This window comes from Pavona decussata, unplaced genomic scaffold (assembly GCF_977016875.1).
Source record: "Pavona decussata unplaced genomic scaffold, jaPavDecu1.1 SCAFFOLD_8, whole genome shotgun sequence".
Lineage (NCBI taxonomy): Eukaryota > Metazoa > Cnidaria > Anthozoa > Scleractinia > Agariciidae > Pavona > Pavona decussata.
The window spans coordinates 2,090,001-2,320,000 of record NW_028145431.1 but is presented as its reverse complement, the minus strand read 5'-3'; the positions used below and the strand labels follow the sequence as shown (position 1 = coordinate 2,320,000).

Genomic DNA, 230,000 nt, shown 5'->3' with positions numbered 1-230,000 from the left:
TTATAACAATCAAAGAAGCTTTCAAATGTCTACAATCCGTTTGAATCATAACTGTTCAAAGGTCGTCGGAATATCTTTGGACATTTTCAGCAACGTTCGGAGGCCTTCGAAAAATCGTTGGAAATCTTTGGAAGAGGCTTGGATGTTTTCGGAAATCCCGGTCATGATGAGACAAAAATCTCACGCATTTGACTCAGAAAAAGTTTGCAGGTATACATTTATTATGCAATTTGATTGCTTGATTTCTGATCAATGACAACACTCATTAAATATAATTATATAAGTTTGATTGTTCTGTTTTACTTTTTTCGATCGAGAACAGCACAAATAAGAACACTAAATACACTTCTTGTTTTACTTTCCTTTTTGACATCACAAAAATAACCAAATTAATGTAAAATATTAATGTTTGAAAAAGGCCACGGATGTATTTCCTGGGAGATTTGGTGCTCTAACCGGGAGACTGGGAGATTTGTTGAAAAACTTGGAGACTCCAAGGAAAACCTTGAGAGTTGGCAGGTCTGTTAACGTTCCAATTATTGACTCACTCTCTTCTAAGCTCTTGCATAGCAGCTACAGCTGTAGATCTGTGCTGGAATTTTGATTCTTATTTCTTAGAGTTACACTACCATTTGTGTTCTTGTGAGTAAGGAGGGAAAGAAGTAATATGAAATCTTTTTAGCCTTCTAGTCTAAGGTCCTGCAGCATTTTACCATCTGACTGTTCAAAAAAAAAAAGTTCATGAAATCAGAATAAATGTAACTGTACGGGTAACCCGAAAAGACTGACCCCTGGTCCGTGGACCCCTCCACCTGACTGGGTCTATGGACTACCCCCTACTGACCCTCTTAACGGACCCCCCCATTAAGAGAAAAAAAAAACACAAAACTAAAATATTAACTTAACACAAGCGGAGGAGGTGACAAGTCCACTCATGAGTGCAATATTTTGAGCGTGGTATTTCGTAAATTTAGTAGGCTCTGGTTCAGCCACATGGTATACACTCGATTGCAAAAACGTTGACGACTAAAACGCATAAACCATGAACGATGAGACCCAATGGATTTGTGGGTAGTGTTTAAACAATAACCTCATAATTTCCATAATAACTAATTTACCATTCTCACTCTTTGCAATAAAAAATAGAGTGCTGACTTAATTCTTTTGAACAATTTCCTACCAAACATTGCTTAAGTTCATTGACTGATTTGAACTTAGGCAAATCGCGAATTGTATATATCACTCAAATTGGCCCTTGTTGGCCAACTTGGATACTTTAAGGAAAGCTTGGACAGTTTCCATCATTCACCATGTGCAACTAATTTTGGTCATCAACTGTCGCACAAGAATAGAATATTATGCAAATAAATTTAGTACACTTATACCCATAAAGCCATTGGGTCTCATCGTTCACGGTTTATGGTTTTTAGGTGTCAACGTTTTTGCAATTGAGTGTATACATGGCAAGGTATTTGTTCGTTATAGAAAATGAACCGAAGAAGCATCTGTTTAAAAGTGGGTGACAAAAATGTTTGTTCTTTGAAAAATATGTTTAAAATCTCTTTAGTTAAAGAGAGACACAGATGTCATCAAAAACATTTAAGATTAAAAGTGATGCTCATTCAAACAGTAAATTGTACATGAGTATCCATGACTGCAACTAGCACCTGCATCGGGCCACAAAAGTGGTTGCTTTGTAATTTTATGAAGCCTGGGACGAGTTTCATGAACCTGCAGTAGAATGGCCCGAAAACAAAATGGCGGAGAAGAACGGTACTTTTATCATCCAGTTTTAAAACACACTCACTTCTTCAGTTCATTTTCTATGATGAAGAAATACAATTTTGCCATGTACATGTACATACCATGTGGCTGAACTTGAACTAGTGCCTTCAAATTTTTTGAAATACCACGCTAAATATTGCATGAGTGGACTTGTCACCACCTCCACTTGCGGTTAGTAAAATGTTTTGCTTTTGTTTTCTGTTTGTTTGTTTGTTTTTTTTTTAATGGGGTGGTCCGTAGAGGGGGTCAGTAGGGGGTAGTCCATGGACCAGTCCGTGAAGTGGTCCGTGGACCCAGTCAGGTGGAGGGGACCGGGAGTCAGTCTTTTCGGGTTACCCTAACTGTATAACTGCCAACTCTCATGCGTTATGTGTGAGTCTCATGCCTGCTCATCATATTTCATTTTAATTACAAAGAAGGCATTTTTGTTTGCTGCAGTTTTGCAGAACCTTGAAAGGAAACTCTTCTTTAATTTTAAACTAGAATACTTAGACAAACAGTTTATAATGCAAAAAAATCTATGCATAATACATACATATATGATCAGACCTATTCTTTAGAAAATTATATAGAACATCCACAAAAGGAATAAAATAACTGACACCTTCTACAGTCCATTCTTGCAGTCATGATGTTGTAAGTCTGACTATTGCTAGATATTTTAATTTGTACTGCAGACACCCCTGCATGCATAGTTCCAAATTTTTGTTTTAATTTTTACTTAGAAATTCCACTCATTTTTATTTTTAGCTTCCTGGTGAAAGTAACATTCATTGTAGATACAGAAATTACTAGATCAAAAATTTAAATTACTGGCTTGGGATGACTTTGAGTACTGTGCTAATTTAAAAAAATGGGGTTGAGTCAAAAATTGCCACACTGTTTAAAAGCTTACTGGCCCTGAGAGGGCAACCCATCCAAATGTAAATGACACTAGGAGGTCTGTCATACCTTATCTAATATATCAAATTACCATTGAAATACTTTCAGCTTGTTCAAATTGCAAAATCTGTCAGGGATGCCAAATATACATTCCAAGATCCATTCATTCAATCAGTGTTATGCCATACAATCTCAACTCCAATCTGTATTTGGAACTTGCGTTATTTCTATTGTCAATGTCAATTTAAAAATGACACTATCGACCTAAATCAATTAACACCATCATCATTATGATGATGATGATGATGATTATTATCATTATCATTATTATTATCATCATTATTACAAGAATCAAGTAAATTTGTTCTCCATGAAGGAGAGAGATATCTATACATAAAACAAACATGACTTTTGTGTCCGTAATAATAATGTTTTGTGATAATTTTTACATTTTGTTTTCAATCTTGAAACTACAATAATAATTATTTCCATTTTATGTTTTTTAGATGTATAATGAAACAAACCTGCTAGTACTTTCCTCTGGTGGCGACATAAAAAAAATATGCACTTGAAGTTCTGGCAAGTTTGTCTACGACTGAGGAAAGGCAAGGAGGATAGTTGAGCCTTCCAGAGAAAAGGCCTCAGGCAAGGTGGAGTTGGACCCCACCAGAAGTAACCCTCTAAAACGTAAGTTAGTGTTCGTTCTGTTGATTTAATCTACACGTTTTAAATATTTTGCTGTGATTGTTATTAGTAACTTAGGAAAACATGTGAAGTAAAATGAACAAAGCATGAAAGGTCTTAATATTATCATATTGTTGGGTGTTTCCTTCTCATACTTCTCTCCACATATTTAGTAATCTTAAAAATTCTGGAGGCTTTTATGAACTTATCAAAGCTGCAGAAAATGGTAATATTTAACACATTGTAAATGGTTCAGCTTACACTCTGGAGTTTGTAAGCATAGAAGAAATATAAATGGGCAACTGAGGGCATTTGGCTTAGTGCAACATTTCCAAAATAACAAACTGAAAAGTGACATTCATGTGTTACTTTAAAGCTGTTTAAGCCAGGAAACAGTGATCTTAATTTTCGGTTCACACGATGATGTACAAAGTTATGTAGTCCGGCTCTTCGGTGGGTTGTGGCTTAACCAGCTAAATGACTGTACATTCCATCCCCACTTAAATTTGTAATAAAAAAAATTGAAATGTTAGTTGCTTCACAGGGTATCTCTTGTATATTGGTGCCATCCTTTTAGCTGAAAAGTTGAAAAACTCTGCTCCCAAACAGTATAAGTTACTGGCCCACTGACGTGAGTGAAAACTACAACAACTCTCAAAAGTTGTTGAAATGCTGCTCCTCTTTACTCTGAGTCAATGTTGATTGAGCAAATTGGCGCCTGTGTTGTCGTCACTTTCATTTTAGTTTTAAATGTTGATTAAGCAAATTGGCATGCACGTTGTCATTACTTCCATTTTACTTTTGAATGACATTGCTTAGAAGGGAGAGGGAGGGAGATGCTTCTAACAAACAGTGTTTCAACATTTTGACTCCAATAGTAGGCAGCTGTCAGCATTTACTCAGAGGCAAATAATAGATGGTGAGGTGACCTTGGGGACATACACTTAACGTACATAGCAAAAAATAATAATATCTTGAGGTTTTTTTTTTTAATTTTCTTTTTTTCTCCACAGGGGCCATCAAGGAAAAGTTTGGTGATGCATAATTTGTGAGGAAATGGCCAGCAATACGGCAGTCATTAAATCAGAAGTGTTTAGACACCAAGAAAAAATCTGTCTGAAGGAGAAATTAAAAGAGTGTGAATGACGGAATTAGCATGGTTCCCACTTCTGTAGTAATTTTAAAGATGTGCATTAATATGCTCTTGCTAAATTAATATGTAGGCAAAAAAATATCAATTGAAAATGCAGGGTAATTTCAAGCTTTCATGTTTTCTTGCTTTTAATATGGAACTGAAAGAAATTATTGGGTTTTTGTTTTGTTATTTTTTTTTAATATTATTTTTTAACACTAAAGAACATTATTGTACTAGTGGAAACCAAGCTCTTATTCATATGTACACTATGTTGGTTTGCTTCTTTTTTGGAAAATAATACATGTACCGGCATATGATAAGTGTCAGGAATCTTAGAAAGGCTTAAAGCTGACAGGTTAATTAAGTCAAATAGATCATTATATAATGCTTCATTAACTGATGCAAACGAAAGAAAAAGTTACATGTAGAACTTTATTTTAGTCTAGAGAACATTTGTTGGAAAAGTTTTGTTTATATCACTCTTTTGTGGATTGGAATAATAATATTATTTTAGTGCTGTTGATCTTGTGAGCATGCATCACAAGAATACAGTTGAATAAATGCCTTGTATAATGGCCATATATGGCGTTGTAGTTAATGAAGTTTCCATGTTAACTTGTGAAGATTGTTGTGGTAAATTTATTTCACAATAGCCAAGATTTAGCAATAAAAAGGTTATCACACTTATGATTTTTCTTGTTGGTTATTGTCTAACAGTGGCCCATCCTTTAAATCTAAGTGCTATGAGCATATCCACCTTGAGTCAGTTTCTAGGTACGTATGGATTTTGTATTTTAAACAAGCTGTGATCAAACTCTCAGGAACACATGATTCTAGTTTAATTTTGAATGAACCTGCAGTGTATTGGTCATTGCCAGAAATGTCAGGGCAATCCAAAGGAAAATTTAAGTATACACTTCAGTTCGCTTGTTCGTGTTACCTTTTTCCTACACAGAGTAATATTAGTACACAGTATTTGGTATTTATGCCTAGCCTGCACACGCGCGTAGACGTCTCCCATGTTCACCTCTGCGTGCATGCAGATATATCAGTAAGCCAAACGAGAGTCATATTTAACGGTTAAGATCGTTAGGTCAGGCAAAGATGTTGGTATTGGTAAAGTATGGAATGTTTCAAAGAGGTATACATATTTGAAAGAAATGTGATGGTATATTTCCAGCCTGGTGAATGAATGAGAATGATGATTATTCTAGAAAGTGACGCAGGCATACTCGGAAAAAAGAAATCCGAGTGCTCACTTTCCAGAATAATCATCATTCTCATTCATTCACCAGGCTGGAAATATACCATCACATTTCTTTCATATACCACACGTTTGACATTCAAATCCTAGCAGTATGCAGGATGTTTGTCCCATGAACCTAGTTTAATGGCCTTAGCTCCCACGAGTCTCCTGTAGCTCAGTGGTAGAGCACTGCATGGGCACTGCTGGTATTGGTTGATATATAAGTTGCATGATGAGTTCAGTACATGTCTATCTCCATTCCTTTAAAGTACACAGCAGCTGGTCATTGACTATATTATGTCTCTCTATAATGTTATTTGTGAATGCAGTCTCGGTTTTAAATGAACTGGACGTAGGTGGTTCCACATCAGAGCTGTTTCGTTCAAGTTCAAAGAAAGTTCAGCTATCACCAGAAAATTCAGAAACAAACGTAAAGAAGAATTAATTTCATTTGAAGTGTTTTGTCTTTGTGTCAATAAAGATGAAAACGGGATTTAATTATACTTTGGAAAATGCTCTCATTTTGTAGTTGACACCGCCTGGTTACTTCCAAATGTTTTCATCCAAGTACGCAGAAAACGAGCTTAAATTGAACATGGACTATTAACCAAATATTGTGCAAAGTAATTCTACGGGGCTATGCACAATTCTACAATAAAATGGCAACTTAAAGCAAAGTAAATTCAATAACCGTTTGGACAAATTAATGACGAAGATTGAATATGACTTCGTTTCATCAGGAAGTTTACAGCTGTAAAACAAAACTGCACGCGATGAAATGAATTGTTATCTTGTGATACTCTTTTGTTAAAATTTATGGAAATTTTTTACATTGACTCGAGAAAAGAAAAAATGACAAACAATGCGAACAAACAAGGTCATACTAAGATCTTAATAAGATTTCCACCTCCAGGGGCATCATAAATTGCAGTTATGTGACCTTGCAGCTTAAGCAATATTGCAAAAAGAAGGCCTGAAAAAAAAATTGAGCTTGAATGTTTTTTAAACTCAATATGATTCCTGCAATTATGTCAGGGCAGTGTCTAAATTTTCTTAAAGCCCTTTCCAATATTATTTTCCCTCTTTACTCTTTATGCTATGTTTTGGTTCCCTCTTGACATTCATCACTCGATGTCACGACTTCATCGCTCAATTTGAGGGTCAAAGAAGTTGACTTGTGGAAAGTCAGTAAGCAGTGTCTTACCAATAATATTAAGCTGGCATATGCTACACAGTAATTTATGTATCATCAATAGATAATTAAGTGATTGTTGTTTCCAAAGGCATGTGTGAGAAAGAGATACTGAATGAAGAAATTGAAAATGAGAAGGCCACCAAGCATCGCAAGAAACTCAAAATTGGAAGATACGCCATTGATAGGTAAGCAGATGAGATAATGTCTGAAACCCAAAAGGGGTTGAAACGTGTAACTTCCCGGCATAAGACTTGTAACAAGCTTATGAATATTAACCTCTGCAAAGAACCAACCATACACTCACAGCAGTGAAGTACACCTCCATAAAGTGAAAGCATTTTGTCCTGATTTCAGTTGTGCCAGCGTTGATGAGTACGTGAGCATGAGTGATTTCCGATTTCACCTGTGAATGTGAAATATCCGTCCATCTTTAGACACTAAAGTCGGAAATCCTCAATAGAAACACCAAACGATCGCTCGCTTCTGAAACTTAAACCGTAAACTTATTGTAACGACAGGCGGAAAGACACAGAGTCCGCAAAACACAACTTATTTATTCCGGTTGGACAGCGACAACAAAACTTCAAGATGGCTTCCTACAAGCTCGGTCACGTGACACGCAAGGCGGGAACTAGACTTGTACCTCATGTAACCATACTCGTTACATCTCCCTTCCTAAGTCTAATAGTTTAGTTTATGCATACAGAACGTTAATGATAATAAAAAAGCAATAACATAATGTTCAAATCTGCCTTAGAAAGTCTCCTATATTAAAACGCCCCTGCAAAAGTACATAATAAAGCCAAATTGAAAAAAAGGGGCAACAAGGCAGAGTCAGTGTCTTATTTCAGCACTCATAATCTTTTAACCACACTGGGGGGCGGCGGTCCCGCACTGGACGACCTTCAGTATGAGGCCCAGAAACCACTGGTGATGATGGTATCATTGCCTGTGGCGGCTCAGCAGGACTTGACTCTACCAGTTCCATTGGATCGGTCATGTCGAGGTTTGTCTCCACTGACTCCGGTAACTCCTCGGGTATTGCTCTGAGCCATTTGCGGTTCCGACGATAATGCTTTCCGTTCACTTCAACCAAGTAGGAACGGGTCCCCTCCTCTCCAATGACGCGCCCCAGTGACCATTCCTTCTCGCGTGGCAATCGCATTCTAATGGCATCACCGTCACGCAATTTTGGCAGTTCATGTGAGTGACGATCATAGTAGTGTTTCTGCTTCTGCTTTCTAATCTTGATCTTTTCGGGGACATCAGTTATCACCTGTGGAGTTAACAATTGCTTGGCTACTGGGAGACGGGTGCGTGTTCGCCTACCATATAGTAGCTGAACAGGAGAAGCATTCATACCCTCAGTTGGTGTGTTGCGCCACTCAAGTAACGCCAGCAGAGGATCACGCTTATCAGCTCGGGCTTTGGTCAGCAATGACTTGCAAGTCTTAACTGCTTTTTCCACACGACCATTACTTTGTGCGTGATAAGGGCTTGATGTGACGTGGTGAAAATCCCATTCCTTACTGAAGGTCTGGAAATCTTCACTGTTGAAGGGGGGCCCATTGTCACTGATGAGAGTCACAGGAATACCATGCCTGGAAAACCACGCCTTTAGAATGGTGATAACACGGTTGCTGGTGGTACTACTCATATCTTGCACTTCAAAATAGCCAGAGTAGTAATCAACGGCTATCAAAAATGATTGCCCGTCCAGCACGAAAAGATCAACACCAACTTTCTGCCATGGCAAATTAGGCACATCATGAGGCTTTAAAGGCTCTTTACATTGTTCGGGCTGATAACGGTTACAGATTCCACACCTTGACAAGTGATCTTTGAGCTGGGCTGTGATTCCAGGCCAGTAAACAATGTCGCGGGCACGACGCAATGTTCCTTCTATTCCAATATGTGATTCATGCAGGCTCTTTACAACACCAGAACGCTCTTTAAATGGTATCACAAGGCGATGACCCTTGTACACCAATCCATCTTCTATGGTCAGCTCATCACGGCTGTTCCAATACAGCTCAATTACTTGCCTCCGACGCCGGTCATATTTGTGAGCTTCTGACAGGGTCTCTGGCCAACCCTCATGAATAACATCAGACAGGGTCTGTAATTCTTCATCCTGAGCAGTCTCCTTGCGCAGCTCTTCCAGGCGAGTGGGGGAGGCACTTAGATCTTCACCATTTTTAATCTGCTCTAACTCAAAAGCGAACAGTCGTTCTCTGACAGAACGGACGTCACTGTCCTGGGTCTGACTCACTGGTTCCTTTTCCAAGTAAGCGCGACTTAATGTGTCAGCCAAGAACATGGTCTCTCCTTTCTTGTATACCACTTGGATGTCATAGTTCTGTAAACGGAGACGCATGCGTTGGAGGCGTTTTGGCGAACTGTGGATTGGCTTCTTGAATATGGTTTCCAACGGCTTGTGGTCTGACTGCACAATTACATTGCTCCTTCCAAAAATGTACTGATCAAATTTCTCACAAGCATAAACTATGGCGAGTAGCTCTTTTTCAATCTGCGCATAGTTTTGTTCCGTTTGAGTCATCACACGAGAGCTGTAAGCCACTGGGCGCTCCTCCTGTAGCAGAGCTGCACCAAGTCCACTTTGGGAAGCATCGCATTGAATGACCACTGGCTTATTCACGTCATAGTAGGCAAGTACAGGTGCAGATACAATCATTTCCTTGACATGGGCCACAGCATCAGTATGACTTTGCAGCCAACACCACTCAGCATCCTTTTCAGTGAGTTTTCTCAAGACTTCTGTTTCTTCGGATAGACGTGGGAGGAACTTTGCCAAGTAGTTGACCATGCCCAGGAACCTACGTAAGGACTGGACATCAGTCGGGTCTGGCATCCCCACAATTGCCTCAACCTTGTGTGGATCTGGTTTCAGTCCCTCACGGGTTAGAATGTGTCCGATGAAGGGAACTTCTTGCTGTCTCAGTCGGGCTTTCTTCTTGTTCAACTTCAGGTTTCTCTCACGGCAACGGTCTAGGAAGGCACGCACATTGCGGTCATGGTCTGTCTGCCACTCAGCAGGTGTGTTGCCAAATCCAACGATCACAAAATCATCTGCAATTACTTCTACTCCTTTAAGCCCCTCAATGTGCTCTCGCATTTTGCGCTGCCAAACTTCTGGTGCACTATTGATGCCGAATGGCATTCGCTTCCAACGGTAGCGCCCGAACGGGGTGTTAAACGTTGTTAAACTACTAGACTCATCGTCAAATTCCACTTACCAGAAACCATTACTGGCATCAAAAACACTGAACAATTTTGCCCCATTCAGCCTAGTTGCAATCTCTTCAATTGTCGGCATCGGGAAGTGTTCACGCTTTATGGCAAGATTCAGATCCCTGGGATCCAAACAGATGCGTAACTTGGTTTCCCCCTCAGCTTCGGTGGATGGCTTGGTCACCACTAGCATACTGGATACCCAGTCAGTAGGATGGTCGACTTGTTCGATTATGTTAGCAGCTACCATTTCTTCGAGTTTCCGCTGAACTCGCTCTGTCATCGCAACAGGTAAACGCCGCGGAGGATGCACTACAGGTCTGATGGACTCGTCTGTTACAATGTGGTACTGTCCGTCCAACTTTCCAAGGCCTTCAAATACATCGTCATACTCTTCCAGCAGTGGCTCTGTGTCGGACTTCAGTACATTGACGCGTGGATCTCGGTCACTGTCTAGGATCTTTATCAAGTTCATTTCCAGCATTGTCTGCTTAGACAGTATGGGCTCATACCCATGGCCCCTGACTACATTGACTTCAATTTTGTGTGCGTTTCCTTTGCGGGAGACATACACTGTGGCTTTGCCCTCGATGGGTTGCTCATCTCCATTAGCTAAAACCAGGATTGACTTGCCGCGTGCATTGAGGAAATTCAAGTGCAGATCGCCAGTCACCTTCTTGTACACATCCAAGGGCAAAAGATTGCATTCAGCCCCCGTGTCCATCAAGAAGCTTACATCCTGACCTGAAAGGGGGTTAGACTCTTTTGATACAGTGAGGGTAACCATCTCACGACCTCCGTTTCCAACACCTGCGGCACTTAAATAAAATCGCTCTTGGACAGAAGACACCTTGCTTTTTGCTGGGCACTTGACAACAAAATGATTCCTTTTTTTACAATATACACAAATCTGGCCAAAGGCAGGGCAGCTACGTCTTTCGTGGTTCCTACCACAGAATCTGCAGTCCTTGATCCAGCCACTGCTGACAGATGGGACATTTTCTGACTGCTCTTTCTCTTTCTCTTTCACAGCACTCAATCCAGACTCAGCAGACATAACTTTCATTTGGACAGCCGTACTCTCGGCGGCACGAGCGATATCTATAGCTTTCTCAAGAGTCAATTTCTTCTCTTTGAGCAAATTTTCACGTACCTTGGCAGTTTTGGTACCTGTCACCAGTCGATCCCGGAGAAGCTGATCGGGTGTGATTGACTCGAAATCACAATTTGCTGCAATTTGGCGAAGCTCCGTCAAATATTGATCAACAGTTTCAGATTCCCGCTGATCCCGCGTAAAGAAAAGAAAACGTTCGTAAATAGTGTTTTCCCTGGGAATGCAATACTCTTCGAACTTGCTTACAACCGCAGCGATTTTCTTCGCGTCGTCTGGCGAGGCCCACGTGAAAGTACGAAACACCTTGTTCGCTTCTTTTCCAATTACGGCCAAAAGTGTTGCTACTTGGCGTGCTTCTTCCTCTTTATCTAGCTTCGTAGCCAGCCTGTAATTATTCCAAGCAGAAACCCAAGTTCGCCAATTGGACGCTGTCGAACCTTCGTTTAGCTCGAGTATGTCAGGAGGAGGTATTTGGAAATTCGCCATGGTTATCAAACTTGAAGCCGGACTTTCGCTATTTTGAACACTGGTTTCAGGCATAAATTCGGTAGCTTCTGCCACAAATCATTCCTTTTCGTGACGTGTGGATCCGGGAAACTTCTGACACCATGTAACGACAGGCGGAAAGACACAGAGTCCGCAAAACACAACTTATTTATTCCGGTTGAACAGCGACAACAAAACTTCAAGATGGCTTCCTACAAGCTCGGTCACGTGACACGCAAGGCGGGAACTAGACTTGTACTTCATGTAACCATACTCGTTACACTTATTCGTCGCGAGTTCTTGTTCGAAAAACGTAACATAAAGAACACACGCCTTTTCCAAGTGTGCCGATTTTGTCACATACATGTTGTTATTATACGAGTTAAGAAGCGCACAAAAAGTTTTTTGTAAAGTGTTAGATGTGCCCGGCAAATGTTATTCCCTTAAGGGACTCTGTCTTCAGGATCCAGGAGAGGGGTACTGCCCTATATAAGCTACATATAGATACATGGAGCACCAAAGGTTATAGTTTTTGAGCGGCTTGGTCTGAAAACGGGTATGCATTTTAATGAAAAAGAGATCAAGGTTGATTTCACCGCCAGGGAAATATAGTTACCCAATATTTCGAAATTAAGGCCTTTCTTCTTCAGGGTATTTTTGAAACTGACGCTATGGAAAAAGACGTGACAATTTAAAACGGTTGCAATTAGATACCATTTTACTCTTGCCTATAATTTTAATTTTCTTTTAACTTTAGCCTACGTAATATCTAATTGCACCTGTTTTAAATTGTGACGTCTTTTGCCATATGGTCAGCCTTACTCTTTTTTGAATTAGTTTTCTACAATTTTTTGTTGATTAGATCCTTTACTACAGAATCCGGCACTTTTATTTTGTCGCGGTGATTCTTCCAAACCAGGAACACAGTTACTGGTTTGTACTGTATAGATTTTAACCAATTTGGTCTAAAATTGTGAAAAGGGGTATCTATTCTACAGAAACGGGTATTGGACTTAAATAGCAGATCTGAAAATGGGTATGAATTCCCAAGAAAGAGTACCGGAAAATTCAATTTTTTGATCTCAAATAGGGTCGGAGTTTTGACAAACGAGCAGCACACTCCCACCAAAAAATCCGAGAACTACCCCCGACCCCAGGCTTCAAGATAGACAAATATGTGTAATATATGACTAGTAATATGCCTTCAAACGTCTTTCAGAGGGACTTTCAAATCCATTTTTATAATCATAGCGATATTTTATGCAATGGTTTGTTGTTCTACCTTATCCTGAGTACCAGATGCTTTCCTTGCGCGGTTTCCGGTCTCGTCCCAATTTTCGCGCCCGCGCGTTCTAACAGCGAAAAATTGCCCACGGAAGAGCTTGCTACGCTAATGCCTAGGAGGGAGGATGGGGGGGGGGGGGGGCACTGCTGGTATTGGTTGATATATAAGTTGCATGATGAGTTCAGTACGTGTCTATCTCCATTCCTTTAAAGTACGCAGCAGCTGGTCATTGACTATATCATGTCTCTCTATAATATTATTTGTGCATGCAGTCTTAGCTTTAAATGAACTGGACGTAGATGATTCCACATCAGTGCTGTTTCGTTCAAGTTCAAAGAAAGTTCAGCTATCACCAAAAAATTCAGAAACAAACGTAAAGAAGAATAAATTTCATTTGAAGTGTTTTGTCTTTGTGTCAATAAAGATGAAGACGGGATTTAATTATACTTTGGAGAATGCTGTCATTTTGTAGTTGACACCGTCTGGTTACTTCCAAATGTTTTCATCCAAGTACTCAGAAAACGAGCTTAAATTGAACATGGACTATTAACCAAATATCGTGCAAAGTAATTCTATGGGGCTATGCACAATTCTACAATAAAATGGCGACTTAAAGCGAAATTCAATAACCGTTTGGACAAATTAATGACGAAGATTGAATATGACTTCGTTCATCAGGAAGTTTACAGCTGTAAAACAAAACTGCACGCGATGAAATGAATTGTTATCTTGTAATACTCTTTTCTTAAAATTTATGAAAATTTTCTTCGATTTGAGAAGAGAAAAAATGACAAACAATGCGAACAAACACTTCACAAACCAACTTGTCGACAAAATATTCCTGAAAGCTATCGAGGTAGGAATACATCTGTCAAGGTACTGCTAATGAACAGTACCAAAAAAACAGAAACTAATATAGACTTAGGAATCATATTTTTCATGACACATTCAGAATTCCTCAAGATTTCTTTCTACGGTGTAATTAAGATTTATACATCTAAATTGTGGTTTTGCTTATATTGACATTTTAGACAACATGCTCAGCTAAAAGCTATTTACAAAAGGGAACAAACAGTTCTCTCATGTTTGTCACTAAAGGAAAGAGTGCAGCATAATAATTTTAAACACGAAATAATAAAGTTCTGGTTCTTAATCTTCCATAACTGAATCTGATGCTAAATTTGCTCTAATGTTTTCCAACCGTAATTTACTCCCTATCGGTTTATGTAAATAAAACCAGCATTTTTGATAAAAAAAAAATATGCTTGGCCACACACGTAAATTAATGGCTTCTTTGAGACCATGGTTTTATTCGTTTTTTCTAGCTTAGCCAGCTGGGAAATTAAGTTTCAAAACTGCTGTACTCTAATTAACAACTAATACAAGAACATGCATGCAAGCGTTTCGAGGTATAGAATTGAAGTAGCTCAACTCGTATATGATTCGTACCCGCATAAACTGACCTAATTTAAATGCATAATATTTTTTGTTTTGGATGAATTAGTCAGTTTTGTGTGCGAGTTGTTAACAAGCCTAAAGACATAAAAATATATATAAGAACTTCACATTTCTTAAAAAAGAAGACTAAGAAATAAATAAATGAACTGGAGCTTAGACCTCAGTGGTGAAAGTCAACGCCTGTCGTATCATGCCGATTATTTTGGCCGGAATTACGCCATTAATACCACGGGCTTGTGTTTAATTCTTACAAAAAACACAAGCAATTTGTGAGTATTAAAGCATTGAAACAACCAGTATTGATCAGTACAATTGCTATTTTTCCAAAAAAAGAAAATAATAATAATAATAATAATCTTGACTTTTTCATCGAATACATCATGGGAGACTTTCCTTTTTAATTCTACAAACAGAATTATAACGGTTATTTGCACAGAGCTGGTCATTAGCACCTGCTCAAACTCGACCCTTCAAATTATCAGTGTCGACTGCTAGAAACATCACTGATGTTTTTTGTAGTCGATACTGGTAATTTGGCGGATGATCGCAGCAAAGAACTTTAAAGCGAGTAAGTCTCTGTTAGCATCTGATCTTAAACTACAGTGGAAACGGTAAGAATTCTCAGGGTGAGCAGGAAAATAAGACAATATAGTAAGTGAAATAAAAAATTATCTTCTTTTCAACGATGTGAATTTTTGTGTTTGGCATTTTAAACGACCTCAATCCAAAAAGCTTGATTAGACTGAAGCGGCGTCAGATCTCGCTGAACCATTTAATTCTTTTGTGGGAAATAATTTTCACCGTTGCGTGGGTAAAAACGTATCTTAAGGCAGATAATTTCTCGTCAAAATGTTATTTGATACTGAAAGGTTTGGTTGCGTCTATGTTCAGAATTTAATTTTGGCATGCGAAACCACGCGTACACATGACATCTTGTGAGACTGAAATTGTTTTGCTTTTCTTCCTTAGAGGGCCACGAGCGCGAACGCAGGTCAGCCCGACTAACAAAAATTTCACACCGCGCCACCCACTCGCGTGGGAAACACGCGGAGCTTAGCCTGTTTGTGCGTGGTGAGGTGGCCTCGCTCCGGGAGAACTGCCTTCGTGATCACAGTTGCTCCAGTGCATTGTAAGTATGGTAGATTTCTTCCAATCTCCTGCTTTTATAGCTTAGTGAGGGACACTCTAATATGGGATGAAGTCTGTTTGTCTTCTTCAGTAATTATGGTCTCGTCCAATTCGAGAACGAGGTTCTACTGCGCATGTTTTAATGGGCAAGGCATTTGCACATGCGCGGAAAGTGGTTTATGTCATTACTTGACTGGAAAGCGAATCCCGTCGTTTGCCGTTTTGAAAGCCATGCTTCGTTTTCGTTGAACCTTTTCTTTCCAACCATACATGCACACGTGTGATACGTGTAGTAAGATACCTCTCCTAAGTCCTGGACCCTTTCTATGAAGAGTTCCCTCGAATGGGTGCGGCAGCGATGCCTTTTGGACTGCAAAACAACGAGTGGCCGGAGATGAAAATCCGGAAAAACTTCCTAAGGAAATGTCAAAATTCCTAACGAATGAAAGGCTCTTCAAACAAGGGTTGTGTCATGATTGTTTTGCAAAAATACTTTTATTGTTATCTCAGAGAGGAGCTAAAGCGGAAAGAGGGCTCTCTCGGTCCATGCATACACAATCGAGGTTCGTAGTATTTCTTGGTTCAAAATGCTTCTCAAAGAAGGGAGGGTAGCCACTATAAAAGCTCGAAGAAACTTATGATTGAGGGGTATGGAAAAAAATTTGCCACATATCTTTGAGAAATTTCCTTTTCCGACCCACCTAATGATGAACAATTCTCAGATTTGACAAACGTTCCTTAATAAATGTCTGTGCGTGCCAACTTTTAAGCAAACATATTTGTCACAGAAAAAAAGGCAAACTTTGTCATTTATGTGAAGAGAAGAGTTTGTTACAAAAACATTTACTTGTGTGGAAGCTAGCTTCAGCTCAGTTCTTTTTTGTTACTCAAACCACCAGATTTTTTTTATCAATCCATATGGGCCAGTCGAGGATATCAACCTTAATTTATTTCATAGTAGACTGGCAACACAATAGCTTTCGGTGTTTTGCATATTAATTTATTGTTTGTGATAAAATCCCTAATATCAGACATTAAAATCCATCTTTGAGCAAAAAAATGATTAATTAGTCTTTCTAATTGCACATCCATTTTCAGAGAGTTTAGATTAAACTTATTGTTTGAAGGTTGGTGAAAATATTAAAAAACGGTTTTTTATTGAAAAGTTATCATCGACTTTACTCTTTCGTATCTTCTAGGTAGCTAATTATCAGTATAAACTAGAAAATTAATTAGTTAGGGGTATTTTCACCTTCACGTCCAGTATTTTGTGGTCGGCAGCTAACTACAGTCATTAGTCTGTGAGAGATGCTGAAATGGTTTTACTGCAATCTATAATTAATAGTGATTTATCTTCAAAGAAAGGTGGTTTATAATAAGCGACTACTTACGGCTATTTTGACTTCAGCGAACATGTAAAAACTATATATTTTTACTTTTACAAGTAAAAAAAATTGAGTTCAAATGCATCACTGGTGAAAATAATTATAGTTTCCTTTTCTTTCAATACAATGGTCTCGCACTCTGTCACCTTTTCCTTGACAAGAAGCTTTTGCATACAAACACAACGCATTATTTCATTAATAATCTACGCTTTCTTGTGTTCCTTTGGATTCTGTGTGTTGAAAGGATAAGATTATCTTCTGGCATAAGCTTAGATCTTTCAAGCTTTGCCTTTACCTCAGAGCAGCAGCTTTCAGAGACCACAAAGCTTTATTTGGTGTTAATGACACTTCGGCTGCATTTTATAAATTAAAATGGAATTGCCTAATTGCACAAATATTCCCATATACATATTATTCAGCCAAAACATGGATGTCGATAAATCATGACAGTACTATATCTACGATGAGGCCTTTCGTGCCAGTAACCACAAAGGGGATTGAGTTATATTTCTTCGGAAAGTGGTCTTGTGGGAAATAATGCGTGGTTCAATTCGAAACTTCGACATTCCTTTCCCCGGGAAACCCCCGCGAGTAATTCGACTTTTGATGATTAGCGTTTTCAAATTCTCACTCCCCCTCCCTCAGTGTTAAAAGGCCTGTCAAATGCCCTACCATGAAGTCCTCAAATGCAGCCTCCTCGAGGGCAAATTTTCAGCGTCAATCAAGAGCTGTTCATGCATTACAGATAGTAACATATTAGTATCACCTTCAAAAATTCATTAGAAGCCCTATTTGGGTGAGTCATTCGCTCACAAAGTGCCAATTCTGTTCTTTAAAAATTCCTTGACATTCACAAACCATGAACCACACTGCACAACCAGGGGTGGGGGAGGGAGGGGGGGTGGCTGTTGTCAAAGGTTTGAATTGTGCTGGAAAGCGGACATCACGTGTGCTACTGGAATTTCACGTTTGTTGTTCGAGACATGATTTCAGCGCAAAGAAAGTTGTCTTCCGGCCTGAGTCAGAAAGTTAATAAAATGTCTAACAAAGATTGTCATTTTCGACGAAGTCAGTAGAAAAACATTGAAAACTCCATGCTTAGTTGTAGATGCTCTACTTCTGTCAAGGTTGTCAAGAGTACGTTTAAATCCTAATCGTTGTTAGATGTGTTCATGCTTTTTTGACAAGTCTCTAAAGCCCTTTGAATCAAGCAAAATGTCCTTTCTTCCGTTTCAATTGATAGCTTTCACATTCTTGTCCTATTTCATTTCACGGAAACAAAACAGCTTTCACAACAAAACAAACCTTGGAAATGGTGTTTGATCGCGAACTCATTAAACATTAAGCAGTGTCAAGAACCTCACAAGCCAACATTATTAAATTTGACTCGTTTAAATTATGCTTGTGTGATTTTCTGGCGCCTTATTAAACGCATGGGGCCTGAAAGGTAAGTGTGGCCTGGCAGCGGGCGAGATGCACCTGTTTCCAATTTACTACTGCGCATGCTTGCAACCGCTGGATCAAGAATCATGAATATCAAGAATCCAGCGGCGCACTAACAATCCTTTTGTTTTTTTTGAAAATATAGTTGATCTATTTTTTTGTAAGCCCTTGTACGAATGAAATTATTTCTCCACAGACTAGACTAGACTTGTATTTCCTCAACTAGCCGTCGATATGTCTACAAAGGAACTTTTCCCTTTCCCAAATTCTGTTTAATAATAGAATGTTGACGATAGCGAATCTCTGAAACTGTTTATTTCAGTTCAGTAATCAATGACAACCGGTTAAAGAAACTAATGACTTGGATTTCAAACTGTGTTTGGTTTGTATCCTCCAAGATAATATCAGAAAACAAAGCTGAAACAAAGAAGATCACAATTGAACACAGAAACCAATTCGCTCAGATATCATCAGATTGATCCATCTTTCACGACGGCAGCGTAAAACCGAATCGGTAACAACTGCTGATCGAAAAACGCTCATAAAAATTTCATGAAGTCATTTCCCTCAACTTGATAACAACTCCTCTCAATCATCTTTCAGCGATCCACCAATCAGCAGTGAGATCATAAAAGAAAGGTGTTTTCTGTTGATGTTAACGTCAGCGATCATTCTATAAATGGACAAAAGTCAGTGGTGATTGTCAAACAAACGCAGCGGGGAGGAAATTCATGGACTTTACTTCTGGTGTGGCTTGAAGACCTCGAGAGCAGAACCGATCGAGCAAGATTCACTCGGAGAAGAAGAAGACGGACTCCTTCAATTGTTACTATTGTACTGTGCATTTCAATTCGCATTTCAATTCCTGTTTTTTTTTTTTAGTTTGTTCTATTTGTGTCAGATTACAGCAAACGTGCAATTGAGCGCATACAAGACTAAAGACATCGCCAAATATTGTTTGTAGTGCTGGATGACACTCTCTCTTTCATTTTCTAACTTTCCAATGAGTGATCTTGTACTTACTCCCTTATTACAGTATTGACCTTGCCCGATTGTTAGTACTACAGGACATTGTTAGTATAAAAATATGATACCAAAAGGCTAATATTTCTAGCCTTAGTTGCGTCTTCCTTCTATTTATTCGGTATGGTCTTGTATCTTTGTTTTCCTTATCATACCTCAAACAGGAAACGGCTCTGACTCTAGATAGAAGGAAGCTTGTAATCAAAGGTTTCTTAAATGATTTCTTTCCTCTTTCTTAAAAGGATAAGAACGGACACTGAGCCGATCATCCAGGGAGTTTTGAAGGACAAAAAAATCTTTGTAGGTAGACAACCGTCGGTGCGTGGACGTCCAAAATACACCATACGTCTAAAATAATTTGCTCAGTTAACCTCACTACTATAATTTGCCTCAATTTTAAGCATACAGTGACTTTGATTTCATAGCTCAAAGTTGAGTATTTTATCGAACATATGGAAGCAAAATTCATCGCTAGAGGTTAAAAAGTTTACTACGAGCTGCGAAATTTCTTCGTTCATTATTTAATTTTTTCGTCCCGAAATCTTGAGAGAATTTCACATCACGTAATGATGTATTTCTACAACTTTCAAGGTGTTTGTTTGTAACAAGGGAGATATATAATTTTAGTTGGAGAGATAATCCAGATATCTTTTGTTATCCTGACAATACTTCCACCGCGCTTTCATTACGACTGTTGATAAAATACACGGACGACCATAGAGCAAACACAATTCACAAAACAAAGGATATGTTGGCTTGTTCAGGAGTAGCTTTGCGTCAAAGAGCAAACCAGCTGGTCGCTGAAAAACAAATCGAATTTTTTTAAATACGCGTCAACTGTTTCATCCTTTAAAAATAGAAAGAAACAATTTAAAATCTTCCTTTTTTTTTCAATGCTTGAAACATAAACAGGACCACTGGATAATGGTATTCAATAGCTTGGCCGCACTTGAGAATTTTATCAGTAGACTCAAATATAAAGTTAATACAGCCTTTTAAAAACAGCATGCCAAGCAGCATCACAACAAAGATGAACTGTTTGTTACAAAGTCATAGAGTTTGGCACTAAAAGTGAAATTGTCAAATGAATTTGAATCCCCAGTAGATAGATACAGGGATTATTTTGTTTTGCTAACAAAAGTAGCGATGAAAAATGTTTCGATGTCTCTGAGGTTCATGCCAAAGTTTAAGTTGCTACGAAACCAACGGCTGTATTTCTATAATCACTAGTAGCGTAATAAACGAAAATCAGGTTTTCAAAGTTGCAACCTTACAGGATATCATTAGTTACATAAACCAATCAGTCATTGAAACCGAAAAGCGTTGGGGAATTAATTTTGCTAGTGACATAAATAATAAATTTCTGACAACTCCGTAGGCTCAAATTGAAGTTTCTGGAACAACAATATAACGTGTTGGCGATTATCGATCAATCTTTCTTTTCATTTTGTCTTATTTTTCTAGCCGTATGCCAGGCTACATGAATATCGGTGTCTGTCCTAAGTTTTACCGTTGATTTAAGGCTACAAAATGTGATTCCTTTTCTTAGAGATTATTCTGTATAAGAGGAATAAACTATATTGAATATAAGTTTTGAAAATTATTTCGTCAACTTAATTTAGTCTTTCCTTAAAGAGAAAAGGCAAATCTTGTCAATCTTAATATCAAGACGCAATTGAATTTTCTTCCAAGAATCGTTTTTAATTAATGGAATTTTCGCACTTAAAAATAGACTAGAGATTTATCGTTCAGATGACAAACCTGGGTTAAATATATGATTTGTAATAAATCGTGTAATGGAACATTTTTTCTTTGGTTCAGGCCGGTTGTCAAATTTGAGTGTAGTAACTACAGCACTGTTGAGCGGACATTTAATTAAAATTATCGCCCGCCGACTGATAGAGTGCACGAAGTCGGCTCCAAAATCTCGAAATTCAGAGAGTTTCCATATCAAAAAGTCGTGGTCGGGTCCTCTTTCTTTGTCAAATCGTTCTTGAGTAACTCTAAATTAACGTAAAAGAAAACAGGACTCTGAAGACTTGTTAATGCTTGACTAGAAAAAAGTTAATTAAAATGAAAAAGTTCATTGTGGTTCAGCCTAGATGTACAGTAATGGCAAATTCCCCAAAAAATATTTGTCATAATTTTACCGGCACAGAATACTACAATTAACCCGAAAATAATAAACCTGTGCGTTGAATTAAAAAGAGTAAATTCCTGCCTTGGTTTTAATTCTGCATGTAGGTCGTCTCTAAATAATTAGATATTCGTAAATGAATAAATCAGGATAAATAAAGCAATAGAAGAATAAAGAGGTTAGGAAGTTGTTTGGCTCAGTTTTGATTTGAAGGGCAAACGAGCGCGCACGCAGGTTCACCCACTAACAAAAATTATGCACCGTGTACCCACAGAAGGGCTCCACGCAGAGATGGGCCCTCTCAAAGTGCAGAAGAAGGCCCACCCTGGGAGGACTGCCTTCATGATCACAGTTCCTCCAGTGCATTGTTAGTATAAAGGAACGCGCAAACTTTCTCGCCTTTTATACGCGGCCGCGCGGTCGTAGAAGGCGGGAAAATCGCATCATTGCGATGACATAAGCCAATCAGAGGCTTTATTCGCGCCATTGTGCTGCGAACGCGTGCGATCTTTAGCAACAGATGTTTGAAGTTTGTAAAGCAAAAGAAGCGCATTTTATAAAGGAGTCTTGCAGAGAGCTTGTTAACCGGGTAAGTACTTAATTAAGTTAGCTTCACTTACAGACCTCATACATAATAGACACATTCTCAAATAAATCTTAAATGTTAGGAGCTGTTCAGTGTGTTATAAATTTCTACTTGGTTACTAATGCCAGCGACTTTTACAATGATCTAGCCGATGAAGTCAAAATTGAAATTAAAATAGTCAGGGTTGCTCTGTTTCGTGCCTCGTGCGCTTTCACTAAATAATTTTAGTTAGCCGTGTTTGAAAAAATGAATAAAGCACAGCAAGAAACTTAAAATAATTTCTTAGATCGGTCGGCGATGTTTTTATTTCCACACGCGTTCAAACACCGATTATTATAGTTACCTTTAATAAATCATTAGCTTTCTTTTTCGATGCCAAGTTCATCAAAGGTAACGGGGACTGTAAAAATCAAGTTTTGTGAAATTACTATGCAGCTTTTTCATGCCAAAAAAATGCGTAAAATAAATGCTTAAGGTTTTGCTCTTTACATCAGTTTCTTTGATAAGTTAACTCATTTTTATGCATCCATAGCCTTCACCGTTAGTATGGGACAATTAATGTCAAGGTCTGTGCCTCTTGTTGTTAATGTCCGTATGTTCAGGGCCGCGTATCGCGGCATGGCCCAAGAAACTCGACTGTTTTTGAAGGGAGGGGGGGGGGGGGTGGCTCCTAATACTTGACAATTATCCTGATACTTAGCCGACCAGGCCGTAGGGTGAGTCGAATTCAGAGGATGTTCTTCAAGATTGAGCAGGACAACGCATTGATAACAGAGCACAGTTTTATGGCAGAAACGTTGGAGATGATCTTTGATATTTTGCCATTTTTCTCCCCGACACACGAAATTACGTATATCACAGGATATCGGTTGACTACGGACGACGAATATTCAGTACACCTTGGCCATATTTGGCCAGTGTTTAAATGCGTTAAATACGAAAAGATATGTTTGCGCGGTTTATGGCAATGTGGGAAACGTCAATCTTAGTAAGAGCTAAATAGGTAGTAACCACGCATTGCCCCGTTAAGATCTGCGCTTTTCCCACGTAGCCATGATCATAAACCGTCGGCGGAAAAAAAAAACCTTGTTATCGGAAGGCACACCGTCCGTAAACATTGAAAGCAGTATGTCTGACTCAGTTCTCATACCGTGTAAAATAAATTAGATAAATGTAAGAGATTAACGGAAAGTTGGTAGATGTTGAGATTCTTCGTGTTGTCTGTAAAGTGCGTTATTTAATTAGTCACCAAGATGTAACTGCAAAAATACTATGAAAGGTGTTCATCATCGTGGTTTGAAATGATAGCTGAGTTTACTCGTTTGTCCCACGATTGAGTCACATAGATGTGGATCACGATGTTTCGACTGCTATCCTTGGTTTTCACCTGACGTCACTAAATTCTAGAATTCAAAACTGGGAGGCCTACAAATTTTTTACCTTCATTCAAGGAAAGATTACCTAAAAATATGTCTGTTCACAATTTCTTAGCTCGATGCCGGCGTGCTTCCTTTTGAAAATAGAACAGTTTCAATTTCCGAGTTTCCATCTTGCGTGACATCAGGAAGACGGCCGTGACAGAGCTTTTCCGTATCTTAAAAATGACTCTTCGTGTGATTTTCAGCATTCTAAACAATTTAAGTTTGAGGAGAAATATTAATCTAAACATTCGAAAATTCACAAGGGTAAACAAACAGCTTTTCTGGCAAAAGTGAACTCCAGATGTTTTCCCCTATTTCCTGCCGCCATGTTTGTGCCCCTCAGAGGGACACAAACATGGCGTCTCCATACTAAGCTCTATAAATTTATGTGGAACATTTTGTCAAATAACTCGAGTACGGAATGCCGCAGAGACCTGACACTTGAACAGATGCCTTATTTATTTATCCTCTATACCATGTCAATTTCTTGACTTCATTCATGGAATGGTTTCGATTCTTTTTTTCAATGGCGTGGCAGTGAAAACCGAGAATACTGCTGGGCCGAATGGTTCAAAGCCCGATAAAGCAAATCTTGGGTTACATGAATATTGATTCGAGTATATTTACTAATCCGTAAGGATTTATCCAAAAGATTTTTGTCGCTCAGTTTTGCCTTAGACTATTCTTTACCATCAGATTAAAATGAAACTTTAACATCATCTTTAATGAACGAGTTGAAAACCTCGATTAACTTTTAATCGTGGATTAGCGGTAATCGGCTTTCGAACAACCCGGCCCTGGGGCCCATTTCTCGAAAGTCCCGGTAACTTTAATTAAATTTTAAAATCTTATAATTCTGTGAAAACATTGGCCGAGTACCATGTCTTTAATCATTGTGTAACCGGCGAAAAAACATTTAAAAATAAACTTACCGGGCCCGGTAAGTTACCGGGACTTTCGAGAAACGGCCCCCTGGTCTTCATCAGGCGATGGTGTCAACTGATTGCGTAACAGTATAAGTAGCACCTTGGTTTGTGTTGATTGGTGCGTTTCGATCCTCTCTTAGGCTGTTGTTGATAAGAGGATTTCAATCCTTGTCTTTCAGACTAGAAATTGTTTGCTTGGTTCATATGACACGCCTCCTCCATACCACTGGGATCAATGATGTCTAAAGCGTTCTGTCAGGGTGGTTTTAGGTAAAGAAAAAAGGTAAATAAAGCAGCAAAAGACACTGTAGGACATGAGAAGAAAGACCTAGCATTGGAAGTGGAAAAGCCCAGAAAGTGACAGAAAGCCTTCCAGACCACAGAGAAGAGGCGCTAAAATAGTCAGAGACCATTTGGGTGCAGAGGAAACAAAGATTAGATACAGCGAGTTAGGCAAAATAATGAAAAAAAAAAAATGCTGAAAGTAAGTCCAAGAAGTGGATAGATGATCAAGCCACGGAGTAGTTAAAAGCGGCGAAAATGAAACCCAGAGAGAGGTCTTCTTTAAAACTATTAGTTACTCCTTTCCCTGATTTGAAGAGTTATGGAAACAGAGTGTTCTTTGTCTGTGCTCCTAAATTAAGGAACTCTTTACCCATTGAATTAAGGAACTGTTCTTCAGTTAATATTTTTAAAAAATGAGTTAAAAACGTTTATTTTTAAACGAAAATTTACTTAATATCTAGTTAATTTCCGCATGTTTGAACAATTTTTTGTACACATTTTTAGCACTTGTGATGAATTTTTCTAACTTTCGCAAAGCGCCTTAGAGGCTTTTGGATTTTGGCACATATAAATTGTCGTTGTAGTTGTGAAATAAATTGAATTAAAGAAATTGAATTCAATTAAATAAATTGATCATCACGTCATGTTAAAATGCGCGTTACAAGTATTAAGTATTATTAATATTAAGTCAACGACTAGAAGGACAGGAAAAAAGCGAAAAGGATCTCCTTCCCTTTTCAAAATGAATGGATGAAAAATTTGCGTGATCTTTCTACATTGCATAAAATAAATCCCATATCATCCTAGATGGTTGAATGGTATATAAGTTGCTTAATTAAATCCTGATTTGTCATACTTACAATGTACTGGAGCCACTGTGATCACGAGGGTAGTGCTATCCACGACTTAACCTAAGACACTTTTTGACAAAGTTAACAAAGGAAAAAGTAAACAAAAATCTCATCCTTTACAAAATTCTTAATTATAGTCTATATAAACTAAATATCCGGATGCACAAAATATTAATTCCCCTATGGCACTATGAGCGCTCAATAATTTCCGAAAATGGGGTTTTCTTTTAATTTCAGAAAATTGTGTGATAAATCAAGGTAGTACCTTTGGTTGGCGAATTTTAAAAGGTTAAAAGTTACAATTTTAACATGAAAAAAAAAAAAACCTTCACTAATCACGTGACCTCATATCCCACACCACACTTTAGTGTCAACATTACACATGCGTAGTTCAGCTAGTTGCAGCGTAAACGCTCAGTACCTCTTTTTATTGGCCATTTAACAGCAGATAGATGGCTGTTTATAGAGCATATGGTGCCAAGCGAGTTCCCATAACACTGTGGTGATTGTCAGGGTATAAAAGCCTGAACAAAGCGCGCATTTCTTATACTTACAGAGCACTGGAGTCACTGTGATCACGAAGGCAGTGCTCCCTGGTTTCGGCCTTCATTGCACTCTAAGAAGGCTGAATCCTGCGTGTTCCCCAGACCTTGGGTGCACGGTGTGAAATTTTTGTTAGTTGGGCTGGACTGCGTACGCGCTGTTTGGCCCTACAATGCATAATAGAACAGCTTCATTGACTTCTTCCTAATGAAATGTTTACTCACTACACACAGAAACACAATCGATAACACAGGATAAAGCGGTACAACTTAGGGTACCTCGAGATCATGCAAGCTACTAAATAATAACAGGGGCCGGTAGGATAAAAATTAACTTTTACCTATCTTCAAGACATTATACTATTGTGAACAGAATGTGAACCAAGTTTACTGCTGAGAAGCCTTAACTACCAGCCTTAATGTTTACTACAATAGGTCTCAATATCAACACTCAATGCTCTCAATGCTCTTTAGCAGATTTGTATGCAAAACGTTATTCTCTTCAAAATCCTCTAAAAAATATTACTCGTCTCTTCGGGGAAACTAAAAAATTGAATGACCGGGAACTTTTCAAGATAGTATACCGGTTGTATAAAATTTATAGTTTCCTGCACCATCCGACACTTCGCCGTTTACTTTAGAAAATGCCTCATTCCTGTAGTCTCTAGATGCTGTATATTTCTGTTGTCAAAGCCGCAGTTTAAAAACAACCACTTGTGAGTTGTAGAGAAAGAAGGTTTTTTTGGAGTTTTACTTTAGCAGACAAACAGCCAGCTGAAGTCACTAGAAATATGGAAACTTGAATATGAAATGTCACGTTATTCTGAAATGCTGGAATTTTCTATAAAAGACTACTTGTTAACAAGCCTGTTTCTTCTTGCTAACGATTTGTACTGACAATGGAGTGAGGGAGTGAGAATGAGTAAAATATTGAGCGCAGGAAGTCGAATATTTACACCATAGCATAATTAAATCATTATTTACATGTAGTTAAACTGGTGCATTTGTTGGCGAAAAAGCAGCATTTGAATTTGAATCTTCGTTCATAAATGTCACAATTTTCAACTTGCTAAGGAACAGTTTCCAACAAATGAACTCGAACAAATTAATTCGTTTCGTCAAAGAAATTCTGTAATCGGCATTTAAGATTACAGAGTTTTCATTGTTTAAAGATGGAAGGTAGAAAGGTGGTTTATATTTCTGAAAGAAAAGAGAAAGAGTCACGTCAGATGTCATTTCAAATTCGACTATTTGTCTGCTATACTGACGCGAAAACGATTCGTCGCTTGATTTAGAATTTCATGAGTTTGGATGGCAGTCAAGGTGCGGAAACATTGTTCCAAGTGTGTCTAAAATGTCAGGCTATATGCTAGTTGTGAGTGACGGCTTCGCTCTCTCGTCCATTTTCCGACAACATGTCAACCAGCAGTTAGGCTACTGTTTGAAGAATCCATTGTCCTTTGCAAACAATTTGCTAAACCGGGATACCCCCTGTCCGCCGTAGAAGTGCACATCAATTTTATCGTTTGCTTATCATCTGATAATAGAAGGGGTATAGCAGCTGCTTTATTCGGTTATCTTACTTAAAATTTAATGGCATCCACTCAGAAACAGCCAGGGCCAGAATTCGAAGACATCCTGTTTAATAATGATTTTTTCCTTTGTCACCCCAAAATCTGCAATGAATCTTTTAGCACGTGAATCCCCCCATCAAATAACTTCCACTATTTTAGAAGGGGTTTACAAGCGAGTACGCATGTCACCCCGACATCAAACAAAAATTTAGCACCCGACTCACTCGGCCTGGAGTGAACGCAAGGGTCAGTGGCCCGGAGTGCAATGCGCCACCTCACCTTGGGAGCCTTGCCTTCTTGATCACGAGGCTCCTGTGCACTGTAAGTTTGACGAGAATCGAAGAACGAACACGGCTTTTATATGTCGGCGATATGGCCTCCCTTACGGTGTGCTGTTATAATAATTCACTAAAAACGGTTAATCAGCCAATGAAATTGTAGCAATTCGAGTCTGCGTTTTCAACATAGGGCTTTCAGGAAATTAGTTATTTTGTTATATTTGTCATTAAGGAAGCTGAGAGCATTTTCAATGCAATCTTATATACAACCAATTATATATCAGCATGGGACTGAAAATTGATTCTTTCAACTCGTTTAAACTTTCTTTCACGTCCAAAATTTGTACTGTACAATATTTATTATGTTTATTGAAAATCGACCTTCGCTGTTAGCAGGGTCGATGTGTTGCTCAGTAATTTCTGTTACTTTTTGTCTAAAAATACAATGGTTACTATATCCCTATTCAGAATGCATCTTTAGTGTTAAACTCAGCGGAAACTGGTAAATTAGATTATCAGATCCACTAAAACAATATTTGAAATGTAATTTATTTTCATGTTATGCAAGAGGCATATTATTTCGATAGAAATGAAGGTTTTTATCGATCAAACTTTGGTGAAGAATGTGGAAATCTCTTGAACTACAAAACATATTATTTATTCCCTTGAAAGCTCCACAAACGTATGATAATTTGAATTGGTTTTGTTCAATAAAGGTTATGTTAATGATCTTTTTGGTGATGAATTCTACTAAACTTAAAAATGAATCTTCAATTATTAACTGAAAATGATCAAGAAATAACTGTTTAGACCGGACAAGAACTAAATGTTTGCCTGAGGTTAAATTGTTAACCAAAGAAACTTGAAAATCCTTACTAATATTACAAACGTTAGGTTTGTATTTTTGCTTGAGGTTAAGTTGATGGTTTTGTTACCAAGACGTGTACATAGGGTGCACGAGGGAATAAAACATACAACAGAAAAGTAGTGAAGTGCAGACTTCAAAGGTAACTAAAGGTACTTCCTGCATTTTGAACTACTCAAAGGGGCCAACGGCAGCCCTCTCTATCCTCCCTTTTCACTCGCCCTTGTTGATAATAACCCAACAAAATCAAATTCCCTCATACAGGAGCCCATGTCAAAGGCTCAATACTTTTGGAGGGGCTTGTATTCGGTATTCGGTGCCATTAGTTTCTTTTTGTTGACAGCGAAATACAACCACCCTTTTAGGCCCTCAATAATCCGAATAAATTTGAAAACGGCATTTCGCCCAAGAACGCACCAATTGAAGTGTTTTCCGTCCATACTATCGTTTTCTGGCCGTTTATAACATCTACTCACTGAAATGCTATCCAGTCCCCAGAAATACTAAATTCACAGTGTGGTCGAAAACACGGTTTTAGTGTGACTGCGGATGGCCAAACTAGACGGGAAAAAGTTCCTTTTCGTGAACGGGGCTTGGTGTTTCGTGATTGCTGTCAGAACGTGCTAAAAAATATAGTAATAATGATTCCTTACACCGTCAGCGATATGTCATGCATCTATTAAGGCAAAAGGTTGGCTTAACAAACCGTGAAAGATCGAGGAGAGCGAAAATACGAATAATCATTAGAAAAAAAAGGTAGACAAAATTGCCTTTAAGGAGAACAGATGTAAACAGTTTTTCCTTCTTGGGCTGTCGGGGTTTTGCAGGTGTGGTTAATTAAAATTTTCAATTGAAAAATTTTACTATGAATAATTTCGCATTTTCCCCAGAAGGTAAACAAACGTTTTCTAGTTTCTAGAGATATCGACGTTTGCCGCCTAATTACTGGGGTAATTTTTAGCTTTTCAAAGGTATGCGACATTTGAAAATGATTAAAGAGCGAATTTCCTATAAAAAAATCCTAGACTTAACAGTTTCATAACCGCCAGACCGTCTACAAAAGTAATGTATTTGACATCAAAACAGTTTAGCTGTACTGACTCAGCTGATCTGTTTCTAATGGTGCGCCAAGTCAGCCAGTGAGCTTGTTTTTTGTCTCCTTAAAGACTTCGCACTAATTTAAAGCGAAAACATTTGTTGATCTATGATAAAGGTGTGCCCACCTTGATTTAGTAAACTATTTGGAATCAAAACATATGGCTCTCATAGTACCCCAGTTTACTGCCTTACCAGGAGATCTTAGGTTTACCCGTAACTTAACTTGAAATTTTGGCTCAAAATGACACAATCACTAATTCAAACTTCTTTGCTTCAGGCTTCTCGACTATTGGAGGAAGTTAAAGTTTCCTATCTTTGAGCAAAGCATTTAAAATGAAATATTTGGTTTTAAAAGCATACTGTCCTGGAATATAATTTTTCTTAGAGGAAGTGTTCTTTCTTTACGTTCTCTCCGGCCATGATTATAAATTTTAAAAAATAAAACTCAAATGAATTTCGCTTTTCGACTAGGGGACGCAATTATAATTTTGTGGCGTAGGCATACTGCAAAACAACAGCTTGTTACTTCCGGAAATAACTCTTCCCTCCTAAAAAATAAATGCTGCAGAGAATGTTTAAATTTTTGCGATAACGAACTCTCTTGGAGGATTGAATCAGCTTGGATTCGAGAGGAGAACCGTCTATAACTAAATACTGTGTTGTTTATGCAACAGCTGTGTTCAGCTACCTAATTTTGGACCATAAACTCCGGTAGATAAAGCTACTGCAAGCTTACAGGTGGGTAACATGTTATTTCATGGAAGAACTGATATTGTGGTGAATACGACATCCAATAAATTGTCCATTCTCAGGGTATTTTGCGCACTGTAGCGCAAAAGCCATAAATGAAACACCTTCGCCATGTTGCCTCGGTCTGGTATAATAACACGCTTGGCTGCCATGGATACGGCACTGCACGTGCCAGCCGGTAACGTCACAGTTCACTGTGAGCCAATTGTATTGCTATACACTGTTCTCGTGACAACGAGGGACAGCAACATATTGTTGAGTTCAACTTATATTTCGCGCGAGGAAACTTTGAACTTACCAGACACACCCAGTCCACGGACGACGAACTAAAACTTTTCTGTCATCGATTCCTGGCTTCACGAACCTAACATGAACATTTTTGTACCTGTAAGCCAACGTATTTACCACTTATTTAGTTCGAATACAATTACTTTCTATAATTATGGACAATATTTTTTAATAGAGGAACAAGAGATTCCTCGAAAACCTAGCGATACATGTTTCACCTCAATCTCATTTTTTCACTACTTTTAGTCACTATTGAGCCATCACAAAATATTTTACGAAATATTGTCATATTAATGTCTGTATATAGTTATGGCAGATTAATGTGCTGTGAATTTATGGTTTTAAGCTAGAACCGGATCCGACTGAAAAGCGTTCATAAATGTATGAAAGCTAAACATAATTCCTGATATTTTTGCCTAAGAAGTCGGGCTTGCCTATGAAGAAGGGTTTGAATAGTGAGCATTTTAATGAAAAGATAAAACAAATTCACTTAGAATCTCCATTTGATAGAAATGTCTCAAAAGCGAGGCGTTTACTTCACCAAAACAAAGTTCTTCTCTCGGGTGAAAAATTTGGTTTCGAGGTAAATTTTTAATGATTTCACTCAAGCAAAGCAATTTGGCGTCTTTCAGTTGTTGCTTATCACACTTTTGTGATATTCGACTGAAGATGGAGCAACGGCCTAGAAGACTCCTTTAATTTCCTGAAGGCAAATAACTTCAGTAACTATATATTTTTTTAAATCTTTGGCTATATATACTGTATACGCTTCTGCTGTCACCTTCATAGGTTTAAATTTAATGTGGATAACAATTTCTTTAACAGTATTCTTCCGAGGCTTTGCACTTAACATATTAATCATGTTTACACTTTTTGTTTAATTCATTTCATTGAACTCCAGCAGAGTTGACACTGAATGCAATTTACACTCAGGTATGGGGTGAGACAACCTTGAATCATTATCCGGCAGCAACTGCAATTAAATGAAACTAATACTGTAAGTAATATATGTCGAGATGGTAAGGAAATCAGTGATATGTGAAAACTAGAAAATCAGTGCTTTGTCCTTCTGTAAAAACAAGAGTCAAGGGTAGAACATCTGTTTGAAAGATCTGAAATTGTCAATGATAAAAAACTGGCGTTTTCTCTAGCTGGTATTTGACTTTCGAAAATTAATTCTTTTTGTTTCGAAAGGACAAAGGATGTCGTTTGGAGGACGAAATATTCTGAATACTGAGTCACCTAACGATGATTTTCGGAAAGTTGACAGCAGCTCGCGATCCTAAATTCGGGGATGGAGTTTTGATCCCAGTTGTTCAAAGAGCGGATAACTCGCTATCCAGCGGATAAAAATGTATTGGTTGGGGGTCTTCCGTTACTTTAGTGCTAAATATTAACAGAACTACAAAATTACATACATAACCGCCGATTCAAATACACAAAGTTTTACTGAAAGAGAACCCAATTGTTCGAAGAAGTTGATCTTCGGTGTGTTTATCAAACGGCCGACGTTAGCCGAGGTCTCAGCAAATAGAGCCCTCTGCAGCTAACAAGGCTCACAGCCCATAGGTCGTCCAACACAAGTCGGCACTGTCGCGTTTGCGGTGAGGTGGACATCTTCTCCCCACCCCTCCCCCGAAAAATACAACAAACAAATGAAAAGAAATCAAACAAAACCACAACTTCCAAGAATGATGTTTTAACAGGCTGACAGCATTTATTCATGATCCGTGTAATTCGGTGAAATCTCAGTTGCGAGAAAATAATAATACAAAAATGATAACTGAAAGTAAAAAACTAAATGAAATTACCCAGAGACAAAAAGCGATACGCATAACAACAACAACAACAACAACAACAACAACAACAACAAAGGCAACTTGCATCGACCAGCCAGTTACGTGGATGAGTTCAAAAGCTAGCAATAAAAGATTGATAAATTTAATATAAACTTCTAAACTCCGAATCTCCGATCTTTTTATTCGGAAAAGCACGAAGTCGGTAAGACCGCGGAGGCCTGGAAATGCTAATGAAACCGGAAGTCAGCAAGGTTGGTCCCAGGACCCTGCAAAGGTGAACTCAAAGATCTGGAGGCGACCAGTTGAACAAGTTCCTCTTTATGTTATCTATTTTGGTTTGGCGACCAAGGCGCTATATCGACATGACGTTTTGCAAATTGCGTGTAATTATAACTCGCTTTTAATCACAAGAGAGTTCGCTTGGCCACAGTCAGTGCCATTTTCAACGCACCGTATTGTACTGGTATATTTAACCATAATTCTTAGTGTACGAAATCCCTAAAAACGCTCATAGAAACGGACAGAAAAGTTGTCAAAAACTTCAAACCAAACATTTACCTTTTGTTAGCAGAGAGACGAATTTGAATTTCGCAAAAGAAATGTCTTCGTACGTGCCTGTTGGCTGTATGGTAAAATACAAATTAAGCCGCCAATTTTTTCCGTATGGTGGATTTTGCAGCAACTTGATTTGTTCTTTACAGATCAAAGGAGCTAACTTCAAAGAAAGTTACTGCAGGCCGTCTTCCATAATAAAACGAAAACATCTTAGTTAAACAATATGCCAATTTTGAGACAAGAAAAGACTAATTATCGACTTTAATAATGTTTTCAGAAAAAAAATTCTTGAAATTGATTGGTTTTTGCCGAGAAAGTTGACCGACCTCTTTATGAACTGCTAGCTCATTGGCTCATTGGAATAGTAAAGACGCCCAATAATGGACCTTCTGCAATTAGAACTAACGATTTCACTTTAACTTTGCATATTTCAAAAATAACGTAAAGACTTGACAAATTTATTTTGATGTGCAGCAACCGCAGAAGACGGAGAAAAGTGAGATAAAAAATACACTGATTATTTTCTGACGCTATCACTGGCTATGCAAGGTCGTAAAGTCCCACGTTCGTATACTCCTGTAAGAGTGTTAGCAAACTATAAATCGGTTTCAACTAAACTTATTTTACATCTTGTAGGATCGACTTGTAGCTGTCTCCAGAATTTTACACATGGCACGGATTTTTTTTTTTTTTTGCATGGAACAGTTTAGAGCAAAAGTTTTACCTTTGTGTACAGCAGGTCTCAAAGAAAAACCTTTGTCAGTGACAATCAGCCGGATAACTTAGTGCGCCAGTGAGAACGTCAACTAAAACTCCCAAGGATAGCTATCCATGCTTTTTGTATTGTTTCATTTTACATGTTTAATGGCAGGAGGTCCGCAAACAAACCCAGTGGAATAAAAGATAAAACACGCCGCCTAAGGCCAGCTTTACCTCAAAACAGTCAAATTCCTATTCTAATTTGCTCATTTTAATAGTATTTTCGGCCGGTGTATCATTCGAGGTTTCTCCTAGCTGTGTCAGTTTGTATTAAACCGACCACTTCGGAATGGCAAACGGCCCAGACCGATTAGAGCTTGTGTTTTAACAAGACACAACGCGGTTCTCTCTAACGGCGAGGTCCTTCTTTACTCAGTACGCTTCTCCGACGTATCAGTTAAATTCATTTGTTTTTGTATGTCTCGACTGAAAGCGATTATGGAAGTTTTTTCTTCAGTAAAATCAGTAACTCCTACAAGAATAAAACAGATCGATTCAGTTAATTCACAAAGAATACAAATTCGTTTTCATTTTATGCTCTCCAGCTTGTAAGGACATTGGTTCGAAGTTTGCATGTACTAGTTATAAGCGAAACGTGAAAGATGAAACCGACAGTGAAATGCAACACTGAAACAACTCTATTAATTCAAGTGCACTGCAAGCCGAACACAAACGGCCACTAATTAAAGCCTTTTTTTCATTTTCTGGGCGCCATATCGATTAGATAGGGAGATGGTAGATGTATATTAAAGTGCAGGTGATTTAGCTTTAAGACTTTTTTCTAAAGCGTTTCATTCTGAAAAAAAAATAAAATAAAATAAAAAGGGGGGGGGGGGGGGGTTAAAAACTTACGCTTAATCATATCGTGAGTTTTCTGTAAGCCTTGATTTACACTAAAATTCCATTTCTGTTTTCCTTTGTTGCTCTGTATTAATTAAACACGTTTTGTTTAAAAATATATACAACTGAGCGATTAGATATGAAGCCAATTATCTGAAATTGTTGTTAGCATTCAAAACGGCCAACTTCATCATATTCGGCGTTTTCAGTGTTAATAAATACGTACAGCTGACCCCAAATGTGCTATCTAGTTAGTCTGACTGACTATTTTCGTCTTCCAATTTTCCAAAAACCCAGGGGTTATTATTTTCCAAACAATCGTCGTATTTTTCTTGGAAAAAAAAGTTTTCTTCGGGCTTAGGCCGCAAACTGTCAATCCTTTTTTGTTTAGTTTTACTGAAGGACAAACTAGAAAAAGTCGGATTAAATGACCACGCATTTTCCAAAAGACTTACGTGTGTCAGAATAATAAACATATGTTCAAGGCTGTTTCAAAACACAGCTGAAAAACACAAATTAAGGTCCTGGTAGTTAAGCTCGATTTGAAAGCTATTTCTTAAAAACGTTCGTTATCGTCGACCGGTCTTTCCTCGATTTATGACTTAATTATTTACTTTAAAAGCGCCCGAACGTTTGCGAGCTCAAAGATCAAATTAGAAATGAAAGTTCAGTTTATCAAAGCTTTGAAAACGTTATTCGTAAACAAAAGAGTTTTGACAATTGGATCGTACTGTATCGGTAAGTCGATTAAGAAACAAAAAAGATTTTGCTGTAGCTTTGACAAGTGGATACTTTCACTGCTTAAGTTTCATTATTTTCATTTGTGCACAGACCTTCGTTGCTGATGGTGTCGAGAGCCTAAAGCTTTTGCAATTATAATTTTAATAAAGAGCTAAACCCTGACACGAAAGATGAAAGAGATAGGAGTTTTACTTGTGATGTAGATGGCTATATCAGAGAGCTATAAAATAATTTCCTTAGCAACAATTTTGCCCGTTTTGTGGCGGTTTAGAGACAGCTTGCTTTATCTTGTATAAATTTAGTTATCTTCCGTTATCCATTGTATGCTCTATTAAATTAATATTTCATATTGACGGCGTGGTTAAACATGAACTATGGCTAACAAGAGACGATATTAACACCTAACTACGATCGCAGGTCTAAAATATTATCTGTTAAGTGTCTAAAGTTTGAACGCTATCAAATCCTTTGATGTATAGTTGTCTAAAGAAGATGAGAATTTATGAGAGCGTATGGGAGTTGATGAGAGCGCATGAGAGTTGTTGAAGACGTTTGAGAGTTGATCAATGTTGATGAAAGCATATACGTCGTAGATGAGAGCACATTAGAGTTTATGAGAGCACGCAAGAGTTGATAAGAGGGAAAAGTTAGACTTAGATTGCGTAAGCACTCATCAAGTACCGTCGGTGAGTGCTTGTTCTTGTTTTGTCCCGTACTCAAGTAAGCTGTCTTATATTGTATTGGGGGCCAACGAGCGCGTACGCAGGTCAGCCCGACTAACAAAAATTTCACACCGTGCACCCAAGGTCTGGGGAACACGCAGGAATCAGCCTTCTTAGAGTGCAGTGAAGGCCGAAAACCAGGGAGCACTGCCTTCGTGATCACAGTAGCTCCAGTGCCCTGTAAGTATGAAAAATGCGCGCTTTGCTCGGGCTTTTATACCCTGACAATCATCATAGTGTTATGGGAACTCGCTTGGCACCATATGCTTTGTGAAGACTGCAATTTGCTGCAAAAACGGCCAATGAATTGGGCCTTTGGATAGTTAAGCAGCGTGTAAGAGGTCTACGCATGTGTAATACGTTTGTATTGTTCGCGCCCAAGAAGTCTGGTCACGTGTTCAGCCTACGGTCACATCTGTGTTTTGGCGACCTGGGGTTTAATAGCGCCCAGTTCTCTAAAATTTTAATTTTTTAATTATACGTTTTGGAAGCCTTGTGTCTGTTGTCTTATTATGCTAATAATTCATCCATAATGATGTTTTTGTGCAAACTTGTAACAGTGTTTTATGTTTTCGTTTCAATGGGGGCTTAAACTGCTTTGTTTTCTCTTGATAGTTGTATTCATTGCAGCTTTCAAACCTCTCAGCCTAACGAACGTCCTAACTCCCGAGTTTAATATACAATAATATTTTTGTCGTTTCCCACTGCAATTAAATCATCCCATAAAAAACCCCTTTTATTTAGGCATTTTATGATGAATAGGAAAATGCAGAACATAACTGACAATTAAAGATGCAAAATTGCTGTTGGCAGACTAGTCATTGTTGTTGTTAAGTTGAAATAACGATTTTCAAACGGAAGAGGGGCATTTTTAGTATTTTTTCAGTCCACTTCATATTAATCTTAACTATCATTTCGTAACATTAAACGAGAGAATCTATTCAATGGCTTCTGTTTGCTATGCTATGTGTACAAAGAACTTTGCTGTAAGTTTAACTGCAGCGAGCAGTACGGTTTTGCACAATTTATTTCGATTTAGCTTACCATGTTAAGGCATAAAACAGAAACAAACAAGATGACCCCTTGAGTTGAAATAACTAATAATTTTAAGCTATTGAATTATTCAGACTGATTTTCATAGGGTCGCGTTTTTTTTTTTGTTTTTCTTAGCATTTACCTCACGCCTGGGAATTTCTTAGCGCACTTTCGCAGAGGGCTCACGCAGGGAACCCTAAACTCAACAATTAGAAATCTTCAAACAAGGTACATTGCTTTGTGAGACGGTCATTATGGCATACAGGTTATGCATATTCAACGGCAAGAGGTCTGAACTAAGGGACGTTAGGAACCCATTGGTAACTCTAGTGAAATGTACCCCACATACAAGAGGAAGAGTCTACGAATCTCCGAATAACTAGAGACTGGACTTCGCGTCTCCAGCTCTCCCAAAATCTCACGGCCACTTGATGATTATTCAAAATGGCGGTGCTCATTCGTACGGACACCGAACGATAATCTGATGTGAGACTCAATGCACCCGGCTAAGGTCAGTTAACAAGTATATAAGGAATTCAAGGAGACAAGAGATAGAGAGCGCTAACAAGTCATACGGCACGCGTGGGCCTCCACTTCTCAATTTGTGGAGTGAATACAAAATGGAGGATATAATGGATTGACAGTATATTTATACAACGACAATGCAATGCAGCAAGTAGCTTTATTTCCACGACCGTAAGTAAAGATAGTTACCCTAGCTCCAGAGACCCTTTGGCTAAAAACTAAAAATGAGCAAATAACCACATCGGCGGTTATATCACTAGTAATTCACGTCAACCGCGCAATGCAAATTACCCTCACTGAATTTGTTTACAGTCTTGTTTAAGCTGTGGTATGATTCAGCCTTTCAAAAACTGGTAGAATTCTGAAACGAAATACGAGATCTTAATTAGATATGATCAGCTGTTACAAACTTAAGCATTCAGTTTTATGTAATACCTAAAGTAAGTGGAAACGATGGGGCAATTGGTTTTTACGAACAAGTGCGGTACTCCCACAATTTTAGACAAAATTGTTTGCTGCTGTTGATACAAGTCAACAAAACTTAGGACATTTCAAAGAGTTCAAAAGGTACAAAGGCAATACAATTTTGCTGAACTGTAGTTGAAGACAATCCTTTAATAGATTGCCAAACAATCGTTTTGTCTTTTTCTCTTGAAATTCACTGAGGTTGATTCGAATCGCCAAAAGCTTAAACATGCGGGGCACAAAAAGGGAAAATGCCGGATTTTCGCGGACGGGAGCCTCTTCCTCCCTCTTCTCTCCCCAGTGTTACTCTCTCTTTATTTTCTCCCTTGCCCCAGACTGTTCATCATTTGAAGACTGCTTGTGTTTGTACGAATGACCAACGGACTATTTTGGGGTCTAATTCTGCAATTTTTCAGTCTATAATTACAGAATTATAATTCATGGCAAAGAGTTAAGGTTGAATTTTTAACAAGTTTTCCTCTTACCTCCGTAATCAAGCTTGTTGTCACCGTTTTCGTCTTTCTGTTCAACAGTAAGCTCCAAACTTCTCAGTGGGACGTCTTTTCTAAGTTCTTTTAGTCGTTGTTGCATCTCTTCAGCCGTGATATATCCATCATTGTTCTTGTCGAAAGCTTTGATGTGAGCCATGTAATTTGATGGTATTACTGTGAAATTAACAAGTGCAAAAACTCGCGCGTTAAATAATCTGTTACAGTCGAACCAGGTCAAGCGTACCCCCCTAGACTCTATTAATGGGTCGATTATTTGAAAATTGAACCGATTAGTCGTTTCAAAGAATGCATTCATTTATTCATTGTTAGCGCGGATCGATGTTCAAATTAAAATTCGTATAACATAGATCCGCGCTAACAGTAAAAGCAGTAGCCTGTAAAATTCAAACGACAGTACATAATTGAAACAGCTCGATCGTTAAAACTGTTCCTGCGTGTTGTTGACACATTCACATAATTCGTTATGCAAATTTGGTCATGGCAAGAGCACAAAGTCAAGCGCTTGCAAATGAGTCGGGTTGAAAAATTCCAATTTATCTTTCATGTATAGCTAGCATTACCCACCTTGTAGCATGAAAAAGTTTGGTATGTATTATTATTTCACCAGACTGTCCATTATACCGCGACGAATAGCGCAACACATGTGCTGCCATTGTCGAAGGTCAACTGAAATGAACATCTTTCACTGTGAGTTCGCATACTTTTCGCCAAATAAATTAGCATATACCTCAAAAAGAGAATCGTTTATTATGATAAAACGCTTCCAGTCCTTTTTCATTTTTGTTTTTGAATAATTAACGGAAGAAAAACGCAAGTGTACAAACGTAAAATGTCCATTTAGTGATCATTAGTGAGTTTAAACTTACACGACAGGACCACCGTGCCCGGTTTAAAATGGCGAATTTTTTTTCTGACAGTACGCGTTGACTGCTGTAAATGAAGAGAAATCTGCTTTTTGGAAAATCCATTGCTATATAAGTCAAGAATTGCCGCTCTGAATATATTAAGAAGGGTTTTTCCCGCGGGCTTTCTGGTTTTCTGGTTTCATGTATTGTTCGTATAATCCAATCAGAAATCTAATTTTGATTTGAATACTTGAAACGACTAACGGGTTCAATTTTCAAATAATAGTTTCATTAATAGAATCTAGGGGGGTACGCTTGACCTGGTTCGACTGTAATAATCTGAGAAAATCTGATGGTTGGAAAGTCGAGAATAAAAGTAATCAGTAGATCTGCCAACTACTGATCAGGGCTCAATTGTTCAAAGCCCGATTAAACCGTAATCCTGGATTATTTTAACGTGAACGTTGATTCCAATTTAATGACTAATCATTAAAGATTCTTCCAAAGTTTTTTGTCCTCAATTTTTGATTTAGACTTGTCTTTAACATTAGCTTAAAACGAGCTTTCAAAAACCACAATAATGAGCGAGATGAAAACCTCGGTTAACTTTTAATCGTAGATTAGCGTTAATCAGCTTTCGAGCAACCTGGTCCAGAGTGATAACCAAGAGAGCGTCCGAGAGCATTTTGACAATTTATGGAATCGATACAAATAACTTGACACTTAGGATAAAATGTCACGACCATGGGACCATGGTTGTTGGTAGTGTTGGGGGGGGGGGGGGGGGGGTTGAACTTTCGATGGGACAAAGAAAAATGGGAGTTTTCGGCCATTATTGATAACCGCGGCTTGTTTTTCCTTACTCAATTGCATCCATGCCACTCTCGTGAAACATTTTAACGATACAAATGAAAAAGACACCTTGTGGCCCAATCATGTGTTTTCCAATTTGTCAAGGCTCTTTATTATTGGTCCATTCAAACTCCACAAATCTCTTGACTCTTTACATAACCCTTGGTGGAATCAAAGAATGGATTTTCAAAACCCAATTGCGTATCTAACTGCTAAATTCTTTTACATTTTCCACCCATACTACGCATACTGTTGAAGCCCAGGATGTTGTTATGTTAGCTGTGTATCCCCACCTTTGTATCGGTAAACCGTACAAGGCATGAAATATTTAGATGATTTTACACGGCACATTTGATCGCAACATAACGCGCGGACAACATGTTTTAACTTTTAAGAAGACAGATAAAATTTGAAATGTTTTGCCGGAAAGGAATTTCTTCGTTAAAAGGTGTCCGCGCGCTATGTTCAGTAACACAATACTAACAATGTTGCTTTAAAAAATCGTTCCATACGCCATCATCTTTAACTGATACATATTAACAACGAAGGTGTCTAGCTCATTTATTAATTCTTTCATCTGAAGTTCATATATATGGTATTGCAACTCCCATCTCTGCTTTGTGATAGGCTAATATAAATTACAAACTCACAAAATGCTCAGCTCACTTGGTAGAGCACCGATCTAGTGATCTAGTATCGTAGATATGGATATCATGATATCATGAGTTTGTTTAGCATTTCGCTTCTCAGCTGTAAAGTTAAATTGCCCAAACTAATGCGACGGAATCACATTTATTAATAGATCAGCAAATTTCCAATTCAAGAAAAAAATTATAATTAATAGTGCTTTCGATATACATAGGCAAGTAAAAACTAACGATGTAAGGTTCCGACGTTTCGGCGACGTCATGACGCCATTCTCAAGGAATGAGTTCAATAAGCGAGTTCAACAGAGTAAGATCTTAGATGGTATCATATGATGTGTCGTCTTTGTTTACCAACGTGCCATTGAATGGAACCATCGAGATCCTCGCTGAGAAAGCCTTCAAGGACAACTGGTTTAACTCTACATATGACTTGAACATATCAAAGGAGGACCTCGTTGATCTCCTGAGTGTGGCTACGAAGGACCAGCTGTTCCAATGTAATGGCTACCTCTATGAGCAAATCGATGGAGTGGCTATGGGTTCCCCCCTTGGTCCGTTACTAGCTAACGTGTTTATGTCATCGTTGGAAGAAGAACTAAAGATGGTTGGCAAGTTGCCTCCTTATTACCGCAGATTTGTCGATGATACCCTCACAGTTATGCCCGATATCACCGCAGCTACGGATTTCCTTGATACCCTCAACCACGCCCACCCTGCTGTCAAGTTTACCATGGAAATCGAAAAGGATGGGATGCTCCCCTTTCTCGGAACCCAGCTCTTAAATCGAGCGCCTCAAATCGGGACCAGGGTTTACGTGAAACCTGCTAATACCGGCTTACTTCTCCATTACCAAAGTCACGTAGACAACCGGTACAAACAAAGCTTATTACGCGGGATGCCCTGAAGGGGCATACCGTGTCTAAAAACGGGTCGATTTCTTTTTTTTTTTTTTTTTTCTTCCTCGTAGCTACAAATCTGTACATTAATTTATTCATTAAACTCACCCCTCTCCTACTCGGGGTGTATTGTTCTGATTGTCTTCAACAGAAGCAGGCCAAGCAAAATCCATTCTTGTCACTTACATCGCGAGGGAGGGGACCCACTCACCCCTATCTGTGTGACGTCAACGCATCATTTGATCTATTTATTAAAAACAGATTAAATTTGGCGCCATATTGTTAACATGTTCTGGACTCAAGTGTGCCGTTTTCAAACGGAAATTTCACCATTTTGAAGGGGCAAATCGAAAGAATAACTTCTAAGAAGCACCCAACATTTAAAACGGTGGAAATTGGTAAATTCCTGGCGAAGGAATCGTGCTTTGTTTGACAGTCTTAGACCACGACGCGAGACTGAAAAGAGGTCATTGAGAAGCTTACGTTATCGCAATGGAATTCCCGCAATTTCCCTTGAAACCCTGAGTAGCGTAACACAAGGGAAACAACGTAACGCGATCGTCGTGACTCAAACTATTCCATTAGCAAGGATAGTTTTATCAATCGGCGAAGCATACAGTTGGAATAAATGAATCAGCCCCAGCATCACGCGTAATGCCAGTATAGCAGGCATCTTGTTAACAACTATGCTGGACCGGTTATCCTCGTCATGGAGTTATTTTTCGGACGAGTGTGAACGCTTGAAGTCTGTGTTTTCGCGCCTAAAGTACCCTCTACACCTCATCAACTCCACCATTAACACCTTTATCAACTCGAGAGTTGCTGACCAGCAGACACCGCAGGCCTCGCCAGTAATGGAAAGTGACGTGGCCCGTGTGATCATTCCTTTTAAGGATCAAGTTTCCGCTGACATTGTTAAGACTCAGTTGAAAGACCTTAGTCTTAAGCTCCAAACTACAATCCAACCCGTATTTGTCAGTCGCAAAATTGGCCAAGACCTCCAAGAATTGGAGCCCAAAACCACAGCTAGTTAACCAACAATGTGTAGTTTATTGTTTGCAATGTAACCTGTGCGAGGGAGGTAGCTATGTTGGTTATACTCGTGGTCATCTGCATGCGCGCGTCATTGGCCACAACAGCACTTCATCCTCTGTGCGGAAACATTATGATAACGATCACGCGAGCGCAGTCCCTGAAGACCTCCTTAGCTGTTTCAAAGTACTGAAAAAATGCAGGAACAAATTTGATTGTTTAATTCACGAAATGCTGTACATCAAACAATTAAGACCACGCTTGAATGTATAATCAGATTCGATCCGCGCCAAAGTATTTATTTAAATTACTCATTATGTTAATCTAAGATCTTACTCTGTTGAACTCGCTTATATTATTCATTCCTTGAGAATGGCGTCATGACGTCGCCGAAACGTCGGAACCTTATATCGTTAGTTTTTACTTGCCTATGTATAAGAAAAAAATTCATTTACATAATTTTATTTGCCTTTAGGTGTTTCTCATACCTTTGTAGTCTGGTGGTGGCTTTTTGGTGGATTCTGTAGTGATAAAATGAAAAAACAACGATTAAGTAAGCAGCACTGCCTGCATTTTTCAAATACTTAAACTTAACTGATAACCAAAGGCTCTTATGAGCAACTCGTGAATGCAGAGGATATATTATATAAATTTTGCCGTTGCATTTGGGTCTCTTATTCTGCATTTTTTTTCTGTTGCAAAAAGGATTTCTGTACAGAAAATGATAATTGTGAGAAGTCATGGATTTTTTTTTATGAGGTGAGTGTTAATAAATGATGCAAATAGAGTCACGGTTGATAGCTGTAGGTACAAGGACTGTTTAATGAGGCAATTCTTTTTATTAATAATTCTTTAACTGAAAGGTCAATGTTCATTAGTCTTCCATTTATTATTTCGTAAGACTCCGGTGAAGACAATGGTTGGTTAAAGGCTCCGAGTGGTGAGTGTTTGATCGTTACTTTTGATCTCGGGAGAGGTAGTCCCTTACAAGGTCTATAGGTATGTAGTGGAAAAGGGCTTTAGTACGCCCTACATTCTAAACGTAACTAAGCCATACACTGAGCTTAGGGACAAGCAATTTCCTCCGACGGATGGCGACCGCAACAACAACAACTACAACAACAACAAAAACACTCCTTTGGGAAAGAATAGTTCGAATTTTAAGTACAAAATAAAGTACACTAGTTGCGGACTAAGAATTGCCCAAAAAACAAACTTGAACAACTACGCTGAAATTTGATCCTCGCGTCAGATGGGCTGCGAAATTGATCCGCTCGCGAGGACATGTGTTTGTTTGAGTACGATTGCTGAGTTAAAAAAACATGGAGGAAAACAAACAAAAACGCTTTCCTAAATGAAAAATTCATTCAGATAAACATTTTTTCACGCCTGAAAAGCGAACGCTTCAAGGTGAGAAACAGGTATAAAGCGATTTGAAAGAATTGGGAGTCAATTTGAAGCGAAGTTATTGACCCGTGCGAAGAATTTTTTTAAACAAAAGTTCGCGAAAACTGTTAGGAATACAAAGAATCGGTCAATTGGAAAAGCATTTCAGTACAAATTCCGAGAAGGGCTCAAACACTTACAAAAAAAATAAAAATAATAAAAGCCCGAGTCCCGTCTTTGCCTAGAAAAGTCACACTCTGTCTTCGAGGCATAACTTTTTCGATGTTAGTTCTCGGATTTTATTGTTTAAAGGGCCAAGTATTAAAAGACACGGAAGGGAGGGGTGATACAAAATGTCCATGCTGTCGTCTTTGAACGCGTTCATAACTTCTCAAAGTTACAATAAACACCACTAAACATATGACGTTTTGTTTGATGATGTATTACTTAAGTACTTATTTGCTTGTTTTGATTACATTTAGGACAATTTGGATGGTCTTATGAGGTTTTGAAGAAAATCAAGAAACTGCAACGGTTTGAAAAATAGAAATTGTGCAAACAAAATGACTTTTCAAAACGAGGAGTGTTTAGAAACGCCCAATAAATAAGCAAACCTTCTAACTATGGCATTCAGTATTACCTTGGCAACCATACAACTCCACCCTCATTGCTATCCAGTAATTCCATTCTGTTGGCCGAAAACGAATGTAACGTGCCCAAATTGGTGGATTGAGGTCATGATAGACAATGGTGTTCTTGTCTGCGTTTCCTTCAAACTCCTGAATAAGAAAGATAGGAACATTATACTGATTTTAAGGAAAGCGAAAAAGCTTTTGAGTCTATAAAACATGTTTCGGCAGTAACTTCTGTCATCCTCTTCTAGAGACTATTTTACATACAAATTAAGTTTATTCAGAAATTCCAGTTCTCCAAAATTATCGAGTTATTTTTAATTTTAGTCGATGAACCCGTAATTCTTAAAATAATGTTGGATGCCCAATAAGGGACTCGCTTCCGGACAGGTACCGAGAGTCTTCTTAGCTCTTTTTTCTAAGCTTTATGAGGAACCAACAGGCTAAACAACAACGACTCCAACTAAGCAACAAACTTTATTACTGAACAAAGGTTCACAATTATATACCGTACGTGTAAACATGTTTGGGTAAACTGACCTTGAGGACTTTCAGAATCCTCTTTACCACTCAACTAAGAAAACCCAAATGAACCTAAGGACCACACATTAAAATAACAGGTATCCAATGAAAAAAATGCAGAGAACGGCAGTTCAAAAACAACACACTAAGGAACAGAATTTTAACGGTGTTCCAAGCTAAGGTCAGCAACAATTATCAAGCATGGCTGTTTCACAGAAATTGTTAACATACCAAAATAATCCATCAACTACCATTAACATACTAACATTTGTGTCGCATAACCTAGTCCTTGAATCATAAGATTAACATGACAGTCACAAGTCATTAAGTCATGCAGGCAAAAATACCCAACTCTCTAAATTCTAAATAACAAAATTCCATTTGATAAGAATAATGACGATGAAATTCAAGTTCTCCGATTAGGCTCTTCCTAACACGAGAGAAATCAGTGGGTGTCTAAATCAATAAATCCTTGCACGGGGCCTTAGAAGTTCTTCTGTCAGGCTAACCTATCTATATGTATTAACGTCAAATAGACAAGTATATCACCTTGTCAGTTGTCTGTCCTTGTTCCTTGTAGTACTTGAAGTTCTCTCCATCATCGCTGTACTGCAATTTGTACTTTTTCACCCACTGAGCGGTTTGGCTTCTTCCCTGGGTTGCCACACGTGTTACTTTGAAGTTGTTCTCTTGTAGATCAACCTGAAGCCATTGGTTTTCATCGGGTTTGCCAGCTGCCCAGGATCCTGATGTTTGACCTAATGTGGCTTTGCTGGCAGCTAAACCATCATCATATCTTGAAGAGGCAGTTAATTTAGCACCAGAGACAAGGGGCTTCTGACAATCTATACGTAATTTAGGATCGATTAAAATCAACAGCGTTGCATATGGGATGCTACAGAATTTATACCAATAACCAATAAAAACTGCTACAACTACTATCAAGGGCTCCTGTGAGCCAACTCGTGAACGCAGATGGCACCTCAGTAATTGAAATTAAGACACTACTCTGCCTTGAAAATTAAAAGAAATTATATCTTTGGTCGATTTTGACGAAAAATAACCATTCTTGTACTAAAATGATTGTAAACTTATTCTCTATATATTGATTTAGAATAAAGTTATTTTGATGCGCAGAGTAAAAAATTTTCGCGTGCTTTTTTTTTTAAAGTTCATGCCAACACTTCACTAATTTATTTTAGGAAACCGCACTTTGTGGAAAAACGAAAAAAAAAAAAAAAAACTCACAACTTTGCACAGATTTAACGGTAAATCTCCATTCTTGCACTAAAATAATTGTCAAATTATTCTCTACAGATTGAATAAGATTATTCTGATGCGACGCGAAAAAAATTTCTGGTAAATTTGCCACTAATTGAATATGAAACACTGCAGTTCTTTCAAAACTGAAAAACCTTATTACTCCTGCTGAGATTTAAAGAAAAATCTCTATTCTTACATTGAAATGATCGCCAAATTGTTCCCTATACATTGAATAAGGTTATTCTGATTTGTATTTATAAGTTGTTGAGGGTTTTGATGGTGAATTCATGTACTACACGTAACTCATGAATAATTTATGTTTTTGATTAAATTCCGATGAAATTAATATATAGTTTACATCTGATCGAGCGAGCTAGCGAGCGAGTGAAATTCAAGTCTAGATCACGATAACTCGTTCATTGCGCATGCGCGCATTCACGAGTAAAAAACGACAGATCTTCTTAGCTCTTTCCATGTTATGTGACGGAAATGAATCGAAAAATAATAAACTATGATAACCACCACAGAATTACGCATATTTACACTCCTTGATAAGGGTTCTGTGGAATCGAATGAATTTTCAACACAGTCAACAAGGGTACGCCCACTTCTTTGATCACCAAGGTAGCGTGCTGCCTTGTTTAGGCCGAAACACGTAAAAAAAATGTCCTCTCATGCTAGTGATTTCAAAGTCATTCAGATAAACTTTGTTAACGTCTTAAAAGCGAACGCTTCAAGTTGAGCAAAACGTATAAAGCGATTTGAAAGAATTGGGAGTCAATTTTGAAGTAATATATCAAACACGAGGAAGAGTGTTTCATCAGATATCCAAACACTAAGAAGTAGGTTGAAAAAACGAGGCGCAGCCGAGTTTTTTTAAACCACTTCGAGGTATTTGGATATCTGATAAAACACACTTTCGAATGTTGGATATGGCTTCTCAAATGATCAATAACTCTTGGAAAAAATCAAGCCTAAAGTTGGCAAAATTTTATGGTAATTAGGATCACATATCCAAACGACGGTCACGGTAGTGATTTTCTGTGTTTTCTCTTGATGAATTATTAATGAGTTTAAGAAGCCAATTTATTGACCCATCCGAAGCACTTTTTTTTAAAACAAGAGTTCGCGAAAACTGTTAGGAATACAAAGAAACGGTCAATTGGAAAAGCATTTCAGTACAACTTCCCAGAAGGGCTCAAACACTTACAAGAAAATAAATTTAAAAAAATAATAATAATAATTCCGAGTCCCGTCTTTGCCTAGAAAAGTCACACTCTGTCTTGAGGCATAAGGTTTTCGATGTTAGGTCTCCGATTTTATTGTTTAAACGGCCAAGTATTAAAAGACACCGAAAGGAGGGGTGATACAAAATGCCCATGCTGTCGTCTTTGAACGCGTTCATAACTTTTTAAAGTTACAATAAATACCGCTTAACATTTCATTTTTTTTCGTTTGATGATTTATCACTAAAGTACTTATTTGTTTCTTTTGATTATATTTAAGACAACTTGGACGATCTTGAGATTTTGAAGAAAATCAAGAAATTGCAATGGTTTGAGAATCGAAATTCTTGTAATAAACATTGTGCACATAAAATGACTTTTCAAAACCGAGGAGTGTTTAGAAACGCCCAATAAATAAGCGAACCTTCTAACTATGGCATTCAGTATTACCTTGGCAGCCATACAGCTCCACCCTCATTGCTATCCAGTAATTCCATTCTGTTGGCCGAAAACGAATGTAACGTGCCCAAATTGGTAGGTGGAGGTCATGATATACAATGGTGTTCTTGTCTGCGTTTCCTTCAAACTCCTGAATAAGAAAGATAGGAACATTCTAGAGATTATTTTACATACAAATTAAGTTTATTTAGAAATTCCAGTTCTCCAAAATTATCGAATTATTTTTAATTTTGGTGGAGGAACCCGTAATTCCTAGAATAATGTTGGATGCCCAATAAGCGACTCGCTTCCGGACAGGTACCGAGAGTCTTCTTAGCTCTTTTTTCTAAGCTGTATGAGGAACCAACAGACTAAGCAACAACGACTCCAACTAAGCAACAAACTTTATTACTGAACAAAGGTTCACAATTATATACCCTACGTGTAAACATGTTTGGGTTAATTGACCTCGAGACTTTCAGAATCCTCTTTCCCACTCAACTAAGAAAACCCAAATGAACCTAACGACCACACGTTAAAATAACAGGTATCCAATGAAAATATTGCAGAGAACGGCAGTTCAAAAACAACACACTAAGGTACGGAATTTTAACGGTGTTCCAAGCTAAGGTCAGCAAGAATTATCAAGCATAAATGTTTCACAGAAATTGTTAACATGACAAAATACCAAAATCTATCAACTACTATTGAACTACTAAACATTTGTGTCGGATAACCTAGATCTTGAATCATAAGATTGACATTCTGGGCCCAGTTGTTCAAAGCTCCATTAAGCTAATCCTGGATTAACGCAAACTTTGACTGGAGTTTAATTGCTAATCGATAAAGATTCTTCCAAAAGATTTTTGGTTCTCAGCTTTTACTGAGACCTTTCTTTACCTTTAGCTCGAAATTAGCTTTTAAAACCATTTTTAATGATCGAGCTAAAAACCTCGATTAAAATGTAACCGTGGATTAGCGTTAGTCGGCTTCTCAACAACCTGCCCCTGTAGGATAACCTAGAACTTCAATCATAAGATTAACATGACAGTCCCGACAAGTTAATTAGTCATGCAGACAAAATAACCCAACTCTCTAAATTACTAAATAACAAAATTCCATTTAATAACAATAATGACAATGAAATTCAAGTTCTTTGATTAGGCTCTCCCTAACACGAGGGGCTTTTGACAATCTATAGGTAATTATTTAACTGAGGGAGCTGATTCGTTATAAGCCCGGTGGCTTCCCTTGGGCTTCCTCGCCATTTAGCGTTTAAATAATGAGACATGCTTCTGTACAATGCAACTTATGGCAAAACAATAAACTGAACTGAACTGAGCTGAACTGAACACGAGAGAAATCAGTGGGTGTCTAAATCAATAAATCCTTGCACGGGGCCTTAGAAGTTCTTCTGTCAGGCTAACCTATCTATATGTATTAACGTCAAATAGACAAGTATATCACCTTGTCAGTTGTTTGTCCTTGTTCCTTGTAGTACTTGAAGTTCTCTCCATCATCGCTGTACTGCAATTTGTACTTTTTCACCCACTGAGCGGTTTGGCTTCTTCCCTGGGTTGCCACACGTGTTACTTTGAAGTTGTTCTCTTGTAGATCAACCTGAAGCCATTGGTTTTCATCGGGTTTGCCAGCTGCCCAGGATCCTGATGTTTGACCTAATATGGCTTTGCTGGCAGCTAAACCATCATCATATCTTGAAGAGGCAGTTAATTCAGCATCAGAGACGAGGGGCTTCTGACAATCTATACGTAATTTAGGATCGATTAAAATCAACAACGTTGCATATGGGATGCTAAAGAATTTATACCAATAACCAATGAAAACTGCTACAACTACTATCAAGGGCTCCTGTGAGCCAACTCGTGAACGTAGATGGCACCTCAGTAATTGAAATTAAGACACTACTCTACCTTGAAAATTAAAAGAAATTATATCTTTGCCCGATTTTGACGAAAAATAACCATTCTTGTACTAAAATTATTGTAAACTTATTCCCTATACTGATTGATTCAGAATAAGATTATTTTGATGCGCCGAGTAAAAAATTTTCGCGTGTCTTTTTTTTTTTAAAGTTCATGCCAACACTTCACTAATTGAATTGAGGAAACCGCACTTTGTGAAAAAACGAAAAAAAACCTTACAACTTTGCACAAATTTAACGAAAAATCTCCATTCTTGCACTAAAGTAATTGTCGAATTATTCTCTACAGATTGAATAAGATTATTCTGATGCGCAGTGAAAAAAAAATTTCTGGTCAATTTTCCACTAATTGAATTTGTAACACTGCCGTTCTTTCAAAACTGAAAAACCTTATTACTCCTGCTGTGATTTAAAGAAAAATCTTTATTCTTACACTGAAATGATCGCCAAATTGTTCCCTATACATTGAATAAGGTTATTCTGATTGGTATTTATAAGTTGTTGAGGGTTTTGACGGTGAATTCATGCACTATACGTAACTCATGAATAATTTATGTTTTTGATTAAACTCCAATTAAGTTAATAAAAAGTTTACATCTGATCGAGCGAGCTAGCGAGCGAGTGAAATTCAAGTCCAGATCACGATAACTCGTTCATCGCGCATGCACGCATTCACTAGTAAAAAACGACAGAGCTTCTTAGCTCTTTCCATGTTATGTGACGGAAATGAACCGAAAAATAATAAACTATGATAACCACCACAGAATTACGCATATTTACACTCCTTGATAAGGATTCTGTGGAATCGACAGAATTTTCAACAAAGTCAACAGAGGTACACCCACTTCTTTGATCACCAAGGTAGCGTGCTGCCTTGTTTAGGCCGAAACACGTAAAAAAGTGTCCTCTCATGCTATTGATTTCAAAGTCATTCAATAAACCTTTGGTAACATCTGAAAAGCGAACGCGTCAAGGTGAGCAAAACGTGTGAAGCGATTTGAAAGAATTGAGAGTCAATTTTGAAGCAAATTTATTGACCCGTGCGAAGAACTTTTTTAAACAAAAGTTCGCGAAAACTGTTAGGAATACAAAGAATCGGTCAATTGGAAAAGCATTTCAGTACAACTTCCCAGAAGCGCTCAAACACTTACAAAAAAAAAAAAAAATTAAAAAAAAAAAAGTCCGAGTCCCGTCTTTGCCTAGAAAAGTCACACTCTGTCTTCGAGGCATGAGGTTTTCGATTTTAGCTCTCGGATTTTATTGTTTGAACGGCCAAGTATTAAAAGACACCGAAAGGAGGGGTGATACAAAATGCCCATGCTGTCGTCTTTGAACGCGTTCATAACTTTTTAAAGTTACAATAAATACCGCTCAACATTTCATTTTTTTCCTTTGATGATGTATCACTAAAGTACTTATTTGTTTCTTTTGATTATATTTAAGACAACTTGGACGATCTTGAGATTTTGAAGAAAATCAAGAAATTGCAACGGTTTGAAAATCGAAATTCTTGTAATAAACATTGTGCACATAAAATGACTTTTCAAAACCGAGGAGTGTTTAGAAACGCCCAATAAATAAGCGAACCTTCTAACTATGGCATTCAGTATTACCTTGGCAGCCATACAGCTCCACCCTCATTGCTATCCAGTAATTCCATTCTGTTGGCCGAAAACGAATGTAACGTGCCCAAATTGGTGGGTTGAGGTCATGATAGACAATGGTGTTCTTGTCTGCGTTTCCTTCAAACTCCTGAAGAAGAAAGATAGGAACATTCTAGAGATTATTTTACATACAAATTAAGTTTATTTAGAAATTCCAGTTCTCCAGAATTATTGAGTTATTTTTAATTTTAGTCGAGGAACCCGTAATTCCTAGATTGTTGGATGCCCAATAAGCGACTCGCTTCCGGACAGGTACCGCGAGTCTTCTTAGCTCTTTTTTCTAAGCTTAATGAGGAACCAACAGACTAAGCAACAACGACTCCAACTAAGCAACAAACTTTATTACTGAACAAAGGTTCACAATTATATACCCTACGTGTAAACATGTTTGGGTTAATTGACCTCGAGACTTTCAGAATCCTCTTTACCACTCAACTAAGAAAACCCAAATAAACCTAACGACCACACATTAAAATAACAGGTATCCAATGAAAATATTACAGAGAACGGCAGTTCAAAAACAACACACTAAGGTACGGAATTTTAACGGTGTTCCAAGCTAAGGTCAGCAAGAATTATCAAGCATAAATGTTTCAAAGAAATTGTTAACACTGCCAAAATACCAAAATCCATCAACTACTATTGAACTACTAAACATTTGTGTCGGATAACCTAGATCGTGAATCATAAGATTGACATTCTGGGCCCAGTTGTTCAAAGCTCTATTAAGCTAATACTGGATTAACGCAAACTTTGACTGGAGTTTAATTGCTAATCGATAAAGATTCTTCCAAAAGATTTTTGGTTCTCAGTTTTTACTGAGACCTTTCTTTACCTTTAGCTCGAAATTAGCTTTTAAAACCATTTTTAATGATCGAGCTAAAAACCTCGATTAAAATGTAACCGTGGATTAGCGTTAGTCGGGTTCTCAACAACCCGCCCCTGTAGGATAACCTAGAACTTCAATCATAAGATTAACATGACAGTCCCGACAAGTTAATTAGTCATGCAGACAAAATAACCCAACTCTCTAAATTACTAAATAACAAAATTCCATTTAATAACAATAATGACAATGAAATTCAAGTTCTTTGATTAGGCTCTCCCTAACACGAGGGGCTTTTGACAATCTATAGGTAATTATTTAACTGAGGGAGCTGATTCGTTATAAGCCCGGTGGCTTCCCTTGGGCTTCCTCGCCATTTAGCGTTTAAATAATGAGATATGCTTCTGCACAATGCAACTTATGGCAAAACAATAAACTGAACTGAACTGAGCTGAACTGAACACGAGAGAAATCAGTGGGTGTCTAAATCAATAAACCCTTGCATGGGGCCTTAGAAGTTCTTCTGTCCGGCTAACCTATCTATATGTATTAACGTCAAATAGACAAGTATATCACCTTGTCAGTTGTTTGTCCTTGTTCCTTGTAGTACTTGAAGTTCTCTCCATCATCGCTGTACTGCAATTTGTACTTTTTCACCCACTGAACGGTTTGGCTTCTTCCCTGGGTTGCCACACGTGTTACTTTGAAGTTGTTCTCTTGTAGATCAACCTGAAGCCATTGGTTTTCATCGGGTTTGCCAGCTGCCCAGGATCCTGATGTTTGACCTAATATGGCTTTGCTGGCAGCTAAACCATCATCATATCTTGAAGAGGCAGTTAATTTAGCACCAGAGACGAGGGGCTTCTGAAAATCTATACGTAATTTAGGATCGATTAAAATCAACAGCGTTGCATATGATTTGCTACAGAATTTATACCAATAACCAATAAAAACTGCTACAACTACTATCAAGGGCTCCTGTGAGCCAACTCGTGAACGCAGATGGCACCTCAGTAATTGAAATTAAGACACTACTCTGCCTTGAAAATTAAAAGAAATTATATTTTTCCCCGATTTTGACGAAAAATAACCGTTCTTGTACTAAAATGATTGTAAACTTATTCCCCATATATTGATTCAGAATAAGGTTATTTTGATGCGCCGAGTAAAAAATTTTCGCGTGTTTTCTTTTCTAAAAAGTTCATGCCAACACTTCATTAATTGAATTTAGGAAACCGCACTTTGTGGAAAAACGAAAAAAAAAAAACTTACAACTTTGCACAGATTTAACGAAAAATCTTCATTCTTGTACTAAAATAATTGTCAAATTATTCTCTACAGATTGAATAAGATTATTCTGATGCGCCGTGAAAAAAAATTGCTGGTAAATTTGCCACTAATTGAATTTGAAACACTGCAGTTCTTTCAAAACTGAAAAACCTTATTGCTCCTGCTGAGATTTAAAGAAAAATCTCTATTGTTACACTGAAATGATCGCCAAATTGTTCCCTATACATTAAATAAGGTTATTCTGATTTGTATTTATAAGTTGTTGAGGGTTTTGATGGTGAATTCATGCACTATACGTAACTCATGAATAATTTATGTTTTTGATTAAATTCCAATTAAGTTAATAAAAAGTTTACATCTGATCGAGCGAGCTAGCGAGCGAGTGAAATTCAAGTCCAGATCACGATAACTCGTTCATTGCGCATGCACGCATTCACGAGTAAAAAACGACAGATCTTCTTAGCTCTTTCCATTTTATGTGACGGAAATGAATCGAAAACTAATAAACTATGATAACCACCACAGAATTACGCATATTTACACTCCTTGATAAGGATTCTGTGGAATCGACAGAATTTTCAACAAAGTCAACAGAGGTACGCCCACTTCTTTGATCACCAAGGTAGCGTGCTGCCTTGTTTAGGCCGAAACACGTTTAAAAGTGTTCTCTCATGCTATTGATTTCAAAGTCACTCAGATAAACCTTTGTTAACATCTGAAAAGCGAACGCGTCAAGGTGAGCAAAACGTGTGAAGCGATTTGAAAAAATTGAGAGTCAATTTTGAAGCAAATTTATTGAACCGTGCGAAGAACTTTTTTAAACAAAAGTTCGCGAAAACTGTTAGGAATACAAAGAATCGGTCGATTGTAAAAGCATTTCAGTACAAATTTCCAGAAGGGCTCAAACACTTACAAAAAAATAAAAAAATGTTTAAAAAAAAGTTCGAGTCCTGTCTTTGCCTAGAAAAGTCACACTCTGTCTTCGAGGCATAACTTTTTCGATGTTAGCTCTCGGATTTTATTGTTTAAACGGCCAAGTATTAAAAGACACCGAAAGGAGGGGTGATACAAAATGCCCATGCTGTCGTCTTTGAACGCGTTCATAACTTTTTAAAGTTGCAATAAACACCGCTCAACATTTCATTTTTTTCCTTTGATGATGTATCACTAAAGTACTTATTTGTTTCTTTTGATTATATTTAGGACAACTTGGACGATCTTGAGATTTTGAAGAAAATCAAGAAATTGCAACGGTTTGAAAATCGAAATTCTTGTAATAAACATTGTGCACATAAAATGACTTTTCAAAACCGAGGAGTGTTTAGAAACGCCCAATAAATAAGCGAACCTTCTAACTATGGCATTCAGTATTACCTTGGCAACCATACAGCTCCACCCTCATTGCTATCCAGTAATTCCATTCTGTTGGCCGAAAACGAATGTAACGTGCCCAAATTGGTGGATTGAGGTCATGATAGACAATGGTGTTCTTGTCTGCGTTTCCTTCAAACTCCTGAAGAAGAAAGATAGGAACATTCTAGAGATTATTTTACATACAAATTAAGTTTATTTAGAAATTCCAGTTCTCCAAAATTATCAAGTTATTTTTAATTTTAGTCGAGGAACCCGTAATTCCTAGATTGTTGGATGCTCAATAAGCGACTTGCTTCCGGACAGGTACCGAGAGTCTTCTTAGCTCTTTTTTCTAAGCTTTATGAGGAACCAACAGACTAAGCAACAACGACTCCAACTAAGCAACAAACTTTATTACTGAACAAAGGTTCACAATTATATACCCTACGTGTAAACATGTTTGGGTAAACTGACCTTGAGGACTTCCATAATCCTCTTTACCACTCAACTAAGAAAACCCAAATAAACCTAACGACCACACGTTAAAATAACAGGTATCCAATGAAAATATTACAGAGAACGGCAGTTCAAAAACAACACACTAAGGAACGAAATTTTAACGGTGTTCCAAGCTAAGGTCAGCAAGAATTATCAAGCATAAATGTTTCACAGAAATTGTTAACATACCAAAATACCAAAATTCATCAACTACTATTGAACTACTAAACATTTGTGTCGGATAACCTAGATCGTGAATCATAAGATTGACATTCTGGGCCCAGTTGTTCAAAGCTCCATTAAGCTAATACTGGATTAACGCAAACTTTGACTGGAGTTTAATTGCTAATCGATAAAGATTCTTCCAAAAGATTTTTGGTTCTCAGTTTTTACTGAGACCTTTCTTTACCTTTAGCTCGAAATTAGCTTTTAAAACCATTTTTAATGATCGAGCTAAAAACCTCGATTAAAATATAACCGTGGATTAGCGTTAGTCGGCTTCCCAACAACCCGCCCCTGTAGGATAAGCTAGAACTTCAATCATAAGATTAACATGACAGTCCCGACAAGTTAATTAGTCATGCAGACAAAATAACCCAACTCTCTAAATTACTAAATAACAAAATTCCATTTAATAACAATAATGACAATGAAATTCAAGTTCTTTGATTAGGCTCTCCCTAACTCGAGGGGCTTTTGACAAGCTATACGTAATTATTTAACTGAGGGAGCTGATTCGTTATAAGCCCGGTGGCTTCCCTTGGGCTTCCTCGCCATTTAGCGTTTAAATAATGAGATATGCTTCTGCACAATGCAACTTATGGCAAAACAATAAACTGAACTGAACTGAGCTGAACTGAACACGAGAGAAATCAGTGGGTGTCTAAATCAATAAATCCTTGCATGGGGCCTTAGAAGTTCTTCTGTCAGGCTAACCTATCTATATGTATTAACGTCAAATAGACAAGTATATCACCTTGTCAGTTGTTTGTCCTTGTTCCTTGTAGTACTTGAAGTTCTCTCCATCATCGCTGTACTGCAATTTGTACTTTTTCACCCACTGTGCGGTTTGGCTTCTTCCTTGGGTTTCTACACGTGTTACTTTGAAGTTGTCCTCTTGTAGATCAACCTGAAGCCATTGGTTTTCATCGGGTTTGCCAGCTGCCCAGGATCCTGATGTTTGACCTAATATGGCTTTGCTGGCAGCTAAACCATCATCATATCTTGAAGAGGCAGTTAATTTAGCACCAGAGACGAGGGGCTTTTGACAATCGTTAGCAGCTTCAGTTTCTGTTTATCAGATGTAGACGGAAAAAGCAAGTAATGTTTATCAGAGCTTAGTTTTCTCCGTAAAGTCATTTACAAAAAACATTGCTAGCGCTTGGCTTTCAGTGTTTAATTTTTTACACCTGAAAATGTACTGTTCACGTTACGGTTATATTTACCAGTAGAGACACAAAGTAGCAATTAAAAAAAAAAAAAAAAAAAAAAAAAGAATTGGGACTATGCATTGAAATTACGACTTGAATGTACTGTAGTCTCACGAAATGGCCTGCGCAATTGGTTGGATAACGTTGTGCGCCGCAAAATTTAGAAAAAGAAAAGAAAAGAAAAACATTCCAATACTTAAACTTAGGCTAAATGCGAGATACTGAATTTACAACGTACATTGATATTTTGGCATGGAAGCAGGCCACACCCACAGTTACTCATCTGGGTGAATTAATTTATTTAATTAATATAATATTTGAAAATAACTAATTAGAAACTCTGCATGCGGTGCATCAGAGTGTTATATAAGTTTACCTCTAGGGTTTAGCTGCGTTGCCTCCAATAACAGTGGTGACAAAATAAAACAAAGAACAAACGCTGTTTCTCTGATAGCCATCTGTGAATCTGGTAAGGAGAAGAAAACGGATTTCGAATGGAATGGTAAGCAAGCAACACTTATTCTTCAGCACCAAGACATAACTATTACAAGTAACGTACTCATACGTTGATTGTTTCTCGTGCTAAAATGAGCCAGAGTAGAGCCAAAAACATGTAACACTAGAATAACACTGTTATAGTAAATCACTTTACTATTTTCCTATATTGTATTGTATAATTATATGGATGTTACTAAAACGGGGAACGGGGAAGTCGGAACGGGAATCTGGGAACGAGTACACAGCGGTGATCCGCATAAGAATTCGATGATGATGATGATGATAATGATAATGATAATGATAATGATAATGATAATGATAATGACAATGACAATGATAATGATAATGATAATGATAATGATAATGATAATGATAATGATAATAATAATAATAATAATAATAATAATAATAATAATAATAATAATAATAATACTGTGATGAAAGGGAAGCTTTTAACGCCAGGTCGCCGTTTGATTAGACGCTAGACGACTCGCTCTTTTTTAAATTTTATTTCATTTTTTTTTAATGTCGTCTAGGCGAAGTCACAGAGCACAGTATTCCTGTTTCTGCAATGGTTGTTACCATTTGTTTGGACGATTTTTTTTCCTTTCTGGAATCTTCCATCTTTTGGCAAAGTTTGTGTATGTAGGTGTTTGTGTAGCCTACCCTCATTATCATTATCAGCCGATAATTAAAGCAGCGAGGCGGTAACTGATCGAGTCTGAACACCAATGAGGCAGTCTTTAAACACACAAAATTATTGCCGACATGCAAACCGCTACACACGTTCGCACAGGCCTACCTATTCGAAAATAAATCCAAGAAACTTCTGTCATTTTGCCCCGCCAAATTGTTAGTATTCGAAAACGTTTTGAGGGATCAATTTAGTTTGCGATTAATTTGGATCAATGCCCCTTTTATTTTCTCTTTAAAAACGGAAAACCAGAACCTTTTGAAAGTCCAGCCTGATGGAGCAAAAAAATTTTAGAACTGTATTTTAGTTTAAATTTTTTGGTTATCTTCTGTTTTGTTTTTTTTTTCACCTACTTTGGTACTGCGGACCGCGTGGTAGGCAAATTTCCTTGATTATTAGTTATTTACTATGGCATCGTGAAGAGAGGGAAATTTATTCTTTGTCATTGTTCGTTCCTTGTTGAGTTGTTTTCTCTCTTTTTTTTTTACTCAGTTTATTTTCTTTTCAATTAAACAGACATTTACAAACAAGCAGGTTACAAAGTAATTTTGTTCGTCCCTAATGTAATTCATACCCCAGTGGCAAATTAATATTGTTTTATTGTTACACTTTCACTATGCCATCACCGACCACGGCAGTGGGAAAATTTTTCTTCATTGTCATTCATCTACTATATATGAGGCCGCGGACAACGGTGGCACACAAATTTTACTTGATGATCATCCATCCACTTTGGTATTGGGGATCGCGGATCGTGGTTGTTCATACTTAATTTTACTATTACCGTCCACCATGTCACCAAGTGCAACGTCACTTGTGTATCTAACCCTTTAAGAGGGCCTCTGTATTGTGAAATTGCTCCAGAAACTTAAGTTTAACCCCCAGGGGGGGGGGGGGGGGTACTCCAAAAAAAATTGGTTAGGAGTGTGCGGCCCGCTTCCCAAAACCCTTACCCTATTTATGACCAAAATCTGCGATTTTCCCTACCCTATTTATGACCTGAAGTAGCTTCTTCTAAAAAAAATCGAACCCAGGACTAGAGTGCAAAAATCTATACCCTATTTATTACCAAAATGGCTAAAAGCAATACCCTATTTATGACCAAAACAGCCGAAAAACCATACCCTTTGGCGCCGCACATACCTATATAGCCCATATAAGGGAGTACACCCCGGGGTTTAACCCCCCCCCGCCCCCCCCCCCCCCAAAAAAAAAAAAAAGATGCCCAGTCAGTCTCTTGTAATGCGTTAAATGCCCAATTTATTGTTCGCCAAATGTGAAATAGATAGATTGTTTCCGTTAAACGTGATCTGGATGTTGCCCGTCTTAATTTTAGCACCGTAATCAATAGGCACCGCGGCCCTTAAACAAAACATGACCGTTATATGTTGGATACAAATTAATCAGTTGTGCCCACCTCGAATATCGGACTCTTAACGTCACTTGCTCACGATGACCTCGACCTTGATTCCTTGGGTTATAAAACTTCAAAACCTGTGAACGATCAATAAACGGTTAGACACTGACTTACTATACAGCTAACGCGTTCCAAACTAAAATGAGTTTTTTCAAAATACAAAATTCAGTCATAAAAGCTCACTTTCGCATTAGAATAAAACGTCATTTCCTACAGAAACCTAAAATACTTGGCTGCAGGAATATTATTAATAGGAGTGACACCCTGTTAATACGACGAAATCACAATATTGCACCGTTGTTGTAATGAACCATATTTACTCTAAACGGAATTCTACACTACAAATCTACAGTCAAAAATTACGGTAATACATGGAGACAACATATGGGCTGAAAAACGTGTTTCCATCAACACGACGGGCTTACTCGCGTGGTGGTGACGTGGCCTACGTAGTAAACATGTTTTTTTCTCTCTTTAGTCACATTAATTTTTCTAAAAGTGATCCAAATCTCCCTTATAATGTGAGCTGGCCGTTGTTTGCTCATGAATCAGTACTAGTAGTATCAGTAGCGGTGCTCTGTGACTTTTCTGAATAATTCAGTGTTTCGTGAAATTAATGTGAATTAAGCGAAAGGCGTCATTTCTACAATGGCCTTCAATCCCTCTTGGGAAGGCTCGACCATAAATCCCACCTACTGATGGCCAAGCAATTTTGCCGAGTTACTTATTTTCCGTCTTTGTTTGCCGTCTGATCCCCACTCCCAGGTTCAATGTTGGATCCTCCACGGACAATCAGTAATGCACAAATACTAACCGCTGAAATTTACACAGCAATGAAGAAGGGCAAGGGGAGGGAAGCGAAGGCAAGGTAAAACATGGCAGCCTTCCTAAAAACAATGACGAGAATTGTAGGAAAGCAATCACACAACAGTATTTGACAGACAGACACCGGTGATTCTCGAATCCCGATCTTTTAATCCAATGTCCTTTTCATCATTTAATCATGGAGACAGATCGAGACTGATTGTCCGAAATGTCGCGTGTAGAGACGAAGTCAAACAAGACAGGGCATACGTCCTGAGTCTAAAACACCTAACCTTCATCTTTATCTCTGAACTATGGGTGACCCTTTTATTTTCTATTCATTTGTGATCTACTAAGATACCCTATTCAGCCGTAACTAATATATAACAGAGGACCATTATGCGAGTGTTTTGCGTTTGACACAAATTCATTACGCCTACCTTGGATATCGTAAACGGAATAAGGATCACGAGCTTGATTCCTTTGGTGTGAAACTTCGAAACCTTCAAGAGATCAATATGCAGACAGTTAGTTACCTTGATCTAAGAAAGTTTCAATTCATAACTTACTCTCAACCCACCTGGACTAAGGCTGATGCTGCAAGCTCCTGAAGGAAATGTCCTTTACGTCAACAGGCGAGGAGACTTAAGAGGAGAAACGTTTGAGAAAGGAAGCACTTTCATTGGATACTGGTGACCTGGTGAGTTCACGATTGGCCATCAACGAGGAAAACACAAGGTAGGCGTCCATTTAGAAGATTGACAAGCTCAGTGATATCATTAGTAATTCCACCCAGTCCCTTGCTATGTTTTTTGTTGCACAAGTCAACCGCCTCCTTATTAAATGGTTAGCTTTCCGCCTCATTTTTTAATTCTAATCCTCCCATCCCGCACGTCGCATCCTTTATTTGCAGCTAGTAAAGTTCTTACAAAAACCAAACCGTCTGAAACATTTCTAAGTTTTAATTAACTATTGAGCATTGAAATGGTGTGTTTGCCGTAAACGCGATTCAAAATCTCTGTATTATCTTCCCCCCAAAATCAGCTGAGCTAGAACTGTTTTGCGGGCCGCCAAAAGTGGGACTATTTTAAGCCAAGATTAATACATTTTGCCCCTTGGGAAAAACCGAAATGCTCGCTTTTGAATAATGTTTTCTTTTTAATCAGACATTAGAAGAAAGTTTCAACCACAACTGAAGGTCCGCAGGAATAAGTACAATAATTACTGTTAGTGTATGAAGAAAGAAACTAGGAAGTTCCGGCAATGCAACCTGACTGTCGTTTGTCGTTTGACAGGAATAACATTGCTCTTTTTAAAATACGCCTTAAATTATGATCGGATTTGAATAAACACTAAGGGAGGGTAACTTCCAGTTTAATAATAACAGAACAGAACCTAAAATGTTAGACTTTAATGGTTATTTGCGACAACAAGAAGAAGAAGAAGAAGAAGAAGAAGAAGAAGAACATGTTAGAAACGTGAAAATCTGCGCCAAAGGTTCTAATGTGGCTTATCATGGCCTCAATCATTGACAAGTGCAATTATCGCCACCTTAAGACCCTTGAGTCCTGGCAAACCACGAAAACTGTTGACGCTGACAATAACTCATGCCCACTCCCTAATCAACAAATGTTTTTCACACTTATTACCTGTATTGTACATTTTTTTTGTATTTATTAGTCCTCATTTTACATTCTCTTCATATTTTATCCGTTGAAAACAACAGGACGGTTGTCGAAAGCTCATATCTTTTCAATTGTTAACCAGAGAACGGCCTTTCAAAATTTTTTTTCATCATTACTTTTTTTGTTAAAGAATCAGTTTGAAAAAAAGAGCAAGCGGTAATAAAGTTTTTTTTTCTATCGCTGAATTTGCGAAGCGAGCAAGGTTTGAAATACGACAGCATGTTTTCATGCTGTTTTCATGCATGTTCTCATTCGAGTTTGTCATTACAAGAGAAGCGAGCGCGAGTTCGTTGTTTTTAAACACGTGCTGCACTGTTCCATGAAGTAATGTATGTTCACGAGCTTTTCTTTTTTCTTAATTTAAGGAAAAAGAATTACAGACGGTAGCAATTTGCGAAGCGAGGTTCTAAATACGTACGATTATACTGGCCGGCCGTCATTGATTTTTTCATATTATGCGAATTTCGTGCTTGCGGGCTGCCGCGTTTACTTTACCGTTTCTTTTGTTTTGCAGCAATCAATAACAAAGGCACATACGAGGAGAACATACGCGTATGTGCGTATGTGCTTGTATTGCGGCCTGTCAAGTGGTTCACTCATGGCCATGAATTGACGAGGAATTTAGAGCCAAAGGGATATAATAATTGTTTAATAAACTTTTAAAAAAAATGGACAACCACTTTGAGTTTGTAACAAGACATGCTTCGATCATTCAACGATCATCATCGGTTGTGAGTTCGTTTACAGTTGTGATTCGAATTTACGCTAGCAATAACGTAACAAATTTTGAAATGTGTTTATCTAAATCATTGTTGATTTGATTTAAATTTCGAAATTAACGAACAATATTTAAATGAGCGGGACATGGAACAATACATTTCGCAAAACCGAAAATACAAAGAGAAACATAAGGACTCAAATTATTACAGCTATCACACAAAATTGTATGAATAAACAAAATTAAATTTAACAAGAAGACACTAATATATAAGAGAAATAGACTCACGAGTTGGGTCGGCATGTTTAAGCTGCTTATTTTTCGGTTGGCTTGGTTTCTTTTGTTCTTTTCGGTTGAATATATTCAATAGCCCCTGTCAATTACTAACTCGTCTGAAAAGCTGGGTGTGGCTTTGGTTGTAAAAGGTGAGAGCGGGCCTGATAACAACGGACGAGGGGATTATGACGAGGGGGGGGGGGGGGAGATATATATATTTTTCCCCCCTCGCCATATACCGCTCGACTTATTCCCCTTATTCAGTATTCTCAAAAGTTTCAACGAGTTCTTAATCGTTTACTATTAAAGAAAAAATCAACAACATAACTTTTACCACTACTATACTACTACTACTACTACCACCACCACCACTACTACTACTACTACTACTACTACTACTACTACTACTACTACTACTACTACTACTACTACTACTACTACTACTACTACTACTACTACTACTACTACTACTACTACTACTACTACTACTACTACTACTACTACTACTACTAGTAATTCAATAACAGGCGCAACAACAAACTCAAACTCATCTTCTTGTCGACTACTAGTTGGAAGGGAGGTCCTTTCATCCGACCACTTATTCCATACTCATACTGTCCCACTGGTAACTTTCTTTACATTTGCAAAGACAGTGTAAGAAGTTTTCGGTAAAAAAGACTTCATCTTCGCAATCGCTCTTCGTTGTTTCCACACGGAACGATAGCCGACTGCACACTATTTACAAAATTTAACAGCAGCCGCTCAACTACGTGTAGTGTACTGAATGCAGTGATTATGCAAGAGTGACAAACATGCTTACCACGCATACCAGCAGACAAAAGCAATTGTTTATACACATCGTTGTGTGAATAATCCAAAGTTCAGAAAACAGTTGACTGCTGAAAACATCTTTACAGCCGAAATCTCACTGCCTACTAGTGCCATTAAAAAATGTTATGTTTTAGACTTCGACCCGGTATAAAATAACTATTTAATTATTTAAGGTCTTTGTTTCTATTAGGAATCCTCACCAACCGAAAAAATAAGCATGTTATTGACCTGTCCCTCGGGGATATGTAATATATTCCCCTCGTGGCGTGCCCTCGGGCTTCGCCCTCGGGTACGCCACGAGGGGAATATATCACACATCCCCTCGTTCCAGGCCGATAACCCTTACTTATTTAACGTGGGATTTTCCCGGCGGATATGAGCAGCTTCTTTTAAAATAAGCTTTAAATAAGTCTATTGGGTGCAGAATCCTAAAAGTCTATAGTCTGCGGCATGTCTCAGATTCTTGTAGGCTCGATTTCCAGCCGCTGTTTAGGAAAATGAGCCTGCGCTCACCGAGGGAGAGGAGGAAATCGAGCCTAAGATTCTTGCCGATGTTGGAAAATGTGTGAGTTCGGAATCCTATCTGATGCTCATGGATGCGTGTTGAAAGATGTTGGCTGGTTTCGCCGATGGAACAGGCAATAAATCCTGCACAAGAAAATTTGTAAACAACACGCGCGAACGGATATCGAGAGGCATAAACATTAATAGCATATATAGAAAGCTGGAGACTGATTCGAAAACCCCTTAGTTACCTCAGTCTCCAGGTTCTGAGTTGCTTAAAACATGAGCTCAATCTTTTTTTATTCTTTCTTTCTTTATTGACAATTGTCTGTAATTAGTCACATGTTTGATCTTAGGTTATACGGAGGGGCCTAATGCCAAGCTCCTTTCACCTTTTCAGCCTTTTATGGGGTACCGGTGGGTGTACACACAAAAACAGCGTAACGTAACGTAATCAAGTGTGAAAGTGCCATGTTCATAATTCTCATAGCGTTTAGCAGAATGGTTCGTTGTATACTACTTAAAACTTTATTTGTCTTAGACCTTCCTAGCAAACTGTTCAAGTCATTCTTCACTTTCCTATCGTATCTTCCCAGGACATGCACGACAATGTTCGTCTGTTGGACTCTGAAACCCACAATTCTTTCAATCAGTTCTCTCCTTACCGTTCTGTATTTCTCTGTCTTGCGGGTGTCGGTTTTGCGCCTATTTCTCCAGCTTGGAAACGCCATTTCTACAACATTAACCACTTTCTCCCTTTTATCAGTGGTTTCTTTCTTTCTTTCTTTCTTTCTTTTTTATTTACGATAACTGATCTTGAACTGAGGACAAGAGAAAATAGCTTTTCTATTAATTCATACTAAACATGCTACGGACTTTGTCCGAAGTAAAAAACCAACCTAATTTCAGTATTAGTACAATAACGTTGAACGAGCCAGTACGTAATCTTTTCTGGGCTTCCGGAGAAAAGATAGCCTGCAGTGCAGGCGTTTTTCAAGGGCGAGCGCTGAATAATAAATTTAGTTCGCGTATTTGAAGGAGGCTGAGGGGGAGGGGGGGGGGGGAGGGGGGGGCAGGAAATGACAGCGTATTTTTCCCTCCTCTCTCCCTCCCCCCTCCTTTATTTCTCAGCCAGTCGTTCTCTCCCTTAGGGTCTATTTTGACTCGCTCCATCCCTCTCGCGCTTCCTCGCCCAAGATGACAGCAACGAAGGATTATTCAGCGCTCCCGCTCCAAAAATACGCCTGCATTGCAGGCTAGCGAAACGAAACCTACATAAGGGCAGTAACTTGAAATAATAAGATGAAACTGATGGCTGAACCTGAGTACTATCAGATGGAAGGTTTTGAGCTCTACTGACGTATTATTTGACAACCTTTTCAATAACATGAACATGCAGGGAAAAGGTTTACATTACGTAAAATAAAGATGAGATTAAATTCCTTATGCCATTATGAAAGTCCAACTTAACTAAGAGTTGTTGATTTTGTAAACCCTGTCAACCAGCTTTCTAACAAGACTAATTTTGTAGGAGAATGCAGTTGAACTAACATAATTGGTAAGCAGACCCTGTGAAACTTCCGGAGATTAAGAGGATTGTTATGAATTAAGACATCTGAGAATGCTAATTTATGATTTACTTCTTTCTCCATAGTAAAACGTAGCTTTAGTTGTTGAGAATTGATGTAGTTATAAAACGAAACATCATCTTGCCAGCTGTCTTGCTCTCTTTCAAATACACAAAAAGTATCATCGACATCTCGTCGATAGAATAAAATCCCTGAATCCTTATACTTTTCTATCCAAGCATTCTTATTGTGTCCCACGCTCAATGGACACAAAACCGATCAATGCCGTTAAAATAATCTACAAAAACCTGATGAAAGAAGAGATCATTGTTCTTTGAGGGAGTGCTTATGAAACCGTGGCATGAAAAATGGTGCTGCAATTAATGTTGGAAGGGCCGCGACCGTGCACAGTCCTTTGTTTCAATGTTCACGCTACAGTTCAATATCTTAACAGGAACGTTTCTATTGGTCAGTTGCTCCAACACTTTTAAAATCTATCGTGCTTTGTGCACGGTTTAAAGGCCAAAAAATGCTGACAAAAACATATAACAAAGCAGTTTTTCATCCTTCATAACCTTTACTTTTATTTACTATGAAGAGACAAAAACTTTGAACAGAGAATCGAAAGGAATTAAAAAAACTGGGCAGTTTTTTTTATAGACGCGCATAGCGTGACTGAAGAGCCGCAAGAACCGTCTCAGTTTAAGAAATTGATTTTATGAATGACCTATGAATGCACAAGCCGGAATGTGGTACTCAGTAGCCATCATTTAAATGTTCGCAAAAGCTTGATATTAGTTTACATTTTTCACAAACGGGTGAGACAATACATCTGCAGACTAGACCACTGAACTGAGTCTCTTAGCGCCAATATTTCCGCACAGCCCCATACATTAATTATGTGGTACACATTTTGCGACTCAAATTCTATTCATGTTCGTTCTTTGTGTAAGAGGATTAGTATGACATTTATGCATGTACAATTACATATGGGGCTGTGCGGAAATCTTTCCCTCTTCGCTCTTGGGAAAGTATTGAGAGACATCTAATACTAGATATCAAATTAAAGAAACGTACCTCGTTGGACGATCACGCAAAACTCTTTGCCTGTACCTTGATATTCGGGAACTAGCTTGTTCCCATCAGAGTCACTGCCAAAGATTACCATTGATGCGGGGCTCAAGCGAATCTGAATAAAATCTGTTCGCAGTACCGGATTAATCGCAACTGGGTTCGATGATAAATCTTCTTTATAGAAAGCAGCCCTCCATTGTATTTGGTAACCAGAATGAATTCGAGGTGGTAAAGTTGTAAGATCAATTGCAAATGAAGCTTGATGAGCTTGTGCTGTTCTCGTTTCTCATGGGAGATAGCAACAACAACGACGCATATTTTTGGACGGTATACATGAAAAAGACGGATATACGTAGCTGACGTTGCTACAAACACTGCCGAGGGTGAAAAATTAACAATTAGATTATGAGCTCGAGATATATCGTGACGGAGGGCGCAGCCCGAATCAGCTATCACGCATAGAAGTCGAGAGCGAATAATCTAATTGTTTTAGTATCAATCTACTACTCGTTCAAAACTAAACAAGTAAATTATCTATTTCCTCATCGCAGACACTTCGAAAACGCGACGAAACGGCCGCCATTTTGTTGAAAACCGCAACTCACTATCTATCACAGAATAGATAGCGAATAGCGTAGTCAATCAGAGAACGGCATTCGTGATAGAACACGAGTAGATTTATTCTAATGGTTATTATAATAATGGGTCCGATCCTTTGTAGCTAAAGGTCACATGGTACAAAATCCACTATGCTGAAACACAACTAAAGGGTATTTTATAATTAGTTGAGAGCGAACTATTCAAATGACAAGAAGTGCTTAGTCGTGCGTATCAATGAGCGCAATCACTGGGCGGTAGACGAAGCACGAAAGGGTGGATTTTGATTGTTGGCAAAGAAATAATTCTTTTCTTAACTGACAAAGGAGCTTCGTGGATGATCAGGTGACAATCACTGATATAATTCGACTATGAGTCAATAGCTAGTAATTCTTTAATGCGGGGGGGGGGGGGGGGATACTCAGGTATATTAGTGATAAGAATGTACAAAGGCCTAATTTAAGCTAGAAATTGCTGCTTTTTGGGATTAGAAACTTTGTGGTGACTTTCTAGTATGGGCGAGATATTTTTGGTATTTTTGGGACATTTACAACAAACCGAAGTAAAAAGTTTGTAGATAGAAATCATGGCGCAGAAAATTCTTTTCGGCGCCCTGAGAGAAACCCACCACTCCGAAAAAGCAAACAACAACAATAACAAATAACATAAAATCCAGCAGCGCCTAATAATAAACAAACTAACCAGTGCTCATGAACAACTGGCATCTCATGCCGCTGACGGCATGAAAATTAGTTTTGTGTGCATATGAATGAAAAGTAATTTTCATAACAAAAACTTTGCACTTAGCCTCGCCTTCATAATAAGGTTCAAAGCAACTCGGAAATGGTCTATAGGAATCCGGTATAGAGATAGTTTGTATCCGGAATCCATGTGTTGCATGGGGCGATACCCTTGTAGTTAATAAACTGGATGCCACTGTTTTCATTGTTTGGCTGCATTGTTCTAACAATAAATCTTGGTAGTGGCTCATCTATCAAAAAACAGAACAAAAAAAAAAAAAAAAAAAGCGATACAAAGTGTTTCAGGAGAGTTCGATTTTTTCAAACCGGCACCAGCAAGCATTTGTAATGGTCCGACACATTTTGATAACTTGTACTCACAAAACAGCAGAATCTCAAACTGTTTCATTTCCTTTCCTTTATTGCATTCATGCATCTCAACTAACGACTACGATCCATTTTGCAAACTTTCAACACACCACAACACAAAGTAAACTACAAAAAAAAAAAAAAAAAACAGCCACAACTGAAACTAAAAATATGGTGAATGCCGATCACGCGTTATCGTACAGGAGAGGCCCGCAGATTCGGTGCAGTCTTCTCTTGTTTAATTAGCTTGGTATAGCTTAACCTGAAAGGAATGCCTTGAACTCTGCAACACAAATTTAAATGGAATCGTAAGGTTGAAAAAGAACAACAACAACAGCAACAGCGACAGCTAAGCACTTAAAAACAATTTTGACTTTGACCTTTTCGTCTCCCCAGATCTAGACCCAATTCACCTAGCGCTACCCTCGTTGGAACGTTCGTACGCGCAGTTGTTCACAGATTTCGCATATCATTTTCTGTTTAGGGCAAAAACAAACAAACAAACAACAACAAAAAGACAAAACAAAACTGCGCCTATTAGAGATTCGCTCGGCTCACAAAATTGCATAACGCAGAAATAGCTTATGTTCAGTTCGGAAGTAGACAAACAAATATATATTCACAAACATTTTTTTAAAAGAGCATGAGCTCAGTCACTCCTACAGTACAATATTTATTAGCAAGAGACTATGAGGTAAGAGAGCGAATCCCTATGCCCCATGATAATTATTTTCAATCTTTTTTTAGTTCGCACCATGCTATTTTGGGAAATTATTATCCGCCATTGAGTTTAAAATTAAATGACGTCACTCTAACTGACCAATAAGATGTCAAGATTAAAATAGCAACGCAAACAAAAATGGATTGAAGAAAATTTTCATAGGAAGAGAGGCATGTATGGGGGATTTGTTCTCTTACCTCATAGTCTCTTGTTATTAGTCTTTGTTTCAGTTTCATACTCAAGAACAGCAATGGAAACAGTTTAAATTCTAAGAGAAACGTTTTTTCAACTCTTACCATAGTAGCCGAGTTTTCCGTCGTTATTTGTGTCTTTCTGCCTGACAAAATTTACGAAAGTCGCATATACGTAGTAATGACCAAGTTCTTTGTAGCGCCGTTGCAACTCCTTCGGCGTGACGAATCCATCGCGGTTGTAATCAGCAGCTCGGAAGTGGTTAAAGTACTGCGATTCTCGGCCGTTTTTAGCAACCGCCTCTAGTATTCCCCACTCTTCCCGACTAATCTTTTGGTCATCTGTGTAAAATCATGAGTTAGAATTTATGGCGTATCTCACTTCTTTAAAATTTTTGTCTCATACTTCATTTATTAAGAAGCAAGCGTACATTGTTGTTTGTTGTCTGCGGTGTGGAAACTCCAGGAAAGCATGCTATTTTAAGTTAAATAAAACTTAACTTATAAAATATAAAAAGTTATATTTTTGCCTATCTAATGTATTTACCTATTTAAGTTTGTAACTTACCTATTTGTCTGCTTATTCAATTTTTATTTTTACCAGGATTTTAGAATCAGTGTTGCAAGCGCGTTAAGATTTTTTAAACGCGCCACAAGAACCTCATGCGTGGTGTCCTGAAGATATCTAGTATGCCTTAAATTTGCCTATAACAAAGCGGAAAAATAAACATTCCACAGGTTCGATGTAAATAGACCATTTCCGAAATATTAAAATTCTAGCTTGGGAGAATAAAACAACAAAAATTAGTTATTCATATTTCTCAATGTTATTTCTGTTGGTTTATTCCCCCAAGCCTAGCAGCCAAGCTAAAATTTTAATATATCGGAAATGGTCTATTTACACATTATATTTTTGTTTTTGCTTCAAAACCCACTCATTTCAAAATTTAGTAAAATTGTAGATAATTTTCGGTAACGAGGGCAGTTTAACTTGAGGAATTCTACGGTAGGTTAAAAACAAGACGGTGACTTGAGGTCACTAGCTAGTTCCAAAACCGTACTTGATGAGTAATGAGGAGTTTTAACAGCTACAATAGAGGTGAAACCATGCAGCAAAATACGTCTGTCCAATTACTAAACAAAGTGGCTACAATTAAAAGTAGAAAGTTTCATTTCAGTATAATGCCAATTTTTCGTATCCTCACTCGTGGTTTAAATGTATACGTACTGTTTAGGTCGTAAATTGCAACGTCTGACCACTTCACTCCAGCCGCTTCTACCTCACTTCTACTGAGAAAACCATTATTGTCCTTGTCAAGGTTTGAAAACTTATCTGAAGCAAAGATAAAGATAACATCATTTGACACATTTATTAAAGTTAACATATCAAAATTAGCACTGCCTTAGTTTTGACATAAATCGGTGTTTTCGTCAAGTTCAGCTTCACTTGAACTATTGTCAGATTGGTTTTGTACTTTGACTAGCCTCCCCACCACACCGCCCCCCCCCCCCCCCCCCTCTTTCAGTAGTTTAGACACTCAAGGTTGCACTCGCTTTTGCAAACCAACTTGTGGCAGTCGATCGAAGTGTACGAGTCTCGAAAATCCCACGAAAAAATAGAGGATTGTGAACAGTCTATCCAAGGCGAATTACATTCAAAAGAATATTAGCAATGAAAAAGCAATTCAAAGTTACAAAGATTAAGAAGTTCAGTGCGACCTCGTCCACAAGGTGTTCCCTTGTAAATAAGGTAACTAGGTTGGCTTCAACGAGCTTCAGTTGGAACCAAGAATGTAACCGGAATTTGAAAGTACAACTGCCGCAATTTATAATTACGATTTCGGAAAACTTTCAGCCAAACTACTTAAACAATTGTTTGCATCATAATAACTAATTTTCCCTACCCGTTTTTAGGCAAATCTGTGAAAGCTTAAATGGCCGCACTAAATCAAAATAACAACTGCAAGTTTTGTTAGCCTTCCATATTTTCTTTCTTTCGCTGGAAATGGTTTGATCAAAAGCTAAAGAAAACTAGTTTGACAGGCCTCATCTGTACTTAATTTTAGGCTTAAACGTTATTTTTTTCTTTCTTTCTTTCTTTCTTTCTTTCTTTCTTTCGAGCATATAAGCTTTGTCTGAAATGATCCGACATCAGTCATGATCAACAGGGTAAATGTAATCGGTGTGATCTCTGCGATCCACAATTAAAGCCATCAGTTGCGTGTAGAGGAATGGCAACAAATTGTACATTGTGGATCAGTGAGTTGATTGGCTTATCATCATCGTACGATAAAGTACCTTACTAATCCTGCTAATTTGAAAAGAAAGAAAATTGTGTAAATGATGCAAAGTTGTGTTTACCTTGATCCCTGCGTCGCAACGATGTCTGCAAAACAAATGTGGGACAAGCTAGTAAGAATTAATTAATGAAATATGAAGTGCTAGATCCAATAATAATTGACATCGCGATCCTGTGTGACGTAATAAATTCAAATATTTACAGTTCGAAGAAGCCTAATTGTGGTTCAGGGATCGGTTGTTCGAAAGCTGATTAACGCTAATCCCCGATTAAAAGTTAATTGAGGTTTTCATCTCGCTCGATAATTTTTAAGTGCTTTTAAAAACTGACATTAAGCCAAAGCATAGTTACTTGAGGCACTGGTTATGAAACCTTGCCATGAAAACAATGGTCCGGCTTTATGTTGGAAGGGCCGCGACCCTGCACAATCCTTTGTTTTAACGTTCACACCACAGTTGAAAATCTTAACAAAAACATTTCGATTGGTCAGTTGCTCAAATACAGTCCAAATTCTATTGTTGTTTGTGCAGTGTCAAGGCCAAAAAGGCAAAAAAAAAAAAAAAAAAAAACATATAACAAAGAAGTTTGTCAGGTTTCATAACCATTGCCTTCAATTAACTATGGCCAAAGGTAAAGAAAAGTCTCGGTCAAAACTTATGGACAAAAGTCTTTTGGATAAATACTTGTTTAAGTAATTAAACTCAAATCAAACTTCACGTTAACCCAGGGTTAGCTTAATCGGACTCCCCCCCAAGGCCAAAAAGGCAAAAACAAAAACAAAAACATATAACAAAGAAGTTTGTCAGGTTTCATAACCATTGCCTTCAATTAACTATGGCCAAAGGTAAAGAAAAGTCTCGGTCAAAACTTATGGACAAAAGTCTTTTGGATAAATACTTGTTTAAGTAATTAAACTCAAATCAAACTTCACGTTAGCCCAGGGTTAGCTTAATCGGACTTTGAACAACTGGGCCCAGTTCTACAGCAGGCGTCCTCGGAAAAAGGAAATCCGGGTTCTCCTAACAGTAGACAAACCTAGGTTATTCCTAGTCACACGAGCAACCACATCACTTTAAAATTAGTCAGCTTAATAACAAGGGTGAATACTCCTGTAACGACTTTACAAACTTAACTGATTTCAAGAAGTATTTCGAGGTTGGCAACTAAGAGGCAAAACGGCAGTTTTATGATCAGGCCAATATTTTAGAATTAATAGTGCAACTAGAATTATCTTTTAACTTACCAGTTTATCGTCCTCAAATCGGTCATGCTTAAAAGGATACGCATGCGCAACTGACGTCAAAACCACTAACAATACTGCGCACTTCAGAAAACCTGCCATTGTGTGTTGTGTGCACTGTAAGGTTTAAAGAGATAAGAACATCATAACAAAACGTTCTTTTCTACTGCCCCAGCGACGCATTCATCACAGTTTCTTTAAAAACTGACCCTCTACAAACGCAGAAATTAAATTTGAAAAGATTAACTGTTAATGGAGTAAATACAAGCACAATGTACGGTTTGTTTGCGAAAAAAATGCTTTACTTGATGTTTCTTGTGTGCGTAATAGGAAAACATTTAGCAAACAACGTGCAAAGATTTCCACACAGCCCCATACATTAATTATTGTACTACTGTCATATTAATTCTCTTACACAAAGAACGAGCATGAATAGAGTTTGAGTCTCAAAATAAAAATCAATCGATGTTTCGGGCTGTACAAAAATCTTACCAACAACTTTTCGCAATAATTTTTCTGCACCGACGTCTTCTCGTTTGCAGGAATTTTAGATGGCTTAGTTCCAACAGTGTCCATAATACAGGAATTCTCGGAAGAAACGCGGAAAAGCCTTACCCCAAAAATAAATTTATGCGCATGCAATTTGCAAAGTTAAACTATAAGCGTGGTAGATGAGAAAACAGCGTGGGAACCTTCAGGCACAAAACTCTCTTGAAAATGGAAAAGTTTAAAAGAAATATAAAGCACTCATGTAGTTTGATGCCGGAATATTTTCTTCCGAACAAGCACATACGCGCGCTCGACGGACAACCTGATTCATTTTAACAGAGCAACTTTCTTTTCAAGCCTCATTTGTTTGTGTTTACTTATCCGCAACCGTGAAGTTAGTTTGAATATGGTCGACCTGAAACAACGAAGATTAAATTTTTTAATGAATACCAGTGCTTCAAGCTTGCTACCAAATAACAAAGAAGTCATTCTTCAACTTGGACTTCTTACGTTTTCTATTCGTCTTAGTATTCACTTTAAACCCACTCACTAATGAAAAGTTTTAGAAATCACTGAACTCAGTCAACTGTATCCACCCGATTCATTTGAAGTTCACTCAGCCGGAATTGTGTGGCAAACTCCTCCTACTCTCACGTAGTAAACTCAAATTCCCGCCAACTTTGTGAACATTAAAACTGATCAATTCCGTGAACAGAATTTACATTAACTATTGAACGAAGAGATAAATCTTTAACTCTGAAAAGAGAAAGGAGTTAAAAAAGCCGCGCAGTTAACACCTAACTTGACTGAACAACGAAATTGATGCATGTACTGTAAGTGAAGATTCCGTAAGAACCATCTTATTTTAAGAAACTGATTTTATGAACCTCTGATGAGGGTAAAAGGAGGAATGAGTTTGCGGAATAGCATGCGACATGACATGCACAATGGCATAATTATGCGTAACACGATTTACCGCGTCCTGTTTTGGCGCCAATTTTATAAAAATAAAACTGGCGCGAAGCTGGACGCGCTCTTCATGATCAGTTAATTTATTTGGTTAAGCCATTTTGTATAACTATCTCATTCCGCGTGTCCCGCCACATACCATTCCGCAAACTCATTCCTCGTGTTACCCTCACCAACTCTGTTAACATCAAAACCAACCAATTCCATTAAAAGAATTTACAAATACTTGTGAAAGAAGAGCCAAATCTTTAACTCTGAACAAAGAAAAGAATTAAGAAAGCCCGCAGTTAACTCCTTGGAGATCAACGGAATTGCGGACGCGCACAGTGAAAGTGAAGATTCTGGAAAAACCATCTCTTTTTAAGATACTGATTTTTTGAAAGACCTATGACTACACAAGGGGGATGTGATGCCTAGTAGCCATCGTTTAAATGTTTAATTTACCAACGCTTAAGTTACATTTTCCAGAAACGGGTGAGCAACTGCAAATTAATTGTAAAGCATCTGAGTGATTAGATCTGGGGAAAGGGGTTGAGAGGAAGCTTACTATAAATCAATTAAAGTAAGGAAACGTACCTCGTTGGATGATTAAGCAAAACACGGTAATCTATACCTCGACCTGGATCTAGCTTGTTACCGTTAGAGTCACTGAAAACTCTGCTGCGGGGATCAAGCACACTATATCTAAAGAGCAATCTGTCTCCAGTACCGGATTGGTCGAAATTAGTTCAGTGATAAATCTTCTTTATAGAAAGCCGTCCTCCATTGTGTTTGGTAACGAACATAAAGAGATAAATTCTTTTAAAACTTTTAAAGCTTAATGTGCTGTTCTCGTTTCTCATGGGAGATGGCAACAACAACAGCGTTTATTTTTTGGCGGTATACATGAAAGAGACGCAGCTTACGTTGCTATAAACACTGCCGAGGGTAAATGAAGGTTATTATTATTATCACCTGCAAAGTTGATGTGGGTAAAAAGAGTTCTCCACCAAATATAAAATCTCTCCACAGCATGCACTGTGATGAACTTTGCAAGGATTAACTTCACATGGTTAAATATGAAATACGTTCTTAAAACAAGACTGTACGGTATATAAGTTGAGAGCGGATTGAAAGCGAGCTATTCAAATGACAAGAAATGTTTAATCTCGCGCCGCCGCGGCAATAAGCACAATCGCTTTGCGTTAGACGTAGAACAAAAGGGTGGATTTGTCAAAGAAATAACTCTTTTCTTCGCTGACAGACCTGTCACAAAGGCCATTCATTTACTTTTGTAACGTGGTAATTACGTTTTGACCCTCATTTACATGAACACAAGTACTACAATTTGGAGTTTCCAGTAGCATGGAATTCAATAAAAGAGTGAAAGCGAAAGACAGCGATTATTTGAATTTAGACGGCCAGATTTAGGAAGGAGCATGGAGCCGTCATGTACGTGCTAAGAAATTGTGAAAAGACATATTTCTAGGTAATCTTTTGTTGAATGAAGTTAAAAATTTTGTAGGCCTCCCGGTTTTTTAATTCTAGAATTTGGTGACGTCACGTGAAAACCAAGAATTGATGTAGAGAGTTCAGTAGAGCAGCTGTTTAGAGGTCGGAGAAAATATTAAAGTTGACATTCTCAGTAAAAATGCCCGTGAAGGATGTAGTGTGTTGAAAACGCGTTGTACTGCGGGGCCAAGGCAGTGCAGCATCGTCACGCTCTCTGAACCGCATCGTCCGCCTTCTTTCTTAGGTCTGAGGCAATGGCGTAAATTTTAAAATCACTCAACCAGTGTTTCCACTCACTGTACAAGTTGGCTGCATCAATGTTGAACGCGGTGGGTGCGGGCAACGACCGTTCCATCCGTGTGGAAGTTCTCCCGGTTTTGGCTGGTCGATTACTGGATTTCCCACCGAATTCGGTGGTCTGGAAATTTCTGCAGGTTCTGGCTGTCCTGGATTTTCTGCTGGTTCTGCAGCCAGTACGAGTTCATCCTCGTCGCCAATGTGTTGTGTAGCCATTTACTACTTAAACGAGGAGACACACACTCTTCCATTGCTTTCTATGTAATGTCCTTTATTCACTAAGCAATTATCTATATTGGAGTACAATCATTATTCTACTTCTACACAGTAACAATACTTTCACGTCATGCAGTCGGCATGCAGTAGTTTCACATAAGGTAACAGAAACGCGTCCTTGTTGCTATAATAATCAATACACTACATCCTTTGTTCAGAATTTACCTTTATAAATTAAGATACTGTAAATTAAGATTGCACACCTAGCCTGTTGAAAGGGAGGTTGTAGAAATTCTGCGACCTTTAGATCAAGTTAGTCAGTTAGCTGGAGACTCCATCGTATTTAAGAACTTAGAACTGCAACTGGTTAGTTCAACTTGTAAGTTATCATTATGTTCAAGGGAATTTATGTAAAGCCCGGATAGAGAAGTGACCTCCTCTTTAATTCTAAAACAAAGTAAAGTGTCTGAATTTCGGACCCCTTCGATTTAGAAGTGTTTGATAACTGAATTTTGCGGATTCATCAGACAAAGTGTCCGAATTTCGGGCTCCTGGATTAAGAAGTGTTTGATAAGTGAATTTTGTGGATATATCAGACCAAGTGTCCGAATTTCGGACTCCTGGATTAAGAAGTGTTTGATAACTGAATTTTGCGGATTCATCAGACAAAGTGTCCAAATTCCGGACCCCTGGATTAAGAAGTGTTTGATAACTGAATCGTGCGGATTCATCAGACCAAGGGTCCGAATTTCGCACCCCTAGATTTAGAAGCGCCATGTTTTTGAATCCAGAGTTTTGCAGACGTAGTAATCTAGGGGTCCGAATTTCGGATCCTTGTTTTGACAAATCCGTTTACGTTTGGGGCTGTGCATTCTTTAGGTTGTTTGAAACATAAATTTGTGAGGACAATAATACTTACTCCGCTAAAAAGAAGATTTCTTGATGTCTTTATTTTTAACACCGCCAAAATCGACGTAAACGTGTCTTAAAAAATAGAGCTCCGCCAAAAACGAAAAAAAAGAACGTTTTGTGCGGAAAATTGACGTTGAAAATTGAAAAGCGTTCGTAGTGATGTCCAAGACTTTTGTAACGTTTTCGCCACTCCGCCGATGTGATATATCCATCGTGGTTGGCGTCAGCATCTCGGAAGAGGTTAAAGTAGTGCGTTTCTCGGCCGTGCGGCTGAACAATCGCCACCATTATTCCCCACTCTTCCCGACTAATCTTTTAATCATCTGTGTAAAATCATGAGTTAGAATTTATTGCGTATCTCACTTCTTTAAAATTTTTGTCTCGTACTTCATTTATATTAATAAGAAAGCGTACATTGTTCTTTGTTGTCTGCGGAGTGGAAAAACCCAGGAAAGCATGCTATTTTAAATTAAATAAAACTTAACTTATAAAATATTAAAAGTTATATATTTGCCTTAGTTTCCTATCTAATTTATTTACCTATTTAAGTTTGTGACTTACCTGTTTCTCTGCCTATTTACTATTTTATTTTTTGCATTTTTACCGGGATTTTAGAATCAGTGTTGCTAGCGCGCTAAGATCGATTTTTTAACCGCGCCACAAGAACCTTATGTCCCTGAAGATATCTGGTATGCCTTAAATTTGCTTTTAACAAGGCGTGAAAATAAACATTCAGAGGTTCGATGTAAATAGACCATTTCCAATATATTAAAATTCTAGCTTCGCTAGCTACGAGGCTTGGGGGAATAAAACAACAGAAATTAATTATTCATCTTTGAACCTCAATGTAATTCCTGTTGGTTTATTGCCCCAAGCCTAGCAGCCAAGCTAGAATTTTAATATATCGGAAATGGTCTATTTAAACATTTTATTTTTGTTTTTGCATCCGGGACCCCACGACTCTCAGTTTACAATTTATTTTAGAACTGTGCCAACATACAAAAAAAAGTTGTACGTAATATCGGTAGCGAGGGCCGATTAACTTTAGGAATTCTACGGTAGATTAAAAATAAGACGGTGACTTGAGGTCACTAGCTAGTCCCAAAACCGTACTTGATCAGTAGTGAGGAGTTTTAACAGCTACTTTAGGGGTGAAACCATGCGGAAGATACGTCTCATCAACTACTAAACCAAGCGGATACAATTAAAAGTAGAAAGTTTCATTTCAGTATAATGCCAATTTTTCGTATCCTCACTAATGGTTTAAGTGTATACGTACTGTTTAGGTCGAAATCTGCAAGGTCTGACCACTTCCCTCCAGCCGCTTCTATCTCACTTTTACTGAGGAAATCATCATTGTCTTTGTCAAGGGTAGCAGTAGGAGCTAAAGCAACGTTGAAGATAACATCACTTGACACATTTATCAATGTTAACATAGGCAAAATTAGCACTGCCTTTTGACATTAATCTTTGTTCGGTGTTTTAGTCAAGTGACCCAAGTCTTAGACTTACGCTTCTATCGAACTCTTGTCATATTGGTTATGTACCATGTTCGAAAACCGATTAACGCTAATCCCCGATTTAAAGTTAACCGAGGTTTTTCATCTCGCTCGATAAAAGTGTTTTTAAAAGCTGACATCAAGCCAAAGGTAAAGGAAAGTCTAAGTCAAAACTGATCGACAAAGTCTTTTGGATAAATAATTGTTGATAAGTAATTAAACTCAAATCAAACTCCACGTTAACCCGTGCAGGATTAGCTTAATCGGACTTTGATCAACTGAGCCCAGTTCTACAGCAGGCGTCCTCGGAAAAAGAAAATCTGGGTTCTCCTAACAGTAGACGAACCTAGGTTATTCCTAGTCACACGAGCAACCATATCACTTAATTAGTCAGCTTAACAAGACGTGAATATTCCTGTAACGACTTTACAAACTTAATTGATTTCAAGAAATATTTCAAGGGTGGCAGCTACACCTTTTGCCCTTCATTATCAGGAAATAAAGTTTCATTAGCGCGAAAACATTGGTCAATAAAATTAATGTATCATCAGTTTAACTAGGAAATGAAAAAATGAAAATGTGCAGCGTGGTTTAGGTTTATGCAGACTTACATATACCACGATTTTTGAATGGGGAGTTGATTGAAGGATAGAGCTAAGACTTGCTTGATTGTAACGCTGACTGTATCTCTGTTGTAATGAATTTTTTCCTCGTTAAAGAACATTAAGAAGCGTCTAATGTTTGTTCATCCTCTTAAAGGTTTGTTATTTCCATTAAACTGAACTGATACATTCGCATTAATGAACGTTCTTCTCTATGTAAAACGCCTTATTGACGACACCGTAAATTAAAACGTTTGTCTATTTTCATACAATGATTACACATTCGCTTTAATGATTTAATTTTTAACACTAATGAAAATGTATTTCCTTATAATGAAGGGCAAAAGGTGTAATAAGGCAAAATGGCAGTTTTATGATCAGGCCAATATTTTATAAAATTAATAGTGCAACTAGTTTAATTTTTCAACTTACCGGTTTATCGACCTCAAATTGGCCATGCTTAAGAGGATACGCATGCGCAACTAATGCCAAAACCACTAACATTACTGCCCACTTTGGAAAAGCTGCCATTGTGTGTTGTGTGCACTGTAAGGTTTAAAGAGATAAGAACATCCTTCCAAAACGTTATTTTCTACTGCCCCAGCGACGCACGCATCACAGTTTCTTTTTAACTAACCCTCCTATCTATTCGTTATTTTAAAATTCCACAAATCTTTGCAAATGCTCTCGAACCAAGCCAACGAGAACGAATTTTGTTAATGACTACGCTGCTTCATGCTGGCTACCAAGAATTAAAGAAAATACATTTAACAATGGAGAATTCCTTCTTTTTACTATTCGGCCTAGTAGTAACTATTGAGACAGACCTCTTAAAACAGTATTTTAAAAGTGTTTAATTTACAATATTTTCCACAAACGGGTGAATTAACAAATGCTAATTAAAAGCACCTTGCCAGGATTGAGGTTGCAATTGTTACGAGAAGGATCGCTCTGTTAACGGCCGAAGTGGTGGTGGTGTTTGCACGTATTTACGGAATAACATAAATTACCAGATCTGTGACGGTTTATGTGATGACCAACTTGAATGCGTTCTCATCGAAATTATCAGACCCCACTCCAGACCTTTCTTTGTTAGTACGTGGTATAGACCCCCAAACTCTCCCCAAAATATCTTTCGGTAATTTGAGTCTCTAGTCGATAAAGTGCCTTCTGAACAGAAAGACTTTTACCTTCTGGGTGATCTAAACTGCTACATGCATGACGGATCAAATTATCATAATTCATCCACTTTAACGAACATACTTGATATACACTCGATTGCAAAAACGTTGACACCTAAGAAGCATAAACCATGAACGATGACCCAACGGATTTGTGGGTAGTGTTTAAAAATTGGCGCAAGTTGGCCAACTAGACACTTTAAGGAAAGCTTAGACAGTTTCCATCATTCACCACGTGCAACTAATTTTGGTTATCTACCGTCGCACGAGAATAGAATTTTATGCAAATAAATTTAGTACACTTATACCCATAAAGCTATTGGGTCGCATCGTTCACGGTTTATGTTTTTAGGTGTCAACGTTTTTGCAATCGAGTGTATATATGGACTGAGTCAATTGATCTCCGACTAGAATTACACCCGCCTCGAGAACGTTGATTGATCTCTGTATATAACTAGTTCGCCCGAAAAAATATCAACCTCTGGTGTAGTTCATCTCGGTATCAGCGATCATTTTCTGGTCTTCATGACCCTTAAAATCTGCTATGAACGAACTGGTATTCATCGCACGATTGAGACACGCGTTTTTAAAAAATTTCAACCACCACCACTTCCTGGACGATGTTGCACAACAGCCATGGAATAGAGTTTTTTTCAGAGACAAATCCAGAGGCGATGTGGAATGTTTGGAAAATTTTATAGCAGGGTTGGGCATGCCAAATCATTAGGTCTGATTATTGATGACCGACTTTCGTGGTCCAATCACATCAGCGAACTATGCAGAAAGATATCCTCGGCAATCGGTACCCTGAGGCGCATTAGGTCCCTCATTTCTCAATCCACTGCAGTACAAATATATAACGCTTTAATCCAACCTCATTTCGATTACTGTACCCCAGTTTGGGATGGATTGAGTTCTGATCTATGTGAGAAACAACAAAAATTGCAAAACCGAGCAGCTAGGGTTATTCTGCAAGCCAACTGCGAGGTAAACTCAAGCCTGCTTCTTGAAACATTGAAGTGGGACCAGCTATCATTAAGAAGAAGAAAGCAAAAAGCTATGATGATGTTTAAGTCCCTCAACGGGCTAGCCCCAGTGTACTTGCATGAATTGTTCGGTGAGCCGGACACACAGACTATGACTTGCGTGATTCTTTCCGTAAGTTAAACTCACCCAAGCCGCGTACTAACTAATTGAAACGTAGCTTTAGCTATAGCGGTGCCTTACTTTGGAATTATCTTTCTGAAAGTATTAAGGCGATCAGATCAATTGGGCAGTTTAAGAAGGAAATCAACCGCGCACTTGAAACATTCGATTCCCACTCGGCAATCTTGTCAATCAGTTTTTTATAGTTATTTTAATTTCTGCAAATGATTGCAATTAAAATGCTATTGTCATTACTGAAGATTTTTAACCGAGTTTAAATAAAGAACTACTACTACTACTACTACTACTACTACTACTACTACTACTACTACTACTACTACTACTACTACTACTACTACTACTACTACTACTACTACTACTACTACAGTTGAGTAATTAAATGTGGGAAAAGGGTTGAGAGATAGCTTGACTATATTTCTCAAACTTATTAATAATTCACCAAGCCAAAACAAAGCAAATCATTACCGTGAAGGAGGTTTAGAAATGTGATCTTAATTATCATAAAATTTTGTGAACTTTTGCTTCGAATTTCTCCAAGAATTATAAATAGTTTGAGAAGCTATATCAAACACTCGATAAAGTGTTTCCTCCTATTTCCAAACGCCTCGAAGTTGGTTAAAAAACTCGGCTGCGCCTCGTTTTTCCAACCTACTTCTCGGTGTTTGGAAATCGGATGTGTTGATATGTTATCTGCTGCAGGTCTCAAACACACTTTGGACGGAATAAAAAAATCGATCTCTTTGCGTCATTAACGTGTCGTCGTTGTTGCTGCTACTTAATTATTAATGTCCCTATTATACTGCCAACTGATTTCGGGCTTAATTACCTCGGTGTAAGAACCTTTAAAACTCACAACTGTGGACGTAAAACAAAAGAAGCTAAAACGTCAAAAACAATACATGAAAGGAAAAAAATAACCTATAACACAGAAAAACCTGTCAGGTCCTTGCACCGAAGCCAATCAGTCGGGACTTCGATAACTGGCCGGCAGAGGCCCGTTTCTCGAAAGTCCCGAAGACTTACCAAATCCGATAAGCGTCTTTAGTGATAAATTTTTCTTAACAGAAGTCAATTTTTGTTAGATTTGAACACTAAATTTTAAAATCTTATACACCTATGAAAACATTGCAAAGTACCATGTCTGTAATCACTGTGTAATCGGCGAAAAAAACATTTAACAATTATTCCACAAGCGCACGTTGGATATGAGATGATAGATAGCCAACGAGGCGTGTAGCGCCGAGTTGGCTATAATCATCTCATATCCAACAAGCGCGAGTGGAATAATTGTTTTATTAAAGACAATCAAGTAATATTAGTAGGCCTTGATGATTTCCTTTTCAAGAGCAACCAGAAAACAATTTATGGTCGCTACTTCTCGGGCATGGTATAATGGCTAATATACCATGGCCGCTAAGCCAATCAAAACCCTGGAATTGCATTATACAATGATCCAGTTTTTAATAATTAAAAATATACTTATGGGGCCCGGTAAGTCGAACGGCCCCCAGGCCCCGTCGTCGAAAGAGTACCGCGCTCGTCAACAACAATCCGGACGTTATTCGAAGCACTTGTCAGTGAGTTTATTGAAGATGGTGAAAGTAAAAATGCCAAACCATATGTTGTTCACATTTAAGGTTATTCCAAACCTTCGTGGGTGTTTCTCAGAAAAAAATCGTACACGCGTCTCTTTTACAGAAACCCTAATAAACTATGAATTACTGCTAATAAACTGTAGAATCTGAAACTAGGGCTGAGTTAAATACGTTTGTTTTGATAGACGAGCGCAAGCCCTAAAAAACAAAACTGACAATAATTAATGTGTGCTTTGACTAATTACCAGCCCATAAAAATCACAACAAACCAAACTTTTTCACTCAGGAGATAATGGGCTGGCAAAATCTGTCAGGCTTTTCCGATATTCCCTTTGTTTCCTGAGAAAATCTATGGTAAAGGTTGACAGTGGAATATTCTTCAATGAGTCTTACGTGCTGGGATTCTGTAAGAAAGCTATTTCGAATTTAGCAAAAGCCTGACACACTTTGTTACAAGATCGTGTGACAAACAAATCGGCTAAATTTCGTTAAAATCTGTCAAATCTAGATTTCTTATTAATTCATTTGAATGTGATTCTCGCAAAAACACACCCAGTAAGGTTTTGGTATCCAAATATTTGCACAGTATTCTCGCTTCATTAAGGCCCACTCTAAAGGTTTCACTTTGGGCGATTTAACAAGTTTAAGGCGACCTAAGCAAAGCACGCGATTGAAGCGATTTTAAGGAGATCTTTATACAAGGTGCGTAGTAAGCTAGACTGTTTTCCTTGTATAGTTGATCCTGTAACCCCTGTTAATATATCTCAGTGGGCATCTGTCTTGTAGGTTCCACATGGAACACTCAACCTGAAGGGCAAACAGGATGTTCTTGCCTATGAATGATCGATTGTAAACCACCTACCAGGAAACCAAGCCTTAAAAGGCATATAGCTCTTAAGATTACTGACAAACCCAGGCTTGATCATTGGTACCACAAGGGTTTCAAGCCTTCAACATTACCTTAACAAGCATAATAAACTTGAACAAAACATGTACAAGCTAGAAAGGAACTAAAATATTGCCTAGTATGTATCAGGCAACTCCACGTGTGATCATCCATGGAAAATTTGACATGATACACCATGCATCAGTGGATATGCTTACAAGTGACCAGATATGGAATTTTCTGATACATAATTAATCGTAGATGATTGATCAGTAATGAAGCTTTAAAAATTACCAAAAACCCCTCAATTAAACACAATAATATATTTAATACATTTTTAAATATATTTAAACTTAGCAACTAATATCAAAGAATTTTATCAACTCCATTAAGAGCATTTTGTTATATTCACTATAAATGTAAAACTTATATATCTCAGTGGCTGAATTCTTCCAAATCCCACTTGCTTTGATAGCCAGAGTTGCTAAAACAACCCTTATACCGGAAATAAACACACTTGCTAGTGGATATATAAATTGGGCGATAACAAAGGGAAAACAAATTAGAGGGACGCTTCGATAACAAAATGTTATCGAATAATGGAGTGGCATGTTTCGGATGTGTTCATGGCGCTTTTCAAAGCGTTCCAGACGCGTTTAAGGCACGTTTTGGACGCGTTTCAAACATGTTTAGCATGCGGTTAAAACTCGTTTCAAACGCGTTTAAGGGCGTTTCAAACGCGTCTGAAACGAGTTTTAAACTTCCGCTTAAAATACGTGAGACTTGCGTTTCAAACGCGTTTTGAACATATTTCGGAGGTGTGTTCCAGGCGCTTTTCAAACGCATTCCAGACGAATTTAAGACGCGTTTTAAACGTTAAACGCGTTCCAGACGCGTTTAAGACACATTTTAGACGCGTTTCAAACACATTTAGCGTGCGGTTAAACTCGTTTCAAACGCGGTTGACGTGTTTTGGACACGTTTAAGAAACGCGTTTCAAAAGCATTTTAAAAGCGGTTTAAAGGCAAGTTTCAAACGTTTAACGTGGGTTAAAACCCAGTTTCAAATTGCTTAAACGCGTTTGAAAGGCGGTTTAACCGCAAGTTAAAATTATTGATAAACAAAAAAAAAAAGATGGTAAAGCATTTTTTATTCGTGCACTATATTGCCAATGTATTTTGCCTGTGGATTTTATATATTGATTTCAGAATGACAATAGATAAAAAGTTAATTGTGGCAGTGCGGAGAAAACTGTTTGACTGGAGAATATATTGTAATCAAACAATAGATGGAGCCCAGGGGAGAGGGGGTCACTCAGGTATATTAGTGGCAGGGGTGTGCGAATGACGTGAAATTGTTAGACCCAAAAGAGTCGCATTACGCTACACCCTGACCCCCAAAAAAGTCCAACGGCCCAAAACGTAACCCCGGCCCATAAAACTCCTATCAAAGAAACACCTGAATCCCATATATTAAATCCTTATATGGTTGATTGTTACGTTAGTGCACGCTGTCTTGTTCTGTGTTTGATTTTTACGTTAGTGCACGCTGTCTTGTTCTGTGTTTGATTGTTACGTTAGTGCACGCTGTCTTGTTCTGTGTTTGATTGTTACGTTAGTGCACGCTGTCTTGTTCTGTGTTTGATTGTTACGTTAGTGCACACTCTCTTTTTCGACGGCCTTTGGGAAACCATTTTGTGAGCCTAGGCGTCTAGCAATAAATATATGCTAATACTCCGAGCATTACGAGCAAAAAGAAAAAGAAGTAAATAAATACACGAAGGAAGAAGGTACGAAGGAAAGAGAAAAAGAAGAAAATATCTTAATACTATATAACAATAGAATGCCGGACTGTAGCCCAAAACGACAGTAATGTCATTAATGGTTGTAGTGAGTCCGGTACCTATATATTCCTCCTTAAATGAGTAAGAATTAATATGGATTTTGGAATCCGGAATCCAGAAGGGAATACTTTTGTGGATTGTGTTACATGGGACGATACCCTTGTAGTTAATAAACTGGATGCCACTGTTTTGGTTGTTTTTCTGGATTGTCGCGGTAATAAACCTTGGGAGTGGCTCGTCTATTCCAAGGTCTTGAAGTGATAAATGATCAAAAGCGAAAGCAAGTGTGTCACGACAGATCAGAGTTTTCAAACACCAAGAAACGTTTGTAATGGTCTCCTAATTTTTGATAACGTTTTACTCACAATACAACAGAATCTCAAACCGTTCCATTCCCTTTATTGCGTTCATGCATTACAACCAATGGTTACGATCCTTTTCCCAATTTTCAACAAACCACAACCCAAAATAAACTGCAAAAATTACGTGTCGTTATATATGACAGCCGCAGATTCGGTGCAGTCTTCACTTGTTTAATTAGCTTGGTATGGTTTAACCTTGCATCAAAGCCTTGAACTCTGCAACACAAAATTAAATGGAGAATCGTAGATTGAAAAAGAACAACAACAATAATTCAGCGCTTATGAATTTTAACTTAGACCAATTCCTCTCCCCAGACCGACAGCTTAAACCCTCAATTCACCCAAAGCTGCCCCCGCGCATGCTCCTTGCTCACCAATCACGCCCAAGTTGTCCGTTATGTATGTCACTTTCAGTTAAGGCTTAATTTGCAGTTCGCGTCGCGGGAAAAATGATCGATATAGCACTTAAACCCCCCTTCCCCCCTTCCCAAAGAAAAAAAAAATGAGGAAAAGAAATGAAATTGGCAGAATAATACCGCACCTATAAGAGGTTCGTTTGGCTTACAAATTACACGAGGTAGACATGGTTTATATTCAGTTTGGAAATGAACAAACAAATTATTACAAGCCTTTTAAATGAGCATGAGCTCAGCCACTCCTACAATAGACATATTTACTGGTCTTTGTATCAATTTCGTACCGTCATGATCAATAACAGCAAAAACTAAGTATAAAGTTCTCAGAGTAACGAATGTCAATTCTTACCATAGTAGCCAAGCTTTTGGTCGCCATTTCTGTCTTTCGAGCTAAGATAAGCCTGCATATACGACAATGGAACGTTTTTTCCAAGTGTTTTGAAGCGTTGTTGCAACTCCACCGCGGTGATATATCCATCGTGGTTGGCGTCAGCAGCCCTGAAGTGGTTCAAGTAGTGTGTCTCTGCCCTGTTTTTAACAACCAACTCCATTATTCCAAACTCGTTCCTGCTTATCACTTGATCATCTGTGTAGAATCATGAGTTAGAATTGTTGCATACCGATGCAGCAAACGAGACCGTCCCAGGCAGATTATTTTGAAATATAGTTTATTACTGTGCTCACGTCCGAAAAAGTTGTGGTTAATACTCAGCGCTAGCCCACCGTACGGTTAATTAAAGGGGAAGTATCATGGGGTTTTTGATATCTTTTTGTTAAAAATGATGAAATAAGACCTTCAATCACCTGCCAATAACTCTAGAATGACGAGAGAAACAAAATCAACTCAATTCTTGAAAGAAACAACTCGTGCATGATCTGTTCTAGCGCATTTTGCGAGAAAATGCGAGAACTTGAAAAAACATTAGCCTAACATTTTTCAAGTTTCAATCCAAATCGGCCTACTCTGTCTCTGGCTAAAGGCACTAATCGACAGTTTTATTGCACTGGCGTGATAATTTTTTACAAACTTGACAATTATTTCGTTGTTTCTGCTGACAGTCAAACATTTTTCTGTTTTGAAGTGACAGCAAATTTTCGTGATACTTCCCCTTTAAGGCGGCTGTACATTTTACTACAATATATTGCGAAGCTGACAAATCCAATAAGCGCATCGAAAGTCATATTTCTTTTATAAAGACGTCCCTATACTAACAACATTGTATATGCTAGGTGTGACGTTTTTCTTTACATCTTTTCTGTGTGTTTTAATGAACGTGTTTTTTTGGTGTGAGGGAGCGGGGGGGGGGGGGGGGGCGTATTCTAAGAACTATGGGTAAATGCACCAGTCCCCATCTTTTTCTGTACGGTGGTTTAACTGAAGAAGACGGTCAATTGAGGTCATTAGTCATCTATAAGAGCACTTCTGTAAAAAGAGCTTTTACAGCTGAAAAAGGTATGAAACCATAGCAAAATATGTTGTCTGACCAACTATCAAACAGATCCCATTTAAAAGACGGAAGTTCTATTTATTATTGCGATTTTTCGTATTCTCACTTCTGGTATACTATAATACGTACTATTTATGTCGTAAGCTGCAAGCTCTGACCACTTCACTCCAGTCACTTCTATCTCACTTTTATCGAGAACACCATTACCGTTCTTGTCTCGTTCGGAAAATAAATCTGAGGCAATGACGAAAATAACATTACTTGACACGATTGCTATAAAGTTAACATGTCAAAATTGGCAGGGGAAAGGCGGAGATTTTCTTCAATGGCTACCTTAATTGTCTTTTGACTCAAGTCTCATTTAAATTGCGAGTTACATTCAAAACAGTGTCAGCAATGAAAAAAGCAAGTCAAAATTAGAAAGATTAAGCTTCTGTATAACCTCGTTCCCGGCCAAGGTTATTCTCATGGAAACGAGGTTCGTTTCATTGAGAGTCTTCTGTAACGAAAACTGATACCCGGAATTTTAAACCACAGCTGCCGCATTTCATGACTATACTTTGGGAAAATTTAAAGCCAAACCTCTGAACTCATTGCTTGCATCATAAATACTAATTTGCCTTCCTTACTTGCGGTAAATCTTTGAAAGCTTTTATATCGGGTATTGCCACACTGACTCAAAATTGCAACTGTGAAAAAGTTTGGCTCAAAAGTTTTGAGTTAAACTTTAAGGAAAGTTGGATTTTTTTTTTAGCGAAAAATCGAAGGCTGACAGTGTTTAATTTTCGTCTTAAGCGTTTTCCTTTTCTTTGGAGCATAAGCTCTGTCTGAAATGCTCCGACCTTAGTCATGATCAAAAGGGCAAATTGTAATCAGCAGGAGTAATCGGTGATCGTAGTCGACGTATCATCAGTCGTGAGTCGAGGAATTGCAACGAACTGTACATTGTGGATAATGCAGTTAGCCGTTTGATTTATTTCACCGTGCGATGAAGTACCTTAAAGTGGTAATTCTGCTAAGTTGCAATGAAAGAAAGCAGAGGCGTGTGAATGATGCAAAATTTTGCTTACCTCTGCGTTGCACCTGCAAAATAAATGTGGGATAAGTTAGTGACAGCCAATGAAATATCAGGTGCTAGCCGAGCCCAATAATTAATATCACGATTTTGTATACCGTACAGAAGTGTTTTAGTGGAAAATATACTACTCGTAAAATTCATACGAAATTACATCCGGGACTCGAGTGACGTATTTTCCATATCCTCACTAGTGAGGATATTGATGACATCATTTCCCGCTTTTCATGGTTGTTTGTGCAAACATGTGCTGTCGATGAAAAATGGCTAGCGACAGTCATTTGTCTATGTAGGAAAAAGAAAATTACACAGTGGTTTGAAGACTGATGAATTTTATTTTCTCGTGTTAAAAATAAAATATGTCTTTTACGCCGCCGTGCAATATACCACAGTATATTTACCACTGAAACAAGGCCAGGGAGGTCTTAGGTTCCACCCCTGACAGGAAACACTTGGATTTCCTTTTCCGAGTATGTCTTTGTCTATGTATGCCTCACTGAATAATACATCATTTTCATTCATTCACCAGGCTTAAAAATATACCATCACATTTTTCCATTACGCATATGCCACACATTGACATTCAAATCCTAGCAGTATGCAGGATGTTTGTGCCATGAACCTAGTTTAATGGCCTTAGCTTCGACAAGTCTCCTGTAGCTCAGTGGTAGCTTAGAGCACTCGTCTATTTCCTTTTCTCGAGTATTCCTGTGTCACTCACTGAATAATATAGCAATTTCAATAATTGCAATGTTCCTGAAAGAGGCGGAGATGGCTGACACGTCAAGTATGCGTCTAAAGCTAAGTCTTGACTAGAGCTGGATATTAGACCTTTCAACAAATTTTTCTCCAATTTAATTTTTTTAATTATTTACATTTTCACGATCGCATCCCGTGATCCTGTGTTAGAGGCATTGTTTATGTGCTTTGTTACAAGAAATAGCGTAGTTTTAATTTTGTTGATTTTTGTTAACTATCAGCCAAAAATTTTAGTTTCGATGCTAATTTTGCTTTAGACTGAAAGTGACAACTTATCGTTCATTCAATTTCACTACGGCAAAATGGCAGTTTTATCATCAGGTCAAAATTCGGAAATTAATTTTCAACTAGCATTATTATCCAACTTACCGATTCGTCGTCCACAAATTGGTCAACAGGATGCGCATGCGCAGCTGATGCCAAAACTACTAACAATACTGCCCACTTCGGAAAATCTGCCATTGTGTGTTGTTTGCACTGCAAGGTTTAAATGAGAATATCACATCCTTGGCAAACGTTCTTTTCTACTCTCCCACCGACTCAGCACCACCAGTTAGAAACAAGCTCTCTTATCTATTGGTTATAAATTTAAGAAGTCCTGAAGGGAATTCTGCAGCCAAGCCGCACAATTTCGTGACTTGAAAGCGAGCTATTCAAATGAAATTAAACTTTCAGTAGCAGGTGAGGTGAGGTCTTTTCGGGGCTAACAAAAAAGCTTTCACAAATCTTTGCAAATCCCCGAACCAAGCCAACGAGAATTAATTTTGTTATAGGACTACGCTGCTTCATGCTGGCTACCTGAAAAATTAAAGAAAAGGCGCTTTACAATGAAGACTTCCTTCTTTTTTTATTCGGCTTCAGTAACTTTTGACCCACTCAAGAAAATTATTATCAATCTTCCAGCCGATTCCTTTGAAGTTCAAGTTATTTCCCAAAATCTCCGCTTAGAATTACGAAGTAGAAAAAATACCCGACTTAAAAAAAATCGACGGCCATCTTGATTCATTTTAACAGAGCAACTTTCTTTTCCTATACCCGCCAACTTGCCAACTTTGTGATATATTTAATCAGGATAGCTTGTTTAATCCTGTTCCTGGGAGACTCTTTTTAGTTTATCAATTTGAGACAACAACGTTAGAGCCATTAATATAATAAGAAAGCAAATAAGTAAGCGAGCAGCCCAAAAACACTCTCAAGCACAACCTGTTGGAAGCTGACCAAGTCTTACTATGAGCCTTTCATGATGTGTACATGGAATGCCTAAAGCTATCCTCCTCCAAATTAAATAGCGCTAGCGTCCCACGCTGTTTTTTTAATTTTAGGAAACGGTAATGATTTTAATGACTGTTTGAACTTACAGTCGTTTTTATAGTTCAAGTAGAAATTATTTACCAATATCTCTCACGAAGGGCTATTGCTCGAAACGTCAGCACTCGAATCAGTATTTTAATACGGTGGCCAAATTGCCTTATATATCAACTCTGGTGACAAAACCTAGCATTCGTCTTCAGTTGATCACTCAACTTGGCGAGTAGTTTAGATTCGGAGGTTCCGCGTTCAAGTCCCTCTCTGACCGCTAGCTTGCCCCCATGGAATTGCAATTCTTGGTAACGCTAAGTTCAACTCCTCAGCCACGGTCTTGACGTGGTCAACTGGTTTGCCTCTTACCAGTTAGGATGTTCAACCATGTTATTTTCACTTTGGATGAGCAGACATGACCTCAAGAGCTAGCTCTCTACCGACGCAACACCACAGTTTCTTCAGAAACTAACCAAATTTTCTAAGTTGAGCGATCAGACTGGGAGCTCTGGTTTAAGTTTTAAGTGCTAGTGCAGACGTTATCCATAAAACTGCCTCAGTCTATTTACATGGCATGAAATGTTCTTAGGACGTGTCAATGAGCAACGTCCGTAAGACGTGGGCCAAAAGGGTGGATTTATAACGAAAAACTCATCGTTGTTTGAAATCATTAAAATTTAATTTCTTTTTGTTTAGTTTCTGGCAATAAATATAACATTTTAAGAGGATTAGGGTATGATTTAGTTTTTTTTTCTTTATTTTCCAAGTTGAGCGATCAGACTGGGAGCTCTGGCTTAGATTTTTTGTAAGTGTTGTTGCAGGTGTTATTCGTAAAACTGCCTCAGTTTGTTCACGTACATGGCATGAAATGTTCGTAGACCGTGTCAATTAACAAAGTCCGTAAGATGTGGGCCAAAAGGGTGGATTTATAACGAAAAACTCATCGTTGTTTGAAATCATTAAAATTCAATTTCTTTTTGGTTAGTCTCTGGCAATAAATATAACATTTTAAGAGGATTAGGGTGTGATTTAGTTTTTTTTTTTATTTTTTTTTATTTTCCGAGTTGAGCGATCAGACTGGGAGCTCTAGTTTAGGTTTTTTGTAAGTGCTATTGTAGGTGTTATTCGTAAAACTGCCTCAGTCTGTTTAAATGGCATGAAATGTTCGTAGAACGTGTCAATGAGCAAAGTCCATAAGATGTGTGCCAAAAGGGTGGATTTATAATGAAAACAGTTCAATTCGTTTTTGTTTCACGATTTCTGGCAATAAATATAATATTTTAAGAGGAGTAGGGTATGAGTTAGTTTCATAACCGTGAAACTAGTTTTAAATATCGTCGAAACGAGTCAACGGACATGAACTTTATTAGAGACGACGCTAGTTCAAGCTTGCTACCAAGTAAGAAACACATACACCCCACAAAATCAGTGAACGGTTTCCCCAATTCTGGTTTTCTTTCGAGGGTTGGTTGTTAACTCTGTAAATTTTGGCCCATTTCCAAGTTTTCCTTTTTTATTTTAAGTAGTTTATATGGATAACCATTCTGGTCTATGGTTAGCTCGTAATTTTCTTAATTTTCCATAACTCACCACCCGTGGAAATAAAACACTCCCGCTTTCTCACTCGCAACTGCTTAAGTTGCGAGCATGGGCTATAACTTATTAAAACTTTCATCCGCAGCTCGTATAATGATATGATTCATCCTTCAAGGCTATGTTACGAACTCACAAAATAATAAGCTACTCGAATGAGTTGGTTTGATCATGATCGTTCAGTTTCGTTAGTAGAACACTAGACCTGTATTGCAGGGGTTCGAAACCCGCCCAAACCTGGGTCTTTTTTAGGCTTTCCTTCCTTACTCTGCTTAAGTTCCGTACATTACTGTGAAAGTACTTCTTCTACTGCAATAATTCTTACCTTTTCACCAATGAAACGTTTGATAGCCTTGTAAGGTCTCCAGGTAGCTCCTTAGCGTTCAGTAGGGAGTGTGTTAATGATCAATATTGCACGCGGCTGTGGCCCAAATGGTAGCCTACTACGAGCCTACATGCGTAGGACACCACCCAAAAGGTGGATTTTGTAATTATTTTGGGGTGGTAACAAACAAAGCAGCCTTTAAATCATACAACAATGTGCGACCCATTAAATGAACAAAACTTTTTGATTTTTAACTTTGCTTTTGTTTAACAATGAAAGAGCAAGCAGTGAGGGGTCCACGCAGACATTTATTTGTCTTTAGCTCGTATGATAATTTGTTTTCGGGTGTACGGACATTAGGCATAAGTCAGATTTCAATTTATTTTTTATTAGTTTCGCCGAGATATGTAAATAAATAAATAATTAAAGAAATAAATAACTTTTCTTATTTGATTTTAGTGATGTTTTCTCCTGTTTGTACAGAGCAGGATTTCTCCCGAGCGTTGTTTCTTGGAAACTTATCTTTTGCTCAAAGTATGTCCAAATTAATTAGATGTCAGTAAAATAACAATGGACTATTTTGAGTCAACAAATGCAATATTTTTTTGTTTTAACCCGTTCTGTACCTAGTGAGGAAATTACCTTTGTTTTATTTTTAACTGTTTTCAGTTTCTTATCGAATTCAAACTAGTCGATATTTCTTCACATAATTGTTTTTAACCGATATTATCTAAATAATCGTTAACATTTCGCCAAACCCTTTTTTTCCCACTGGATCCCAATTACCTGCAGCTGCATTGTTTTTTAGCGCTGGGAACATTGTTCTGTTGTTCGTTCTATTGTTTTCTCGACCAACCACGTAAGACGTTTCAAACAGCCGGGTATCCCCCATTACGCACCCATTTATGGTAACACCCACTCAACTTTGTGTCTAGTTCTTATGAAGTTCGTATTGTATCGTATTCGTATTTTAATGGAGACAGCTAATAAATTTCTTATTATTTATTACCACTAAAACCCACCCACTCACACATGGTAACACTAACCCACCCACACAGCTCACCTACTCATGGTAACTCCTATCCACCCACCCATGCACACCCACCTATCCATGCACACCCACTCAGTGCCCAGTATTTGTATTCTCTTTATTCCATAAACTGTCTGAAATTATGTGAAAAGGCGTGGCCTCTGTAGCACATGGAAATTGTGGGGTAAACTAAGTAGTAATTACAGGGGCGTAGCCAGGGGAGGGTTCCAGGGGTTCCGAAACACTCCCTCTCACGTCAAGGAACCCCCCCTTGCCTATTTTGAACAGTGAGTTTATCCCAGCAAGAGTGTAATGGACTCTCCATTCCTGAAATTCTTCGTTTTGTTCTATGCTTACAATAAGTACAGTGAACGTCATTGTGGTATCTATTTGCGTTTCACTTGCATTTTCAGAGACATGAGCAAAAATGTTTTAGATAAAACTAGTGAGCAGCACGTCTGCGAACTCTTATATACAGTTGTTTACAAAACGATTTATTTCCTCTTACGCGTTTCGTGTGACTAACGCACACTTCGTCAGGGAGTTTTACAATACAACATAAGTGACCTGTATAAATACCTACATAAAAGACTAAAATAAATTTTACATTACGGAAAACCGCACCTACGCTAGCGGATTTACATGTAGGAAACAGGCGAAAAGATGTAAAAGGTGTGACATATTATGTGCGTGACATAATTTTTAGCTAAAACTGTTGGCCCCAAAATATGTCATGCACGTCAGCAGACGTGCTGCTCACTAGTTGTATGTAAAAAATTCTGGGCTGGCGTTGATGAACATCAAATTACCACCGAGACATAAATATCGAGGAAGTGATGAACACGTTCGCTCAACTACAACCAAGGCGTCTTCTGTTTGCGTAGCGTAAACGCCAAAGTCTTGTACGTACGTAATATAAGGATTTTAGACCAACCGTTTTCGTTGGAACCAATTTGGAACCCCCCTCCTAGAAATCCTGGCTACGCCCCTGAATTAGTATGCTCTATGTAGAGAATACTAATGAGTTCTTTTGTTTTGCTTTGTATGAGAGCGTAATTAGTATGCTCTATATCTGAGCTGATTTTCAAAAAGGTGGCTACAGAAATTGAGCACATTTTGAGACTTTCTAAGCTGAAGGAATATATATATTTTTTATTTTTATTAACTATAGAATACTAAACTCTACTTACAATACTAACCATACCAACTTAAGATACTAACCTAAATTACAAAAAGTAATAATAATAATAATAATAATAATAATAATAATAATAATAATAATAATAATAGTTACATATATTTTTTAGACTTACAATGAATTACAATTCCACTCAAATTTACTACTAATACTATCATAATAGAAACAATATTAAATTAAATGCTTCTACTGACACTTACAATATACAGTTACACAATAGTTGCAATATTAAAATTAAATTAAAAGCTGGTACTAACGAAGTAAAGAAAAAAAAGAGACTTACAATAGGTTACAGTTGCACTTATGAATGAAAATACCACACAAAAGTTTATGTGTAATGTAATTCTTCACATTAAACTGGGGATAGTACCCACTTTTTCTTAAAGAATTTTGTGTTATTGATCTTTCTTTCGGTTTCATATTTTATGACTATTTTACTTTGAAATCCTTGGATTTTGGGTCGAATCTGGGTTCTTCTACAGTCCCATAGAAACAGTTTCCCAATTATTATAAAATAATTCAGTAGGTTAAGTAAAGGGCATGGTTTAGTTATAATTCCAAATAAAACATCTTGAAGAGTAAGACGAATTTGCTGATTTGAGAGTTGGTGCCAGTAATCTTGAAAATCATTCCAAAACTGTCTAACAAAGGGACACTGATACAAAAGGTGGTGTAAGGTTTCAGATTCTGCCTTGCAAAACGAGCACAGATCATCCGTTTTGAAGCCTATTTTATATAATTTAGAATTTGTGTATAAAATAGAGTTGATCACTTTGAACTGAAAACATTTTACGTATGATTCAAGCACAACAGAATGTGGCAGAGTGAAGATTTCTCAAGCTGAAGGAATATGCTAGTCATTAACAATACTCCAGTTACGGTTCATCACAAGAAAGTAAGGTCATGAAATACTATGCATGAGAAAAGAGGGGCTTTTCTTTGGAATTAGACGTGACATTGACACCTGAGTGAAATGAGACTCCGACTAAACAAGTGTGACATTTGGCAATTATTAACGGCGCCAACCAAAATCCGGTATTTAAGCGCTCAAGTCTAGCCTTCCACAACAGAATCGGCTTAATCGGGGCAAGACAGCGTTTTAAATTGATTTTCCGCCTTCATTCTAAATTCAAATATTTCGATTTTATAAATATTTGCTAATGACTCTTGTAATCTATCTACTTACTGACGTGAAATTCAATAGAAAACGCTAAACAAAAAAATAAATATCTTAAGAAAAGTTAACAAAAACGTCATTTTCTGTAGCCACCTTCTGGAAAATCAGCTCAGATATATGCTCTATATATGCTCTAATGATGAGGGTTGTTAACCGATAGCTTTTATTTATACATAGTAAATACTAGTTATGGAGTGATTTCGAGTGGTATACCGTGAAATATCCCACGAGTGACTTGATTTTTCTTAGTATACACACGAGCCTTTCTGATTGGCTGTATTCTCTATGGCATGGGATAAAATAAAAGAGACTCAGCTCAAGGTGATATATGAAAACTCCAGAGCTTGTACAGGAATTAACTTTGAAAGAAAAATGAACGAGTTTTTCAGTTATAAACCAATTATAGGTTTATAAATTGAAGGTGGGCTATTCAAATGACTTCAAATGTTAGTAGCATGCCCGAGATGTAACAGCAAATGGTGGGTATCATCATTCTTTTCGGGGCTGACAAATTGGTGGAGCTTCCACTCGTCAGGCTGAAAGATAACAGTGTTGGCTTAAAAAAGTAGACAAGTGACCGTCAATTAATTATAAGTAATAAAACGTTTCTTGGGTGCTTTCAAAACGAAAATGCAGTTTTTGCGAAGTAAATTGCTTTCTGAAATGATAACGCAAACTCACAAGCTAAGACGCTTGTCGGTAGAGCTTGCAGCAATATAACCTGGACTTCAAAGAAATTGGGTGTCAGATGGATTGTGGGTTCACTGATTTCTAAAACTGTTCAAAAGTGGGTCAAAAGCGAATGGAAAAAGAAAAAGTGTTAGTTGCACCCGGCTGTTTTTTTGTGAAGCAGCGTAGTCATTAACACTATCTAGAACGGGCTTTTTTTTTTTTTTTTGTCTTTTCGGACCAGGTGTAGGGTGGGGAGGGGGGGGGGTTTGGGCGGATTGCCTCCCCCCCCTCCATAACTTCGCAACTATAGAAGCCATGACATTGAGGCTTGGAGGAAAGATAGTACGTCTAAAGATGTTTCCTTGGAGGGCCGCGACGGAGGGTGATGACGTTACACGACGTGGTAATTAAGGCATGATTGCCAAATGGCGTCCATCTTGGATTTCTTGGTTTCCCCAAAACTTCAGGAAAGCGCCAAAATTGAACAAAAAGTGAGCTACAGGAGACTCGTGAGAGCTTGTCCTTTAAACTACAGTAGTTTCAGATACTTGCCAGTGCCACTTATTCAACAGGCTGAAACATAATGTCGATATCACATTTATTGGTCTTTATTTCAACACTTATGTCCAGAAATGCACCTAACCCTGAATTTGGGTAATTCATATAAAAATGGCCTTTTTTTCGTTTCATATGACTTCATGTTTGACAGAATTATGTGTGTTTTAGTGAGAATTAAGGTTAAGGGACACTTTGTGATGTCTATCATACAGTTCATGAATTCACTAGCGTGGATTTCTGGTCAAAGCGCATATTTCACTCAAAAAATAAGTGAAATAAAAGATAAGAAATAGATGCCAATAAAGACCAAATTTATGATAAATTCAGTTCATATCATATCTATTTATTCCTGTCGATTAGTTTTGTCCTGGGTCGACAAGAGACACGAAAGGAACCGAGAATGAATAATTATATTTATAAAACATTTGAATGAGTAAGGAAGTGTATTTTTCTCTATATCACTGAAAATTTGTGGATCACTTATTAAACATAAAATGTCGGCTTGTTCAGTTTATTTGAATTTGTGACCATCATCCGAACCAACATTCATGCTTAGCTGGTTAAACAAAAAAATAAGAATAAAATAAAATGTTCAGTATAATCTTGATATTACGTCCCGACAGAAAATACTGCTTTGTTTTTTGAGCATCAGTTTAAGAGCGAAAAAGAATATTATTTGTTTAGACTGATTCTGATACACAAGCTTCAATGATGTAAACACGAAACCTTGATAAGGACTACATTTGAAAAGGATAAAAAACGGGGACAGCTCAATTTATTGTCGATATTCATATCTGAATATTTTCTATTCACCGTGCAAATGCAATCTGTATTCCGTCAATCATCCGTCTATCATTTATGAACAGTCAGAAGAGACGAATTTGCACATTTCAGGAGACAAATTTGTCAACAGATAGATTTGCTTTCCAAACACACACGCAAACAGTATCCAGCTGCAGCCGCAGCTTCGCAAATCAGTTTTGAACACCAAAAATGGCGTCTTCAAACGCGAGTTCGCTGAACGATTCACTGCCGGCTCATGAAGCGCCCTGCTTTCTTCATGATCAGTATTGGATTCTTGGGCTTCGTATTGCCCCGTACGTGCTAATCTTTTCTGTTGCTGTTATCGGTAACATTTTAGTGATGACTGTGGTGTACAGAAGCAAAACCGTGAAAACAACTATCAACTTCTTCATTGCAAACATGGCGTTCAGCGATCTAATAATCACCATACTCTCAATCCCCCGCGTCGTTACCATCCTTTTATTTGGCTACAAGTGGCTCGTGCACGGTTTATTGGGATTGATATTCTGCCGTATGGTACCTTTTGTGATGGAAATAACAATCACTGTTTCCGTGCTTACCATACTATAGTTGCGATAAGTCTGGATCGTCTTTTGGCGGTGACGTTTCCTCTGCAAACTTTTATCCACAAAACATTATGTTTGTCTTCTATCTTTGCCATGTGGATAATCTCAATAGCTGTAGAAATACCAACTCTCCTAGCGAGCCATTTAGACGAAATTGAAGGGAAAACTTACTGCATCGTTGACTTGGACATAACTTTCGGGGTAGGTGCAGGGGAGATTCATATTTATAGTGTTATACGCGATACCCTTCGTAGTAACTGTTGTTCTGAACTTTGCGATTATTGTGGCAATGCTCAAAAGGAGCGTACCCGGGAACAGTGTTGGAGAAGCGAACGAAAGACACCGCGAAAAAAATAATCGCAGAGTAATACGAATGGTCCTCGTTGTCGTAGCCGCGTTTCTTCTTTGCTGGTCCTTATATTTCATCTTACTGGTGCTTCGCAAAAATGACATAGATGTCCCATGCAATGTTTTGTACTTAAGGCTGCTCCTTGCGCATTTTAACGCTGCGCTCACTCCAGTGCTGTATGCTATCTTTAGCGCAAACTATCGTCAAGTATTTGGAGAAATTCTCTCACAGCTGTGCTGCCAAGTTTCAGCTGCATCGCGTAGTGATTCAACACCAAACGTTGTTCGCGCGAAGAGACGACAAAGTTCAACCATCGGCAATAAATATAACTCGCCGACATCCTTTCAACTTCAGGTCCGGCCGGAAGCTCCACAGTATGGCTCAAGTGCTGAACTGCTAGAGTGACTATGTATTGAAGAGGTTCATAATGACATGATATGGGCCGGGCTCAACAAACGAGGAGACTTCACCGCGGCAACTCTCAAACTCGAGTACAAGGAAATCAAGTGTGAAACAATTGTTTGTTATGTCATCTTGATGCAAGAAAGAAAACCAAACATAGTAAAAAAGTATTAGGTACATTAATTTTCTTTTAAAATTACGTAGGGGTGGAATGCTTCTTTAAATTTTGTTCTGGAGGGAGGAAGTCGACGGCTACCCCCCCCCCCCCCCCCCACCCCCACCTTCCTCCTGCAATGGTAAAGAACAGTCCTCTCCCCCCCTACACAATGCTTGTTTACTACCTTCCCCCTTCCTCTTAGCTTATTCTAGGCACAAACTTGCTGGAAAATGAAGGCAAAAAGGAACATAAGAGGTTCGCTTTAAATAATCATACTTAATAACTAATAAATAATAGTCATAAATAATAACACACTCCGAGTAATGAACTCCAGGTAACACGTTAGTACCCCCGGGGTATTTTGTAGTTGAAATCGGTCAGCAGCCGAATGCCACATAATACAATGCATCCTGAAGTTAAAATATTAGCATATCACCACTGCGCCGTATTCCATTTGAATATAAATAGATATGTGACTATACTAAACACTAGGACGTCTTCTAGGAGTCTTCGGATCAATGCTCGTAAAAGTATTTACATTGTACTCTTTTTTCCTTCCTTTTCTTGAGCCCGCCTCGAATAGCTTCATAGCTACCTGAGGGTTCTCAAGTCTTTGTATGTAACTTTAATATTAAATTTTATCCAATAAAGTTGTTCTTGTTATTGTTGTTTCATAATTATTATCTTGAAAACAAGAAGCCTGATGTCATTTTGTAATGAATTTATTGCATCTGATATCGCTATAGAACCATAACAATAACATAAATTAAGAGTTAACAATCTTGAGTTCAATCAATACTTTGATTTTTTAGACTTTTGCAAAATAAATAAAGCTCTCGCTGTCAAGCGTGTTTCCAGTCATACTTCTTACATTGTCATTTTTTTTCTCGTGATAGATTTTAATGTACAATATCAAGTTCTTTCTTTTTACTATTTAACTATATTTCTACAACATGTATCCTACTACTTCTAACGACAAGCAATTTAGCTCGCTGGAAACCATAAAACTCACACAGTCTGCTAAAGAGCAGTTAAAAAGTTAGACGGGGCATGGAATCTTTATACAAGAGAGCATAACCTAAGAGAATCATTCCATCACTGGCGTGCATCGATCTATTTATATCACGCACAGAAGTTTCGCTTATTACACTTTCTGATTGGCTAAAGGGAAGTTATTGGAACCAAATATAAAAATAGACAGCATGGGACGGAAGGTTTCTGTACAAACACAGATTCTTAGAGATTACCACAAAAAAAAATCAAACAAAAACAGACTCGCTTCTTACGTCTTATCCGAGTTTCCATGGTTACATCAACAGTACCGGGGACTTTCACCATATCAGGCGATTAGAAATTCCCTTGTCTGGTAAGCTTTTGCCAAGGACTGAGTGCAACACAATATTGCAGAAAGCGTGAGAGAAATTTGCCTCTGAATTGGAATGTGATGAAAATGGCTGGTTTCGTTCCGTTTGGGACTAACAGCTTAAATACAAGCTGAATAATAGATGGCTTCCAAAAGTCAGACAATTTACGAAGTTTTTATCGCCACGGGGAACAAGCACCAAAATTCAGTCGTTCGTAGAAGATTTTCTCCATTTCTTGAACTTTTGCCTTTACCTTTAACTTGTTCACTAAAACGTTGCCTCCTAATGCAAGGCATTTTTGTACAGTTATGACTAGGCGGAAAAGTTGATCTTGGCAAGGGCTGGGGGTAGCCACGCATTTTTCAACAATTCTAAAAAGCTTTACAATGCATAACAATACACAGCACTTTTTTTTCTTAAATTGAGGCTTAATTACCTCTGAAAAATGTGTGGCACTAACCCTTGCCCAGATCTGCTTTTCCCGCATTGTGATCACCTTTCAACCCGAGTGTCTCGGGTCATCCCGAGATGCGCACAACGCATGCGCAGTAACAAATGAAGGCACTTGTCAGGGCAACTATATCTGATGTGACGTTTTATGTGGCAGACCATTTCTTTGTAACTGATTGAATTCTGGTATAATTTGGATACGGTTCCAGGGCATTACTCGTCAGAATGTTAATCTCGCAAATTGTTGAGCTAGCTACTTTGACAAAAGAAAACAGAAGTTTACGAACGTTTCACTTGCTTTGCCCTTCCGCTCCCAACAGAAGCCACATGTAAGTCTCAAATTTGTCGAAAAACGTACATTCTCGGTAGACCTAATCCAAAAATTAAAACCACCTGGGAGAGCGCAGTAAACATTACCACAGGAGAGCAGAGCTCAAAAGCTTACAGTTAAATAGCCACACTTTAGAATTTCATCCAAACAAACAAGAGATAGAACCACCTTGCACAGCACAACAAACAGCACCACAGCAAAGTACTGCTCAGTAGTTTTCATTTGAAGGGTCACACTTTAGGATTTCATCCACAAACTCAAAACTTAGAACCACCTTGAACAGCATTATAAACAGCGCCACAGGAAAGTACTGCTCAGTAGCTATCATTTGAAAGGTCACACTTCAGGATTCAATCTAAAGAAACAAATGTTAGAGCCACCTTGTACAGAAACAGCACCACTGTAAAATACAGCACTTCAGGATTTCATCCAGAAAAAAAAAACTCTCGAACATGCTTAGTATGTAAGTGGTTTAAGACCGACTCCGAAAGCGAAAGAGGTAAAGCAGCATTTTCCACAGTACCAAAAGCTACAGAACCTAAGGTGCAACAGTTGAACGAACTGCAAGTCGAAAGAAAGTACAAATCAAGAATTCGAATATTACGCATGCATGGGATCACGTGACTGGTGACAACAGATCAACCAGCGGTCATAGGAAGGAGGCGGCACTTAGTACGAAACGTGAAACAGTCACGTGGCAGTAGTCCTCATACCTGAAAGAAAAAGAAAGCGATCAATAACGAATGGCGGATGCTTGCATGGGCAGATGTCCTGGGGAGTAAGGATGAGATGGAAAAAATTGGCACTATCGACTTCTGGGTAATTCAAATTTCAACACTCTTCTACCAGTAACGAAATAACTTTCCATCTACAAAAAGATACGATACCAAATAATTAAAGGAGAGGACAAAAAGATCTAATAAATATATTAACACGGAAAACACACCACCCCACCGTTACTCCTTAATGACCTTAGGCCATTTGACTCTTTCACGTTTTAAATTACCCATCCCCCCCCTCCCCAGCCGCCCCTTATCAAGCCATTACTTTCAACACCCCCTCTCTCAAATTCCACTAGTCCAACCCGTGTAAAATGAAAATCGGGTAAGAGCATTACCTTGTCAGGATCGTACACCGGAAGCTTGTTCAACAATGGTAAATCCCTCTCCTCATCACGTGCTATAAACAGGGTGTGGCCATATCCACATGCCACCTCCTGTATGTAGACTCCTTCCAATGGCTCTACTATCTTGGGATTTGTTGACGATTTTTGTCCGCCTTTTCTCAACCCATATCCCTAAATCAAACATATAAGTTACAAGAAAATATTGATGGATACTATAAAATTTCGCATATTAGCCCTGGGACTTACAATGGTAGGGCTTGTTTCAGTTTATACTTATTGTTATTGGTGTTTTTTCATCTGTTTGTTTTTGTTTGGTTTTGTTTTCACACGGTTCCTAGGAAGATCATTTGATCTAATGATACGACCTACTGTTTAAATCATGATGATGATGATGATGATGATGATGATGAGGATGATGATGTGATAACGACCCTAATGGTCCATAGTAGTTTTCGCGTTTGAGTTTTGAAGAGTTTATATTTTTAACCCATACGAGAACGACAAAAAGGCCTGTTTTATATGAAATACCCAAATTCAGGGTTAGGTGCATTTCTGGACATAAGTGTCCTTACCAGTTCACCGTAAGTTGGACTCGGTCCCCAACTGACCACACTCTCGTCCGCCGCCAGCACAATGCTTGTTTTGCTGTCAAGGAAACGAACAAATTAATCAAAAAATATATATAATCTGAACTTGAGTGTGACCACCATCAGTATTTCCATGTTATGAATCTAAAACTAGTAATAAGCAAAGTTTAGGGAGTGCATTCGATGTCACCAGGCTCTCTCACCTTTGCCAAGTGGGTGATGATGTCATCCTCCCCTGCAAAATCTGCGGGGGATGCCAGATACGTGTCCCAAGATACATTCATTCAATCAACGTTGTCCCCTACAATCTCGACTCCAACCTGTATTAGGAGTGCGTTCTTTCTACGTTGAACGCAATTACCATTGAAAATCGGCTTTTAAGAGCAGTTTTCAATTGAGCGCCATACATAAAATCAGAAGCAAGGTAATTGCTGCAGCCAATCACAGAGACGCCTATCACCAAGTCAGCCAATCAGAACCTTAAGCAACCACATGCAACACGCTCCAAACACGTGCAATCAAGTCACGCTTGGTTGTGCTCTTACCTCCAAGTGGTTGAGAAACGAACGAAAAACAGCTTTTTAAACCAATCAAGAGTAAGTACTTACGAGCAGCCTACACTGCGCACGTCCCATCCACACATGTCTCGGACCATCTTGGGGTACATGGTTGCGTCACTGGTGCTTTTTGTCAGACCCCAGAAATATAACTGACCCACACTCACCGCCAGACTGTAAGTCGCGCCTGCGTGGATCGACGAAACACCTTGGATGGGTGAGACAAATTTGGGTGAAAAACGAGACAAAAGCAACAGGGAAAATCAGCACAAAAAACAAGACGAAAGAACTTCTAAAGGAGAATCTCTACTCTTCCTATAAAGTATTTTCGCCGTAAAGATATTTGTCCTCGACCTTTTGTCACTGTTTTGATGTACTTTAAACAGACATAGTTACCCGTATATTTTTTAATCCTTTATAACTTTTATACATTGTACAGTTTAAGATTCTTAGTTACGCTTAGTTAGGTGTCTCCTATTAGCTGAGGGCTTACCCTCTGCTAGGCATTTTATTGACACGTTAATAAAGTTCGTTCGTTCGTTCATTCATTCAACTGAAGTTGCATTGTTGGAAACAATCGTTTAAATCCAAATTTTTTTAATAAGTGATAAGAACACTTTTGGTGCACAAAAAATTGGATTTTTGCTCTTAAATGTCCCACATACCACCATTTTGGATTTTATGTCATATGGTTGCCGCTCTTGTAAGGAGCCGGCAGATAAAATCTTTTGCATACACAGGGTCCAGGAGTCTAACCTATCTCATAGACAGAGTTATCTTCGAATATTTTTCCGGTTTCGTTGGTGACTAAATGACATTTAGTGCAATAAAAATTGCCACGGCCCCTTGTTAATCCTTATAACTATTTTCTGATCCCATATTCCTCCATCTTGTGTTGATCATACGGTTCTTGGCAAGGTTTCCACCATGTTTAAAATGCGGTCAGCAAAAGGTGACCGCGGGCGCAAAATCCGTTGCACGCATGTCTGAGTCATCTGGCCTGAAGTATGTACCCCTAGACGGCGGAGTTCAAAATTCGAAATTCTGGATCCTTTAAGAGTGTTTTACAAAATTTTCAGACGCTAGCTCCCGTCATTCTAGTTCAAAATTCGAAATTCTGGTTCCATAAAGGACAGCCTCCCCCACTACCCCAGCCAACCCCCCCCCCCCCCCGCCCACCCCATGGATCCATTTTTTGCTTTGTCTGTGAAGGCGCAAGCAGTCAAAAGAAGTAAAGTGTAAAACAGTCGGGCTTCTGATGACATAACACAACAAACATTGAAAAGTTGAAACTCACTTTTGCTTTTAAAGAAGCTCACGAGTCTTGGGATGAGTTCATCCTTTGGCTGTTGGTGACCGAGCCGGCCGTATCCACCGAAGCCCCAGGTAAACAGCCTATCTTTAGAGTCCCGTGCAATCTGAACAAACACGAATTTTCTTTGAATTAGCGCATAATTTTCCAATAGAGAGATTCAGAGCATTCGCGTTTACGGCAAACGCCTTCGTGAGATTCTCCTTTATGTTTTCTACGAGTACAAAGATCAGTCACGGATGACTCCCGAGAATAGTGTAAAATGATTCTGGCCTTTGAGACTAACGCAAAATTACTCAATTTTACCGAGAAAATGAAAACAGCGAGCGGCAAATGAAGGATAAACATGGTCACGTGGTCATTTCTGTCATTTGCCATAAACGTAATTCTAATTGAAATCTCTCATATGATAGATCACTAGAGTTGAAAGACGCCAAACTAGCGACAAAAAATTAGAAAAAGAGAATTAGCCTTTATGCCTTCTGTTTAGGAGACAAGAGTGTAACAGACAAATGGGTTAAAAAAGAACCGTACAATCGGGATTGTACCCTCCCACGCAGTCGTTATTGCGAATGAAAAGCTTTGGGCTTTTCGTTTTGGATAGGAAAAGGAAATTCTCTTTACAAAATCAACCTGAGTGAAGATAATGCTTAACAAATCGTAAAGGGAAACGGGGAAGACTGAAACAGATCACAAATGACGAACTTAAAAGGTTTAGGGTACAGCCTGGAAACTAACGATCAAACTAAGCACAAAACGGTTTAGCGTATAAAGCGTAAGAGTTTTTACTTGACGATGTAGAGTGGATCAAACAAACTCTTGCCCTTTCGCTCACTCTTGCTTTCGTTTGTTTTCAACTCACACAATTGACCCTTGTTTTGGTAGCTAATCTTGCAGCCTAGCTTGGTTGATTTTCACATCGCGTAAACGCTTGCCCTCCGTCGCTTGAATTGTAAAATGTAGGTTTGTGATAAAATAGAGAAGCACAATGAACAATCACAAATCGATAAATAATCATGTGACCGCTTGCAACTGCAAGAAAATGACAGAACGGATGGCAGCGATTACATGTTTACTCTGCTTTGTAAAGCGCGGGAAAATAGGCAACTGGTGCCACTGCCCAAGGGCGGGAAAAAAGGAACCCGCAACAAGGGCGGGAAAACAGGCAACCGGTGACAAGCGCAGAAACCCTGCCACTGCTGCCAAGCGCGGGAAAACATGCAACCAGTGCCGAGAAGGGAAACATGCAGTCGTTTTCAAGAGCAGGTAAGCCTAAATGTCCCAAGTCATAGTTAAATTTGGTTTTTAGTCCTCACTAGAAGACACGCTTAGAAAGTCTAGGTTATAGCAAGTGGCAGGCGTTTACGAACCAACTTAAGACAGAACTTACCGCATGATTATTACCACAAGATACATCCACTATTTTGACGTCATCTATGATGTGCGTAAAGCCATCTTTTGTCTTTTCCACAAACACGGCCACGTGGCGCGGAAGAACCTCGCAATTGAACGACAGTTTATTGGCTGACACAAAGTATTGCCCGTCTGTGTTATGCCCCAGCTGTCCGTGTTCAGGTCGACCAAACGAGTAAAGCAGTTTACTTTCGTCAATAAACATGCTGAATTCTGCACCGCAGGCCGATTTGATAATCTTCTTGTTTCCGGGATGAACAATCTATGGCCAAGAGAAACAACATGATATTATTTACAAGGGTGAAAAACATGCCCTTTACAAAGTTTATTCTAGAGCTGCGGCAATGAGAAAACGTTTGCCGTTTGACGTAAGCGTGATCCTAAAGCTCCCGACTCTATTGAAGCGCTCCAGGTAACAATGCCCTAAAAGACTTTTTAGATGAATATTTTACTTTGCTCAGAAGTGCCTAAAGAACGTAGCCCTGGTCTTTTTTCTTTTTCTGTTATCATGCAAACAGAAAATTGACTAGTGAACAGAAAAGAACTGACTAATACTGACTAATTTAGGTTGAAATTCACGACGATGCATGTTGAGTCAGTGAATAGGCCATTTCTGAGTTGTTTTAAACCTCATTATGAAAGCGAGGCTAAGTGCAAAGCTTTTAGTGCGAAAAATTAGTTTTGTTTACACAGGAATGAAAACAGTTTTTCATAATACTAAAACTATGCACGAAGCCTCGCTCTCATAATGAGGTTCAAAGCAATTTGGAAACGGCCTATTGTTCTGAAGGTCAGAATTAGTTGAGAATGCAGTAGTGTAGAAGTTGGCACATTTGAGGCCTAGCCCCCTACCGTTGCATTCTATCCTCAGCCAAGAACCTTTGCACCTAGATCATTGCATCTCTTTAGCCAGCTGTATCGATGAGTACTAGCAACAAACTCCTGGTGTGAACTCTGCGATGAAGCATCCCATTCTTGGGAGAGTAGCAACACAACCAGTTGCTTCATGCTACAGAAACTAAGTTAAGTTCTGGCCATGTGTTGTTAATGCATATACACAAAATCATTTATTTTATTTTACCTGGACAGGTTTTGGCATGATAGCCTTTTGATGGCCTTGTCCCAGCTGGGCCATTTTGTTGTCACCAAACCCAAACAGGATCCCTTCCGCTGAGAAAAAAAAGCAAGTTCCCAAAAAACACAGGCTTACAACTGTGGTGATATTGATGAAGATAATAAAATGCGTTAAGCATTAGACACACACCCTATAATAATATTTCAAATACAACATAACATGGTTAAGAATCCCAGCTGGCAGGAGGTGGCTCAGCTGGCTATGTACAAGTGATACTGAGGAGTTGAACTTGGGGCTACCAAGAAACAACTCCAGATAGTTTTCAGAACGGGACTTGAAACCGGGACCTCAATGTTCTTCAATCTAGGATAGTAATATGTATTTTGTGAATAACAGGTCTTTGTTGTTTACATGATTTTCCCTTACAATGCATGCAGCTGCTGAGGCCTTCAAGATGTCACAATGAGAATATGGGAGGTCAGTTGGTACGTAAATTATGACCATAACCTAAACTAACCTATTTGTAACATAAAAATTAAAATGTATTAAAATAGCTTAAATGAAACTAAAAATACTTGTAACTGGAGTCTTTACATTTAATTGCATCTAGCATCTCCTGTAATACACTGTACTAGCTATTGCCTTGTTATTTAACAAATAGAGCAATTTCCCCGAGAGAGTTCCTGGTTATGCTTGTTTCAATGCCTTGGCGGAGGATAATTCCCTGGTGAAAATCTTTCAAGGATCTTTAAGGATCCTTAAAGATCTGCATGAGGATCTTTGTGAGGATCTTAATAAAGATCTTTAAGGATCTTCAAAAATATTTGCAAAGATCCTCAAGGATCCTTCATTTTCTTGCCAAGATCCTCAAGGATCTTCAAGGATCCTCAAAGAATCTTCCCAAGATCTTGCAAAGATCCTCAAGGATCTTTAGATTATTCTTCTTTGCCCACTCAGTTTGCTTTGCATGAATGAGTACACCATATTCAATACCAGTAAAGCCTCTTGTATGTGATTGTACATTAAAGAGGAAGTCAGCAAGTGGTTACATTTTATACTGGCCTGATTTGACCCTAACACAAAACACACCAAAGTAATTACTTTATAAGTCTGGCTAGTCAGTGCATCTAGCCTTCAATTAGATCCCTACATTCAGGCTTTTAGCAAGACACTGAGAATTGAGCAACCACATGAAGGAGGCATTTAAAATTCACTTAAGATCGTTTGGTAAAAAAAATAATTTTTTCCCAAAAGATTTTAAGTGAATTTTAAATGAATGCATTCATAGGATCCCTGGAGACCCTCTCATTGGCTAAAACCTTACCTACTTTCACTAAGTAGTACAACATCCACCGACTATCTTAAATTTCAGAGTTTGGAAGATTGCCGTAACACTCATATTTTTGGTTTAGTGAAGAGGTGTTTAATGTACCACAGTTCTTAAAGAATTACTTTAAGTTGAATAAGGAAGTTATTTCAAGAGAAACACTTGAGAAGAAGCAATTTTATATACTGTACCTACAGTAAGAACTGAGACTGCCAAGAAAAGTTTTTATTATAATGGCTCAGTTCTGTATAATGATTATATTAGTAAATAAGAATTAGTTTTTACTATATTATACTATATTTATAGTTAATTTATTGCTTTGCATGAAAAAGTATACCACATTCAGTACCAGTAAAGCCTCTTGTACGTGATTGTACATTTAAAGAGGAAGTGGGCAAGTGTTTAAATTTGATACTGGCCTGCTTGACGAAACAAAGCCCTGACCTAACACAAAAGACACCAAAGTTATTACTTTATAAGTCTGGATAGTCAGTACACCTAGCCTTCAATTAGATGCCTACATTCAGGGTTTTAGCCAGACACTGAGAATTGAGCAACCACATGAAGGAGGCATTTAAAATTCACTTAAGATCGTTTGGTAAAAAAAATAATTTTTTCCCAAAAGATTTTAAGTAAATTTTAAATGAATGTTTCCAAAACTGGGCATTCATAGGATCCCTGGAGACCCTCTCATTGGCAAAAACCTTACCTACCTTCACTAAGTAGTACAACATCCATCGACTATCTTAAATTTCAGAGTTTGGAAGATCGATGCAACGCTCATATTTTTGGTTTAGTGAAGAGGTGTTTAAATAACAATGTACCACAGTTCTTAAAGAATTACTTTAAGTTGAATAAGGAAGTTATTTCAAGAGAAACACTTGAGAAGAAGCAATTTTATATACTGTACCTGCAGTAAGAACTGAGACCGCCAAGAAATGTTTTTATTATAATGGCTCAGTTGTGTATAATGATTATATTAGTAACTAAGAATTAGTTTTTTTTATGTTATACTATATTTATAGTTAATTATTTATAGTTACTTAGTTAAGTTGTCTTATAATTTATCTTGTATTTTTTTTTTATTAGTTTTAATGTAGGGCTCCTATTGATAACAGATATATTTTTGTATTCTGACGAGATTACCCTAGTTAAATAAAGGTTTACTACAGCAGGGCTCGAGACTAAAACAGTAGCCAACTAGTCACAGACTAGTAAAAATTCAGCTTTGGCTAGTAGTTTTGTACCTTCACTAGCCATTTTGGTAGTGGAAAGCGTGAAGCACTCATGAGTCAGAGTGCCAGGTGAAAATCAGCCTAAAAATTATTTGAAATGAATCACAAAAGCAACCAGAGAGAAGAGAAACTTATAGAAGACCTTCATGGAAAATAAAAAAAGAGAACAATAAATACGAAAAAAACAATAATAAGAAGAAAACAGAAAATGAAACTACTGTTGCAGTACACAGTAGTGTTTACAAGTCTGAAAGATTTTTCTTATCAGTGTTACACATAAATAAATTGTCTGCTCCCCACCTCCTTGCTATGAAAACAAATTAGGGAAACCATGAATGCAAATTATGTCTGTCCAGTGGAAATTTGTTTTGACTAGTGAGATCAAACCTGTCACTGCATGGCCACTGGGCTAGAAAGCTGAAAAGTTACATGTAGCCTCCAGCCCTGTTCAGCATTTTACCTATCCACTCGCTTTTTAAACATTAAATGTGAACCAAACCTGTGAGCACCAAAGTGTGTGCCTTTCCACAACTGGCTTGCACAAACGTGAAGGTCTTCAAACTCTCTATGACTTTTGGCTTGTCACAGCGGACTGTGTCTCCATGACCAAGTTGGCCTTTGTCATTGCGACCTAACAAAGAGAAAGTCACAGTTATACATGCATGCATTAATTAAGATGCCGCCGATATATTTTACAATAAATTCAATTCTAAACCACACATTAAAAGTTTAAAAAAGTGGATATACATGTAAACCATCTCAAGAATAGTTTTACAGTCAACATTAAAATTTAAAAATTTCATCCATTGGCAAATTCAAGCGGCTGAAAATTTGGAATTAATTTTCTTGCTAAAGTACAATGCACATTACATTAACGCGATGGGAAACATTCCTGTGTATGAAGGGACCTATTTGAAAATAATGTTTTTATCTGCTTACAGAGAAAGCGTCATGAAATCTCAAATTGTTTTACACATAATTTTTAATACAATTTGAATTATCTCCTAAAAATAGCTCAAATTAAAAATTAATACAGCACCAGTTGTAATATTGATGGAGTAAATGGAAAAAGCCCCAGGGAAAGTTTGAGACGTCTAAAGGAAATTACTTGTTCCTGCAAATCATTGAATAATACCTCATGGAACTGAATTTAAGAGTCAATATTGAAAAGCTTCAATCCAAAATTCACCTGCAGTATGGCTTTGTTTTCCCATGCACTCCTCCAGTATCTATTGCTCCAGAAAATTTCCATACATGTACATGTACATCTCCCACAGAAGGTCCTTTGATTTGGGTCCCCCCCCCCCCCCACCATCCTTCCAGTAATTCCAGTTTAGCTTCAATCTTCTCTGTGACAATTTAGGCTTTCAGACCCCCTCACCCTCAGAATGACCTTCCACAAGGACAGCAGGGAGAGGAGGGGAGGGGAGAGGGGCATGGATATGTTCTGGAACCACACAATAGAGTAGATGGATCAAGTGAGACCTTAAGCTACTGCAGTTTATTTTATTTTGGGCTTTCACCGATCCATGGCATCATCAGGGATGATGACGATGGTAATGCTGTGGATCGGCAAAACCTCGGAATAAAACAAAATACAGTAGCTTAAGGCCTCACTTGATCCATTTACCTATTATTCAAGATGCTACTGAAGGACAACTTCAGACATTTACACAATATAGTTTATTAAAGAGAAAACAACTTACCAAAGCTCATTATAGTTCCTCCTTCACAAATGATAATGCTGTGACAAGCACTGGGCCCTGATGCCACATGCTGAACCCTGATGTTATTCAGTGAGGAAAGACTGTGAGGCTCCCACAGGTTAGGTCCACCTGCATTTGCTACAACGATGCACATCATTAAAACAAGACAGAGAATTAAATGTTTATTACCCATGTTTCAGAGCAGAATGGAACAGAAATTAACAATAGAGGTTTTACCTGTAATGATTTAATGTTGTATATACCTAGAAGACAAGTACAAGTTGGCTAATTCTAGTGGTGAATAGTTTTAATAATACATTGTGTAGGTCTCATCAGTGTTCTAGGTAACTTTCAAAGTCAGGGAGTTGATGAAGAATTTTGAGAGGTCAATAAGTGAGGTTCTAACCCAATCTTCTTAAGTTCACCATTCATTTTGATGGGTCAGGAAGCCAGGCTTCTCGGGTTTTTGACCTGAGACCCCTCTCTTATCTGGAACACTGCTCATTCACATGGCAACTCAATTATTACTAATAGTAACTTTTATAATATTATAATAATTTTTATAATTGCTCTTACTATTTCAGTGCCAAATAAAGGTTACTGGATTTACTGTGTGGGGAGGGGTCAGTGAGCTGCAGAAACCCACGAAAAATGGAGAGGCAAATCGATAGAATGATATCAGTAGATTTAAGATTGAAGAATTATACTGCCCAGTGGTCAATGGGGGTGAAGGGAGGGGGGATGCTGGAAGGAGATAATACTCCTAAGAATTTGTGCTAAGGGTGTACCGCCCATACTCCAAGCCCTGCCTACATTTCAACCAAACAGAATAATTAAAATTCATACCGATTTTCAGGCCTGGTCTCCATTTTCAAACCATCAGACCCAAATGGCTAAACATTTAATCTATTCACATTTTCAGCTAACACAGCTAGAAAAGAATACCCCTTGGGGCAGCATATTGTGCCTTAATATAAGAGAGTATTCACCCCACTGAAATGTCACAGTAATTTCACAACAATTCATACCTCCAGATTTTGGGACCTCCTTTCGTCCAATCATGTCCCAGTTAGTTCCACCACATATCAGAAGCTTGCCACATGTGTTTACAGGTTCAGGATCAGACTATATGCAAAAAAAAAAAAAAAAAAAAAAAAAAAAAAAAAAAAAAAAAAAACGAGATTCACATTAAACAACAGGCAATACTAACTTTGTGATTATAATTATGCAGATTTTAAGGTGAGATGAAAGGTCTGGATTTTTAAACAAATTCTCCCAATACATTACTCTAGGAAATACAGAGAAGACATTGAGGAGACTTAACATGTTTATATTTAGGGCTTTAGTGGTTAAGAGATAGTCAATATAACCGTCCTATGGCAGTGCATTTTAAAATTGAACAAATTCAAATATGTACCTTCTATTATAAATGTTCAGGCAAAGTAGATTTACCCATATTGTGATGTCACATATTGATTCATTCAATTTGCTACAGGGCAAGTTGCCATGGTTTTTCAGACTGTTAATTTCTTTATTGGATGCCATCTGCTCAAGAAAAATATTGTCTGGGCCGATGTTCCTTGTTGCTTAAGTGAACCCTAAATATACTGCATTAGTTTTTAAAAACGGGGTATACGTATATGTATTTCCTGCAAAACTAAAAAAAGAATAATTTTCACTCCAAGCCAAAGTTCCTTTTGTAGTCAATAATTTTTAGGAGCTCCAAAAAACCAGGAAACCATTTCTTTAAGTAATCTGAAATGCATTATTGACTAGACAATGGACTGGTATTAAAATCTATGTAAATTACAGTACTTACTGAATTTCCAACAATAAGTTCTTTGTACTGTAAGATAAGGCCATAAATTTTGCACTTTTTTCAACCCATATTAAAGTTGGATAATCTGGATAAAAGCCGTCTCATACATATTTTTATGATCTAAACATATTAAAATCAACTGACAATGAAAATTTCCAAATTTTGGTTACAGACAAATTAAAATTGCTGTCAATTTGGAATTTCTTGTCACAGAACACTGTACAACATGTAATGACAAGTGTACCAGTGTTCCATGCTTGGATCTTTTCGAAATAGATAATCAGCTATTCAGTAAGTTATAAATGCAATTTTTACAAACAAGAATTCTCTCTTGAAACCGATTTCTCGATCTGTACTATTGTTAAGAAATGGTTTTACAAAGCAGACGATCGCAAAATATGGCATGGGAAAATATGCTTTTGAGCAAGTCACGGTGTATAATTTCAATAAAACAGAAAATTTTCAAATGAATGTAATCTTACACGCCGCCAGCTTAAGCGAAATGACAATTTCCCGCGAAGACTCTTCACAATTGTCTAGCTCATAAATGTCAGGTCATATCAGCGTTCTATTTTCGTCACTTTCGGTTGTCAAACAAACCAAATTTTCTTTATATCGTATTCCATTGATCTTTTTGCTAAAAAAAATTATTTTCCGCAACTCAACCGGAAACAGCCGGTCAAAGAGATTTGCATGCTGCCCGAACGCCTGTCCGTCATTTGCATGAAAACTTTTCTGGTTGAACAAAATTGTGTCTTGGGAAAATCTGCGTGTGATCATAGGCGAACGAGTAAATCAAAGCGCTTTTATAAACTTGCTGCCGAATATAATTTGCTGTAATTTCTGAATAATCTCCAGAACTCCGCAATAATTAGATCTCCTACAAATTTATTAGCGGCGAGCACAGGCCGGTCAAACAGTACATCTAAACCTCTTCAAAAGAAATTTGATCCCGGGATATTGAACTGACGCGCAATCTCAAAAAGCTGTTTTTAAATCCACTATACCTGGTCTTTGTCGACTTCTTTGGCCTCGTCGGAAGTTGTGTCGGCTAAGGTTTCGTCTGTGAAGTGTGTATCCTCAATATTTTCTTGACCCGGTGATTCGAGCGGGGCTGATGAACATTCAGTCTTCGATTTCTTCGGATTTTCTTCTTCGCAGTCATCTAGCTCCACTTTTCTTCTCTTCGGCGGCGTTTCCAGGTCCGACATTTGAACAGCAATTAATCCTGAAAAAGTCGAAGAAGGTGCACGAGAGATTCCCCTTTCTCCTTTGTGTGCTGAACTGCTACCGCCAAATAAAGAGCTCCAGAATGAATGAGCTTGATAAAGACCTGGTGGAGGAGGAATGATCACAAGTACCCAGTACTTCCGCGCGGCGCGCTCACTCCGCGCGAGTTTCGCGCTAGCAATGCAAAGAGAACAATAGACAAGCAGGCCTCAGTTGTTCAAAGGCCGGATAACTTTATCCGCTGGATAAGGCACTATTCGGGGTCTAAAATATGCTTCACGTTAAACGTTGTCCAAGGTTTTCGTTCACTCCTAAACTAGACTGTGCTTAGAGTGTGCATATTCGCTTGTACACGATGAAATACTGAAATCTTTGCACAGATTGAAACTGTCGGATAGTGACTTATCCACTGGATAAAGTTATCCGCCCTTTGAACAACTGGGGCCAGGCCGTTAGAATCCTGATATTCCTGCGAGACACAAGAGACAGGAAAAAGGGTAAGAGCGGTTTAGTTTTGATGCTTTAGCTTTCAGCTTTTTGAGACTTATGGATTAACAAAGATCTCTCTGAAAACTAAAGCTATCCACCGTAACTAAAAACATTGCGACTGGTACATTTTTTCCGCACGGTGGATCACGGCTAAAGGCGATTTCAGTCTTCGAACTTTTTGTCAGTTTTGTTGCGCCACTAGCGAGAAAAGTTTGTAGAGACGTTGCCTAGTGTAACTAATGCTCTGAAATGAATATGACATACAGCTTTTGCTACGCTCAATATTGTATGAAGAACCGACTCCGGCTACTTACCGACTTACTAGCAATGATTGCGCTAGCCTCCTAGCCTGATACGTTCTTGGGCTTGTGACATTACGTACGCGTTCCTCCCGGGCAACAACAAAACATTTTGGGACCGAATCCCAGTACACCGAGGGCAGTCGGCGCAAAATCTTGCGACTTTGTACTGCTTGCAGTACGATAGCGAGCTTGCCAAAAGCTAATCTCTTGATTACGTCAGACCAGGAGTTTTATTTGTGGCAGAGTTTTCTCTCCCCGGTCCCCTCCCCCCTTCTTCGTTTCTATCGTTCTCGTACCAGTATCCGCGCGGTCAACTTGAAGCGAAAAAAGCACAAACCCCAACGGAAATGCTTGCTACAGGGGCTAGGGTGAAGATTGAGATCAAGAACCTTGTCACTTCATATCAGCTGAGTATAAAGCATTATTTTATTATGTTAACAAAACTAAATGCATGCTGCAAAGTATATTTCATGTCTTCCTTGTATATAAAGGTTATTTTTTTGACTTGCCGTCAGTCTTGAAAAATAGGTTTGTCTACACTAAAACTATAAGAAACTTGCGATTATTATTTGTTTTAAGTGGCAAACGTCAAAACACTACTGATCAAGCTTAAACACAATAGTTCGTACACCAAAGTGTTTGGGTTTCGCGCGGGAGGCTTACAAATTAAAAAAAAACGGAAAGTGTCAAGACGATTTGGACCTCTTTTGGTGAAACTGGTGGTGAGAGAGAAAAGTCAACTGAATGTTTGAAGGGACAATTCGTGATCTGTTCTAGTGAGCACATTTTGGAAGAGAAAGTGCGAGAATTTGAAGGAAGTTAGGTTGCAATTAAATCTGTGGCCGGCCAGCGACACACACGGCATCAATCGTTTTACTACAGTGGGGTGGTAAGTAATAGCAAAATTGGACCAATACTTTTAGTTTTCTGTTGATAGAAAAACATTCCAAAACATTCGTGACACTTCCTCTTTAACATACGAGCAGTAAAGGCTGCGCTGACTCGTCTCTTGTCTTTCATACGAGGTGCGCACGCGCGGGGTGTTGGGCCACGCTCCCCTTTTCGCGTTCGTAAGCGCACCTCGTATGAAAGACAAGAGAGACAACTAAGGACCAATCAGTTCCTCCCTTATTTCTGTCGTATGAGACACTTGAAGAATACCCTATCCTACGAGAGCAGATGCCTTCTTCGGCTTTTGATGAAACAAATGTCGGAAAGGGTGTCTACTCTCGCAGGCTAAGGAAGCTGGAAAAGTGACGTCCTCCAAGAAGGTAAAACTTGGTTTAACAAATACGTCATAAAATGCAATTAACCGATGGGTGCACGTGACAAAGTTAACAGCTCCTATCCATAGAGGCCCTGGAAGTTGAACTCGCGTTCCTTTGGCATACACTGTGGACCATAGGGGGTACCGTAACGCTCCACCTTCTGACTGCTGAACCAAGGGTCCGTGGGCGTGATCAAGATGGCGTTAGTAGAACCCATGGAAGGATCCTCGTCAAAGTAGTTGAAGGGCCTGATGAAGAAGTTGGCGGAGTTAGCAGCAGTAGCTGTGTTAGGTAGGTCCTCTGAGTGAGGCACGTGCATCATACCGATCGTTACCCAGGCAACCAGGTCCTCGTTTACGATGGAGTCGTTGTCCAGTAGATACTGACGAAAGTCCAGCTGCGTGTATGGAAAATGAAACAAAATATTAATAGATGGACTCTAGTCCAAAACGGTAATTGACCACTAGCATTTTCTCAAGTTTGCTCCTTAAATCTTTCTCCTGAATAAAGAGAATAGAAACACGGAATAAGATCTCCCGCGTCACAGTGTGGATGTAAGGCGAGGGCTGAAACCTAGTGGTGTTTAATATTTTCCCGAGAAGGAAGGAAAGAATCAAAGAAACAAAGAAAGAAAGACGCACGGACGTAAGTACAAAATATTGTAAGCGGTTGAAGAGGGAGGAGGGAGACTGAAGGTCATTCTACTGAATGAAACCTTTTTTTTTTCCCGATTGAAACCTGCTGGTCGCATGTGAAGTGTTGTCGGGCTACGCTGACTCCCATTTAGGTGTAACAGCTGGTCAGCGGCTTTTCTTACACGAGGAAATCTTCGCCCCTCTGCTTCTTCTTGTTCTTAGCTAGCAATGGATGTTGTAAACGAGGGGTTGATAGGCTTTCACGACTCTGATTAACATCTTTTAGGCATTTTGTAATGAAGAATATACAGTATATCGGGATAATAATCATTGTTCTACAAATCTCCAAAGCCGGCTAGAGGTACACATTTTACAGTTATTGAAAGAAAATTTGCCAAAGTCAAATCCAATCATTTGACGCATAGACGTGAAATTTCCACCAGGGTGTGTTTTGGTAAATACAATCAGCCCAAGTCTTCACTTCTACAAGTCTTAATAACATAATCGTATTAGACAAAATATCTTCCATTAACATACCAACCTGAGGATCAGTTGGCGAGTTTTGGTTGTACATGGAGCTGCTCTTTGTCTCGTTCTCTTTGTATTTAGTGACGGCCATTTGGTAAAGAGACCAGCTCATGATTGGTGTGATCATCTCATCTTCAGGATACAACTGTTTCAGGACATTTCCTAGTTGTATGCGATACCCTTTGTTCACACCCATCCTATTTTTCATCAGATCATTGAAGAAGTTGAGGTACTTTGGTGTATCAAAGTTAAACTTGTAAGCGGCTTCCAGCTCCGTGTTTTTCAACCTGCGTTTCAGCACCTTTTGGACACGGCGTTTGTTTGGGAACCACCGTTCGGTAATGTTCTCGATTCCAATCTCAATCGTCTCGTACGAATTCTTTCGTCCACCGACGTCCAAATCAACCTTGTAGTTGATCAGGTGGTCATGTGTGCCGCTGGTAAGATGCTCATGTAGTGGGTAGGCATAAGGATCTAGGTTTTTGTCATAGAACGTACCAAAGACGTATCCAGAAGCTGAGATCTTCACTTCTATGACGCCATTCTGGTAAAAGATGAAGTCAAACACATAATCGTAGTTACCCACAGTAGCCACTGTCCGCAGCACTAGCACCTGATTGGTCATCCCGCCATAGAACGTGTACCCGCCCATGTGGTTATTAGCGTAATGTCGGCGAAGCGCCACCCCAGTGTTTAACTCGAACACGCAAACAGCATTGCGAACTGTCAGTGGCTTTTCAAACCCGATCATGTGACTTACGTCGAAAAAGGTAGCGGTGTTAGGGCAATCCACCCCACGTGCCATCTCGAAGCTACTGGACCCCAATCCCCAGCTACTGTCGAGGAAGTTGTTCCATGAAGGGGTTGGGTAACAACCCCCGTAAGTGGCAGCCGCTTCTTGAAGACTGAGCTCGTAGATGATTCTTTCTCCATTGAACTTTATGTCGTAGATCTGCATTCCACTGTTAGAGTCCATTCTGAAATCAAAGGACCAAGACATGTAGCTAACATGGCGTCCCTTTACGGTATACCGTTTTCCATCAGGCTCGTACAATTCTGGTCCTCGCATTGGTTTGGCTGGTTGTGGATCACCTCGGCGCTCATAGCTTGAGAACAGCGGGTGTTCTGTTGGCACGGCGATCTTGATCTTCTCGATGGTGCCCATTGTTGTATTTCCCCACCAACTCATCAACCGAAGCAAATGTTTGATTGTTATAGATGACGCTAAGGATTTTCCATTTTGAGGTATCTGTTCCCGCATGATTCACTAACAAAGACAGATCTACGTGATGTATGTGTTTACCTGTCATTCGCCGAAGGAAAACAACCCAGTGGTAGCGATCCTCGCTCGTAAAACCCATTGGTGCTGTAAAGAGAAGATCAAGGCACTTTTCGGTGCAGCCAGGGTAATACGAGTAGCCGTCATAACTTTCTCGCATCAGCTTGGATAGCTTTTGAGATGCAAAGTTAACGAGTGCTTCTCTCAATGCACCAAACTCTACGGCTAAGTCATAGGGACGGGCATTAAATGGGACGGAATCTTTCTGTCCCCCTGGAACTTTTCTGGTCACGTAGTTGGTTGGCTTATTAGCAGGACTGACTATGTATTCCCTCACTACAGGAGGGTCAGTAGCACCATGGAATACCACTACAACAGCTTTCCGTTCAGGCATGGCTCCATTGCTGTCCAGGTACGCTAGAACTTCATCCTTGGACGGTGGTAACAACCGCACCAAATAGATGTAGTTGCTGTTGACAGTAGCCTCTTCGAACTTCGTAAGGTTTAATTCAGTTTGATCCATCAGATAATCCCTCACACCCACGATTTCATCCACGCTGAGGTCGTCAAAAACACCAGCAGACTTCGGTGTTTCATCAATACCAGACATTCCATCTGCACATGTCTTGACATTCTCGCCACCATTGGAAACAGAGCTGTTGCGTCCGTCTGGTGCTTCGGTTTTCTGCGACTTTGTGGCTACGACTATCAAAGCGATCAGGAGCGCTATGCTTATGACGATGAAGACAATTGCTAGCACCTTCCATATCAGAAGTGCATTACTTGGCGGGCTGGATTTCTTCTTTATCATAGGATAGCTCGTATCCATTTCTTCCTTCGGCATCCTGTGTGATTGTAACAGGCAATTTCAGCAAAATGATGAAAGAAGCAGGAGCTATTTAATGGTCTTTAATAAAATTCACTTAATTAAATTGAGCTCGTGTTGCGATAGCCTCCTTAACGCGTGGGGGGCCTCCCAATAACGCAGACGCTCATTGCATGGGCTCGTCACGCATTCCTCCCCAACAAGCGACGAGCCCAAACAGCGTCTGCGTAGGAGGCTACTTGCGAGAATATAACTAGAACGGCGCCATTTTCCGGCGGTGAATGCCTGCGATAACAGTCACCTTAGCTTTTCGGCCGGAAGCGACGTGTGTTCTCGTAGGCTACAAAGCCGCCAACCGAGAGGAAATTTTCCTTGTCTTGGCGTGGTATCAATGAAAATGAAATGATATGTGCCTGCATTGCATAACTAAGAAACACCGAACAATTTAAATTTACAAGGCTAAAAATACACGCTAGAGACATTCCGATTGACATGTTCCAATGGGCGCGCTTTAAGTAATGATTAAATTAGTTACAATTAGCACTACATGATGAAGCCTTGCCTCTTCTTTACGCTCAAACGAAATAGGAAGGCTGTCAGACGCTTGCACAACTCAACCTGGGAAACGTGGGAGATAACGAACGAGGAAAATACATGTAGATACATGATACATAGCACGAAGGATTGCGACCCTCAGAGGTCTATTACGGGGGTGAAGAGTGAGGGGTGAGTGCCGTGATTTAGTGCTTTAAGCGTTGCAGATCAATGTCATAGCATACATTAGGCCTTAGCATTGTCCGCATTGTTCAGTATTAAATTATTAAGAGATTCAGCAATTTTGATTTAGTGCTTTAAGCATTGCAGATAGATATCATAGCATAAATTAGGCCTAAGCCGTGTCTGCGTTATTCAGTAATTATAAAGGGATTCATTCAATCAACTAGTGTGTAAAACACCTCAAAATTGCGAGGTAAATTGCACTAGGGGTCGCGTGGGCTTTGCACAATCTGTGCCTGTGAGTAACTTGAAGTGCCCACCTAAAGCGGACCCAGGAAGCATGGTGTAAATGGTGACAGCCTGCAAGGACAGCAATCATTAAGTGCTGGATCACAGTCAGATGAAGTAATAAGTTATATGATAAACGTACCTGGCTGGGAATGAACTTAGTTTCCTCCCTTAAAAGCGCCTTCGGATCGACACGAAATATGATCTTGTTTGAGAATGCTTCTATCACTAAGCTGATGCGAGCCAGTGAGCCGTGCGCGTCACGCATGCTATGATACGAGCCGGGGATACGAGTCAGTACGTGCCAAAGATTTAATTTTAGGAATGCTTAAAAATAACGTCAAACGTGCGTTGATGTACATGATATGAATGTCCGGCATACAGTTGCGACCACCCATAACGTCAAGGATATGTATGTGGTCGCTTATGGGAGGTGGTCGCTTACCGAGGTCAGACCACAGCGGGGTTTAAATTTCGGGTAATTTACATATGGTGATTGCGGAGACCTAACCCTTTTGCCAGTGCTTATCGAAAACCAAAGTTACAACTTGTTAGGAGCGAACAGTAAACAGCATTTTTGCGATGTTACATTTCAACAAGAGAGGATGTTCAAACGTAAAACATCTACAACTTTCGCCTTAAATTAATCCATTTGCGTCGTTCTTTATCGCCACAATTTTTCTGTTGAGTAATACAAGGTTGCGGCGTCCGCTGTAATGCCCGGCGTATCCAATCGATGGAATCGATAATCGATAACAATCGATATTAATCGATATCAATCGATATCAATTAATCGATTGATATTGATAATCGATGACCAATCGATGGCGAAGATTCGTGTGGTTATCGATTGGTATCGATTATCAATACCAATCGATAGATAAATTGGTATCGATTGGTATCGATTGGTTGCAGATTGACGAAACCGGATTCGACGCATAAAAAACACAACTATGTACGCAGTAATTATAAACACATTTTAACGTCAATGCCCCGTCCACAGGATTCTTTTTTTTTTTTGACAAATTAAAAGTTTGTTCGATGGGCCAATCTATAGACTTCAAAAAACGGAAAGTGGTTGCATCGTGCCTTCACAGAAAAAATCTGGTAACAGAAGTTGTACTTTTGCAAACAATGAAATTGCCAGCAACAGCAGCATGAGTTGTTGCAAAATAATGAATAAAGCAGCAATACCTAGCCTCATAATAACGAACACAAAGACCGATCACATACATACAAACTAAAAAATCTATGAAGGCGTCAGTTGTGTCTAAAAGAAATAAAATATGCAGCAAAAGATTTAAAAGACGTTCCTTTTTTCATCCTAGTAGTAAGCGATGAGCCATTTTAGTTTTGGTGTTTGGTATATTCTGGGTCGGAATTTGTTTTACCAATTTCGTCCCCAGGGCTTCCTAAAAATGGCGGATGATCGGACAAGTAGCGTGCGTGACGTCTGTTCAAGGTTGCTGAGCCAATCGATAGCAATCGATGAACGGTTTTTGTGTGGTTATCGATTGGTCATCGATTGGCCGATACCAATCGATACCAATTAACTAATTTTATCGATTGATATCGATTGATCGATTGAATTTCCGATCATCGGTTTCCATCGATTGGATACGCCGGGTGTAATGACGTGGGCCAATGTGTTACAGCGACACATTTTGCAATTTCCGGCCGTGAGAGAAACAGCTGATTGTGTGTCAAGCGGTCGCCTACCCACGGGACGTTAAAAACAATTAAAAATTTTAAACAATCAAAAAAAAAAAGAAGACGTAAAGAGGCGTGACATCAATGGTCCCTGTTAGCTGAGAATGAGTGTCATCTCTAAAAGTGGTCGCTTACGAGAAGTGCTCGCCTACGAGAGGTTCCATCTATAGTGACTTGACTTGAAAACGTTTGGTATTTTGGAAAAGCGGTTGCTAATGAGAGGTGGTCGCTTACGAGAGGTGGTCGCAGAGGGAGGTTCGACTGTATTACAACTATACTTGGAACTGTAGTGAGAAAAATTCCAATTTCCCTAAAAAAAATAAATCGATCTCAGGTATTAGTTTTCGCATCCTCGATCGGAGACCCAGGGGCAGATAGTGGAGTCAGAAGTCAAAACGGATAGGCTTAAACTTATCCGTTTTGACTTCTTACACCTTTTTCTGCCCCTGGGTCTCCGAGGACGCAATTTTCGATGAGTTTTGTTGAATTACAAATGATGGCTTAGTCTGGTTAAAAAAAAAAAAAAAAAAAACAGCCAGGAAAAAAACTGAAACAGGAAACAGACCTAATTAAGCAATGTTTAGCTTTTCATTTCACCTTTTACCTTTTATGGGTACGTGGGTTTAGAGCTTTCGGTGTAGGAAAACATGTATTCCGTCTCCAAAACAGCTGGTCTTCCGGAATCGATAAAGCTGCAGCTCGCTCACAGACTCTCTTTTGGCTCGTCACGTGATCTATCCCCCCTTCTCCCCCCCCCCCCCCCCCACCCCAACGAGATGTCGAAAGATTGCGTAACTAGCCAAAAGAGCGTCTGCAAGGGAGGCTAGAGTCAGTAGCACGTTATCAAGGATTAAGTTATTATTCCTGTTAATTAATAACGTACAATTCTAATTCTTACTCGCTGCTAATCAAGAACATAGCTTTGAAAATTGCGTCACATTGGTGATCCCGTAGCGTTTTCATTTTCATAAACTTTTTACACAGAAGTTTAGAACAATCAGCGTTGAAAAGCGCTTTCTTTGCCAGTCAGTATGGATTGCTCTTGTTATATCTTCATGGCTCGCGTGGCTCGCTGACTCGCACATTAGGCAGACCCACTTGATACGGCATACGGTTAGATGTATAAGGCAAAATTATTACAGGCGCTTCGTATGACAAAGAGAGGTTTAAGCTCAGGTCAACTAATCAAAATATTATCAGCTAATTTTGGAAAAATATAAAAGTTTTTTTCACGGTTTTCTAAAACTGGCAATTTGAGCAAGAAATTAACGTCAAATTACCAAATAAGTAAATGAAACATCACATGGTGGTGTTGTCTATCATTACATTGGGTTAAAATGCGTTTACTCAAGGGAAAATTGTTCAGGAAAGTGAGACTGTAATTTGCAATAAGAAACGACCTCAAGTGGTGAATACTGAACAATATCTGAGAATTAAAACACGAGTTGGCGCCATTTTGCGAAAAGTACTGAACAAGACCTGTAAAAACGAAACAAATGAAAAAGAAAGCTACTCGAGATCAACTCGAATGCTCAAGGGGTGGGGGCTACAATAAAAACGAGAATATTCAAAGTGAAAACTCGCCTGAATAGATTTGTGAGATAAAAACTTCGTTGACTCTTGATTTGAACACTCTGGTCTTTAATAATAAAGTAAATATGGTAAAGAAACATCTCTCTGACTTAAGCAACAAAATTGACCACATTCTACAGCCAGTTTTCCGAAGCCGTAAACTTGGTGACGATCTTAAAGTGCAGGAGCCTAAGCCACCCGTGATCAATCAACAGTGTGTTGTGTATCACTTTGTATGTGATCTGTGTGATGCAGATTACGTCGGCTATACCAGCCGTCACCTTCACCAACGCATTGATGAACATCGGTTCTCCGCCATCGGGAAACACCTGAAGAATAATCACCAAGTTGACACAATTGGCGACCTGACAAGCAACTTCACCACCCTAAAGAAATGTCAGGGAAAGCTTGACTGTTAATCTTTGAAATGCTTTGGATCCGCAAGAAGAAACCAAGTCTAAACATCCAGTCAGACTCCATTCGCGCGGAACTATTTGTCTAACGGACATAACTCACATTTTATAACACCTCTCTGAATGAACACCAGACAGTTACTTTTAATTTATTCTATTTCACACCCTTACTGTATGTATAAATTATCTTTTCTGTTGCATTCTTTACTTGATAATGGTGCCAAGATGACACCGAAACGTCGTTCCGTTTTTTCGCTTATTTTTATAGTCAACCGTATTTTTAAATTTAATCTTATTAATTTGACTACCTATTTTAAGACATTTTGCTTAATGTTTTACCACCGAGCATCACGTAGCTTATAAATTTGTATTACCGTAACTATATACAGTATGATTGCTAACGCCAAATAACATTATATATGTCTTCTCTATTTACGCCGTGCTCACGAGAGCCAACCAGCTCGAAACAGCTGTCCACGGTAGCCGCATTCTGTTGATTCTTGGTTTGGTCTATATCAGAAATTTGAGTCACCTATTTTTAAGATCGTTTAATCAGTGGTCCTTTCTTCAGACATGGTCAGTTTTCCTTGATTCGATTCGGGGACCTTTCTTTTTCTTGTATTGCAGGTGACGTATAGACTTGTTTATTATATATACTCACAATATATTCAGTAATCAGTAATCAGATGACGTCACGTGACAGACTGTCAGATGCGGTTCAACCTTGTTTTACATGTCTCCCATTAGGAAGGGAGAAATATCTCAGTTTTCACTCATGTGCATGGTAAATTCTTTGGTCCAAATAATAAAAGTTTCTCTGATATAGTTGGCGGGAAGGCTTTCTGTTTCATAATGGTCCTCCCTATTTTCTCTTGCTTTCATTCATTGTGCCTGACAAAAAATATTTCTAATTGTCTGTTTCACCGCTTGTCTAACTTCCGTCATTTTCCAACAGTAAAGAAATGGGTTGAGCGTTGAGTTGAAGAAGACAAGTATTCCAGTAGCAATCCAGACAATACTCGACGGAGAACCATTATCACGAGATGTTGTGACGGCAGTTGAAATAGTATATGGGAGGTAACAAACAAGTAAAGCTGAATGTATCCATAATGCACTGGAAACAGTCTTTTTGTAGCGGCCCATATTCATCCCTGATGTACCAAGGCCGTTGCCTTGAACTTCGTCCCCGATTTGTGCTTGGTGATGACGAAGGATGAGGTAAATTTTTAAGTAACAACAAGTGGAAATAGTTAAACACAAGAAAATCCAAACGCAGCTTCCAAAGAAGAAGATGCGCTTGTCCCACAAATAGTAGGTCAGAGGAAAAGTTAAGTGTACAATCCAAGAAGTTATGAAAAATAAACGAACGCGTGTTAAAGTCACAACCTGCCTGTATCGTAACCCTAGCATTAAAGCCAGTAGTCTGTCCACACTTATTGCAGCCAACGTGCTGATTGATTCTCCACACAGTACAGAGCTAGAAGCGTGAGCTAAACCTTCCGTTATTCCGCAAACACCGCTCCAGTTCTTGTTCGCAACCGTCGCTAAATAAACAATATACAGAGGCTGAGATATCAGTCCGACGCAGAGATCTGTGGTCGAGAGACAACGGAGTAGAAGTTTGGATGGCGGATGAAGAGATGAAACTTTGTGAAGAGCGATGAGAATCAGTATATTCCCAAATATTGCGACCAATGATAAAATTGTATTTACAGAAAGAAAGAACTGAGGATTAAATTCAAACTTGGTGCTTACACCTTCTTCAATAAGTGTTTGAATACCCAGCGTGTCAGAGCATAAAGACATTACAATAGCCTCTTGGTGCTTATGTGCGGTAGAGTTAATCATTTGGGATCCTTTTCTTTTCAACTGAATTCAACTTACAGCATCCGCGTTCGCAGCTTTGCAGGCTTCGGGACCAGGTGATAACTTAACTGAGTGTAGCAATTCAAAATGCAAAACTACGAATGATAAGCTATCAATTCACCTATTGTAGAGTTTGACGTTTGTTGACGTTAAGTGGCTGAATTAAAACCAGCCACCCACCGGCCATGCTAGGGACACCATGGAGATTTTTGACATTTTACGGAATTAAGGTAAATGTACTGGCAAATTTTGAATTCTTTCACTGTAAAAAATCTACCTGCAGTAAGTTTAGGCAATGTTGCATGCATATCCATTTTTCATTTTTTGAATTTACCTTCGATTAAAGAGAAACTCTCCTCGAATGTTGCTTGATTTCCCGGTAGTTGAAAGAGGCATTTTTTATTTCTGTCTCTAAGGAAAGTGACTGGCAGGTGACGCTGCAGGAGAGCAATTTGATTCTTCTGTTCAGCGGTTTTCCATTATTAATTCTTGCATGTTTGCCAAAGCAAAGATGGCTGCCGATAGTGTGCATCGTGTGAGGCTGCGTTTCCGGTTGAATTTAAACGATAAATTTGATTGAACAGGTAAGTATTTTATATTGTCTTTCAATTTTTGTGCAAAGCATCTAAAACTATCTTCCCCTCACTAAGACACAAGTAATGCTAGCGCGTCCCGATAACGGTCTGTTCAATGTCTGTTGGAAGAATTTACGGAAATTATTAGCTAGTCACTTACCACTTACAACTCAGTGATCATGATCTCTCGCTCAAGTAAACCTGAATAACTTTTTGGTTAGACATCCCTCGTCTCTGATATACAACTACGGAAGAACTGCAAATGGTAATCATTGCAACAAATTAATAATTCCGTATACCTTTTCGCTTGAGATCGTAGGGAGGAACATCGGCCCCTACTTCACTCTGTCGGTACTGCCAGGACCTCGGGACAAGGATGCTTGTGTCACGTACTGATTAATACTTCATTCTCAATTATTCACCAGGCTTAACATATTCCATCACATTTATTCCATCGCGCTGCCACACATTGACATTCCAATCCTAGCAGTATGCAGGATGTTTGTCCCAGAATGATGGCCTTAGCTCCAACGAGTCTCCTATAGCTTAGGTTCGACTCCTGATAGGAAAACTCGGATTTTTTCCCGAGTATGTCTGTGTCACTTACTGATTAATACTTCATTCTCAAGAACTAAATATTACGCTAATGAGCATGGCATCTTGTGGGGGTTCAGCGAGCTTAAACTGTTTTAGTCAATCAGGACATTTGGTGGGTTTAGCTTTGGGTGAAGCAAATTATATTTCTAACTCTCGTTGGTACCCCCACCTTTTGACCCGAATTCCCCTAGTTTTCTTTCTCCGTTCTCTGGCTCCCCATTCGTGTCCTCTCCGTATACAGAGAGCCTGGCCAGACTATTTCAGATCATTGTAGTGTTCTTCTATTGGTTTTGGATACTCAGTTTTCGTCAATTTTGATTCAGAAATCTAAGATCGCAGAACTAACTTAAAGATGACCGCCAGATGGAAATGATGACGTCACGATGATAATTCCTGTGTCATGACCGGCATCACTTCCAAGTCAAGTCATCTTATTTTGGTAGGGCGGCCCTTTCGGCACTAGGCTGGTATCCAGGGGCCCTGCATATCTTAAATACATACAAAAAGTAAACAATAATAGTTAAATATCACATATGATGTCTTTTATTCATGAGCTGACCAAGACTGTTTCAGAATGACAGGTGTCTACTACAAATGAAAGATACTGCTACTACTCTGTCGCCCCACAGGAGGGCCCTAGCGTAGCTGTTTCAGGTAAATGCATCCTGTACAGTAAGGGTGGCAAGCTCTCCATAGCAATTTTTAGATACGGTTATGTGACAACACAGTCACACGATGTCATGCGATGTTAACATTAGTCCTTTACGATGATTACTCTCTCATTCATCCATTCATTCATTCATTCATTCATTCATTCATTCATTCATTCATTCATTCATTCATTCATTCAGTCAGTCAGTCAGTCAGTCATGACAAGTCATCCAGTCGAGTCACTCACTTACTCACTCATAAATCACAAGTATCAAAATGCAGGGATCCTAAACCCTTTCCCAAGAAAAGTCAAGTTCAACACATTAGGCTTCTTCCTTCTCCTACCCCCGAAGGGTACATGTACAATAAGCTTGCATTGAAAGCCCTTCCATGCCAAGAAAAGGGCAGAGCATGATCAGAGTGCAGTCAGGGAGTGGGCATGAGTAGCCTGGACCCGTCTGATTATTTGAAGTCATGTTACGGTTTTCTGTTTTGTGAGGCAAACTGAATTCATGCAGCGTGCACTAAGAAAATAATGTCAAACTGCTCAAACACAGGGACAATACACGCATGGAAAACAAAAAGGAGAAATTCTACAATATTATAACAACAAGAAAGGAATGGCGTTCTTATGAATCAGCCGTCCTCATTTTTAACTGTTCATGGAAATTTCAATATTGTGACCCCTTGGATGTTCCTTTCTTATCCAGTTCCTCCCTTTCGTCGCTGTTTATTGTTTTACCATCGAAAGGCGGTTTCCTGATGCAGGGATCCAGTTGTCTTCCAGGTGCAGGAAGAGTTGGGAGGGGGTGTGGACGAGACCACCTGATCAGGCTTTGCCCTCTCCAATCTTCTCACCTTCCACTCCAGACTTCTCTCCCTTAATTCCTCCCCAACCAACAGCTAACAAAATGACTACGCGTCAAGTAGTGCGATGACAATTTCCCAGTATCGCTCAAGTCACGAGAATAAAGACAATGATCACCAGAAACTGATTTTCTTGATTTTCCCCAAGTAATACAAGACGAAATATCTGGAGAACAATGCGGACAACATGCACATTGTAGTTGGAGCTTATAAAGGGTTAATCTACCTCAACACAAGCCCCAAACCAAATAGCAATCAGTGCATTTACAATCAGCATCACCACGCTAAGTCCCAGAGTGTTGAACAAAGACACGTCAGACATTGCCCCAGCTTCGTCCTTTGCTTGTGTTATACTGAGCTCAACAATTCTCAACCCAAATTCTGTCGCCAGGGGGGCTACAATGTGGAGTAACTGGTGACTGGTGCCAAAAAAATCAAACTTCCCTGTCCAAAGGCGCTCGGGTATCCTACTGCTGTACACAAGGCCCATTAAACTTGTGCAGGCCACGTGACAAACGTAGTAACCAATAGAGAGGTTACTGCATGCAGAGAAAGCAAGGCAAGCTGCGGTTGCGTGACAAGAGCAAAATGTCACACCTGCTATAAAAGGTAACCCAGTGTTCATCCAGGCAGCGAGAAATAGGACAGTGCGGAAAAGGGCGCTAAATTTGCTGGTGCCAGCACCTGTCTTGCAGCAACTGTAGGTAGCAAGACCGCACAGAAGAGCAGCAATGCACAGATACAAATATGGCGACTGAAAGATGAGCCATTTTGTGTTGATTGGCCGAGTGTAGAAAAACATTGCTTGGCTGGAGGTGAATGTATAAAGGCTGATTGCCGCGTAATCCAAGTAAAAACCGGTTTTGTAGGCCCTCTTGGAGATGCAGGAGAATAAATGCGCAATGGCACTTGTAGAGTACATTACAACAGTTCCTAAAGCACCGGATACAAGGGGTAAACACAAAGGATCCAGCAGTGAATGATTTGAAGCACTAAAAATCATCCCAAATCTCACCATAAAATACAATGAAGTGACAAGATGACTCCAAATGTTGAAGCTCTGGTTGTGGAGGTAGCAGAGACTCTGTACACACTGCCATGCGGTGCTGTAGGCTTCACGATATCCTGATTTGATGAACGGTTCTCGGTGCCACTCAGGCGTCTCATGGTCACTGAACAACAGCTTTTCCTGATTACAAAACATTTTCTCATCACACTTGTTGGCGAAGACTTTGCCGCGCTTTCTCGGGTTGTTTGACATGTGACTCAGTGTTGAGACAATTTGTAGGAATCTCTGCTTGTAGTCGGTAGGCCTTCCACACACAGACCTAAACAGTGGAAACATCACCATACTCATTACAAGTGAATTGACGCGACGCGATTTGTAATACCTCTTTAAAAAAAGCCTTTATGTTAAATCATTTATTTTGTTTTATTTTCAGCTGAAGCTACTTATGCCTTTTTTTCGAACTGTCTAACTGCTTTATTCGTAGCCGTCGAGTGTAGCAGCTCTTGTAAGCTTGCATGTAATTGCCTTAATTATGTCGCAGCTCCTATTGATTTTAGGTTTGGGGGTATTGTTCTGTCGTTTGTTCCGTTGCTTCCTAGAAGGGTTGCCAGCTAATCATGGGAGACGTTATAAGAGCTGCTACATCGCCCTCGATTCACTGCGTTTTTACATTCCAGACCTATTTGCGATTGCGGTATTCTATGAGCCCGCCTGCGGGCCCTCATTTTTTTAAATTTAATCTATATTAGTGAATAGAGTTGTTGTTGTTTTTGCTGTTGCTCTTATTTGCCAGCTGATTTTTACGCGGCACTTTTCCGGCGATATCCAGTCTGAAACATTTGTAAACATCTAAGCATCGTAGAATTCTAGCGCGACGCCTATGTTTTTCTCCCTGAAAAGATTTTCAACCAATAGTAATTACGAATTATAACCGTTGCTACGAGTCACTAGGAAAGGAAAGAGATGTTTAATAGATATCAGGCAAATTCCTTCCCGGCAGTAACTGGAGATATATACCACGGGTCAAGCCATCAGAGCCAGTTGCAAAGTGTAGTTTGCACCAAGTACGTAAGAAGTTTTGAATTTAGTGGCCATTGGAAGGATTTCTCTCTGGCTTAATCCCTGTGCTCAGCTTGCGAACAACCGAAATCAAATAAAATGGTAATGTATCAAAAGTATTAGGCTTGTTTAAATAGCAAGTAGGTGAAGACAGGAACAAAAGTACATATTGACTTGCTTGTAGCACGAGCCAAATGCACTCAATAGCCCGAGTCAAGTTCGAGTCAAGCCCAAGTACTATATGATATCTTTTTTCCTAGCTCCAATTTTTAAGTGCCTTGGAAAATATCGAGTTAAGCCCCGTCCATGAAGGCCACTTAGGCTCGAGTACAACTTAGTTTTCTAGTGTATAATTACTTTTCGTGGTCTGATAAAAGATGCCAGTGATGAAATGGTCCACAATTCTACTTGCTGGATTCGTTATCAGTATTGTTCTCTCTGTCCAGTTCGTAGCTATTCAAAGCTACTGTAGAAACCTTACCTAGCGGGCCGAAATGTTTACAAGCATTCCTGAGAGATGCAAATAGCACTATTCAAAACAAAGCCTTTCAATGCCGGTTACAGTAACAAAACGGCACAAAGCATCGCGAAATATCAGGACTTCATCGGTTAGTTCGATACTACCACCGTCACTATATGTTGCGGAAATTTGGCCTATTATGCCTGTAAGTAAACACAGGCTCCTTATCAGAAACTGTTAACGAATGAAGAGGAGTCGGGCTATGAGCTATTTATTTCTAGACGCAGCGTGCTAGGGTTCGTAGTTGTTCGGCAACTGAGTTCCTAAGTTTCTGACAACATCATTGATCACCATTACTGGGCTTAAAGTCGAATGAAACTGCTCAACTTTCTTCAGCGCTGGCAAAACTGGAAAAATGTGATAAAAAGTAGAGTTATTTATTATTTGAGCTTGAATTTAATTTGACACGTACTACGAGTAAACTTGTACCTATAAAAAAACATGTAATATTAATCGGACCTACCAGAATCTAGAATCCGCTGAGGAAACTTCTTAAGCGGTTAGTAGCTCCTCTCCTGAACAAACTCATGACACAAATGAACCAGATTAGTTATTATTTTACATAAAAGCTTGTAAACTATGAATGGCAGATAGCAGTGGGGAAGAAAGGGGTTGCATAGCATTTCGTCGGTATATAATATATTTAAATATTGCTTGGTCGATAAGCAACGTTAACGAAAGCAAAAGTTCACTTTACAGTTATTTTAAAAGAAGCGGGGATATTTTCCCTGAAAACAAAGAAACAAAATTAAAATTTGCCATACAGGACTGCTTTGGGCTGCCCTTTTTAGTTTTCTAGGCTTAGATAAGTTAAAAAGATTTTCTTTCTTAAAGAAGATTGGTGGTGAATATTTGGATGTTTAGAGTCGAGTAGCTTCTCACCAAGGCAACATGACTCATTACACAATAGAAGTCAAACTATACAAAGGAATTGACAGCATTCTTACCAGTCTAGTTGTGTTGCTAAGTATGTTATTGATTTATACGTTAACGTATGGAATAGCTGTCATATAGAGATCGACGATGTTGTTTCTCTGTTTGTTTCTCTGTTGATCTGTGACTGGGAAGAACTAAACGTTCCAGCAAGACCGTCTTGTGCAGTCAAAGGTGCACCCGTCTTCTAGAGAATATGGAGCCATAAAATCCAGCATCGATTTGCATTAGAATTCTTTCGCTAATGTGAACAAACAGTCAGTTGGAATATTTAGAAATTTATTACTCCCTGAGAGGAAATGGACTGGTCACAAGGACGCATGTATTGATAACGACTCGATTTTAATTTGTATACGCAAAATCCGAACAATTTCCCCCGGGACAATTCGCCCTCTACGTCTAGTCCCTTAATAATGGGACCGAGTCGCATCCTTCATCAGAGTGCGAAATAACAGAATGTAGAACGCACAATGAATTTTGCATAATTGAATACTGTCTGCATAAGCTGCATAAGTTAAAGTTTACTTGAATCCTATGTCAAAGCCAATGGCTCAACTTTCTGTTACCAACTTTCCTTTTGTTAAACCTGGTTTAATTAAACATGTTTTGTAGGTGTGAATGGGGCTTAAGTCTTAAATGAAAATTACTGAAATCGTCAGTTTTTTGACCTCTTTATTCTGTTCTTTCTCGTGTTCGTACGTAAAAGCAAGCGCCCAGCTTGTGTTGTTAAATTGGTACCTGGTTTATAAAAGCATTTCTCTTCAGCTCCCTATAGTAAATTGTGTGGAAGCGCGAATTATCTCAATAATATTGAGGTAGATTTGCCGACAGCTTGCTGAAAAATGTAGCAGACAAGAGACCCCTTAAAAATAGAATTAATTTTAGTCGAAGCTTGTTTTAACGTCTCGGCTATCAAAACGGAGTCAAACTTATCACCCCCGTAGTAAGCTTAGTGTCCAACGAAAAAACTGTGCAGTGCCATAGACAAGTACTGAGCAGAATAATATCTTTCCTTTTAATGTTCACATATTTTAATTTAACAATTAGTATTTTATCCACAAACTCAATTTACGAAAACATTTTTGCTTACAGTTCCGAAAGGTCCTTTGGCTAAAGGCATGTGATTAGCTTAACAGGTGTATCCAGTTTCATTTAGTTACTGCTGCTTCTTACTAACGGTCTCGTTCTCTCTAAGAGCCCTTGAAAACCACAATGCAATTCCGGCATTGATAAACATCACCAGTATGGCTGCGCCCACGGTGTTAAGAAGTGTTACATCAGCGGTTGACTCCTCCAATACATTTTCACGCTTCTTCCAGGCCTTCTTGTGCTTGATGTCAAATTCAATAAGTTTGAAGGCAAATTCTGTGGCCAGTGCTACACAAATGTGCAAAAAATGATGGCTATTTCCAACCAGGTCAAATTTACCAGGAAGCAGACGCTCTGGAAACCGAGTGCTGTACATAAAGCCCGCTAGAACGGTGCAAAAAGCGTGACCGAAATAGTAGCGAAGAGGCTCACTGCTGCAGGGAGAGAAGGCCGTGCAAGATGAGCTACTTGCGTGACAACTACATAGTGTCACGCCAACTATGAACGGTAACGTGCCGTTCAGCCACGCGGCAAGGACTGGTAACGCACGGAGAAATGCACTAAACCTATGGACTAAAGCCCCTGTCTGACAGCAGCCATAAGTTGTGAGAAAAGAAAACAGGGCTGCTAAACACAGGAACAAAGATGGCGACTGAAAGATAAGCCAGTTTGTGTCCATTGGGCGAACGTAGAAAAACATAGCCTGGCTTGACGTGAATGTGTACAAGCTAACAGCTGCGTAGTCGAAGAAGAAACAGGTCTTATATCCCCGTTCAGACATGCAGCTTAAAAGATGCGCTATGGAACTTGTAGAGTAAAGAGTCAAGGTTCCTATAGCGGAAGCGAATAGCGGCCAATTGAAAGGATCTAAGATGGTAGGAGCCTGAGTGAACGCGGCCATTGCGTAACGTACCACAAAGAAACAAGTGGCGAGAACGTGGCTCCAAACATTGAAACTCTCGTTGTTGATGTAGAACAAGCTTTTGAAGCATTCCCACGGTGTACTGTAAGCTCGCCTGTATCCTGTCTTGATGAAAGGTTCTTGAAGACCCTTTGGTATTTCACAATCTTCAAAAAGACGTTTACCGTGACCTTCTTTGTTGTAAACTATGGCATTGCTGCTGTTGTTGTTTCTGTGCATTCTGTTTACCAAACCTTGGTCACAGTCTGCGTAAAAAAAAGTTGATTTGATCTAATTAGATGAAAGATGAAACTTTTGTATAATTATTTGCTAAGCTACAAGAAACATACAGTTATTGACCCTAAGAATGCAATCCCGCCCTGTGAGTTGGTTCTCTACTAATAAGCGACCAGCTCTTAAACCCCCCGATCACATGGTACAAAATGGGATAGCGAATATCAGACGATGTACCCCGTCCGATTTCATATAAGTCGCCTGATTTTATCAAGAGTAACAAACAAAGAATTCCGAAATGAAATCACCGGGCGTTTTCTGCCACCACACCCATCCCCTTCCTGGCCCTTCTAGGCTCCCAAGTGAGGTACAGTGGAACCTCGAACCGGCTCTATAACGAAGACCTCGGTATAACAAGCGATATTCTCCAGCCAGGCCTTTTAAAATGTATGGAACAGAACCTCGTGATAACGAGCCCTCAATAATGTAAAGAGCCAATTTTCCCTAGTCCCTTGGCATTTCGTTAAATCGAGGTTCCACTGTATAGGGCAAAAAGAAAAAATCGCCGAGCAAGTGTCAATAACAATATTGCATTCTCTTGGCCACCGTGCGTGTTCAACATTATTGAACGCGCGCATGCTCGCTAAGCTGAGTTTGCGGGTATCTGTATCTTGGTGATGATTTATTGTTTATGTACTTCGCGCGCTGCCGCGTGAGTGTTCAACACACACTCTGGCGAATGAACATGCAAAGTTTTGAATCTCTCAACGACGAAAGCTTAAACACAGGCGACTTCTCTTCAAATAGAAAGAGAAGAGGCAAAGGAGTAAGTGAAACTGTAAGAGCAGGAAAAGCGAGAAGATGGCCTGACGAGGAGATTGATCGGTCTCGCCCCATTTTTTGGGGAAAACCACCCAATGTGGCGTGGGTTTGTTTTCCGAGGATGCTGGGTGGATTTTGGTAACGGGCTGAAAGACCGAAACGAATGATGGGTTAAAATCATTTTTCGAAGGACGTCCAGTTATTAAATACCCGGCCAAAAGACTGCAACATCATTCAATATTATTGAATCCAATATTGTTGTACGATCGGTTGCACAGTGTTGAACAAGGTGGTCAAACGAATGCAACATGTTTGATGCGGCAACATTTGGACTCAAGGGTCTGGGACTGTTTATCAGTAAATCAAGTTTTTGTCAGAGCTGTGTTTTGAAATACTTAACATCGAAAGAAATAGGAACTCACAATATTTCTGTATTGCTTAGTGACCATTACGGTTCACTGATGGCTTTGCATATTTTCTCGCTGAACTTAGTGCTTAGTCACAACTGACACCAGCGAAATAATAATTCATAATACCTGCGAAATTTGGCGGCTAATTAGTTAGGCCATCAGTTCGTTCAGAGAAAAAGTGCTAAAAAGAAACAGTTCGAACACAATGCTTGTTTTAAATGATAATAATACGGTGGAAAATATAATGGATCAATATATCTTTTGGGCTCAGAAATCATGACGTGCGGGCCGCATATTCTTGAAAAACGGATCCATAAATTAAAACACTGCCATGACAGCTTTTTAAAAGTTATTATATGTTGAAAAATATAAATCACTACAAACTGACTTGGGCATGGTCGAAAAAATTAATGCAGTGTTGCTGTGCATGTTTGTACTGAAAATTAGCTTAGCAAGAAGCTGAAAAGCTTGTTAAAAATATCGTGTTATGAGTGTTAAAGAACGGGAATTAAATCCACCTACACACAGTACACATGACTGACGCAAATCATTGCATAGTTCGCTAGGTTTGTTCGACCATTTTACACATAAAAATAATTGTAAAACGATTTGAAAAGTCGATATAATTTCGGGTAATCGTAAGTAAAATGCTTTTTGTACTGAACTACAATAACCTAACCAAACATGGCGAGAAAACGGAAGGATATTCTTCCGCTGTGATTTTAAAACAACATTTGCATTGTATAAATCGTGAGCGTTTTCCGGCCTATTCAAATTCAGTTAGAATACTATATATTTCCCCGACTTACCAAGGATTTCGCATGCGTCCTTCCTAAGATTATACTAACATCTGAAGAAATGTTTCCGTGCCAGGCCGGGGAGTTTAACGGGATACTATGCGCGTCTTCCTTCATGAATAATTACAGCTGAAAAAACAAATAACCTGTTTCCACTTCCAAATATAATCATTATGCAAAGTGTTCGGTTCAGTTGTCGGCAGAAGTAATTGTTTAAACTGTGGCGATATTTGCAAGTTAATCGAGTTGCATTCATAACTATGAGTAATTTTAGGTGCGTTCGCGCTGACTTAGCCGACATTGGGCAAATCTAAATTCTTATGGACGTTATCAAGTTATCATTTTTTCATTTCACAGTATTTTTGTGCGGGCAAATCATTGAGGAAAATGTTTCACGGTTCCCTAAGAAAGCGTCATCAGTAGCAAACTCTAAGGGCCAATATCAACAGGAATATTCTGCTCACTGTCAGCTTTAACATATTGCTTATGATCCTAGCTCAGTTGGAAGAATTAATTTTAACATATCAAGACAATCCCGTGCAGTCATATTTACTTTGCTGATCTTTTTCTTTTTTCCCATCACCTGTATGTTTACTCAAGTAGTGAGATTCTAAGGAGAAAGTATGTACTGGTCACTATATTGTGGTTTAAACGAGAATGTTGAACGGAGAGCGTTGACGTGCCGGTGATGGACAGTATTGGCCCTTATATATGTAGACAACTTATAGGGTCATTATACGACCTTTAGGCGCCTATAGCCTACAGCCTGACCACCTGTGCCATGTATTAAAGCCCCTGGCTTCGGCATCTCATCGTAATCTCTAGTCTGTGCTATGTTAAAGAATTATTATTAAAGCACTAAAGCATTAAAAACTTGACTTTCTATAATTCAGTTCATTTTTTTCTGTTCAGTCCCATTTTAAAATAAATGTCATATTGACGGCCCAATTCTGTAAGCATTCCACCGCCGACAAACTAGCCATGATGTACTAGCAGATTTCGAGATAAGATAACTTCCATCGTATGGATAAGGACGAATGTATCATCGGTGTAGCATTTTCGGCAGTTAGTCAAACGTGACTGGAATAGCTTGACCATAAATAGTGATTTAAGTGTTTTTTTCCGTAGCTTTGGCCTGGGCACCATCATATTATCGTATATTGGAATCTTCTCACCCGATATTCAATCGCACGAAACTGTCGATCCAATCTTCCAAAACAAGTTCAGTTAAGAAAAGAAAGAAAACAAAGAGCCGTACCGCCATACCGGTTGTTGTTGTTTGTTTGTTTGTGTTTGTGTTTTTTTTTTTCGTTTTGTTTTCTTTTTTTTTTTTTTTAATTTTGCTTTAAACAATCTATATCCGTTCCACTGGATATAATTGTGGAAAAGTCTGGTTCGTACTACAGTACCGTCAGACATGCATATGCATCATCTCCTACAACTGTAATTTTTGAAATGAAAATGGCTGTCTAAAACAATTATCAGTACTTATAAATGAATATTTGAAAGAAGTTTGCAAGGTCATTAGATTTTTGTTTTTGTTTTGTTTCTTTTCATTAACAACCATGAACTACGCATCAGTAATTTAATTCATTTTCCTACTGTCTGCTGTGATCGCGTCAAATTTTTGCCATTTGTTTACAAAACATCCCCAAAGGGCAGCTAAAACAGAACTCTTTACATTAATTTGCATTTAAAGTGGCAAGCCGAAGTTATTAAAGGAGCCCGCAACAGCTTAGAAACGGATACGTCTTTGAAAATGAAACCGCCTACCCTAATGTAGAAATAAGCTCTGTTATGTTAGAACTAATATTTGGTGATTTAATTAAACGAAAAAGAATAAAATAAAATAAAAAGACCTTTGTACGCCTCAGAGTCATGAAAGCGAAAATTCAAATCACTTGGCAGTATCTCAAGAAACCATTGTTTAACAGTCATTTATATTCCCGACCTTCTTAAGCTCATTTCAATATCATTTCCAGCATCACTGAAAACGTCTTGAGTTCTTGCGTGTGGTTCTCATAGAAATTTAAGGTATTTAACCACGAGATATCCGTCACGGATTTACGTTGTACGCCTACGTAACGACAATTATTGTTCTTTCGGTTCCACTTGACTAGCCATTTGGCATTTTTATCACTAAATCACTAACAAGCGTCGCTCGGGTGTTTTGTACGCTCTCTCAAATTTTAATCTCACAATGAAAGGACGGTCGAAGTCCTCTATTTCTGGTCAGGAAAATTCGAGAAACAATCGGAACAACAATGTCCACAACTTCAAAGTTCAACGCAGAGCCAGCTATGAAAGCGAAAAACTACATCACTTGTGGAGTCGGGACGAAGTGCCGCTGGGTTTACGCGAGCCGTACATCATGACAGGATACAGAAAGCCATATATCAGCACCAAAGAGAGTTTACGAAGCATTTTCTATATCAACAACGAGACCTTTAACATCTGGAGTCATGCTGTGGCAGTGCTGTACTTTATTGTACGATACACGGTTGTGCTGCTAGAGTTGAGAAGAGCGAGTTCGCCCCAGAGAGATTTCTACTATCCGATGCTGTCTTCCGCCATTGGAAGTTGGACCATTTACGCGTTGAGTACTATTGCTCACATGTTTAACTCCAAATCGGAGCACATGCATAGTATTTTTTACTTCTTCGATTATGCAGGTATCAGCATCTACACATACACTTCGGGACAAGTGATGTACTTTTACAATCGACCAATCAACACCGGTTGGCGAATCTTCGAATCCGCCTTACTATACACAGCCATCGGGGCTTCGCTGTCATTCCTGTCAACGTTCTTGTGCTGCCTGAGTAAATATACCTTTAAAACAAACAAAGCATACGGCGCACTGGCACGAGTTCTCCCAGTATTTGCAGGTTGGCTTAACACGGTTCTCTCTCTGGCAGTTGGCGTGACATTCTGCAGCTGTAACGCAGTCACGACATGTCAGTCCTTCATCGCCTGTAACGAGCTGCTGATAGCCTATTTCAAACGCCATTGCTTCTATTCTATAGTGGCAGGCATGATTTATGGATCTCGACTGCCAGAGCGTCTCCTTCCAGGAAAGTTCGACATCATAGGAAACAGCCATCATTTTCTGCACATTTTTGGTGCCCTTTCAACGGAGTACGCCTTCAAAATACTGGAAGTTGCCTTGGAAAGCCGCCGAAATCCAGCAAACGAAGCCTTGGCCAAATCACTGGTCGGAATATCAAGTGTCGACACAGTGCTTCCAACTTTCATAGTTTTTGTAGGAAATATGGCCATCGCTTGTTGGTTTGCGAGGTTAGTTTACAAAAAGGTTGAATAACGTAAAATATATTTAAAATTGTAGACTGCAGACCCGGGGGTACTCAAAAAAATTTAATGCAGGGAAGCTCCGCCCCCTTACCCTTTTATATACCATTTTTGGCAGAAAAGGTACCCCTTTCGTATACCTTCCATTGGAAAATAATGAAAGAACCTTTTAAATACAGTCGAACCTGTTTATAACGGCCACCCTCGGGAATAGAGTAACTGGCCGCTTAATACAGGTGGCCGCTTAATACAGGATCACTAAAAATACTCACTGGGCGTGGTCTAATGTCAATTTTAATGGCGTATCATACAAAACACTTCATGCAAGGAAACAATAGGACAATGAACACTCTTTCAAGTGATCAATAATTTAAACAAAGTTCAGTGCCAACTTGTAACTTAACGGTATAATATACGTAGCATTGTGTAAAAGTACTATACAATAAATTGTCCTCTACTCTCCTACGGTATACAGTGATCTATTTCTATGACTTACAGTTCACAACAAAATATCTCATTCCGTCATTTCATAGTTGTTACGCTCAATGTTCAATGTCACATGGCTGAAGAACAAGTTAATTAAAGAGGAATTTCTTGCTAAAGAGTGAAGCATATTCAAAACAAACCTTTTTTAGCGTTCGTGATATGGTACTGTACTTCAGCACATTGCGGACATCTGAAAAGCGTTAACTGTATTAAACGGCCGAGTATCAGCTTACAATAGCTTTGTACACGTTATTTCTTTAAAGTGATGCTGGATCGCATTTTAAACGCAATAAAATACCGCATAAAATAACTTATGGCTTAGTTTCCATTCAAGGGTGGCCGCTTAATACAGGCAAAAATAACAGAAAAACAAACGCAGGACTGCTACAGGGTGGCCGTGGCCGCTTAATAGAGGTGGCCGCCTAATACAGGTAACAAATACAGCATTTGTAGGAGCAAACAATCGGGACTTTAAAAACTGGCCGCTTCATAGAGGGTGGCCGCTTAATAGAGGGCCGTTTATTATATACAGGTTCGACTGTACCTAAACGACAGATTTCCCTACCCTTTCATATACTTCGACTCGTGAAATCCCTACCCTTTCATATACCTGAAGCGTGAAAAAGGTACCCCTTTCGAGCGGAGCCTCCCCGCCGGGGAGTACAGGCCATCATAGGGAGTACCCCCACCCCCTGGGGCTGCAGACGGCCTCATTTTGGCGAAATTTTCAGCACAATTTAGCGAAGCGAAAGACTCGAAATAAAATGCACGATATTTTAGCTAGTATTTTGCTGGCATAATACTGCAAATTTTGTTCGAGTCTTTGCGTTTATCTAGAAAAGAAATTTTCAGGATGGAGACCAGGGTCCCGCTTCTCGAACTGGTCCGGATAACTTACCGAACCCGTAAACTAAATTTTGTACACAGTGTTCTCAACAGTGATTCAAGAGTTCTTAATTTTGAACTTATAATTCGATGAAATTCATTGGGCAAATTAAACTAAAAGTTACCACCATTCGAGAGAAAATGGATTTGCCAATTGAAAATACTTATCGGGACGGGTAAGTTATCGGAACTGTCGAGGTACGGGTCCCTTGTACCACTTAGTGACCAGGCCTGGCTACAAATAAGCAAAAACATGGTTCCCGTTCTTCAAGTTTTGCCTTTAGTTGCTTTTTTTTCTTTTCACTCAGCGATGCTATTTGAGCATAGAGAATTAGCATAATAGTGTGAAATATTTACCGTGTGCGCTTGGCGGGCTTAGTTTTCGCTGTTCAGAAAATTTTAGCGATAAACGATCATGGTCGTGCAAAATGGGTAAAGGGTCAGATGCATGTTAAATGAGAGGCTGATAAAGAGTGTACGGGAGGGTCTTGATCATGTTTCACGGGCAGTAAAACGGTGGTTTCACATTTTGCGGGCAATTGAGTGGGCACTTCACGTTTAAACAGAAAAAGAGGGCATTTTTTACTTGTTAGATCGTCTTGTTAGATCGAATTACATTAGTTTCCAAGTAATACTTATTATTATTATTATTATTATTATTATTATTATTATTATTAGTATTATTATTATTATCATTATTATTATTATTATTATTATTATTATTATTATTATTATTATTATTATTATTATTATTATTATTATTATGAATGACAGCTCTTACAACGTTTATGATGAATTATTACTGAACAAAATCAAAGGTACACAGCTACTGATCGAATCTCGATTCACTACTCAGGGTCCGAGATTGCGCTTTCCTGGTCGCCAATGCGACTAAAAATTTTGCACTGGCGACCAGAATTTCACAACTGGTCGCCAACGGGCGATTAACTCTTTCATGCCACGATCATTATACAAACAATAACTTTGATTTTCGGCCAAATCGATTAAAATAAAATTCAAAGCCGCCCGCCAATTGGTGATTTACTTTTTACCTTTCCGCTGATTTTGAAGTATAAAACCAATTTTTCTGTTGTTAATTAAATCTACCACAACGTTTCACAGCTACGATCAGCGTGTTGGTATTTAATCTTATTCGTTAGCAGAAAAATCGCCATTGCGGCCCCAAATGCGTTCTCTTCGTTCTGATTCTTAAAGAAAAATTGGCAACCAAAAAGTTTGGTTTGTGTTTTACTGCGAAGGAAAAATGTTATTGACACTTTTTGGCGACCACATTTTTCCATATGGCGACTGAAAAAAAATATTCAGTCGCCAGTTGGCGCCTGCCTAAAAAAGTTAATTTCGGATCCTGCTACTTCTTGCCACCGTCTAAATTAGGGATATTGGACCTATGTGAGGCCTAACTAGAGAGTTAGAACTCATTAATAATCTACTCCACGGCTTAGCTTTTATCTGCAGTCTGCATTTTATATCGAGTGTTTAACTAAGAAATGCAAGCAGAAGAAAGCCAATTTCTTGTCAGTCTGTTACAATCAAATGCAAAATTTGGTTTAATTTAGCAAATAATTTAGAGCTGTAGGAAAACAGTCTAGTTGCTAATCAACGAATAATAAGGAGAAATACACTCTTTTCTTTTTATAAGAACGTCTAATTTTTAGGCTGAGGCTGAACATTCTTATTATTGTTGGCAATTTGAGCCTGATAAGTTCTTAGATGTTCTTATATATCTGTTATTAGTAATTAAATAAATCTATGCGGACGTGACCAAGACACCTATTATTTGGGTTAATTGGACGGCAATGTAGGCCGAATCTTTACCTGTATTACATTATCCGTATCTAACCATTAGGTTAATCTCAGCCTCAACGTTCTTATAAAAAAAAAAAAAAGAGTGTACTCGAGTTCAGGTCAAAATATATTCAGGTTTGCGTTGAAAAATTATCAAACTTTCGAAGCTAGGCTTCGATGGGTTAATGCAGGACAACAGACCGCATTCGTATTCTCGGTATAAGACTGGAACTAGCTTGCACACGAGGCTATAGCGGGGGGGGGGGGGGGGGGGAGATCTTTTTACATGCAAATGTCATCTCGTGTCCAGAGTTCTCTGGCTTTTTGTTCAGCGGTTGGTCGCCAGGAGAGACTCTGAGGTACTGGAATTTTATTACCGCAGGATTTCTGCGGTAAAACAATGCAGGGCAGCCAATCAAAAAATTTAATTTTTTTCGAATTCTCCAGAGTCTCTCCTGGCGACCAACCGCTGGTCAAAGAGCCTGAGGACTCTAGGTACGAGAATGATTTAAATGCTTTTTTGATTCATCGCAAGAGCCTCCATTGCAAGCTGAATCAAGTTCAATGTCGAGAATACGAAAATGGTTTATTAGCACAAGTGACATTGTCATTCCGTGGCGATGACCTATTTAGAATTAATGGATATTTATTTAACATTTAAATGCCGGGTGGAAACTTATGTAACGGTGGTGAAGGAGTTCCTAATAAAAAATAAACGAGGTTTATATTGGTCTACTGTGAACAGCTTGACTTTGCTTTACGCTTTTGACCCATAAAGGCAAAACTCTGAACTCTCCCAGTTCGATTTGTAGCTGATATGCCACCTGCGGGCATAGGATATGCTGGCTATGAGATGATGAAATAACAGCAAATCAAAGTTAATATCCCTCGCCAAGGCTGAAAAAGAAAATGGGCATGCGCTGTCTAGAGTAGAGGCCCCCTGGCACCAAATAAGTCTTTTTTTCTTTCTTTTTGTTTGTTTGTTTGTTGTTGTTGTTGTTTGTTTTTTGTTTTTTGTTTTTACTTTTTATGCAGCGTTTTGTTATTGCGAAAATCATCATCTTTACAGAATATTTGAAGTTTCCTTTCCAAATTAATAACAACAGTTCTAATGCAGCTGCTAACCCAGCCAGAATGAAAGCAAAGTTTAACGGGCAAACAAATTAAAATGTTAATTTTAAGGGTGAACAAATATATGGCGCATGAGGGATTATTTTACTCATTCACCCTGAAAATACGAGATTAGAGGCGAACCCGAGTCTGTGACGGGTTTGACAGAGAAAAGTTATAATTATCGGTTGCGTAGCCTGCAATGCAGGCGTATTTTTGGAGCGGAAGCGCTGAATAATCCTTCGTTGCTGTCATTTTGGGCGAGGAAGCGCGAGAGCGCTGGAGCGAGTCAAAAGTGACCCTAAGGGAGAGGACGACTGGCTGAGAAAATACGCGAACAAAATTTATTATTCAGCGCTCGCCCATGAAAAACGCCTGCACTGCAGGCTATCGGTTGCGTGACACCACAGGTAGCCCAAGGTGTACGATTTGTGCTAACCTTTGTAACGTAAACACCAGCTTCACGTAATTTGAGCATCAAGAAGACCATTGTGTAATAACGAAATTATAAGGGTTTGTATGGGGGAAAAGTATTTGAAGGCACAATTACTGCAATTGGGGACGATTTTTCGATGAAAGTTTCTCACCTGAACTCTATTGTAGCCCGCTCCTCTTCAATGTGTCCTGTGTGGTTTTTGTGTCCTATCGTGAGGCGATTTCGTGGAGTTTCAGTTCCAACGGCTTCTCTCTATATATAGAGAGAAGCCGTTGGAACTGAAATGATCCCGTATCTGTCCTTGTTCGTCGAAGAGTGAACTAACAAAAGCCTCTGAACTTGATTTGTGAGACGAGCACAGCCTGCTGGCCGCTTTATTATAACAAACTCCATTAAGTGTAGTTCGTGTTTCGCTGAGGCTCAATGGCCGCTCAGTACAAAGGCTGCTTTAATACTTCTCACCTCTTCTCTGATACAACACGAGGGCATACTCGTTCTTCAAATGCGACAAGGTTGAAAACAAAAAAAAACGCCAAACGACGGCCACTTGAAATATCCAGCAGGATTCCTACACACTTCCCTGAGACTTTGATAAAGGATTTCCAACAACATTATGTTTAATCCGGCCAAAGGTGAACTAGGCTCGATTTCCGAAGCTCCCTCATTTCCCGAACAGCGGCTGGTAATCGAGCCTAAAAGTGAATAGCCTGCGAGCAAGCTCTCTTGGGCTCGCAGGCTAAAAAGTGAACTAACGAACCAGCGCAGAACGTGCCTTGAAATACGATCGTTTGCTTGCCTTGCCGTTTGTGAAGGCTTGACGTCATAGGATCATACTTGAAAGCGAGGCAAATTTGCATCCGTTCATTACAGGGGGTTCTTACCATTTGTAGGAAAAATCCGGTTGGTGTAACTGTTGCATAATGGTAAGGGATTTTCCAAATTCGACCATCCAACCGGATGAGATTGCGCTTACCATTTATCTATCAGGCGTTTCGTCCCGCTCTAGCAGGAAAAGACCTGAAAACGGAGGGAGGATTCATTCAAATGGTAAGGAATTTTCCGCCGTTCCGTTCCGAATGGGAAAAGAGGAGTATCTCTGAGGGTACTCCACAATTTCCGAACGGAATTTCCGGAAAATTACCTTACCTTTTTACTTCAAACCGAAATTTCCGAATTTTTGGCTAAGCACTCTGTAAGCACTCTGACTACAGTTTTCTCGATTTTATCTGCCTCAGGGAAACAGGTAATCCAACACGTACCACATGATCACCAACAAAGCCCAAGATTAGGCTTTCGTTCTCCTTTGTAGAACGCAATTATCACAGAACAACCATGGACAGGTCATCGCATGAGAAAAAGATCAAGGCAGCGTAGATTTAGAGACAAACGCATAAAAAAAGAAACAAAATTTATCACCTTAAAATTTTATGAGAAAATTTAAACTAATATTGTTATAACGATGAAAAGAAGAAATAGAATGTGATTCGTTTTCTATTTCATTCAAAGGATAGAGAGAACAGATTCTCAAATTTTCTATAGGTTTTTTTTATTATATTTACTTTTGTAAATATGATTTCCGAGCCGAAATTTATTTATTTGTTTTTTGTAACAAGGTTTTTTAGTATATTAAATATTTGTCCACTCAGTATTGAGGTACTAACCAGATTAAATCTGTTTTTTAGTGGAAGTCAAACATGGGAAAAATTTGTCATTTCTCGTTTGAAATATTAAAATTTCGTGACCTTTAATCTTGAATCAATATTAAAAATATGTTTCAATAAATTACAAAACAACTTAAGTTTAAAATTAATTTACGTAGAACAAGAATCAGTTCCTCGGTTTTTAAGTCGGGAGTTATCATGTCGTGTCGTTAGCTCGCTAAAAACATCCTGAAATGAAAGATGAGTTTTCCGTAGATAACTACTTGTTTAATCAGTTTTCTCTGATTTTGTATTCTTTGTTTTCCTTTACTTAAAATAGGAAACTTTGAGCTTAAAATTGAATTAAGAATCAGGAATGGATTTTAAATTTGAAGCCTTTCTTGGCAATGCAAGTTTCGAAGTCTTAGGTGTTTCGAGTGGGTTACAAGTTGTTGTGTGGCGAAAGTCGTAAAGGCCCGTATAAACGTTTTCAACATTTGACCAACATTCGTTCAACAAAAGATGAACGGTTGTTGGGCAAATGTTGAACAAATGTTGAACGGAGTGTTCAAGCGGCTTCAACACCATTCAACATTGTCGAGAACAAAGGCAATGTTGTATGGATGTTGAATGAAAGTTTAAACCGATTTAAATTTGATCCAACACGCTTTCAACAAGCTTTCAACATTTTTTACGCTTTCAACAATGTTGAACGACCTGTTTAAACGCCCCCAACATTTGGTTCAACAAATTGTTGAACGCATGTTGAACCAAATGTTGAAACCGTTTAAACGGGCCTTAAGGTGTTTACAAGTTTTTCCTTGCATTGGTGCCGAGAAATCTGTGCAATTCTATCCTTCGCTTTCGATAACTTGTCACCTACTAGTTTCGTATTTCTATATAAATTAAAAAGCTACTTAAAAGAAAAAGAGCAATTATCATATTCTATTCCCCACCTTGGCTCGCCTAGAAGAAGGACTTCACAGGAACATCTTCAGCAGTGAGTACCAGCTTATAACTACGTTCTCCACTGCTGTCTCACAAATATTCATATACCTGACATAATCGAATGTCATGAGAAAAAAATTAATTTAATCGTATAAAACTCTGCAATCAACCACCCCCATATTCTCATAAGAATCTTCAGTTACAAAAAAAAAGTAATCTTCAGTTTGTATGGTTAAATTGAACAAGGCTTTGGCTTGAGAAAAAGACACGTTAACAAAAAGATGGTGTAGTTATAACTAGAATTGTCAACTCGGCTTTTATTCAGTCGTGAGTGAATTGATTTGACAGTATTAAATATGGCTTTTTGAGGTGACAGATTTCCTTCGAGTGGGTTGACTTTTGTCTCACGAAAGCTCGGTTCAATATCAGTGTCTACAATCGCAACAAAAAAATCACTCGAAGGCTCTAAAAAGAATAGTTAATTAGGTCGATTAAAATAGCAGGCTAACTTAAGTTTATAACACATTTTTCCACAAGGTGGATTCTGGACGAGATCATTTCAATTACCTCTCTTTATGGAACTACTAATTCAAAGCTAAAATCTTTTGGGGTGCTGCCATTTGCTTCCGAAAATTATATAAAGAAGGTTAACCTAGAGTGCAAAATAGTCAAGAAATCATCGACCAATGGAACCGGCAGATTGTGCTGTTTTAACGATGACACTGTATTATGAAACTGACATTTTCAGCCGGCATAGACTCGAAGAATTTCAACGTGTGTAGACAACAGCCTAAGCTCTTTACACGACTGAAATGATGCGGTCACTACTGCCGATAAAAAGACGCTAAACGGTTACAGCTGTACTGGCTATTGGATAAGCTTTGGTACTTTTTACGCCGGTACGATTGGTTCTTTCACTCCCCGCGTTTGGGCGTGATTCAAAATGTGAGAGCGGAGTGAAAATCTTTCGTAAACTAGACCAACACACTCAACAAAACAACGTGTCTTGGAACATTTTGAGCTATCAGAAAGAAAAATGTCGTGCAAATTAATGCTTTCGTGTTTAAAAACAAATATTTTTTACGCGTAAGAAGGATTGCAACAACCAGGACCAGAACTGCTTCAACTTTATTGATTCAATTCCGTTTCTCTCTCAGAGTTCATAGGTGATGGGTCTCCTTTCACGCATTGGCGTCCTAATGGCTGTTATTTGTTTGATGGATGAAGGTCAGTACAGCTGAAATACTTCCACGTAGAAAACATTTATTTCAAAAACAATTTTTCTCAGACCTTCGTTGCGGTTTCTAGGTGACCCCTTTATAAAAGCCCGATGGTTTCCAGAAGTCTCCTCGCCATATCTTTATTTCTACTTTTGTCTAACATTAATGTGTTCTATGGCAAATAAAAGAAAAAGAAGTTTGCTTTATCTAGAACTAATCATTCTTACTGAAATTTGTTAAATGAACGTTAACTAATCTCTTGTCATTAATTTCTTTTCCATTTTTAGCATTGACCACTAAACAAGAATCGGACGGTGTCAACCAACTGGCCGACGAGGGTGAGAGCAGATTACTGTAAATTTGAAAGGTTTTATAGATAAACGATCCAACGAAACCACAGCCTGTAACAACTGAATTCTGAAGTCTTAAAGCAATTCTAGATTTTTTTCACTGCCGGACCCGGCCTGTTGCAAAAGTTGCTGACATGATTCGTACAAAGTGTACGTACAGCGGGAAAAAAACTTACATGAACTGATATCACAATCAATTTCATTTGGACTTATCCCCACACCTTACTAAAACACTTTCGCGTATGTGCACTGGGAAAGTATTGTGTGCCAGTTGGGGTATTTTGGCGGGAGAGAGGAAAGCAGTGCTCAGGGATAAGGCATTGTTTTGAGTCATTTAAAGATAGCCTTTCTGAGAGAAATATGCATTTTTAAAATTTGTCACGGCGAGTTCAGTTTAAGATGTAGCATAGATCCCCACCGCACTCATATGAGCTGTAAAAATGGTCAAAGTTTGTCGAGATTTCAAATTTAAGGTAGCAAAAATGAGTTTGTAGCTCCCTTTTTTTTAACTATATCTGTAGATAAACAACTCAGATTCTACTCTGACGCGAGGTCTTTTCTTATAAGATAAATATTCTTAAAAGTGCGTTAGATAAGCATCCATAAGGGACCGTTCATTTTTTATGAGCATGGGGGGGCTGGTGGGATTTAGGGGGGGGGGGCACGAGAAAAAAAATGGCACTAAAGGGGGGGGGGCTACCAAAAAAAATTAAGTGAAAGAGGGGAGGTCACCAGCAATAATTGGCTAGTAGGGGAAATTGAAAGTGGCTCAACACAGAAACAGATGAAGAAATTGAATATTATTTCAATTTTATTTAATGCGAGTTACTGAGGTCGAAATCTGCATTTTATATTAACAACAACTGAGGAAATGAAGCATATCTGTTGGAAAAGCAATAATGAATATAAACTGAAGTAGACACCTATGTTTGTACCAGTTCAAATTAATATAAAAACGTAACAGTCTCACTATTGAATCATCCGTGGGGGAGTAGTTTTCTACAAAGTGGTTGTACTCAGAACTATATCAATAGATTGTTTAATGTTCTGTTTAATAGTACTCACTTTTATAAAGACTGTTGATTAGTAAATTATTTGAACCCAGGAGTATCAGTAGACTCAGTAGTATGCCTAGTGTGAACATGTTTTAATAATAGAACTGTTGTTGGTGACTTCAGTTGACGGTAAATCTGAGCCGTAGGCCATCTTCAGAAAAGCTTGTAACTGTCATTTTTAATAGCAGTACTTTAATTCCCAGGCGCGTAGGAGGGGGGGGGGGGGGGGGGTTGAGGGGTTCGAACGAACCCCCTTTACAGATCAGTAATGGCGGAAGAAAAAGATCAATGAGGAGGTTGAACAACTACATGAGGTGTACCATGGGAGAGACTAAAATATGCGCCCTGGTTCTAATGCATATCAAATATGATATGACTGTCAATCTTGATGAGATAGTCAATTTGTTCGAAGGCCTACACCCGAGAATGATGCAGTTTACCAGCTTGGTGTATGACTATCAGCAGATCGAATAGCTATCAGAACTCGACAGGGCGCGGAATGTACATTGAACTTTCTTGTTTAAGTTGAAACAATTGTGCCGTAGAAATGATGTATATAGCTCAAAAAGTTGCTGTAAAACAAATTTGTGATTTGCCTAAAATGGGTCTCAAAATGCAGGAAATGAGGTTCCTGGGAACCTAGATTTTCAAAAATTTCCGGGGGAGCATGCCCCCGGACCCCCTTAGTAAGAGCACCTCCGGCGCTCAGAAACATTTGGGGCTCAACGAACACCCCTATATAACCCTTACCTACGCGCCTGATATCTGTGTGTCCGTACGTGTATTAATTGTTTCTACTCGAAGGGGAGTAATTTCACGTTAACCATTTGCTTGATTAATTTTTATAGTTCCTTTGAGAATCTAAATGGAAATTTAGGGTTTGCCGTTGCCGTAAACGTGTTGCTATCTATAAAACGTTTTTTTTAAACAAGAGAAATCTTTACCTAAGCAGAGAACGGTAACTTTTTAATAGTACTGTAAAGAAATCACAGTAACAATTACGTTTATCATTGATATAAACAGTACATAAGCGTTTTGTTAAAGTTAGGAGTATGATTTGTTTCTGGTTGGGCGGGAGGGGGGGGGGGTCATCAGAAAAAAATAGTTACTGCTTGGGGGGGGGGCATGTGGAAAAAAATTGCATGCTAGGGGGGGTCATACACTTTCGTAGTGACAATTAAGCAAATCCCACCAGCCCCCCCATGCTCATAAAAAATGAACGGTCCCTAACGTGACAATAAATTTCCGCGAAATAATGTATTGAGCATAGCATTCCGCATGAACTTATAGTATTGTTGTTGTTGTTGTTGTTGCATTGAATTTTCTCTTTACATTAAGGTCCACAGCCCATTATAGTTTCTGCATTTCTGTTATACGTTCTGAATTTGTGCACTGATCTACTTTCCTTCCTTTAATTTTCAAGACACTCAACCTCCCCGAATAAGGTGTCCTCATGATGTCACTGGCAGCACGGATCACGGGATGGCTACAAAGAGAGTGGAGTGGAGACAGCCGCTGGCCACAGACAACGTTGATCGGCTTCCCACGGTTGTCAGTTTCCCGGAGAATACCGTGTCACCATATGACTTTCCCATTGGTTCCACTCGTATAATCTATACTGCCACTGATAACCATGGAAATTCCCAGTCATGTGTGTTTACGGTTACAATCAAAGGTGAGAGTTACATTTGGGGTGCATGAATGTTATTCTTACACTGGAACACAAAAATTAAACATATAAATAGATTGAAAACTCAAATAAATTATTAATGACAGCCTAGTGAAGTGTGGAAGATTTGAAGGTGTGCATCATAGAAATTTAACAGAGTTTTACAATCAGATTTAGTCCCCATACAGACTAGAGGTAATTGTTTTCGTCAATTAAAACGTGGCCCCAAAACTCACTTTTATCTCGGATCTTCATCGAGAGTTATTTCCCTTCTAAATATAAACTTTTCTGTTTCTGAGGAACGAGTCTCGCGTTTCTTCATTTATCAGGTGAAGTTTAGCACAATAATTTACCCCCAGACATTGTACTAGATTGATTTATTTAATATATTTAATTTAGTTATTTATTATTTTTTGTTTCGTAGATGAAGAGGCTCCCAGTATCACTTGCCCCAGGAACATTAAAGTCGTAATGCAGACCGCTGGCCCTGCGACACCTGTTTACTGGCCCAAGCCAAGATATGAGGATAACTCTGGGCAGCCTGTGACTCTATTTACCGAGTCAGTGCAAGGCTCAGGCTTCAGACTGGGCCGACATCAGATCAAATACGAGGCGACGGACCGATCTGGAAATAAGGCGTCGTGTACATTTACCATTGTCGTGTCAGGTCAGTTACAACGAATTATACCTTTCTTGTCAACTGCTATTTCGTTTTCATGACATATAAATGTTCCTGAAACGTTGAATGACAAATCACCCACATCTTTTCTTCACCTTTTTCACTCCCAAGAGATTTTGAGTTAGCTCAGAGCTGTAACACCATATATGAACAAATTTAACTTTGCTAGCTATTTATCATGACTGATGCTTCGCGGAGCAGAATAGCTTTCCGAATTATGTTTTATAAGTGAGCTCATGAAGTTTCCCCGGATGCCGCTCTACCAGTTATAGACTGTTCACAGTCCCCTATTTTTGCGTGTGATCGTATGCTTCAATCAAACTGCCGCCATCTTGGTTTGAAATTGCGAGAGCAACCTGAGAAGAGTGCAAAAACTACCGAGGGGACGATTGTCAGGTTGAAGAGCTATTTTTCTTAACCGTCTCTCTCATTTCTGGCACCCTAGTTGGTTCGGCACTCTCCCCCAGTCTATACTAGCCAATTTGACACTGTTTTGGATAGTGTATAAACTGTTACAGTGCGACTACTATTACCAAGCTCACTGGCCAATCAGATCACAGTAGAATACGAACAGTGAATAATTCCATAATTTGGGGTTTTAACTGTTGTTTTCCGTCTACTCGTGATTGGTTCAATCGGCTTTGGTTGAAATTCATTGATCTTATCCTGCAATCTGATTGGCCAGTTTTGTTTGACCCCGGTAACAGTAGTCGCACTGTAAAGAAGAATTCAGAGAACGAAACAGTAGATTATTCAATGCAGTCAAATTTCAATGTCAATATGCCTCTTAAATTACAGGCGCACGCTGCACACCTTATGATCCCCCACAGAATGGCCTCCTCGCCTGCATACAGTCTGCGTCTTTAGGCGGTGCTGTCTGCGCATGCACACCTCAGTGTTATGTGAAAAATGATTTCAGCAGAATTCCTGCCAATTTGTACATCTGCCGGTCATCAGGGAATTGGTATGCTTGGGATTCCCGTCCAACTGTATCACCAACATTACCATGGCCTGACTGCACAGGTGAGTAAGCACGTGATCTTCATGATTCTTCACGATTTCATTTCCGCATAGCCACAAATGCTATGCAACATGGTTTCCAACACAACTATGCTACAAGCATGCGCAAAGGACACACATAAGGATTTAATATTGCGGCAGATCATAAAGAGGAGAGGGAAATTATAAATGATTGTATTTTTGTCCTTATCGCCGAAAATGCAACTTTCCTCAGCTCAAAAATTGATAAAGCAACGACCGAACAGCGCTTCAATCGAAGAAAACGTCAGGATAAAATCATTCTAGCCAGTGCTTTTTTTGATCGAAATAAACTCAGAAGTGAATGAAAACAATATCCTCTCCCTAACCTCTTAAAGTAGTGTTTACCTTCATGCCTTCCTCCGTCGGCAGAGAGAAAATCGTTTCTCCCATATACGTTTCCTCGGCCAGCTTGTAATCCCATTCAAGAGATGAGATGTTAAGCTAGCAAAACAAATGTTTTTCTCCAAAAAAGCATTCACTAAGGCAGTGCCTTTTTAATCCAAAAAGCAGGATGTTTTGTAAATAAATAAAAATAAATAAATATATGGTTTATTTAAATTACACATAATAGCATATAAAATGAAATACAATGTGTTTACAATTAATAAGATAATATATTACAATTGTTCGTAGGGACTGGGATTACAAGAAGTCAATATAAAAAGCTATTTACAATTCCATTTACTATAAGATGCTAAGGAAATAATGAATTAATAATCACATGTGATTCTACGATGTTTTCGCCATTACAGGAAAAAAACTCATTCCGAAACGATTTGTTCTATACTTGAAATGGCTATAACTGGCATTGAGAGATTGATGAGACATACGGCAGATTGGAGCCGTTATTAGTGGGGCAAAAATGCTCCTAAAAGGGGTTTGTTTTTGTTCAGCTTTGGTAGCCATTTTGGTTTTTCTCGTTTTCTTGTTCAGTTGTATTCCCTGTTAAAATAGTGAAGCCGCTGAACGTAAGAACTGGCCGAAGTTCGAAAAAACAGCGGGAAGAAACGGAAAGGTTGCATGCATCAACAAGCCTATAAAAAGGCTTTAATCAGAATATTCAAATTTCTTTTTACCCAGCGCTCAGTACCCTTTCTACTTCATAAAAAAGGACCTTTCTTTATTGTTGGCCGATTATTTAAAAATCTGCAGCGCTCACATCGTTTAGAGCCTTGTAAAATGCCCCACTTGTAACTCTTTTATTCGATCTGGCCGCCATTTTAAATTCGCGCCTGCGTTTCAAAACGCTTGCCATCTAGGATTTCTGGTTATGGTTTTTGTTAGTTCATCGTACGTCCATCAGTTAGTCGAACCTCTTCACCCACGACCAGTGGACTGACATTCATTCTGTCCTATTAAAGCGGACGACAACTTGAACAGTGCACCTTTGTTCCCGTACGTGGACTCCATCGCCTCAGTCAAACATCAACTGCAAACAACAACAACAACACTTTATTAGAACAGAGAGTTACAAGTTAGTTATATACCTACCCGCAAATAGCTAAAGCTAGTCGAGGCGGGTAGGTATGACTATGCTAAACTAAATGCAAATAAATTTGGTGTTTACAAATTGGCAGCAGCAGCAAACATCTAACGTGTACTAGAAATACTTAATGCATTGTTTATCGAGAGTGGCGCTTAAAGGGGAAGTATCACGAAAATTTGCTGTCACTTCAAAACCCAAAAATGTTTGAATGTCAGCAGAAACAACGAAATGATTGTCAAGTTTGTAAAAAATTATCACCCCAGTGCAATAAAACTGTCGATTAGTGCCTCTGGCCAGAGACAGAGTAGGCCGGTTTGAATTGAAACTTGAGAAATATTAGGCTAATGTTTTTCAAGTTCTCGCATTTTTGTTTCCAAAATGCGCTAGAACAGATCACAAGTTGTTTCTTTCAAGAATTGAGTTCATTTCGTTCCTCTCGTCATTCTAGAATTATTTGGCAGGTGATTGAAGGTCTTATTTCGCCATTTTTAACAAAAGATATCAAAAACCTCATGATACTTCCCCTTTATATTACACTAACTAACCTGTTTATCTACCAAGGCGTTGGTTATAAATTATTTTTTAAGTTAGCATTACTTCAAGTAAAATTAGGGTGTATGGAGTATTAACTATTGCCCGTTCCAAAGTTCATGAAGGGATTGGCATGGGCCCTAGTTTACACATTGTTCAAATTGCGCCATATGAACCCCATCGACAGAAAGATCGCATTATAATTAGTACGTTTACCAAGTTTTGTTATGTTTCATTGCGTAGTAACCAGGCTGTGACCTGTTAAACGACGTCAAAATTCCATACAAATCAATGTCTCTAGTCAAAGATGGCGTCCCCCAAATCCATACAAAGTCTCTAATTTTTCCGAGTTTTGAAAGCTTTCTACATGGTTGCAATCTAATGACATAACCGCAAACTAAAACTTGGTAAACTGGCTAATTTTAATGCGATCTCTTTAGTGATGGACTCCAATTTCTGATTAAATGAAAATTTAAAAACTCGTTCCGGTTTCCATTGAACTCCGGAACGGGCAATTGGCTACTCCTTTTTTTTTTTTTTTTTTTTTTTAAAGATGAGTTTAAGCCTGGTTCTCAGCAAAAGGGTGAGATCTGGCAAATCTTTGCCGGAAACTGCACCGATCCTTCTGTCCAGCGGCAGGCCAAAGGAAATCTCTTACAAGGCATTCAGACTATTCAGACTATTTTCGGATCAAAAATGGGTTTACTGGAAACCAACGTATGGATCGTTTGCGGCAAGACTGAGAAGATAAGAGAAGTCATTTCTTCTGACAGGTAATTAGTCGGGGTATGTAGCGCAAGTCATTCAATTTGTGATGACGGAACACAAATGAGGAAGTTCATGAGCCGTGCAGTGTATAATGGAAATTAAGTTGCTAGGGACTACATTCTTCTTGTTCATGCAGCGGGTGCAGTCGTGAACTGCAGCTAACTGCAGCTGCTTAAAGGAACACAGCGCCATTAGCAATGAACGAGATTTCGTCATTATGGTCGTCTAGATGTTATGCATTATTTCTGTTTAGTGAATGCGTTTAACCTGACGGGCGATACAGGTTAAACCAGCTATGTCTTGAGGCTGTCTGTATGTTTTTTACTGCACATGCTCCAGATGTGAGTTTCAGCCCGGGCTAACATAGACTGTTCACAGTCCCCTATTTTTCCGTGTGATCGTCTAGATCAAGCGCGTCTTACCGTTAATGGCGGCCATCTTGATTTTTAGATGTACCGGGGGGGGGCAGGCATCGGGGATTATAGCTCTAGGGGGTGGCCGTCCCCCGCCCCCTAAGTAGACTTGATACTCTTCCCCAGGTTAGACTCGGTACGACTGAAAGTCAAGATGGCCGCCATTAACGGTGAGACGCACTCAATCACGACGATCACACGGAAAAATAGGGGACTGTGAACAGTCTAGGGCTAACATGGCAGGCGCTAATTTCTCGATTTATTGTTTGTTTGTTTTTTCTAACACGGTTTGTAGTGACATTTGGCCATGAATTTTCTTAACGATCATATTGAGGTTACTACAAAATACTTTTATCGCACTTGTAATTGATAGGGACAAAACTTCACTTCTCATTTTGTGTACTTTGCATAACATTCGCCCCTGGCTAAGCCGAGGTTTCTCTTAAAGCTATGGCTATATTACCTGTTTTAGACAAGAATTACTGTTTCAGTAATTCTACGTACTATGTAGCTACATAGCTCTAAAATTTCTCATTATCATTCTCACAGCAGAGTTCAAGAAACTCGTAACAGCCTGCCAAATCCGTGAGTTGGACACATGGAATTGAGATTGAATATGGCTGGATCTTCGTATATTATAACCAAACGCAAACGATCAAGCAACAAACAAGACTTAGTTATTAACACTTGAACCCAACGTATATTGGGTAATCCGCATGCTGTAACATTTATGTGAAGCTACGTGAGCAGCAATAAACACAAATAATTTATGCGTGTCCGTAATTGTTGTTTTCGTTACCAGCATTACCTGTATTAACTGATTTCGTGCGATTTTCAAATACTCCAGACACAGGCAGCCCAAGCTCAATATTAGAGAACCGTTGAATTATAAGGATTTGTATGGGAATACAACGGATTTGTGTAAAGTGGTAGAAACTAACATTGTTTTGTCAATAAAGTCAACTTACCCTGTTTCTTCTTGTATTCTTTGTCATTTACCAGCTTTTCAAGCCGATTCGAAGCAATTTCGGCGAGTTTCGAATCGGCTTGAAAAGCTGGTAAATGACAAAGAATACAAGAAGAAACAGGGTAAGTTGACTTTATTGACAAAACAATGTTAGTTTCTACCATTTTACACAAATCCGTGTATTCCCATACAAATCCTTATAATTCAATGGTTCTCTGATATTGAGCTTGGGCTGCCTGTGCTCCAGAGAGTGAAGGAACAAAACAAATCCGCCCCCTCATCCCGTCCGCAATATTCGATTTTCTTAGTGCGCATGCGTGAACCAAGAGATCGATGGCGTGAACTGGGCCCGGTTATTTGAAAGCCGATTAGCGCAAACCCACGATTAAAAGTTAACCAAGGTTTTTGAAAACTAATTTTAAGCTTATGTTAAAGACAAGTCTAAATTCAAATCTGAGGGACAAAATTTTTGAAAGAACCTTTAATGATTGGGCCCAGGAGAATAGCTGTGATCGCCAAGGAGAATGAAATCGCGATTTAGCTCCAATGTCACCAGGCTCCCTCTACTTTGGCAACTTGGTGACGATGTCATTCACCCCTTCAAAATCTGCGGGGGATGCCAGATACGCGTACTAAGATCCATTCATTCAATCACTGTTGTCCCATACAATCTGGACTCCAATCTGTATCAGAAGTGCGTTCTTGTTCTTTCTACGTCGAACGCAAATAAATTCGGCAAATCATAGGTGAAACATTGAAGTCGTGTTAGCAAGGTTCAAACGATTTTGCACAACTATATGCTACGTGCTTAAAAGCGAGAAATCACGGTAAGGTCGAAACTTCGTCTCGGCTATAAAAACAAATTTTCCAAATATTACTTAGAATCAGCAGACAATGTTTAGCATAGTTAGACGTCCTCTTTATTTCTGGTATAATGTGACATTATTTTATTTTTATTTTTACATAGTTTCCTTGCATTTCAAGTGATATTAAAACTGTGATTACAATGATTACTACCAAGAGAGGACATCCTCTCTTGTTACTACACATTGATCTCACTGAAATGTGAACGTTTAATTTTCATGTCATTTTTAAACTTGTGTCCACTGTGTTCTTTATTCTTCATCCGGGACATCTTTTTCCAGTTGTTTGTAACTCTGCAGAAAATCTCCCAACTTCATATTCATATTGCGTCTGAATTCGCTCCGTACCAGGGCTCCGCGATCAAAAGAATCCGCGTCATCCCCTTGATCCTGGTAAGAAGAACGTTGAGTGACATAAACTTCTTTTAATTTGTTCACTTTCAAATATGACAAAAATAAAAGCTTGTGACAAAACGGCTGTTTGAAAAGGTTTGAAAATGTGAATAACCGATATCTACAGGTAACTCCGAATATTTCAGCATTTTTCAAGAACTTTCGTGGCGGTAGAAATTACATTAACCAAATTCACTTCAGTGAAAAATGACCAGACTTGAATAAGCATCATTTAAGAACTAAAGTTTAAATTTGTTTTATATTAAATGTCGTTATTTGGACCTATTTTGCTTTACATCTGATCATATTGCTTTTTATAATCTTTTATATTTATTTTATTTCATACTATGTTAGTTTCTTTGATTTGGTTCTGTTCTATATTTTTTTAGTTAAATCAAGGTTTACATTAGACTACAAACCAGTTGTAGCTTACGAAGGGTACAAACAAATCTTGTGCCGCTAGCACCAAGGATACAAACGATGGAGCAGAGAATTAACCCAGTCTGCGTCCTGTCTGGCCTCGTAGCTCGTAGCACAGTCGGTAGAGCAACGGTCCGCCGAGGTTCGATATTTTTCCTTTGCCTCGTGCAATCTCCCATTTCCTTACTAGGGCTAACACTCAGTGGGAAATTCATCGGTTCACTTTAGCACTTTAACATACATTGCAGAGTTAATTCTCTGATGATTCATCAGCTGTAGCTTGCGCTTTGGCACAAAAGTTTGAAACATGAAACCCTCAGCTCAAGCATGCAACATGAATTGAAAAACAAAATCAGGAAAGAGAATAAAATTTTAACTTCTCCAACCTGACGTTCACATGGATGCATTACGCAGCGCATATTCTGACCCTTACAACGACCAGAGAATTCAATCATCGCCGCCAACACCACGAACACGATAAGAAGTCTTGAAGCCATCGTTGCTGCCGTTCCCTCTTTTTACAAATGAGTTTCAAAGGGCGTTTTAATCAGTAAAGCCGACAGCAACAGTCTTGTGTCTATTTATTGGCTGAAATGTTTTTTGAGGAGTAATCATGGATATTAAGCATTGTATAATTGGAAAACAACTCCTTTAATAGTTTCGCCAATTACGAAGCTATTTGACACTCTTATTACGGTGCAGGCACCTGCCTTTTAAACGCAAAAACAATCGGCTTATTAAATGAGTAAAATTTTAGATTTGATTGCAAAAAAAGTTCCTAGGCGTGGCAGCTTTTTGATAAAGAAATTTGTGATATAAAACACAATAGAAATTTTTTGTTTCAACGAACTAAAAATCACTCGGATCTCAGATATTAATTTATTATAATGTGTGTTTCAAACGGGCAATAAGCACCCTTAACTTACGACTTCCTAACTATGAATTCGGCATAATTCCCCGAACATTTTCAGACAGTCTTCCGGTATTGACAAATGCGTTTTCTTATTAAATAATATTGTTTTTAACCAAACTGGCGGAACATTCTGTTGTCAATTAAAATAATGGCTATTAAAAATTACGGTAGTTTAGGAGGGATTATGACATTCAGGGCAAAATGAGAGAAATAATAATAAATCTTTCAAGAAGCGCCTCTGGATAAACAGGCAGTTATTCAATCATGTGGGTCGACAGGGTAATTTTTTTCTTTTGAACCACATTCTGCTTCCCATACAATCGTATGTTTATTGATTGATAAAAAAAAAATCAAAATACGGTCCTTTCATCGACGACTCATTCTAGCTCATCAACTGATCTTTTTCAAAAGAAAGTAAATGTACAACCAAAGTTGAGCCAGTCGTTAAGAAAGACAAAACATCGTATTTTGCAGAGTAGTTAAGCACGTGCGTTTAAGAATATTTCTACTTATTTGCAATTTGAATAATTTATGATACCTAAAAAGGAACAAAGCCACAGGATGCAACTGCGGGAGATTTATAAAGTTTGATTTTAATCTAACTTAATAAATATGCCGCCTAGATGCTATTATTACAAAAAAACGAACAAAAACAAAAGTCTTCAGTTCAAAGAGGGCTTAAAATGTAATTCCGATAATGTTTAGAAAAGATTCGAAACGTTAAAATGTCCTTAAAAGTCAAATGAATCGAGCTCTCCACTTTTCAAACCTCAGTCCAACAAGTATAGGTTTCTACGTTACCTGAATGAATAAATTTTATTCCAATAATCTTCTCTATAGACTCTGTATTTGAAATATTGCTGCTTTTCAACATATTTTTATTTATTTTTTATTAACTTCGCAAAACTTAATGCAAAAAATAGCAATTCAGAACTCCCACAACGGCGTAGGTAATTATAGCGTTCGACGTAGGAAGAACGCAATCCTAATACAGATTGGAGTCGAGATTGTATAGGACAACGTTGATTGCCGTGAATGAATGGATGGATCTTGCGACGCGTATCTGGCATTCCCTGAAGATTTTTTGCAGGGGTGAATGACATCACAAAGGGGAGAGAGCCTGGGATCGAGATCATCGGACACACTCCCTATTAATCTTTGATTATTACTAGTTGTAGTGCTTATAATTACCGGGAAGACTTTAAACCGACTTTCGACTGGTGGCCCAGAGGATCTGTTCTCCGCATTGTCACGTTATTTTCGCAGACGAGAAGCTTTGTTCCACGTTGTCTCTCTTCACCCTTAGGTGTACAAATGGGTGCCATTGACATACTGCTAGGGGTAACCTGCGATTGCGCGATGGACTAGCAACGCATCTGGGCAGGAGTAGAAATACAGCTCTCAACATGGTCATATTGTTTCCGCAGACATGAAACTTTGTTCCACATTGTCTCTCTTCATCGTACCCAGGTGTATAAATGGGTACTCAAGAGTTTTCTACTTAAAAAAAAGCCTGCGATGAACTAGCAACGCAGCCGGGGAGGAGCAGAAATACTCCTAGTCCCTTCATGCTACAGAAATACGGTCAAGCTCAACAGGTCGTGTGGGCCACTAACGCTCGTTTAGTGTGACTTTAAATATTCGACTCTAAAGATCTTGATTTATGTATACTTATTTTTGGTTTTCTACTATTTGAGGGAGTTTTCGCATAGGGCTAACCTCCAAACTTCCTTTTCTAGAAGTACTTTTCTCCTTAGTTTTATTTGTATATATAGTCTGCTTCTGGAATAAATAAAGTGTGTATGTATGTTTACCTTTTTGACCACGTAAGAGTACAAAACTTCACGTCTATAAATTTAAACCAACTATCCAAAAAAACTAAAGATAATAAGATACAGGATCCTTCTTTATTTCTCTTGGTTGGGATAGACCACGCCCAGCGTTGCCCTTCAAGCAAATAGATTTCCGTCAAAACCACCTCTCCACCCACCACCATCCCACCCGTAAGCCTTGAGACACCCTCAAAATACCAAATGGTGGGTCATCATGTGCTTTACATGTCTGCCAGCAGGGAGATTGGGACAGTGGGATTTCTTGGAAAGAATGTATTCTCTCGGGGTAGGGTAGGGTAGGTGCGTTGCCGGACGTCCACTTTTCCGTATAAGCAATAGTCACAGGAAAATCACGAATACTTATTTTCTATAATTTCGCCACGAGAAAGCAAACCTCTTTTTTCCCTCCCACCCACGCGTGTCTTTTTCCCGCGTTCAGCAATTTTCGCGCGCCTGTTCCCCTCGCTCTAATATGATTGAGTCGAAAGAGTGTGGGTCTAGAACAGATGAAATTTGCCAGCATTTTGCAACTTGTAAAACCCGTTCAGAGAGAACCTTATTTGTTGTTTATTAATTAATTAATTGATTAATTGATTATTTGGTTCATTTATTAACGAATTAATTTATTAACGTTTCATTCAGTCACCATAAGCACACAATGTTTGGCGTTATCAGCCTCTTTTATTATTCTTGCATTGGCGTGAAACGTAATTTTACTTCGTCTTGACTAAAACATTTTATAACTAAAATGTTTACAAGTTAATTTTTTGCACCATTTTTTTATGTTCACTTTATCATTTGTGCAGTTTCTTATTCGTCACCAGCGGGGCTTTTAAAGTTTTCCCGCCGTTTGTAGCTCCGCAGTAAATCTGCCAGCTTGATCGTCCTGTTGCGTCTGAATTCGTTTCTTTTCAGGCCTCCATCATCGAACGACGCCACGTCAACCGGATCTTCCTAAAATTAAATGGACATTCGTAAAACGTTGCTCTGTCTTTCCAAGTCGTTTTATGACCAGTACAAAGGGTTTTATGCAAGCTAGCATAGTTTGATTGGATCGGATTCTTAAGCTGAAAATTTTAACATCGAACAAAATGATAGGCAACAGAATCTTACTTCCGAATTTACAGGGCCATCGTTTTCCGAAAACGATAGCTCGCCTTATTTCGCACCAAAAGGGGCACATGTCCCCCCGCTGAGAACAAAAGGAATAAGTACGTGTTTCAAAAGTTTAAAGTGACCATTTCGTTAAAGATCTAACAAAACCTCTACATTATCAACAGAATCCGAAATTCTGAGGCGGTTTATCCCCTTTTGAACTGCACCTATTCCACCAAAGTAAACCTTATATCACCCCTAAATTCGAAATATCCAAATTGGGTAGCACTTTCCTCTCTTTAGTGTTACTATTTCTAGTTGAGCTTGTGAAGGCAATGTTTCTATCCCTTAGAATGAACATACGAAAGTGTCGAAAGAGGATTCAGTGCTTTAAATTAAAATTTGTATTGGGCAATAAATTATAACTTGAAAAGCTTCGCTTTACAACAGTCGTGCCAGTTGCACCAAAGTAAAGGCAGAATTTTATGTTTTCTAACCTTTTCTTCACATGGATGGAGCGTACAACCCATTTGACCCCTACAACGACCAGTGAACTCAATGACTGCCATCAACGCCACAAATACCACAAGAAAACGTTTGGAGGCCATCGTCACTCTTTTGCGTTAAACTCTCACAATTACTGAGCTTTGTGTGCAGTTGGGACGTCGACTTGTAAGGGCTATCTATCCATTAAATTTTAACGACTTAAAGTGCAAAACCCGACACCCTTAAGTGTTTTCAATTGGCTTAAATGTTTGTTGAGTTGCATGTTGTCAACTTTTTAATAAAACTGAACAACTGACATTAACGTCTATAGGTTCGAGAAAGACAGCTTAAAAAAGATGGGATAATTGTGGGCAAATATGATAGTAACTAATAATTTTTCAGTACATCCTGTTTTACCGCAATTTAGAAATCAACCACCTTTGAACTGACATATGTAAAAAAAAAAAGAAAAAGACATTGTCAAGAAAATGAATATCTCGATATCTTTCAGTGAATAAACTAGGCAAATACAAAACCGGTTAGTCCGGTTTGTTCAATGCCTCTTTGTTAAACGACTGCTAAGAATAGTTCTGTGCATAAGATTTAAGATTCTTTCGTGAACCGAGAAAGGAAAAATATCCTTTCTTACCTGATGTTTGCAAGGTCTGTATAAACAAACCCAAGGCGATTCCTTTCCTTTACAAAGACCAGAGAGGTTAATGACCACTGCCGACAACAACAAGCGGGCTCGAACACGAGACAAATTTTCAACGCCAGTATTATTCTTTGTTTGGTGATAAAACAACTTTCCTCCGGCCGTGCGGGCCACTTAGCCGGGCTCGTTTAGTACGACTTTATTTCGAATTACCTCTTTTTGTCACGTAAGAATAACAAAACTCGACTTCAAATTTAAACCAACTTTATACAAAACAATAAAAATTGTAAGATATGAGGTTTTCAGAGGGTTGTTTTAACTCCAAATTATAACTCTTTTCAGGAGGGGTTATTAAAACCTGTTGGGAGAGAAGCTTATTTGTTAATTATTTGGTTCATTGATTAACTAATTTATTTATTAATGTTTCAGTCAGTCACCATAAGCACACATTATTTGGCGTAATTTGCCTCTTTATTCTTGCATTGGTGTGGAACATAATTTTAGTCCGTCTGGACTTACTTATTTTATAATATAACATCTATGTGCAATTAAAAACATTTTTATCACTAGAATGTTTACAAGTTAATTTTTTTGCGCTACTTTTTTATGTTCACTTTATCGTTTGTGAAAGTTCCTTATTCTTCATCTGTAGTGCTTTTAAAGTTTTCCCGCCGTTTGTAGCTGCGTAGTAAATCTGCCAGCTTGATCTTCCTGTTGCGTCTGAATTCGTTTCTTTTCAGGGCTCCATCATCGAACGAAGCCATGTCAGTTGGATCTGCCTGAAAAATTAAATGGACATTTGTAAAATGTTGTCTCCTGTATACTATCACCAAACCGTTTTATGATGATCATTGTAAAGAATTTCATACAAGCTAACGTAGTCTAATTGGTTCGGATTCTTTAGCTGAAAATTTTAAATCGACGAAATTTTTGAAGCGGATTTCAAGATGTATTCGACGCGTACTTTTGATTTCGGGTTGAAGTGGACGTTTTTCAAAATTGACAAAACTAGTGTCCAGGTCAGCGCGGTCACAAAGGTGACTGTGTCCCTTTAAGAACAGTTTACCGTCAAAAACGTCTAGAGCGTATGTTGTTTTCTGATACCGGCAGTAGGTTTATCTCTCCTTCTGTCACAAAAGCAAACCGTTCCCACATCTGGACATTAATTTTAATTGTAAACAAGAAGCGCCTTGAAGTTTTTGAAATTGGGGAATATCATCGGATATTCCCCAGTTTTAGCTGGGGTATATTCGGTCACGTGAGGCGTTTACATCAATCGCGCGCGAGCGAAAATATTTGATGGATTATAAGATGGAAAATATGCCATAGGCATGCAGGCTCCGCCCAAAAGACTTTTCCTTTTTTGCCCTTGTATTATGCGAAAGGGTAGTGAAATGAAAAATTTAAGTGTTTTAAAGGGTTGCAAAATGGAGTAAGGGGGCGGGAGAAAGGGCAGTGTGTAATTAATGCGAAGAATTACTTGAAAGGGTAGGAAAACCTGGGCAGACATTCGTGGAAGAAATTACAGCGTGAAGATTGCGCTTGCTAGCACAAAAGGATTACGCTTTCGCTCAAGTTATACTTATCTTTGAGGTATAAGAAAGAGTACAAGTTTTCGCTTTATGTGTAATGAAGAGGGTGAAAAGGATAGAATTTGAGTAAAAGTTGAGAGGATATCGTCAACTTCAAGTTAGTTACCTTGAACAACTTTGTAGACACTGTTTTCAAAACACAGCACTATATTTAAATAATTTTTACCTTCTTTATTCAAGAATACACAGTGTTGTGTTAGGTGTGCTTTTAACAATATACTTCTTATTCTTGATATTGTTTATTTTACTTCATGGTGTTTGTTCGCAGTTCTCTTCGGGGTCTTGACATTATGCTAAGGTTCGTTACTTCTCTTGCCTAGAGTCGTCAAACGGGTTTCGCTTGTTTTGCCGCATGATATCTGACAACCGCAACAGCCTGTTTCGCCTGTACTCGTTCAAGGGAACCGTGTCCCTCTCTGGTAAAGAAACACCGGCATCTTCCAGCTCCTGTGAACAAACAAAGGACAGAAATATGGTAAACTGGAGTGCCTAGGATTTGAATATAACTTGAAATTGGATTTTTTTCCAAAATACTAAATTACAATCTGCACCTTAGTAAAGTGAAAGTGCAGTCAAAGTCGGCTTGAGGCTAACCTAATTTGTTCACTTTTCTTTTATTGCAAACGAAAGGAAATCCGTTCACCTATCTTATTCAGTAGAAATTCAATAAAGAAACGAAGAATTCTTAGTAGCAGCACCAGTCGAGATAATGAACGTTTCTTGTACATACCTCTCTCTTGCCCCCGCAGCCGGTGAACATGCATCTGTATTGGCCGTGACAAAGGCCGGAGAACCCTACCACTGCGGCTAAGATGACGAAAATCACAACAATGTTCAAAGCCATTTCTTCGATCTTTTCGTTATCGCGAAATGAACTACCAACTTGTTTAGTTACAGTTATTCAGAACTTTGCCGCTTCACTGGACAGAATGATTGGACGTCAATCACAGCAGTCTTTTGTGTATGGTATTCTTGGTTTTCACGTGACGTCACCAAATTCTAGAATCAAAACCGGGAGACCTACAAAATTTTTACCTTCATGATTTAAGGAAAGATTACCTAAAAATAGGTCTTTTCATAATTTCTTAGTTCGATATCGTACTTCCTTTTAAAAATAGAACAGTTTCAATTTCCGAGTTTTCATTGTGCGTGACATCAGGAGGACGGCCGTGACGGAGCTGTTCCGTATCTTAAAAATGCCTCTTCGGGTGATTTTCAGCATTCCAAAAAATTCAAGTTTGAGGAGAAATATGTATCTAAACATTCGAAAATTCACAAGGGAAAACAAACCTCTTTTCTGAGAAAAGTGAACTCCAGATGTTTTTTCCTATTTCCGGCCGCCATGTTTGTGCCCCTCAGAGGGGCACCAACATGGCGTCGCCGTACTAAGCTCTCTAAATTTGTGTGGAACATTTTGTCAGATAACTCGAGTACGGAATACCGCACAGACCTGACACTTGGACAGATTCCTTATTTATTTATCACCTATAACATGTCAATTTCATGACTTCATTCATAGAATGGTTTTGATTTTTTTTTTCAATGGCGTCTAAAGTGACAATTCGCGGAACGCATCTATCCTAATTTGTTCACTTTTCTTTTATTGCAAACGAAAGGAAATCCGTTCACCTATCTTATTCAGTAGAAATTCAATAAAGAAACGAAGAATTCTTAGTAGCAACACCAGTCGAGATAATGAACGTTTGTTGTACATACCTCCCTCTTGCCCCCGCAGCGGGTAAAAATACATTTCCACGTCTGACCGTGACAAAGGCCGGAGAACTCTACCACTGCTGCGAAGATGAGGAAAATCACAACAATCTTCAAAGCCATTGCTTCGATCTTTTCGTTATCGCGAAATCACTACCAACTTGTTTATTCACAGTTATTCAGAACTTTGCCGCTTCACTGGACAGAATGATTGCATTTTATATAGTCGCTCATTACGAAATCGCGCCCATTGAAACACGTCGCTCGAAAATGCAAATGAGCTTCATTTTGGACGTCAACCACAGCAGTCTTTTGTGTATGGTATAGGTGGTTTTCACCTCGCACATCGTCACGCAAGTGAAAAAATAAAATCCTCAACCATTCAATAGATAAAGTCAAGAAATTGATATGTTGTAGAAGAGTGATACATAAACAACATGTGAAAGCTACAGGGCTAGCTGTGCGATATCTCCTAATCGAGTTATTCGAAAAATGTACTACGGAAAATTACAGAGTTTAGTATGGGACGCCATGTTGGTGCCCCGTCTGATGGGCACCAACATGGCGGCCGGAAACCAGCAAAAACATCTGGAGTTTACCTTGGCTATTTCAAAGCCTTTCTTCTCTCTGCTGAACTTTCACACATTGACATTAACGCTTCTATTACATGTTAGCTGATCAGACCTAAAAAAAAAACGAGGCGAATCGATGTTTTCATGTACGTGACATGTTTAGAGCAGCAATCCTTCTGTCACGCACTGCGCAAAAATCTAAAATTCAAACTGCTCTTTTTCAAAACAAAGAATGCTATCCTGCTGAAAACAAGCAAGCCGATAGAAATTTAGATTTTCTTATATGTGATGAAGATAAAAACCCTTAATTGTGTTTAGTTATGAATTTCAGTTTTTTATGACGTCATGTGAAAACCAAGAATTGTTAAAGTGACAATTCGCGGAACGCATCTATCCTAATTTGTTCACTTTTCTTTTATTGCAAACGTAAGGAAATCCGTTCACCTATCTTATTCAGTAGAAATTCAATAAAGAAACGAAGAATTCTTAGTAGCAGCACCAGTCGAGATATATGAACGTTTGTTGTACATACCTCCCTCTTGCCCCCGCAGCCGGTGAACATGCATCTGTATTGGCCGTGACAAAGGCCGGAGAACTCTACCACTGCGGCTAAGATGACGAAAATCACAACAATCTTCAACGCCATTGCTTCAATCTTTTCGTTATCGCGAAGTGAACTACCAACTTGTTTATTCACAGTTATTCAAAACTTTGCCGCTTCACTGGACAGAATGACTACATTTTATATAGTCGCTTTTATAGAGTTGAGAATGGTGTAATGTAGAGTTAGTTAAGTTAACAAATCGTTCATTAGGAATAATGAAAACTTTATGATACTGTCATTGACCACCAACATTTTTGGTCGCTTTCAATGTATAAATCCTTTTCTTAACTTCCGTTGGTTACTACAGTGAATAAGGATATTCTTTGCAGTGAAAAACGCGATGAATGGGGCCAAATTGGTGATGAAAGAAATGGCTTTTTATCCGGGCTTTTTATTAGCTTCATTAACCAAAGAGTAATGAAAAATTGCCGCGTAGGAAAAAGCGGTAGAATTTATTAATATATTTGTAATATTTGTTACAAGTCTGAACGGCATCATTATTCAGTTTAGCAGTTCAAAAAGGTCCACGCTTGTTCTTGTTTCATTTCCAAACTGTAAGATCATCAGAGAACTGAATAAGATAACATTTTTCGTCAATTGAAAGCTTTAGCGGCACGTGCCCATTTGAAATAACAAAAAATTAACCTTTGAAGGTAAGTGTTTAATAATATATGAACTGATGAACAGAACAATATTTAGTAATACATGTTTATGAAAAGAACACCAAAATAGGTTCATTATGTTTTTATGTCACCTTTAAATTAGGAGCTAATTATCTTCGTATTTGGTAAAAATTAGCTGAGAAATAAACGCTACTCTTAATCAAGAATTCGTACAAACTTGTTTTTATTAGTTTTCGACTGTAGAAAAGTTTAAACTGGCGTCCATTACGGAGTCAGGTACATCAGGGTGCACTTGATTGACCCTATCACGGAACAGAAATACATACCGAATGACGAGAAGAACACCCTCATAAGAGGTCTTAAGAGTTACTAGAGTACAAAATCGCTCTAAATAATTATGTGTCAGCGAAAGTTTGCAGAAATGGCTTCCCAAATTTACTTAAACTGAAGAGAAATCTAACGGCTATTCCGCTCATTCTTATTCTGCATGGAATACGGTCAATTGAACGCAACCTTAATGTAATTGCACGCTTTCACTTTTAGACTTTGCAGGCGGATTTTTTCCATCACAATTAAGTCCTGTGAAATCATTGACTTCTCTTGTATGTCTGCATGAATCAGGTTTTAGGAGCATCCAAAAAATTAAAAACCTAACAGAAAATTTTAATACTATAAAGTATCTTTTCTGTTTTGTTTGTCTGGTAGCTTAAGTTTTCACTTGACAATTTGTTTCGCTTACAAATTTTACGGAAATTATCTCAAATCGAATTCAGTCAGGATTTTTCCACACAACGCTGTGCTGTATCTTGTTCCGTGACCGGCTTTGGATTATTTCGAAAATCAGAAAATGGCGGAATTTTCAGTACCGCGAAAAGGTCTAACAGCCCAAGAGAGAAACAGTTTTCGTCAAAGCTTGAGTCCCCCTCTTATACCAACATTACACATACAAAGTCATTACAGCCGATACCCGTTGGGTGTTTATACATCCGAAGCTACTTGATGTAATTCATGAACACAACAAGGTAAATAGTGTGACGTTTCTACGCTGCACGCCGCGCACCTGTCTAGTAGGTACATAAAGTTTTCTCAGTTCGAGCAAATTTTTAGAGCAAATAATAGTTGAGTTCTGTGTGCGTTTCGGTGGAGAGTTCAACTTAGAATTTTTATTCTTCTCAAGCAACGATTTAGGTAAGAGAGATGATGTTCACTGAACGGTTTCTTTAGCAATAAAATGCTCACTGTGTCGCTACCGCGCCCCTCAGTTACCGTGCACTGTTGTTTGAAAATACGTGAAGGAATTAAAACTTTCTCTCGGATATACATAACAGTTGTGGTGTTTGTTACTTTAAGGTCGCACTGCCAATGTTAAGTATCATTCTCTTTAAGGTTCAGAGTGAGATCTCGCTGTGTTTACATACTTTTACGTGGATATCCTATTCGCGCCTATATAGCACATCGAACGCCGAATAACTCGTTTTGTTGATGTCTACAAAATTGCCGATAGCATTGGCCGTTGCGAGTTTTATTGAAAAAAAAACTGGACCGGTTTCGGAAAAGACTGAAGAGGTTGCTTTTGTCCATTGCCTTGTGAATTAAGTCCTCAGAAGTGTAAAATGGTATAACTATCACCTATACGGGCGTTAATCTTCTCAAAATCACTTCCTTAACCCTGTACGGTGATCGCACGAAAAGAATATGTAAGTGTCAATGGACTTCCATTTCTAGAACATTACTACACCGTCTTCCACATTTTAATAACAGTTAAAACGGAAATACTGACATCGCAAACAAAACTTTTGAGTTTGCATGATATCAAGCCGTACTTTTTAGGCATTTCTCAATGTTTTATATTTGAAATAAGTGGGAACACCAAAAACGTTCTTCTTAATATTTATAGCTTTGTATTATGCCTCTCTTGTTGGATGAAATGAAATCTCCTTTTAATTTTTAATCAACCCAAGTGAAGATGTAAAGATTGTATTTATTACAAAACTGGGGAAGCATTAGCATGCAACTCGGAGCGTTTCAGATATTATGAGATACGTGCGGTATGCGATCTCTTCAATTTATTAATTTTTTTAAAGACAAAATTCACTGCTTCTTAAAATTTTAACGCGCTCGTAAGAAACGTACACACAAAACATATATGAGGTGAATTTTGAATTTGAACGGTTTCTAGAAAATAGCTTAAAACTCACAAACACCCAAATATTGTATTATAAAATGATGATAATATGATTGAGTCGGAAGAGTCTGGGTCTAGAACAGATGAAATTTGCCAGCATTTTGCAACTAGTAAAACCCGTTCAGAGAGAACCTTATTTGTTGTTTATTAATTAATTAATTAATTAATTAATTAATTGGTTCATTTATTAACGAATTAATTTGTTAACGTTTCATTCAGTCACCACAAGCACACAATGTTTGGCGTTATCAGCCTCTTTTATTATTCTTGCATTGGCGTGAAACATAATTTTACTTCGTCTTGACTAAAACATTTTATAACTAAAATGTTTACAAGTTAATTCTTTGCACCATTTTTTTATGTTCACTTTATCATTTGTGCAGTTTCTTATTCGTCATCTGCGGGGCTTTTAAAGTTTTCCCGCCGTTTGTAGCTCCGCAGTAAATCTGCCAGCTTGATCTTCCTGTTGCGTCTGAATTCGTTTCTTTTCAGGTCTCCATCATCGAACGAAGCCACGCCAGCCGGATCTTCCTGAAATTAAATGGACATTCGTAAAATGTTGTCTTCTGTATTTCCAAGTCGTTTTATGACCAGTACAAAGGGTTTTATGCAGCTAAAATAGTTTGATTGGATCGGATTCTTTAGCTGAAAATTTTAACAGCATAGAAAATGTTAGGCAACAGAATCTTACTTCCGAATTTACAGGGCCATCGTTTTCCGAAAACGATTGCTCGCCTTATTTGGCACCAAAAGGGGCACATGTCCCCCCGCTGAGAACAAAAGGAATAAGTACTTGTTTCAAAAGTTTAAAGTGACCATTTAGTGAAAGATCTAACAAAACCTCAACATTTTCAACAGAATCCGAAATTCTGAAGCGGTTTATGCCCTTTCGAACTGCAGCTATTCCACCAAAGTAAACCTTATATTACCCCTAAATTCGAAATATCCAAATTGGGTAGCACTTTCCTCTCTTTAGTGTTACATTTCTAGTTGAGCTTGTGAAGGCAATGTTTCTATCCCTTAGAATGAACATACGAAAGTGTCGAAAGAGGATTCAGTGCTTTAATTAAAATTTCTGTTGGGCGATAAATTATCACTTGAAAAGCTTCACTTTACAATTAACAGTCGTGCCAGTTGCACCAAAGTTAAGGCAGAATTTTGTGTTTTCTAACCTTTTCTCCACATGGATGGAGCGTACAACTCAGTTGACCCCTGCAACGACCAGTGAACTCAATGAGTGCCATCAACGCCACAAATACCACAAGAAAACGTTTGGAGGCCATCATCACTCTTGGGGCGTTTAACTCTCGCAATTACTGAGCTTTGTGTTCATTTTGCACGTCGACTTATAAGGGCTATCTATCCATTAAATTTTAACGACTTAAGGTACAAAACAAGACATCCTTGAGTGTTTTACATTGGCTTACATGTTTGTTGAGATGTATGATGTCAACTTTTTAATAAAACTGAACAACTGACATTAACGTTTATAGTTTCAGAAAGACAGGTTAAAAAAGATGGGATAATTGTGGGCAAATATGATTGTAACTAATAATTTTTCAGTACATCTGTTTTACCGCAATTTAGCAATCAACCACCTTTGAACTGACATATGTAAAAAAAAAAAAAAGACATTGTCAAGAAAATGAATATCTCGATATCTTTCAGTGAATAAACTAGGCAAACACAAAACCGGTTAGTCCGGTTTGTTCAATGCCTCTTTGTTAAACGACTGCTAAGAATGGTTCTGTGTATATAAGATTAGTTTCTTTCGTGAACCGAGAAAGGAAAAATATCCTTTCTTACCTGATGTTTGCAAGGTCTGTATAAACAAACCCAAGGCGATTCCTGTCCTTTACAAAGACCAGAGAGGTTAATGACCACTGCCGACAACAACAGCGGGCTCGAACACGAGACAAATTTTCAACGCCATTGTAACTCTTTGTTCGGTGATAAAACAACTTTCCTCTGGCCGTGCGGGCCACTTAGCCGGGCTCGTTTAGCACGACTTTATATCGAATTACCTCTTTTTGTCACGTAAGAATAACAAAACTTGACTGCAAATTTAAACCAACTTTATACAAAACAATAACAATTGTAAGATATGAGGTTTTCAGAGGGTTGTTTTAACTCCAAAAAGGGAGTTAACATTTTAGGTTCCAAATTATAACTTTTTTCAGGATGGGTTATTAAAACCTGTTGGGAGAGAAGCTTATTTGTTAATTATTTGGTTCATTGATTAACTAATTTATTTATTAATGTTTCAGTCAGTCACCATAAGCACACAATATTTGGCGTAATTTGCCTCTTTATTCTTGCATTGGCGTGGAACATAATTTTACTCCGTCTGGACTTACTTATTTATAATATAACATCTATGTGCAATTAAAAACATTTTTATCACTAAATGTTTACAAGTTAATTTTTTGCGCTACTTTTTTATGTTCACTTTATTGTTTGCGAAAGTTCCTTATTCTTCATCTGAATTGCTTTTAAAGTTTTCCCGCCGTTTGTAGCTTCGTAGAAAATCTGCGAGCTTGATCTTCCTGTTGCGTCTGAATTCGTTTCTTTTCAGGGCTCCATCATCGAACGAAGCCATGTCAGCTGGATCTGCCTGAAAAAATTAAATGGAAATTCGTAGAATGTTGTCTCCTGTGGCACCAAACCGTTTTATGATGATCATTATAAAGAGTTTCATACAAGCTAACACGGTCTAATCAGTGGTTCGGATTCTTTAGCTGAAAATTTTTGGCAACAGAATCTTACCGAATTTACAACCGGTCATTGTTCCCTAAAATGCTAGCTAACCTTTATCGTTTCGCACCAAATTAAAACGGACATATGTATCCAACAAAAAGAACTTTGTGTTCAGAATCTAATCCGAATTTCTGAGATGGTTTATACCCTTTTCAACTGCAGATATTTCACAGACGAAAACCGTAGATTACCCCTGAAATATCCAAATTTGTTAGCTCTTTCCTCTCTTTAGCTTTCTATTGAAACAAAGCTAAATTATATCGGAAAGAGTTACTTTTCTAGTTGAGCTTGTGAGGGCAATGTTTGTATCTTTTAGAACGAACAACTAATAAAAGTGTCGACAGAGGCTTCGATGCTTTAAATTAAAATTTGTACTGGGCAATAAATTATAACTTGAAAAGCTTCGCACTAAAATTGAGGCAGAATTTTCTGTTTTCTAACCTGCCCTGTACATGGATGGAGCGTACATTTCAGTTGACCCCTGCAACGACCAGTGAACTCGATGACTGCTATCAACGCCACAAATACCACAAGAAAACGTTTGAAGGCCATCGTCACTCTTGGTGTGTTAAATTTTCAAAATTACTGACCTTTCTGATCAGTTTGCATGTCTTATAAGGGCTATCTATCCATTAAATTTTAACGACTTAAGGTACAACAGGCGCGACAGTCGACTAGCGTATTTTATATTGTTGAGTAATATGATGTAAACTTTTTAATAAAACTCACATTAAAGTTTATAGGTTTCCACAGGAAAAATGGAATAATTGTGGGCAAATATAAGTAACTAACAATTTTTCAGTACATCTGTTTTACCGCAATTTAGCAATCAAGCGCCATTAAACTGACCTAAGTAAAACCGACATTTTCATGAAAATGAATATCTATCTCGTACATCGATGCCTTTCAGTGAAAAAACCAGGCAAGTATAAAACCGGTTAGTCTGTTTGTTCAATGCCTCTTTTTAAAACGACTGCTAAGAATGGTTCTGTGTGTATGATAAGTTTCTTTCATGAACTGAGAAAGGAAAAATATATTTCTCTAACCTGACGTTTACAAGGTCTGTATAAACAAACCCAAGGCGATTGCTGGCCTTTACAACGACCAGAGAAGTTGACGACCGCCACCAACACCAGGAATACAAGAAGCATTTTAAACGTCATTGTTACTTTTTGTTTGGTGATAAAGGAACTTTCGCTTTAAGCTTGGCCGTCATAGCTTTATAGGACGCATCAATTACAATAACCAACGGAAGCCTTTTGTATTTTCATTAGCTTAAATGTTTTACGCCGTAAGGTATCAGCCATGAATGAAATTCTTGTAGCAAATTATTACCTCCGAAGAAAGACTCCCACATTCAATCATCGATGACGATTATGGTAATTTTTCAATGCGAAGGACCACCTGTTTGGTTAAAGTTATTGTAAATTTCTTATTGGCAACAATTATAGAACTTTGGTCTTATTAAAAAAAACACGATTTTTTTATTATTTATGCTCAGATAAATCATTGCTTTCAGCCAATCGGAGCGAACTCGGCTTCCAATTTACATTACAATAACGCCTTTTTGTTAACCGTAGAACCACTAAATAATGACTGTCATAATAGTTAATACAAAAATAACTAATTCCACTTTACTCCCCTTCCAAGTAAACATTTTTATTCAACCTACACGTTCATTTCAAGCGAATCAAAAACTGATTGTGATTCCAATTAACTCAACATCAATTTTGAAGATTCCGAAAAAATATGACGAAAAACGTGCCTTGTTTTCCAAAAGGCAGTTCAATGAAATCAGAAATTGCTATGAAGTTAGTTGCGTGGTGCAAGAGCGATCATTTAACAACGCGTATGTTTCAAATACTTCTTTTGCAGCTGATTAATTAGTAACTAAATTTACCGCGTGGGTCTTAGCTTCATTTATAAGAAATATTTAATCTCTCAACCACGTGTACAAAACAGTATACAAACGCAAGCAATATTAAAAGCTTGTTTCCTCAATTTGCTTTGATAAAACAAAATGCTGCATGCTCTCGTTATAGAGCGGACACGCGGAATATCGCACCTCATAGTCTAAACCTCAAACCTTTGCTAAATTACACTAGATTCGTCGTATTCCTTCCAAAGCTTGACGACGAACACCTGTAGCTGTTGTTACAGAAACGCTGAATCATTTGCAGCTGTATATTAATCATTCATATTTATGAATCGACAGTAATTTTTAAGTCGGCTTGGAGTAGTCAATGCGGACCATGTCGATTTGCAATAAACGTAGCGAAGATATGTTTGTTTTTGTTTAATTTGTTCAGTTTTAATACTAATACACCCAAAAAGTTATCTTAGAATTTCACTAAACATACAAAATTAATCAGTTTTTTTTTTTCAACAAATATCACCGAGGCGGTGTTTTCGCAGGAATATTACAGAAACGCTATATGTAATTAAAATGGCTCCGTAACGCGCTGAGGGCACAGATGGAACAAAAAAGCGAGCACTAATCTACGTGGTTTCTTCTCATGTCTCGTTGCACAATTAAATGATCTGTTTCAATTAAAAGTTCTGCAGTCAGGTGTTGACTACAGCATCAAAGGTACGTTCTCCATTTCGTAAAATTTACTGCCGCTTCAACAGTTCTGAATTGTCCAGAGAAGTTAAAAACTTCTCGTGTATTCTGCGATGCCAATGACCTAAACAGTTAGCCTTCAAGATACTGGCTAATTCAGGTATACGTATATGGTTTATAAAGTCATCTAAAAGTAATGCCACTCAAAATAATAACATATTACACCTTTTAAATCCAAAAGAACTCCGAAACGTGAATGAACTGTTATAATTGTAATTTTCAATAACTTCAATTTTACCCTTTTCAGAATTTCAGATGAAACTCATAGCGTTTTTGCCATACGCTGTGCTAATTTGTTTACCTGGCTTGGTTTTTAATTCACAGTAGAAAGCGCAGTTGACAAAAAAAAAACTGACGAACGCTTTGAGGCAAACTTGTCGAGTTCAGTCGTTTTTAATCGTTTTCTCCCGTTTCTTCACGTAGGTCCGCAATTCAAGAATTGAAGTTTGGAGGTTAAAAAGTTAACAATGATCCGATGAGTATAACATTATTTTAGATGCCAATAACTAATTCTAGTTTTCATAATATTAATATTAATCACTTCCTTTGTATCACATCTCGTGCGTACGATTATATATAAACAATAGCCTCCATTATGCTCAGATATTTCTCCTTGGACATTACCTGTTCCGAGAAGCGAACAGTTTTCCGAGAGCGAAGCTCGATCGAGGAAAATTGTGAGCTTCAAATATTTTTCGCAACCGATGTAGCAACGAGCTTGAGTATTTGAACATTTCGTTTAAGAACAGTTTACCGTCAAAAACGTTTAGAGCGTATGTTGTTTTCTGATACTGCTTTATCGACCAGCAGGTTTATCTCTCCTTCTGTCACAAAAGCAAAGCGTTTCCCCATCTTGACATTAATTTTAATTGTAAACAAGACGCGCCCTGAAGTTTTTGAAATTGGGGAATATCACTTGGGGAGTATCATCGGATATTTTTTAGCTGGGGTATATTCGGTCACGTGAGGCGTTTAGACCAATCGCGCGCGAGCGAAAATATTTGATGGATTATAAGATGGAAAATATGCCACAGGCAGGCTCCGCCAAAAAGACTTTTCCTTTTTCGCTCTTGTATTATGCGAAAGGGTAGTGAAATGAAAAATTTAAGTGTTTTAAAGGGTTGCAAAATGGAGTAAGGGGGCGGGGGAAAGGGAAGTCTGTAATTAATTCCAAGAATTACTTGAAAGGGTAGGAAAACCTGGGCAGACATTGGTGGAAGAAGTTACAGCGTGAAGATTGCGCTTGCTAGCACAAAAGGATTATGCTTTCGCTCAAGGTATAAGAAAGAGTACAAGTTTTCACTTTATGTGTAATGAAGAGGGTGAAAAGGATAGAATTTGAGTAAAAGTTGAGAGGATATCGTCAACTTAAAGTTAGCTACCGTGAATAACTTTGTAGACACTGTTTTCAAAACACAGCACTATATTTTTACCTTCTTTATTCAAGAATACATAGTGTTGTGTTAGGTGTGCTTTTTACAATATAATTCTTATTCTTGATTTGGTTTATTTTACTTTATCGTGTTTGTTCGCTGTTCTCCTCGGGGTCTTGACATTATGCTAAGGTTCATTACTTCTCTTGCCTAGAGTCGTCAAACTGGTTTCGCTTGTTTTGTCGCATGATATCTGACAACCGCAACAGCCTGTTTCGTCTGTACTCGTTCAAGGGAACCGTGTCCCTCTCTGGTAAAGAAACACCGGCATCTTCCAGCTCCTGTGAACAAACAAAGGACAAAAATATCGATATCGTAAACTGGAGTGCCTAGGATTTGAATATAACTTGACATTTTTATTGGAATTTTTTCCAAAAAACTAAATTACAAACAGCACCTTCGTAAAGTGAAAGTGTAATCGAAGTCGGCTTGAGCCGCGGCTAGCCTAATTTGTTCACTTTTCTTTTATTGCAAACGAAAGGAAATCCGTTCACCTATCTTATTCAGTAGAAATTCAATAAAGAAACGAAGAATTCTTAGTAGCAGCACCAGTCGAGATAATGAACGTTTGTTGTACATACCTCCCTCTTGCCCCCGCAGCCGGTGAACATGCATCTGTATTGGCCGTGACAAAGGCCGGAGAACTCTACCACTGCGGCGAAGATGACGAAAATCACAACAATCTTCAAAGCCATTGCTTCGATCTTTTCGTTATCGGGAAGTGAACTACCAACTTGTTTATTCACAGTTATTCAGAACTTTGCCGCTTCACTGGACAGAATGACTGCATTTTATAGAGTCGCTTTTATAGAGTTGAGAATGGTGTCATATAGTAGAGTTAGTTAAGTTAACAAATCGTTCATTAGGAATAATGAAAACTTTATGATACTGTCATTGACCGCCAACAATTTTGGTCGCTTTCAATGTATAAATCCTTTTCTTAAGTTCCGATGGTTAATTCAGTGAATGAGGATATATTCTTTGCAGTGAAAAACGCGATGAATGGCACCAAATTGGTGATGAAAGAAGTGGGTTTCTATTAGTTTCATTAACTAAAGAGTAATGAAAAATTGCCGCGTAGGAAAAAGCGGTAGAATTTATTCAGATATATTTGTAATATTTGTTACAAGTCTGAACCGCATCACTATTTGGTTTAGCAGCTCAAAAAGATCCACGTTTGTTCTTGTTTCATTTTCAAACTTTAAGATTGTCACAGAAACGAAGAAGAGAAAATTTTTCATCAATTTAAAGCTTTGGCGGCACACGCCCATTTGAAAATTACGATAAATTAACCTTTGGAGGTAAGTCTTTAATAATATATGAACTGATGAACAGAACAATATTTACATGTTTATGAAAAGAACACCAAAATAGGTGATCAGTATGCCAATGATTTCGACTTCATAACGTTTTAATGTCTCCTTTAAATTAGAAGCTAATTATCTTCTTATTTGGTAAAAAATATGCCAAGAAATAAAAGCCACTCTTAGTCAAGAATTCGTACAAAGTAGTTTTTGTTAGTTTTTGAGTGTAGAAAAGCTTAAAATGGCGTCCATTACGGAGTCAGGTACCTCAGGGTGCATTCGACTGACCCTATCACGGAATAGGAATACATTCAATGACGAAAAGAAATTCCCCATAAGAGGTCTTCAATGGTGTTACTAGAGTACAAAATGGCTCTTCAATTATCATTTATCAGCGAAAGTTTGTAGAAATTATGTCCTCCCAAATTCACGTAAAAAGAGAAATCTAACAGCTATTCCGCTTCTTCTCACTCTGAAATACGGTCAATCAAACCCAAACTTATTTTAATAAATTGCACGCCCTCACTCAAACTTTTGGACTTTGCAGGTGGATTTTTTCCATCACAATTACAGTTTTAGTCCTGTGAAATCATTAACTATGTCTGCATGATTTAGGTTTAGCAGCATCCACCGAAAAAACTAACAGAAAATTTTGTCTGTTTCATAGCACCGTCATTAGTTCTAAGCGACAAATAAACTGAATTTTCCGCTATTTAGGTTTCAAGATCTTTGAAGCGAATTAAAGACAACAGACCCAGAGCAGGCTTCCTCCGGTTTATAATCGTAAACTTTTCTTATATAGATTCCAGTTCTTTTCGGTTCAACAGCATTGAACGTCTTGAGTTATGCTGAATGGCCTATTTTTATTAACTTTCATGATCACGGCACGATACACATGTCCCGCAATTTGTTGCATTTGTTTAATCGCCAGCGATGGCTCCTCCATTATGAGCTAGCGAAATTCTTTATCAGAAAGAACCTGGTGTTCAAAGTTCGACTAAACTTCTCATAAACAAACATCAGTCCTAACTACTCTTGGCTGGATATTATTGTACTCAATCACCTTGGAAAGGTTCCACTAACTTCCTTTTACGACAAAATAGTGCTTCTGTGGAATTGGGGAGCAACGTAACTCTATTAAAATACACTGTTTGTGTGGAAAAACCTTACCTTTTCACGGGAATTTTAACTGGGTTTTAATAAACAAGACTGCAATTCCCCTTTTTCTATCAGAACGGCATCATCGACGTTTCAAAATAACAATCGTTTGTCTGGTAGCTTAAGTTTTCACTTGACAATTTGTTTAGGTTACAAATTTTACGGAAATTATCTAAAATCGAATTCAGTCAGGATTTTTCCACACAACGCTTTTCTGTATCATGTTCCGTGACCAGCTTTGGATTATTTCCAAAATCAGAAAATGGTGGAATTTTCAGTACCGCGAAAAGGTCTAACAGCCCAAGAGAGAAACATTTTTCGTCAAAGCTTGAGTCCGCCCTCTTATACCAACATTACACATTACAAAGTCATTTCAGCCGATACCCGCTGGGTGTTTATACATCCGAAGCTACTTGATGTAATTCATGAAAACAACAAGGTAAATAGCTATAGTGTGACGTTTCTACGCTGTACACCGCCGGCGCACCTGGCTATAGGTACATAAAGTTTTCTCGGCTCGAGCAAATTTTTAGAGCAAATAATAGTTGAGTTCTGTGTGCGTTTCGGTGGAGAGTTCAACTTAGAATTTTTATTCTTCTCAAGCACCGATTTAGGTAAGAGAGATGATATTCACTGAAGTTTCTATTAGCAATAAAATGCTCACTGTGTCGCTACCGCTCCTCATTTACCGTGCACTGTTGTTTGAAAATACGTGAAGGAATTAATCTTTCTCTCGGATATACATAACAGTTGTGTTGTTTTTACTTTAAGGTCGCACCGCCAATGTTAAGTGTCATTCTCTTTAAGGTTCAGAGTGAGATCTCGCTGTGTTTACATACTTTTAATTTCGTGGATATCCTATTCGCGCCTATATAGCACATCAAACGCCGAATAACTCGTTTTGTTGGTGTCTACAAAATTGCCGATAGCATTGGCCGTTGCGAGTTTTATTAAAAAAAAACTGGACCGGTTTCGGAAAAGAAGTGGTTGCTTTCGTCCATTGCTTTGTGAATTAAGTCCTCAGAAGTGTAAAATGGTATAACTATCACCTATAGGCGTTAATCTTCTCAAAAACACATCTTTAATCCTGTACGGTGATCGCACGGAAAGAATATGTAAGTGTCAATGAACTATTCCTACACCGTCTTCCCCATTTTAATAACAATTAAAACAGAAATACTGACATCGCAAATAAAACTTTTGAGTTTGTATGATATCAAGCCGTACTTTTTAGGCATTTTTCAACGTTTTAAATTGGAAATAAGTGGACAGAACCAGAAACGTTCTTCTTAATATTTATAGGTTTGTATTATGCCTCTCTTGTTGAATGAAATGAAAGCTCCTTTTAATTTTTAATCAACCCAAGTGAAGATGTAAAGATTGTATTTATTACAAAACTGGGGAAGCATAAGCATGCAGCTCGGAGCGTTTCAGATATTATGAGATACGTGCGACACGCGATCTCTTCAATTTGTTAATTTTTTTAAAGACAAAATTCACAATTTGTTCCAAGACTGCTTCTTAATGAAATGAAATTTTAACGCGCTCGTAAGAAACGTACGCACAAAACATATATGAGGTGAATTTTGAATTTGAACAGTTTCTAGATAATAGCTTAAAACTCACAAACACAGAAATATTGTATTATAAAATCACTAAGCGATAAACAAAAAAGTGAGAAAATATCTGGGCGTCCTTGACACCAACAGCGTTTTTAAATTAGTGATAATACCTCGGAAAATAATCCACCTTTTTACCTTAAATAACATTTGAAATAAGACATTGCAACTTATTGTTTGGATTAATTATTTTGCATTTAATCATTCCCTCTTTTAATACATGTACTCAACACATTACTTCACTAACAGTAAAAATATCAGCCTAAATATTGTCACAAACTTATGAAAAGAAAAAATGCTACCGAATATCTGTAGCGAAGCTTAGTTAAAAAGTGCCTGTCATAATTCAGATATTTTTTTTTTCTTCTTTCTGTCTTTCGTGCTTCAAGGTTTAAATTTCTGTTAGTTGAACCACTGCATGGTTTAAAAAACGCCCATTTTATACAACTCACTCAACACTGATTATGTTAAGGTCGTGCCAAAGGCCTTAATATCGAAATAAAAATAGTGTGATTTGGCACATGTCCACCCCTTCCCAAGTTAATATTTAATGGTAAAATTAGTGAATTTTAACAAACATAATGACTTGATGTGCTGACAGCCGAAAATAACAAGAAATGAAAGGTGTCGTGGAAGTCCATCTGCACATATTAAAACTAACCAACCTCTTTTTAATTAGGCTTCATAAACACCTTTTTTTTAAAAAGCTTTGGATCGTAATTTGTGTTTAATTTTTAATGATTGACAGTTTTTTAGTTAATTTACCGCATTCTCGAAATACGTTTTAACTGAACCGAACCGATGAAGGAATATCAGTTTATGATATTTGTTAAAACAGAAAATTTAAATTAAAATGACTTCAGTTTCTTTTTTCGTTTTACTTTCCCAAAAAATGAAAAGGAAAGAATTTGTTGTACAGTTTTATGAAAATTCTAATTACCAAGTGAGCTGAATAGGAAGATAGTGTAAAATATTGAGTTGTAAAATAAGCGAGTGCTTTCACTGCGAGAATATCAATTTCCTAACAATGAGGGGTGCGTTCTTTTTCAAAAACAAAACTCGTTTCGAAATAGACGAAATTTTTCATTAATTCAAATGTGCTGGAAGTTCACGGTGACTGCTGTCACGTGATTGTATGGGAATAAATTTCCTATTAATACAAAACTTTTAGCAAAATAACAAAAATATACATGAAAATCTTCAATAGCATGAGATATTACTTTCTATATATTTTTTAGATTACTTGATCGTCTTGCTTAGAAATATTTTGAACCGCTCTTGCGTGAAATGCAATCTTATGCAATATCCCCAAACGTGAATTTTATGTGTTAAAAGTATAATTAGTGAAAGAAAGGTGATGAATGTTATGTTTTAAGCCTGGCGAATAAATAATAGACCTATATTTTTTTAGTCAGTGACACAGGCATACTCGGATTTTTCTTTTTCCGAGTATTCCTGTGGCACTGCCTTAAAAAATACACTTATCAAGTACAATTAGGTTTTTAAAAGCCGGGCGACGCAATCTCTGAGTAACGAAGGATTCTTCAGAGAGAGATTGAAGATTCCCGCTAGTCTAATGAGCTATACTTTTCGAAATGTTCAAGACATACATTAAGCTATTCTTGAAAATTGCTCTACAAAGCTTTGTGGTATTAGCACCTCCCGGGTCTTCAGTTGTTGAAATTCTCTAGTTAATAAAATATGTTTTCTTTTGTTTAGTATCTTGATATAAATGGGTGTAAATCTCAGTCTCCTAGTATTGAAGTTCCACGCAAATCAGTTTTAGGACACGACTGAGATGGAACCATTTAAGATTGCTTTGCTTTATCTGTTCGTTGTGGCAGTCTGCTTTCATCGCTCCAAGGCACAATGCAGTGATTGGGGAACCGTTTTTACTGGTGGAAAGTGTCGTCGCCAGGTTTGTGAGCAAAACTATATTTGTTCTTGAAACGAAAATTTCACTGATCAGACGGTGACCAAGCATTGAGCATTTGATCATATGTGCATGCGAATTTACGAGTACAAGTATTAAAATTATTATTAATTATCATTAGCTCTGACTCCCTAGCAGCTCCCTAGAGTCAAGCGAAGTTTTAGGAATAGTTGAATGAATATTATTCGTCTGGAAAGAAAACGAATGTGTGCGTTTGTCTTTTCCTCCTCAAGTTCTCAATTGTAGGTAGCAACTGTTCAACTAAACAAAATTTTACGCCAATCGCGTCATATAAGATATTACGATGGTATTTGCATTAGCGTTGACTTGTGGGCTAGAATTACATGCAACGTAAATTGAATGATAATAAACTACAAGTCAAAACAAGCTATACCCGAACATACCCAGTGCCTCTCTTATCTTGAGAGTCTCCGAACTGTTGATAGAGATGGCCGGCGTTCAGGATAGGGGTGTACAACTTCAAATAAGTTCAATAACCGAATGCAGCCGGTGATTCGGATAATAATTGGGTTACTAACGGTGATTTGTATCGCAGTTTAATGTTGATTCTCACACCCATTTAGAATTTTGATTGCATGGCACGTAAGATCCATAGCTATCTAGCTATAGCTTCTCCTAACATAATCGATACAAATCAAACAAAACTGGTGACGAGAGGAACAAATCTATTAGACTGCTGGATAAGAGAATAATGGAAATATATGGCAATAATCTCATATTAAGTGTCCGCACTTTAAAGATGAGTTCGGATGGCCTACGTATGTACTTTCAGAAATAATAGAATGAAGATGACTCTTCTGGATTGAAAAGTAAGTTTCGTAAATTAAGGAATTCAGCACCATTTTATCAATTTTCTTTAGTCTTAATGAACAAAACCTCAGAACATATTCGAGTGACAAATCCGCTATGAAACTGCTGTATAAGAGGATTATGGAAAAAATAGCAACAATTTCAAATGAAATAACCGCGCTTTAAAAGATGTATTTGGGTGACCAAAGTAGCTCAAGAAACAATAGCCGGAAGATGATTCCCCTGGAGATGAAAAAGTAAGTTTCATTTAAGGAATTCGGCATCATTTTACTCCCCATCAGTTGCTGCAGTCGGAACAAGAACTAGGGACATACTGATCCTTCAGGTGGAAAGAAAGTATGCAAAAAGTGGGAGGAATTTATATTATGTTCGATCTGTCCAGAAATGTTGCATACAAGATGTGTCATTATCCTGGTGTCACGCAATCGAGTGACGTATACGTAAGTAACGTAACGTGCGGAGAGTCTTCCTTTAGTGAAGTGGTTCGCGCATCATGCATAAAGCATCTTAAGATAAGTGCGAGTTTGTCGAAGATTTTGTCACGCTCTTTTTGTGTTCCTATCCTCAACAAAGGCCTTTAGCTGAGTAATCCAGAAAATCTCTCCAGAAAATCCTTCCGAACGCAGAGAATGGTTGGAGAAACCTCCCACTAATACTAACCTAGTAACTTAAGGCGCTTGGTTATTTATCCTTTAAAGTCCCCCAGCAAAAATTTTAAAGATCCTCTATTCTATCTAGACAAAAGAATTTACACGATCAAAGGAAATTCATTCAATAAACGTTCTGACTCCCTTGATCCCTTTACAAACCAGAGATGGCAGGGCCAGTTGCATAAACCATCTTAACATGAGGCTTATCTTAAGATGCTTTATGCAACCGGCCAACCCTGGTTTGTAAAGTTCTTTCACACGTAAAAAACTGAACAAAGTTAATGGAATTAACTATAAGCAACTCTTTGAAAGTCTAAAGAACACTTGCAGCTGATTAGTAATATTCGAATTCTCTTAAAATAGCCGACCTTAGTGCACAAAATGAATGATTTCACTGCGTTTTTGGCTATGGATGCATGGCCAAGGTGATAATGGCCACCAACCTTTGAATGTAGGGTCAATGTTTTCAAGTTCTTTCATTGTGTCTAACATTAATAGGACAATACTGTGGCACATGGTTCCGGCTTTGAGAATTCACCCGATTTAATCTCATTGGTGATCTTGAAGCAATTCGTATATGAATAAAGTTTTTAGCTTTTTCTTACCAAAACTTAAATGGGATAGTTTCCATGTCGACGCTGCGCATGCCCTTTCGCCAGTTCATTACGTGGCTGGGCTTGCTGGACAGTTCAACGTGTTTTTCTCGATCCTAAATGATGATAGTCCGATTTTTTTTATTTTTCTTTGTAGTTTGATGAGCAAAGAACAGAAGCAGAAAACCTTGCAAGAAATGAGCGAGGTTTTTCCACCGAAGATCAGCCAGGAAAGTCAATGGATGACAAGTTGTATTTTATGAGGAGGCGGATCGGAAACAGAGACATAAAGAAAGATGTGTTGGTGTAATCTACGGCTTGAAAAGGATCAACGCATCACGCTTGTCCTTTAATTTATTCTGTATCGTTGTTTCGTATTCCTAACTAAACGATTAGACGCCACAAAAATGCCTGGTTTCCTGTTAAAAGTTTTGTTGTAATACTGCATTCTTCGCGGTTGCAGTGTCTCAATAAAAGTTATTGCTCTACTCTTGTGGAAGGTACATTACTGAGTACGTAAATGTTTTCCAGTATATGCAGTTCACAGGACATCCAAGGAGCCTGGATATACTGTGATCAAAATACTGACGGCAGACTGATCCAAACGGCGGAGGTGAGGGGCTTGATAGAATAAACAACAAAGGCTAGAATAACTGAAATATATTTGTTTTAAAAAACACGTTTTTTCTCGATATTTCGGTTTGCAATTCAAATCTTCCTTGTATTGTAAACGAAATATCGGGCAAAATGTTTTTTTTTTTTTTTAAACAAATATATTTGTTATTCTATCGTTTGTTGCTTGTTCTATCAAGCTCGTCACCTCCGCCATTAGGATCAGTCTGCCGTCAATATTTTGTATTTGAAATAATTTGCTGATCCAGGACGTCTACATGTGATCCGGCACCACTCATCGGTTTGTCGCTGTGGAATTGCAAATTTTATTATACTGTGATCGTAAGGGTTTTTTTTTTTTAGCTTTCTTACACGTTTTTCTCACGGTGAAATTCGGTAATTAGCATGAAGGCTGACATCGTGCCGCTGTAGCATCATGGATTCATACCTATTGATTACAGCTGTGGTTCTCACAGACTATACTAACAATGACATACGGAACGTTTGGTCATCGAACAGGAAAGGAGACTATTTCGACATCATATCATCCAAAATAACCAAAATTATTTAAGCATGGTCCTAAAATTAGTGTATCAACGCAGATTGAAATTTAGAAGGGGTCACCCAAGAGATCGGGAAGTAAGGCCTTTAACTAGTTGTGGTATAGGAGCTAGTATTTTGCATCATAAAGATACTCCAAAAATTTGACGAAAAGGGTGAAGAAAGCAAAAACTGGAATTATTGATTTCTTTCTGTAACACCCCCATCCCTCTCCGATTGTCTAGCAGTATTCACAACAGAAGACAGTGGAACCCGGTTAATACGGACATCAAAGGGACACACAAATGTGTCCGTATTAAGCGCGCTCTCAGAATAAACGCCAGGGACACACGTTTTATCGATACAAAGACTAAATCATACAATTTAAAACAACAGAAGGGTGTTTAATGCCTTGACTGAAACTGAAGTTCAAACTGAAGAGATCTAACTCTCATTCAAATAGACTTGATCTAAAATTAATATTCTCTCAGTGCTTTAAACACGATTGACAACGTAATCATTTAAAATAGTGTGTGACTTTCTCTGCACTGATATTTTCAGTTTCTAGCTTAGCCAGACGAACTGAATATTATAGACAATTTGTACTGTGCGCAGATAACCACTGTCGACCGCTACGAAAAGTTTGTAAAGACAATTTTAAAAGCGCATAAATATTCAAAACAAAATCGAGAATACATGTTTTCTTTGTTCAATACTATTGTCGTCCGGTAAATGATTTTTCGGGCGTGGCCTTTAATTTTCCCCTGCAGCATGGTTTATAAACATCGCTTCCAATTAATATTATTTTATGAACTACAACGACAAAGTATTTAACATGCAATTATTGCTGAACGTCGACTCATACTTATGTGAACGCATACTAAACAGGTTTCCCTGGAGTGAGGCGTACTCAATAGAGTTTCATACAGGGTTACTACAGACCAAGGCTGAAACCCCTTACAGCTTCAGATACCAACTTTCACCGGAATGGTACCCCTTCCACTTACTTAGAACAAAACTTGTACCCCCACTTATACTTGAGCTACATACCCAAAGACCCTTTCATTCACCAACTTTCACCGGAATGGTACCACTTTCACATACACGGAACAAAAAAATCTCCCTTTCTAATACTTCAAAGACAACCAAAAGCCTCTTTGTTCCAGTGGTAAGTGCAACCTTGGCGTCGCAATTTCTGCCAGAAATTAGTTTTTGCTCCTCTTTCAAGTTAATATTTAATTTAATTGCCTCCGGCAGTTCGCTATTTAGTCTATTTTTGCAACCTTTAAATTTTGAAATTTTAAATTTGTCACCCTTTTGTATCTTATGAAGGTAAAAAGGGCACCCCTTCCAGACGGGGCATCGCCGCGTACATTTCACTTTATGGAGTACCTCCTAATGAAAACGAATGGATTCTTAGTAGTTAGGCTTTATCTGGTCTCGATTACCAGACGCTGGTCTCACCTTGGAGAGGAAAGCTGGACCCGAGTGAGCACGGCGGAAAGATTTAATTTATTACACTTTCGATCTAAAGCTGAAAATCAGAAACCATCTTTAGAAAGATTTTGGCTTGTTCGTAAACAGTTCCCTTATAAGAACAAAGTTCGTAGCTAGTAATTGCACTTGCTGCGTGAAAATTATCGTGGCTATTTCAATTGGAAGAAATCAAAAGCCTGTATTCACGCCTTGATCAATTACCACGAAACTTTGAGCACGCACATAACTTAGACTGAAGCAAGCTCAAGCCTTGCGACTCAGATGATCTTCTGAGAATATCAAAATATCAAATATAATTGGGAAGAGGGATATGGGCTTGCTTAATACCAGTGATATTGTACATGTCTGGTACGACTTACTCACCCACCCAAAACCCAACCCCTCTTTGAAATACAAAGTAATAAAAAAACTATGAGTAAGATTCAAACACTTATAAATTAAAAAGTCACGACATTTCTCTACGAAATAAGTCATTCCTTCTCTGATTCGTGAAACATTATCTGCCTATCATTATCTGCGAATTTTTCTCAATTCTGGGCCGGAGAGGGCTCCGAAGTCTACTACATTCTTGGTTCAAATTCCTTTTCCCTCTCACCTCGTCATATGGCGGTTTATTAAAATATGGGTTTATTAAAATATATTGAAATGAGTCTTTGCCACAAACCTTAACACAACCACCAAGGGGAATACTCCACCCAGCACATTTCTGTCCCACAGCAACGGAGAGAATCAAGGAAAGAATCGCCAAAGAAATGATTACATTCGTCTTCATCTTTCACCACCAAACGCTTGAGTTACTAGCACTGAAGAGCTCGTGATGCTACATCGGTATATAACACCTACTGAACACAAACATCATTATATATTTATGAAAGAAAGGATTATTATTTTGATTATAATACTCCTTGACCTTCTTAGCACGCAACGAAGGTGAACAAACATGATCGGTTTTGTCTCAAATGGAGAAAGATCTCAAACAAACTTTCTTAATTACAGACGGGATATTCAATGCAGGTTTCGTTTAAGACCTTTAAGTATTGCAAAGTAAGATTTAATGGAACCTTTCAGAATATAAATTATTAACTTTGATTTTCAAGAGTGTTCTGCCGTTACTCATTAGGAGAGACGCTCATATTAAACAAAACATGAAATTAATGACTTTCAAAAATAAAACTCCTTGACAGTCAACGTGTTCATAGATATCTCCACGAGTGTTCAGGAGTGTTCTGCCGTTACTAATTAGGAGATAAGCTCATATTAAGGAAAACATGAAATTAATGACTTTCAAATATAAAACCTCGTTGTTTCTTTACGTGTTCACAGAAATTTTCAACGCGTTAATTTTTTTCTGTTCAAATAAACCCGAGTTCAAAGCAACTGATCCCGGGAGCTGCGAGAGGCAAAGAACAAAACTAACATCATTAGAAATTAACCTGGAAAAATCTCAGCTGGAGTAAGAACTTATCAACAAAACTTCAAAAGAAATTTTCCAGAACTTACACAGTCAATTGGACGCCTGGTTGTATGTTCGGTGTCTTTAATTCCCCTGCGTATATGAAAATATTATGTTATTAAAGCACGCTCAGTTAATTCGAAAACGGTGAATTTCATCTCCTCATGACAACAGCAATTATGCTTTTTTCTCCTACTAGGAAAATTAGTAGGCCAAAGTGTATTGCATTACTTGGCACAGCCCAAACAATCATTTTGTAGATGTGCCGATAACATGAACCGACACTAATACTTTGGCCTTTGTTGTGAAGTGATTATTTCAGCTCAGCACGACGGTGTGCTAGACTATGTTTAAGAGCACGTAAAATTCTAGAAAATTATGTGTTAACATTTATATAATTTGGGGTTTTTAAGATTCAAACGTGGTTTGATCAGGAATCGTAATCACTCTTATGATCTGTTGTCTGGAGTTAACATGCCGTCACGTTCCTTGGCTTTCTTTTAATTTTCCATTGAAATAAGAACAGTTTTGAACACTTTATGGATTAGGACGGTACCTTTGCTACTGCGCATTTGTTCTGCGCATCTCGGAAAGCACAAGAAACTCGTGAGTTTCCGTGACCCTCGCGCTCGTTCGATTTTGAAATCACGCGAATGATTTCAGATTAAATTGTACTCCACTTACTTCAATTATCATTGTAAATCACAACAACAGTGAAGAAGGTCATAAATTTGAGTCAGAAAGTGTCGAAAATAAAAAAAAAAAACTTGTTTTATTTGATTTATGAATTCTTAGTTTTAAATGAATTCTATAAAATAAGAGGTTGTTTCAAATTTCAGGCTAATACTGAGCTTCTTATCAAAAGGGGGAGGGGGGAGGGGTAAATGGAACTCTTAGCCTAACAGGTTCTTAACAATTAGGTTCTTATATGCGGGTTTTTACTGTATTTATGCTCAAGTATTAATAATAGGCACTGTGTTAAATACTACTGTTGAGAAAAATGACTGTGACATCTTTTTATTAGAATATGCGTTTTCCTACAGAGCTTGGGATGGTGCCTACAAAAACAAAAGTATTTTTCTCACAGTTTATGACTGTGCGCGGAAAAGAAGATCTTAGAACAACCAAGCATATTCCAGAGATCATTAAGCAACAATAATTCTAAAAGGCTTCGAAATACATAACAATATATGTTTTCCCCCAGGTCGAAATTTAATTATCTTAAAATGCGTGGTTAGCCACAATTTTCTTTTTAGACTCTACTGAATAGCCCTTTCTAAGGTCTTCTTTTTCCGTTTAGTCATAAGCCACACAAAACTACTTTTGAATTAGTGGGCACCATCCTATTCATATCTATCTGAAAAATACTTCCTCCTGAGCCAATGTCACTGCGTTGCCTCTGTGGCTCTGCCCACTCAAGTTGTTTGGCTCAGTCTCCCAATTAAAAATATTATACTTTGGGTCGTCGAGAGTTCGTTGTAAAATACTGTTACGTTGTCAACAAAATAGCTTATCTCGTACTTCGCTGTCTTGTTACTAACAGAAAAAGTCAAGCTGTCATATCGAATTTTTGTTTTGAGTTCATGTAATGTAATTGCAATACACTTTATTTTATTTCGCCATTTTCATATCTTCTAGCTCTGTACAGATTCCAGCTGCGACGTTACACGCATTCCTTTGTGGATTTAATCAGAAAAAGGTTATGGCAATCCCTCTACTTCTACGCTTAAGTTAAAAAACGGGTACAGCAGAACATTTGTCGAGAAACATAACAGGAGATGATGAACGATGAGAATCAATTTATTAACCTATTACAGAACACTATCGTATTTCAACGCCGATCTTATCGCCTTACGTAAAAGTCGTTCCCTCAAAATCGGCCCTATTCGACATGTCGATCGACATGCCTACGACACGAACTGTTTCGTGGAAATTGAACCTACAACTTGTCGCGCGCGACAAGTAACATGCCGTTTGATTTTGAAGCATATTCTTAAATCCCACGCGTAGGTGTAGGCGATGTTGAATGACGAAAGTTGTGTACGACTAGTTTAGAAATCGCATGACACATCCGTTGGAAAAAGTTATACCGTCTAAATCGGAAGACGAGAGGAGCAGTAACAGTCGAAACGTCGCGATACTTAAAAACAGCGATCAAGAGACCACCTTTAGTATTAATAATAAATTAAACCATACTACACAGCTTCTCGAGATGGCCAGGACTTACGCATGCGCACAGCCATATCACCCGGGCAGTGGCAGCCATGGACAGCTGTTTCAACCTTATTAGGTCTGGTTTACATTAATCACAGAAGTGACGGAAGTGGAATCAGAATCGGAGTTGAAATCAGATAATCTTCTGAGCTAGTGTGAATAAGTACGACGGAAGCAGAAAAGGAAGCTTCGCTCCTGTTAAAAATGGCGGAAGGGCGCCATGTTTACCGTTCTAAATCTCGCGTAAAGGGATTGGGAGTGAGCTATGTGATTGGTTGATTCTTCTGCTTGCGCTTCCGATTCCGATCGTGCAACCAGTTCACACATGATCGCAAGCGATGGAATCAGAAGCTCAATCGTAAGTGAAAGGAAACGTTCTGAAACTTGCGATTCCGATTCCGTCGAGCTTTAGACTGTTCACAGTCCCCCTATTTTTCCGTGGGATTCAAGAAACCGGTACGCTTCGATGGAACCGCCGCCATCTTGGTTTGTAAAAGCGAGTGCGATCTGGGGAGAGTGTCTAAATTACCGCGGGGAGCGGGAGTGGGTGTTAGTATAGTGAAGAAGGAGATGGCGGCAGCTCCATCGAAGCGTACCAGTCTCGAGAATCCCACGGAAAAATAGGGGGACTGTGAACAGTCTAGTCGAGCTTACGATTGCGATTCCATCACTGTTTTTTTGATTCACAGTGGAACGGAAGATTCCTTACGACTCCGATTCCGAATCCGCTTCCAATTCCGTCATCAGTGTGAACTAGCCCTTAGGATTCATCAGCATGGCATAGCCGTCGGAATCTCGAAGGACCCGAAAGCCGTGTTGCAGGTGCCCTTTACCACAAAGGCGGTACAGAGACACCTCTTTTAGTTGAGCTGTGTACTGTCACTATTGCTTTCAATTTGTATTCATACATTATTGTTAATCCCAATTCTTACTGACTCCCTGTTGGCCCTGGTAAAGATCTTTGATCGAAGAATACTGTTCTCCATCTGTCTGATGGTTTTAACTGCTTGCATGCACTTCATTGAGTAAAACACCGTTAAAAACTTTGAGGAGAATAGAACAAGTGCTAGTTTAATGGCCTTTGCTTCCACGAGTCTCCTGTAGCTCAGTGGTAGAGCATCCGAACTAGTAATCGGAAGGTCTTAGGTTCGACTCCTGATAGGAGCACTCGGATTTTCTTTCCCGAGTATGCCTGTGTCACTCACTGAGTAATACACCATTCTCAAGTCCTACTTTCTTTGATATTTGATAAAAGAGTTTCGAAGGCGCTGCCTCTAGCGCAAGCGCAAAGGAATTCTCTTTAGAGACATGCAAGAGCCATATTGACTTCTCGTTGATTTCTTGAGTTAATATTTTTTCAGGTTTTCCTTCGGTTGTGGTTTCTGTGGTTCATGGATTGATATAAAAATATTTCAAAAGATCTCACTGGAATTGAGAAGAAGTATGAAATGTACGAATAACAATGAAAAGACTAAGCATTTTATCCAGGGATTAAGGAGTTTAACGAGTCATTTCATGGCCATGATAACTACGCTGGAAACACTTTACCATGACTCAGTTTATCTGATGCTACACTTTTTTGACGCCTTCAGTTTTTGAGGGAAAATATAGTGAAAGGGGTTTGGATGGAAGACCAAAGAACCGTCAATGCTAAGGGTAGTGGGTTTTTTTTTATTGCCCAGTTGCATTTTATCTACTCCAATACTTCTACCATTACATCGCTAGAAACGATCTATCTTGACTTATTTAACTAATTTGGGTTTCAACATTGATTCATTCATGCAGTCTCAAAAGGTACAATTTGTCCTGTCCGTTTCGTCATTTACGCTGGCTGTTCAAGTAAGCCTTCATGTCTTCATATCGAAATTTCCGCGCCCCCCTTTTATTCTGGTCCATCTCCGAATCCATCGCGTGCCTTGCTGTGATGGTGTCTTCCTGAAGTTCTCGGCGATCAAATGGATTTGCACCCTGAGGGACATCTTCTGGCATTTCCTTCAACTCATCTCTGGAAATAGAGCGGCCCTAAAAAAGAAGGCGCGAATTTTGCCAACCAGTCACACAGAGCGTAGTAAAGCAAAAACATAGCAAACGCGAATTACTTTCGACACTCGATGAAAAACCGCTCTACTATAAACTGAAGCTAACTTTGCGCTTGAATTAAATTACAAAGATTGATCTACATAGGCAAGTAGTTTAAGACTGTAGAGAGTCTAGCTCAAACCGTTTTCTCAGTTATTGTTTGTAACCGTGAATACCGAAATCCAAAATTACTGACCAGTTTTTTGTTGGCCTAGCCGATACTCAAATCTTTTTAGCTAGGCTAGCCCACACATAAGCATTCTAGTTTCTTTTTGGACCCCTCGCCACTTTTTCTTTGCATTTTAGTATACGCAGTTGTATGTTTTGCCCCATATTGAAATTTCCTTTGTGAGGCAAATGAATACTTTGTTTCCCATAGGTCTCAGAGAAAATTAAATAAAGTGAGTGGCTCGATTGAGAGAAAAAATCAAAATTTAAGAAAAATAGAGAAACAAATTGATAGATTACTCGAAAAGTGTCGACCTTGATTACAACTTCTCGCTGTAGAAAAAGACCTCGATTAAAATTGATTGAAATGTGTTTACAAAAGCATGGGCATGCATTGTTACAAGAATTATTTAGATGTAAAAGGCACCGTAGGATGTTTAAAAGGAAGTTAAATTTTGGGTTGGAATGCTCGAGAAGATGGGAAGTTGTCATGAACGTACGAGGTTTTTTTTTTCGTACGTTTTTAATTCAAAAATATATATAATCGATCAGTCGGACGAAACCGTGTTCGATGAAAAACCAATCTAACGTTTTATTGGGGTCCCCAAGTGAAGAATGGAAAATAAAGAATACGGCAAACTGCACTGATTAAATTAAGTTGAAATCTGTTACGTATGAAGTTCAAATTGCAGTGTTAAAAGAGAACTTTATAGAATAACAAAGACTTAAGAATGAATTTCGTCACCAACCGACAAACAGTCGCCAAACATGCGATTCCATCCGTTGCCACAGGCTGGTTTTGCTAACGGTACTGAAGCCACAGTTAGAATCAGAGAAAGGAACGCAACAACTTTTAAGAACTCCATGTCTCGCCTCCTGTTCAGAACTAACTAGAGCTTGAAAGCTTGACCGGTTAAAATACCTTATGAACTCTAATTAACAGCATGAAGGGTTATCAATAATTCATTAACAGGTCGCTATTTTGGAAATTCTTCCTCAATGCATTAGAGTGCGCTAAAATTCACAGCCATCCTGATTGATTTCATATCTGTCGGAAATCTCCAAAGGAATAACGTGCCATCAACTTTACTTTCAATTAACACTCTAATAACAGAGCCTTGGGAAGGATTTATAGCAAATGTGTTTGGTGAAACACACATTAAGTCAATACTGCCCCACTCTCCCGGGGGATGGGCTACCCCCCGATATGAGTTGCGGGGCTCAAAGGGTATGGTTTTTGTAGTCTTTTTGGTCTGAAATGGGGTGTAAATTTTAAGCATTTTGGTCTGAAGTCTGAAAATGAGTGTGGATTCTAGAGACCACGTCTGAAAATAGGTGTGAATTTGAGAAGCCAAATTTGAAAAGGGTACCAGGAAACTACAGTCTGAAACAGAGTCAGGGTTTGGAAAGCGAGCCGCACACACCCAACAAAACTTCCGAGGTTCCCCCCGCCCCCGGGGCCCATTCTACGCATTCTGATTATTATTCAATGTCTCGTTTTCGTTATAACTCCTTGCTGATATGAGGATATCGTGTCTGCAAACACAAAAATCATGCCGTTTCTTTAAAATATCATTTTAATTATTAACAACCTATATCACAGTTTATACCATTCCTAAGCATGACTTATATCAAATTTTACCGCCTGCCGTTCGCCGATAAAAATCTTATGATTTCTTTATAAAGGTGGTTAGAAAAAAAAGAAGTTATCTGGCTCGTTATCTTCTTGCTCGTTATCGTCATTAAACTTTTCAAATGCGTGCAACCAAGCTAAGAACACGGATTAGCATCCCCCTCACTTTACAATGTTGTTTTTTTTCTTCAAATGAAATGTTGGATTCTTGCAATTTTGTCGCAAGTTGCGCCGCAACCTTGCTTAGTTTGACATGCCCTGAAATATCATATCTCACAAACGCTAAAAATTTCTTCAGGGCACATTTTAGCAATATTTTCATGGATCACTTGATCGAATCAGTACTTACTTTTTTTTCCATTTACTTTTGCCATGTGGTTTGCAGTGTTTTTGTGATTTATTGGAATCAAACATACAACATTATTTTATTTTTGGTGGTGTAAATTTTTCATCGATCGGTATTGGAGAAGACTGCTTAATAGCCCTTTGAAAAAAAAAATCGAGCATTGTCCCTCAAAAACAGTATCGAGACACCTTAAAATCATCTTAAACTACTTGCTCACAGAACATCATGTGCGTGCAACAGAATAGAAGAATTTCATTCCATTACTTGTGATGGCGACGATTAAATATTATTAGTCATTAATACTGTTCCAGAAGACCCACCGTGGTAAAACATTAGTCTTGGATTAGTTTTTAAATTTTGCCCACAATGTTAATAGAGCAGTGCTTTGATTTTGTTTTGTAGAAATTAGAGTTATCTTATATCTAGCCTGCAGTTATTGATGTACGAGATACGCTGAGGGGAGCAAAAATAAACCACTTTACTGTGGAGTGAAGTAATTTTTTTAAAATTTATCTCTATACGAGAATTTGTCTCTTGTTGTATACCAGAGTTGATACATTTTATAACTGTTACGTGATAATCGTCTGGTAAAGCGGGTATTCATTTCTTTATCTAAAACATCTGTGTGTCGGTGTAATGTTGTCATTTGTACCCTCCAAGGTGTACAAGCGAACGACTAAAATAAAATGAAACTCGCTATTATCAGCTTTCATTTTTGAACAAGAAGATAAACAACAAAACGAACGAAATCAGCGACTGAACGAGCAAATGAAATTGAGAACCAACGCTGGAAAGAGGCACACTACAGTTCGTGGAAATTTCGTTCGAAAGCTTATAGAATGCCTCAGATTTTAGGATTTAATTGTGAACGAAAACTGCGTTTCTTTACCTGATTCCGTCTGTTCTCGGAAAACGAAAAATGGGGCCGTTAAAAAGCGAAATAAGTCCCGCTAGGATTTTCGGAAAACAGATAGCAGCTCGGATTTCGCAACCGATGAGATTCTATTTGCTAAAATTGCCTCCGACTTGAATAATAATCAGCTATAAAATCCGAGCAAATCAAACTGTGTTAGTTTGTTCAAATTAAATTCCCCCTGTAAAGAGAAAAAACAAAACGGCATTTTAAGAATTTGCTCAAATTTCTCCCTGGCTGGAAGGAACGAACCAACGAGTAAGTGGAAGAGAACACCGGATTGGCGAGTTTTATAGTTGTCTTTATAGCTGACAGAGTTGTCGAGAGCCTGGCAGATGTAAAATAACATTCGATGCAGCCGCTTAAGTTATTAGTATCCTATCGTATCGTATCACCTACTCAGTGTAAGGATCTTTAAAGGAAAAAGATCTGTTTATTGAATAAAAGGAATCAGAGGGGTTTTTTTCTTTTTAGTTTTGAGTAATTTGCTATAATTTTGATACAAATTCTGAATATGAATTTTTCTTATGCTTTTTGTGATTTGGTCAAGTAGATCAAAGGTTATGAATACTGCTGATTTGTTGAGGACGTCAGCTATCATTTCACGAACTACAGGTGTTGTTGATAATTATTACAATCAGATTCGAAACTTATCAATCCGTAATATCAATTGTTACGTCATTTATAGTAGAGGATTGCCGAGCTTAGTGATCCAACAAAATAAAGTTTAATTATCTCTGAGAAATGCGTGGTTACTTCTAATTTTCTTTATGGATTTCGATAACCCTCGCTAAGGTCCGGTTTTCCCGCATAGTCATAAGCCGCGCAATTGAGTAGGCACAGTCCTTAAGTACCTCTTAAGAAACCCGAGTTTCTCAAACTATCCAGAGATGCGCAGAACGTATGCGCAGTAACGAAAAGAGGCGCCGACCAAAAAAAACTGAAGGATTCAGATTGTGATTGTAGTTTAATGACGCCAACAGTAATGAAACTGTCCTATCAACTTCTAATAATATCGGTTGAGAACACGTGCTTACAGCTTTTGTAAGGTTTAAAAACATAAATTTGCCCATGCAAATCGAGTTAATCTAAGGTCACAGTCTTCATGCACATTTAAATGGCCTCATTCCACTAAATTTCCACCCGCTTTTGTTTTGAAAAAGTATACCACAGTTCTGGTAGAAGATTAAAATCGTACACAGTTTTAAAGGCCTCGTTTCTATCTGAAAAAATCATTGTGTTCTACTTGGTTTGAAAGCAAGTAATTAACTTGTAAGGAGACTAGGGCAAACAAATAACTCGACACTTTAACCTTGTGGTACTTCTTTACATCATGGTAACGCAGAAAGCCACAAAATGTTAGAAAAAATTTTAAAACTGAAATTCATCGTCCAAATCGGCACTCTTAATCCCACGGCTTTTTTATTATATGCTTTTCATACTATGACCTGGAGAGTTGTTCATTTTAACATCAGCTACAAGAATCACCTACTTATAAAAGATGAAATAACTAGTGCCCGGCTATATTACTAGAAGCGTGCGAACTGCGCTGCAAATAATTTCGCTCAAACCGATCGCTTTAGCACTGGGTAAGGTCACACGCACTTCACAGCAACAACAAAAATCAAATTACTTCTTGCAAATATATAAGAGAACAAGCAATTGCAATGTAAACATATATAGGTGAATATATTTTCAAAGTATTTGACAAATAGCAATCTAATTATGATACAAATGATCGCTTTAATTTATTTCTTTTTAATATAGATTTATCAGCAAAGACTTTAGTCTCGATGTCCTCTTCATTCTTCCCATGCCCATGAGCCTTTGAGGTCTGCAGTGTCTGCTCTGTTGTCCAGTCTCCTCTCTGCCTTCACTGGCTTTCCTCCTTCAGGACTGGAACGAAAGCCTAGTCGATCCATGAGGTTTTTGGAAATCGCATCGTCATTCGCCTTAGCATCGGATAACTGCGAGAGAAAAAAACACTCTCACTCTTTAATTTCTTTCTCTTTTAACATCAAATATTTTTCTTCATTAAAGGCGCCAAAGGGGCCAACTAGCTTAAAACTAAGGAGAAGTCTTCAGCTTTTTTGCCTTAACCGTTTCTTAAACGACACTCGAATATTAAAAACACAACTGCGTGGAAAATACCATCTACTTTCGTTGAGTTTTCAGATCACGTTTTACATTTTACTTTTTCAGAACATTGTGCAGAACAGTTACAGTCTCAGTTTAAATGAGTTCACCCTGAGAAACCTTACAGAGATAATAAAAATGTTACAACAGAAAAATTAGTGGGTCATACCTCTCTCTTTCCACAGCGGTAGTCGAAAGGGCAATTCCACTGAGCCAAAACTGTGCAGGAGGAAATCATAACACAGAGGTAAAAGAAAGCAACGATCTTTGGAGAGTTCATCTTGAACATCTAACTCAGTTGTTGTTTAGTGATACTAGAGTTGCTGTAGGATGATTGAGGATCGAAGCCAGCTCTCCTTCTATAACATAAAGAGCACACCATGTATGAGTGATCCATCATGTTTTGTAATCCACAAAAAAATGCCATCTGCTTTTAGAAAACGGAATTCATTCTTAACAAAGCTTTTTTTTCTTTGGTTTTCAGCGCCAGTAAGCCATTTTAGGACCACGTGTACATGTGTTGTCAGTTATCCGCCGTTAGAATATGTCTCTCTTGTTTTCAAACTGTAATATTAAAAAAAAATAGCATACCCTTGTAATATAAGTAGCAATCGAAGCTAGAAGCTCTAATTTTATAGTACGAGGAGCTTACTATGAATGGGTAATCTATTTCGTAATACACAAAAACTGCTTTTGGCCTTAAGAAAAAACTAGGTTTTCAGAGCTAGATCGTCAATTTGAGACCACGCGTCGTAGTCAGTTTCTTGTGTTTAAATTCAAACGCCTTTGGCAAAACCGGTTTGTTTAACAATAACTGGCATCCATCTGCAATACACTGGAGAACGGTAAGAAAGCGAGGAAATTTATGCCTGTCCAATAATTTAGCAGGTAAAACTTCATCACGCAAGCTATGCACGCAACGAAATATTTTTCAAAGAGAGGATTCAATGCAGTTAACGCTCGCCGATTTACCCTGCAGCGTTCAATGCCAAGAGTTTACGTTGTGTTGTGAGAACTAAATCATGAAATGTTATATTATCTTTTGATTTCTGGGCTATTCTTTCCTTCATTTTTCCTGTTAACATATAACGCCTATTAAAATTATAGCCTGCCTAGACAGTTATATTGAAGAGAGGTGGATAGTCATTCCATCAATTAGAACTTCAGCTCTGAACTGGCCAAAGATGACGCACGTGTCGTAAATAAGAGATTATTGATTGTAGCACTGTCGACAGGTGGGGAAACATTCGACAAACGGTAATAAGAAAATATTGATCTTATTCCCCTCCGAAAAAGTCTCTTTATAGCACTGGGCAAGGAAAAATAGTGGTGATATGCTCAAACGAAACATCCTTTAAAATAGAAGCATGGCCGTATTTTATGCAACGGTTTGGGGACAATGAAAACCATGCGTCTTCGGTGCTGCATCAATATTGAACTCAATCAAAACGCACGCAAGCCATCGCTAATGATCATGACCAGGGGCAAGAGGGGTCAAACGAAAACACACTGAACATGATCATACAGCGCTTTCTTTTAATTCCTACTTTACAGCGATTGATGAAAAGTGCGAACCGAAGGCACGTGCTAGCTTCGGGGGAGGAGGGAAATGTACACCACTGCATAGAACTTTGATGACGGCCGTCGTGAAGCCGAACCTTAGTGATACTGAGAACTCGCACGCAAGAAACGTTTTGGGCCGATACTGCTTCATATCGTGGTTCCCTGTCAAACCTTGTTTGAGAACATTTTCACGACGACTTTTATTTAGCAGGAATCACCTTAAATGTGGGACCAACACTTCCCACATTGACTATAAATTGATGAACCGGCTCATTAACCACACGACAAGCAAACTTGAAAAGCGCACTAAAATGATTATAATTACAATAAAGTGCTCATCGCGCTTAACAAGTATACTTACAGGTGATTCTAAAATAATTACTACATACTTTTTGTCACTCATTCACGTGGACTGAAAATGAAAATGGATGCCTTTTTTTTTCTTTTTTTTTTCAAAATTAAAGGCTCTGGCCCTCGGTTTACTTTAAAATTGCCTAAAACAAACGCTCTCGAAATACCGTTTTGTTGGTTTCGCAAATGAAGTAATTGGAAAAAATGAGTACGATCTGTAGTAATATATAAAGTTAATGAGAAGTTTGAAGGCATAAGTTTTTCATTCGCTTTGAGGATATTTGTGAACTGAAATCGCTTGGAATTCAAAAGAACTTTTAAAACTTCGGACAATCGCTTTTCAACAAGGTATTCATGATCAAACTTAAACAGGTAGAAAGTGTTGTTTGGGAATTGTTTAAAGCATACCATCTTTTAGTAAAAGCTTCAGTTAATTAAAGAACATCCACAACAGCAAATTGTAAAGAAGCTTTCGTTCACCTGCAAGCTCTATCAGTTAAAAAAAGGAAGAAGAAAAAAAGAAACGAAATTGCTAAGAGTTAGCAGAGAATCCTCTCTTTGGTAATATTCCCACTGGTAATAATTCGTACATACTGTTGTAATAGTGAAGATTTTTTCCCAAAAGTTTAAAATATGCAGGCATAAATATTCTTGCTTTCTTAACACTACCCACTACCCAGTATTCTGCAAATGCATTCGCACGCCATGAAGTTCAGATAAGTTGAGGAAAAAAGGTTTTGCCAAAGGCGCTGGATTAAGCCGAGCATATTTTTAAAATTATAATTTGAAAACAAGAGAGTTATGTTCTAATAAGAAACAAACCACGCGCGTGGTCCTAATTTAAACTTCTGGAGGTGAAAACTCAAAAAAGCTTTGTTCAGAAAGAATATTCCGTTTTTCTAAAAGCAGATGGTATTTTCTGTGCATTAGGAAATGGATCACTCGTTCACACAGTTAATTTCAGAGAGTTATAATAACTCCCATAATGGAGTTAAAATAACTCCTCAAGGTGGAGTTACTATTTTTGGAGTTAGTATAACTCCTAAAAGGAGTTATTTTTTCTTGTGATGGAGTTAAGTTAACTCCTTCTAGTGGAGTTATTTTGTTGGAGTTATTTTAACTCTAAAATGGAGTTAAATGTGACTCCATATTGGAGTTAAATTTTAGAAGGAGTTGAAATAACTCTTTATAGTGGGGTTGATAAAACTCTCTTTAAGAGTTATATGGGGGGAGTAATTTCAACTCTGCAGGAGGGGTTAAAATAACTCACTGTCTTGGAGTTAATTTGAATTCAAAAGCTTTTTTGTATTCAAACTTTTCATTAATAACATGGGTTTTATATATTACTATAGATCGTACTTATTTTTTCCGATTACTTCATTTGTAATACGATATGCCTACTTCATTACATCGTCTTGAGTTAAAAAACTCAAGCAGGGAAGTAAATATTGTAAACAGGAAACGCAAAGGCTTTGGTGGGGTTAGTTATTTCTGCATAATTCTGGTCACTGAAGACCATTAACACCACGTTTTTCCGGCGTTTAAAGAAGGTGAAGAGGCGCCTGAATTCAACTCAAATTGGTTTTTTCGCCGATAAAGGATAGAAATGCGTGGTATACTGATGGAACAGAACCAATGTCCTTTTTAGTTGCTATATTCAGTATACCATTTGCACTTGATCAACATCGACCATCACTCCCACAGGAAAAAAAACAAACCTTCCAAATTAATCCACCTTTTCTTTACAGTGAAAACATTTTGTCGTCGACCTTGTTTTATTATTTAAAAAAAAGCGATTAAAAGGAACGTTTCAAATTCTAAGGCCATTTTCAAAATCCATTTGTCCTCGAGGAGGTCTTGGCGTCCGTTAATTTCTATTTTGCGCATTTTTACGACAAAATGTTTATCAAAGAAAAGGCTTATTAGAACACCTTACTGTAGCCAATACATCAATAAATTAATCCAAAAGACGTGAATACATAAACACCTACTAATTAATAGTAGAGTTTAGCCCACTTAAGGAGGTGTCAAGAAATTGCATAAGATCTCGCTAATTGAGTGTATGGCTCTCTATAAAATAAACACGGTGGTACTGCTAAGGCCCAGTTCAGACGCTGAACTTTTCATGAGCCGAACTTAATTCAAATTAAGGTCGGCCCAAGACGCCGAACTTAATTTACTTGAAGCAAAACCAATCGAAACGTTAGAGTTTTTTTTATTATTTTTTTATTTGAAATACGTTATAATAATTTATGCATTAGGTTCGGCTCATGAAACGTTTGACGTCTGAATCAAAGCCGTTCCAAAGCCGAAATTCCCGGCTGAGCCAGGCGGGAAGAACGGCTGAGCCGTTCCAAATTGAAACAGCATTTCTCAACTGATTCAGACGCCGAACATTTCATGTACTTAATTCGAAGTATTAGGTTCGGCTCATGAAAAGTTCGGCGTCTGAACCGGGCCTTAGTCACAATCTATGACAGTTGCAAGTTTAGTAAGTCAAACTCTATCAAAACGCCACAGAAGGAAGGAAGATAAATTTCCGTGTGTTTTTCGCCTTGTTTTGTGTTTTTATCGTCTCGGCACCGTTGCTTGTGATCTCGCAGGATCCTTGGGGTTGCCCTCATTCATACCCATGCGGACGTAAAAGACAGGTTGGTTAGAACTGTTTATTTCGGTGACGCACTTTTTTTCATGTTCTTTACTGGTACCAGCATGCACTTGAGCGTCGAGCGAGGAACAAATTTGAAGACTGAAACCGTCACCTGGAATTTCGTTACGTAAAATACTAAAATAAACAGCACCGTAGATAAATATTGCTTAATAGCGTTCATTTGAATAGTCATACTTTGGGTTTCATCCACAAACTCAAAAGTTAGAACCACCTTGTACAGCATAATAAACAGCTCCACAGGAAAGTACTGTTCAGTAGCTTTCATTTGAATGGTCACAATTTAAGATTTCACCTACAAACTCAAAGGCAAGGTCCACTTCATTTTACTAAAGATGCTGCTCAGTAGCTTTCATTTGAATGACAACGGTTTAGGCTTTGTTCCACAGAATCAAGCCTCTTGTATAGCATAATCGACAGTGCAACGCTTTATAATATTGGCCAATATCCAGCTGGGATTTCATTTAAATAGTGACCCTTTTAGAATTTCCTAAAAAAAAAATAAGCACCTTTTTTATGCTTAAAACCATCAAAAATTGCAAAACAACTATACTTGGATTGAAGCCCCACCTAAATTTATTTTAAATGAAATGTAATTCACAAGTCCAAATATTACCTTTTGAAACAAGGTTATTGAGACTTGTTATAGTTTGGTTAAAACGAATCAATGGAATTTTTGATTTTTGATTGCAGTCGATCTCAAACAATGAATTGAGCAGACACGAGATATAAGCATTGTGAGTTAACGAGCAACGCGGTTTGTTTGGATTTCAGCTTCCAGGGGCAAAAATTTCCTGGATTCCGGCAGCCGGATTACCTTACAAGAAGGGATTTACATTTTCTTGTAAAATCATGAGCCTGCTTAAATATCTAACGACTACCGTATTTACTCGAATAAGCGCCGCCCTCGATTAAGCGCCGCGCATGGAGCGGAATGTTTAATAAGCGCCGCCCTCGAATAAAGCGCCGCAGCTCCGGTGCGGCGCTTATTTGAGTATTTCCATAAGATGATAAAAGTACACTGTAATCGCTGCAATGCGGTTCTAAGCCAGCAATGGGAATTTATTTCCATCAACAGTGATATTTTTCAGTTCGAAGTGAGTATATCTTGATGCTCTTTCATTCCGTTCTCTCTTCCAAATGTTCGCGTTCTTAAGTTCTTGCGTGAAGACTGTAAACTTCGCCGGTACGACAAGCCCAACCCCCCTCTTTCTCTTCCTTGTAACTGTTGCAGTAAGAAGATTGTCAGCGTTTGCTTGTACAATCAAAATGTTTTGGCTTTGTGGTACAAGCCTTTTAATAAGCGCCGCCCTCGAATAAGCGCCGCACAGGAAACACGAAAAATTAAATAAGCGCCGCGGCGCTTATTCGAGTAAATACGGTATTCTTCGACCAAAATTCTAAGCACGATGCTCCCTAATCCTTGCCATGTTTATTACTTAACAGCTATAGGTTCGGTTTTGTGGGCTCTTTTACTTTTGCCCAAACTCAAAAACTCAAACTAATCGCTTTTTAACTGAGTAAGTTCACATGTACGTACATTAATATAGTTCACGGCAACAACAACAAATAAAATCATCGGCTTCTAAATATATAAGACTATAAGCAACTGCAATGTAAATATATAGATAGGCAAATTTATTTTCAAAGCGCTTGAGAAATTGATAGCAATCTTATTATTATTAGTAGTAGTATTACAGTATTCAAATATTTTAACTAGAAAATTAACGATAGTAAAACAGCATGACGTTTCAACGACTTCGACTGAATGCTTTCATGCTAATTTATTTTCTCACTTTCAATACCTATAAATATGCCTTTCCGTTATTTCCATTTTACTCATTTGACAATGACGACATGAAGTCGTCGAAACGTCATGTTGTTTTACTATCGTTAATTCTCTTTTTGAAATGTTTCTCTAAATCGTTTTTTATCAGTATTCAAATAGTCTCTTTAATTTATTTCTTTATAATTTAGATTTATCAGCAAAGTCTTGATTCTCGATGTCATCGTCATTCTTCCCATGCCCATGACCCTTTGAGGTCTGCAGTGTCTGCTCTGTTACCCAGTCTCCGCTCTGCCTTCACTGGCTTTCCTCCGTCAGGACTGGGACGAAAGCTTCTCAGCAAGCGAAGTCGATCCATGAGGTTTTTGGAAATCGCATCGTCATTCATCTTAGCATCGGATAACTGCGGGGAAAAAACACTCTCAATCCTAATTTCTATCTCTTTTAACAACGAATATTTTTCTTCATTAAGGACGGCGGAGGAGCCAACTAGTACTGGCTGTCAGTGACGTCGAATTTTTACAATTCATTGCGCAGTTTAAATTAGCTATATTTTCACAGCTATAGAAATTAAATGGAAAACAAGGAATTTAAATCTATTTCTTTCTAACGCCGAAAAAAGTAAAACTTTCTTTTAAAATTCTTCAGTTTGAATTGTTTTTTTTGTTCTATAATTCGTTTCGCGCTGATAGAGTCCACCTAAATTCGTGTCAGTATGAAAGGTTAGTGTCCTTAGTCGATAAGCTATCAAGACGTTTTCAGCCAAAATGATGATTTTCATTCTTCTCCTGATGTTTTGAGTATGTTTTAATTCATAAGAAGATAATTATCCTTCTTAGCTTTGAAATAGTCGCTTGTAAAAAAAATCATCTGGTGACTTTTGTTTATTGTGTACTTTTAAAAGGTAGCTTACACAGCTACTTAACGTTTGCCCTATCAATTTTTTTGTTCTCTGTTTCGTCAACAGCGGTAACCTTTTTCCTGTCAAGATGCTTTTTATAGTGGAATTAATAAGCCATTTTGTCAAATGAAGTTAACGAAAGGTTTTATAAGACTCAACAACTGAACTATCAAAAATGTGAACTCCATAACGTACATGTGCGAATTTCTTCGGAGTTTTAGATCGAATAAGCCTATTTTGGCGACTACCGTTGCCTTAACCGTTTCTTAAACGACACTCGAGTGGCTTAAAACATAACAGGAAAAGATCTTCTACTTTCGTTGAGTTCAAGTTCAGATCGCCTTTTACATTTAGCTTGCTCAGAGCATTGTGCAGAACAGTTGCAGTTAATGTTCAGCTAGCTTCACCATGGGAAACCTTACAGAGGTGTTAAAAATGTTACAACGGAGACATTAGTGGGTCATACCTCTCGTTTTCCACAGCGGTAGTCGAAAGGGCAATTCCACTGAGCCAAAACTGTGCAGGAGGCAATCATAACACAGAGATAAAAGAAAGCAACGATCTTTGGAGAGTTCATCTTGGACATCTAGTTCAGTGATACTAGTGGCTGTAACATATATAATTGAGGATCGAAGCTAGCAGTTCTCCTTTTATATTACGAAGAGCACACCATGCACAGTAATTTTCAAGGAGTTGTTTTAACTCCAAAAATGGAGTTAAAATTTTAGGTCCAAAATAACTCCTTTTTTGGAGTACTTTTAACTCCTAAATTTAACTCCCAAATTGGAGTTAAATTTACTATAATTTGGGGGTTAAAGTAACTCTTGTTGTGGAGTAGTTTTTACTCCTAGTGGAGCTATTATAACTCTAAAATGGAGTTAAAATTTTAGGTCCAAAATAACTCCTTTTTTGGAGTACTTTTAACTCCTAAATTTAACTCCCAAATTGGAGTTAAATTGACTCTAATTTGGGGGTTAAAGTAACTCTTGTAGCGGAGTATTTTTTGACTCCTAGTAGAGTTGTTATAACTCTGAAATGGAGTTAAAATTTTAGGTCCAAAATAACTCCTTTTTTGGAGTACTTTTAACTCCTAAATTTAACTCCCAAATTGGAGTTAAATTTACTCTTATTGTCACTCTTATTATTGAGTAATTTTTAATCCTAGTTTACTTCTAGTGGAGTTACTATAACGCTAAAATGGAGTTAATTGATAGGTCCCAAATAAGTCCTCTTTGGAGTAACTCTCACCTCAATCCATTTGGGTAATACATGTATGCAGCATCAATTTTTCCTGTCAAAATAGCTGGTACTAAATGAGCAGCAAAAACAATATCACTAACCCTCGTGTATTCAATAATTTATTAGCAGAATATTTCCAGTAAGAAATTTATATTGCTTATTGGTATAAAAATATATATTAATTTCTCTTTAATTATTTAGCTTTAATTGTAATAACTGCACGGTCGACATGCAAAAATGATTCAAGTCTCTAGAAAACGCTAATACGATAGGTACTATTGGTTTAATTTTAAAACAGTAGAAGCTCAGAAGCTCAATCACAAGCAACCCTATTTGACATGGGAAAAATGCAAATTATGTGAACTTGTATGAAGTAAGTACTTAGCTCTTATTAACCGAGCAGGAGGTCTGTATGGAAGAATCTTGACCAAGGTCGTAAGTACAAACCGAATGCAGTGAGGTCTGCAGGTCAAGATTCTCCCATACAGACTGACTTGGCTCAGTTAATGAGTTGTTTATTATATGGCAAAAACAAGAACAATTCATTTCACTTAATGCAACTAGGTTGTAATCACTGACATTTTGCTTGTGAACAGCGTTGGATGAGCCGAATTTCACTTCTTCCAAAGTTTGCTCATCATGTTTACTTTTTTTCTCATCAGCGTTTTGGCACTTACAGAAATAAATATTGTTAGATGAAAACAGTCAATGAGTTTGCATTTTAGTTTGCAACTTTTTCACTTCAAAACATTACTGGTCCAGATGCCGGTCTAGATGGGAAAATCTAGACCGCGGCCAATATCCATTTCAGCCAATTAAATTTGTGAATTTGGTAGTTCCCAGTCCTTGTGAGACAGAGCCATATAATAAACAGAAATAATATGTAGCATGTACACAAATATAGAAAACAAAAAATTAACACTTAACTTGTATATCTAAATTACACTTCCACAAAACCATTTGATAATTTCACAATTTTCTGTTTACATTCTTAAATAATTTTCTCCAATATAAATAATTAATTTCCTCCCTAACTCCTCCCTAACAAAACCTGCATATGCAACTTGGGCTGTTTACTTACAGTGCAACATATCTACTTTTTTCCATTAACAAAACAACAAAAATACATTTAAATAACTACATGTATAATCTCGACCTGTTTAAAAATCTTAATAAAACCCTGATTTTCTGAAACCAATAATTTGTGCAAATGTCTTTCAAAACAAGTAATACGCACTTCTCCTTCTGAGATACAGTGTAAACACGTATCAATCTGCAAGTGACCAACAAAGAAACAGCATTGTGGAAATACATGTATAAGATTTTGGTGTACAAAGAGATTGTAAACATTGTAACTCTTGAAAAGTGGAAGTTTTGAAGATTACTAATTTAGGAGTGGCACAGCTTCCAACAGCCACTAATGTTACTGTCACTAAGGCCAAAGAAGCTTTTTACAAGATAAAGGTTAAAAAATAAAACTATGGTGGTCACTTGCATTATAAAATTGACTTTAAGGAGGCTGGCAACAGTTTCTAGCACTTTCCTATCAGCTAAACTTTGAAGGATGAATACTGCCACTGTTTATCAAGTTATGCTACAATAATGGTATCATAAAAATTCCCAATCGTTGGTAACAAGTTGCAATCATCCTTTATATATAACAGGTTGCCATAAGCTAAAATTGAGTGTTCTTAGAATGTCATATTCTTGTTATGGTACCACAAAATTCACAGCAACATGTTTCCCAATAATTAGGCAGTTTTTTAATTGATACCATGATTTTTGCATCACCTGATAAAGAGTAGTTATAACCACCCAACAAAATTCACATCATCAAAAGAGCTTGAAACAGTTTTGAGCCACCTCAGAGGGCTGAAATGAACTTGTTTATAGCTATTCTTTTTTTGGCATCTTGTTCAATGCCGATCAACGTTTCACAAAAAAAGTAAACATTACTGGCCTTGGCTGGATAGGCAATGTCAAATACATAATACACAGCAAGAAGAAGTCCCAGAGCATTAGCCACGGACGATCCAGCACCCAGCATGACAAGTTCTTCTCCCTCTGCAGCTATGCAGAGAGGATCCAGGGACCAAAAATCCCCAGAACCAATAATTCTTGGGAATGTAGTCTCTTAGACACACTTGTCAAATGACTCTTCCTCCTGAAAGGCAAACAAACAAACAAAATTCAATATACAATCATTTACAGTGAAATAATATCCCGATGGGCCCTCAGCAGCCAAGTACATGTAATAGCCCTGCTATAATTTACTAATAATTTTAGCTACTACCATGTTGTTTGAAAATACAGTTCTGAGTTGTTTATGGCAGGACTAAGTCAAGAATTTATCATTGAAGTGAATGCATGTTATTAAGGTACAAACTAGGTTGCTGGCAGCCACAGTTCCTTTTTGTTTGTACAAGGAAAAGTACCTAAATAAATATTATGTACAGTGGAATCCTGATTTCTCAAACCTTCAAGCAAAAAAAAAAAGATTTGAGCTATCAGGAGGTTTGAGAAATTGGGTTCACTAATCTAGTCTCCTGGCCCCAGTTGTTTAGCCAATTATAGCCACTACCGGATTCAACAAAAGTGTTAACTAATGCTATGTACAGGTATCAGACCATTTAAAAGCTGCCAGAAATACAAATTAAGAGCTGAACAAGACATGACTTTGTACCAATGTGATGTGGCAGGAAATTGTCATAATAGCCTAAAAAGCGGCAAGCAAAGCTTACATGTTCTTGCAAGATGAATGGTCTACAAGCGGACAGAATGCACAACAGTGTATCGGTTACAATAAACATAACACATGTACTCAAGCATACAGTGATGCTAGGACTCTAAAATGGATGAACCAGAAAGGATATACAGTGTATAACATCCGCCTATGTTTATAATGTGTCTAAACAAATATATTGTTTGGGTTATGACATCACCCCTTAGCAACCTGAATTGGTGAATATTCCCACATCTGGTTGCCTCTGGCTCGTGATGGATGGATAAAAAGTTAAGGCTGAATTGCTGTATTAGCATTTTTTATGTTACATCACAAGCAAATTAATGCCACAGCGTATCATTAAAATTAAAAACAGGCAAATAAATGTCCCAGTGTATCGGTTAAAATTAAATACAGGCAAATTAAAAATGCCCCAGTGTATTGCTTAATTTGAACACAGGCAAATTAATTACTCAGTGTGTTGGTTAAATCAAACGCAGGCAAATTAATTCCCCAGTGTATCGGTTAAATTAAACACAGGCAAATTAATGCCCTGGCAGTGTATCGGTTAAATTCAACATAGGCAAATTAATGCCCCAGTGTATTATTGGTTAAATTAAACACAGGCAAATTAATGCTCCAGTGTACCAGTGAAATTAAATACAGGCAAATTAATTCCCTAGTGTATGTATGAAAAGTCGAAGACACAACTTCGACACAAAGTCGACTGGCACAACTTCTACAGATCATGCATGTACTGTTCCCTGCTTTGCTTTCGTATATTGTAAGTGCACATGTTGGTGTTTATATTTCGTTACTATAATAGCGGTAGCGATACCCATGTGTTTGTAGTTTTGCATATATACGTACGAAGTGTAGCAACAGAAAAGAAAGAACTCATCCAGGAATCACATTTGACCATACATCTGCTTACATGAACATGTATTAAACACATTGAAGCTTACCTTGCATTGAACAACGACGCTTTTTAAAGACTTGACTGGTTTAAACTGGCGTATCGATCTGCTGTAAGACTCCACACCAATGCTTTGAAAATAAAGAAGGGAACTTTCCTTTTAGCGTGCAGAATATCTCTTGAAATAGAGAATCACATTCGAACGAGCTTCAAAAACCGTTTATGCGAGCGCCAAACGTTTCCTTAACCAAAGAGAACGCCGGGAAGAACTTCTGTTGCGCATGTATTCAGACCCAGTGCCACTCAGCCAGACAAGTCAGCCGAGATAATTAACAAATCGAATGTGGTTTGGCGTTGTCTGTACCCTTATTCGTCATCACAGTGGTCAAAATGTTGTGGAGTCCACAACAAATTTTGACTACTGTGATGACGAATATCGTTGTCGATAAGGGTACAGACAACGCCAAACCACATTCGATTTGTTAATTATCTCAATATCAACGTCAAAGAAAATTTTTACAATAACTGTCAAAATTTCCGCGCGCTGATTGACGTGAGCAGCGTTGTCTAGACTCTTATCGACAACGGAAAATTAGCCAATCAGATTGCGAGATTAGAAACAGTTGTGGTAAAATTATAAAGGGCCAAGGCGCGAATTTGCTCAGCTGGTCAAATCGTTGAACCCCAGACTTTCGTTTTTTTGTAATAGTTCAGGAATTCTGTTTTAAACGATGATAAAATTGATCATTATTTGGTCGTAACATTTGCTAAAAAAATTTAATTTTATTTATATTTCAACCCTATCGCTCTTGGCGTTAAATCTATTTGGCGAGTAAAACGGAAACTTCAATTATCAGGTTTCCGTCACATTTCTCAATTACAAAAACGCTTTTTTAATTGTTCCACCCTGTGAAATTTCGTAATAGTAATCAAAGCAGTTTTGGACAAAGAGTAAATGCTAAGCAAAATTGTATGTCAAATTAAGGCTGTCTGAGAGAAACAAATTAAAGCCTTTTGTTAATCTGGGGCCTATGTTACATTAGCCTCCTACGCAGACGTTCTTAGGGGTTCGTCTCGCGTTCCTGCAGGAACGCGTGACGAACCCCTAAGAACGTCTGCGTGGGAGGCTAATGTTACATCAAACCCCGAATTTGTCACCAGCTTATATGATCTTACTTGGATATATTTGTCCCTAAGCAAATCTGTGTAAAATCGGTGCAACCTTTTGTGTTTGACACTTCAGTAAATTCACAGCAAATTTAGAGTTTTCCTTCTTTGGTAAATCCAAATAAATTTAACGCAAAGGTACGTATTTCTACTATAAGTAAAAGTTGTCAAGCATTCGTGGAAACTTTATTTTTCACTATTTTTTCCTGAATTTACGCTACAAGTAAATATCTAATTTTGAATGATAAAAAAAAACTTGGCAAATCTACATCAAAGGTTCAAATTTACCATAGTAGCAAAACAAGATAAATTTAAAGCAAATGTTATATTTGCTATACATTTGCAAATAAATTGTTGAGGAGAAAATATATGTGTTTACATTATCTTTGCCAACCAACGCAAATTCAGTTTAAATTTAGAGCCCAAAATTTGCTACACATTTGCTTTACTGGCAAACCTAAGAAAATCCATTTTTTCGTCTAGTGATAGTAACTCCAAGAGAGTGGGTTAATCTAACTGTTCTACTAAAGTTAAGTTGACTCCCCCTGTATAATACTTCATAGAGAGTTATGTTGACCCCTATAAGGAGTTATTTCAACTCCTGCATGAATTTAACTCTGATGTAATTAAGAAATGTGACGGAAACCTGATAATTGAAGTTTCCGTTTTACTCGCCAAATAGATTTAACGCCAAGAGCGATAGGGTTGAAATGTAAATAAAATTAAATTTTTTTAGCAAATGTTACGACCAAATAATGATCAATTTTATCATCGTTTAAAACAGAATTCCTGAACTATTACAAAAAAACGAAAGTCTGGGGTTCAACGATTTGACCAGCTGGGCAAATTCGCGCCTTGGCCCTTTATAATTTTACCACAACTGTTTCTAATCTCGCAATCTGATTGGCTAATTTTCCGTTGTCGATAAGAGTCTAGACAACGCTGCTCGCGTCAATCAGCGCGCGGAAATTTTGACAGTTATTGTAAAAATTTTCTTTGACGTTGATATTGAGATAATTAACAAATCGAATGTGGTTTGGCGTTGTCTGTACCCTTATCGACAACGATATTCGTCATCACAGTAGTCAAAATTTGTTGTGGACTCACTCGGCTGCGCCTCATGAGTCCACAACATTTTGACCACTGTGATGACGAATATCGTTGTCGATAGGGGTACAGACAACGCCAAACCACATTCGATTTGTTAATTATCTCGGCTGACTTGTCTGGCTGAGTGGCACTGGGTCTGAATACATGCGCAACAGAAGTTCTTCCCGGCGTTCTCTTTGGTTAAGGAAACGTTTGGCGCTCGCATAAACGGTTTTGAAGTTCGTTCGAATGTGATTCTCTATTTCAAGAGATATTCTGCACGCTAAAAGGAAAGTTCCCTTCTTTATTTTCAAAGCATTGGTGTGGAGTCTTACAGCAGATCGATACGCCAGTTTAAACCAGTCAAGTCTTTAAAAAGCGTCGTTGTTCAATGCAAGGTAAGCTTCAATGTGTTTAATACATGTTCATGTAAGCAGATGTATGGTCAAATGTGATTCCTGGATGAGTTCTTTCTTTTCTGTTGCTACACTTCGTACGTATATATGCAAAACTACAAACACATGGGTATCGCTACCGCTATTATAGTAACGAAATATAAACACCAACATGTGCACTTACAATATACGAAAGCAAAGCAGGGAACAGTACATGCATGATCTGTAGAAGTTGTGCCAGTCGACTTTGTGTCGAAGTTGTGTCTTCGACTTTTCATACATACACTAGGGAATTAATTTGCCTGTATTTAATTTTAACCGATACACTGGGACATTTATTTGCCTGTTTTTAATTTTAATGATACGCTGTGGCATTAATTTGCTTGTGATGTAACATAAAAAATGCTAATACAGCAATTCAGCCTTAACTTTTTATCCATCCATCACGAGCCAGAGGCAACCAGATGTGGGAATATTCACCAATTCGGGTTGCTAAGGGGTGATGTCATAACACAAACAATATATTTGTTTAGACACATTATAAACATAGGCGGATGTTATACACTGTATATCCTTTCTGGTTCATCCATTTTAGAGTCCTAGCATCACTGTATGCTTGAGTACATGTGTTATGTTTATTGTAACCGATACACTGTTGTGCATTCTGTCCGCTTGTGGACCATTCATCTTGCAAGAACATGTAAGCTTTGCTTGCCGCTTTTTAGGCTATTATGACAATTTCCTGCCACATCACATTGGTACAAAGTCATGTCTTGTTCAGCTCTTAATTTGTATTTCTGGCAGCTTTTAAATGGTCTGATACCTGTACATAGCATTAGTTAACACTTTTGTTGAATCCGGTAGTGGCTATAATTGGCTAAACAACTGGGGCCAGGAGACTAGATTAGTGAACCCAATTTCTCAAACCTCCTGATAGCTCAAATCTTTTTTTTTTTTGCTTGAAGGTTTGAGAAATCAGGATTCCACTGTACATAATATTTATTTAGGTACTTTTCTTGTACAAACAAAAAGGAACTGTGGCTGCCAGCAACCTAGTTTGTACCTTAATAACATGCATTCACTTCAATGATAAATTCTTGACTTAGTCCTGCCATAAACAACTCAGAACTGTATTTTCAAACAACATGGTAGTAGCTAAAATTATTAGTAAATTATAGCAGGGCTATTACATGTACTTGGCTGCTGAGGGCCCATCGGGATATTATTTCACTGTAAATGATTGTATATTGAATTTTGTTTGTTTGTTTGCCTTTCAGGAGGAAGAGTCATTTGACAAGTGTGTCGACGAGACTACATTCCCAAGAATTATTGGTTCTGGGGATTTTTGGTCCCTGGATCCTCTCTGCATAGCTGCAGAGGGAGAAGAACTTGTCATGCTGGGTGCTGGATCGTCCGTGGCTAATGCTCTGGGACTTCTTCTTGCTGTGTATTATGTATTTGACATTGCCTATCCAGCCAAGGCCAGTAATGTTTACTTTTTTTGTGAAACGTTGATCGGCATTGAACAAGATGCCAAAAAAAGAATAGCTATAAACAAGTTCATTTCAGCCCTCTGAGGTGGCTCAAAACTGTTTCAAGCTCTTTTGATGATGTGAATTTTGTTGGGTGGTTATAACTACTCTTTATCAGGTGATGCAAAAATCATGGTATCAATTAAAAAACTGCCTAATTATTGGGAAACATGTTGCTGTGAATTTTGTGGTACCATAACAAGAATATGACATTCTAAGAACACTCAATTTTAGCTTATGGCAACCTGTTATATATAAAGGATGATTGCAACTTGTTACCAACGATTGGGAATTTTTATGATACCATTATTGTAGCATAACTTGATAAACAGTGGCAGTATTCATCCTTCAAAGTTTAGCTGATAGGAAAGTGCTAGAAACTGTTGCCAGCCTCCTTAAAGTCAATTTTATAATGCAAGTGACCACCATAGTTTTATTTTTTAACCTTTATCTTGTAAAAAGCTTCTTTGGCCTTAGTGACAGTAACATTAGTGGCTGTTGGAAGCTGTGCCACTCCTAAATTAGTAATCTTCAAAACTTCCACTTTTCAAGAGTTACAATGTTTACAATCTCTTTGTACACCAAAATCTTATACATGTATTTCCACAATGCTGTTTCTTTGTTGGTCACTTGCAGATTGATACGTGTTTACACTGTATCTCAGAAGGAGAAGTGCGTATTACTTGTTTTGAAAGACATTTGCACAAATTATTGGTTTCAGAAAATCAGGGTTTTATTAAGATTTTTAAACAGGTCGAGATTATACATGTAGTTATTTAAATGTATTTTTGTTGTTTTGTTAATGGAAAAAAGTAGATATGTTGCACTGTAAGTAAACAGCCCAAGTTGCATATGCAGGTTTTGTTAGGGAGGAAATTAATTATTTATATTGGAGAAAATTATTTAAGAATGTAAACAGAAAATTGTGAAATTATCAAATGGTTTTGTGGAAGTGTAATTTAGATATACAAGTTAAGTGTTAATTTTTTGTTTTCTATATTTGTGTACATGCTACATATTATTTCTGTTTATTATATGGCTCTGTCTCACAAGGACTGGGAACTACCAAATTCACAAATTTAATTGGCTGAAATGGATATTGGCCGCGGTCTAGATTTTCCCATCTAGACCGGCATCTGGACCAGTAATGTTTTGAAGTGAACAAGTTGCAAACTAAAATGCAAAATCATTGACTGTTTTCATCTAACAATATTTATTTCTGTAAGTGCCAAAACGCTGATGAGAAAAAAAGTAAACATTATGAGCAAACTTTGGAAGAATTGAAATTCGGCTCATCCAACGCTGTTCACAAGCAAAATGTCAGTGATTGCAACCTAGTTGCATTAAGTGAAATGAATTGTTCTTGTTTTTGCCATATAATAAACAACTCATTAACTGAGCCAAGTCAGTCTGTATGGGAGAATCTTGACCTGCAGACCTCACTGCATTCGGTTTGTACTTACGACCTTGGTCAAGATTCTTCCATACAGACCTCCTGCTCGGTTAATAAGAGCTAAGTACTTACTTCATACAAGTTCACATAATTTGCATTTTTCCCATGTCAAATAGGGTTGCTTGTGATTGAGCTTCTGAGCTTCTACTGTTTTAAAATTAAACCAATAGTACCTATCGTATTAGCGTTTTCTAGAGACTTGAATCATTTTTGCATGTCGACCGTGCAGTTATTACAATTAAAGCTAAATAATTAAAGAGAAATTAATATATATTTTTATACCAATAAGCAATATAAATTTCTTACTGGAAATATTCTGCTAATAAATTATTGAATAATCGAGGGTTAGTGATATTGTTTTTGCTGCTCATTTAGTACCAGCTATTTTGACAGGAAAAATTGATGCTGCATACATGTATTACCCAAATGGATTGAGGTGAGAGTTACTCCAAAGAGGACTTATTTGGGACCTATCAATTAACTCCATTTTAGAGTTATAGTAACTCCACTAGAAGTAAACTAGGATTAAAAATTACTCAATAATAAGAGTCACTTTGACCCCAAAATAAGAGTAAATTTAACTCCAATTTGGGAGTTAAATTTAGGAGTTAAAAGTACTCCAAAAAAGGAGTTATTTTGGACCTAAAATTTTAACTCCATTTCAGAGTTATAACAACTCTACTAGGAGTCAAAAAATACTCCACTACAAGAGTTACTTTAACCCCCAAATTAGAGTCAATTTAACTCCAATTTGGGAGTTAAATTTAGGAGTTAAAAGTACTCCAAAAAAGGAGTTATTTTGGACCTAAAATTTTAACTCCATTTTAGAGTTATAATAGCTCCACTAGGAGTAAAAACTACTCCACAACAAGAGTTACTTTAACCCCCAAATTATAGTAAATTTAACTCCAATTTGGGAGTTAAATTTAGGAGTTAAAAGTACTCCAAAAAAGGAGTTATTTTGGACCTAAAATTTTAACTCCATTTTTGGAGTTAAAACAACTCCTTGAAAATTACTGTGCATGGTGTGCTCTTCGTAATATAAAAGGAGAACTGCTAGCTTCGATCCTCAATTATATATGTTACAGCCACTAGTATCACTGAACTAGATGTCCAAGATGAACTCTCCAAAGATCGTTGCCTTCTTTTATCTCTGTGTTATGATTGCCTCCTGCACAGTTTTGGCTCAGTGGAATTGCCCTTTCGACTACCGCTGTGGAAAACGAGAGGTATGACCCACTAATGTCTCCGTTGTAACATTTTTAACACCTGTAAGGTTTCCCATGGTGAAGCTAGCTGAACATTAACTGCAACTGTTCTGCACAATGCTCTGAGCAAGCTAAATGTAAAAGGCGATCTGAACTTGAACTCAACGAAAGTAGAAGATCTTTTCCTGTTATGTTTTAAGCCACTCGAGTGTCGTTTAAGAAACGGTTAAGGCAACGGTAGTCGCCAAAATAGGCTTATTCGATCTAAAACTCCGAAGAAATTCGCACATGTACGTTATGGAGTTCACATTTTTGATAGTTCAGTTGTTGAGTCTTATAAAACCTTTCGTTAACTTCATTTGACAAAATGGCTTATTAATTCCACTATAAAAAGCATCTTGACAGGAAAAAGGTAACCGCTGTTGACGAAACAGAGAACAAAAAAATTGATAGGGCAAACGTTAAGTAGCTGTGTAAGCTACCTTTTAAAAGTACACAATAAACAAAAGTCACCAGATGATTTTTTTTACAAGCGACTATTTCAAAGCTAAGAAGGATAATTATCTTCTTATGAATTAAAACATACTCAAAACATCAGGAGAAGAATGAAAATCATCATTTTGGCTGAATACGTCTTGATAGCTTATCGACTAAGGACACTAACCTTTCATACTGACACGAATTTAGGTGGACTCTATCAGCGCGAAACAAATTATAGAACTAAACAAAAAATTCAAACTGAAGAATTTTAAAAGGAAGTTTTACTTTTTTCGGCGTTAGAAAGAAATAGATTTAAATTCCTTGTTTTCCATTTAATTTCTATAGCTGTGAAAATATAGCTAATTTAAACTGCGCAATGAAATGTATAAATTCGAGGTCACTGACAGCCAGTTGGCCCCTCCGCCGTCCGCGTTAATGAAGAAAAATATTCGTTGTTAAAAGAGATAGAATTAAAGATTGAGAGTGTTTTTTCCCCGCAGTTATCCGATGCTAAGGCTAATGACGATGCGATTTCCAAAAACCTCATGGATCGACTTCGCTTGCTGAGAAGCTTTCGTACCAGTCCTGACGGAGGAAAGCCAGTGAAGGCAGAGCGGAGACTGGACAACAGAGCAGACACTGCAGACCTCAAAGGCTCATGGCCATGGGAAGAATGAAGATGACATCGAGAATCAAGACTTTGCTGATAAATCTAAATTATAAAGAAATAAATTAAAGAGACTATTTGAAGGGCTAGAGGAATAGAGGAATAGAAGAATAGAGGAATTTCATTCCATTACTTGCGATGGCGACAATTAAATATTATTAGTCATTAATACTGTTCCAGAAGACCCACCGTGGTAAAACATTAGTCTTTGCCCACAATGTTGATAGACCAGTGCTTTGTTTTTGTTTTGTAGAAAGTAGAGTTATCTTATATCTAGCCTGCATGCCCAGTTATTGATGTACGAGATACGCTGAGGGGAGCAAAAATAAACCATGCACTTTACTATGGAGTGAAGTAATTTTCTTAATTTCTTTAATTTATCTGTATACGAGAATTTGTCTCCTGTTGTATACCAGATTGATACATTTTATAATTATTACGTGATAATCGTCTGGTAAAGCGGGTATTCATGTATTATCTAAAACATCTGTGTGTCGGTGTAATGTTGTCATTTGTACCCTCCAAGGTGTACAAGCGCACGACTAAAATAAAATGAAACTCACTATTATCAGCTTTCATTTTTGAACAAGAAGATAAACAACAAAACGAACGAAATCAGCGACTGAACGAGCAAATGAAATTGAGAACCAACGCTGGAAAGAGGCACACTACAATTCGTGAAAATTTCGTTCGAAGGCTTATACAGTGCCTCAGATTTTAGGATTTTTAATTGTGAACGAAAACTGCGTTTCTTTACCTGATTCCGTCTGTTTTCGGAAAACGAAAAATGGGGTTTAGAAAGCGAAATAAGTCCGACTAGGATTTTCGGAAAACAGATAGCAGCTCGGATTTCGCAACTGATGAGATTCTATTTGCTAAAATTGCCTCCGACTTGAATAATAATCAGCTATAAAATCCGAGCAAATCATACTGTGTTAGCTTGTTCAAATTCCCCTTGTAAACAGAAAAAACAAAACGGCATTTTAAGAATTTGCTCAAATTTCTCCCTGGCTGGAAGGAACGAACCAACCAGTAAGTGGAAGAGAAAACCGGATTGGCGAGTTTTACATTTGTCTTCCTGAATAGCTGACAGAGTTGTCGAGAGCCTGGCAGATGTAACATAACATTCGATGCACTTGCTTAAGTTATTAGTATCGTATCACCTACTCATGCTCACTGTAAGATCTTAACTGACGAAAAAAGATCTGTTTATTGAATAAAAGGAATCAATGTTTTTTTTTCTTTTTAGTTTTGAATAGATTGCTATCAGTTTGCTAGCAAAATTCTGAATATGAATTTTTCATATGCTCTTTGTAATTTGGTCAAGTAGATCAAAGGTTATGAATATTGCTGATTTGTTGAGGACGTCAGCTATCATTTCACGAACTACAGGTGTTGTTGATAACTATTACAATCAGATTCGAAACTTATCAATCACGTGATTTCAATTGTTACGTCATTTATAGTAAAGGATTGCCGAGCTAAGTGATCCAACAAAATGAAGTTTAATTATCTCTGAGAAATGCGTGGTTACTCCTAATTTTCTTTATGGATTTAAATAACCCTCGCTAAGGTCCGTTTATCCCGCATAGTCATAAGCCGCGTAATTGAGTAGGCACAGTCCTTAAGGTGGCTTACTACAGTTTTAATGGAGTATAAGGGCACAACTTTGAACTCTTTTAAAAAAGGTTCCAAGCTGTTTTTCCCTTCACTATTTACTATTTGCTCAAGTCATTTACGATTCTATGTGAAATTTGAACAATTAAACGTCAACAAATAGCCAAAATGAGCGACCGAGTATCCAATGAGAGACTGGGCACTAGTAGGTTAAGTCACGTTTTTCTCAAATTCTACCCGTATGACCCCACCTGAAAATTTCAGGAATAAGAAATTGGGTCTGATTTAACATTCGTGCAAAGTAAAATAAAAATCTGTGAGACAGTTTTTGTGCAAACTAAGAGAATGTGAAATCAAAAATAGCTCAAAATCTGTCTTACAGATTTTTCAAAAATTTTGGCTCCAAACGTGATTCACCCGAACAAATCAACCGTGAAAATTCCATCATAAGTTGTACGGTAAGTTTTCGAGCAATCCTCGATCAAAGACAGGTTTTTACAACCTCGGACGGAAACGTAACGGAAAAAGGCACCGTCCAAAAATTACTGACGGATTCATATTGTGATTGTAGTTTAACTACGGACGCCATAATGAAACTGTCCTATGAACTTCTAATAATATCGGTTGAGTACATGTGCTTACAGCTTTTGTAAGGTTTAAAAACATAAATTTGCCCATGCAAATCGAGTTAATCTAAGGTCACAGGCTTCATATGCACATTTAGATGGCCTCATTCCACTAAATTTGCACGCGCTTTTGTTTTGGAAGAAATACCCTTCAGTTGAGGTAGAAGATTAAAATCGTACACAGTTTTAAAAGGCCTTGTTTCGTTTTGAAAAAAATCATTGTGTTCTATTTGGTTTGAAAGCAAGTAGCTTGTAAGGAGACTAGTCCAAACAAATAACTCAACACTTTAACCTTGGGGCACTTCTCTGCATCACGGTAACGCACAAAGCCATAAAACATTAGAAACATTTTTAAAACTGAAATTCATCTTCCAAATCAGCACTCTTAAGAACAGGGCTTTTTCATTATATGCTTTTCATACTATGACCTGGAGAGTTGTTCATTTTAACATCAGCTACAAGAATCACCTTATTATAAAAGATGAAATAACTAGCGCCCGGGTATATCACTAGAAGCCTGCGAACTGCGCTGCAAACAATTTCGCTCAAACCGATCGCTTTAGCACTGGGTAACGTCACACGCACTTCACAGCAACGACAAAAATAAAATTATTTCTTGTAAATATATGAGAGAACAAGCAATTGCAATGTAAACGTATATAGGTGAATATATTTTCAAATACCTGACAAATAGCAATCTAATTATGATACAAATGATCCCTTTAATTTATTTCTTTTTAATATAGATTTATCAGCAAAGACTTTAGTCTCGATGTCCTCTTCATTCTTCCCATGCCCATGAGCCTTTGAGGTCTACAGTGTCTGCTCTGTTGTCCAGTCTCCTCTCTGCCTTCACTCCGTCAGGACTGGAACGAAAGCCTAGTCGATCCATGAGGTTTTTGGAAATCGCATCGTCATTCGCCTTAGCATCGGATAACTGCGAGAAAAAAAAACTCTCACTCTTTAATTTCTTTCTCTTTTAACATCAAATATTTTTCTTCATTAAAGGCGCCAAAGGGGCCAACTAGTGAGTAAAACTGAGGAGAAGTCTTCAGCTTTTTTGCCTTAACCGTTTCTTAAACGACACTCGAATATTAAAAACACAACTGCGTGGAAAATACCATCTACTTTCGTTGAGTTTTCAGATCACGTTTTACATTTTACTTTTTCAGAACATTGTGCAGAACAGTTACAGTCTCAGTTTAAATGAGTTCACCCTGAGAAACCTTACAGAGATAATAAAAATGTTACAACAGAAAAATTAGTGAGTCATACCTCTCTCTTTCCACAGCGGTAGTCGAAAGGGCAATTCCACTGAGCCAAAACTGTGCAGGAGGCAATCAAAACACAGAGGTAAAAGAAAGCAACGATCTTTGGAGAGTTCATCTTGAACATCTAGCTCAGTTGTTGTTTAGTGATACTAGAGTTGCTGTAGGATGATTGAGGATCGAAGCTAACAGTTCTCCTTTTATAGCATAAAGAGCACACCATGAATGAATGATCCATTTTGTAATCCAAAAAAGTACCATCTGCTTTTAGAAAACGGAATTCATTCTTAACAAAGGTTTTTTTGGGGGGGTTTTCAACGCCAGAAAACCATTTCAGGACCACGTGTCTGGTCCGTTTATCCGTCATTAGAACATTTCTCTCTCGTTTTCAAATTGTAATGTTTAAAAAAAATAGGCTATCTTTGTAATATAAGTAGCAATCGAAGCTAGAAGCTCTCTTTTAATAGTACGAAGAGCATACCATGAATGAGTGATCATTCCGTATTCCACAACTAAAAAACTGCCGGCATCTGCTTTTAAAAAAAACGGAATTCACTCGGACCAAATTTAGACCACGCGCGTGGGCAGTTTCTCCAGCGTAAGAATCTCTCTCTCTTGTTTTCAAATTAGAATATTCAAAAAAAAATTGGGCTATTCTTGTAATATAAGTTCTCGTTTTATAACATGAAGAGCCCGCCATGAATGAGTGATCCATTTCGTAATCCACAAAACAACTATTTGTCTTAAGAAAAACAAAGTTTTTACAGCTGTATGGTGAACTTGACCAGGCGCGTGGACAATTTTTAATTGCAGTTGTCTTTCTTGTGTTTAAATTTAAACTTCAACGCCTTCGGTAAAACCGGTTTGTTTAACAATTACTGGCGTCCATCTGAAATTTACTAGAGAACTGTAAGAAAGCGAGAAAAATTATTCTTGCCCAATAATTTAGCAGGTAAAACTTCATCACGCAAGCTATGCACGCAACGAAATATTTTCAAAGAGAGTATTCTCTGCAGTTAACGCTCGCTGATTTACCCTGAAACGTTCAAATGCCAAGAGTTTACGTTGTGTTGTGAGAACTAAATCATGAAATGTTATATCATCTTTTGATTTCTGTACTATTCTTTCTTTCATTTTTCCTGTTAACATATAGTCAACATATAACGCCTATTAAAATTATTGCCTGTTAAGACAGTATATTGAAGGGAAGTGGATAGTCATTCCATTAATTAGAACTTCAACTCTGAACTGGCCAAAGACTATTGATTGTAGCACTGTCGACAGGTGGGGAAACATTCGACAAACGGTAATAAGAAAATATTGATCTTATTCCCCTCCGAAAAAGTCTCTTTATAGCACTGGGCAAGGAAAAATAGTGGTGATATGCTCAAACGAAACATCCTTTAAAATAGAAACATGGCCGTATGTTATGCAATGGTTTGGGGACAATGAAAACCATGCGTCTTCGGTGCTGCATCAATATTGAACTCAATCAAAACGCACGCAAGCCATCGCTAATGATCATGACCAGGGGCAAGAGGGGTCAAACGAAAACACACTGAACATGATCATGCAGCGCTTTCTTTTAATTCCTACTTTACAGCGATTGATGAAAAGTACGAACCGAAGGCACGTGCTAGCTTCGGGGGAGGAGGGAAATGTACACCACTGCATAGAGCTTTGATGACGGCCGTCGTGAAGCCGAACCTTAGTGATACTGAGACCTCGCACGCAAGAAACGTTTTTGGCCGATACTGCTTCATATCGTGGTTCCCTGTCAAAACTCGTTTGAGAACATTTTCACGACGACTTTTATTTAGCAGGAATCACCTTAAATGTGGGACCAACACTTCCCACATTGACTATAAATTGATGAACCGGCTCATTAACCACACGACAAGCAAACTTAAAAAGCGCACTAAAATGATTATAATTACAATAAAGTGCTCATCGCGCTTAACAAGTATACTTACAGGTGATTCTAAAATAATTACTACATACTTTTTGTCACTCATTCACGTGGACTGAAAATGAAAATGGATGCCTTTTTTGTTTCTTTTTTTTTTTCAAAATTAAAGGCTCTGGCCCTCGGTTTACTTTAAAATTGCCTAAAACAAACGCTCTCGAAATACCGTTTTGTTGGTTTCGCAAATGAAGTAATTGGAAAAAATGAGTACGATCTGTAGTAATATATAAAGTTAATGAGAAGTTTGAAGGCATAAGTTTTTCATTCGCTTTGAGGATATTTGTGAACTGAAATCGCTTGGAATTCAAAAGAACTTTTAAAACTTCGGACAATCGCTTTTCAACAAGGTATTCATGATCAAACTTAAACAGGTAGAAAGTGTTGTTTGGGAATTGTTTAAAGCATACCATCTTTTAGTAAAAGCTTCAGTTAATTAAAGAACATCCACAACAGCAAATTGTAAAGAAGCTTTCGTTCACCTGCAAGCTCTATCAGTTAAAAAAAGGAAGAAGAAAAAAGAAACGAAATTGCTAAGAGTTAGCAGAGAATCCTCTCTTTGGTAATATTCCCACTGGTAATAATTCGTACATACTGTTGTAATAGTGAAGATTTTTTCCCAAAAGTTTAAAATATGCAGGCATAAATATTCTTGCTTTCTTAACAGTACCCACTACCCAGTATTCTGCAAATGCATTCGCACGCCATGAAGTTCAGATAAGTTGAGGAAAAAAGGTTTTGCCAAAGGCGCTGGATTAAGCCGAGCATATTTTTAAAATTATAATTTGAAAACAAGAGAGTTATGTTCTAATAAGAAACAAACCACGCGCGTGGTCCTAATTTAAACTTCTGGAGGTGAAAACTCAAAAAAGCTTTGTTCAGAAAGAATATTCCGTTTTTCTAAAAGCAGATGGTATTTTCTGTGCATTAGGAAATGGATCACTCGTTCACACAGTTAATTTCAGAGAGTTATAATAACTCCCATAATGGAGTTAAAATAACTCCTCAAGGTGGAGTTACTATTTTTGGAGTTATTATAACTCCTAAAAGGAGTTATTTTTTCTTGTGATGGAGTTAAGTTAACTCCCTCTAGCGGAGTTATTTTGTTGGAGTTATTTTAACTCTAAAATGGAGTTAGATGTGACTCCATATTGGAGTTAAATTTTAGAAGGAGTTGAAATAACTCTTTATAGTGAGGTTGATAAAACTCTCTTTAAGAGTTATATGGGGGGAGTAATTTCAACTCTGCAGGAGGGGTTAAAATAACTCACTGTCTTGGAGTTAATTTGACTCTTTAGCAAGAGTTTTTTACTCCTATTTGGGAGTTACTAAAGGGAGTTAACGCAACGCTTTTAATTAGAGTTAAATTAACTCCACATCAGAGTTAAATTCATGCAGGAGTTGAAATAACTCCTTATAGGGGTCAACATAACTCCCTATGAAGTATTATACAGGGGGAGTCAACTTAACTTTAGTAGAACAGTTAGATTAACCCACTCTCTTGGAGTTACTATCACTAGACGAAAAAATGGATTTTCTTAGGTTTGCCAGTAAAGCAAATGTGTAGCAAATTTTGGGCTCTAAATTTAAACTGAATTTGCGTTGGTTGGCAAAGATAATGTAAACACATATATTTTCTCCTCAACAATTTATTTGCAAATGTATAGCAAATATAACATTTGCTTTAAATTTATCTTGTTTTTGCTACTATGGTAAATTTGAACCTTTGATGTAGATTTGCCAAGTTTTTTTTTATCATTCAAAATTAGATATTTACCTGTAGCGTAAATTCAGGAAAAAATAGTGAAAAATAAAGTTTCCACGAATGCTTGACAACTTTTACTTATAGTAGAAATACGTACCTTTGCGTTAAATTTATTTGGATTTACCAAAGAAGGAAAACTCT

At 38.2% G+C, this 230,000-nt stretch overlaps 10 protein-coding genes, 13 long non-coding RNA genes, 5 other non-coding genes and 2 pseudogenes across 40 annotated transcripts in view; 9 read left to right on the top strand and 21 right to left on the bottom strand.

Annotated features, from left to right (window-relative positions):
* LOC146488894 (uncharacterized) overlaps positions 1-5,173 on the top strand; it is a 5,851-nt gene extending 678 nt beyond the window's left edge. Inside the window, exons 2-3 of the long non-coding RNA XR_014865607.1 lie at positions 3,174-3,354; positions 4,365-5,173. This is a non-coding gene — a long non-coding RNA (uncharacterized LOC146488894). The remainder of the gene's footprint in view (positions 1-3,173; positions 3,355-4,364) is intronic.
* Positions 5,174-15,490: 10,317 nt separating this feature from the next.
* Positions 15,491-15,659, bottom strand: LOC146488893 (U1 spliceosomal RNA). The gene has a single exon (XR_014865791.1). It is a non-coding gene; the product is annotated as a U1 spliceosomal RNA (small nuclear RNA).
* On the top strand, positions 15,496-22,284 carry LOC146488891 (uncharacterized). Its single transcript, XR_014865609.1, has 2 exons — positions 15,496-15,651; positions 19,082-22,284. It is a non-coding gene; the product is annotated as an uncharacterized LOC146488891 (long non-coding RNA).
* On the bottom strand, positions 21,850-22,013 carry LOC146488892 (U1 spliceosomal RNA). The gene has a single exon (XR_014865793.1). It is a non-coding gene; the product is annotated as a U1 spliceosomal RNA (small nuclear RNA).
* A 3,969-nt stretch (positions 22,285-26,253) lies between the features above and the next one.
* Positions 26,254-26,420, top strand: LOC146488890 (U1 spliceosomal RNA). Its single transcript, XR_014865800.1, has one exon. It is a non-coding gene; the product is annotated as a U1 spliceosomal RNA (small nuclear RNA).
* Positions 26,421-27,982: 1,562 nt separating this feature from the next.
* Positions 27,983-28,152, bottom strand: LOC146488889 (U1 spliceosomal RNA). The gene has a single exon (XR_014865787.1). It is a non-coding gene; the product is annotated as a U1 spliceosomal RNA (small nuclear RNA).
* An 8,386-nt stretch (positions 28,153-36,538) lies between these two features.
* LOC146488888 (U1 spliceosomal RNA) lies at positions 36,539-36,706 on the bottom strand. The gene has a single exon (XR_014865788.1). It is a non-coding gene; the product is annotated as a U1 spliceosomal RNA (small nuclear RNA).
* Positions 36,707-37,694: 988 nt separating this feature from the next.
* On the bottom strand, positions 37,695-54,355 carry LOC146488886 (uncharacterized). Its single transcript, XM_085112152.1, has 10 exons — positions 54,318-54,355; positions 53,803-54,148; positions 52,350-52,488; positions 50,262-50,557; positions 48,821-48,945; positions 46,417-46,849; positions 45,354-45,492; positions 43,816-43,848; positions 39,029-39,208; positions 37,695-38,439 (listed from the first exon to the last, which is right to left on the bottom strand). The coding sequence occupies exons 1-10, from the start codon at positions 54,353-54,355 to the stop codon at positions 38,414-38,416; spliced, it is 1,755 nt and encodes a 584-aa protein (XP_084968278.1). The 3' UTR covers positions 37,695-38,413.
* LOC146488887 (uncharacterized) lies at positions 41,726-43,785 on the top strand (annotated as a pseudogene).
* Positions 54,356-69,380: 15,025 nt separating the features above from the next.
* On the bottom strand, positions 69,381-76,131 carry LOC146488885 (16 kDa calcium-binding protein-like). Its single transcript, XM_085112618.1, has 6 exons — positions 76,058-76,131; positions 74,027-74,140; positions 72,846-72,870; positions 71,713-71,817; positions 70,590-70,826; positions 69,381-69,855 (listed from the first exon to the last, which is right to left on the bottom strand). Exons 2-6 carry the CDS (start codon positions 74,123-74,125, stop codon positions 69,830-69,832), a joined length of 492 nt encoding a protein of 163 aa, XP_084968744.1. The 5' UTR covers positions 74,126-74,140; positions 76,058-76,131; the 3' UTR covers positions 69,381-69,829.
* Positions 76,132-87,395: 11,264 nt separating this feature from the next.
* Positions 87,396-94,597, bottom strand: LOC146488884 (uncharacterized). Its single transcript, XM_085112606.1, has 6 exons — positions 94,448-94,597; positions 91,600-91,707; positions 90,467-90,479; positions 89,526-89,630; positions 88,298-88,534; positions 87,396-87,748 (listed from the first exon to the last, which is right to left on the bottom strand). The coding sequence occupies exons 2-6, from the start codon at positions 91,690-91,692 to the stop codon at positions 87,723-87,725; spliced, it is 474 nt and encodes a 157-aa protein (XP_084968732.1). The 5' UTR covers positions 91,693-91,707; positions 94,448-94,597; the 3' UTR covers positions 87,396-87,722.
* Positions 94,598-102,066: 7,469 nt separating this feature from the next.
* Positions 102,067-117,899, bottom strand: LOC146488883 (protein RCC2 homolog). Of its 2 annotated transcripts, XR_014865600.1 has the most exons (14): positions 117,696-117,899; positions 117,343-117,361; positions 116,670-117,100; positions 114,872-114,968; positions 113,844-113,981; positions 112,637-112,768; positions 109,582-109,670; positions 108,478-108,762; positions 107,073-107,193; positions 105,827-105,983; positions 105,204-105,276; positions 104,623-104,802; positions 103,985-104,218; positions 102,067-102,789 (listed from the first exon to the last, which is right to left on the bottom strand). XR_014865600.1 is itself a non-coding variant. In XM_085114433.1 (13 exons), the coding sequence occupies exons 3-13, from the start codon at positions 116,871-116,873 to the stop codon at positions 104,213-104,215; spliced, it is 1,482 nt and encodes a 493-aa protein (XP_084970559.1). In that variant the 5' UTR covers positions 116,874-117,100; positions 117,343-117,361; positions 117,696-117,899; the 3' UTR covers positions 102,067-104,212. The 2 variants fall into 2 exon arrangements, 1 of the variants encoding a protein (XP_084970559.1); XM_085114433.1 differs by having other exon boundaries at positions 102,067-104,218.
* A 215-nt stretch (positions 117,900-118,114) lies between these two features.
* LOC146488882 (diamine oxidase [copper-containing]-like) lies at positions 118,115-123,453 on the bottom strand (annotated as a pseudogene). Its single transcript, XR_014865196.1, has 3 exons — positions 123,367-123,453; positions 120,128-122,238; positions 118,115-119,348 (listed from the first exon to the last, which is right to left on the bottom strand). The product of XR_014865196.1 is annotated as a diamine oxidase [copper-containing]-like (transcript).
* Positions 123,454-127,801: 4,348 nt separating this feature from the next.
* LOC146488881 (adenosine receptor A3-like) lies at positions 127,802-129,311 on the bottom strand. The gene has a single exon (XM_085112140.1). The coding sequence runs from the start codon at positions 128,765-128,767 to the stop codon at positions 127,802-127,804; it is 966 nt and encodes a 321-aa protein (XP_084968266.1). The 5' UTR covers positions 128,768-129,311.
* A 2,381-nt stretch (positions 129,312-131,692) lies between these two features.
* LOC146488880 (membrane progestin receptor delta-like) lies at positions 131,693-132,826 on the bottom strand. The gene has a single exon (XM_085112127.1). It carries the CDS (start codon positions 132,824-132,826, stop codon positions 131,693-131,695), a length of 1,134 nt encoding a protein of 377 aa, XP_084968253.1.
* A 2,773-nt stretch (positions 132,827-135,599) lies between these two features.
* LOC146488879 (membrane progestin receptor gamma-B-like) lies at positions 135,600-140,044 on the bottom strand. Its single transcript, XM_085112583.1, has 2 exons — positions 139,262-140,044; positions 135,600-137,252 (listed from the first exon to the last, which is right to left on the bottom strand). Exon 2 carries the CDS (start codon positions 137,224-137,226, stop codon positions 136,153-136,155), a length of 1,074 nt encoding a protein of 357 aa, XP_084968709.1. The 5' UTR covers positions 137,227-137,252; positions 139,262-140,044; the 3' UTR covers positions 135,600-136,152.
* A 723-nt stretch (positions 140,045-140,767) lies between these two features.
* LOC146488878 (membrane progestin receptor gamma-A-like) lies at positions 140,768-145,128 on the top strand. The gene has a single exon (XM_085114424.1). It carries the CDS (start codon positions 141,450-141,452, stop codon positions 142,569-142,571), a length of 1,122 nt encoding a protein of 373 aa, XP_084970550.1. The 5' UTR covers positions 140,768-141,449; the 3' UTR covers positions 142,572-145,128.
* Positions 145,129-149,903: 4,775 nt separating this feature from the next.
* LOC146488877 (sushi, von Willebrand factor type A, EGF and pentraxin domain-containing protein 1-like) lies at positions 149,904-159,864 on the top strand. Of its 2 annotated transcripts, XM_085114414.1 has the most exons (8): positions 149,904-149,921; positions 151,027-151,096; positions 151,377-151,427; positions 153,918-154,169; positions 154,588-154,830; positions 155,641-155,865; positions 158,454-158,673; positions 159,634-159,864. In XM_085114414.1, the coding sequence occupies exons 2-8, from the start codon at positions 151,039-151,041 to the stop codon at positions 159,668-159,670; spliced, it is 1,086 nt and encodes a 361-aa protein (XP_084970540.1). In that variant the 5' UTR covers positions 149,904-149,921; positions 151,027-151,038; the 3' UTR covers positions 159,671-159,864. The 2 variants fall into 2 exon arrangements, with proteins under 2 accessions (XP_084970540.1, XP_084970531.1); XM_085114405.1 differs by lacking the exon at positions 149,904-149,921 and having other exon boundaries at positions 159,631-159,864.
* A 1,229-nt stretch (positions 159,865-161,093) lies between these two features.
* Positions 161,094-162,279, bottom strand: LOC146488876 (uncharacterized). Its single transcript, XR_014865195.1, has 2 exons — positions 162,111-162,279; positions 161,094-161,301 (listed from the first exon to the last, which is right to left on the bottom strand). It is a non-coding gene; the product is annotated as an uncharacterized LOC146488876 (long non-coding RNA).
* A 2,923-nt stretch (positions 162,280-165,202) lies between these two features.
* LOC146488871 (uncharacterized) lies at positions 165,203-192,553 on the bottom strand. 5 transcript variants are annotated; one of them, XR_014865574.1, is made up of 4 exons: positions 192,452-192,553; positions 192,206-192,380; positions 166,062-167,484; positions 165,203-165,423 (listed from the first exon to the last, which is right to left on the bottom strand). It is a non-coding gene; the product is annotated as an uncharacterized LOC146488871 (long non-coding RNA). The 5 variants fall into 5 exon arrangements; XR_014865581.1 differs by lacking the exon at positions 165,203-165,423 and having other exon boundaries at positions 166,330-167,484; XR_014865577.1 differs by lacking the exons at positions 165,203-165,423; positions 166,062-167,484; positions 192,452-192,553 and adding an exon at positions 176,282-176,605 and having other exon boundaries at positions 192,206-192,365.
* LOC146488875 (uncharacterized) lies at positions 168,515-171,252 on the bottom strand. 3 transcript variants are annotated; one of them, XR_014865589.1, is made up of 2 exons: positions 171,112-171,252; positions 168,515-168,744 (listed from the first exon to the last, which is right to left on the bottom strand). It is a non-coding gene; the product is annotated as an uncharacterized LOC146488875 (long non-coding RNA). The 3 variants fall into 3 exon arrangements; XR_014865586.1 differs by lacking the exon at positions 171,112-171,252 and adding an exon at positions 170,014-170,190; XR_014865590.1 differs by lacking the exon at positions 171,112-171,252 and adding an exon at positions 169,028-169,220.
* On the bottom strand, positions 174,230-175,306 carry LOC146488874 (uncharacterized). Its single transcript, XR_014865592.1, has 2 exons — positions 175,164-175,306; positions 174,230-174,522 (listed from the first exon to the last, which is right to left on the bottom strand). It is a non-coding gene; the product is annotated as an uncharacterized LOC146488874 (long non-coding RNA).
* LOC146488873 (uncharacterized) lies at positions 180,794-181,612 on the bottom strand. The gene is made up of 2 exons (XR_014865591.1): positions 181,386-181,612; positions 180,794-181,085 (listed from the first exon to the last, which is right to left on the bottom strand). It is a non-coding gene; the product is annotated as an uncharacterized LOC146488873 (long non-coding RNA).
* On the top strand, positions 182,168-189,465 carry LOC146488872 (uncharacterized). 2 transcript variants are annotated; one of them, XR_014865565.1, is made up of 3 exons: positions 182,168-183,880; positions 186,605-186,803; positions 189,050-189,465. It is a non-coding gene; the product is annotated as an uncharacterized LOC146488872 (long non-coding RNA). The 2 variants fall into 2 exon arrangements; XR_014865567.1 differs by lacking the exon at positions 182,168-183,880 and having other exon boundaries at positions 186,331-186,803.
* Positions 192,554-196,859: 4,306 nt separating the features above from the next.
* LOC146488870 (uncharacterized) lies at positions 196,860-198,361 on the bottom strand. Its single transcript, XM_085112561.1, has 2 exons — positions 198,205-198,361; positions 196,860-197,230 (listed from the first exon to the last, which is right to left on the bottom strand). Exons 1-2 carry the CDS (start codon positions 198,319-198,321, stop codon positions 197,027-197,029), a joined length of 321 nt encoding a protein of 106 aa, XP_084968687.1. The 5' UTR covers positions 198,322-198,361; the 3' UTR covers positions 196,860-197,026.
* A 2,934-nt stretch (positions 198,362-201,295) lies between these two features.
* Positions 201,296-210,373, bottom strand: LOC146488869 (uncharacterized). Of its 3 annotated transcripts, none has more exons than XR_014865189.1 (3): positions 210,219-210,373; positions 209,173-209,254; positions 201,296-202,235 (listed from the first exon to the last, which is right to left on the bottom strand). It is a non-coding gene; the product is annotated as an uncharacterized LOC146488869 (long non-coding RNA). The 3 variants fall into 3 exon arrangements; XR_014865190.1 differs by lacking the exons at positions 209,173-209,254; positions 210,219-210,373 and adding exons at positions 202,653-202,842; positions 203,075-203,193 and having other exon boundaries at positions 201,296-202,314; XR_014865187.1 differs by lacking the exon at positions 201,296-202,235 and having other exon boundaries at positions 208,345-209,254.
* A 2,470-nt stretch (positions 210,374-212,843) lies between these two features.
* Positions 212,844-214,852, bottom strand: LOC146488868 (uncharacterized). The gene is made up of 2 exons (XR_014865185.1): positions 214,679-214,852; positions 212,844-213,155 (listed from the first exon to the last, which is right to left on the bottom strand). It is a non-coding gene; the product is annotated as an uncharacterized LOC146488868 (long non-coding RNA).
* Positions 214,853-217,098: 2,246 nt separating this feature from the next.
* LOC146488867 (uncharacterized) lies at positions 217,099-220,446 on the top strand. Its single transcript, XR_014865530.1, has 2 exons — positions 217,099-217,283; positions 218,558-220,446. It is a non-coding gene; the product is annotated as an uncharacterized LOC146488867 (long non-coding RNA).
* A 911-nt stretch (positions 220,447-221,357) lies between these two features.
* LOC146488866 (uncharacterized) lies at positions 221,358-222,695 on the top strand. The gene is made up of 2 exons (XR_014865184.1): positions 221,358-221,494; positions 222,454-222,695. It is a non-coding gene; the product is annotated as an uncharacterized LOC146488866 (long non-coding RNA).
* Positions 222,696-225,513: 2,818 nt separating this feature from the next.
* On the bottom strand, positions 225,514-226,315 carry LOC146488865 (uncharacterized). The gene is made up of 2 exons (XR_014865183.1): positions 226,139-226,315; positions 225,514-225,800 (listed from the first exon to the last, which is right to left on the bottom strand). It is a non-coding gene; the product is annotated as an uncharacterized LOC146488865 (long non-coding RNA).
* Positions 226,316-230,000: the final 3,685 nt, after the last annotated feature.

Bases quoted from the DNA above. Each gene is read 5' to 3' on its own strand.
- LOC146488886 (XM_085112152.1), bottom strand. From the start codon at position 54,355: ATGGGGAATAAGTTTACAATCATTTTAGTACAAGAACG. The intron at 46,850-48,820 runs GTATGGCTGCCA...TCAATTACTGAG, and splicing joins ATAGCAATGAGGGTGGAGCT to GTGCCATCTGCGTTCACGAG. The intron at 43,849-45,353 runs GTAATACTGAAT...TTATCACTACAG, and splicing joins GGAGTTGTATGGTTGCCAAG to AATCCACCAAAAAGCCACCA.
- LOC146488885 (XM_085112618.1), bottom strand. From the start codon at position 74,125: ATGGCAGGTTTTCTGAAGTGCGCAGTATTGTTAGTGGTTTTGACGTCA. The intron at 72,871-74,026 runs GTAAGTTAAAAG...TTTGTTTTGCAG, and splicing joins GATTTGAGGACGATAAACTG to ACATCGTTGCGACGCAGGGA. The intron at 70,827-71,712 runs GTACGTATACAT...GATTTTACACAG, and splicing joins TGCAATTTACGACCTAAACA to ATGACCAAAAGATTAGTCGG.
- LOC146488884 (XM_085112606.1), bottom strand. From the start codon at position 91,692: ATGGCAGATTTTCCGAAGTGGGCAGTATTGTTAGTAGTTTTGGCATCA. The intron at 88,535-89,525 runs GTACGTATTATA...GATTCTACACAG, and splicing joins TGCAGCTTACGACATAAATA to ATGATCAAGTGATAAGCAGG. The intron at 87,749-88,297 runs GTAAGAATTGAC...TTTGTGTTGCAG, and splicing joins CCAAAAGCTTGGCTACTATG to AGTTCAAGGCTTTGATGCAA.
- LOC146488883 (XM_085114433.1), bottom strand. From the start codon at position 116,873: ATGTCGGACCTGGAAACGCCGCCGAAGAGAAGAAAAGTGGAGCTAGAT. The intron at 109,671-112,636 runs GTTTGGTTCACA...TTTTTTTCTCAG, and splicing joins ACACACTTTGGTGCTCACAG to CGGAAGGGATCCTGTTTGGG. The intron at 104,803-105,203 runs GTAAGGACACTT...TGTTTGATTTAG, and splicing joins GTCCAACTTACGGTGAACTG to GGATATGGGTTGAGAAAAGG.
- LOC146488881 (XM_085112140.1), bottom strand. From the start codon at position 128,767: ATGATTAACTCTACCGCACATAAGCACCAAGAGGCTATTGTAATGTCT.
- LOC146488880 (XM_085112127.1), bottom strand. From the start codon at position 132,826: ATGGTGATGTTTCCACTGTTTAGGTCTGTGTGTGGAAGGCCTACCGAC.
- LOC146488879 (XM_085112583.1), bottom strand. From the start codon at position 137,226: ATGCACAGAAACAACAACAGCAGCAATGCCATAGTTTACAACAAAGAA.
- LOC146488878 (XM_085114424.1), top strand. From the start codon at position 141,450: ATGAAAGGACGGTCGAAGTCCTCTATTTCTGGTCAGGAAAATTCGAGA.
- LOC146488877 (XM_085114405.1), top strand. From the start codon at position 151,039: ATGGGTCTCCTTTCACGCATTGGCGTCCTAATGGCTGTTATTTGTTTG. The intron at 151,428-153,917 runs GTGAGAGCAGAT...TTAATTTTCAAG, and splicing joins CAACCAACTGGCCGACGAGG to ACACTCAACCTCCCCGAATA. The intron at 158,674-159,630 runs GTAATTAGTCGG...TCATTCTCACAG, and splicing joins GAAGTCATTTCTTCTGACAG to CAGAGTTCAAGAAACTCGTA.
- LOC146488870 (XM_085112561.1), bottom strand. From the start codon at position 198,321: ATGGAGTTCTTAAAAGTTGTTGCGTTCCTTTCTCTGATTCTAACTGTG. The intron at 197,231-198,204 runs GTTGGTGACGAA...CTTCTTTTTTAG, and splicing joins TGTTTGGCGACTGTTTGTCG to GGCCGCTCTATTTCCAGAGA.